Below are 231,063 nucleotides of genomic sequence, written 5' to 3' on the forward strand. Positions count from 1 at the left end.
GGTTTTCCAATTCCATCATTCCTTCTATGTCTATTTAGTTGGCATCCTACTGCAAGGGAGAGCTCTCCCTTCTCCCCCATGTAGCGATCTACTTGTTTATATTTGTATAAACCCAGATTCTTATTTTATTCCATGTGTAATCATCCATGATCATCATTTTTGGTTTTGATGTTGAAATTGTCCCAGATTGGCCCATATTTGGCCAGTGGGAGCTCCTTCAAGCTGGCTCCATTTCCTTTCACATGCACGTGCCTATTATACCTTGAGCATGTCCTTACTTCTGACCTGAAAAGATGCTCCGGACTCATCTGGCACTTCCCCCCGGCCCAGCCGAAGAATCAGCTCCGGGTTGAGTAGCCTTTATCTGAAATGCCTGGGACCAGAAGTGTTTTGGATTTGGGATTTTTTTTTCCAGATTTTGGAATATTATTTGCACATACATAATTAGATGTCTTGACAATGGGATCCAAGTCTAAACATGAAAATTTTTCAGATTTTAGAATATTATTTGCACATACATAATTAGATATCTTGGCGATGAGATCCAAGTCTAAACATGAAATTTCTATAAAACATTCATGTTTTATACACATCATATACACATAGGCTGAATAAAATTTTACACAATATTTTAAATAATTTGGGGATTTTTATTTGTTTTGGTTTTTGTTGTTGTTGTTTTATTTTATTTTATTTATTTATTTTTGAGATGGAGTTTCGCTCTTGTTGCCCAGGCTGGAATGCAATGGTGTGATCTCAGCTCACTGCAACCTCTGCCTCCTGTATTCAAGCAATTCTCCTGCCTCAGCCTCCCGAGTAGCTGGGATTACAGGCGTGAGCCACTGTGCCTGGCTTGTTGTTTTTTGAGATAGTGTCTCACTCTGTTAACCAGACTGGAGTGCAGTGGTATTATCTCTGCTCACTGCAACCTCCGCCTCCTGGATTCAAGGGATTCTCGAGCCTCAGCCTCCTGCGTAGACGGCATTACAGGCATGCACCACCACGCCTGGCTAATTTTGTATTTTTAGTAGAGATGGGGTTTTACCATGTTGGCCAGGCTGGTCTTGAACTCCTGGCCTCAAGTGATCCTCATCTCTTGCCAGGCAGGATCCATCTGCGTTGGCCTCCCATAATGCTGGAATTACAGGCGTAAGCCACTGTGCCAGGCCAGAAGCAAGGTTTTGACCACATGTTGACTACAAGCCATTTCATGAAGTCAGGCGTGGAGTTTTCCACTTGTGGCATCACATCAGTGCTCGAAAAGTTTCGGATTTTGGAGCATTTTTTATTTCAAACTTTCAGATTGGGGATGCTCAACCTGTGCTTCTCCAAGGACCCCTGGTTCTATTACATGGAGATTGGTATTAAGAAACCACGATCTGGGCAGTAAGTATGTCACTAGTGCTTCCTAGATGACAGAGCTAAGAAGATATATGCATATTCACACACACACATTTCTCCATCTAATCTATCTATCATCTCTCTATGCACATGGTAAAATCCACGAGTTCACACCAATACCCCCAATTCCAATACAAAACGACAAGGCCTCTTCTAGTCTTCCTTTTTTCCGTATTTGCAATTCCCATCTCCAAAGTAAGAACCTGATTCCCACCATCCCCAACACATAAACTTAATTGTTCAATGCTCCTGTACGTAACAATTTCCCATTAACACAGGCCTCTTCCTTGGCCCTGGCCTTGCTGGACACGGGGGCCACAAAAGCCAAGTTCCTGCTGGCCCTGGTATCACTTCACTCTGATTTACATTCATTCCTCCAATAAATCTTTACTGATCACCTACTGTGTATGTGCCAGTCACTATTCCAGATTCTGGGAACCAAACACGTACCAAAAAATCCCTACCATCATGAAGCTGAGGTTCTAGTGGGGAACAGAGAAAACACGCAAAACAGGTAAATGAAAAATAAATGAGTGGAATTGTATGTTAGAAGGTGATAGATGCTATGAAAAAAATAAAGAGTAGGGTAAATGGGGATCAGGAGTGTTGGGGAGGTATGTAACTTAAAATAAGGGGCCAGGAAAGCCTCCCTGAAAAGATGTTTGAGCAAAGACTTGAAGAGGAGGGGGCTGGACAAGCAGCCACTGGGGGAGGGCAGCAGTGTAAAGGCCAGGGGCAGGAGCATCCCTGCTGGCTTGAGGTGTGAAAAGCCACTGCAGCTGGAGCCGAGTGAGCAAGGGGAGGGGACCAGGAAAGGAGGTCAGAAGCACACTGAGGCAGACCCTGCAGACTGCAGGCCATCGTAAGGACTTGCCGTTTATTCTCAGTGAGACAGGAGCCTCTGGCATGTTCTGAGCAGAGGAGGCACATGGTCTGACTTCGGATAAAAGGTCAGTTCTGGCTGTGGTGTTGGAAACAGGCTGAAGGCGACAACGCTGAACACAGAAAACCAGTTGAATAGCAATGCCTGACCCAGGTGAGATATGATGATGGCTTATATCAGGACAGCAGTCATGTGAGGTGATTAAAAGGGCTCAGATTCTGGATCTGAATTTTGAAACCCAGGGAGACTGACATCAGAGTCAGGGTCTGCCACAGTTTGATGACCCTGGTAAACCTCCCTAGCTTGGGCGGTGACCCTGAAAGGGCTGTACCCTAGAAGTAGGGGTGAAATAAAAGCAAACTAGTCCTGAGCTTCAGGTCATCTGGGTAAGCTAGTACATTTCAGCCTCTGAACTTGAAATAAGGTGATCCTAGAATGCTGATTTGCTCCAGGTGCCTGGAGAAAGGGATTTTTAAAAAAATCATCCCAGGCCTAAAATTATTTTTATAAATATTTTTCCAAATACAGTATTTTTTTTTTTAGCGCATAATCGAAGATAACCAGATTTCATGAGGGGAAAATACACCATGAATGGTAACAAGCAGAAATGGATCTCAAGGACTCCAGACATGGAAATTATCAGACACTGACTGTAATATAATTATGCTTCCTATGTTTAAGGAGATTAAAAGTCATGCCTGAAAATTCTGTAAGGAGACTGGAAACTATACAAAGTAACTGTGTCAGTCATGTCTAGTCCTGAATATGATGGCATAATCTAGGTGGTTAGAGGGGAGTTTAACTAAGCGATGCTTTTATTTTTATTTTCATCATTTTTTGAGACAGGCTCTGGCTCAGTCACCCAGGCTGGAGTGCAGTTGCATGATCTTGGCTCACTGCAACCTCTGCCTCCCAGGTTCGAGCCATTCTCATGCCTCAGCCCCCCAAGTAGCTGGGATTACAGGCATGTGCCACCAGGCCCAGCTAATTTTTGTATTTTTAGTAGAGACAGGGTTTCACCATGTTGGCCAGGCAGGTCTCAAACTCCTGACCTCAAGTGATCCACCCATCTTGGCCTCCCAAAGTGCTGGGATTACAGGCATGAGCCACTGCACCTGGCCAGATGCTTTTAACAGAATGAAAAGAGTATAGGGAAACTACAAGAGATACTCTAGAGCTAGTACCCTGGAGTAAGTAACAGTGGAGTGCTATTACTATCCCAAGGCCTGAAGGGGAAGGAGAAGAAATGGTTACTGGAACTAAGAAGAGTGGACCTAGGTGAAGAGTACCACCTGGTAGAAATTATGATGTTCACTGAAGGACACGGTCAACCTGGGTGACCACTCAGGGCAGAAGCTGGGCAAATACATACCAAAACTTCATTCTTCTCCTTCCTTCCAATCTACTGCAGGTACTCCCCACAGGCTGAAATCAGCCAGAAGCCAAAAATAAGGAGCCATCAAAACAGGTCAAGAAACCTCCCAGCACACAGAAAAGGGTGAAGAAGCAGAGTTATTCTGGAGGGACAAATAGAAGGCACCTGGCACAGTGAAGTCACATATTTGAAAAAGAACTAAACACAAATTCCAAAACTGGGAAATACAATGATAAAATTAATAATTCAATGGTCAGGTTTAATAGCAGATTCAATACAACCAAAGAGAGAATTAGTAAACTAGAAAACAGGTCAGAAGAAACTATGTAAAATTAACAGAGAATAAAAGCAAGATGAGAGAAGAGAGATAACGGGGCAAAGTTAATATCCACAAATAAGTAGTTGGTAATTTTCCAGGGCATTGAGAAAACATCAATCCACAGATTCAATAAGTCCAATGAACCTCAAGTCTACACTCATACTCATTATAGTGACCCTGCAGAGACAGAGAGGAGTCAGGGATGATGGTAAGGATAACAGGCAAATGGAAACTAATGGAGTTGCCCTGGACTGAGAGGAAGGAAAATTTGGGAAATTTGAGGAATTGACTGCCTGGCCCCTGTAAGCCCTTGTGTTTGAGCCCCCTAGTCCCCGGATCTTCTGAGTAGTTCTACTGCCTCCAGACCCATTCCCCACTCCCACTGACTTGGGCCTACTCCCCTTCTCTTCTCAGGAGATTGTAGCAACCTCCTCTTTGGCCTCCCACTCCAGTCCCTTCTCCACATTGGCTGCCAGAGTCATGCTTCTAAAAATGGCAAATGGTTGGTGGTATGATGTGGCCTAATTGTGGGTGATATACTTCTTTCCTACTGCTCTGGTTTCTACAAAGAAGGATTTCCCCTCAATACTCTGGGCTCCCCTCAAGCCCCACCAGGTAAGATGGATGAATTCTGACTGGTGAGTGTGGGACTGGAGTCTGACATGGTGGTGCTCAGCTCTTCCTTTCTTCTTCCTTTTGGGAGAAGACCACCCGCAGGGAGCTGCATTTTGCTCTCCCCTCCCCAAGAAGGCCTGTACTTTTTCTTTGCTTTTTATGCCTCCTGTGTGGGTCTGTCTGCCAAATTCTGAGGTTCACCATTAGGAAGCCCTCTGCAGATAGAAATCACATTTGTTCAGAGCATTGGCAGAAAAGAGAAACTATATTGGGTTCCCCAAAACCCCCAAACCAAATTATTGCAATACATCCTAACTTAAAATGCTTCAGGGCCTCTAACTGCCTACTAGAGAAAGTTCACATTTTTAACACAGCCCTCAAAGTCCTTCACCATCCAGCCCCTACCTCTCCAGCTTGATATTAGCCCAGGCTGCATCCATGCTGTCCTCTCTCCCACCACCCATGTTATTTGGATCCTTACCCAGTATGTAGCCAGTCCCTTGAAGACTACTTTATAAAAGGCAGACTCTCTTTCCTAACTCACACTGGGGAAGTCATATCATGAGCAGCATTATGGAGAGGTCCATGTGAGAAGGACTGAAGCCTCCAGTCAACAGCCAAGTGAGTGAGTGTCTATCCCTCACCTCCAGTCATCTGCAGAGTCTGTAGCCTTGACCGTGCCAGAACCACCCAGCTAAGCTGCTGTTGGATTCTTGATCCTCAGACATGGGGGCATAATAAATATATGCCATGGTTTAAATCCATCACCCAAATTTTATGTATTAGAAACTTAATCCCCTAATTCGTGTTGATGGTATTTGGATGTGGGGGCCTCTGGAAAGTAATTCGGATTATATAAGGCCATCAGGGTGGAGTCCCCCTGATGGTACTGGTGGCCTTATAAGAGGAAGAAGAGGTCAAACTCGGTGGCTCACATCTGTTAATCCTAGCACTTTGGGAGGCCGAGGCAGGCGGATCACCTGAGGTCGCCAGTTTGAGACCAGCCTGGCCAACATGGTGAAACCCCCGTCTCTACTAAAAAAAAAAGAAAAAGGCAAAGAGAGGCCTGAGCTGACATGCTCATGCCCTCTTACCATGCTATGCCCTCCACCATGTTATGAGACAGGAGAAAGGTCCTCACCAGAGGCAGCCCCTCAGCCTTGCCCTTCCCACAGCCCCCAGAACTGTAAGAAATATATTTATTTTCCTTATAAATTCCCCAGTCTGTGGTATTCTGTATAGCAACAGAAAATGGACTAAGACCTTGTGTATTGTTTTAAAGTTTTAAATTTTGGGTAACGTGTTTTGCAGCAATAGATAACTAATGTACCCAGCCTGCTTCTCTCCCCTTGACTAACTTCTTCATCAGGTCTCAGCTCAGACTCTTCCTCCTCCCAGAAGCTTTCCTGACTCTGTCCAAGACACCTGATGGTTTAGCCTCCCAATACCTCCTTCTCTGGCTGCACTGCCCAGACTCTTCTTTAGGGAACCACTCTTCTTCCATCTGAGTCTGTGTGTGTAGGATGAGGGTGACTCCACCCCAGGTTTGAGGGCCTGGCTGCCAGCCTAGGCCTGGCCAATCAGCACTCTCCAAACCCCTGGAGCCACTGTTTAGGCTGTGACCTAAGCCAGACCCTTGGGGGTCAGCCCAGGAGCCTTTCAGGAGGTACGGGGGAAGTGGTAATCTTTATCTCCTGGCATTGCTGAGTGGGAAAATATCAGCCTGGAGCTACAGGCACACATTTTGCCAGCACAAGGGGAAGCCTGCCTCAAGACGAGGCCAGAGGAAAACAAAGAAGAACCTGGGGATGGGAAGAGACAGATTCCTGATGCAATTGTTGAAGTGCCTGTATCCAACTGTGCCTGAAATCCAAATCTACCTCTGGACTTTTGGACTTTAATTTTTCTTTTTTCTTTCTTTCTCCCTCCCTCCCTTTCTTCCTTCCTTCCCTCCTTCCTTCCTTTTTTCTTTTTTTTTTTTGAGTGCCATAGACAGTGTGTGTTGCTTTTAGATGATTTCTGTCACTTTCAGCTGAAAGAGTTCAGACCAATTCATCCCCACGGGTGGAATCAGGGACTCCCTCTAGACTCCCAGATCCTCTGGTACCACCCTTGTCACTGCACTTATCACAAAAAACTGCACCAGAGATACGTGACCCTTTCCCTGTCCCTGATTTTTTTGTGATGGTATCACACTTTTGCTTACCTCCTCCCTTCTTTTTTGAAATTTGAGGTATGTCAGGTTCATTTCTACATCCAGAGTATCTGCCTAAAAGAGGTATTCAGTGAATAATGGTATAATGAACAAATACAAGAAAGGATGAATGAATGAACACATGAGTGTCTTCTAGTTGGTCAAGAGACTTTAATAGAGTGAGAAAGGAGAGTTGTTTCTCCAGAGACCTACCTGCTATGAGATCTAAGTTACACTAAAGTCCTCTCTGAGCTGACAAAGGATTATTATTTTTAAATCTCTCTTCACCCAGACCACAGATGAACCGGCCGCACCCATGGGACACAAACCCATCTCCCATTACAGAAAAACAAATCTGACCCAGCCATTCTCTGCTTAAAACAACTTTTGGTGATGTTTTGGACGGGAGTGGGTGGAAGGGAGTGAACATTTGGATTCAGAGAACATTCGGTGTTATAGAACATTCATTTGTTTATTGACTGACTCATTAGACAAGCAATGAATTAGCACCTACTATGTGTGGGCACTATACATGTTACTCCATCCTCACAGCAAGCTCTGTCTTAGGCCAATGTATTTGTTATCTGCTACTGCATAACCAATTACCCTAAACCTAGGGGCTAAAGCAACAAACATTTGTTATCACACAGGAATCCAGGTGCAACTCAGCTGGCTGCCTGTGGCTCAGAGTCTCTCACGAGGTTGCAGTCAAGCTGGGGGCCAGGGCCGTGGTCATGTCAAGCCTCCACTGGAGCAGAAGGATCCATTTCCAAATTCATTCACAGGGTTGTTGTCAGGCCTTAGCTCAACCTTGTCCAATGTGTGGTCTGCAGGCTGCCTGTGGCCCCGGATGGCTTTGAATGCATCCCAGGACAGCTTTGAATCCAGCCCAACACAAATTCTTGAACTTTCTTAAAACATTATGAGATTTTTTGTGATTTGTTTTCCTCATCAGCTATTGTTTGTGTTACTGTTTTTTTGTTTGTTTGTTTTTTGAGATGGAGTTTTGCTCTTGTTGCCCAGGCTGGAGTGCAATGGCGCAATCTCAGCTCACTGCAACCTCCGCCTCCTGGGTTCAAGCCATTCTCCTGCCTCAGCCTCCCAAGTAGCTGGGATTACAGACACCCACCACTACACCCGGCTAATTTTTTGTATTTTTAGTAGAGACGGGGTTTCACCATGTTGGTCAGGCTGGTCTTGAAGTCCTGACCTCAGGTGCTCGGCCATGGCCTCCCAAAGTGCTGGGATTACAGGCGTGAGCCACCGCACCCAGCCCGTGTTACTGTATTTTATGTGTGGCCCAAGACAATTTTTCTATTTTTTTTTTTTTTTTTGAGACGGGGTCTCCCTCTGTCACCCAGGCTGGAGTGCAGTGGCTCCATCTCTGCTCACTGCAACCTCTGCTTCTCAGGTTCAAGCAATTCTCCTGCCTCAGCCTCCTGAGTAGCTGGGATTACAGGCATGCGCCACCATGCCTAGCTAATTGTTTTTGTTTTTAGTAGAGACGGGGTTTCAGCATGTTGGTCAGGCTGGTCTCAAACTCCTGACCTCGTGATCCACCTGCCTCTGCCTCCCAAAGTGCTGGGATTACAGGCGTAAGCCACCACGCCCGGCCCCTAAGACAGTTTTTCTTCTTCCAGCGTGGCCCAGGGAAGCTAAAAGATTGGACACCCCTGCCTTAGAAGAATCACTTGCAAACTCACCCACAGGGGCTTTTCCTTAGGGCACAGAAGCCACACACAGAAGCCAGCTTATCCAGGGTGACTGATCCAAGAGATAGCAAGAGAGTGTCCAAGACAGAAGTCACCATCTCTTGATAACCTAATCTCAGAAGCAACATGCTCATCACTTCTGCCATATTTTGTGCATTAGAAATGAGTCCATAAGTCCAGCCTACACTTGAAGGGAGGAAATTACACAAGGGTATGAATACCAAGAGGTGGGTTAATTGGGACAATTTCAGAGGCTACCTGCCACAGGTAAGGTATTATTATCCTTCATTTCATACCTAGACACCCAGCTAGTTAAGCAACTGGTCCAGGTCACCCAGCAGAGAGTGATCTGAGTCCAAAGTGGTTTTCTATTTCCCCAGGCTGGCGGGGGGTGAGATGGAGGAAGGCAGGGAGAAGTTACTGGTAGGAAAAAAAAATAATGAGGATGGAGTCTCTGTTATTTATCTACTGCTGTGTAACTAATTACCCACAACTTAATGGCTTAAAGCAAACATTTATTATCTTATAGTTTCTATGGATCAGGAATTCGGGAGCAGCTGAGCTGGGTGTTTCTCAGGGTCTCTCAAGAACCTGTGGTTAAGCTGTGGGCTGGGGATGCAGCTTTGAAGCCCTGACCGGGGCTGAGCCGCTACTTCCAAGAGAGCCCACTCACATGGCTGTTGGTGGGAGGCCTCATTCCTCACCGACCAGGCCCCTTTATAATCGTGCTTGAGCCTCTTTAGGACAGGCAGTTGGCTTCCCTCAGAACGAGTGATTCAAGAGTGGCTAAGCAGAGCCTCAGTCTTTTGTGACGTAGCCACAGGAGTCATAACTGTCGTTTCTGCAATATCCTGTTGATTACACAGGATAGGTCAGCCCTATTCATTGTGGGAGGTGATTCTAGAAGGGCATGGGAATACCAGGAGATCAGGGTCACTGGAGGCTGGCTACCTACCACAGGCTTCCACAAGATTGATAATCCGAAAACTTAACTTGTATTGTTGTTCCCTGCTCAAAGAGACCCAGAGCCTTCCCACGTACTGCAGACACAATCTGATTTTCTTAGCTCCATCTCCCACTGGCTCTTGAGTGGATGGACCATCTGGGACTGACAGCCTGGTCTGCTCACAGACCTCACCAGTCCCACAGCGGAGGCCCATGTTGATACCTCCCCTCCCATCCGCTGTTCTGTTGGTAAGGCCTGCCTCCGTGGGAAGGCCTGCCTCCCTGGGAAGCCTCTATTCAAACTTCAACGCATAGTTAGTGCATCCCCAGCATGTGCAGGGTCTGGCTGGATGCTAGGATATGATGGTGATACCACCTTGTCTCAGGGAACTTTCCTTTTTTTTTTTAAATTATACTTTAGGTTCTGGGATACATGTGCAGAACGTGCAGTTTTGTCACACAGGCATACACGTGCCATTTGTGTATGGCATCATTGTTTGTGTACCCATCAACCCGTCATCTACATTAGGTATTTCTCCTAATGCTATCCCTCCCCTAGCCCCCTACCCCCCGACAGGCCCCTCTCAGGGAACTTTCACTCAGATGGGGTAGTAGTTACTAGCGAATTAATAATAACCTAATCACACGTCATGCCCAGTTCTCCCAAGGAAACCTACAAGGTACCATGCGATTATGTAATAGGGGACTGGCCTAGTCCATGAGCATTGGGGCAGTCAAGTAGCTAGCCAGGCTGCATAGGTGTATCAGCATTGGGTTTAGGTGTAAGTGTCTGAAAATACAGAATAACAATAGCTTAAATAAGATAGATGTTTGTTTCTCTTGGGCAGGTGTTTGAGGACAGGTATTTTGCCACTTAGAGACAGGAACTCAGGTTTTTTTTTTTTTTTTTTGAGACAGAGTCTCACTCTGTCGCACAGGCTGGAGGGCAGTGGTGTGATCTGGGCTCACTGCAACCTCTGCCTCCCAGGTTCAGGCGATTCTCCTGCCTCAGCCTCCTGAGTAGCTGGGATTACAGGCGTGTGGCACCACGCCCGGCTAATTTTTGTATTTTTAGTAGAGACAGGGTTTCACCACATGTTGGTCAGGCTGGTCTCGAACTCCTGACCTCAGGTGATCCGCCCACCTCGGCCTCCCAAAGTGCTGCAATTACAGGTGTGAGCCACTGTGCCCGGCAGGAACTTAGGCTCTTTTTGTCTTGTTGCTCTGCTCTGTGGTGGCCTCCACCTTATGGTCCAGGATGGTGACGCCTACATTCCTGGCAGCCAGATGGAGAAAGGGACACAGAGGGTAAAGCAGACATACCAACTATCCCAGATGCCCCACAAGACACTTCCCTTTACTTCTCAATGCCACATCTAGCTACAAAGGAAGCTGGGGAAATGCAACTTTCACTGTGAGCACCCACATGCCCAGCCAAAAGTTGGGAGCTCTATCCCCACTCGAAAAGAGCAATGATAGTCAACCCTGTCTTGCATTTACTCTGTGCCAGGCATTTGCTGACCTTGGATATCATCCCAAATGCACACTTGATTCAGTAGGTCTGGCCTGGGGACAAGAGTCTGTCCTGTGATGGCCATGTGGCTGGTCTGTGGACCACAGTTTGAGGAGGGAGGATTCGAGGTCAAAGATCCATCATTGCATGTTTCCTCCCACACAGGGCCAACGAATGGCTGTTTGGAAGCAGTGGCTGCTCAAGATCCCTTAACTCTCCCTGCTGTCCCTAGGTTTCCAGTTCAGGCTGAGATTTCCTTTTCTCCCCCAACAGTGTCAGACCACTGACACTGAATGAATGAATGAATGAATGAGTGAATGAATGAAAAGGGAACGCAGAGGTCAGGTCCCGGCATATGCTCTAGGGGAAGGCTTTGGTTCACCACGTCACCCTACCCCAGACCCCGTGCTAGTGTTGTCCCTTCTGAATCCTCCCGGAGGAACCAGCACTGCTGTTCCCCTCTATTTACACAGGGGGAAACTGTCCATTGACTCTGCTTTTGGAACCCGAGCCCTCACCATTCTCCCCTGGGTTTTTTGAAGCCCTGTCCCACCACAACCTTGGAGAAAGGGCCAGTGACAGAACCTCGGGGAAGTTCAGAGTGAGTTTCCCCTACTCAGGTCTTGTGTGACCTCAACTACCATCTCCTCTAATCCAGCAGTCACGGAGGCAGCTGCTCTGTATTCCTGAGGAGGAAACTGAGGCTCTAAGAAGGAGACAATCGGCACAGTCCACGTTGGCCAAGTCACAGTGCAGGTCCCATCTGCCTCTGCCACAACCCTGCATGTTCTCGATGGACCTGGTTCAGAGCAGATGCTCTGTGAATGCCCACTGGAGTGAACGACAGGGGCAGATGGAAGCAGGGACAGCCACTGCCAGCCTCAATAGTTTCAGGTGCCTGGCACTGTGCTAAGCCAGTCTCCTGTTTCTCAGCTGATCCCCAGGAAAACCCCCTCAAGTAGGTGTCATCGTCCTCTTTGTGCAGATATGCAAAAGGGGCGGGGCGGGGGGGGGGCGCTCTGAGAAGCCCAGTGGCTTTCCCAGAGAGACACGGCAGGGGCAGAGGTGAGTCCACCTTAACAGCCTAGGATGGCCGACCTCTTCCCTTCCCCCACAGTATTAGGCCCTCACTCAGAGCTAGACGCTGTGCACGGCCAAAGTCTGTATCACCCCGCCCCCCGCCCCCAACTCAATCACAGTTCAGTGAAACTGTTTACAAATGCAAAAAACTGGGCTCGGAGAAGCAGAGAATTTGTCCGAGGGCATCCAAAGAGATGGAGAAGGAAATCTAAGTGGGAGGCTTGAAGGAATGAGTACTGGAGTCTTTGGGGGACTCCCTTCCCTTCCGACAGCCTCGACTCTCCGCCCCTTCCCTGCCTGCCCGCGGGCCCCTTTAACCGGGTGGCGGAAGGGGCGGCCGGGCGGGCGGCGCCCAATGGGCTGCGCGGAGCGTCACTTCCCGGCAGCGGGAGGCGAGTGGCGAGTGGCGAGTGGCGAGTGTCAGGGGGGCGGCCGGCGGGGGCGGGGCGGCCGGAGGAGGCGTTGGCAGCGGGCTCGGACCCACGCGGCGCCGCGGCCCGCCTGGCCTGCAGCGCTCCCACCCCCGGCGGCGGCACGATGCCCTTTGACTTCAGGAGGTGAGTGTGGCGACCCCGGCCAGTCGGGAGTTCCCTCAGCGGGCAGAGGGAGCGCCCCGGCACGCCGCGGACCCCTCCCGCCCTGCATGCAAAAGCGGCTCCCCGCCCTGTGCATGCCTCCGCAGGCCCCTAGGGACCCCAGGCGAGCCCCCCCCCTGCCGCACACGAAGCCAGCCAGAGCCGCGGAGGCCCCCTCGTGCAGCGGGAGACAAATCCACCCACCTTCCCTCCGCCGAGCCCCCTCCCCAGCCTGCCCGGATACCTTGCATTCCCCTCCCCCACACTAGGAAACATTTCCTCCCTCCTCCCAGATGGGAACAGCCCATAACACCCCAGCATCCCTCTCCTCCCTCTACTGAGCCTCCTTGGTGGACCCCACCTCAGCTGACAGGTGGGGCAGGGCACCTGGAATGAGTCCGGAGGGGCCTGGGGCCCCATGCAGCCTGCCGGCAGCTGGAGGGTTTTAAGTTTCTATAGCCTGAGGCTCCCCCAGGCCGGGCAGATCGGGAGGCCTGCCCCCGCCCCTCCCTCCCTCAGCCCCAGCCCTGTCCGCTGGGTATGGGGGCACCATGGGAAGGGGAGGAGGCGCCTTGGGCAGGACTCTGCAGAAGGGCCACCGGGGTCTGGCCTTGGCTTTCTGCAGTCACCACAATGGGTCCTTTGTGGGGTCCAGCTGCCTCATGGTCTAGGTTGCATGGGGCATTCTGGAAGCCTGCGGGGGAAGAGATCTCCACCAGAGGTTCCCTTGAGGTGTGGAGCCCCAGGGGATGTCCTGGCCTGAGGCAGCCACACTTGGTGTCTGGCTGGGAAAAGAGCAGGGCTTTAATGCAGGGAGGAGCTGGATTAGAATCCTGGCTCTGCCCTTTCTACTGAACAGCTCGGTATATTCTAGAAGTTAGGGGCAAAGGCTCTGGGTTCAGAACTCCCTGTCGCCGCTCGGCTGGCTGACCTCAGCAAGTCTCCGAGCGCCCTCAGTTTCACCACCTGCAAATTGGGGCTAAAAATAAGGTCTCCGCTTGTGACGACTGAGTGCGTGAAACACCCTTAGCAGAGTCTGGCATGATTTAGAGCTCAGAAATAGGGCATTAGTGGATGGGGGGTGTTCTCCAGGAGGGGTTTTCCACATCCACAAAATAGTGATTCAGATGCCTGTGCCACAGGAGGTATTTCTTCCCCTCTTCTTGCATGTGAAGGCAGTGTAAAGTGACAGTCTACCCAGAGAGAAAGGCCCTTAGCCTGCCATGACCCCCATAGCATGGGATATATTGGGGTTTAGGCCCAAAGAGGACACTGGTCTTGGACCTCTTGATTGGTTGACATGGTTTTCCAGCCTGTCCGGGTCCCTGATACCAGCTAGCAAATGTTTGCCGGCTTCTTGCCCCTGCCGGGCAGCCCTGAGGCTAGCAGACCTAGGCAGTTTTGAACAAGGACAGCCCCTCTGGTGGAATTCAAGGTCAGTCCTAATAGCATCAGTTAAGTCTGGGCCATAAGAGCTGTGGTCGGCACATCAATTTCTGGTTCCACAAAGCCTCCCCTTACCCAGGCCAACCATAGGGATTCGTGCCACCGCCGCCCCCTGCCCCTGTGTGATTCAGTAGGTTCCGGTGATTTTGAGCTTGCTGGGGAAATTGCTGTTTTTGATCTTTTAATCCTTTCTCCCTGCACCTCACCCTTCCGTCTTACCAAGGAGGAAATGAGGCTCCAGGGATGAGGGCCTTATCTTGGACTTTATGGGTGCTAAATGGGAAGGGTAGACTTAGGTCTCAGGTCACACATGGCTCCCAACCTTGTGCTCCTTGAATTGGTGGCTTGTGGGGGCAGGTAAGGGAAGTAAGGAAAATGGGTAAGGCCAGCTCTAGCCTTTGGCCTTGGAAGGGCCCTGTGTCAGGCATTGATATTTAAAGAGAGAAATGCTCAGCTCTGAGAAGCTGGCTAGTCTGGGGCTCCCTTGGCATACTTCAGGTCCCTGAGTGCCCAGGTGTCAGGGGGCCCAGCTTAACTAGGAAATACTCTCAGGGCTTGGGCTCACTGCGGAATGGTGAGAATGGATTCAGTGCTTCACGTTTGCACCTTGGAGGATGAGCCATGTGTGCCCAGCAAACCTGCACTCTTTAAGCTCTGTGAACTTCAAGGCTCCAGGACCTGGGTTCTACTGAGGGTTCGACCATCCCCATGCACCTTCCTCCGCTTCAGTGTGCATTCATCAAGCATTCATCAAGTGTCCAGTCCATGCTCAGCCCTCTGCCACAGGCCCCACCGTGAGGAGGTGGGTGGCATGTGGTCCGGCTCTCTTTGCATTCCAAGAGAAGGGAGGAGGGCTTATGGGGTCCCAGGAGTGGGGGTGTGCGTGAACTGGCACGCAAGGAGCATCTACCACTGTATACACACTTTGGGGTGCAGACATCGATTCCCTTGTCACCTGAGAGAGGGAGTTTTAATCTTCATTTTAAATCAAAGGAGAGGGGAGCTCCACTGAGTAGAAGCCCTTTGCTCTGGCCATGCAGTGCATGAGCTGGTGGATCTGGGATTTGAACTTGGGGCTGTTAGCTCCAAAGCCTTAGATCTGGGAGAAAAGGGAGAGATTGGAGGGGCCCACCATCCTGTCAGCTCTTTTAAGAATTGTGGGGAGTGGAGAGGGGTATACCGTGATTAGACCTCCTCCCCCAGTTCAAGGCCAGGGAGAAAACCAGCCGTCCTGCTCGTGTTCCCCTTCTTAAAATCAGAAGCAGGAAAAATAGTGCACTCTTGCCCTTCCCTACGGATACTTCTGATTTTCTTACTGCCTGTAGAGCCTGGTGCAACTGAGTTCTGTGTTTTCCTGTCTGTGAAATGGGAATGAGGAGAGTACTCACCGAAGTAGAACAGTTGAGGGATGAGGCAGTGCGGAAAGCATTTAGACACAGAGTAAGCGCCTCATCCATTTTGGCCGCCATATTTATTTGTGTCATTTTATTTAAGCACCCATCATCTCCTAACACATTATATAATTCACTTAATTATCATGCTGCTTCTCTCTCCCTCCCATTAGTACATGAGCTCCTGAGGGCAAGAAGTTTTTATCAGGCTTCTTCAAGGTTGCATCTCCAGCACCTAGAACTGTGCTTGAGCCAAACTCGATCCTTGGAGATGCCTCTTGAAATCTGTCAAGGAAGCCATAGACATGACGTGACTTGATATGCCAGCTTCAGTGGGCAGATTTTCAGCCATTAGTGGAGAAATCTCCCCTCTCCACCCTTGAATCTGCCGTTCCTAGGTTGTTTTTGGGGTTAAGGAAGGAGGCAGAACGCAGGGGAGGGAGGCTGAGCTTTCAATGATTTATTGTGTTTGCTTTGCTCTTGTTAAATTGTTTCACTAATGGCTGGCTGTTGCAGTTGTGGAACTAGCCTTGTGACCCACATCCGTGTGTGTTGTTTCGAGTTCCGGCTGGCCTGGGGCCAGTAGCACCTGCTGCCTTCTGCACACCAGCCCAGGGTGGGTGAGGAGGGAAGATAACAGCATCCGGAAGCCCTGTGCCCAGGCCCAGTGGTGCCTGAGCACTGCCTTCCGGGAGGTGCAGGTGGCTGCTGTCCCACAGTGACAGCCCCCATGTTGAAAACCCAAGGCCTCGGGGGTGCCGCTGCACTGGCACTGACCAGATGTGCTCTGGGACCATTGACTTCCCCTCTCGGAGCCTCCATTTCTTCATTTTAAGGAGGGGATGTAAACTTCGCTGCCTCACCTGGTAGAGTAGATGTAGGGGCAAGTGTGATCAATGCACACTTGCAGGATCAATGTGCAATGCAACTTGCAATGCAGGATGAGGCCCATAATTTGTGGGGCCCAGTGCAAAATGAAAATGTGGAGTCCCTTGTTGAAAAAGTATTAAGAATTTCAGGACGGCAGCAGCAGCGCATTCAGCCAAGCATGGACCCCCCTCTGAGTGTGTGACCCTGTGTGCCTGCACAGGTCATGCGGCCCTGATGGGGCTGGCCCTGCTGCAGGGCCTTGGTTTGGCCTCTACCATTTTTCACTCTGGCCTTCTGAGTGGTCTTTCTCCCTCCAGGATACCCCAGACCTCCTCAGGACTCCCTAGTGAGCTTTCCAAAGTTGATCTGATATTTTCATGTCCTGATTTCAACCTTCAAATGGGTCTCATTGCTCTAAGGATCCAGTGTGAATTCCTTTTTAAAAAAAAATTATATAGAGATGGGGTCTTGCTATGTTGGCCAGGTTGTTCTTGAACTCCTGGCCTCAAGTCATCCTCCTTCCTTGGCCTCCCAAAGTGCTAAGATCACAGGCATGAGCCACTGCACCTGGCCCAGTCTTAATTCCTTAGGCCCCAATAGGGAATGGGACCCTGGTAGCCCCATCAGTTCCTACACCAAGCTAAGCCTCAGCCACCACAGGGACCTCTGAGCACAGAGTTAACATTCAGCAGAGAGTAGCTAACATGAATGCCTGTATTTCTACCCTGCTGTTTCTTCCAGAAAGAATTCCAAGGAAGCTGACAAGAACATATACTTTACAGCAAGTTTTAAAAAATATAAAATGAGCGCTGTGGCTCATGCCTGTAATCCCAGCACTTTGGGAGGCTGAGGTGGGCGGATTACCTGAGGTCAGGAGTTTGAGACCAGCCTGGCCAACATGGTGAAACCCCGTCTCTAATAAAAATACAAAAATCAGCCGGGCTTGATGGTACATACCTGTAATCCCAGCTCCTCGGGAGGCTGAGGCAGGAGAATTGCTTGAGCCCGGGAGACGGAGGTTGCAGTGAACTGAGATCTTGCCACTGTACTCCAGCCTGGCCAACAGAGCGAGACTCTGTCTCAAAAAAAAAAAAAAAAAAAAGTATATATATATGGGCCAGGTGTGGTAGCTCACACCTGTAATCCCAGTACTTTGGGAGGCCAAAGTGGGAGGATTGCTTGAGGATTGCAGGAGTTCAAGACCAAGCTGGTCAACATAGCAAGACCCCAGACCCCATCTCTATGGGGAAAAAAAAATGGCCAGGTGTGGTGATGTGCGTCTGTGGTCCCAGCTTCTTGGGAGGCTGAGGTGGAAGGATCTCTTGAGCCCAGGAGGTGGAGGCTTCAGTGAGCCATGTTCATGCCATTGCATTCCACACTGGGTAACAGAGCAAGACCCTATCTCAAAACACACACACACATACACACACACACACATACACACACATACACATACACATATAGCCTTAAAAATCAGGGCAAAAAGAAAATAAAAATTAGACCAGAGAGAAAATTATGTGAAAAGGCCAGTATTTCGGGTTTATTGAACATTTGCTAGTGCCAGGCACTGTTGTAAGGATCTTACTGTATCAGCCCCTTTAATTCTCCACAGTCCTACAAGGGAGGTGCTGTTGTTACCCCACTTTACAGGTGAGCCAGTGGAGGTGCCACAGAGTTCGGAAACACGGTCGTTCCCGTTCCTGGAGCTGGGATTGGAACACTGCCATTTGGCACCAGAGCTCCACTGTGTCCTGTAGGCTCATCTCTAAAGCTTTCTCTTTTCCATTCACTAAATTCAGAGAGAACTGAGAACTCTTCTAATTGGATTCATTGGGTTTCTCTTCACTAATCCTCACCCAACAGTGCTCATTAAGAAGCTTAAAGCCATCAACTTTTTTCCCCCTAGCCTCATGTAGCGTGATACCTGATTCTGAAATGGTCTTTAAAGACCCTCACACCAGCTAATGGCATCACCCTCGAGGGGCTCAGTTTTCCCACGCTGACCAGTGGGGGTTTTCCAGCTTAGAGCATCATGTTTACCTGCTCGCGGGGACATGGAATGAGATGGAATGTCCTCTCCTCCCAAGGCCGTTTGGATTCCTGACTGTGGTGCTGTAGTAGCAGGAGACAGGGCTTTAGCCAGCTGTGTCCTGGTTAAGTTACATTCCCCATCTGGTAATCCTTTCGTATTTTATTTGGAGTTACTCCTAGCCAGTTTTTGTCAGGCGTGGGAGAGACAGGCAGGGTGTGAAGAGGGTATTTGGGGTGAGGCTTACCCGGTACATCTAAATCAGTGAGCCTCAACCCTGGCTGTATATTAAAGTCTCTCATGTGATTCTAATGCACAGCCAAGACGGAGGAGAAGTGCTCTGAATTGGGAGAAGCAATAGCAAGCAGGGCTGAGAGCAGCAGGGGAGCCAGGTCGGGTGGCGGTGGAGAGCCTTGCCTCGGGAGGCTGGGGCGTGGAGTTCCCGTCCCACCCATCACTCCTGCATGACCTTCGGCAACTCTGTTACCCCACCAGTGAAGTGGACAGTAAGGGGCCGTAACTTTCTACTAATAACCTTGCTCTTCAAAGTGCAGTCCCAGATGCCAGCTTCAGCAGCACCTTGGAGCTTGTTGGAAGTGGAGAATCTCAGTGCCCACCTGGAATCTGAATTTGTATTTTAACAAGATCCCCAGGTGATTCATGTATTCATTAAAATGTATAAAGCCCTGGTCTGTATGATTGATTTGACTCAGTGTCCTCCAGTCTGTGTCCCTCCATGCCGCACTGGCTGCCTCACTGAGGACTCTGAAGAGTCCGGCACTGAGCGAACCAGAGTTATTTGGTTCAGCCCAACATTTGCCACATGTATAGTCTCAGATGCCCTGTTGTTTATGGAGCAGCTAGTGCCATTTCTCAAAACACAGTTTGGGAAACACAGCCCTAATTGATCCTTTAAGGAAGTGGCAATTAGCCTAATTGTCTGTTGTCAGCTTTAACTTTTAGGTCTATTAACTTAATTACATTGATTGTATATGTGGGAAAAGTACAGGACAGGAAAAAAACCTCCAACGCTGGCTGTCTTTGTTTAAAAAAAATCTTGACCCACGGGAGAGGCAGGGTGAACTCAGGGTTCTCCATACAGCCAAGAGCCAGGGGACATGTGGGGTCCTTTACAGATACCTCTTCTCCCTCTGAGTGGGCATGATCCTTCCTGTTTTATGTCCAGGGAAACCGACCCTCAGAAATGCTGGGAAACAGCTGGTGCCTCTGACAGCGTAATCCTCATGCCCTTGACAATTAGCCTTCCTCCTGGCACCTGCCAGGCAGCACAGCTACACAGGAAGGCAGATCCGCTTGAAATGGACAAACCATTCTGTTTCTCCAAAAGGTGGAAACCCTATTCGAGATGAGAGGCCTGGCTGTAATTACAGTTAGTAAAGTCAGAGGACCCGGATGTCCCTGATGTACTGGGGACTGGCGTTGTGATAGCCCCTCCATGCATTAGCTTTCCTTTCTCAGATTCTGGTCTGGGTCTTGAATATCTTTGGAGGAGGAGAAGTAATGCTCATCTTATTAGCAATACCTCACGGCCCTTCAGCTTGTAATGTCTTGAGCACTGGGCTAGGCATGTCATTGGACTTATAAAATCACACTGGCCTTACAGACAGATACAATGATTCATGATTTATTTTCTTTGTTTTATTTTTAAAGTTAGCATATGATAAAATTAATGTGTGTTTGTGCACTCTTCTATGAAAGTTAAGGCTTGTTTATCATGTAATCACCACCATCCAGATACAGGACAGCTCCATCTCTATCACCCCTCACATCTCATGCTGTCACTTTATAGTCATACTATTAATTTGGTTATTTTTTGTGTGGTAAGAATACCTAACATCAGAGCACCCTCTTTTTTGAGACGGAGATTCCTTCTTGTTGCTCAGGCTGGAGTGCAATGGCGCAATCTCGGCTCACTGCAACCTCCACTTCCCAGGTTCAAGCAATTCTGCCTCAGCCTCCCAAGTAGCTGGGATTACAGGCATGCACCATCAAGCCCAGCTAATTTTGTATTTTTAGTGGAGATGGGGTTTCACCATATTTGCCTATTTTAGATACTTCATGTAAGTGGAATCATGCAGTCTTCATTCTGTGTCTGCCTTATTTCACATAACGTAATGTCCACCAGTTTCATCAATGGTGTCACAAATGACAGAATTTCCTTTTTTAAGGCTGAGTAATATTTCAAGGTGTATATATACCAATATTTACCCATTAATAGACATTTAGGTTGTTTCCACATCTTGGCAGTTATGAATAATGCTGCAGTGAGCATGGGAGTGCAGATGTCTCTGAGATCCTGATTTCAATTCTTTTGGATAAATACCCCAAAGTGGGACCGCTGGATCCTATGGTAGCTCTATTTTTAATTTGTTGAGAAATCTTCCTCCTGTTTTCCATAGTGGCTGCACTATCTTTCCTCCCCACCAACGGTGTACAAGCATTCCCTCTCCCCACATCTTGCCAACATGTCTTTTGTTTTTCTGGTAATAGCCATCCTAACAGGTATGAGGTGCCATTTCATTGTGATTTTTATTTGCATTTCCCTGATGAATAGAGATTTTGAGCATCTTTTCAAGATCTTGGCCATTTGTATGTCTTGTTTGGAGAAATATCCATTCACATTTTTTGTGCTTTTTAAAATTGGAGGGTTTTTGGCCAGGCATGGTGACTCACACCTGTAATCCCAGCACTTTGGGAGGCCAAGGTGGGTGGATCACCTGAGGTCAGGAGTTCGAGACCAACCTGGCCAACATGGAGAAACCCCATCTCTACTAAAAATACAAAAATTAGCTGGGCATGGTGGTATGCGCCTGTAGTCCCAGCTAGTTGGGAGGCTGAGGCAGGAGAATTGCTTGAACCTCCGGGAGGCGGAGGTTGCAGTGAGCCGAGATTGTGCCACTGCACTCCAGCCTGGGTGACAGAGTGAAACTCCGTCTCAAAAATTAAATAAAATAAAATAGAAGTTTATTTTTGCCACTGAGTTTAAGGAGTTGCTTATATATTCTGGATATTAGCCCCTTATCAGGTGTATGGTTTGCAAATGTTTTCTTCCATTCTGTAGTTGCGTTTTCACTCCGTTAATGTTTTCTTTATTCAGTTTTAAAATGGTAAGCCAAGGCACAGAGCTGGAATGGGAGTGGCCCAGGACACAGCTGGTGAGGTGCAGAGCTGGGGTCCCAGAGCCTGGCACCTCACATGGTGCTATCCTGCTTTGCTGATTTTTCTTGCTGATTTTTATTATTCTTCACTAGATCTTCTCTCCCCTCCCACTTTCACACCAACATATAGAATTACCTAAAGTATCCTTTAAGAACTTTGGGAAACCCTGGTGATATTTGGCGTGTTTTGATGTCTTGCTGGGTCCAAGAGTATGTTCATGGTGTGCAGAAAGAGTCTCCAAGTCTTCAGGGGAAAGTGGTATGTAGCGGTCCAACCCTGGCCACCCTTTCTGAATGGTCTTCGCCCTTGCAAACCCCTCTGGGGACTGACCACAGGTCCCCTGCGGAACGCTGTGAAGTGCCCTTGGAACTGACCCTCACATTGCACTCATTCGGCAGAACTCTCTGGATTGAAATCCCTTCCTCAGTGTTTACCAGCTGTGGGGCCCAGGACAAGACACTTTGCCTCTGCAAGCCTCAGTTTTCCTCATCTGCAAATTGGGGTGCTCATACTTTCTTTGCGGGGATTTTGTGAGGGTGAGATGAGCTCATGTGGAATGTGAGACAAGTATACTTGGAGGCGGGAGGACATTTCCCTCTCCTCTGCCTTTCCTGGCGGCATAGTCCTGTGCACCTCACCGAGCCGTGATAGATGGCAGTAGTGGGTCTTCTGGTAGGTGGACGTGGTAAAACCAGGGCCTCCGGGGTTTGCAGGGCACAGATACAATCACATGGGAACACCTGAGATGGTCAGACCCAGAGTTAGACCCCTCTCCCTTTGTGGTACCCACACAGCCATAGACGTCAAACACCAGTCTGTGGTAAGGGAGAAAGTGGCCAGAGGGTCACACACTCAGGCGCCCCTACCTATCAGCAAGTACCTCAGTCGGTGATTGGGCAAGATGTGGGCCATGGCCACCTGGAGCGCGAGGCCCTGTGGGGAAGGGACAGCTGACATGCAGCTCTGTTGCTTACTGCCTACAGATGCCCTGATTTTTCAAGAGACAATGAAAATCTGATAAATTGCGTGAAAATGGTTGGCCACTGATCTCAATTTTATTTCTGTTAAACACCAAACAAATCCTTCTGAGGGCTGACGATAGCCTATGACAGGCAGGGTGCCGCCTCTGTGTCGCACATGGCAGTGTGACCAGGACAAGCTCGGGGTGGGCAGGACCTTGGGCTCGTGGGAGGTGGCCTGGTGGGCATGGACTTGAGGCTGGAGGCAGAGGAGTGAGGGACCCACAAGTCAATTTCTTTGGGCACAGGCAGCCTCGGGGCCCCATCCCATGCTAAGCCCCCTCCCACCCGGGGCCTGGCCTGGCCCTAGGACCTTGATTCCTTCAGGTTTCAGCTGGGGCTCCCCTCCTCTGATGGTGTGGGAATGGCACCACTGGCCCCTGCCATTGGACCTGCTGTCCTCTTTGGTGATCCTAGGGCTGGCCCAGGTCCTTTTGGAGTGACACACCCTTCCTGCACATCCTTCAATACCTTCGTCCCCGGGGTGTCTTTCAGGTGACTTCCCAGGGCTATGCTGTGACAACAGTAGTGCCCACAATAGTCACTGCTTATCAAGTGCTAGACTAAAGGCTTTTCTTGGATTCCCTCAGTGCATCCTCAAGTCAGGTAGGAGCCATTTCCCATTCCCATCTTCTTGAGGAGGACGCAGGGGTATATAGGGGGGACAGGACTTGGCCGAGGTCACACAAACAGCAGGTGATGCCGCTAAGTCCCAAGTGCCTGTCTCTGTGCCAAAGCTGGCTTTCTTAGCCAGTATCACGCCCCAGGAGGGGAGTGTTGTTACCCTGATTTTCTTGCAACCCCTCCGTGGATACCCTCCATCTACTCAGCTGTGTTTACAGTCTGTTGCCTTGGGGGCAACAGACTGTAGAAGTGGAAGCCTTGGGGGGCCCTGGTTGCTGGAGAGGAGGCCGGGCCTGGTGACCATTTCCTACCAGCCTGTGCATCTGTGGGCGAGAGATTATGCTGAGCCCCTGCCGGGGGAGCCAGGAAGGCGTGCAGCACTTCCTGTGGGCAGCGGGCAGGGCTGGTCCTCTTGCCGGAGGATGCTCTGGCCAGTCCCCAGGGCCCCTGTCCACAGACCAGGAGCAGCTGGGCCATAGAGTCATCTGTTGGTTGAACACATTGATTGAGGGCCTGTGTGCCAGGTATCATTCTAGAAGCTGGGGACATAGTGCTGAGCCAAACAGACAACCCCTGCCCTGCAACTCATGATTTAAAATTCATGTTTTAATTCTGGTATTTTGCTTCTCTCTCTCTTTTAACTAAATACACTTTTTATTTTGGAATAGCTGAGATTTACAGAAAAGCTGCAAAGCTAGTACAGACACCCTACATCCATTCCGCGAGGGTCCCCACCTTCCATTACCACATTCTCACCACTAGGAAACTGACCTTTGCTCATGACTATTCTCTAAACTCTGGGCTCTATTTGGATTTTGCCCATTTTCCACTGATGTCCTCATGGCACCCCAGGATCCCATCGAAGGTCCCACATTTGCATTCAGAACCTGTGTGTCCCCAGGCTCCTCTGGGTGGGGGCAGTTTCTCGGTCGGTCCCTGTTTTCTATGACCTCAGCAGCCTTGAGGAAGACAGGCCAGGCATCCTGTAGAATGTCCCCAGCCTGGGTTTGTCTGATGTTTCTTCCTAAGTGGACAGGGTTATGGTTTTGGGGAAGCATCCCCAGAGGTGAAGCGCCCTTCTCAGCACATCCCATGGGGGTCCATGGCATCCATTTGACCTCTCTGGCGATGTCGGCCTTCAGTACCTGGTTAAGTCCTCATTTGGGTTGGTGGTCTTTCTCCCCCTCCCCCAATCCCCTGCACCCATCATTCCTGTAAAGTGACCCTCCTGGAGGGAAGTGGACTGACTCCCAGCATCTAGAATCCCTTGTGTGATGCTACGTGACTTAACAGCGCCTCTTTCTGCGCTGTCTGTGCAGGACGCCCAGCACTGGGCACTTTGAGTCACTTCTGAGCCCAGCAGCGTAAGATGGGGCAGGAGAAGGAGCTTGTAAGAACCCATTGTCCTCCCTGGCCTGCCCCTTGTGCCAGGCTGATGTCAGGTGGTTTATAGTCATGATCTCATTTCACCATCATTACACACCTGCATGGTAGGAGGAACTGTCTTGGCTCTGAGTTGGGAGACAGCAGAGCTAGGATTGCAGCTGATCTGGGTCCCCACTCCACAGTCTTTGGATTATGCCCTGTGCCCTTTGTAAGAAGAGCCAATAAGAAGGGCTATAGGAACCATGTCATAAGAGTAACCTTCAAAGGAATAGGAAGGTTTCTCCTGGCGCAGGAAAGTGTTTTAAGAGGTGAGCATGAGACTTGACCCAGAGTCTTTTAAGTCCCTTACAGTAGACAGTGGTGGGCCTGTCTGGAGCTCATTGCTGTGGATTCAGGATGTGACTCTTGACTGCCGTGAGGACTAAATAAGTTTGCCTCTGTAAAGCCCTTAGAACTGTGCCTGGCATCTGTTAGGTGCTTGATATCTATTCGTTACAGAAAAAAGCACCAGGATATCCAGGCTGTCAGAGAAGATTTATGGATGGGCAGGAAATTGGACTAGAGATGCCTCCTTTGTGTTAGCCTAAGTCAGCTAATTCCTATAAACAACCTGCAGATCTCAGTGCTGTAATGCAACACACGTTTATTTTTTGCTCAGTGTAACTTATGCTGGGACTTGATGACTGCTCATGAAGTCCCAGCAGAAGATGGGGTGCTCCGCTCCCCCTGGGTACTCAGAGGCCTTGACTCCTTGCGTCTTCTGGCTCTGTCCTCCTCTGGGGTGTGCTGGATCCTCTCCTTGGCCTGGCAGTGGTGGGGAGAGAAAGGAGGATGGGGACAATTGGGTGGCAGGTCAAGATGTGGGGCCATCACTTCTGCTCACACTCCTTTGTCCAGAACTCAGAGACCTGGTCACACCTAACTGCAGGAGAGGTCAGCAAATACAGTCTAGCAGTGTGCCCAGAGGAAGAGGAAAGAAAGTGCTTTCATGAGCATGTTAATAAGCATGTCTCTACCATGGCAACTGAAATCAGTGGTTTTTACCCTTCCACTATTCTGCTACTATCATCATAATTTTTGGCAGATTCCTAAACAGCATGTGATATATATATATATTTTTTGTTGTTGTTGTTGTTGAGAGGGAGTCTTGCTCTGTCGCCAGGCTGGAGTGCAGTGGCATGATCTCGGCTCACTGCAACCTCTGCCTCCCGGGTTCAAGTGATTCTTCTGCCTCAGCCTCCCAAGTTAGCTGGGACTACAGGTGCGCGCCACCACACCCAGCTAATTTTTGTATTTTTAGTAGAGACGGGGTTTCGCCGTGTTGACCAGGATGGTCTCGATCCGTTGACCTCGTGGTCCACCCGCCTTGGCCTCCCAAAGTGCTGGGATTACAGGCATGTGCCACCACGCCCGGCCACATGTGTTATTTACTTAATATTTTTTCTTTGAATTAATCAGGTTTTGAACTTAACACTTTTACTGATGAAAGGTGACCTTATAACATCTTTGGAAATGGAAAAGCAATAGCTCCTGCTGTAAATTGATACAAATAATTGCAATGTGTTTGGTTCTCACGAGCATCTGGTGCCTGGTGAAGTTGCTGGGTTTGTTAAAAAAGAGATATTAGCAAGTGCTAGAGAGAGGAGATGTTGAAGACATAGTAGTGCCACCCTGAGGCTTTCTCGTTGATATTCTGAGCATACTCAAAAGAGAGCTGAACAGGGAATAACTTTTTTCATGGTGGGGTCTGATGTCATTTAACCACCAGGGAAGTAGGGTTCATTCCTTTTTTCCCTCCATCAAAAATTTATTGGAGGGATTCTGGGGGAAAACAAGACAGACACTGTTTCCACCTTCATGATGGTTCCAGGCTATTGGGGAAGATGGGCAGAACAGCAGGGAACAAATCATTGCACAAGTGGTTATTTTCCATTGTGATGAGTGCTGAGAAGGAAGGCAAAGTAGATGGGGCGATAGAGAGTTTATAGAGAAGGAGCTCACTGGATTAGCTTGGCTAACTAGTACTCTTCCTCAAAAAAGATCTTCCCAGACTGCCTCTTCAACCTAACTTGGGTCATCTGCCACCCCTTTTCTGGCCGCACCTTTTTATGACACCTAGACAGGTCCTTCAGATCCCTTGGCACAATTAGCACAGTTGCAGTGATTTGTTTGTGCAGTTTGTCATCTTGTGTCTGTCTTCCTTATGGAGTCTGAGTCCTCGAGAGCAGGGGCCATATCTATGTGTTCATCACTGGATCCTGGTGCTGAGCCAGCATCTGCACACTGTGGGTGGTCAGTAAATATTGACTGAATGAAGGAAGTAGAGAGACAGGGAGGAAGGGTCCAGCTGAGACCCTCCTGCAATGTGGCAGAGGGGTTCACCTCCGCAAGAATGGAGGACTTCATTGCTATATCCCTTTGTGTTTGGAAAATGTTTCTAGTTTTCTCCTAAGTGCATCTGAAAGAATTTATTTTGACCGAGTCCTGAGGAATTGGGAAGTCAGACATTACTGAGGCCCTGCCTGAAGGAGGGGTGGGTGGCCCACTACCTATCCTGATGGGAGGCCACCACGTGCCAGCTCCCCTTGCTTGAAGCCATGTTAGTCCCCAGAACAGGAGTAAGGCAGCCGGGAGAAGACACCTGACATTCCACCTTCACTCCTGCCTGGGCATTAGGATTCATTGTAATTATTCCCATTTTGAGGAAATGGAGACCGAGAGAAGTTGAAGACCTGGCTCAGGGTCATACCTCTGGCAAAGTAACAAACCCAAGCCCTAGCTCTACTTTCCGACCCCCAGAAAGTAATGCTTTCAGTTAGATCACCTAACCCTGGAAATCTTAGTTGCTTGTTTTTGAGTTGAGCAACTGTGCTCTCTCTAGCAAACTGGCCAGTTTCCCTAATCACCTGGGGCCCTGTGCGGATCCGGGAGAGTCAGATTCAGGTGGCCTGGGAATCTGCATTTTCACCAGTGTCTTCAGTGATTCTTAGGGTCAGGCAAGCTGGGGAGACCCTGAATAAGGGTTCCCCCATTATGTTCCCAGCGTAACTCTGGAACTGGGTACCACAAATCTTTGTTAACCTAGTAATGACCATCACAAAAGCGAGTGATGGGACTAAGACTTCAGAAAGCCCTTGAAGATGTGTGTGCTCTAGGGATCATTGTTTTCTCTGCAGATGAGGAAGCTGAGGCTTTGGGGGGTTGAGAGTTGGGGGTCACACCTGCAGGAATGCAGCTCTTCTGAATTTGAATCCCTTACGTTTTCCAGTTGATGGCAGGAGTCATATGTGTCTTGGTGAATGTTAGGTCCTCACATACCCCCAATGACAGCAGCTGTGGGTCTCCTCTCTGTCCTGGTGCATAGCACAAGACCTCACCCACGCTGTCTGCACTCAACTTGTTTCTGGAAGGCAGGGAGGAAGGAAGCTGTCAGTGCTAGACATTTGCAGGGGAACAGGGGTGGGTAGGTGGTGATAGTAGAAGTAAAAACATTCACTCAGCATCTCTGGGGTATCAGGAGCAGTGCTACAAACTATAAATATCATCTTCTTCTGTTCTTACCCATCAAGTTGGGGCTTTTATTTGCCTCATTTTACAGGTGAGAGAACCGAGGTGGCGTGATCTGATCTAGTGTTGGGTGTGTCAACGTCGTGTGCTGATTAGAATTAGTAAACACGGAAGCTGGAAGGGTCCCAGGATGGGTTCAGTGTCGCCCTGATGTACCCAACAAGCCAGGTGGCAGGAGCTGGTTCCACCTTTCGGGCCTGCCTGACTTTCCCCAATTTGGCTTCCGTTGGCCAAGCTGCAAAACTGGGTCACACTTGAAGCCAGGTGATTGGTCAGAGCTGAGTTAACCCTGAGTCAAAGGAGGGCATGAGAAGGTTCGCCTACCCGCCCCCTCCCTGCCCCACCCCACCCCACCCTGGGCCAGGCCCCTCACAGTGGAGCCACACAGGCACGTCATCCTGCTTGGGCCTCCGCCTGCCCCACACTCACCAGAGCATGACAAGTCAGCCACCCGGGATTTGGCTGTTCTAGAGGCACTGTTCCATGCTGCCAGGCAGACCTGGGACAGCTGGGCTGAGGGCTCGGGGGAGTAGAGGGAGGTGGGCACCGTGTAGTGCGGAGAGGCCTAGGGCTTTGGAGTCTGGTGGACCTGGGTGCTGATCCTAGTGCTCCCACCCACTCGCTGTGTGTCCTTGGGCAGCTCACTTCACCTCTCTGAGTCTGTTTTCTGCTACAAATGGGGATACAACCCTGACCCCAAGCAGCTGCTGTGTAGAGTTAACAAGAGCCTCATATAGCCCTAGGTCTTATTTCAGTGTCGAACCCCTCTTTTCTTCCTGCATTTATGAAATTTCCTGACACATTTGGTCTTCTAAAGCGGAGGTTGCAAACTGGTGGCATCAGAGGTTGAGTTTTGCCCACAAATGTGATTATTTGGCCCTCACATTTTTAAAAAATTGAATTTTATGTCAGCATTTTTGAATGAAAATATTTCACATAAAAATTTGGATTTCCAGCCGGGCACGGTGGCTCACACTTGTAATCCCAGCACTTTGGGAGGCTGAGGTGAGCGGATCACTTGAGGCCAGGAGTTCGAGACCAGCCTGGCCAACATGGTGAAACTCCATCTCTACTAAAAATACAAAAAATTAGCCGGGCATGATGGCATGTGCATGTAATCCCAGCTACTCAGGAGGCTTAGGCAGGAGAATCCCTTGAACCCGGGAGGTGGAGCTTGCAGTGAGCCGAGATTGCACAACTGCACTCCAGCCTGGGCAACAGAGCAAGACTCTGTCTCAAAAAAAAAAAAAAAAAAAATTAAAAATTCAGGCACAGTGGCTCACATCTGTAAAGCCAGCACTTTGGGAGGCCGAGGCAGCCGGATCACCTGAGGTCAGGAGTTCAAGACCAGCCTGACCAATATGGTGAGCTCCCGTTTCTACTAAAAATACAAAAATTAGCCGGGCATGGTGGCATGCACCAGTAGTCCCAGCTACTCAGGAGGCTGAGACAGGAGATTCGCTTCAACCCCGGAGGCAGAGGTTGCAGTGAGCTGAGATTGCGCCACTGCACTCCAGCCTGGGTGACAGAGCAAGACTCCGTTTCAATAAAAAATAAAAAAATTGGATTTCCAATGCATCTGGAAAAATGGACCTCAGTGGCCACATGGCAGCCCAGGGCTGTTGCTGGGCAGACCTCTGGGACCTTAAAGCGGGAGATGTGAGAGCCAGGATCAGGTTGCAGGCCTAGACAGGGAGGTGGGGGGGTATGGTCACCTCAGGGGCTTCAGGTGCCCGAGGACCCCTCTGAGACATGAGGACAGTCTTCCAGTGTGACTGACTTAATTCCATCTAGTGAGGAGGTGGCTTTTAGAGTCTGGATGCCCCTGGGTAAAAGGGCTCCACTTACCAGCTCCTTGGGCCAGTCACTGACTTGTCTGTGCCACTTTCTCATTTGCAAAACAAGAGTAATGCGTTGTTAGTAAGCACCATGGTAAGCACTCCACTCATGTCAGCAGCTCATATGAGTCCATCCCAAGTAGGAGATTTGCCCGAGATCGTCTTTGAGAGATGTCTTTCTAAAGGTTCCTGGAGAGACAGGCCTGTGTCTGGAAATCCCAGGCAGGGACTCTGACGGTGATCAGGCCTCTACCTGTCAATGGGTGAACCAGCCAAAAGGAGACCGCCAAAGCATCAGGTGCATTGCCAGGGGCATTGCCATGATTTGATTGGGAGGGAGTGTCAGTGTTGCATTTTTTGTACCCCCACTTTGAGCCCTGTGCTTAAAGACACCATCAAGGCCATCCCCTGATGGTCTTGGGAATGGATAGAGCTGAAAAGAGTGAGGCCCAGAGGCAGCTTTTCGTTTTCCAAAACGCAGGCAGGGTCTGCCCAGGTGCCCTCTGTGGGCTTGTTAGCCTGCAGGAGCTGGTTTCTGCTGGCTGATGTTAAGTCAAAGAGGTCTCCTGGCTCTAACTCAGACACTTCCTCATACAGTCTTCTTAGTGGGCTTCCTGCTGACAGTGGATGCCAGGGACCCAGGCAGGGAGGTCTCCCTTTTGAAAGGGGCCACTGGCCTTTGGGAAATAGTAGAGACCAGTGATTAAGAGCTTGATCTCCAGAGCCCCTCATAGGCCGTCAGTGACATGAGAGCAGAGACCGGCTCAGCCTTGTTCTCTACCAGGTCCCCAGGGCCAAGGACACTGAAAGCCCTTTTTAAAAAAAGTGTTGAATAGTAAATGAGCAGGGTCTTCCTCTTGGGTCTGAACCTCAGCTCTCCTACTTGAAGCCTCTCTTGACTTGCCAACAACTTACCGTGTCATCAGCGGGGATGGTAATGGTACCTTCCTCCTGGGGGACAGTAGAGTTTCAGTGAGATAACGTGTACATCACTCAGCATGGCACGCAGCCATGCGACGTGCTCAGCACATGTGGCTGTGATGACTGTTTGGTTTGCACAGGCATTTCTATGTGTGGACCTTGACGCAGGTTCCCACAAAGGACTCTGGCCCCATGGGTGACGGTGTCACAGCTGTCCTTTTGGAATCTTCACCTCACCTAAACTCCCTGGCAGTAATAGCCCAGGGGAGAGAGGGCATGTGGGTTTGGCCAAGGGAGGGGATCTCTGGGGAAAGTCACCCTGTTTGTCCAAGAAGCGCCTGTGTGTATGTGTAGATATGAGTGTGCAAATGTGTGAAACTGTGTGTTCATGCCTTTGCTGCAGGCCCACAAGGTGGTTTACCACGTGCTGTTGTTGCCTGGAAAGGTATTGCGCAGGATGCCATGTGGTATGATGTCCCTGGCCCCAGCAGCCCCAGTGACTGGTGAGCGGCTCCTAGGTCTGCTCCTGCCTCCAGTAGAAGCAGCCACAGGAGTCCTGGCCACAGCCCCCATTGCGGCCCCCATCGTGCTGGGTGCTGGCTTTTGGAAATCCCTGCATACCCGCAACGGCTCCCGTGGTGGGGGTGGAGGTGGAGGAGCTGGTCAGGCCACCCAGAGGCATCTTCCTCAGTGGAGCCTTCTGCCAGGTACCTCTCAGCTGTTTTCCAAATGACTACTTAGCATTTCCCTGCCTCGATCCCCACAGCAGCCCTGTAGGGAAGGAGTGGCCCATTTCACAGATGAGAAACTCGAGGCTTACAGAGTCAGTCTGCGCAACTGGGGCTGGGGGCAATGTGCTGGTTAAAATGCAGATTCCCATCTCCCCCCGCCCCGGAGGATGGGATGTGGGAATCAGGGTCCAGGCCTTGGTGTTCTAAGCAGCCTCTCCAAGGAGCTGCGTTGTCAGGAGAGTGGGAAGCAGAAGCAGGAGCCTTGGGCCTTACAGTTCTGGGAGTGTGCTCTGGCCCTGCTGTTTGCTCAGTTGGGGCAATTGCATCAGCTTCCTGGGCTTCCTTCAGCTTTCTCAGCTGTGAGCTGGAGAGAGTGGTGCCCACCTCCAAGGGGCCTGGTGAAAATTCCATGATCAGTTCGTTTATCTCACTTGGGATAGTGGAATTCCTGGAGAGTTCAATAAAATGGTTTGTTGCTATTGTTCCACATGGGATTTACTACAAAAGCAATTTCAGAAACATCCAAAAAGATATCCATGTGCATAATTGACAGTAGTGTATCTGCTCATCTCCTTCGAAGTGGGAGTTTCACAGGATGGTGAATCAGGGTTGCTCTACCCCCATTTTAGAGATTAAACTACAGCAGGCAGGGCAAGGTGGCTCACGCCTATAATCCCAGCACTTTGGGAGACCAAGACAGGAGGATCACCTGAGTCCAGGAGTTCGAGACCAGCCTGGGCAACATAGTGAGACTCCATCTCTACAAAAAAAAAAAAAAATTAGCTGGGCATGGTGGCCTGCACCTGTGGTCTCAGCTACTCAGGAGGCTGAGGCGGGAGGATCACTTGAGCCCGGGAGGTTGAGGCTGCAGTGAGCTGTGTTCACGCCACTTCCACTTCAGCCTGGACAACAGAGTGAGACTGTCTCAAACAACAAAAAAAGAAACTACAGCAGACCCTTGAATAATGTTTTGTTATAAAACATTGATGAGAAAAAAAAGTATTTCCTGGCTGGGGCCACTGTCTGTTGGGTTTGCACGTTCTACCCACGTCTGCGTGGCTCTTCTGCAGGCACCCCCACCCACCTACCCACATCCCAAACCTGTGCCTGTCAGGTTCATCAGCACGTCCGCATGGTCCCGGTGTGGGTGAGTGTGGGTGTGTGGGCGTGTGTGCCCTGCGATGGGAGGGCGTGCTGGCCAGGGCCGGTTCCCGCCTTGTTCCCTGAGCAGCTGGGATGGGCTCTGGCCACCCGTGACTTGGAACTGGAATAAGTGAGTAAACAGTGATCTTACTTGTTTTGACAAATCTTTCTTAAGTGTATGTACAGCTCACATGTATTTTAATGTCTAATAGTAGAAGTGTTTTGATCTTTATTTGGAAGTTTGGTGTTGTTTTTGTGACCAGAAATATGCCTTAGGAACTTAAGTCTTGTTTATATCCATTAGCCTGTGGGGAAATTGTTTTTCATCTTCTGCTGTTTCCCTCAAAGTCATGGTTTCCAAGAACCTACCAACAACCTTAAGTGAGGCCTTGCTGTACTGAGGGGCCACCTGGGACTCACACAGGTTTTTAGCTACCAGGGTTCTGGGGCTCCTGAAATGGACTCAGCTCTCCTTCAGACACCTACCTGGGCTGTGTTCCCCCAACGGACAGTGGTGGATGTGGGTTGGGATGTCACAGGTCACTGCACCACCTACCACCTCCCTGGAGTGGCATTTCCCAGAACACCAGGACACACTGCCGGGTGGGAACAATGACGCTGGTTTCCAGGAGAGCAGTGGGGGTGGGAGAGGAAGCATGCCTACCTGTCTTCCATACCTGATCTGGACCCAGCAAACATGGCCCTGAGGTGCTCCACGCCCCATACCTCTCTGCTGGGGGCTCCACCCACAGCCCTTCTGCTGAGATGGTCTCGGGCCTAACCAGGACCTCGCTGGCCCATTTGCTCACTCAGTCATGTAAGAGATGTCTGTTGCATGTTTACTATGTGCTGCGCCCTGTGCTGAGGCTGGAGTACCTGGCTGACCCCACAGACATGGTCCCCACTGTCATGGGGCTTACACTTAAACAGGGAAGATGGACAGTTGGAGGATCAAGAGTTTTCCCAGCGAGAATATCCAGGGAACTCTGGGGATGTTCTGATCCAGCCTTGCGTGGGGTGCGAGGAGGTCCTCCCCACGATGTTCAACTCAAGGCCTTAGTGAGGAGCAGAGCTGGTTTGGTGCTGGGGCAGGGAGCCAGGCCCGTCCAGCACGTGGTACACTGATGAGGGAATGCACCAGGCAGGCAGAGCCTTCGGGCACGGTGAGGAGTGTGCCCTGTCCTCAGCATAGAGAGGCCACGCCTTGTGTTGGGGAGCCAGGTTCCATGTGGGCTGTGAGCGGCCCACTCAGCCTGTGCTTCAGAGGCTGGCCTGGGTGCAGCCCGGCGGGGGCCAGGCCAGCGACTGTCAGCTCCTGTGGCGTCCAGTCTTTTTGCCAAGAGGCCTCTTTAATTCACATTTTCCACATCGACTTGATGTTTTGAAAATGTCGACCTTTAGTTCATCAAATGTCACTTATTAAATCATAAGTCACATCCCATTCAATTAAAAAAAGACAATGGACTGGTGACTCAGTGTATGGTCTCTTGGCAGGAGAGACCCTGAAGCACTTGAGGCCAGAGGAAGACATGCGCCTTGTCAGTGATCCCTGCATCCCTAGGGGTGGGCAGCACGTCATTCCTGTGAGAGGCTGGACTGGAGAGAGAGACTGGGTTGGCAGCCAGGCTGGAGAAGCTGTGACCAGCCTGGAACGCCAGGCCCAGGCAGGTGGACTTGAAACTTACTCACAAGAAGCAAAGAGCCCTGTTGGAAAGGTGAGGTTTGGTCAGTCAGGCCAGAGAGGAGTCAAGGCCATGCATGGAACAGTGCTTGACTGGAAGAGAAGCAAATGGCAAAATGTGTACAGGCAGGGAGTGAATCAGGGTGCTTCCTGGAGGAGGGACACTTGAGAGATGAGTTGGAGTGAAGTCAGTAGAGGTGAAGGGATTCTAGCCAAGGGCTCTGCGGCCTGATGAGAGGCTAGGAGGTGGGAAAGAGCGGGGGATACAATGGGCAGGTGAGATGGGGCTGCCTGTGCTGCCTCAGGCACTGGGGAGCCCTAGCAGGTTCTTGAGCATGCGTGTTGCTCAGGAAGAAAAATAAGATCAAGTGAATGTAAAAGCTCCCTACAGCTTAGAGGAGGGAGCACCGAAAGTCTTTTGGTATGGGTTAGAATGGTTCCCAAAGGCTGTGAGGGGAGGGTTCTCCCTGCTGAGATGACTGCGCCTTATCAGACCTTCATGGAGACGGAAGACAGACTGTGGAGACCAACCTGAGAATGGATTGTAGCCTTGCCCTCCTACCCTTGCACCTCAGTATCCCTATTTATGAGGTGGGAGAAGCAGTAATCTGCCTCACGGTTGTGTGAAACGTAATTAAGCCGTGCATACAAAATGCCTGAAGCATACTGCAGGCCTGTAGACAGCACTGGGGTAGCCAAGGGTTGGGGCCCCTGGAAACCCCACAACAAGAAATTCACAGCTGGGGAATTCAAGAGCTTTTTGAAAAACAGTGTTGGGGCCCCAAGGCCACCAGTAGACCTTAGGAACATGATGTACGCTGAAGTTCATTCAAATAACACGGTAAAGAGACTGGCCACCATGTTTTATGTATCTTAAATTAGGAATAAGGGGAACTTCTTGAAGCCTCAGTTTCCTCATTTGTAAAATGGGGCTAGTGACTGCTTCACAGGGCTGTTGTGAGGATGAAATGAATGGGGCTGAGACGCTTGGCATTGGACGTAGCTGAGGTAGGGTCTCAGGTGATATCCCTGGAATGGTTCGATTCATTGCCATGCACCATCCTTCCTCAGTAGAGGAGTACACATTTCTGCTCCAGTAGTTTCAAGGAGATGCTTATAAATATGCGTTCCTTCCTTGCAGACATGCCTGCGGGAGGAGACTTCTCTTGAGCCTGGGACTCACTGCCTTGTGTGCAGCAATGAACAGTCACAGCTCTGGCCCCACCCTTTGCTGGCTTTGGGACCTTGGGCAGGTCCTTCACCGCCCTGGGACTCAGTTTCCTCACCTGTAACAATGGGCTAATAATGGTGCCCCCCCCACCCACCCTTAAGCATTGTGTGAGGCCAAAATGAGAATAGTGCACCTGCCAATAAGGGCTCAGCCATGGCCACGTGGTCATGGAACCCCTCCTCCTGGGGTCTCACGTGGCCCCAGGACCCCAGGCACCCCTCTTCCATGGAACTTGGCTTCTTCCCCGGGTTCTTGTCTTACAGCTTACGTTATGGTTCCTGGAGTGAGAGGAGTAAAATCGGTCTCCCCATCTGCTCTCTGCTTTGCCTTCCTTTTCACTTTTCATCTCCCCAGGCTGTTCATTCGCTCATTCATTCATACATTCACTCACTGACACATTTACAAATATTTATACTGGTCACTGTGCCAGGCACTGCGAGACTCGGTGGTGAACGGCAGGGATATAGCCCCTGCCCTCATGGAGTCTTGGGCTTCAGCAATTAAACATCCAATTAAATGTATAATTCTCAGTTGACATGTGACTATAAAGGAGAAAAGCAGGGGGCTGTGAGGCCTGCGTCTTCTAGGGGATCGGGGGAACCTGACTGCAGTGGTATTTGACGGCTGTCTGAAAGGTGCTTAGGGTTCACTGGGCCACTGAGAGGCAGGGAGGCCCAGGTGGAGGGAGAGCATGGGCAAAGGCCCTGAGGTGGGAGGTCACAGGTCGGCCGGCTGAAGCGGCTGCTGGACAGAGAGCTGGGGAGTGCCAGGGCTGGAGGACTCAGCTGGCCAGACCATGAAAGCTGCATAAAACACCGTAAGGAGTTTATCCTAAGAAGCTTCAGCCCTTACAGGGTGGTGAGCAGATCCTCACGAACTCTTGATGCGAAGGGAAGAGCGGACCCATTCCGGGTCTCGGGCAGTGTCTGAGCAAGGGGCCGGTGGTCTGCGCATCTGCACACTAGGCCCTTCCTCGTCAGTCACACGCTAGAGGAACAACTCACAATTTGCACTTAGTCCTGAATCCGGGCGGTGACACAGAAGAAAGTCATAGACACTCGGGGTGGGGCAGAGGGGCCCTCACTGAGTCCTCTGCCGGCATCCAGCCCTGATGATTGATTCTAATCCAGGCCGCTTCTGAGGACACGAGGAAAAGGCTGTTAGCATAGGCCCTACTGCGTACCTGGCAGACCCAAGTTCATCATCTCGGCTGACCTTACCAGCCCCCCGCTGGCATGGGTGGGGGTCCGCTGTTGTCCACAGAAAGAAAACAGGGCTGGGAGCTTGTGAGGGCCCTGCCCAAGATTCCAAGGCCCCTGCCAGCCAGATGTTTGGGGCCAAAGTCCATGCTTCCCTGCCCTGTGGGTAACACGGGGGAGATTACTGTTTGAAGTACTTTGGACAGTCACACCAGGTCAAAAGGTCTGTGTGGTCAAAAGCTACAAGGCCTGTGGCTGGGGGAGCTGTGCTGAGGACGTGATTTTGAGGCTTTCTTAGCCCAGACTTACCTTCATAGCTTCCTGGGATCTCCCAGGTCTGGGTCGTCATCGGCGCCCTTACCGGGGAGGGCTCTGCTCCCCTAAATGCCCCTGTGCACCTGCCCCAGCCCCTTCCCTCCTCCTGGTGCTTGGGTCATGTCGTTCCCTGTGCATGCCAGTCCCCTTACGTGCACATTTTTCCTCTATGATTTTTCCTGTTTTGATGAGACACTGCTCTTGGCCGTGCTGGTTCCCAAGAGGGGACCAGGCCCCGGCCTGGCCAGCTGGTCATTCAGGAACTTTGCTTCTAGGCCCAGCCCCACACCCAGCCACATTCCACTAGGGCCAGAACCTTTGAGCTCCGTGTGAATGGGGCATGTCCCACCCACCCCCAACTCCCATGGCCGCCTCCTTATCACCCTTCCCAGCTGACGGAAAAGGCCATATTCCATCCTGGAATTAGCTTTCCCCCATTTCTGTTTGCTTCCAGACTGAAGGGTGGGAAAAAAAAATGTCCTGAAGGTCACAGTGCCGTCCCAAGCCTTTGAAGTGTGGCTGCTCTCATTGGCTCCACTTAGCAGGATGAAACTGGGGCTCAGAGAGCTGCCGCAGGTGCCTGGTGCTGCTGGTCACTTCTTTGCCACCTCTGAGGGAATCACCTTAAAGGGGCCCCTGGAGCCCTCCGTAGCCCTCACACCTCATGTGCTGGGCCTGGGCTGGATTGCAGCCCTTGCTGCTATCCTCCGCAGGTGCCCTTGGACAGGGGACAGCCTGCCCAGCTGTACACAGTGGCCTTGGCAAGACCACAGCATGGCCCATAGGTGGTGGCTTCAGGATTTGGAAGCCCGGTTTCTCTAACTCCAAACTCCACAGTCAGTACTTTGGGGTTCTGGATTGTTTGTCGGCTGGGTTAGCTCTGTTCTATTTTTCCAACTGTTTCTTGCCTTTAAGCTGTGCTTTGCCTACAGGCCTTTTCTTAATTATTCAGCTCTGCCAGAGGTGCTTCTGTAGAAAGTACTTGTCCTGAGTAATTTCAAGCTTTTAATCTTACCTTTGAAGAAATATTTAACCATCCCATGCTCCTATATGTTTGTTCATTTCTTATTCATTCTTTCACCGAACAGCATTGATTCAGTGCCAGGGAGGGGCAGGGACAGAGGTGAACAAGACATGTCTCCAGCCTCAGGTAGCTCAGGTGTGTGAGGCAGTGCGCTCAAGTGGGCTCATCAGTTCCCTGACGGGGAACTAGCAGAGGAGGGCAGGAGGGCGTGGAGAGGTATGGCAACCTTGAAGGACTTTGGTGATGGTGATGATCATAGCCAGCCCTGAATAGGGTTCTCTTTATGCCTGCACCATTCTGCCCCCTCACATCTGTTAACATGCTTCATCCCCACAACCAGTCATTAGGAACAACTTACACATTGGGAAGCCAAGGCACAGAGAAGTTATTTAACCTGCCCAGCGTTGCCTGAGCCAGGGCAGAGCTGGGGTTTGAACCCAGGCCTCCTGGCTCCTGCATCTGCCCCCCTCACCACTGCACCTCACTGCATGCACGGGAGCTCTTTGGATGCAGGGATGGGAGCGGTGTGTGCAAGCCTCAGAGCTGTGACCGTGAAAGAAACAGACTTCTCTGAGGCTTTGCTGCAGAATCTGGGCCAGCAGGTGTCTGGGAGGAAGCCACCCTTGGGCTGGGGCCAAGCATGGGTCCTGGGGTCAGGACAAGGAGAGGGACTGGTGCTTGAGTCCTTTTGGAGCTGCAGATCCATGGTGGGGCTTCTGAATGATCTTGTGTGAGGAAGGAGTCCAGGGTGTTAGCCACGCCTGTGTTTCTTTGTGAGCACAAAAACATATTCCATAGCCAGAGTTCCACAGTGTTTGGAGCTCTGCCTGAGAACCTAGGCTGGGACTGTGTGGGGAGGAAGGGCCGGCGAGAGCGGATGTAGGCTGAGCCAGCCTCGGCTGGAGACCGGCCCTGGCACTGACTGCCTGGGGTCACTCTGGGTGAAACTCATCCACCCTCCTGGGCACTCTGCGCTCTGCTTCAAATCCACCGCCGAAAACAAGCTGAGTCCTGCCCCAGCCTGCAGGGCCTGTGGGATGTGTCCTCCATCCGCCTCGCTGACCTCGTCCCATGCCACCTGCCCCTCCCTGCGTGCCAGCCGCAGTGGCCACCGCTGCTGCTGACACAGGCCAGCCACACACCCACCTCAGAGTCTTGGCCAAGCACTGGCCATTCCCTCTGCTCAGAATGCTCTTCCCAGGCACTTGGCGTAGTGGCTCCCTCCCTTCCCTCGGGTCTCTGCCCTGACCTCACCCAGCCTGCAGTGCCCTCTGTCCGGCTCTGTCAGACCCACGTGTTCTCTTTCATAGCTCCTCCCACCCTCTGGAACAGTCCCATCTCCCTTTGGCTTGTTTATTATCTGTCCCCTCCATGGGAACCTCGGTTCCTCAGAGGCGCAGGCTTTGCCTGTCTTGTTCATGCCTGTTGCCCCAGTGCCATCAATGGAGCCTGGCACTTGTGGATGCTGACTACTCGTTGGCTGAATGAATGAACCTCAGTTGCCTTATTTGTAAAATGGGAAGCATCACACTGATCTACTAACGTTGCTGTAAAGACGAAAGGCATGTTATTTGGGTCAAGACACCCAGCACTGTGCCTGACACATAGTAGGTACTTAGGAAGTGGTAAATAATGCGTGTGTCAGCCCAAGTGTGAATTACTGGCCTTGTTTAGACAAAGTGTACACGGCATAGCTCTATTTTTTGACATTGCCAGGATAGCCTGGTGCTCCCCAGCTCTAAAACTCAGGGTGATTGGTGGGGCAGAATAAGGTAAGGGCAGAAAAGAAAAGAGGAGGAAGTGAAAAGGAAGAAGCCCTTTGCAGTGTGGACTACTTTTCAGTAGAAACGTAGAAAGACATAGTTTACCTCAAGGCCTCGCTTTGTCCACTGGAAAGTTTAGAAATTCCTGCCAAGAACTTTTATTTATTTATTTATTTTTTAATTTTATTATTATTATTTTTAGATGAAGTTTTGCTCTTGTCACCCAGGCTAGAGTGCAATGGCATGATCTCGGCTCGCTGCAACCTCCGCCTCCCGGGTTCAAGCGATTCTCCTGCCTCAGCCTCCCGAGTAGCTGGGATTACAGGTGCATGCCACTGCACCTGCTCATTTTTATATTTTTAGTAGAGACAGGGTTTCACCATGTTGGCCAGGCTGGTGACCTCCTGACCTCAAATGATCTGCCCACCGCAGCCTTCCAAAGTGCTGGATTACAGGCGTGAGCCACCTTGCCTGGGCAACTGAGTGAGACTACATCTCAAAAAAAAAAAAAAAAAAAAAAAAAGATGGCACAAGATAAGGGGGGAGATAAGGAAGTGCAGTAGAGGAAAATGTAGGTGGAGACTTCCTTACACCATCGAGACCACACAAATGGGCATGTGTTTATAGAAAGGCCCAGTGGTGAGGATGGCAATGGTGGTGAGCACTCCCGAGCACAAAGGTGGATGCCCTTCAGCTGTAAGATCCCTTTTCCTTGAAGAATTCTCCACAGCAAGCTGGCTGGCCAGCCTTGACTTTTCTCTTCCTGAAGGGAGCCTGGTTCTCTACTGACTCAGCAGGGAATGTGTCCTTTAGTGCTACTTATTGATGTCAGGATATGAAAAACTTCCCCAACCTCAAATTTGGGACGTCCTTACCAGTGTTTCTCAAATTTCAATCACTCTAGGGCTACTGTCACAGTTTGTGCCACACCTACATCTACTCCTACTGTTATATGCTTTGTATTTTATTTAAATGGACTCACTTTTTAAAAAGCTTGCATAGATGAGTTTTAAAAGGCAAACAATTTACCTTCTCTCTAAAATGGAAGACCAGGATCACCTGCCATGAGTCCAAGGTACCTGTGAAAGTCAAAGCAGTGAGATGAAAGTTCTAGCACAGAGCTATTGCTGGTAGACAGTTCTGTGCCTGAAGCCGAGCCTTCTATTTATTTATACGCACATATATACATACATACGAACTCTCCCTCTGTCACCCAGGCTGGAGTGCAGTGGTGCAATCCCAGCTCACTGCAACCTCAGCCTCCCCATTAGCAGGGACTACAGGTAGCACACCATCACACCTGGCTAATTTTTGTATTTTTAGTAGAGGCAGGGTTTCGTCATATTGGCCAGGCTGCTGTCGAACTCCTGACCTCAAGTGATCCGCCCACCTCGGCCTCCCATAGTGCTGGGATTACAGGCGTGAGCCATCGTGCCTGGCCTAGTCTTCTTTTTACTAAAAAGTGAGATTATTAAGTGTAAAAAGACCTACTAGTACCAAATGAGATTTTTTTCTAAACTCGATTATGAGAATTGAAAGAAAAGTGGAAAAATAATCACTTCTTCTGTGGGTGATTTGTGTTATTTGCTGCCCAATCTGGGTTCCACCTAAAACCGTCTCAGGTACACCACTGCGCAGCCTCCCAGAACCACCCACCTCCTTCCTGACGGCCAGGAGACAAAGGACCCTTGGGCGCGATCAGCCGCACCTTCAGGCTGAGTGGCCAGGAGTCCTCCCGTGGCCCAGCCCACCTCTCTCTTTCAGGAATTCAAGTCAGCATTTTTGTTGGTCCGGATCTGAAGCCACTTCTTCCAGGCAGCTGCCCCTGATCTCTCAACTTCATAGCATTTTGGCTCTTTAAAAAAAAAGAAAGAAAAAAACCAAACGTGTGACTTTCTTTGAGGTGTTAGAATTATCCTCCTGGTATGTTGTTATTCTGACTTAATTCCGAGAGCAGGGCTTTGTCACACGGAGCTGGTACCTACTGTGTCACAGCACTGCATGTGGCTCAACAGGCCAGGGCTTTTAATCGCTTTTGACATCTACTCTCTGAAGAAATACATTTATATCACAACCCAGTGTACAATACATGAAAACTCAACATGGCCGGGCGCGGTGGCTCACGCCTGTAATCCCAGCACTTTGGGAGGCAGAGGCGGGCGGATCACTTGCGGTCAGGAGGTTGAGACTAGCGTGACCAACATGCTGAAACTTCTCTCTACTAGAAATACAAAAAAATTAGCTGGGCATGGTGGTGCATACTTGTAGTCCTAGCTACTCGAGAGGCTGAGGCAGGAGAATCGCTTGAACCCGGGAGGTGGAGGTTGTAGTGAGCTGAGATCACGCCACTGCACTCTAGCTTGGGCCACAGAGGGAAACTCCATCTCAAAACACAAACAAACAAACACCTCAACGGTTCTTCTCTTACTACACACAATGACAATAAATATTTTGTAGTCTTTTTTTTTTTTTTTTTTTTTTGGAGTCTTGCTCTGTCACCCAGCCCAGAGTGCAATGGCATGATCTCAGCTCACTGCAACCTCCACCTGCCTCCAGGGTTCAAACGATTCTCATGCCTCAGACTCAGTAGCTGGGATTACAGGCACGTACCACCACACCTGGCTGATTTTTGTATTTTCAGTAGAGACGGGGTTTCACCCTGTTGGCCAGGCTGGGTCTCAAACTCTTGGCCTCAAGTGATTACAGGCAAGAGAAGGATAAATACCACATTTAGGAGAGTATTTCTCCTGGGATGGGATGGAGATGGGTCAAAATGGAAAGTGCAGACAGAAGAGGAATATAGGGGCTGTCTTTTTTTTTTTAAATGCTGGTTGCAATCTACTACTTTGATTTTTTAACTCACTAGTCATCGTCATCTGCAGTTGGTAAAAACATTGTTGTAGAGGGTTAAAGCATGAACCATATTAACATGTCCCCCCCCCTTTTTTTTTGAGCACCTATTATATGCTGGGCACAGTGCTGAACACTGTCTCATTTTGTCCTAACCACGTTTTGCGTATCAGGCCACTGAGTCTCAGAGAGGGACATCACTTAAGCCCGGCTCACACAGCAAGTAAGAGCAAATTAAGATTCCAGCCTGGGTCAGCCTGACTTATTTTCATGTCCTTGAGGCCTTGGAGCAGTTCCCTTGTGTATCTGCTGCAAAGCCTTGCTCAACGCTCTTCCCAGAGGAAGTGATCAAATGAAGGAATCAAATATCAAATTGCTATAGAAAGAAATTCTTTTTTTTTTTTTTTTTTTTTTTGAGACAGTCTCACTCTGTCACCCAGGCTGGAGTGCAATGGCACGATCTCGGCTCACGGCACCCTCTACTTTCTGGGTTCAAGCAATTCTCTTGCCTCAGTTTCCCAAGTAGCTGGGATTACAGGCGCCCGCCACTATGCCTGGCTAATATTTTGTATTTTTAGTAGAGACTGGGTTTCACCATGTTGGCCAGGCTGGTCTCGAACTCTTGACCTCAGGTGATCCACCCGCCTTGGCCTCCCAAAGTGCTGGGATTATAGGCGTGAGCCACCGCACCTGGCCTATAGAAAGAAATTCTAAAACAGTCTCTTTAATATTAACATAAGCCAGTGCAAAGGGTTCCCAAATGTGGCTGATGACTTGGTTTTCTTTCTTTCTAAATGTTTAAGGAATTTTTAAATTGAGGTATTGCAGATTGTAAAGTGTTCTTATCTTAAGTATACAGCTCAATGGCTTTTTTACCTGATACCCCCATGTGGCCACCCCCAGATCAAGGTGCACACCACTTTCAGTACCCCAGAAAGCTCCTGCATATGCCTCTTCCCAGCCAGCACCCCCACCACGGGGTGACCTATCTCCTGACTTCCCTCCCCTTGCTTTAGTCTTGCCTGTTCTTCAGGTCACACACGTGGAATCATATGATCTGATCTGTGTGTGTTGGACTTCTTTCATCCCATGTCCCATCTGTGGGATTCATTCATGTGGTCGGATCAGTGCTTCATTCTTTTTTATTGTTATAGTACCTGATTGGGGTACTTTTGAGCTTATTTTTTATTTCATAGACTATTTTGGACATATAGAATCATATAGAATCACACCCACCTCCCATCCTGAGAAGCAAACCTTAAGCCCCTATATTCCTCTTCTGTCTGCACTTTCCATTTTGACCCATCTCCATCCCATCCCAGGAGAAATACTCTCCTAAATGTGGTATTTATCCTTCCCATGCAAGTTGGTAAATTTGTACTACCTATGTACAATTTCTTAACAGATCCTTTGAGTGAGTATAAACTCTCTTTTTCTTATTTGGTATTGCCGAGTCCAATTAAATTTTAATTTAAATGTTCCAAGTGTTTCTGGGATTCAGAACCTCAGCTCCATGCTCTAGAGGTCAAGACAGTTGGAGCAAAGTCCAGAAGGAAAGGCCAACTGGGGAGAGGCAGGAGGAGAGCAGAGTGGGGAGAGAAGCGGAGGGAGGTGGGTGTGGGAGGGAGATGCTCACAGCCCTCAGCAGCCATGATCTGGTGGGGGCCCCTGCCGCTGCCCTGGTTTTTCTCTCATCTTGGACCTATGGGGAATGCACCGTGCCCCTCTTTCTGGCCTAATTTCCTGTGTCCACTGGTGCCACCTCTTTGCAGAGGCAGCCTTCAGAGGGATTTGTGGGGGAGAAGGAGCTTCTCCTTTGGGAAGAAAATGCTTGTGGTCCTCCATGTACCCTACACCCTGCAGCTGCGTCACAGGGGAAGCACTCCCCCATGGGGGCCAGGCGCTGTGCTAAGCCTTTTCCCTGTACTAACATGTGAACCCCCTCTGAGCAAGCCAGCGAAGTGAGCACTATTTGACAGCCTGAGAAACTGAAGCACAGGGCAGTGAAGTGAATTCCCCGAGGCCACAGCTAGCAAGTGGCAGAGCTGGGACTTGAACCCAGAAAGGGCAGCTCCAGGCTCACCACCTGTATACTCTCCAGTCTATTGTCTAGTGGAGGCACGGGCGGCCCAGGGGCCTTCCCCGATGCTTATCTCATTCTGTAACTCTGCATTCTCAGTGGAGGTTTTCTTGACTCTAGCTCCAGGCAGGCAGAGACTGCCTTTGTTTGGCTCCCATTTTTATCATTAGCAGAGCAGGTGCTAGTGATATTTGCAGAACAGGTGCTGAATGAATGCATGAAAAAATGCATGAATGTGGAAATGAAAGGGGATGCAGATGGAGATGATGCAGATGGAGATGATGATGCAGATGGAGATGATGCAGATGGAGATGATGCAGATGGAGAGCAGTGGCCATGCAGAGTCTTTGCAGACCTTGGCTTGGCTTCAGGCTGTGGGGGCTCTGCAAGCCAAGGGTTTGAGTTCCACCTCCAGTGCTTGCCAGCAATGCCACCTTGGGTGACCTTTATCGTGCTACCTGGAAAGTGGGGATGCTGGCAGCCCCTCCCTCCTGGCATCACTGACACTGCATGGTCAGGGTGTGATCCCTTTGGGTACAGGCGGGGGTGGTGGACCTCCCAGGTGGGCAGGTCCAGTTTGGATGAAAGGCCAAGGACGATTCATAGGAGAGCACAGGAGTCCTTGCTTAGCCCCAGCAATTCCACAGAACCTGCTGTGAACTGCTGGCTGCTGCCCGTAACTTTTCCCTGTCCCTATTTCCACTCCTTGGAGGCCGCAAGAACAACTGCTGGCTGGCCTTGGCCACTGCCTCAGTGTTCCAGCCTCTGCCGTCATTTGACACCAAGAAGACAGCCAGGCAGGCCTTGGCTCACTGCAGAGGTGTTACTCCACCCCCGAGTCCTAGCCGCCCCCTGTCCTCTGGGTCCTGGCTGGGCTGGGCAGGAGGGCACTCACCTCTCCCTTCTCTCTCTGCCCTAGCATGAACCAGCAGAGGGGCTCTCAATCCTGGTGCTGGGCAGTGGGTCTAGATTTCCCTTTCCATCTGCAAATATACCCACCATTTCCCTTCCCTGCATTCTGCGCTCAGCAGGGCTATTCACAGGAAGCACAGAGGACCTCTCCTTCACAGTGAGCAGTTGACCTTTTTTGAGCACCTACTGAATGCCAAGGGTTTTTTCTACATTTCAATTTGTGATCTCATTTGTTTCTCAAAATCTCCCTAGGAGGGAGACGTAATGCCCCTCCCCATTTTACTGATGAGTAAACTGAGGCTCCAAGAGATTCAGCCAGTTGCTTAGCAGAGTCAGGATTTGAGCCGAAAGCTGGGTTGTCTCTACTCCCCTCCATGCTGCTCTGCAGAAGAGAGAAGCCATAGAAAGCTCAGGAATGTAGTGACAGTCGCAGCGCTAGCGATGATGATAATCACAGCTCACATCCACCATGCGCTTGCTACGTGCTGGGAGCTGCCATTCAAGCCTTACATGCGTTTCTGCATTTAATCCTTACTCCTGTGAGGTAAGCAGTATTTTAACCCCATTTTACAGATGTAAAACACTGGCGGTTCAGAGAAAAATCTGTCCAAAGTCATGCAGCTAATGCATGAGACAGCAGAGCCCCTGGCTCTGAAAATCCGTGGGGATTGAAATACCAAGCACACTGGTTCATCCAGACAGTGGGATATTGTTCAGGATTGAAAGGTAATGAGCTAGAAAAATGTGAAAAGACATGGAGGAACCTTACATGCCTCTTACTAAATGAAAGAAGCCAATCTGAAAAGGTTCTATACCATATGATTTTCACTCTGTGACATTCTGGAAAAGGCAAAACTATGGAGACGGTAAAAGATCAGCGGTTGCCAGGGGTTGCGGGAGGGAGGGATGAATAGGCGGAGCACGGAGGATTTTTAGGGCAGTGAAACTGTGTGTGATGCTGCAGTGATTGATACGTGTCATTAGACATTTGTCTAAACCGAAGGAATGTACAACACCAAGAGTGACCCCTGATGTCAAGTATGGACTTTGGGAGACAATGATGAGTCAGTGTTCATTCATCAATCATAACAAATGAACCCTGTGGTACAGGATGTTGATAGTGAGGGAGGCTGTGCATGTGTGGGGACAGGCAGGATATGGGAAATCGCTATCTTCTGCTCAATTTTGCTGTAAACCTAAAACTGCTCTAAAAATATAGCCTATGTTTTAAAAGAGGGAAAAAAGAAAAACAGGTTCACGATGCACTTGGTGCTTGAGCCACCACAACCCCCAGCAGTGATGTGCAGCAGGGCGTGGCTCTGCACTCTGCGGGGGCTTCCCGGGCTGGCTTAGCTGTGGGATCATCTTCTCCAGTGGTTCTTCCAGGCCTGCTGTCAGGTGCAGTTTGAAATCCAGTTCAGGAGTGCACCTTGCGTGGGGAGCTGGAGGGAGGCAATGGTTGCTGTTGGGTGACTAGCAGAGGCTGAGGGAATGGCAGGCATGCCAGGGCTCTGCCAGTGTATAGACAGATCTTCCCCCCTGGGGAGGAGGAAGGAGGAGGTGAGGGGGGTGACAACAACATTCTTTGGTCCCCATTCCCCAGGACAGCGTGTGCTCAGGGGAGGCTGGCCTCACCCCTGCCAGGGAATTGCAAAATTCAGCTTCAGTTGAATGAGTGTCCTTTGGAAAAGTACATTTTGCTCAGGAGCCAAGTAAAACTGAGGACTCTGCAGCCAGCACACTGAAGTCGCTAGCCATGACTCACACCGAGTGGGATGGGGAGGGCCAAGCTGGGAGGCAAGCCATGGCTCTCTGGTGGGTCCAGGCTCCCTCTGGCGCCAGACCCCTCGGCTGGGCTCAGGTCCCTCAGCTGGGATATTTCGTGTGCCAGAGGTAGCAGCCTCAGATGGCTTTGTCAGGGTTCAGACTCTCCTTGCTATTTAGAAAAGATGTTGTCTCTAAGAAGTCATGGAGAAAATGAATCACTGTAAAAATCAAATTTTCTTATCCACTTGCATTATTGGTTTAGAGATGGCTTCTCTCCAAGATAAGTTTTTGGTAGACTGCAGATCAAAATGTTTAGGGGCATCTGGGGGTGTCATGAGAAGAGCCCCAGATGGGACACCCGTTCTTCCTTGTGACATTAGGGAATTTGGTACAGCTTTCTGGATCAGTTTTTGCCTTTAAGATGCATCTGGACTCATCAAACCCAGAAAGTGTAGAGCAAATATTCCTATTCCCATGTCCTTGGCAGACATTGCTAATCTATCTCAGGGCTCCAACAGAGTTGGGTCTCAGCCTTACCAGCCTGGCAGCCACTAGACTTGATCCCTGAGATGAAACCTCTTGACCACACAGGAACTCCATGATCTTGAAGCTCCCTTCTGGCTCTATAACTTTTATGTCTCTCTCTCTCTTCTTGCTGTATCTTTCATTCTACTGACTATTCTGATACAAAAATACTTCACGTTCAAGATTTAAGGCCAAGTTCACAAACTGATAATACTCAGGCCAAATCTGACCCACAGAAGTGTTTCCTTTGCTTTGCGTATTATTTTATTTTTGAAACACTTGCCATCATTTTTTAATTGGTGATTTTACCTAATTCCCCAGATTTCTGGTTTCACTTAACGGGCTGCCCTCGGACCCCTTGGTTCCAGCCATGTGCCAAGCTGGGAGGCTTTCTATGGACTCCACAGTTTGCCACAGGCCACACCCAGCCCACTTCTCTAATTTCCAGTTCCTGCCTATTCTCAGTAGGCATTTTTCTACTCCAGACAAGTATACTTCTGTCCCACATGTAAGGCCTGGCTGTCTCTCATTTGCTGATGTGAGCTGCTAGATGACCAACGCTCCGGTCTGTTAACTCACTTGGGATGCTGACGTTTCCTGGAATCTCTTTCAGAGGGAAAGGTGTTTCCTCTCTATGAATCATAACTGCCTGATGAATTAGTTTTACATTTTTATTTTCTCATGTGGGCTTTCCTCAAAGCAGGGGCTCAGTTATGCCATGAACTGTTGAAGAAAGCACAAGTTGAGGCAGATATGGGAAATTTAGCAGGGGGAGCGGGGAGCAGAGCCCTTCCCTCCCTCTCGCAGCCACTCCCTTCCTCCCCGCCTGCCTGCCTGGATCTCCTCTGCAAAGCCTCATTGCTGGTGGGTGGTGAGGAAGCCAAGTGGCTCCCCGAGGGTACTTGCCTGCACAGCTCAGGTGAGCTCTTGGCTCAGGAAAGACTCACAGTCTTCCCTGGCTCAGCGGGCCTTTTGCTGCTTAAAGATGATGCTCGCCACTTCAGATCACAGTGCCAGCCCCTGGGGAACCCCAAGATGCGTAAGACAACCTCCTGCCCTTGAGGAATTCACAGCTTTGAGGGGAAGACACCAATAGTATTAATGAGGCAGTGTGGGCCGTGCTGTTGTTTGTGAATGCAGTCCACGCATGCTCAGTGACATCAATCATCGCATGTGCCCGGTAGTAACAGGGAGACCTCAGGGGCTGCAGAGGTCCCCGTGGGGGCACTTCATCCGGCCTGAGGCTGATTGGAGATGGCTTCTCAGAGAAAGGGATGCGTGAGCTGAGTTTTCAATTGCCCGAGACCTCTGACCTCACTGGCCACTCCAGCTGTATCAGCCTCGCTGCTGTTCCAGGAACCTGCCAGATACGCTCCCTGCCTCGAGGCCTTTGCACTTGCTGTCCCTTCTGCCTGGAATGCTCTTCCCTGGCTATCCCTGTGGCTGTTGTCTCACTTAATTCCGATCTCCATTTGCATGTCATGATCTCCTTGTCTGATGAGCCCCATCCGAAGGGCCCTGGCATTACACTATTTCCTTAACCTGTTTTATTTTTCTTCATAACGCTTATCAGCACTGACATATATGAGTTCATTCACTGTTGGTCTCTCCCACTAGGAGATAATCTAGGTGAAGACTGGGAGATTTGTGTCTGACCTCCGATGTGCTCCCAGCACCTAGATCAGTGTGTGGTCCACAGTAAGCACTAGAGGATGCAAAGTACTGTGAGCTGATGAAGGAGAGAGAGGGGGTGATGCAGACAGATGGCACCAAGCTGGAATAGCAGTGGTCTTTGGGGAACAAAGAATGTTGGCGGGCAGTGGGGTGAGAAGGAGGGGCAGATAACACACAGCCAAAGACAGATCTGCTAAGACAGGCCCTGACTGTGTCTTTCTTTTCATTTATAACCTGCTTATTATAGAAAAAGTGACAACACTGAGATGTGCCGAAGTGGAAGTGATCACCAACTAGCCTCTCAGCCAGGCCCACAAGGAAAACATTCTGACCCCTTTCCTAAAGCCCTTTTGCCTGGGATTGTGTGGAGAGTTTCACCTTTTCATTTGTGAGCCAGATCTTGCTTTCTAAAGTGCACAGCTAGCTGCCTGCCCCTTCAGGTCTCTTCGCTGTGCTCCCAGCCCAGTGCAGTAACCTTGTGTTCAGATGGGCGAGGACATGTACCCCAGCTTGGCCACGAGATAGAGTAACCTCGGGCCTCAGGGGGCCATGAAGCTTTGCAGGAACCTCCACCCTTTCTCCTCCAGCCTCGTCCCCATGTGTCTGCCTGTACTCAAGGCCTCAGTCTGAGTCACTGTCTCTACACAGTCTTTCCTGAACCTCAGTTTTATTTTTCTGTAAAAATGGGGATGAAGCTAGTGTTTATACCTTGAATGGTTTTGAGGATCAGATTTGAGGATCAGATGAGACAATATGAGTTACTACTTGGGTTCATGGGAGGTGCTCAGTAAATATCATTCTCCTTCCCCTCTTAAAATCTTAATCCTGCACTGTGCTTTTACCCCAGGCCTCACCAGAACTCAGCCTTGACTTATTTCTCAAGGTCACTGAGAGTGTTGTCAAAAGGTGGTCTCAGGCCAGGCTTGGTAGCTCACACCCGTAATCCCAGCACTTTGGGAGGCCGAGGCAGGTGGATCACTTGAGGCCAGGAGTTCGAGACCAGCCTGGCCAACATGATGAAACCCTGCCTCTAGTAAAAATTCCAAAATTAGCCTGGTGTGGTGGCACATGCCTGTAATCTCAGCTACTCAGGAGGCTGAGGCAGGAGAATTGCTTGAGCCCGGGATGGGGAGCTTGCAGTGAGCCAGGATCACACCACTGCATTCCAGCCTAGGCAACAAGAGCAAAACTCTATCTCAAAAAAAAGAAAAAAAGAAAAAAGAAAAGAAAAAAAAGGTGGTCTCATAGCACAAAGCAAAGCTGAATCAATTGGGCAGGTGGAGGTCAAGGGACACTTGGGGTCCCCAAAAGGGGCACCTTTCACAGGCATCTTGGCATGGCTCCTTCCCCTAAATACTCCCCTCCTAAACTTAAAAACACTGACACCAACAGTTTATTCTTTTTAAATCTCTGTGAAAGGCCGTGCCTGGCGGGGAGCCACGGGCATGAGAATCCAGTCCCCGGAATAGCTCCTGCCGCTCAGCGTTTAAATGCCGTCTGTATTTTTATCCGATGATGGGCCACTTTTGAAAAACCCCGCTCATGCTCTGCCCCTCTAAGAATACATTTCCATTTATAGCATCTGCACACAGGATGTTGTTCTATCCCGGTGTGGGGCCAGGAGGCCGTGTCCTGTTTCCAGTGAGTTGGAAACACTTGGGGGGCCCTTGCTCCCCCCAGCCCAGCACTCCCTGTGGCCTTGACAAGCGGGAAGCCTGACTCCCGGCCAAGCCCTGGCTGCCTTTCCTCTTCCTGTGCAAGCCTGAGCTCATCTGTCTGTTGCAGGTTGGGGAGGCAAGTGGGGGTGAGGGGCCCCTCTCCAGCCTTGCCCAGCCAGGGCCTCCAGGTGACACAGCACCACAGTTCCTTAGCTCCGTGGACCCTGCATCCTTCACTCACTCACCCAGTGCCACGGCCTGCTGTCAGCATGGGCCCTGCATGGCACAGGAGAGCAGCGATGAGTACAGAGAGCCAAGGCTCCCAGGGCCCAGTGGGGAGCTTTGGGGAGGCCAGGGAGGATCAGTGTTCAGTCTCCAGGATGAGGCTGGCCAGGGTTCCAGTCCTGACTCTGCTTCTTGTTAGCTGTGTGAGCTTAGGCAAGTGGCTTGGCCTCTCTGAGCCTCAGTTTCTGCATTTGTTGAAGGAACCTCAGGAGTAGTAGGGAAGATTCTGTGGACAGAGTAGGCCAAGTGTCTAAGCAGTGCTTGGCCCATAGGGTGGGAGTCCAGGAAATGCCAGTCCCCTTTCCCGTCCCTCTGTTGACCTGTGGTAACTCAGGTGGGTGCAGGCTAAAAGTCTTAGGAAATCTGCTTGAAGTTAGATATAAACACATGCCTTACACCTTAGGAATTCTAGCACGCATGGGCATCTCCTGAACTGTGCTTTTCAGCAAAGCAGATTCCTGCCCTGCCCACCTCACCCCTCACCAGTTTAGTTCATTCTACAGTGGGGCCCTGGAATCTGCAAATTTTTTTTTTTTGAGATGGAGCCTTGCTCTGTCCCCCGGGCTGGAGTGCAGTGGCGTGATCTTGGCTCACTGCAACCTCTGCCTCGTGGGTTCAAGCGATTCTCCTGCCTCAGCCTCCCAAGTAGCTGGGATTACAGGCACACGCCACCACGCCTGGCTACTTTTTTTGTATTTTTAGTAGAGACGGGGTTTTACCGTGTTGGCCAGGCTGGTCTTGAACTCCTGATGTCAGATGATCCACCCGCCTCGGCCTCCCAAAGTGCTGGGATTACAGGCATGAGCCACCATGCCTGGCTGGAATCTAAGTGTAACCAGCTTCCCACAGATTCTGAGGCAGTGGTCCTTGGACCACATTTTGAGAAATGCTGCCTTCTTCATCCATTGCACAAGTGCTTCTCCTGAACCTACTCTATGCCGGACACTTTTCTAGGCCCTGGTGATGTAGACAGATGGGGTTCCAGCTCTCTGGTGACATATTCTGATGGAGTCAGGCAGTGAGCAGATACACATAACTCAACATCAGGGAGTGATTTTAAGTGCTGAGAAGAAAGAAGAGGGCAGAGGCTGGGCGTGGTGGCTCACACCTGTAATCCCAACACTGGGAGGCTGAGGCAGGCAGATTGCTTGAGCCCAGGAGTTTGAGACAGCCAGGGCAACATGGCAAAACCCCGTCTCTACAAAAAAATACAAAAATTAGCCAGGTGCAGTGGTGTGCGCTTGTCCTAGCTCCTTGAAAGGCCAAGGTGGGAGGATCACCTGAGCCTAGGGAGGTTGGGGCAGCAGTGAGCCATGATCGCGCCACTGCACTCCAGCCTGGGCAAGAGTGAGACCCTGTCTAAAAAAAAAAAAAAAAAAATTAAAAGAAGAGGGCAGAGTAAGCACAGGCTCCCCCGAGGAGATGACATTTGAAAATAGACTTAAGTAAGGGAGCAAGCCATACAGAGATGCAAAGGCAGAACCTTCCAGGTAGAACGGTAATTCATTCAAGTTCTCCAGCTGTTGAGTGGCAGAAAGTCAAGGGCTTTCCATACCTCCTCTGCTTTTTCTTTTACATGCTATCTATAAGGGTGCTTTTTTAGCTGAAGTAGCAGAAAAGTGGACTAGAAGAGGTTTAAATAAGAGTTTTTTTGTTTTCATTTTTTTTCTCATGTAACAAGAAGACTGGAGGTAGCTTGCTTCTGGTGTTGGCTCAGCATCTCAAGGATGCCAGAGTTTTTATCTCTGCTCTCAACTGCACTTTTCCCTTATGGTCTCAGAGGAGTTCCCCCAGCTCCAGATGTTATGTCTGCACCCAGGACAGGAAGATGGGGTTGGGGTAGAAATGTTAGTGCCGGTGATGTGTGACCCTTTGATTATAAAACCAAAAGCCCCCTACCCCCCCAGCAGGCTTCTGCTTATTATCATCAGTCAGAGCAATGGTATATGGCCACCCCATGCCACAAAGGAGGCTGGGAAAGTGAAAGTAAGTGGTTAGGGTTAAAGGGAATCAGAATCCAACAAGGTCTACCTATTGCCTGTGGGCTTTCTTGAGACAGGATCTCATCCTGTTGCCCAGGCTGGAGTGCAGTGGTGCAGTCACGGCTCACTAAAGCTCAAACTCCTGTGCTCAAGTGATCCTCCCACCTCAGCCTCCTAAGTAACAGATTACAGTCATGAGCTACCACACCTGACTAATTTTTTAATATTTTGTGGAGACGGGATCTCACTATGTTGCCCAGGGAACTCCTGAGCTCAAGAGATTTTCCTGCCTTGGGATAACAGGCATGAGCCACCATGCCTGGCCACGTCCTTTATTTATTGAAGAAACTAGGTCATTTATTCTGTAGAATGCCCGCATTATGGATTGGGCTTATTGAATCATGTAACCTGTTCCTGGTATTTTCTGTAAACTGGTGGTTAGATCTGGAGCCTTGATTAGGCTCAGGGTCAGTTCTCTGGGCAAGAAGCATTCCTGGGTACTGCTGTGTGCTTTGTATTGTGTCACATTGAGAGGTACAGAACAACTGGCTTTCTTCTCTTTGAGATGCTCAGATGGATCACTGCGTTCAGGCAGGCAGATGGATCACTGCGTTCAGGCAGGCAGATGGATCACTGCATTCAGGCAGGGGCAGCCTGGTCTATCTGTTAGGAAGTTTCCTGTCGTTGCTGATTATTGTCTAGAGCCAGGATTTCATCAGTGGATGCACAAAGAGGATTTTTCTAATTCTCTTAGTCTTTCTGCATACATTCTTTGAAGTTATTCTATAAAACAGAACGTTGCCCTCATCAACTATTTGGCTAGCTAGAAATACATTTTATACCAAGAAAAAAAGTCAGAGTAAGTGCATTCTCTTTATTTACCAATTTTCAGAATAATGAGTTGGTGGTGTAGGATCTTAAAGGTGTCCAACAAGGCTTGTTACTTGTTTTTAGGAAGTATCCTTATGAACTCATGGATCACTTAATGTATGGGATGTATTTCAATCACGGCTGTTATTAAAATGTTTTATTCAGACAGCTTTATTGAGGTATAATCGACTTACAATAAATGTCACATGTCTAAAGTGTACAATGTGAAAAATTTGACATATGTATACGTCCATGAAACCATCATCACAGCCAAGATCATGGATATCTACACCACACCCCAAAGCTTGCTCCTCCCTGTCCTTTCCGCTCTCCCTGGGCAGCTGATGATCTGCTGTCACTCTAGATTAGTTGGCATGTTCTAGCATTTTATATAGACAGAACCATACCATATGGACCCTAGTTTGCCTGCCATTCAGCATAATTATCTTGAGAATCATCCATGTTGTTGCAGTGAGCCGAAATCGCGCCATTGCACTCCAGCCTGGGCGACAAGAGTGAAACTCCGTCTCAAAAAAAAAAATTTAATGAAGCCTAATTTATCATTTTTCTTTTATTACTTGAGCTTTTTGGTGTCTCATCTAAAAAGATAATCTTTGCCTAACCTAAACTTACAAAGATATTCCCTTATGTTTTCCTCTAGAAGGTTTATAGTAAGTCTGGACATCAGATCCAAATTTGTTCTTTTTCACAGTTGCTTTGGCTGTTCTAAGTCCTTTGTATTTCCATATGAATCTTAGAACCAGCTTGTCAATTTCTACAAAAATACTTGCTGGGATTTTGATTGGAATTGAGTTGAATCTATGGATAAATTTGGGAAGAAATGCCATCCTTACAATGTTGAATCTTCTGACCCACTAACATGTCTATATTTCCACATTTACTTTTGCTTTCATGTCTTCTTTAATTTCCCTCAGCAGTATTTTCAGTATATGGGTCTTGTACTTTTTTCTCAAATTTATCTCTAAATATTATATATATGTGTGTGTGTGTGTGTGTGTGTGTGTGTGTATATATATATATATATATTTTTTTTTTTTTTTTTTGAGATGGAGTTTTGCTCTTGTTGCCCAGGCTGGAGTACAATGGCACGATCTTGGCTCACTGCAACCTCCACCTCCTAGGTTCAAGCACCACCCCCCTGACACAGGGACACACACATAAAATGTAACAGAATGCAGCGTTCTGCCTTGGCCTTTTCCTCTTACTGTATCCTGGAGATTCCCCTGTGACAGTGTCATTTTCCCATCTAGCTGTATCACCCTCTGCGTTATGGGTGATCTGTAGTGTCCCCTTTGGCTGGATGTTTGGATGACCTCCCGTCATTTGCTATTACAGCTGGTGCTGTGGTACATAGCCTTGTGTAGATGTCAATTTATATTTTCACCTGGAGTTCACTGAGTGCTATTAATGGGCCAGGCCCTGCGTGACCCACAGGAGATTCAAGGACAAATCTGACCCAGCCCAGCAAGAGTGGAAGACCCTGCAGCCAGCCTGGGGCTGGGCCGGGTATAGTCCCCAGAGCCTGTGGAGACTGGGGAGCTGCCTTGGGATGGGGAGTGTGGTTTGTCTGGCCTTCCGGAAGTCAAGCAGTCAGATTTACTCTTCTTCCTCTTTGTCCAGACTTGGTCTTTGTGGGAAGGAGGGGAGGGGAAAGGCCAAGATTTTGTGGTCAGAAAGGGTTATCACGGATGGGAGAGGTCACATGTGGGGATGATTGGGGTAGAAGTGGAGGCTGCTGGAGCTGGGAGGCCATGCCATGGGCACCAAGGTCTAGGGAGAGAGCTGCAGGGAGAAAACCTTATATGCGTTGGTGACATCAGCATTATGTGCTATGTAGACCAGGAGTCGTCACCCAGATTTCTCATAAATCCAGGCCTTCACTCCTTCACCTGCCAGCCTGTTTCCCTCTTCCAGGCAGGCATGTGGCCCAGGGGTGAGAAGAATTGTTCTACTGCCAGACTGTGCCAGTTCAAGTCCTGGCCCTGCATCTTGGGCAAGTAAAACAGAAAGAATGCTACTGTCTACCATACAGGGTTATGAAAGTGATCCGAGATACTGAACGCAAAGTGTAAGCCGAGGCTTCGTGCGCAGTAAGCCCTCGCAAGGGGGGTAGCAGCAGTCATAGCTGTGATTGTTACTATTATATTATTATTATTATTCCTCCCTCAAAGTTGCTCCATCTGGGCTGGAGACAGAGATGGACCTTTTTTCCTTTGGACAGAGGGAGAGAGTGGTATGAACTCATCTTAGTAGTATGAATGTCAAGGTCAGGATTTGAGGGGGGCGATGAGAATGATTCTAGGGCTCCCTCCCGCCTGCCTCCACTTGGCTCTGGTGTGTTCATTTGCCTTCGTGCCCCCCAACACACATACACGCATGCACACACATACACTAGCACAGCCCCCGGGCCAGTGGTTCTCAGTAAGGTGGAGGGAATGAGTAGGTGAACAAACGAGTGAGTTTTTCGCCTCACTCCCTGGCACTCGGCACCGAGGGCTCCGACAGGCTGGTGGCCAGGGCTGACCAGCCAGAGTTTCATCTAAAAGCCTCGATGGCTATTTTTGGGACAAATGACCCACCACTTCCAATGACTTGCTCCGAAATGGCATCTAATTTCATTAAGCCTTGGAAACAGTGACATCACAAGTGCCTGCCCGGTAGCCGCCCACATATGGCGAACCACAGAGTGATCCGAGATTCGTCTGCAAGAACAGGGGAGAACTAAGGTCCCAAGCAGCAAAAGTTAAAATAGCAAAGCTGAGGCATTCTGCTATGAAAAGAAATTACAGATGAAATCCATTAGTCAGACATTTCCAGCGGCAGTTTCCTTGCTTGGGAGCAGGGGAAGACGTGTTTATTCGGGGTTGGGCTCTGCAGCCATTCCTCACTCTGTAGGCAAGATGTGGCCCGGAAAGTGGGTTTCTGTTAAGGAAATCCTATGTTCTCATTGACTTTTAGCACCGACCTTCCTGTACATTCTCATGGAATTTGCTGTATCCTAAGGCGTGAGGAAGCTAGAGACGTGGATTTGGCACCTTTTTGATTAACATAGTGACACTTGTACTTACCACGCCCTTACAGTAAGTCACAAAGTAAATTCAGACGGACTTCATCTTTTCCCTATGGGTTCCTTTGCTTTGTTTTTTTTCCAAGTGAGCGCTGCCTTCTCAGGCACAGAGCAAAAAGGGAGGGAAACACTGCCTAACTCCAGATTCTTGGTCTCCATGGAGGCCATCAAGGCGGTGGCTGTGACATCACCCATCGGGGGCAGGAGCAGCTGGAGGCCCCTCAGAGAGAGCATGGGATCAATGGGAAACCTTCTATGTGGGAGGTTTTATTCCGCACACAACAGAGCTTCCCAGCCTCAACCCTATTGACACTTGGGGCTGGTCATTCTTTGTCGTGGGGGGACCTTCTTGTGTGCCATGGAATGTTTAGCAGTACCCCTGGCCTCTACCTATGAGATGTCAGTAGCACCCCACACCCAGCGACGGCCCAAAAGACAAATGTCCACTGAGAGGCAAAACCTCTCCTTACATGAGCACTAACAAGGATTGATTGGAAAGCTTTTTAGTGGCTTGTGTTTATTTATTTACTTTATTATTTATTTATTTTTTGGAGGCAAAGTCTTGCTCTATCTCCCAGGCTGGAGTACTGCAGAGCCGTGATCTTGGCTCACTGCAACCTCCACCTCCCAGATTCAAGCAATTTTCCTGCCTCAGCCTCCCCAGTAGCTGGGATTACAGGCACCTGCCACCATGCTTGGCTAATTTTTGTATTTTTAGTAGAGACAGGGTTTTGCCATGTTGGCTAGGATGGTCTCGAACTCCTGATCTCAGGTGATCTGCCCGCTCTGGGGCTTGTTTTTATTTTTAAAAATTATTATTATTATTTTATTTACTTATTCTTGAGACAGGGTCTTACTCTGTCTCCCAGGCTGGAGTGCAGAGGCATGATCTCAGCTCACTGCAGCCTGGACCTCCCTGGGCTCAAGCAATCCTCCCACCTCAGCCTCCCAAGTAGCTGGGACTACAGGCGACCACCACCACACCCAACCAATTTTTGTATTTTTTTGTAGAGACAGGGTTTCACCATGTTGCCAGGCTGATCTCAAACTCCTGACCTCAAGTGACCCACCCACTTCAGCCTCCCAGAGTGCTGGGATGACAGGCGTGGGCACCACACCTGGCTTTGTTTTTGTTTTCAATACTCTGAGTTTAATTGCACCTTCAAGTGAGCAAGGCACACCTCTTCTTGAGGCTTTGGCTTTCTCTTCTGTAAAGCGAACGGGTTGGACACAGTGATCTCAGAATCCCTGAGAGAGCTGACCGTGAGGAGCGTTGAGGGCAGGGGGCCCTATGGGGTCTCTGTTTGGGTTCTGCCCCAGCAGGGGATAAACCGCGTGCCCAGCTAGCCCCAGTCCCCACTCCCATTCCCTTGACCCCTGGCATCCAGGTTAGTTTTTCTTAAGTCCAGTTGGTTCCTCTCTTGCTTTAATTTTGGCCCATTTTCCTTTTTAAAAAGTGAAAATGTGGCTGGACGCGGTGGCTCACGCCTGTAATCCCAGCACTTTGGGAGGCTGAGGCAGGCAGATCACCTGAGGTTGGGAGTTCGAGACCAGCCTGACCAACATGGAGAAACCTCATCTCTATAAAAATACAAAATTAGCTGGGCATGGTGGCACATGCCTGTAATCCCAGCTACTCGGGAGGCTGAGGCGGGAGAATGGCTTGAACCTCGGAGGCGGAGGTTGCGATGAGCTGAGATCACGCCATTGCACTCCAGCCTGGAAAACAAGAGCGAAACTCCATCTCAAAAAAAGAAAAAAAAAAAGTGAAACTGTCTAAGTATCCACAAAAGTAGAGAAAACGGTACAGGGACCACGGTGTACTCACCGCCCAGCTTCACCACTGCCCATCTTATCTTAGTCTCATGTTTAAGGCTATCCAGTGGGCCTTATGCTTGTGCAGATCCATTCATGGACTCAGTTCCCCAAGGGCCTAGACTGGGTAGCGAGGAGGGCAGTAGAGGAAAGGTCTGGGACCTGCCCTTGAGAACTCATACTCCAGTGGCCGGGGAGGGCTAGGAGGGAGTGTTTCTTAAATAATAAATATTTATTATAATCCGTCCTTTAGCTTTCTGTGTTTGAGGCTAAGCAGTCCAAATCTTTAACTTTTCTTCCAAATATTTTCCACCCAAATGGGCCTGATTTGTCCCCACACTGTGGGGGAAAAGCAACAGGACCATAAATTAGATCTGGATTCAGATCTCTGCCGTGGCACTTCATAGGTGTGTGAGCCTAGCCAAGTCTCCAGCCTCTCTGAGCCTCATCTGTAAAATGGAACAATAATCCCTAATTTGCAAGTCAGTCAAGACAATTAGATGTGAACATGCTGGTCGAAGGCCTCTGTGGCCCTAGTATATAGCAGGTTTGCTGTAAGCACCCCTTTCCCTCCTCCATTCTCTTCACCCTTTCCTCCACATTCTCTTGACGGAGAGCTGGTCACAACTGGTCACATCACCGCAGCAAGGGACTGACTAATGTCAGCCAGGGAGGACGGCTCACTTCCTGGTCTGTCACATGCCTGGGGTTCTCACCAGCCTCCTGATAACCCATTTTCTTAGTGACATTCATGCTGACTCACTTGGCTTGTGGTCAGTTCTGAAACTAGGGTCTTTTTGAGCTCTCCCTTTACCCCACCACTGCTGCCCAGCGTGGCTCTGTGGCGTGGGAATGGAGTCAGTATTACAGTACGTAGTGTTGAGGTGGCCACTCCCAAGGAGCCAGAAGCTTTGCTAGATTGGCAGCTTCATGGGGTGGTGTCTGCCTTGATCACTTTCATTTCCCCACTGTCTAGAACACTGCCTGGTATATTAGGTGCTTAGCAAATGGCTGTTGAATGAATTAATGAATTTTGAACTGGTCCCTGTCTTCCAGGTGACTCTCATCTGCTCTGGGGCAGCATCCTTGGAAAAGCAGATGAGCAAAACCATGAGACCTTCATCTGATTTACCAAAAAATGAGCTCTAAACTGGTGATTCCCAGAGTACGGGCAGTGGAAGGACCATGCCCTGTGGACTCAGACTTGGGTTTGAATCCTAGCTCTGCCACTCACTGGCTTGGTGACTCTGAGCTTCCATTTTCTCCCTGGAAAAATGAGATATCAGTATTTTCCAGGGTTTTGTGAGAAATACATGCAAATATGTATGTCAAAGTGCCCAGCATAGAATGGAAGTGATTATGGTTAAGCATCATTTACTCTTTCCTTTGATTGCCTTCTGTAGCTTTGGTCCAAATCTCACCTCCCTCTTAGAGCGTCATCATCGCCCAGCCTGCCTCCCTACCCCTGTCCCCATGCCCAGCAAAGACTTACTCTGCCTGACACCCAGGAGTCAGGGTTAAACCAGCACCTAAAATTCAGCACCTCAAATTCAGGTGCCTACAAGGACCAGCCATATGTGAAGACAACAGGCTAAGTGGGGTGGTGGTGATGATGATGATGATGATTACTATTAGAGATGGTGGTCTCACTCTTTTGCTCAGGCTGGAGTACAGTGGAGTCGTCATAGCTCACTGTAGCCTCAATCTTCTGGTCTCAAGTGATTCTCCCACCTCAGCCTCCTGAGTAACTGGGATTATAGGCATGCTCTAAGTGTGATTAAGTGGCATCTCTGTCTTTCATGTTTTTTTAAATTTCCATTTGAAATACTTTTTTAACTTTTTGTTTTGAAATAATTTCAGACTTTTCCGCCAAACTGCAAAAATAGTACAGAGTTCCTGTATGCCCTTTACCCAAGCATCCCCAGATGTTAACATCTTACATAATCACAATACCATGATTAAGAGCAGGAAAATCCATTAGACAGTGCTGCCGGCCAATCTGCAGATCGTACTCAACTTTCTTCAGGTGTCCCCTGATGGCCTTTTTCTGATCCAGGATCTCATTGGATTTAGTTGTCATGTCTCTTTAGTCTCCTTCAATCTGTGACAGTTTCCCCATCTTTTCTTGTGCTTTATGACCTGAGTGCTCTTGACAAATGCCAGCCAGTTTTTGTTTTGTTTTGTTTTGTTTTTTTGTAGACTGCCCCTCACTTTGGATTTGTTTGATGTTCTCTCATTGTTAGATTGAAGCTGTACCTTTTAGGCAGGATCCCCCAGAAGTGGTGCTGTGCCCTCCTCAGTGCGGCATATCAGGAGGCACAGGGTGCCGATGTGTCTCCATGCTTCCGGTGCCCACTGTCTTCACCTGGTTAAGATGATGCCTGGGCCAGGCACAGTGGCTCATGCCTGTAATCCCAATACTTTGGGAGGCCGAGGCGGGCAGATCGCTTGAGCCCTGTAGTTGAAGACCAGCCTGGGCAACATGGCAAAACCCCATCCCTACAAAAAAATTAAAAAATTAGCCAGGCATGATGGTGCATCCCTGTAGTCCCAGCTACTCGGGAGGCTGAGGTGGGAGGATCGCCTGAGCCTTGGGAGGTTGAGGCTGCAGTGAGTCATCACATCACTGCACTCCAGCCTGGGTCACAGTGAGACCCTGTCCCTCCAGCCCCCATCAAAAAGACGATGTCTGCCAAATTTCTCCACTGCACAGTTACTCTTTCCATTTTGTAATTAATAAGCGTTTTCTGGGGGAAGTGCTTTGAAGGTATGTCAATATCCTGTCTTTATCAAAGTTTTGATTTGTTCATTTCTTTATTTCTATGTATGTTTTATCCTTTCTGTTTTATCCAATGGCTTATAATCTGTGATGATTGTTATTTATTTTGATGCTCACATTGTCTATTCTTCGGCCAGTGGGAACCCCAAGTTTTTTTTTTTTTTTTTTTTTTTTTTAAAGACAGGGCCTCACCCTGTAGCCCAGGCTGGAGTGCAAGGCTCACCATAGCATTAAACTCCTGGATTCAAATGATCCTCCCACCTCAGCCTCTTGAGTAGCTAGGACTATAGGCACACACCACCACGCCCAACTTTTGTTGTTGTTTTTTGTTGTTGTTGTTTGTAGAGATGAGGTCTTGTTATGTTGCCCAGGCTTTTCTTGAACTCCTGGCCTCAAGCGATCCCCCCACCTGGGCCTCCCAAACTGCTGGAATTACAAGCATGAGCCACTGACTGTGTCTGGCCTCTTCTTGTCCTTTTGACATGTCCTTTTCATTCTTTGAACACTTTCTTGGTTTCTGACATAAGAAGGTGCTCCAGGCCCATCTTGTATTTTTCCTGCCCAGCCTAGAATCAGCCATTCCAAGGAGCTCTGACTGCTTTAAGTAGAGAATAGTGATTAGAAGCCAAGGTTTGGGTGCTCGTTACACTCACTGCTATTGGGCTGTTGCTGTTGCTGGATCTTCTCTATGGAAAGAGCTAGGAAATGTATGTATATATGATACGTATATATACATGTGCATATTTCAGTGTTTGGGTATATTGAAAATGATTAATTCATACTGATATTTCCATTACCACTATAATACCATGTTTTCACCTCCCTTCCCTGACAGTGAGGCACCTGGCCCCACTATCCTTGTACATGTACATGTTTGACCAGTCTCTCTGTATGTAACAATCTCCTATCTCTCTCTTCCTCACCCTGACTGAACTTAGACACTCTGCCCCGAGCCACTGCTGCCTCCTCACCCAGAGCAGCCTCTGACTTCCAGTTTTGAAACAATGGTTCTTATATTTTTTATTTTTTAATTTTTATTTTATGTATATTTTTGAGATAGGGTCTCACTGTGTGACCCAGGCTGGAGTACATTGGCACCATCTTAGCTCACTGCAGCCTCAACCTCCCAGGCTCAAGTGATCCTCCCACCTCAGCCTCCTGACTAGCTGGGACTACAGGCGCACACCACCATGCCCAGCTAATTTTGTTCATTTTTTTTTGTGGAGATGAGGTCTCTCTATGCTGCCCAGGCTGGTCGCAAACTCCTATTCTCAAGCAGTCCTCCCACCTCAGCCTCCCAAAGTGCTGGGATTACAGGCAAGAGCCATCGTGTACAGCAGTTTCTGTATTTTTTTAAACTGCGAGGCCCAGTTTCTGCTTGTCGGTCCCTGATGGTGACCTGGACAAAAGCTGGGCTGTTAGCCACCTGGGGTATCGAGCCCCAGGACACGGCTGTCATGCTTTAATCTGCATGGGAACTTTTAGATCCCCTGTGCACCCCCTCATTTCATACTCAGAGAAGCTGAGGCCCAGCAAGGGCCAGGGATTTTCTGAAGGTCTAACACGAAGTTGGGGTGGAGTGAGGACGAGACCCCTCCCGCTGCAGCCCTTTCCTGCTGCTCATTTCTCCAGTCTTAGGAGAACCCACATGCCCTCCCCACTGGCCCAGGCTGGCCTTCCTATGACACGAGGCGGACCACATCCTCTTCCAGCTCCGCAAGGCCTCTCCGCTCAAATGGTCACCGCCTAGGCCCCAGGCCTCATGTCATCTGCAGACGCGTCTCATTTGTCCTGTAGAGTGTTGGCCCAGCATTTGAGAATGGTGAACTTCCATGTAAAATTCCACATTTTTGGCTTCTCTTGGACACTCAGAAGGTCTGGCCTCCTGAGCCCGCATCTCTACCTGGCAGGTGTCAGCTGGGGCTCGGTGATGGCCGCCTGCTGGTTTGTTTTCTCTCCATTCCCTCTCCCCACCCCTACCTCCCAAATTTGCTGACCTCTCACAGTCTCCCACAGTAGACCGCCCGCCGGCCCCCATCGACACTTGGTGTGAGACTCCCTAGCCACAGCCTGGCCCTCAGGACCCTCTCCTCCAGCCCCGCCCCAGTTTTCCGTCCTCCTCTCCCTGCACATCGGGCTGTACCCTGTGCCGGAGAGAGGACAGCGCCCAGCTTCCCAGATTCGGTCCTACTCTGTCTTTGCTTCTGCTCCTCTCCTTGCCTGGGCTGCTCTTTCCCTCCACCCATCCATCTTCTCCCCCTCCTGCTCTGTGCACACATCACCCCCTGTAGGAAGCTTCACCGAGGACCCCAGGCCAAGTCAGGTACCCCCTCCTGAGTTAATCCAGCACCTCGTGATGAGGATGCCACTACCTTCTCCTTCCCTTTCTTTGCCTCTACCGCTAAACTACAAACTCACTGGGCCAAGGGTTGATTTTTATCTCCTTGCCTAAGGGCCTAAAAGAGGGGGTGTGTTAGTAGGCACTGCGTAAATGTTTGTCAAACAAGCGTTAATAATAATAGTAACCACAAATATCCACGTGGCATTTCTGGGGTGCCAGGCTCTGCCTAAGTACTTTATATGTGCTCAGTCATTTGAGCCTCACCACCATGCTGTGAGATAGTTACTGTTGTTGCCCCCACTTTATAGACAAAGAAACTGAGGCACAGAGAGGTTAAGTGACGGTCCCAGGGTGGTACAGTAGTGGTCATAGTTGAGCCCAGGCATCTGATTCCACAGCACATGCTCTTACCTCTCACACACCTCTCAGTGTTAAAGCGGCCCCCACTTTCTGACTAAGGGATATGAGTAAATATGGACAGGTGAGTTGCAGAGACCCCCAACCTCCCGACCACACCCCAGCCCCAGCTTCTAGTACCCTCAGGGGCACAAGCACAGGTGACTGGGAGCTAAGCAGGCGGCAGAGAAAGTGGTACCTTTGAACTTGGCAGCCCGCAGGAATTTTTCTCCCCTGAGGTCTTAGGAAACTGAGCATGTTTCACGTGTAATTAGGGTGAGCACACTGATTCAAGCATCGGCCCTTACGCAAGGTTTCCAAGGCATTGCGTCGGGTTTAGCTGGGCATACTCTTGTTTCCCAATCACCAAAGAGGAACCGCACACCAGCCTGTCACCCCCAAGGGCTGGAGCCGCCGGCCTCTCCAGCAAGTCAAGTTCTGTCTGAGAGCTGGGATGCCGTGTGGACTAAGGAGGGTTCTGTCGATCAAACTCTGCTGTGGGAGAACTGTCTGCTACGCAGGTTCAAGTGAAGGAAACGAAGCCAAGTGTGTGGGGAGCCTCCCCTGCGAGCTCTCTGCGTCACATCCTTTACAGACACTTCTTTCCCTCACTCCTTTCCGTGGCCTCACAGGGTCTAGTACTAATGGTCCCATTTTTACAAAGGAGGAAACAGGCTCCGAGAGGTGAAGTCGTTTGCTGAAGGTCACATGGTGAACGAGAGGACCAGCCGAGATTTGAACCAGGGTAGTCTGATTCCAGGGTCTTAACTCTTAAATAGCTGAAGCAGAGCCAGAATTAAACCTGTGTCTGTCTGATTTCCAAAACCCTGAATTCTCCCACTACACCACACGATTTCCCTGTGCTCTGGTGGGATCCATAGGAAAGAAAGACATCTGTCTGCTTCTGTGAGGGAAAGAAATCACACAAGACAGGAACCAGAGCCATCACCAGCTGATGCTAAGACCGTGGGCTCCTGGCAGGACTTTCTGTTAACCTCATGCCTTAGCATTCTTAAGAAGAGTCTCCATGAGGCAGACAGCAGGAGCTGGGGGGTGCAGCCGGAGTGGAAACAGGAGGAGGCAGGAAAGGGAAGAGGGGGAGGAGAGGTGACGTGGAGCAAGAATGCAGCATCGTCACATAACTCGAGCAGGGCTGTGCGTTTCCTTGCTTCCTCTAGCGTCAGAGTCACCCCCGATTCAGGGGTTCCATACATTCCATAATTATCCAGTGCCTACTCTGCACCAGGCCCATGCTAGGGTTTGGGAACGTGGCAGGGAACAAAACCTAACTAGGCCCCTGCTCTCGCAGAAGTTACACTCTGATGGAAGACCCACCGATGAGTGGGAGGGTCATCTGGTGGTTCACGCCTGTAATCCCAGCACTTTGGGAGGCCAAGGTGGGCAGATCGGTTGAGCTTAGGAGTTCGAGACCAGCCTGGGCAACATGGCAAAACCCCGTCTCTACCAAAAATACAAAAATTAGCCAGGCATGGTGGCACATGCCCGTAGTCCCAGCTACTTGGGAGGCTGAGACACGAGACTCACTTGAACCTGGGAGGCAGAGGTTGCAGTGAGCCAAGATTGCACAACTGCACTCCAGCCTGGGTGACAGAGCGAGACCCTGTTTAAAAAAAAAAAAGAAATGTTATGAAGAAGAGATGACAAGGGGATGTGATCTAAGGGTGTTGTGGGGAGCAGGGGTTCCATCAGAGAAGCATCTTGGAGAAAGTGTCCTGAAAGAGCAGAAAAACTGTGGGAAGAACCATGGTTTGTTGAACCATGTGTCACACAAGCCAGCACCACTGCCTGCTGCCTTGAGACCCACCCTTTGTGCCCACCTCACTCCTGTTCCATTTGCTCTCCACAGGTTTGACATCTACAGGAAGGTGCCCAAGGACCTTACGCAGCCAACGTACACCGGGGCCATTAGTGAGTAGCCAACCTCTGGCCATGCCCTCTGCCCCATCTCCACTGCCTGTGCCTGCTCTCTCTGTGCAGATCATCTGGGCCAGGGAGGAAAGAAGGAAAGACAGGAGGGAGGAAAGAAATGCTGAGCATCTTGCGGGGGCCCTTCAAGCATTTCCTCACTTACTCTCTATCCTCACTGTAACCCCTCAAGGCACAGGCACCATCTGGAAGGACATGAAAGAAATTGTCAAGAGTAGCTGCCAGGCTGGGCGCGGTGGCTCACGCCTGTAATCCCAACACTTTGGGAGGCCAAGGCGGGTGGATCAATTGACATCAGGAGTTCGAGACCAGGCTGACCAACATGCTGAAACCCCGTCTCTATTAAAAATACAAAATTAGCCAGGCATGGTGGTACATGCCTGTAGTCCCATCTACTCGGGAGGCTGAGGCAGGAGAATCGCTTGAAACAGGGAGGTGGAGGTTGCAGTGAGCCGAGATCACACCATTGCACTTCAGCCTGGGCAACAAGAGCGAGACTCCATCTAAAAAAAAACAGTAGCTGCCCCTGGGAGAGGAATTGGGCCCAGGGGTAGGAAGGAGATTTACTTTTCTCTTTATACCTTAAAAATGATTTGAGTTTTCCACCAAAGCATGTTTTTATCCATTAAAAAAAAAAATCACAATCTCATCCAGACTTTGGGTTCTAAAGACCATTCTTCAATAAAAGGAACCATGGCTCCTTGGAGAAATGGCTGATTTCAGGGCTAGGCAGGGTAAAGATAGAGGAGCCTGGAGTGCCTGGTGTCAGCAGGACCTAGGAGCCAACTTGAAAGTCAGCCTGCAGCAGTTTGAGTAATAAAATAAATAATGACATTATTGGCTTAGAAGCCAGAGAATTAAGAAAGAGTTCTGTGGGTCCTAATTGATATCAATAAATGGGGGAGAAGAGACAAATCCATTCAGAAGAATTCCAAATAATATACAGGCTGAGTATCTCTTATCCAAAATGCTTAGGACAAGTGTCTCAGATTTTGGATATCAGATTTTAGAATATTTGCATTATACTTATCAGTTGAGCATCCCACATCCAAAAACCTGAAATCCAAAATGCTTCAGTGAGCATTTCCTTTGAGCAACATGTTGGCACTGAAAACGTTTCAAATTTTGGAGCACTTAGGATTTTGGGTTTTCAGATTTGGGATACTCAACGTGTATGTAGCTATTCTCCCATCCAGGTGGTGGAGTTTAATTCCCCTCTCTTGAGTGTGGACTTAGTAACTCTATTTCAAAGAATAGAGAATGGGAAGGAAAAATAAGGCCTTTACTGAGGAAATATGGCAAGTGCCAGTGAGGAACCAAGTGAGAAAGGTTGGCATGACCAGTGATAAGCCACGTGCATATCGTGAGCCCCTGATAGGATGCATGGAGGCATCTTGCCTCCATGGGATCGTACCAAAAAACCACAGTTCAGTCTAATCATAGGAAAACTCACAATCCCAGGTCAGGGGACATTCTATAGGATACTTGGCCAGTACTCTTCAAACATGGCAAGGCCTTGAAAAACACAAAAGACCGAGGAACTGTCACTGATAAGAGACTAAGGACCCAGGATGAAAATGCAAAGTGGACTCCCAGATCAGTTCCTGGAACAGAAATCTGGAGTTTGTGGGAAAACTGGTGAAGCCCAAATAAAGTCCGTAGCCAAGTTCATGGTACTGTACTAATGTTCAATTCTTCATTTTGACAAATGTAAGATGCTAACATAACGGGAAGCCCAGTGAAGGGCGTATGGGAACTGTCTGTACTACCTTTGCATCTATGATTATTCTACAGTAAAAAGTTTTAAAAACAAACCAAAGCCACCTTGCAAACAGGGGATGCTTTCGCCTCATTTTCCCAATGAGAAAATGAGCTGAGAGAGGTGAGCTGAAATTTCACAGCTCACAGAAGATGGAGCCACGACTCATACTCAGGTGGGCCTCCTTGCACCCCACAAGCCCCCCTAGTGCCTGGTGTGGGAGAGGGAACTGCCCCCCTGATGGTCCCAGCCCTGCTGCCTGAGCAGGGTCCTGGGCCGGGCAGTCGGTCATATTGGAGTCCACTTCTCCCAGGTCAGGCCATTCTCAGTTGGGGGAGGACCTTGGGGATCCGGCTGGGCTTGTTGAAGCTGCAAGATGCCTTTGAGAGCCCTGAGGAAGGGACAGCACAGCCCCGTGGCAGGATGCATGTCACACAGGCTCTGTGTTCGGGCAGAGCAAGGTTCATCCTCCCATTTAGCAGCAGTGTGACTGAGCAAGTCACTCCCCTCTCTGAGCCTCAGTTTCCTGATCTGGGGATTAAATGTGTCCCGGGATGTGTCTTGTGCAGGGCACGTACTAACCCCTCAGTGCATGGATGACTCTCCTTTTCTTCTCACTGTCCTCCCGGAGCCTGCAACACATGAGGGCCTGTGGCCTGAGAAGCTGTGCAGCTTTGTGCCTTGACTCCCGAGGAAAGGATATGGAGGGGACCATGAGAGGAAAGAGCCTTGGTAGTTTATGAACCTGATCCAAAAAAATCAAATGAGGCTTCCTGCCCCATTCCTACCGTCCACCAGTGGCTCCATCCTCTTCCCTCTTCTCCATCTCTGCAGTCTCTCCCTTGTCTGGTATGTTTAACAGTCAGGTGTGTATTTTTCTAGAGTTTTAAAAAATATATTTAGGCTGTTTTTTTTTTTTGAGATGGAGTCTCGCTCTGTCCCCCAGGCTGGAGTACAGTGGTGGGATCTCGGTTCACTGCAACTTCTGCCTCCCGGGTTCAAGCAATTCTTGTGCCTCAGCCTCCCCGAGTAGCTGGGACTACGGATGCCCACCACCATGCCAAGCTAATTTTTGTATTTTTAGTAGAGACGAGGCTTCACCATGTTGGCCAGGCTGGTCTCGAACTCCTGACCTCAAGTGATCCGCCTGCCTCGGCCTCCCAAAGTGCTGGGATTCCAGGCATGAGCCACTGCACCTGGCCTATTTAGGCTTTGATATACCTATATCACTGTTTGAAACACAAAAGGGAGCATACTCTGCACACTGTTCTTCCCCTGCCTTTCTTCTGCTGATACATCCTGGGCACCTTTCCTGCCAGCGGATAAACAGCCACCACATTCTTCTTTCCAGCTGTGTCACATTCTGTTATCTGGCTGACCTACGGGGCCTGTGGCCAGCCCCTGAGGGTAGACATTCCCCATTCTGGTTTGTTGGAGATCCTTGTCCATATCTTTTTGTATCCTTGTACAGTTATTTCTGTAAGGTAACTTCCCTAGAAGAGGAATTACTGGGTTAAAGAGTATGTTTTTTTTTTTTTTTTTTTTTTTTGAAACTTACAAGGTCCTGCCAAAGGGCCCTCCAGGGACATGGTCTGATAGACAGTTTCAGCCACAGCACAGGAGACAGCAAATTTCCTTACACAAGAGGAAAGGCGTGAGGCATAGGAAGCCAGCCCTTAGCTACCATTTAGTGAATAAATATTTATTAACCAGGTCCTTGGGCCAGGCGCCATGCCAAGCCCTGGGACTGTGCTGATGAACGGGGCTTCCATCTTTGTCCTTGAGGAGCACACGACTGGGCAGGGCGGGCTGACTTGGACACACACCATTTCATTACTTTGTGATGGGTGCTATTAATAACTGAAGGAAAGATCAGGGCATTGGAGACTTACAGCTCAGGGTTTAAATGTTGCCTCCTCCACTTACGTGACTGTGTGACCTTGGACAAATTCCTTGACCTCTCGGAGCCTTGGGTCTCAGGTCCAGTGCCCCCTTTGGCTGGCCGTACCAGGTTTCCTACCATCAAGCCTTCTCCTGGGGTCACATTCCTACTGTCCGATGCCTGAGTCAGTTTCAGAAGAAGTCTGGAGTTAGAGAGCCTTAGAGTCTTGCCCAAACATGGACTGAAAAACCTTCATCAAGCCTTCAGTATCAGAAGGCCTTTCTGGTTGAAATAGTTTTTACCTCCTGTTGTGTTTTTTATTCATTCATTCAATAAATATTTATTTTATACCTTCTCTGAGCCAGGCACTGTGCTAGTCTCTGAGGCCACAGTGGCATTGTGACCTGGTCTCTGTCCTCCTCCTCTATCTGGGGTAAGGGTAACACACGCCATGAATGCGTGTGATCGGGACCTTTGGACCACTTGAGTCTCTGCCGAGTAGACTTGGCACTTATTGTGTCCACCTGCTGGGCTGACCAGGCTTAGTCCGAGCCTTGAAAAAGCACACAGATTTCAGGAGGCCTTTCCATCCCATCCCCCCAGCTCTGGTGCTCTGGTGTGGATAGAATTAGAACCCTGGGACACACGTCTACAAGCATGAACACGGAAAGTAGCTAGGAGACCTGAACCCATCCAAGTTAGCACTGACCTTCATGAACACATCCTGTTTTGTTTCGTTTTTTTTGAGACAGAATTTCACTCTTGTTGCCCAGCCTGAAGTGCAATGGTGTGATCTCGGCTCACTACAACCTCCGCCTCTCGGATTCAAGTGGTTCTCCTGTCTCAGCCTCCCAAGTGGTTGGGATTACAGGCGCCTGCCACCGCACCTGGCTAATTTTTGTATTTTTAGTAGAGATGGGTTTTCACCGTGTTGGCCAGGCTGTTCTCAAACTCCTGACCTCAAGTGATCCGTCTGCCTCGGCCTCCCAAAGTGCTGGGATTATAGGCATGAGCCACCATGCCCGGCAACACTCCCTATTTTGTGCCTGTTCATCATTACAGCATCCAATGGGTTGTCGGGGCTTGGGGGAGGAGGGTGTAAAAGATTCTGAAATGTGGGTCCTATATGATCCTGGTCAGAAAGTTGCAAGCTTCCAAAGCAAGGATGTTTTGCCTGCTCAGTTTTCCAAGAGGTTTAATAGCCTCAGTTTGCGGGTGAGAAAGGGAAGAACAGGAGCCAGGAAATTTGGATTGATAGCTGATCTCTTCCAGTGGATTTGTTCAGCAGCTGGAGAAAACAATTTGAAATTTATCTCTCTGCCGTTCGAAAATGAAGGAAAACACGGCCACTCAGTAAACTGATGTGGAACCTGTTTCGACATAGATTGCTGAGTGAGCAAAGCACGGTGGAAAAGAGTGTGCCCATTACGCTGCTGTTCACTTAGGGGGATATATATATATATATATATATATATATATATATATATGTGTGTGTGTGTGTGTGTGTGTGTGTGTGTATATATATATATATATATTTAAATGTCCATGGATGGACACATGAAACTGTAACAGGGAATCGGGGGCTGCAGATCAGGAGAGACAGACTCACTTTTTTTATACAGCTGGATTTTTTTTTTTTTATAATACGCATTGTTAACTATTTTTTTCTTTAAAAAATTTTTTTTTCTCACTGTCTTATGGTGCTGATGATACTTTTTTTTTTTTTTTTTTTTTTTTAAGTAAAACCTTTGAATGCTTCCCCGGTACAACTTTTTCTTTTTTTTTTTTTTTTTTGAGACGGAGTCTTGCTCTTTTACCCAGGCTGGAGTGCAGTGGCACGATCTCGGCTCACTGCAACCTCTGCCTCCTGGGTTCAAGTGATTCTCCTGCCTCAGCCTCTGGAGTAGCTGGGACTACAGGCGCCTGCCACAACACCTGGCTAATTTTTGTATTTTTAGTAGGGACGGGGTTTCACCGTGTTGGTCAGGCTGGTCTCGAACTCTTGACTTCGTGATCCGCCCGCCTCGGCCTCCCAAAGTGCTGGGGTTACAGGCATGAGCCACCGCGCCTGGCCAACTTTTTCAAAGTTTGGGAGAAATTGGGAGTAATTCTAGTATCCCCCATGTCTCAGGGTGGTTGGAGAGACTCAGTGAGCAGTCTGGGGACATCCTGCCCTTCACTCGGAGCCTAAGTTCTTGAGGTTCCTTTTCTCAGGGCTTTGCCTCTAAAACATATGGCTTCCAGTCCTGCCTCTCCTGCCACCACACAGTGAAGCCATGGGCCAGCCTCCTTGTCTCACTGTGCCTCCATTTCCACACCCTTAACATGGGCACCGCCCCCCTCAAGGTGGTGGGAGTGTGAAGTGACAGGACATCTGTTAATGCAGTCACAACAGGGCACATAGTAAGTGCCCAGCAAACACTCTCTTTCTTCTCCCTTCCCTCGGAATGCATCTTTGGCTGTTTGTTTTGAAGACAGATAGATGGCTATTTGCTTTGAAGATAGATCAATCAATCGATCAATGTTTGGCTGTTTGTTTTAGATAGGTAGATAGGCAGATCGATATATGTAAATAGATACAGACTAAGAAAAATAATAGAGATAACTGGCTGTCACATCCGTGACGCTGGCTCTGCCAGTCCAGGTGCAGGCTGCGGAGAATGCAGCAGAATCAGCAAGAGGGATTGGGAAGTCTTCTTTGCAGGAAACTAAGGGTCAATCAATGTGTTGAATCACTTTCCCCAGATCACCAAACCCTTCCCACATCTCTCTGATGTAAGTCCTACTCATGAGCTGATGCTCAGGTAATTATTACCTGCCGGGCTCTGTTTCAAGCTCAATCCTTGTGTTGCTGAGATCCTCAGAGAAGCCCTATAAGGCAGGTACTACCATTGCTGCCATTTACAGGTGAGGAAGTGGAGGCACAAAGAGGTTAAGTAACTCACTTAGGGCCATGCAGCAGGTGAGCAGTGGGGCCCCAGCGCAGTCCTTAGTGAGCTCTTGCCCACTAAGTGCCTCTGGGATAAACTCAGGTGTGGCGTATTCAGCCCTCATTTTGTATCCTGGGAGCTGACTCTCTGCCGTACACAATACCTGTTAGGCCCCAGCCCCAGGCCAGGCACTGGAACTCCAGAGTATTTGTCTTTCTGGATATCAGTCTAGTGGGAGAAACGGCCACAGATAACCGATAAAATGTGGGACATGTTCAAGCAGAGGCTGGGAACACAGACAAAAGAGTGACCAGCTCCACCTCTGGGAGTAGGGGAAGCTTCCCATCAAAAGGGACATGTGAGTCGGGCCTGGGAGGATGAGTAGGAGTTCAGCAAGCAGAGAGGATAACCATGGAGGAGGAGGGATGATGAGTCCAGGCAAAGGAACAGAAATGAAAGGCATATTTAGGGAATAGCATGCAGCTCTCTGTGGGTGGGTGGTTAGACATTGTGGGGAGTGTCAGGAGATGGGGCTGGTGAGTGGAGTTGAGGGCCGGACTCTGGGGCACTTGTTATGTCCTGCCCCCAAGGAGTGACTCCAAGGTCCACAAACCCCAGTGTCTTTAGGTGCCAGGCAGATGAGAGAAAGACAACAGACATGGCCGACCCCAGAACTCTGTTCTACACTCTGCATTTTAAACATATTGGACCGGCCGGGTGTAGTGGCTCACACCTGTAATCCCAGCACTTTGGGAGGCTGAGGCGGGCGGTTCACTTGAGATCAGGAGTTCAAGACCAGCCCGGCCAACATGGTGAAACCCCGTCTCTACTAAAAATAAAAAAATTAGCTGGGTGTCGTAGCAGGCACCTGTAATCCCAGCTACTTGGGAGGCTGAGGCAGAAGAATCGTTTGAACCCAGGAGGTGGAAGTTGCAGTGAGCCGAGATTGCGCCACTGCACTCCAGCCTGGGCAACAGAGTCTCAAAAGTAAAGAAATAATAAGCATATTGGACCATTCTTCACTTCCATAAAGAATTATTTCTTCTCTTGAAGCACCGCTGTCTATAGCCCCTTCTAAGGACAGGGGCACCGTGTGGATGGCACCACAGAGGGTGGTGAGAAACAGCCACAGACTCTGCCTCAGCCTCAGAACCAGAGAGGCAGAAGGGAGTGGTGGGGCCTGTGGCAAACTCATGGGCTCCGACCCTCCGTGGGAACAAGGGTGAGATGTTCTGGAGAAGCCAGAATGCTGGCCTTTTATGTGAAATCTGCTGACTGTTCAAGGTGGACTCCAGATTGTGAAATATGTTGTCACTCGAGCCAAACAGAACACATTTGTGGGCCACCGGTTTGCAGCCTCTACTTTTGGCTGGCCTTTGCATTAAAGAGCTCTCCTGGAAGGAAGCGGGGCCAGCCCCAGGAGGATTGCTCATGTCGGCAGGTTGATCCACACCTGGAGGCCAGACCAGTACCCCAAAGGCAGGGGGTGGGGCTGCTTCATATTGAGGCTCGAGTCAGAAGGGGCTCTGGAGGGTCTGTGGGCACAGCCCCACACCCTTGTCCTGGGGCCTCTTTCCTCTTCCCTCTAGGCTGGTCTCCCTTCGTCAGTGCCCACCACCCTTAACAGTTTGCATTTCTGTTGTTTCTTCCAGTCTCCATCTGCTGCTGCCTCTTCATCCTCTTCCTCTTCCTCTCGGAGCTCACCGGATTTATAACGACAGAAGTGTAAGTCATACTTTCCCGATGGGGCATTCCAGGATGTTCTGGGACCCCAGACAAGAAGAGGGAGGGGTCTTTGGCCAGGTTTGGTGGCTAACACCTGTAATCCCAACACTTTGGGAGGCCGAGGCGGGCGGATCACCTGAGGTCAGGAGTTGGAGACCAGCCTGGCCAACATGCTGATACCCTGTCTACACTAAAAATACAAAAATTAGCTGGGCGTGGTGGCGGGCACCTATAATCCCAGCTACTGGGGAGGCTGAGGCAGGAGAATTGCTTGACCCTGGGAGGCAGAGGTTGCAGTGAACCAAGAGTGCGCCACTGCACTCCAGCCTGAATGACAAAGCAAGACCCTGTTTCAAAAAAAAAAAAAAAAGAGAGAGAGAGGAGTCTTAAAAAGGAGAGCAAGTTCCAAACCTTCCAACTTCTGTCTCCAGGCCTGTGGCATCGGTTGCTCTTCTGTTTCTTAAAAGGACTTTAAAGTGAGAGCAAAAGTGAATATTGCCTTGTTAAAGCTGAAGGGAACATTTTGGTTCCATTCCGTGGGGGTTCTCCTGGGCTCAAAGATGAACAGAAATAATTTGCACATCTCTGCCATCCCTTTGTTTGGCCAGTGGGCTTTTTTTCCCTCTGAATCATCACAGGGTCATTTGATGTGAGAGCCGAAGAGTTCAGTGAAACTAATGGGTACAGCTTCCTACCGGAGGGGGCGAGGTTGCTGACATCAGCGCCCGGCCCCCTGGACTAACCCCCTTCCCATTTCTCAGGCCCACACTTGGTGAGGAATCGGTGCAGGCTTCCTGGCAGTGGCTGACGCAGAGTTAAACCATTCCTGATTCCTAGAATTATCTGTTGTCTGGATAACCTAGTAAACGCTCTGGGGTGTGTGTAACAGAATGCCATTAGGATTATGCAGTCACGACCTCATCGGACGCCCCTCTGTGATGGAATTAGACCCAGGAGCTTCCTGCCTTTGGCACTGGCTTGAGGCTTCAAAGCCTCTTCATTTCTGTGTTTACAGCCCGGAAAGTCATCACGGAGCTCGGCCCTGGCCACCCACTCTCCTGCTCAACACTGGAATTTTCTTTTTCACTAATGGGATTTCTTGGTTTCCTTTGCCTCCACTCAGCCACAAGACAATAGGAAACTAAATACATAGCTGCTTAGCCCAAGAAGACTCTCATTATACAAGCATTACCACCTTTAGTTCTCAAACAGCCTCAGGAGGGAGCTGCCCCCTCTTTACAAAGAGGAAATTGAGGCCCAGGGAGGTGGAGGGACCTGCCCACAGCCATACAGTTAGGAGCTGGCTCCCAGCCCTGCCTATCTCCCTAGCCCACATGTGTTTGACCAGCACACTGAAAGGCCTATGAGACAGGAGGGCTGGTCTCACCTTGTTTCTGGGTATACCTTTCAGCCCTCCCCTGGCATGGGAGAGTTTGCCTTTCCTGGTCACTCTGATCCTGTTTTAACCCTGATGGCGCCAAAGCCCAGGGGACCTTTTACAGTGGTGGGAAGAGTACAAGATAAGGCATTGGGAGACCCAGGGCCAGGTCTCTGCTTAATTACTACTTTGCTGTGTGACCCTATGCAAGTTGCCGAACCCCTCTGGGTCTCAGTATTGGTAGCCAAATGAAGGAGAGTAGACCAGAGTCAGAGCTCCCTTCCAGCTCTGGGAGAGGTTGGTCTGCTTCCCAAGACATGACCCTGTGGCCATGCAGGGTTCGAAGAAGGGGTTTTATTCCCCCCAGGCCTCTAATGGGAGATGGCCATGTCCAAGTCAAGCATCTTCCCCTCTGTACAACTCAGTCACTGGACATCTTAGGATCACCCTATCATGAATCAGAGCTCGAAGCAGGGAGAGCGGCAAGAGGTTGAGACTTGCTAATGTTATGAGGTACCTGTTGTATGCCAGGCACCCACTGGCCTCTGCAGGCTGTACCCCACCCTCTAGGAGGGGACCTGCTTGGCTTGGCAGGCCTGTCATGTTCTGAGCAAGGTGACAGAGGCACACATGTGTCATCTGCTGAGACCAGGCACCAGGCAGGTGGCTTTATGTGCTGTGGGCAGGACACCAGCAGGTGCAAAGGGCCTCAGGCAGGGATGACCTGGTGTATGTGAAGGCAGGAAGAAGGCCAATCAGCCAGGTCAAAGTGAGCAAGCGGAGAGGGTAGGAGGTAGAGCAGGCAGGACGGAGAGGGGCCAGGCCTTCTGAGCTGCCAGGTAGAATTGGGAGTTACTTCTTTTTTTTTTTTTTTTTTTTTTTGGAGACGGAGTCTCGCTCTGTCGTCCAGGCTGTAGTGCAGTGGCGTGATCTCGGCTCACTGCAAGCTCCGCCTCCCGAGTTCAAGAGATTCTTGTGCTTTGCCTCCTGAGTAACTGGAATTACAGGCAAGCACCACCATGTCCAGCTAATTTTTGTATTTTTAGTAGAGACAGCCTTTCACCATTTTGGTGAGGCTGGTCTCGAACTCCTGACCTCAAATGATCCACCCGCCTCAGCCTGTAATCCCAGGCTGGGATTACAGGCGTGAGCCACTGCGCCTAGCCTGGGACTCACTTCTTGATGATGAGCTCGTGGAGCCCAGGGCTGGACCTGCACACTCACTGCTCTGTGGCTCCACACATGGAGGAGCTGAAAACGCCAGTGGTAGACACAGTCAACAAGCAAACAAAACTAGACTGTATCGATCAGGGGCAAGTACTCCAAAGACAAGAACTAAAGCAGGGCAGGAGGTAGAAAATGAGATGGCTGCAGGTACATGATATTTTATGAGGATCAAACAAGATTATTTAGCTGAAAGCTAACTTAATATAGTGCGGCTATACTTTAATATCATAAGGTCCATATCTCTTCGTGCATTTATTCATTTCCTACATAGTCTGCATCTAACTCTAAAAAGGTTTTAAGGCCGCTCCGCACCAGGCATATAAGTACTCAGGGAATGTGAATTCCTTGTCCCCTCTTCCGCTTTGAGTTAAGAAGATGCCTCTCTTGCCTGCTGCTGACAGCGTGTGGGGTGGCATTCCCAGCTCATCCCACATGAGGTGGGGCACTGAGGCAATGGGCTGCCAACAAGTGAGTTTTGACGTCACAGCTTGAGGCTCGAGCAGGTGGGGCCCCACCCGCAGAATGCCCGGGAGCATTGGGGAAGGGCCCTTCCAGCAAGCCCAGACAACTCATGCAGCTTCCCAAGGGCAGGGCTGCTTCTTTCTGAAGAGCACAGTGTGTTCCCACTGCTCCCCATTCCCCCGTGCCAGGACTTCCTCTCCCTCTCTCCCAGCGGCATCCCGGACGCTCTGATCCCACCGAGTCCCTGGAGAGGTACAAAGCTTAGGGATGAGGGGAGGAAGGGGGCCAGGTGCAGTGGCTCACACCTGTAATCCCAGCACTTTGAAAAGCCAAGGCCAGAGGATCACTTAGCCCAGGAGTTCGAGACCAGCCTGGACAACACAGTGAGATCCTGTCTCTGCAAAAAAATTTTAAAAACATTAGTTAGCCGTGGACACACACACCTGTAGTCCCAGCTACTTGGGAGGCTGAGGTGGGAGGATCACTTGAGCTCAAGAGATCCAGGCTGCAGTGAGCCATGATTGCACCACGGCACTCCAGCCTGGGAGACAGAGCGAGACCCTATCTCAAAAAAAAAAAACAAAAAAAAACATGAGGACATTTTTTGAGCATTTGCCTTGAGTCCAACCCTGTGCTAAGTCAGCGGCTGGAGAGAGGGAGGGAGGCAGAGATGAATAGAGAGATCTGTCCGGAGCTGAGGCCAGATGCTCCAGCTATGAAGATGCAGTGACCCTAATGTCCCCTTCCCTCCTTACTAAGGTATAGGAGTTGCCCGAAGGGCCTCCGCAGGATGAGCCCTAAGACTTACAGAGCAATCGAGAGGAGAAAGCATCACATCTTTGGGGTCTTCCAGTTGTCAGAAGCTTGTGGCCCCCAGGAAGCCCTACAGGTTTGGGAACAACTGAAGGTCACAGTTCTCGTCTTCTGGGTGGCTGGCCCTCTGTGGCAGGTTTGTGGCCACAGTGGGGTCAGTGCCCCCTCCCGCCACCATGAGATTGTAACTTAAGGAAATGAGGTCACCGTTGGTTGGATCAACATGGCTCCAGCCCCAGCCTGTGGTTATCAGTGACATAAGACGCTTATTCTGGCCTGGGCCTGGTGGGGGGTGAGGGGGAGGCACATTTGTTTGGGTGGTTGGGCTCCAACCTGGCTTTGGACAGGCCGTTAATTATCCTTGGGAAAGAGGCCCCACAGAGTGTTCTGAAACTCCGTGTTTTCAGGGAGCAGGCCCCTCCTCAGGCAACCTGGCCACAGAATGTTCCAGCCTCTGACTGCCCAGTCTCTGACTGCTCTGAATAATTATTAACCTCATGAGGATTTATACTAATAAAATATAGTAACTGGAACTCTCCACTGATAGTTTATAATGTAATATAACTCATGGTACCTTCCATACTATAACTCATGGATTTATAGTGTGCATGCCAACACCTAGGTCAGCACTTTATTTTTATTTTTATTTTTTGTTTGTTTGTTTTTTGAAACAGGGCCTCATTCTGTTGCCCGGGCTGGAGGGCAGTGGCTCAATTATGGCTTAATGTAGCCTCGACCTCCAGGGCGATCCTTCTGCCTCAGCCTCCCGAGTGGCTGGGACTACAGGCATGAGCCACCATGCCTGGCTAATTTTTTAATTCTTTGTAGAGACAGGGGTCTCCCTGTATGTTACCCAGGCTGGTCTCAAACTTCTGGGCTCAAGCAATTCTCCCACCTTGGCCTCCCAAAGTGCTGGGATTATAGGCATGCAGGCTGCCCCCGGCAGGTCAGCACTTCATGATGGTCATCTCATTGGTCATCGCAGAACCCCTTGAGGCAACTACTACTGTTCACCCCATGTTACAGCTGGGGAAACTGAGGCACCAGGCGGCCAAAACCACATGAAGCACTAAGTGGTGTAACTGGAGTCAAACACGGGTCTGTGATGCTGAAGCCCAGGCTCAGCACCTCCCCTCTGTTGTACCCCACTTCCCTGGCCCCAGCATTTCAGGGCCCCAGGCTCATGGGAGCCACTGCTTTTTGATCAGAATAGTTGACTGGAGGACTTGGATGCACCCTTCTAGGGTGAGGTGGCCAAACAGGCAGATGGAAGCCTGGGAGGTGGGAGCTTGGAGGTCACCTGGAGGTCACGGTGTTCTCACAGGCTCCCCGTAGGAGGCCCGGAGTGGGGAGCAGTGGCTTAACCAGGAGGAGGAGCTGGAAGTCTCCAGGTTGCCTGCCTTGAGCCTGGGTTGTGAGCCAGGCTGGGTAGAGGGCCCCAGGCATCCCATTAAGGAGCATGAAGGACATTGCTCTTAGCAATAGGAGGCCTGAGGGCGTCTGAGTGTGGAGTGACGGGTTTATGTCTCAGACAGCTCACCCCTTGTGAAGATGGGTTTGGTGTGGGGCCACCCAGAGGCCAAAGCCCTGGTGGGAGCTGGGGGATGACCCAAGTCAGAGGGGCCGAGGGTGCTGGGACTTTGGCTTTGGAGCAGGGGTGGGCAGAACCCGGTGACTGGCTGTCGAGGGATGTATTTTAGACATCCACCTGGTTGGTAATAGATGCACATACTTTTACCTGGACGACTCAGGATTTGAAACTCAAGGCTCCGGAGCACGTGCTTGCAGAATCTCCATCCCTCCCTCCACCCCACCCCAAGCCCTTGCGGCAGGCCTCACCGCCGCCTAAGTTTCCATTCGATCAAATTTTGAAGCATAGAGGTCAGAGACTTCAGGCAGGAATCTGAACTATTTAAGTGCTCTTCAAAAAGCAAATAAAATTGTTTTGTATAGATGTCATCGAACTCATGCCTCAGACTAGAATTTCAAGGCCCTCCACCACATTCCATTTACACTCCCCCCACCCACACCTCCCCAGGCCCTTGCGTACCTCTCCCTACAAGGCCACTGTCCACCCACACCCCCACCCTCCCACGCACTCGCCTGACTCCCTGACGCCATCTGGCGTCCCCCACCTGGAATGTGCTCCCGACTGCTCCACCAGCGCGTGCCTTCCCTGCATCCTGGGAGTTCTGCTGAGGACTCCCTCCTCCACTCAGGCTCATTCCACTGAAGTTTGTGAGCACACGCTCTGTGCTGAGGCTCAGGGAGCCCTCGTCCTGGGGGTGTTGACGGGAGTGGGAGAGGCTTGTGGGACAGACGCAACTGGACCCCTAAGCACCCCTGTACCCTGCAGGCACCTGGGCCCTGGTGGGAGGGGACACACCTGAAGATTATGAAAAAGGACTAGGATGCCTGCATCACATGTCCACTGAGGGCCACCGGCCCCTCAGCTTTTCACCGATTCCCATCCCATCCAGGCAGTGCAATGCCTTGGAAAGAGCATGGGCTCTGGGCCCCCTGTCCCTGGGCTCAGATCCTGCCTCTGCCTCCTCTTGGTCCTATGATCTTGGCCAGCCAGCTGTGCTCCTCTGAGCCTGGTTTCATCGACGTGAAGGGAGAATAGTACCCTTATTAAACACTGGATCAACTCCTTGAGCATCGATATTAATAATAATGATAAAAACCATGGACATTTATTGAGCACTTACTGTTTACTAAGACCACACTTAGCATTGCTCTTGTTCTCATTTGATCTTCTCAGCAACCCCATAGCAACCCCTATGATTGTCCCCATTTTACATCTGGGGAAACTGATGGATGGGAAGCCCCTTGCCCAAGTCAATCAGCCAAGAGGTGGCAGAGCCAGGATTCGAACCCTGGTAGCCTAGGCTTTGAACCCTGGTAGCCTAGGCTTCGAACCCTGGTAGCCTAGGCTTCCCCTGCACTGCTGTATTTTCTTTACCAAGAAGGGTGTGGAATCGGCCCTCAAGAGAGAGATGAGTCTCACACATACACACACACACACACACACATTGACTCACACTAACATACACACACTCACTCACTCTCCTGCCCTGGGGCAGCCAACAGCTTGACCTGGCAGTCATCCAGCAGCCCTGTGAAGTAGACGGAATCTTTATCCTTATTTTCCTCTTTTTCTCTCCTTTCCTCTCTCCCTCCTTCCTTTCCTTTCTTATTTTCTTATTTTAGTGAGGTATGTGTAACTTACATACAGCAAAGCATACAAATATTAAGGTAGAGGCCTGATGAATTTTCACCTGTGTTTACACACGTAACCATCACTCTGATGAAGACATAATACATTCTGTCACCAAAGAAGGGTCCCTTGAGCCCCTCCCAGTCAGTAGCCCCCACCACTATTATTCTGACTTCCATTGCCATAGATTAATTTTGCTGATTTTCGAACCGATTGAAAGCTTTTCCAGTTTTACAGATGAGGAAACTGAGGCTCAGAGAGGTGAAGCAGTGTGTCCTAGGTCTCCCAGCTCCTAAGTGGCAGAGCCAGGAGGTGAGCCCACACCGGTCTGCCACTGCCCCCATAGGCCTTCCCACTGCCCACACTGGTGACAGGGGAGTCAGGCCCATGGAAGTCCTCAAACCACAATGAATCCACAAAAAACATTTCCTTTTCTTCCAGGTGGGTTGATTTCTGGCAGCCCGTTGGCCTTTTAAAATCAGTTCAGCCCTAGCCAATGAAGTTAGTTAGCCTTGGCAGGCCCCTGCCATGGGGTGGTTGTGGGTGAGCTCGTGGCGCTGGCTGGGGTGGCAGGAAGCCAGCAGCCCTGGAACATTTGCCTTGGACACGAAGGCGAAGGCGGCTTTATTGACCTCATCAGGCAGCCCAGGTGATTGAATTGTGTTTATCTCACAGCCTGGGGCCCTCCAGGAAGGAGCCTGGGAGCAGCCAGTTCTGGCCTTACATAACCAGCCTGGCCAGAGCGCCTCAGGCCGTCCCTGCCCAGCACCGCAGCCCCCTTGTTCTGGGTGGCCCTCTAGCCCTGCGGAGCCTGTTCTCTGCTTATTCTGGTTAGGAAGACAGGGACCCACGCCTGGGAGAGGCTTCTTGGGGCCTTGTGGGTGAGCTCACCTTGGCGCCACACCTGGGATTCACTTTGCTCTTGGCTGAGGTCACCTCCAGAGGGTTGCCAGTGGATGACATCATCCCACAATCCCTCAGTGCTGTGCGGAGGCCCAGCCTCGCCAGGTGGGAAAGGTGAGTTGCTTCAAGGAAGAGTCTCAGGCAGCTTCCTGGCTGGGAAGGGAAGCCCAGGCTCTCCTTAGTTGACTGTGTGTTAATCACCCAGCAATTTCATTACTCAACAGCTCTCCAGAGTTGCACATTACAGCTGGGGTAGAAATTGGGTGCTGAAGGCCAGGCAGAGCATTTGGCTGTAGGGAGGCCGATCCTCCTCGGGCCTGTTACCGGCGGGTCTTTGTTCTTAGACCTGGGGTTCTTGGCCTCACGGATTCCAAGGAATGGAACGTTGGGCCATGCGGTGAGTGTTACAGCTCTATTGGAAGCCGTGGGTCACGGAAGAGAACTGTGGAACCCAGCGACTAGTGTGCAGCTCATTTAGGACAAACCCGGGCACTTAGCCACGCAGGAACAATGGCCAGCCTCTAGTCCGATCAGGAGCGGCAATGGGAGCCTCGCTGAATAAGCACAGCGGACACCCTGCCGGATCCAGAGGGGTGGAAGTCAGCGGTGGGTCTGTGACGACTGCGATCAGCACCACGAGCTAAAGCTCAGCTCGAGCCGGAACACAGACCAGAAGAGTGTGTAGTTGCAAGACTTAATAGAGTGAAAACAGAACTCCCATACAAAGGAGGGACCAAAAGGGGGTTGCCCAATCCAGCTCGAATGCCTGGGTTTATATCCCCATCATTGTCCCTCCCCCTGTGCTCTCAGGCGATAGCTGATTTGACTGTTTCTTTACCTCCTGCTTTTAGCCTAATTGGTATTTCAGTGAGCTCCCTTTACTACCTGATTGGTCAGGTGTGAGCTGAGTTAGAAGCCCGGTGTTTAAAGGTGGGAGTGGTCACCTTCCCCAGCTAGGGTTAGGAATTCTTATTTGGCCTAGGAAATCCAGCTAGTCCTGTCTGTCATAACCTCCTGGGCTCCTGTTTGCCTCTCTCCCTCCAGCTCCTTTGCTCTTGGTGGCCTCTGATTGGGGCCAACACTACAAGCAAGGTCAAGCGCAGGTCCGTGTCTCCCCTCTCCCATCCTAAGGCTTCCCAGGACCAGGGCCCTCCTTCATTTTCTTCCTTGACCCTGATGCTGAGGAGAGGGCTGGGAGGCAGCCTGAGCTGTGGAAAGGCTGGGTTGAGATTCTAGCTCGGCCATTTCCTAGCATGTGACTCCGGGGATGGGACACACCCTCTCCGAGCCTGTTCCCTGGTTTTAAGATGGGGCTCAGGGCATTTCACAGGCGCACATGGGACAGCATGAATGCACGTAGTAGGCCTCCCCCAGCTTAACGAGTGGAGGCCCATCTGTTGCACTCTTGTCTCTGGGAATATCCTTGTGGGCCCCACAGAGAAGCCCCAGGTGTCTTTTCAGAGCCCACCGTTCCTTGTGAACAGCATCACACCGGGTGCTAGGGGCGCAAAGATGTGGTCTTAGTAAAAACGAAATTCCTTTGCCTTGGTCTGACTCATTCTTTCCCTAAGATGTGGCCATTTACAAAGCTCTCTTGGAGTCTTCATTGCTTAGATAGGGCAGTTCTCTTTTATTTATAGCCTAGGGACTGGACCCAAGGGGCCTAATAAATGTTTAAAATAACCACAGCCCAGCCACCTGAAGCACTGCCCCTTCAGCCGCCCCCTAGGCCAGGCCTTTAGATTTGGTTCCCTCTGGGTGGGGGGCATTATCGGGGAATCAGATGCGGCCATCAGACATCCAGCAGCTACTTGGGGATGCCTCAAGACACCTGGGCTCAGCACAGCTTCTGGCACTCAGCACCTCTCCCTCCTGCTGGTCCTGTTCCTCTTCCAAGGGCTCTCAGCCCAAAGAATGGGTCCAGGAAGAAACACAGCAGTGTGTCTGCATTCCCCCCTCACCTCACCCTCCTCCGCCCAGTCCCATCCATCAGCAAGTCCCGCCTGCTCTACGTGGGTTCCTACAGCCCTCCTCCTCTCCATTCCCATCCCACCCCATCCAAGGCGCCGCCATCCCCTGCCTGGTCTCCCTCTTGCACAGCAGCCCCTCCAGTGGGTCTTCCTTGCAGCAGCCAGAGGGAGCCCGTGTGAGTGCGAGCCTGACCCCGTGGCTGTGCTCATATCAAGCCTAAAGGCCTCGGCCAGGCACGGTGGCTCATGCCTGTAATCCCAGCACTTTGGGAGGCCGAGGCAGGCAGATCACCTGAGGTCAGGAGTTCAAGACCAGCCTGGCCAACCTGGTGAAACCCCACCTCTACTAAAAATACAAAAATTAGCCAGGCATGGTGGCGCATGCCAGTAGTCCCAGCTACTTGGGAGGCTGAGGGAGGAGAATCGCTTGAACCCGGGAGGCGGAGGTTGCAGTGAGCCGAGATCGCGCCACTGCACTCCAGCCTGAGGGACAGAGCAAGACTCTGTCAAAAAAAAAAAAAGTATAAAGGCCTCGTGCAGCCTCCTTACACTGCAACCACGGTGACCTTCATTCAGTTCCCCAAAGCAGCCATGCCCTCCCCAACCTCCAGGCCTTTGCACATGCTGCCAGGATGATGCCTACGCATCCCCCAGACCTCAATCACACCTCAGAGAGGTCTTCCCAGCCCCTTCTCCCCAAAGGTCAGTGGCCCTGTAGTCCCTGTCATGGCCCCCTGCAGCTTTCTGTCAAGTACTAATCAGCGTTGGGGGTGGCAGCATATTTAGGGGCTGAGTGATGTCTGGTTCTTGTGTCTATAAGCTTGAAGAAGGTAGAGACAGCATCTGTCTGATTCATTGCTGCTTCTGGCTCCTGACAGGTAGTAGGTACTCAAAAAAGTATTTGTTGAGCAAATTTGGATTGCTAACAGATGCCAACACTGTGCTGCTGACAGCAAGGTGACATGGCTGTCTGTGGAGCCACCTGCCCCTAAATATGGCCGATGCGGTCGACAGAATAATGACCCCCTGCCCCCTGTGATGTCTAGGTCCCTGTCCCTGATGTGTGTGGCCGTGTTACCTTGCATTCAAAAGGAACTTTGCAAATGTGATTACATTAAGGATCTCGAGATGGGGAGAGGATCCTGGGTTAGCCAGGTGGACTGGATGAAATCACAAGAGTTCCTGTAAGAGAGAGGTGGAGGCCAGGCACAGTGGCTCACGCCTGTAATCCCAGCACTTTGGGAGGCTGAGGCGGGGGCGGGGGGGGGGGGAGAGAGGGGAGGGGGGGAGGGGGGAGGGGGGGGGTGGATCATGAGGTCAGGAGTTCGGGACCAGCCTTGCCAATATGGTGAAACCCCATCTCTACTAAAAATACAAAAATTAGCTGGAGTGGTGGCACGCACCTGTAGTCACAGCTACTCGGGAGGCTGAGGCAGAATAATTGCTTGGACCTGGGAGATGGAGGTTGGAGTGAGCCGAGATCGCGCCACTGCACTCCAGCCTGGGTAACAGAGTGAGACTCTGTCTCAAAAAATAAAAAAAGAGAGAGGTGGAGGTCAGAGAAGGGGGAAGCTGCTGGCTTTGGAACTGGGAGAAGGGGCCACAAGCCTAGGCAGCGCCTAGAAGCTGAAAAAGGCAAGAAAATGCATTCTCCCAAGAACACAGCCCGTTTTAGACTTCTGACCTCCAAAAGCATAAGACAATAAATGTGTGTTGGTTTAAGCCATTCCCGTTGTGATAATTTGTTACAGCAGCCACAGGAAATTAATACAGCCGTCAAGTCGTTTCTCAGAACCGGTTCTGCCCCTACGGATGGGCATCAGGGAATTCCTGGCTTCCCGGCTGGGGGAAGGGGACCTCAAGAGAGGAGGCTGTAAGGTCCTCTGTGCCTGCTGGCGCCAGGCCCTGATCCCTTATAAGACCCCTATTTCTCATTTTAGTGTTCAAACCACCTTATTCGTAGTGGGTGGTGTTATCCCCACTTAACAGGTGTGTTCACAGAGGTGAGCATAGGAAGTGCCAGAACCAGAATTTGAACTTGAATCTGTCTGAAAGATATGCTCTTACCACCGTGCTATCTGACCCCACCCCTTCTCTTTCCTGAGCCCCAGCCCTCCCCTCTTTTTTTTTTTTTTTTTTGAGACGGAGTTTCACTCTTGTTGCCCAGGCTGGAGTGCAGTGGCGCAATCTCGGCTCACTGCAACCTCAGCCTCCTGGGTTCGTGATTTTCAGCCTCCCAAGTAGCTGGGATTTCAGGCATGCGCCACCACGCCCAGCTAATTTTGTATTTTTAGTAGAGATGAGGTTTCACCATGTTGGTCAGGCTAGTCTTGAACTCCTGACCTCAGGTGACCCACCCACCTTGACCTCCCAAAGTGCTGGGATAACAGGCATGAGCCTCTGCGCCCAGCCCAGCCCTCCCGTCCTGAGAGGTAAGGCTGCACTTGAAGAGTGCAGCCTAGACCCGTGCCTGAGGGCACAGGAGGTGCAGGCTCTGCCCAGGTGGAGTCTGGGTTATCTAAGTTGTGGTCACCAAGTGAAGTGATCCCCGGCTGTCCCCCGCAGCTGAGATCTTTGCCGCCATCTCAACAAAGGTTCCTATACTTGTCTTTCCCCTAGTGTGAACGAGCTCTATGTCGATGACCCAGACAAGGACAGCGGTGGCAAGATCGACGTCAGTCTGAACATCAGTTTACCCAATCTGCACTGCGAGTGTGAGTACTCCACGCAGCCCCTCCCTCCAGCAGGACACCTCCTTAGGGCAAATGTGTGTGTGCAGAAATGGCAAGATCTCCAGGACAAGCCAAGCCAACATATGGTTCTCCCCACTCTTTTTTGGAGGAGAATATAATTGCGTATGCATGCACTTGGAGGTTTTCTGGCATAATAAACACAAGACACTACTCATAGGGGTTAACCCTGGAGAGCAGCTGATTTGGTGCAGGGAGGTGGGATGTCTCTTAGGGTCATGTTACAGCTTCGCAGCAGAGCCTGAGAGTCTCATGCAAGTGACTTGTTGAGGGGAGGAAGCTGTAAGGGAGAAACGCAGGATAGGGCAGTACGACAGGATAAGCAAAGATGTGTGTTCAGCTGAAGTCCAAACTCAGCCTGATCTCACAGGATGCTGTGGGGTGTGAATGACACCATAGCATTTGTCACACCCAATAGCAATGGGACCAGGCTGTTATTATCCATGTCATTGGGTAATGGCTGCAGAGTGGTGTGCGTGGCAGGGGTCATATCACCTCCCAAGCATCTCAAGCGAGAAGACCTCCGGTCAGCCAAGAGCATTCATCTGGAGAAGGGCGCAGCTCTGAGTCATTGGCAGCTGACACCTAGAGAAGCTGGAGCGGTCCACCATCCATGAGAGAGTGCAGGACAGGGCTCAAGAGCATCTGCAACAGTGAAGGGCTGGGAGATTCCCTTTTTGACTTCACACCTATTTTGTTTTAACCAAAAGAATGAATTACTTCTTTTTTTTTTTTTTTTTTTTTGAGACGGAGTTTCACTCCTGTCACCCAGGCCGGAGTGCAATGGCACGATCTTGGCTCACTGCAACCTCTGCCTCCTGGGTTCAAGCGATTCTTCTGCCTCAGCCTCCCGAGTAGCTGGGATTACAGGTGCGCACCACCATGCCAAGCTAATTTTTGTATTTTTAGTAGAGACGGGGTTTCACCATGTTGGCCAGGCTGGTCTCGAACTCCTGACCTCAGGTGATCCACCCACCTCAGCCTCCCAAAGTGCTGAGATTACAGGCATGAGCCACCGTGCCTGGCCCAGAATGAATTACTTCTACAAAACAAAACTCATTTGAAGTCTGATTTGGAGTCAGATCCTGGCTCCTTTGCTGGCTAAAACTGTGACCTTGGCTAGGGTGACCTCTCCGAGCCTCAGATTCCTCATCTGCAAAATGGGCTTAGTAATGTCTGTTGTCTGAGGTTCTTGGGAGAATCTAATGCCATGGTCCCTAGACTTGTCAGCGAGTGGACTGGGCGCCCTCTCCTGGACTGGGGTTCCAGCCGTCCCTCTGCCCAGCCTGGCACAGAGCCTGCTGCAGGCCCTTCTCTCCCCACCCCCTCTTCCTGTTAAAGGACACAGCTGAGAGAACACTGGGTGCATCTCCGGCCAGAGATAGGAAGAGTCTCAGCCCTGTCATTGCTTTTGGTGAGATTTACGTCACAATTTTGAATCCTCGCTGGGCCCCAAGCCAGGGAACCTGTTGAAATAGGTCGGTCTTATTTTTTGTTATTTTTTTTCTTTCACTTAGAAAAATAATTCATCTGGCAGATTCTCATTCAGGAGTGACTGTATCTCTGGAACAAGGAAATTCTTAGTCAGACCAGAGGACTGGGACTAGTGTGGTAGGAAAGGGAAGAGATGTGGTTCCAGGAGGGGCCAGGCAACCTCCACCCCATTCCCTGCCATGCCCTGCTGGATCTGTGGGGCTATAACCTGAACCCCCAACCCCCTCACCCCTGTTAGAGCCCAGCATTCTGGCTTTTCTTTAAAAGAACTTCACATTTTTATTATAGGAAAAAACGCATGCTCATCATTGTACTTCTGGAAAACACAGGGAAGCAAAAGAGATCACCCATAACTCTGCCACCCGACAGCAGTGTTGGTGACATTTTGACATCATTCTGTCCAGCTGGCCTTCCTTTCTGTGTTTCTGAACATAGCTGAGATCGTACTGCATGTATGATCTCATATCCTGCTTTTAAAAATAATATTCTTCATTATACAACTAATAGACTATATTTCAATCTTAAGACATACATTCAAAAATACAAAAATAATATGTTTTTTAAAAAGCAAAAGTACCCCTCCCCTGTCCCCCTTCTTGTCCCAGCATGCCATCTTCCCCAAAGGACACCTCTGCTAGCAGGTGGGGCCCCCGTTCCCTACCCCTACATGTGTGTGCGTGTCTGTGAACATATATTGGGTTTGGGGTTGTTTTTGTTGTTATTGTTGTTTTTTCTTTTTACATAATTAATTGGGACCCTACCATATGGGAACCTTCTGGAGTTTCTTTTTTTTTTTTTTTCTAGCTAGTGTCTTGGAGCTGTTCTCATATTACTCATAATATGAGTAAAATAATAACAGCTGCCATTTATTCCATTCTTCCAGGCCAGGCCCTGTCCTGCGTCCTTTGGCTATATTAAATCCACTGGGATTTGAGGTATCTTAGCAGAATGGCTGAAGGGTGGGGGCTCAGAAGCAAATCCACCTGGATTTCATTCCAGGCTCTGCTGTTTCCTAGTGGTGAGGTCTCTGTGCCTCAGTTGCCCTAGATGTAGAATGGGACTGATAATATTATCTTCCCCACAGGGGTGTTTAAATGGTGTTTTGTTTTGTTTTGAGACAGAGTCTCACACTGTCACCCAGGCTGGAGTGCGATGGCGCGATCTTAGCTCACTGCAACCTCCGCCTCCCGGGTTCAAGCCATTCTCCTGCCTCAGCCTCCTGAGTAGCTGGGATTACAGGTGCCCGCCACCGTGCCCGGCTAATTTTTTGTATTCTTAGTAGAGATGGGGTTTCACTACTTTGGCCAGGTTGGTCTCAAACTCCTGACCTTGTGATCCACCCGCCTCAGCCTCCCAAAGTTCTGGGATTACAGGCGTGAGCCACCGCGCCCAGCCAAGAAGGTGTGTTCTTATATAAAAGGCACTTAGAAGAGAGTCTAGCACGTAGTAAGTGCTATTTTACTTTTCTTTTCTTTCTTTCTTTCTTTTTTTTTTTGAGATAGAGTTTTTCTCTGTTGCCCAGGCTGGAGTACAGTGGCATGATCTCAGCTCACTGCAACCTCCACCTCCCAGGTTCAAGCGATTGTCCTGCCTCAGCCTCCCAAGTAGCTGGGATTACAGGCACCTGCCACCATGCCCAGCTAATGTTTTGTGGTTTTAGTAGAGATGGGGTTCGCCATATTGGCCAGGCTGGTCTCGAACTGCTGGCCTCAAGTTATCCGCCCACCTTGGCCTCCCAAAGTGCTGCGATTACCGGCGTGAGCCACTGTGCCCAGTCGTTTTACTTTTCTTTAACCCTCACAACAAGCCTGTGATAGAAGAGGAAACTGAGGCACAGAGATTAGGTAACCTGCTCGAGGTCTCAGCGCTAGTAACTCAGCCACTGATCTGCTCTGAGCCTCCTCCACGCACCTGCATTTAGCCCATTCTTTGTACCTGCCGCACGGCACTGGGAAGAGGGCTGTTCCACTGGCTCCAGTGATAAGCAGTTGAATTGCTTCCAGTTGCCACTATTTCAGATAAGGTTGCCTGAGCAGCTTTGCACACACATCTGGACACACATTGTGGATCTAGAGGACAGGCTGCCAACATTGGAACTGCTGAGTGAAAAGCGGACCTGCTTGTGTTTTCTCTAAACTTCACATTATACCATTGGCATTTCCCATGTCCTGTGGACCCGTGAGGGTCATTTCGAATGGCTCCAGCACGTTCCCTTCTATGGCTGGATCCTCACTTACTTCTCTGTCCTCATCGAGGAACACAGAGTTGTTCCCAATTTTCCCTTTTAAGGTTGTCCCTCTTTAAAATTGCTTCCAGCTGTTCTTCCTCTGTATGGCACCTCCTTTCTAGCGCTCCTGCCAGGGAAATTCCTACATTTCCATAGTTCACAGGGATCATCTCACCACTGGCTACTTGGACCATCTCTGGGGATGCAGTTGGCATTGGCCTGCCCATTTTACAGATGGGGAAGCCATCTGAGTCCCAGTGAGGTGACAGAGGGCAGGGCCTATCTTTTCCCTTTGTGCATTCCTGGTGCTTATCATAGGGCTGGTAGCATAGGCGATGGGTAAAGGAAGGTGTGAATGAATGAATAAGTGAATGATGGATGAATGGATGGGGGGCCTGAGCCTATTCACCCCATAAACCCAAAAACTCTCTGAAGGCCAGGAACGGTGGCCTACACTTGTAATCCCAGCACTTTGGGAGGCTGAGGCAGGTGGATCACCTGAGGTCAGAAGTTCAAGACCAGCCTGGCCAACATGGTGAAACCCCGTCTCTACTAAAAATACAAAAAAAATTTTTTTGTATAGGCGGGCACCTATAATCCCAGCTACTTGGGAGGCTGAGGCAGGAGAATTGCTTGAATGCAGGAGGCGGAGGTTGCAGTGAGTCGAGAGCATGCCATTGCACACCAGCCTGGGCAAGAGAGCAAGACTCTGTCTCAAAAAAAAAAAAAAAAAAAAAAATACAAAGACTATCTGAGATACAAGAGCTAACATTTATTAAGCACTTTCCACCTAGCGTTCATCAGACCCTAAGCATTTTCTACATCTATGAACTATTTGATCCCCATAATCTTTCAAGGAGGGTTCAATTATGGTCAGCCCCCCATCTTACAGAGAAAGAAACTGAGGCATCCAGAGGTTAAGTACCTGAGGCAGGACCCAGATTCAGAGGACCAGTATGGCAGACCCCAGGGTGGCCCCGGGACCCCTACTATGCACTGCCCCCCTCGCCTCACGTTTAGCGGAGTCATTGTCCTGTCCCCTGTAGTCTTTGGACCCCAGACCATGAGCTCCTGGAGGTCCCCAGCCCGGCCTGCCCCTGCAATGGATGAATGAAGGCTCCCAGAGAGAACAGGCTGGCCCCCATCCTCCCGCGTCTCTGGGTTTGTGACTGTTGTCTCCCTTTGGCTCCTGCAGTGGTTGGGCTTGACATTCAGGATGAGATGGGCAGGCACGAAGTGGGCCACATCGACAACTCCATGAAGATCCCGCTGAACAATGGGGCAGGCTGCCGCTTCGAGGGGCAGTTCAGCATCAACAAGGTATGGAAGCCCTGCCTCAGCCCTTTCTACCTGCTCCCCTTTCCTGCTGTCTCCCCGCTCCCTGGAAACTGGTTGTGGAGGCACTCACTCGACCTGACCCTGACACAGCCCCCAGCAAGCGAGGGTTCGTGTCCAGCTGCCTGGCCGTTCCTGCTGAGAATCTGGATGGGGGTCCAGGCTCCCTGGGGTTTTAAGCCCCTGATGGCTGGTTCAGGAAGGAGCTACTCTTCTCTCCAGTGAGGGGGACAATGATGAGAAGACCTGAGGATTTGCAGCCCCCAGCCCTGGGTTCAAGTCCCAGCTCTACCCCTTCTTGGCCCCTACAAGTCACTTGACCCATCTTAGGCTGAGGGTGTGATGGCGATAATAGTATCACGATACCACCCACTTCACAAAGTTTGTGTGGGGATTAAATGAGCTAATGCAGATTCATTCATTCAGAAAAATTTTTGAATGGCACGTTCTGTGTTCCAGGGTCGGTGATAGGCTCTGGGGCAGCGTTCCTGGGCTGGTGGGGCTCCCATTCTGGTAGAGGGAGACAGTCTACAAACCAGAAAGCATCAGGGATGCTAAGTGCAGTGATGAGGAATAAAGCCAAGGGGAGTGAGATGAGGTGGGCTTGAAAGTACCTTGTCCGCTCAGAAGGACCATTCAAGGTTCACTGTTGTTTTGTCCTCAGAACCAGGAGCTTCAGATCCTAAGTCAAGTGGGTGAACGCAGTGCCCTTGGGAGGGCCGAGGCACCCGGTGGCAGCTGGCAGGGTTTTGCTCAGCACGTGCCGGCCTTCCTCGAAGCTCGGTACTGTCACAGTGGAGCCTCTCAACAACGCTGTGAGGCAGCACCATTTGACAGGTTAGGATGCTGGGGCCCAGAGAGGTTAAGTGTCTTGCCCGAGGTCACACAGCTATCTGCATGTCCCACAACTCCCCTTCCCAGCCCCAGCCAAACTGAGCCACTGGCCACTCCTGGCTTCTCCTTGTCCCTCCTGCAGCCTCTGCTCAGAACGCCCTTCCTCCAGACCCTGACACCTGAGCTGGGGTTGCAAAGTCACTGGCCACATCCAGCCCAAAGATAAATTTTGTTTGTCCAGTATAGCATTTAACTGCATCAGAACCAGTATGAAAAGACCAGGAATCCAGATTTCTGGCTTTTAAAAGTCAGAGGCTCTCACTACACTGGGTCCGTGTTCCCGCTATGACAATGACCTGGCACCAATGGGCAGTGTTCCCCTTTAGAGAGGGTGTGTGCTGTCCCTTCCCACAGTCCCTGGCAGGCGGCTGGAAGGCCAGGCCTGGTCATCTGTCAAGCAGGGTGGACTTCTTACGTGACAGTTCAGGGCTCCCTTAAGTGCTAAAGCAGAAGCTGCAAGGCTTTCTTAAGGTTTCGAGTGTTGCTGGGAGAAATCTGCTGCATGTTGTGGGTTAAAGGGAGTCTCTCACCAGCCCAGGCCCTCAGGAGGAGGAGATACCAGGAGGCAGGGATGCTGGGGGTCGTGGTTCACTGGGGGCTCTCTCTGCCCATGAGCTGCCACACAGCACCTTTGCCATGCCCCGTAATTTGGATTTTATGGTGGTTGTGATGGAAAGCCATTTGAGGGTTTTGAACAGGGAGGCAATGTAATCAGATTTATGCCTTAGAACTGGACTATCCAATAGGTTGCCACCAGCCACATAAGGCTATTTAAATTAATTCAAATTAAATGTACAATTCAGTCACTCATTCTCATCAACCACATTTCAAGTGCTCAAAGCCACGTGCTGGCTAGGGGCCACAGCGTTAGACAGTGCAGAGAGAAAGCACTTCCATCGCTGAGGAAAGTTCTGCTGGACCGCACACCCTTAGAAGGATGGCTCTGGTGGCCGGGCGCGGTGGCTCAAACCTGTAATCCCAGCACTTTGGGAGGCCGAGGTGGGTGGATCACGAGGTCAGGAGATCGAGACCATCCCGGCTAACATGGTGAAACCCTGCCTCTACTAAAAATACAAAAAAAAACAAAATTAGCCGGGCGTGGTTGCGGGCACCTGTAGTCCCAGCTACTCAGGAGGCTGAGGCGGGAGAATGGCATGAACCCGGGAGGTGGAGCTTGCAGTGAGCCAAGATCGTACCACTGCACTCCAGTCTGGGCGACAGAGTGAGACTCCATCTCAAAACAAACAAAAAAAGGATGGGGCTGGGCTGGAGAGGGTGGCAGGCAGTGGTTGTGGCAGTGGAGCTGGGGAGATGTGGTCGGATTAGGGAGGTAGAATCAATAAGACTCAGTGAAGAATCGGATGTGGGGGTAAGGGCACATGTGGAAGCAAAGAAACCTTTGACGTCTTTGTCTTGACAACCGGGTGGTCCTGTTTCTAGACATGGAAGCTTAGAAAAGCCTGGAGTCTGTGGGAAGTAGGTAGGGCTGGGCACTGGTCATTCCACTCTGGTTTCCTTTGGGGTTCCCATTAGGTGTCTACAGGGAGAGGTGAAATTGGAAGTTGGAGGTGTGGAGAGTTCAGGAGAGGGTTCTGGACCACAGATGTTGAGGTGGGAGTCATTAGTGAATAGATGATGTTGGAAGTCATGGGTCCTCAGAGTGGGGGCTCCTTAAGCCTCCAGGCCAGCAGCATCAGCATCACCTGGGAGATTGTTAGGAATGCAGATTCTCAGGCCCCCCTAAGACCCACCGACTCTGTGCTAGAACAAGCGCCCCTCAGAGATTCTGATGCCACTGAAGTTTGAGGAGCATTGGTTTAAGCAAGATTACCTACGGAGAGGCTGTAGATCCGTGTTCTAAACCTGGGGTCCACAGACACCCCCAAGAAGAGCGGATTGAATGCAAGAGATCTATGAAGTTGGATGGGGGAAAAATTGACATCTTTATTTTTGCTAAACTCGATCTAAAGTTTAGCATTTCCATCTGCGATGAATGTAGGCCACAAACCACAGTAGTATTAGCAGTGCCTGGGACCTCCTCAACAACAGAAATTGCCGGTATTTATAGCACGTTACAGTTGTTGCAGATAATTTCCAGAGACTGTTTATATGCACCACTGTTTTAAAATTACGGTGATTGGCCAGGTGCAGTGGCTCACACCTGTAATCCCAGCACTTTGGGAGGCCAAAGTGGGTGGATCACTTGAGGAGTTCAAGACCAGCCTGGTCAACATGTCAAAACCCTGTACCTACAAAAAAATACAAAAGTTAACCAAGCCTATGCTTGTAGTCACAGCTACTCGGGAGGCCGAGGTGGGAGGGTCTTCTGAGCCCAGGGAGGTAGAGGCTTCAGTGAGCTGAGATCGCACCACCACACTCCAGCCTGGGTGACAGAGTGAAACCCTTAATCAATCAGTCAATAAAAATTACAGTAATTATTAGACCCACCACTAGGTCATCTTATTTGATGCATCAGTAAAGCAGCATATTCAAATGTGGATTTTTAAATATTTTAATTACTATTTAAATATCTCTTTACTTTGTAATCCTATGCATTTTACGCATTAAAACATTTTAAGCATTTAAAACGTAGGTATCATTAGACTGGCAAAGGATCATCCGTGGCACCAAAAGCCTTAAGAACCTAAGGTCTGGAGAGAATTGCAGTTTGAGGACTGAGTTCTGGCGCCCCGCCCAGTCACTTCGAGGTGGGGAGATGCGGGGGTAACAAAAGGTGCAAGAAGGGGCAGTCGAACAGGAAGGAGGAAGCAAAGGCTGGGCGGAACCTGCAGCCTGGAAAAGAACATATGTATAGATATCAAAGAGCAGGGCTGGCGCTACCAGGCTCAGGAAGGCAGGCTTGGAATGGACAGTGATCTAAGTGCTGCAGAGAGTGCTCCAGAAAACGCTGATGATGAGGAGAGAAGGGGCCGCTGCAGGAGCCACGTCCTTACGAAGCAATGGGAGCCAGACGCAGGCCACAGTTGGGGGTTTAAGGCCTTGGAGAGGTTCACAGTGCCGGCAGGCAGGTGGGGGGTTGGTGGGGGACCTCTGCTGGGCCTCCATACCCTCCCTCTGTCCCCACCTCATCCTCTTGGGGAACCACTACTCACCCACAGGCCTCAGCTGATGTGGGTCCCTCAGGGGAAGTCCTCCCTCCCCTTCCCTGCCCACCCACATTCACTCCCCACCACGCCCCTCATCACGCTGCGGCTGCTGCCTGTGCCTCCTCCTTGACTTGGCCTCTCCCTTTGACCACTCCACTCAGGCTTTCGTGCTATTGAGCATCCACCTCACGCCTGGCTCTGTGCTTGGCGCTGGGCTGCAATGGGAGAGAAACAGCCATGCTCCCCGCCGTTGGTGGCCCATGTTCTATAACGGGGGGACAGCCAGTGCTCAGGTAAACAGGAAATATGTGATTTTGATAAAGCAGCCGTGAAGAGAATGACGGGGTGCTGTGGTGGAGAATGAAGGAGGAGACCCCTGAGGTTACAAAGGAAGCCCTGTCTGAAGACTGAAGATGAAGATGCACAGATGAACAGACGTACACGCACACCTCCTCACTGTGGGCCCCCCGCCCCCGGGGAGATGCAACCACCTGGGCTGAAAAAATATATGTACCCCAGATGGTGACCAAGAAGGGATCGTGCTTATTCAAGCACCTGGAGTGACAACCCACGAGACAGCCCTGCCACCAAGCCCTCCCACCTCTTGGCAAACACGCCCAAGACTGCAGTCTGCTCCCCTTAGAATGGGCTGTGCTGGAGCCCCCAGCCAGCTCTGGGTGAACTTGTCCTTTGGGGTCAGACAGACCTGTGGTCAAGGATCCCGGCTACCATGGTCACTGGTTGAATGACTCTGGGCAGTTTAGCTTCTCTGAGCCTCAGGTTCCTCATCTGTAGAATGGGGATAATAATACCTCACAGGCTGTGAAACATGAACAAACTCTGCAGTAGAGACTGGACAAGCATCCTGGCCTGCCTCATCTCCCGTCAGTGCAAAGTTTCCATGACCTCATCAGCTGGCACCCACCTTACAAGTGCGCCTGTGGAAGGCACATGGAGGGCGTCCAAGAAATGGGCCTTCTCTGGTCAGGGGAGTGCCAGGGAGTCTTTGAAAGGCTCACACCAGCCTTTCTTAGACCCGCGTTATGGCTGCCACGTACTAGGTTCTTACCCAGCCCTTTCCACATATTAGCTCCTTTAGTCCTCACAGTAGCCTGGAGGAAACTGAGGCACAGGAGGTTAAGTGACCTGGTCAAGGTCACGCAGCCAGGATTTTAACACAGGCAGCCTAGCACCAGGGCCCTGGCCCTCTGAGCTCACTGCCTGTGGCTGCTTCTCCCAACATCTTGGTTACACATGTCATGACCAGCTGTGTCTGTGTGCCCCAGGTCACAGCCTAGGGCACCCTCTGCCCCATACTCCTGGAGGGAGTAGAGACCGTCCCCCACCCCAGCCCAGCCACTTTCCCTTTGAGGAACCGCCCATCAAGAGGTGCTCAAAGAAGCCACCAGGGTCCATGTGCTGTGATGGCAAGGTCAGCAGCCAGCCCCCGCACCTCTCTCCCAGCATCAGGCTGAGACTTGTCCCATGGCCTCCTTATCCGACCCCCAGGAAGTTGACCAGCAGCCAGATGTCAGAGTTTGCGTGTTTTGAGCAGCAGCGGCAGCCTCACCAGAGACCCCACGGTGACCTCGTTTCATCAGCCAGCCCCGCAGGAGGAGGACAGGATGGGGTGAGGGGTATGGGGCCTGGCTCCAGCTATATGTTTTTAAAATCCATCAGAGACACTGACGTAGGTTCCTAAGTCACAGGCTCTAAAAGCGTTGCTGTTTCTTTCTTCAGCCCAGCATGTGCTGGCATGAGTCAGCCACCTGTGATGGATTTGGTGTGGAGGGGGAGTGGGTTCCTGAGTCACAGCCTCGCACGGCCCGGCAGGGGTGGCAGGTGCTGAGGGGACAGCCTTCTTGACTCACTTCACTCCCGGAGCACGCGGCCCAGGCCCCAATCCCAGTTCTGAACTCTGCCATGGCCCGATCTGCGGAAGGCCCTGTGTCACTGCGTAGAAAACCTCTGGGAGGACACACGCCTTATGGCTGTGGGTTTCTTACTCCCAGGGGTGGTCAGCAACAGGGTCTTTAGTCTGACTGTGTCTCATGACTGTTTTATCATGAAAATGTACCCAGGCATTATTTTTATCGGTGAAAATGAGGCATAAATGTTAAAACCCACAGTGGGCTTTTCCTCACGCCCTGCCTGTGAGTGTTCCCTCTTCCGGGAGGGCCCTTCTTGGTTGGCTCCGATGACAAACATGTTCACCCTACAAACCCGATCTGAGGCCAGCTGCGGGCTGCTTTGTATGCATCACCTCAATGAATCCTCCCAGTAATCTTCTGGCTTTACGCCCATTTCGCTGATGGAGAAACTGAGGCATGGAGTGGTTACTGACCTCGCCTAAGGCTCCCCAGCTAGGAAGTGGGGCTGGGCTTGGGGCCAAGTGTAGAACTCAGAGCAACCGCTCTACTATGGGTTATTGGGTCCCTGAAGCAGGCGATGCTGTCCCTCGAGGGAGATCTTGCCACGCCTTTGTTTCTGCTCCACTCCTGACCCAGCAAGTGTCCCTTCTCCACTGTAGCCTGCAGCTCGCTCCACTGCGAGTTTGCTGAGGCCGAGGCTACAGGCTGTCAGCTTGATGCCTCCCCTGTCAGCCACAAGCTCGGGCCCTGCTGAAGTAGGAATATTCCTGCAGGAAGTCCCCAACTTTGTGTTTGAAACAGACATGCTTACAAAATCAGACTTTGATGGGCTGCTGCACGATAAGCTATATTCCCTCCTCGGACACAGCTCGCACAGTCTTCTTCATTGGGCTGGAATAAGGTAACCCCCGAGTTTTTCAGTGTGGCATCTGGGGACCTTTGATAAACAGCCCCAACTCCTCCCTTGTGCCTCTTTGTTTCCTGCTGCTGCCAGCACCGCCACCTCCGTCTCATTTGGAGTTCAATAATACCAGACTCTTAGTTCCTTAGACAGCCCACATGCTGGGAAGTTTCTGTCCTCTGCACCTGTTCATGCTGTTCCCTCTGCCCAGATGCCTTTCGCTCTCTTCCTGAGTAATGCAGACTCATCTTCAGAGCCTTAACACAGGATGTCCTTCCCCCTGGGAAGCCCTCCCTGAATACAGCCTGCACCCTCAATTGAGCCGGGGGCCTTCCCTGTAACCCCCATGGTCTGCAAATTCCTCTGGGCCAGGGTGGATCCCACAGAGTCTCATTGTCTGTTCCAAGTCTGTGTCACAGGGGCTTGGCCAAGGCCAGATTCTTGTCTGCTCATCTCCCCAGTTCCGGCATCTCCTGAAGGACTGGCGCCATGTGGCCATCAGCCCAGGCTGCGGAGGTAGATGGCATCCAGGCATCAGAGGAGGGAGCAGTGCGTCCAACAGACGTGAGCTGAGACTGCAGCTCTCGACATGTGACCTTAGCAAGTTTCTTCACTGCTCTGAGCCTCCATTTTCTTTTCTGTAAAATGGGAATTATCAGATGACAAAGTCAAAGGATTCAGTGTTGTTTGTTTAGTCATTCATTCATTCAAAAAGTGTCTATTGAGCACCTGCTATGTGTCGGAGTCTGGGGAGCACAGCAGGGCGTGGACATGCTAATGGGAGGAGGCAGACGAGAACAGGATGGGTATGAGATGGCAGGTGATCCCAGAGGCTGTAGCAGGTAAGGGGATGGGGAATGGGGGCCAGGGTGCTCTTTTGCACAGGTGGACGTGGAGGGCCTCTCTGTTGGGCCCTGAGGGTCCGAGGGAGGGCCATGTGGAAGAGGGTCCCAGGAAGGGGTGCAGGCACAAAGGCCTAAAATGGGGCCACACTGGATGCTGTTCCCGGCACGGCAGGAGACCAGACAGGAAGCAGCAGAGGACACAGCAGCAGGAGGCCAAGCGGTGGGGACACGATGCTTGGCCAGCGGCCAGATGTGGCCTGTGGGCCACCACGAGGACATGGACCTGGACTCTGAGAGAATAGAAGCCGTGGAGGGTTCTGGGCAGAGGAGTGATGAGATCTGATGTAGGGTTTAAAAAGATCTTAACAGTCATTATTGGGAAAAGGCCCAGGCTGTGGGGAACATGGAAGCTGGGAGCCCAGGGAGGAGCCTGCCATTGTTGTCCATGAAGAGACGACCTTGGACCAGGGCAGCAGAGAAGAGGTCAGGCGCCAGGTGTGTTTGGAAGGTGGAGCTAACAGGGTTTCAGCTGATGGATGGGACGTCGGGAGTGAGAAAGGGGGGTTCCAGGATCATACCAAGGGTTCTAGTCTGAGCATCTAGGAGGAGGAGGAGGAGGAGGGTTCCAGGATCATACCAAGGGTTCTAGTCTGAGCATCTGGGAGGAGGAGGAGGAGGAGGGTTCCAGGATCATACCAAGGGTTCTAGTCTGAGCATCTGGGAGGAGGAGGAGGAGGAGGGTTCCAGGATCATACCAAGGGTTCTAGTCTGAGCATCTGGGAGGAGGGAGGAGGGTTCCAGGATCATACCAAGGGTTCTAGTCTGAGCATCTGGGAGGAGGAGGAGGGTTCCAGGATCATACTAAGGGTTCTAGTCTAAGCATCTGGGAGGAGGAGGGGGAGGAGGGGGAGGAGGAGGGACTTCGTGCTGAAACAAGGAGAAGCTGCAGTGGCTCCTGCCACATGGTTGTCACCAGCATCCTTTGTTCTGTAAATACTCATCCAGCACCTCTTGCTGGCTTGGCTCTGCGAGGGCTTGAGACCCAGGGAAGAGATGAGGCTACCACAGTCTGTCCATCAGGGATCCCCCGTCTAGGGCACTGGGGCAAACTTGGGTAGGAAATGATAGGGGTTTGGAGTCTGAGGAATCCCCATTAGTCTGCAAGCTCAAAGGTCATCCCCCAGCTGACTGTGGGGTCAGCCGCCCAGAATCCACAGAGCTGGAGGGGGAGCAGCTGCCATGAGTCCTGGCTTTGTGCCCGTCGCCCAGATGGGCACTTCACATGCACCCTCTCACCAGATAGTCCTGGCAGCCCCCTCGGAAGCTATGGTAGTGCCCCCATTCTGCAGATGAGGAGCCTGAGGCCCAGAGAGATGGGGTGACTCCTTTGCACAGTTGAAAATGATACAAGCAGGATCCAAACCCAGATCTGCCTGATTCCAGTGTCCTCCCTGGATCACACAGGGTGAGGCCCCAATGTTCCGCCCCCTGGAGAAGTCAACCAAACTCCTGAAACTCACATTTCTCCCCCAGGTCCCCGGCAACTTCCACGTGTCCACACACAGTGCCACAGCCCAGCCACAGAACCCAGACATGACGCATGTCATCCACAAGCTCTCCTTTGGGGACACGCTACAGGTGAGCAGGGGACACTCGAGATGGCATGGCCGGGGGTGGGCCTTCAGGGGCTCTGTCACCCAGTGCCCTCTGCCCTCTCTGGGCACTAGGAAGAGTTACCGTTAAGGTGACATCTAAGCCAAGCCTGGAAGGGTAAGAAGGGTTTCACCAGGAACAGAACAGGGAAATGGGTCCTAGGCAGGGGGCGTCTCAAACATCACCCCTCTCCTAGAGCGCCCAGCTGGTGGTTTTCATGTGAAAGACCCTCAAGGTTACTTTCAGAAAAATGGATCAGTAAGCGTATGTGACACGGCATGTTCTGTGCCGAGATGGTCCAGGGCACAAGGGCTCGCTTGGCAGCTGAGAGGGCCCAGAGCACTTGCCTGAAATGGGAGCCGGCAGGTGGGGTGTGTGGGGTGCGAGAGACCCGTGGTAGACTGAGGAAGGTGGAGACTGAAGGTCTGGTTGGTGACTCAGAGCACCCATCTGCAATGAGGAAGATGGACCCAGGAGGCAAGACTATAGGCAGGGAGGTGAGGGAAGGGCCCAGACCGAGGCAGGTGGAGGGGAGAGGAGCAGCGGTCTCGCATTGCCACGTGCAGGGGCAAAACAGAAGGACACAGAAACTACAGTCCCAAGTTTAGTCATTAGTGGGGTGGAAATCTGATTTTTTTAAAAAAATGTACAGAACTTAGCTTAGGGCCCATCCATCCATTCATTTTCTGTCCATCCATCTAGTCAACAAATATTTACAAAGTACCTACCGTGTCCAGGCCTTGCATACCTTGGTGAGGACAAACATGGTCCCTGCCCACCTGGAGCTTCCAGTCTAGGGGGGAAGACAGATGTTGATCAAATAATGGTACAGGCCAGGTGCGGTGGCTCACTCCTGTAATCCCAGCACTTTGGGAGGCTGAAGCGGGCGAACTGCTTGAGGTCAGAAGTTTGAGACCAGCCTTGCCAACATGGTGAAACTCTGTCTCTACTAAAAATACAAAAATTAGCCGGGCGTGGTGGCAGGCACCTGTGATCCCAGCTACTCAGGAGGCTGAGGCAGGAGAATCACTTGAACCTGGGAGGTGGAGATTGCAGTGAGCTGGTATCATGCCACTGCACTCCAGCCTGGGAGAAAGAGTAAGACTCCTCCCAAAAAAAGAAAAAATAAAAATAAAAATAAATGGTACAAATAAATGTGAGATAAAGCCATGTCACATGACAATGGAAGAGAACATTCTAGCCTTCTTGTCTCTGTAACCACCGTTCTCATGGGTTAGAAATGAAGCCTTCACACGGTCAGTCTCAAGACAGCAAATAGACAAACTTCCTTTTCCTTGTTGAGAAATTGCAGTTCCTTCCAGTTGTTGAGGAATTGCTTGTTGAGAACATGCAGGTGTGTTAAGTGCTCAGTAAACATCAGCCGCCTGAGACCAGGATCAGGGATTATGCCACCCCGCTGCTGCCCACTGCTCCTGGAGTGGCCACAGAATCATGTCCCCACGTACCTCTCCGATGTCTCCTCCTTCCTTCTATTCAAACACCTCACTCTCCTTCCTCCTGGGGGCCACGTGGGCCTGTCTCCATACTTAAGCCTTTGTACATGCTGCTTGCCAGTTTAACTTCCCACTTTCCTCCAGATCTTGGTGTCAATGTCATTTCCTCCAGGAAGGCCTCCAGGGTGTCTAGCTCGATAACCCCTGTTAACCATGCCCATGGTAGCATGCTCCATTTACCAGGTATGCCTTGTCCTTCTTTAGATGTTCCTTGAGGCCAACCTGGTTTCCCATTGTCCTCAGAGAAAAGGTGAGATGTGGTTTTCAGCCCTACTCTACAGCAGCCCACCCCACTGCCCGGAGGAGGGTTTTCTTCACATCTGCTATACGTTCTCTGCAGCAGACATGATGGGGGGCCCACAGCTCTGGGGCATCCCTGCCTGGACTCCTCTATGGGCCTTTCAGAGGACCCTGGGATCTCAGGAGAAACTTTCTGGGACCCAGAATCCATGTTCACTTGAATTTTCTGTGTGACTTCATGGAAAGAGTCCAGCTTAGTGTCAGACAGACCTGATTTCAGAGTTTAGCTTAGCCACTTACCAGCCGGGCAAGTTTTGGTGTCTTTCCAAGCCTTGATTTGCTCTTCTGTAAAATGGGCCCAATAATACATCATTAGGGGCATGAAATGAAATTATATGAAGGGGCCAGGATGGAGCAGCACATAGTAGGGGCTAGAGATGGGAAACAAGCTTGTGCCTACTATGTGCCAGGCCCCTGCTGCCTCTTGCTCCCCACAAATCCGCTGGAGCCCCCTTTTACACATTGGTAGGGTTCCTAGACCAGGTGGTACCTGGCCATCCCCCACAACCAGGGCCAGGCCTGGAGGTGGAGGTGTCCTGGGGACCATCCCCTCACTGCATTTTTCCACAGGTCCAGAACATCCACGGAGCTTTCAATGCTCTCGGGGGAGCAGACAGACTCACCTCCAACCGTATGTATCCCTGCTGGGAACAGCCTTCTGCTCCAAGATGCCCAGTACAGCAGGCAGGGAGGGGGAGGGCAGAGAGGTGGGGGTGCCTGTCCAGCACCCACTCCAAGGCAGGGAGGCTGCTGCTCACACTCCATTCCCACAGCTAACCAGTGGGAAGGTGGACCCAGCCCCGTCCAGACCCAGACCCTGATGGAGAAGGAAGAAGGCTTGTCCCGGGGCACAGCAGACGCACGCACGCAGTGGATACCAGCTATTACCATTATTGTTGCTCTCATCACAGCCACATCATCATCCTTAGTTGAACTAATTACCTAAGATCCCACAGGGAGCTATGGCAGAACCAGGATCTGTTCTGCCTCCAGGTCGCACCGTGAGAACAGGTCTGTGGGTGGCCCAGTCAGCTGTGACCACATGGCTGCCTCCCCCACACCTCACTCTCCTCCTGCTCAGACTCCTCCCATCGATAGTGGCTCCTCCTAGAGTCCTCGCCCTCCTTAGCTCCCTGGCACCTTGGCCCAGATCAAAGAGAACCGCACATCTCCACACGCAGACAGGAGAGCACGCATACCTTTCGTGCACACCAACACACATGAGCTCACATGGCCCCAGACACGTGCACAGAATGGGCCCGGGAGGCCTGTGTGCTCAAGCAGACCTGCAGACCCACTGCTGCACAGGGTACCTGGATTTTTCTTATTTCCTCACCTGAGCTCACCTTTTAACCCACATCTTTTCTTATTATTTCCTGAAATGCGTTTGCTCTCCCATTGTCAGGGATCCAAGGCAAAGAAAACATCCCTCTGTGACCTGCCCCCCCGACAAATCGAACCTCATTTTTCTGTGTCCCTGTGAGTCCTTGTCCATAAGCAGAACTCACTTTTCTTTTTTTCCAAGGCATGGATTGCAGTTTACCGTCTGCTTTTTGTACTTGACCTTATTACATAGCCACGATTTTCTTACTTTCCAGTTGTAATGGGAGCACAGTTGTCCATCTTGCAGCTCTGCTGTGCTTTTTTTTTTTTTTTTTTGAGACGGAGTCTTACTGTGTCACCCAGGCTGGAGTGCAGTGGCACAGTCTCGGCTCACTGCAACCTCAGCCTCCCGGGTTCAAGCAATTCTCCTGTCTCAGTCTCCCGAGCAGCTGGGATTACAGGTGCCTGCCACAATGCCCAGCTAATTTTCTGTATTTTTAGTTGAGACAGGGTTTCACCACGTTGGCCAGGCTGGTCTTGAACTCCTGACCTCAGGTGATCTGTCCCCACTCTGCTCTGCTTTTCTAAGTCATTGTCTTCTCACCGAAAGTGTCTGTCGTTTCCTGTGTTTCACTGTGGCAATAATGCCTCTGATATGTACAGGGTTGGCGCTCTGTTACCCGATTGCTTTCCAGCTGTGTCTGGTTCCCATTCATGCTGCCTCCAGCAACGGATAAGTATACGGCAGCACCTCCTTATTTGAGTGCAAATGTCTGGTTGTAATAGAGGTAGATGATTCTTGGTGTGGTGCCGTGGTCATTGTCGTTTTGTGTCATGGTAACATGTCATCCGACGTCGGCCGTCCACAAATGTCTGCAGCTACGATGGACCCTCAGCTGCTGGACAGGAAAGAGGATCAAGCTAAGAAGGCCCAGAGTGTGCAAGCAGAGAGAGGGTGTGGACAGAAAACCTTGCCTTCTCCAGGGCTAGTGGCGAAAGCTATCTCAGGCTGGCTCAAGTGGAGAGAAAAAAGCATGAGATCAAGCAATGGACAGCTGGGGAAGGGCTGGCTTTTATTTCCTCAGCTCCCAAGCTCAGTCCCTGGCACTGGGCCGTTGCCTTTGTAGGTCCCTCTGTGCCCAGGTCTTGCTATGGGGGTTGTTTCTTGGCATTAAGGTCTCAGTTCAAACGCCACCGTCTCCAAGAAGCCCTCACTGGTCACCCTATCTAAAGTAACCCTCACTCCTAAGGACAAACCTGTTTTTTCTTCCTAGCATAGACCACTCTCTGAAATCACCTTGTTCTCCCAGTCATCTGCTGCCCTTGGCTGTTGCGCCAGCTATAACATGGCACTCTGCCTTGCCCACTGCTTTGTCCCCAGGACCCAGCCCTGTACCCAGGGTATAGTAGGTATATGATCGATGATAAGAGGCCTGGAGGCCACTATGGAAGAGCTCCTGCCAGATGGTGGTGGAGTGCGGTCATGAGGACCTCGGCCTCCAGTGTCCCCCTCCACTCTTTCCCAGCCCTGTGGTCTTGGGAAAGTCATTTAACTCTGCTAAGCCTCAGTTTCTGCATGTGTAAAGTGGGAAGAATCCTCTCCACCTTAAGCCTTGCTATGAGGATTAATGAGATGCGTGTACAGAGTTTAGTACACGGCCTGCCACATTGTGAGTGCTCAATAAATGTTGGCCGTTCTCTTCATTATCGTCAGCAGCTAACTTCAGGAACGAGATCCCCTAGGGCAGAATCTAAGGAGAAACTTTCCTATATCAAATTGTATCTTGTATTGTGGTACTGAATTGTTTAACTGGTCCTGAATGATATAACTGGAATGAAACCAGCTTGTCATGTATATGTATACACATAATATGGGCTGTCATATATATATATGTGTGTGTGTGTGTGTGTATATAAGTATACACACACATACATATATATGGGCTGCTGGTTTTAAGAATGCAGATTCTGGGCCCCACTCCAGTGGCGGGATAGGGATGAAACAAGATTGGCCATACGCTGGTAATTGCTGAAGTTGGGAAATGGGTACGTGGGAGTCCATTATACAATTCCCTATGTTTTAGGTTTGAATTTTTCTGTAAGAAGATTTTGCGGGTAGGGGAGGAGGAGTGAGCTTGAAGGGAATGTGGGCTGGCCTAGACCAGGTTGGAGCCAGCAGTCTCTAGGAATGGTCAGCTCACAAGGAATCCACATGGGTGTAATTAACTGCAGTGTCTCCAGTGGGCATTTGGCAAATTGTATCAAAGGCCTTAAAAATGGTCATTGCCTTTGAGTCATCAATTGTACTCATAGGAGAGTAAGCTAAGGAAATAATTAAGAGAGTGTACAAAAATCTAGGAAAATAATGTTCATTAGGTCATTGTTTATAAAATTGAAAATGAGGAACCACGTCAGTGTCCAGCCATAGGGGGTTGACTGAGCATGGTAACTGCCCAAGATGAGCGAGGTGTGTCAGGACCTTACTGGCAGTCAGGCAGCAAAGATTTATTGAGCACCTACTATATGCTGGGCATTGGGCTAGGTTCTGGGGATAGAGAGATGAATAAAACAAACTCTGCAGAGCTTATGTTCTGTGTCTTAGACCTGAAAAGTTGATCATGATGTTCAGTTCTTAGAAAAAGATGGCTGGGCGCGGTGGCTAACGCCTGTAATCCCAGCACTTTGGGAGGCCAAGTCGGGTGGATCACGAGGTCAGGAGTTCAAGACCAGCCTGGCCAAGATGGTGAAACCCCCATCTCTACTAAAAATACAAAAAATTAGCCAGGCGTGGTGGCAGGCGCCTGTAGTCCCAGCTACTCAGGAGGCTGAGGAAGGAGAATCACTTGAACCCAGAGGGTGGAGGTTGCAGTGAGCCGAGATCGTGCCACTGCACTCCAGCCTGGGTGACAGAGTGAAACTCCGTTTCAAAAAAAAAAAAAAAGATACGGTATGGTCCTATTTTAGGAAAATACAAATATATGTATAAACATGTCTGGCAGTTTATATGTGAGACTGTGAACCATAGTTTTCTGAGGATGGTGAATTTATGGTGATTTTTTGTTTTGTCCTTGGTGATCACCTGTGTTTTGTACAATTTTTTTTTTTTTGAGATGGAGTCTCGCTCTGTTGCCCAGGCTGGAGTGCAGTGGCAGCTCACTGCAACCTCCACCTCCCGGGTTCAAGCGATTCTCCTGCCTCAGCCTCCCTAGTAGCCGGGACTACAGGTGTGTGCCACCAGGCTTGGCTAATTTTTGTATTTTTAGTAGAGATGGGGTTTCACCATGTTGGCCAGGTTGGTCTTGAACTCCTCACCTCAAGTGATCCTCCCACCTCGGCCTCCCTAAGTGCTGGGATTACAGGCGTGAGCCACCACATCCGGCCTTGTACAAATTTTAACAAGAAATATTACAGGGGTGATTTTGATAAGGCATTCACTTTTTCATTCCTTCAAGTTTTTAACCTAGGGCAATGGGCGTTTGGACACCACTATCAAGCGTGGTCTTGGGCTCTTGTTTTAAAAATGCAAATTCTGAGCTCCACCCTTGACCCATTTGGCGGGATGCTCCTGGAAAGAGGTCCAGGTGTCTTTTTATTCCAAATGATTCGACTGCTTCTGACATCTGAGAACCATTACAGGGTTGAACAGAGGGATGTTGGAGTCTTCATGGACTGGGCTCTGCGGCTGCAGGACTTTTCTCGGGTTTTCAGAGGAACCTACTCAAAACAATTCAAGAAGCACTTCCTTTGCTTACTGAGATATGGCTTTGGCAGGAAGGGGCAGGGAGGGAGTGTCAGGGCAGTGAATGCTGTCTGCATTCCCAGCCTTCTTACAGAAGAGGACTGACTCGACTCTGCGACCAGGCTTAGAACCCACAGGCCTAAATTTCTGTGTTATTTTAGCTCTGTAGTCCGTGACCCGAGATTGTGGAAGGCCCATGAGCTTCCTGTAAGCATCCCAGAAGGCCCAGGAGAGTTCATACCTTTCCTGAGTGATATTTGGCAGCTCTGGGCCAGCATTCTATCAGCCCAGCATTGGATTCCAGTTACCTCACGCTTATCAGCAGCTGATTCATCTGTGCTTTCATTCATGCCCCTGTCCAATCATCCTTCCATCCGTTCATTCATTCAGTAAGCATTTGCCACGGTCCACTTGGTACCAGGCCCTGCACGGGGCTCTGGGGACACAGAGTTGAGTAAGGCTCCATCCCTGCCTTCAGCAGCTCCCCCATCCAGGAAGAACTGATCTGCCGTTGATTTCTTTCCCCATTCTCAGTTCATCAGTGCTTCATTGGTGCAGTTTTTCTGGTTGATAGGCTCTTTTCTTTTTAATACTGAAACCTAGTTTGTTTTAAAAGTAAAACTATTCAGACAATGTCAGAGGATGTACAATGAAATGGGATCTTTCTCAAATCCTGCCTTCCTCCCCAGAAGCTAAAGCTGCCCGTGGTTCCTTGGGCATCTTTCCAGATAATTCTCCTATATATTTACATGGATACAGAGTGTCTCCTCCTCCCCCAATCCATGGACACATGTGTATCCTGTCCCATGACTTGGTTCTTTTCCCTGTTGGAGAATAGCTGCTCCTAGCACCCACACTTTTTTTTTTTTTTTTTTTGAGACAGAGTCTTGCTCTATCGCCCAGGCTGGAGTGCAGTGGCATGACCTTAGCTCACTGCAACCTCCGCCTCCCAGGTTCAAGCGATTCTCCTGCCTCAGCCTCCTGAGTAGCTGGGATTACAGGCACCTGCCACCACGCCTGGCTAATTTTTGAATTTTTAGTAGAGACGGGGTTTCACCATCTTGGGCAGGCTGGTCTCGAACTCCTGACTGCAGATGATCCACCCACCTCGGCCTCCCAAAGTGCTGGGATTACAGGCGTGAGCCACCACGCCTGGCCAACACTCACTCTTTCATGGTTGCTCTATTGATGGACATTTGGGTTGTTTCCAGAATTTTAATGATGTGCACAGTGCAGGAGGAAAGATCCTGATGGATAGAGTCTCCCAATTCCCGGTATCCAAGGGGAGAAGATGAAGAGCAGTTGGTTGGTGGTAAAACTGGGGAATGAGCCCCCTGCCGTGCCCAGGGAATTTAGGCTTAGGATTGAAATGACATAGAGCTGTCAGCGGGCAGTGCCCGTCCCCCTGCTTCATTCTGCTGTGTCCTTCCCGCAGCCCTGGCCTCCCACGACTACATCCTGAAGATTGTGCCCACGGTTTATGAGGACAAGAGTGGCAAGCAGCGGTACTCCTACCAGTACACGGTGGCCAACAAGGTGCGCGGGCGGTGGCTGGGCCGAGCTGTGTGCGGCGGCGCCCTCTGCTGACGGAGAGCAGAGATGACAGGCGGCTGCACCGACGCACTTTCTTCTGATTCCTTTCTGGAGGCCTTTCCTGGGGGTTAGCTTGGGCCAGGCGCTGTCCCTGGGTAAAATTGAAAAGCCCAGTCCCTGCCATGTGGCAGTCTCAGAGTCAAGGAGAACAGATCTAACCAGGAGATAGGGTGTGATGCGTTTGACAAAGAGCAGGTAGTCTCTGTCCTACAAAGGTCCTGGGGTTGCAGGTCTCAAACAGCCCTGCATCTGGTCCGAGTCCTTCAGACACAGACCCCTGGGTGCTCAACACAGACAGACACTCCTGCTCTCAGGGCACAGGCACTTTACCCAAACTCATGAGGCTACTGAGTCACACCAAGATGGCTGTTGATTAATTTGCTGTTGATTGACAGGGGTGTCCCCAGGACCCCAACACTCAAAGTCATGGAGAAGACGCCAGGCCTTAGTGGGCAGCAGAGCATGGTCAGAGTCTGCAGAGTGGGATGACCCAGCAATTAGTGGTCTCAAGACAAGACAGCCTTGGGCTTCCCTGGGGGTATCCCACCAATGGGACATGAATACTTGAAACCTGTTGGTTGAAATGCCCCTGCTAGACCCTGGCGGATGGGTTTTTCCCACTTACCACCAGGACTGTCCTTTTTCTTCTGTTCCAAGGCTGCCCAAACCCCTTATAAGTGATACCTGTTTAGCTCAGTTAATTATAACAACAGTAGGAGGCATAGCTGTCACTCATTGAGTACTTCCTGGGGGCTAGACATGCTAAGCTCTCTTCTTCCGTCTTCTCAATCATCATGACAGCTCTGATGTTGAGACTGTTATTGAGCCCATTTTGTTGATTTGACCATTGAGGCACTGAGAGGTGGTTGTAGAGCTATAAAGTGGCTGAGTGGGGATTAGAACAGGTTTTCCTTGGGCTCCAGAGCCTGGCTTCTTGATCACCTCACGCCTCGGTCTGAGGAAGGGGCTGTGAGTCTGCCCACCTGCGAGCTGCTCTCTGTCCAATGACTTAGTCCCTCTGTTCTGACTCACCCTAAATTGATGTTCCCGGGAGCCCCTGTTTCTTTTATTCACTGTTTCACAGGGGGCATCTCATTGTAACCCTCACATGCTCATAGCAGCTAACAGATGGAAAAGCACAGATGCAAGCTCAGGACCACGCTGCAGTTCAAATTCCAGCTCAGTCATTCACTAGCTATTGACCCCGGACATGTCACATAGCCACTGTGTGCCTCAGTTTACTCATTCATAAAATGGAGATGATACTTTATAAGAGTGCTGTCACATGAGGCAATGTTTTCAAAAATGCCTAGCCCACCAAAAAAAAAAAGCCTTTAGGTAAGTGATACTGACTGCTGCTATTTTTCACTCTTTTTCTCTGTCCCTCAGCTCTGGGTTGTGACCCAGACAGTCATCCTGCCCCAGCAGCTCTCCTGGAGAAAGCTGGTCTTCCCTTGCACAAAGCTCCTTTTCCCAATGCTTTGGCAAGGCCCAGCAGCCAAATACAGCTTGCTTAGCTTCTCTATGGCTGCAGCCGCACTCTGCCCTGGGAGCAGGCAGCAGCGACCCAGCGGGAGGTCAGGGCTCAGTGTTACTTACCCCCGGAGTGGCCTGGGCTCCTCAGGCTCAGCATGTGGGGTTGGGGGTACCCCAGTGGTTCAATTTGGCCTCCAGTTGTTGCAGACTTTAGCACCTTGAAGTGCCCAAACTGGAGAGATCCCAGGGATCATCATCCCAGGCCCATCCGTGTTTAGATGGGGAAGCCAAGTCCCTGAGGGAGGGAGGGGCTGGCCCAAGGATGCACTGTTAGCTCAGCCTCGTAGTATCCTTAGTCCCTGCTGTGTGCATTCTCAGGAAGGTTGGTGGCAGGGCGGGGCCTTCTGGCTTTGCAGTTCAGTCTATTCCTCTGAAGAAGCTAGCCCACTCCCCACGTGGCATTTACACCCATCACACACACACACACACTGGGACTCCTGCTTATTCATCATGTGTGGCTCAGAATGTCCCCTCCCCAGTCTCCCAGATGCCGCCCGGGAGAATGGGTCATTCATTCATTCCCCTCAACTCTCCATGTTCCTCCATCCCACATGCATGATGTCACAGTGTTAGGGATATTCTTATGTCTTCCTCCTTCTGCAGACTGCGACTCCCTCTGGGTAAAGGGCAGGACTTGCTCACCTCGGGGTCCCCAGCAGCCAGCCATGGGCCACCACAGTGGAGGCGTTCAGCAAACCATTGTTGAATAAATGAATGGATTTCGCGTGGCCCAGAGGTTGAAGGAGGCAATAGCCAAAAATTGCACTTTTCCTTTTACAGCTCTGCTTTCTAATTTATTTTCTGATTCTGGTGCTGCTTGCAGCTCACTTGGTCAATTTCTAAACAACCAAGGGTATCAAAAATGCCCAGCTGTGCACGGCAGAGTTCAGGGCCTCCAGGGGAAGGGATGTGAGAGAGGGAGTGGGGGAGTCTGGCTTCGTGGGGCAGAGAGGGAGGAAAGCCCTTTCTGGAGGGTTGCTGGGGGGCCCTCTGCAATCCAGTCCCCGCCCCCCCTGAGACACAGTTTGTACTTCTGATTCTTATATCCTCTACCCCAGGAATACGTCGCCTACAGCCACACGGGCCGCATCATCCCTGCAATCTGGTTCCGCTACGACCTCAGCCCCATCACGGTCAAGTACACAGAGAGACGGCAGCCGCTGTACAGATTCATCACCACGGTGAGTGGCCTGGGGCAGTGGGTGGGGCCCTGAGCCAGCCACCCTGCGCCTGCTCTGGGCCCCTTTCCTTGGCACCCCTCACCTGTTCTCGCTGAAACAGGAGGCAGCCTGCAGGGCTAGGGGCTCTGGCTGGGCACAGGAGGCTTCGACCCCAAGGATGCTGAGAAATGTTGTCAGAAACACATCAGTATCGATGACGTTTTGTCTAGAAAGTATTTTCCAGAGGGGAATGCCCTGAAATCCATTTAATTCCTGAAGCAAATCTCCATATGGTTCCACTAGATGTTTAGGATTTTCTCCAGCTTTTTATTGTTATGGAAATTATTCTTAGCAGAGTTTATCCTTTAATGTGTAAATTTTGCACCAAAGATTGAACTCATTTTTTTTTCCAGGTCTAATTTCCAGTTATAGCTGCTGATAGGGTCCGATTTTTCCCTTTCCTTCCTCTCTGTTCTCTCTTTTTTGCCATGGTCTCTACCACATCCAGTTTTCTCTAGGGCAGATTCAAGCTGATGTTAGTTTTCCTTTATGCTGATTATTTCTATCATGTCTACTGTTTCCTGGCCTCCCATTCAGAAGGTCCTTAGGGTCAGAACAGGAGGGTCAGGGTGCCCTTCTTCACCCAAGAGGCCCAGGAGGTACTGAAGAAGCCAGAGTTAGCTGAGGTGGAAGAGACAGGGTGGCTATCCCTACTTCACAGATTTGGAAACTGAGACCTAAAGATAAATATGGCATTGGGAGGCCCTTATGCTTCTGTACTTCTTCATGCTTGTAATGATGGTTCAAGATCAAGGGCCTTGGCTCTTTCATTTCCCGCAATAACTAGGTCAGTATTAGTCAGGACTCTGTTACCGAAGATCCAGAACCAGACCTTGAGCTGGCCTGAGGAGTAGAAGGCCTCAGGCATGGCTGGATCCAGCCTCCAACATTGCCAGGAGTAGGTCTCTATCTTCGGATCTGCTTTCCGCTACACTGGCTTCATCTTCAAGTAGAATTTACCAGTAGAAATGGCCTCTTTCTCAGTCATTCTAACCAAGTCCTAGATAGGACAGAGCTCTCACTGGCCCAGCTCAGGCCTCATGCCATCCTTGTGGCCTGGGAAATCAAATGCTCTGGTTGGCCAGGCTTAGGCCCTGTACCCTCTCTGGTGTCAACCCCATCCAAACCGCAGGGACACAGATTGTGAGGAATGAGGTTTCTCAAGAGAAAAGGCAGGGGCCAGCTACTGGAAGAGGAAAGAGTGGGTGCCAGGAGGCAGAACAGTGGGATGTTGTGACAGGGTCTCTGCCTTCTCATCTGTGAAGTAAGAACGATCATCTCTGTTCCTGCCACCTCCCAGGGCCTTGTGGGACTCAGAGGAGATTGTGAAAGGAGAAGCTGTTTGCAGATGTGAAAAGCCAAGTAGGACGGGGCACAGTGGCTCACACTTGTAGTCCCAGCAGTTTGGGAGGCTGAGGCGGGAGGATCGCTTGAGGCCAGGAGTTTGAAACCAGCCTGGGCAACATTGTGAAGGCTTGTCTCTAAGAATCTTCTTAAATTAGCTGGATACGGTGGTATATGCACCTGTAGTCCCAGCTACTTAGGAGGCTGAGGTGAGAGGATCACTTGAGCCCAGGATTTTAAGGTTAGAGTGAGTCATGATCGTGCCACTTCACTCTAGCCTGGGCAACAGAGCGAGACCCTTTCTCTAAAAAACAAAAATCCCCAGAAAACAGACAGAGAGATACAAAGGGTGTCATAAGTCTGGTGCTTACATGAGCCTCAGAACAGTTTTTTGCTGTTCTCTTTGACCACATAAAAGTTAGAAACTCCTGTTCAACAAACGGCACATAACATAAAGCAAAAATCTCACACGCAGCCTGGGAAAAGATACTTGCCATCCAAATGGGAAAGGGGTAGCCTTCAGAATTCATATGTAAAGAACTCCTACAGATCAGTAAGAAAAAGTTAACAACCAAAAAAGCAGACAAGGCCAAGGACCAGCTCTTCACAGAGGAGGTGATATTGGCAGTGAAAAGATGCCCAAGTTCACTAGAAATTGGAGGGATGGGATTTAAAACAAGACTCAATTCAGGCCAGACGTGGTAGCTCACACCTGTAATCCCAGCACTCTGGGAGGTGGAAGCAGGAGGATGACTTGAGGCCAGGAGTTTGAAACCAGCCTGGTCACCGCAGCAAGACCCCCTCCCTACAAAAGAAAAGTTAAAAAATTAGCTAGACATAGTGGTGCATGCCTGTAGTTTCAGCTAGTTGGGAGGCTGAGGTGGGAGGATTGCTTGAGCGTGGGAGGTTGACACTGCAGTGGGCCATGATGGCGCCACTGCCCTCCAGCCTGGGCAACAGTGAGACCCGGTCTCAGAAAAATAAAAAAATTAAAAGACCCAGTTGAATCCTATTGGACTGACAGAAATTGAAAACTTGCCCGGCTCACACCTGTAATTCCAGGACTTTGGGAGGCCGAGGCGGGCAGATCACCTGAGGTCAGGAGTTCAAGACCAGCCTAGCCAACATGACAAAACACTACTAAAAATACAAAAATTAGCGGGGCATGGTGGTGGGCGCCTGTAATCCCAGCTACTTGGGAGGCTGAGGTGGGAGAATTACTTGAACCTGGGAGGGAGAGGTTGCGGTGAGCCAGGATCACTCCAGTGCACTCCAGCCTGGGCAACAGAGTGAGACTCCGTCTCAAAAAAAAAAAAGAAAGAAATTGAAAACCTGCTACTACAAAGATTGGGAAGATGTGAAGCCCTGGGAACCCACATGTGCTATTGGTGTGCAGGGACATGGGTACAGCTACCCTGAGGGGAGATGCACAAACCCCAGGACCCAAAAAATCAGGGGATTTGTGAGCAAATGATTTAACCCAAGACCCCGCAGGGTAGCACACCCCAAGTGGGTCTTGGTGCTGATTCTTACTGCAGCTCTCCTACTCCACACCCACGATAAGCCACACACAAAGATACAAGTAGGTTCCCTGGTGCCTCCATGAAGGTCTAGACCACTCCTCAGAGGCCCTAGGGTCTGTACATTGACTATAGCAGAGAAACCCCCTCCAGCCATGCCTCACAGTAGGGTTCAGAAGGCTCTTTTCTGTCCCCGTTTCTGTTTGCTCCTGTATGGAAAGCAGCTGAGACTCTGGGCATTACAATCATTTGGCAATGGCCGGGCACGGTGGCTTATGCCTGTAATCCCAGCACTTTGGGAGGCCGAGGCGGGGGATCACTTGAGGTCAGGAGTTCAAGACCAGCCTGGCCAACATGGCAAAACCTCGTCTCTAGTTAAAATACAAAAATTAGCTGAGCATGGGGGTGGGCACTTGTAGTCCCAGCTACTCGGGAGGCTGAGGCCGGAGAATCCCTTGAAACCCAGAAGGCGGACGTTGCAGTGAGCTGAGCTGATGCCACTGCACTCCAGCCTGGGTACCAGAGCGAGACTCTATCTCAAAAAAAAAAAGAAAAAAAAAAAGAAATCGGCCGGGCACGGTGGCTCACGCCTGTAATCCCAACACTTTGGGAGGCTGAGGCGGGCGGATCACCAGGTCGGGAGTTTGAGACCAGCCTGACCAACATTGTGAAACCCCATCTCCACTAAAAGTACAAAAAATTAGCCGGGCATGGTGGCACATGCTTGTAGTCCCAGCTACTTGGGAGGGTGAGGCAGGAGAATTGCTTGAACCTGGCAGACAGAGGTTGCAGTGAGCCGAGATCACGCCACTGCACTCGGGTCTGGGCGATAGAGTGAGACTCCATCTCAAAAAAAAAAAGAAAAAAGAAATCACTTGGCAAGTGGCTGAGAAATGAAGCAACTTCATTTATTCACTTAACATTTGCTAGAATTCACTATGTTCCGGCCCCCGTAGCAGGCACCAGGGTCAGCTGAATCATACGCAGTCCCTGCCTTGAAGGAGCCCCCTGCTGGAGGGGCAGATGAGTGAGCACAGGGAGCTGTGACCGGCTCTAGTGGAGATGTGCGCCAGACACTGCAGGCAAACAAGAGGGCGCCATCCCCTTTGTTTGGGAAGCTCTAAGAATAGAACCCTGTGATGGGCCTTGAGCTGAGGAGGAAGGGCCCGGGAAAGGGAATGCTATGCGCAGAGGCGCCCAGTATAACATGTCGTATGAAGTCCATGCCACCCCCTTTGGCAGGTGACAAACTCCCCAGTGAGCCGCTGACCTTCTGAGAGCAGGAGGCTCCAAGAAGCCACGGGGAAGACCCTTCCTTCGTCAGAGACCCAATGCCTCTATGACTCCTCCTTCTCTTCCTGTCCTTGGCCACCAGCCTGTCCTCCATTTCTGCCCCATCCACCTCTGCTCAAGCGTGGGCTGGCAAAGCCCTGGGCTTGTGGGCCACACTGCTGCAGGGAACCTCCTGACATCATTAGCCTGGTGGTTCTTCTGAAGGCCCTGTGCCACCACCTTGGTTGCCATGGTAACCGTGGGGTCAGCTCTGAAGGAGCCAGCCGGCCGGCTGTCCCTGGCAGATGGCGTCATTGTGGAGCTTCAAAGGCCCTTGTCACAGGGCAGCAGATGTGGGGATGACGCCAGCACTCAGACACACACGTACACACACGGCACAAAGATCCCTGGGAGCCCTCGGAGGGCGGGGTGGGGCCAGGATGGAAGTGGAGGCACCTGCTGTGGCTTCTCTTTCTCTCTTTTTAAAAATCAAACACTTGCGTGCAAAGCCCCTAAACGGCAAATGGGGGCCTCTGCAAATAGCTCCTTAGAGGGGCTGCAGATGAAGAGGGGCTTAGGTCGGGATGTCGTCATGTGGCGGCTGCGGGGCTGGGAGGCAGCTGTGGGTGGGCTGGAGGGAGGGAGGGTAGAGGCAGATGGGGCCTCCCAGATGCATTGCCAAGTGTTTAGTACCTGGCTGCTTCCAGGTTGCCCCCTCCAGGGTCTCATTGTCCCAAAAGGGCTTGTTTATCCCTAGCCTACAACAGTTTTTCCTCCTGGAAGTCTTTAGCCAGGCTTCTTGGAGCTTCTCTCTCTCGGCACGTGGGGCACCTTGCTCAGAGCGATGCTCTGTGCTATATTAGAACATTCCAGCGCCAAGGGAATAAACAGATTGTGTTTGACGACATGCAAGTAATCCCCTCCAAAGTGCTCCCCTCCCACACACACATTTGTCCTGTGCCACTTGCTGTAGCTCCCTTTTTGAGATTGAGATTGCCTTCAAGTGGGTTGTGGTGACAGACTGGAGGGCTTCAGAGGTGTCAGATCTCTTTCCTTGCATGGTTTATTTTATTTTGGAGGAACAGCCAGAAGTCACAAAGTGCCAGTTGGGCCAGTATGACCGGGATGGTTTTTGCCCACCAAGAAGTACCGGATGGCGATGACACCCTCCCATTGCGTGCTACTCAAAACCTGTCATTCTTGGAGAGTTGCGCAGCTCCCTTAACTCAAGTGGTGCTCAGGGCCCTTGGCCAGGGCTTAACCTGGGTATGAGGGAGAGTTGCTACAGGGAGCCTCACCCACAGACGTTCCTCTCTGCTGCCCTCTTTCATGCTTTCTAACCTGGGGACTAATCCCCCAGACTTTAGATTGCCCTGCATGGTTGTCAGGCCTGATGATGACCTCCGCGTCTGACTTACCTGTGTCCCCAGCATCCAGTGAAGGGCCTGACCTGGACACAGGTGCTCAGAAATGTGTAAGAGGCAGCTGCCTAAAGAAGTGATCATATTTTCAGCTGGGCGCGGTGGCTTACACCTGTAATTCCAGCACTTTGGGAGGCCAAGGTGGGCAGATCTCCTGAGGCTAAGAGTTCAAGACCAGCCTGGCCAACATGGCGAAACTTTGTCTCTACTAAAAATACAAAAAATAGCCAGGTAGCACGCCTGTAGTCCCAGCTACTGTGGAGGCTGAGGCAGTTGGAGGCTGAGACAGGAGATCTTGGCAGTAAGCCAAGATCGTGCCACTGCACTCCAGCTCTGTCTCAAAAAAGAAAAAAAAAAAGGTGATCATATTTTCCCTAGCCAGACAGGATGAGGGAAAAAAGTGATCATATAGCTACCCTTATTAAGCACCTACTATGTGCCAAGTAATTACATAGTTACCTCTTTTAGCCCCCCCAGCAACCTCTCAAGGTAGATGATTTTGTTCCTGTTTTATAAATGGATTAAACTGAGGCTCAGAGAGGTGAAAAAACTCATCCAAGATCTCACAGCCAGTAAATGGCAAGGCTCGGACCTGACCCCAGTGCCTGCCTCTGCAACATCCCCTACCCCCAGCACTGTCTCAGGAGCCTCTATCTTCCAAAACAAGGGCTGTCAGGGGTGTTGCAGCAACAAAGCCCCCAGAAGTCATAGAACTCTTGGTAGGACAGACATCAGGATCATTTGATACAGTGACTTTCATCCTGAGAATCAGGAAGAACTATTAGAGCAGGAAACAAAGTTTTATTGTGAATATGCATGGTGAAATCACAGCTTCACACAAACCATTAAAAAAGCCGACGTCCATCTAAGGCAGATTGGCTGATAGTTTGCAAGTTTTCCTGCCCATATCTAACACCTTTTGTTCACCTGTTTAGGCTTCTGCAAACATTTGCCAGAAACTAAGGCAGCAAGTGCTGGGGGCAGGGAAGAGGGCAGGGGCATTAAGAAGAATTGACAAGGCCGGGCGCAGTGGCTCACGCCTGTAATCCCAGCACTTTGGGAGGCCGAGGTGGGCGGATCACAAGGTCAGGAGTTTGAGACCAGCCTAACATGGTGAAACCCCGTCTCTACTAAAAATACAAAACTTAGCCAGGCGTGGTGGTGCACACCTTTAATCTCAACTACGTGGGACGCTGAGGCAGGAGAATCGCTTGAACCAGGAGGTTGCAGTGAGCCGAGATCGTGCCATTGCACTCTAGCCTGGGCGACAGAGCAAGACTCCGTCTCAAAAAATAATAATAATAAAAAATAAAAAAAAGAATTGACAAGAGACAAACTTCAAACTGAGAAGGTTCTACCCACTAAGATGATGTGAGTTGGAAAAATGACCATCTTGGCCCTGGGGTGGCAGGAGAGCCTTCCCAGCTCCCATATGCCGCCTCGGTTCTCTCCTCTCTGCCCCCGCTACCCTGCTCAGGGTTCCCTCGGTGTCTCTCTTCCCTGGACCACAAGCACCAGGGAAGCTCCACGAGCTCCAGGTTTAGTCATCTCTGGTCTCCAGATCCAGTGCATCAATGTGGGTAATAAATAGGTGTCAAACAATGAGCACATAGAAGGAGAGGTGTACACCTTGGTCCACCCCCAACCAAGAAGATTTCTGTTATTGGAGGGACAGAACAGAACCCATATTAGGAGCTTGGTGATTCAGGTCTGGAAATGTGCAAAACGCTTCAGTTCAGATCCTTCCGTGGTATTCCAAGCTGAACTAGATCTTCAAGAAGGTGTTCCAGAGACAGATTGCTCCAAACTGGGTCTGTACAGAGAGGGGCCTCCTGGCGCGTGCGTTCCCAGAGCAGGTTCGGAGGCGGAAGAGGAACGTGAGACCGAGTGGGCTCCATTTTGCACACCAGGCTGGTTTTTATAGTTGCAGAGCTTCTGACTTCCAACACTTTGCTGACGGGGACCCCTTAGGTCAGGATATTTGCTACGTAAACCTTAACAGAATTGAGAAGACAGATTCCCTGCATGGAAGCTATCTGTACATGAAGAGAGGGGCTAGGAAGAGTCTTCCGGCTGGGAATGAGGGCAGGTGGGCTAACAGAAAAAGCAGGCCCTTTGCAGCCTCCCAAACCTGGCTTCTAGTGATCCTTGCTTACTCGGTAGCCCTGTGACTGTGGACAAGTCATTCCCTCTCTGACCCTCTGTGTCCTTGTCTGTGAAATGAGGGTCACCTAGCAGTGGCAAGGATTGAATGAGAAAAGAGGAGAAGGTGCCATCTCAGACCCAGCACATAATAGGTGCTCAACCAAAGTGAGGTTCTTGCGAGGTGGGGTGGATGGGTATTTTGCAGCCCATAGGAATTGTAAAAATGTCAGCGGGAGGCCTCTCCCCAGGCCCCCGGAGCTCTGGAAGGCCTGATACCACACGCTCTCCTCCCCCACCCCCAGCCTTTCCAGGGCCCAGTCAACCACTTCCCTTCCCCGACTACACCCCCCACCTCTGCCTCCTCCACGACTTTGGTGTTCTCATCCCCGGCTCCAGCCTGTCTGCCGCTGCTGGAGCCTGATGAGACTCCAATTCATTATTTATTTCCTCATGCGGCGCCTCCTCCACACGCTTTTAAAGCAGTGCTGACTGAACGGGGAAAGTGACTGAACAGTTCCTGGGCACTTAGGGTACAGCAGGCAGCTGGACAGTGTCATCCCGGTCCCTGCAGTGGGCCCCATTCTACAGATGGGGCAACTGAGGCTCAGAGAGGTAAACTGGCTTTCCCAGCCAGGGCCACAGAGCTGGGATTGGACCGCAGGAGTGTTTACTCCAAAGCCCACAATCTCGCCTCCCACGGCGGTGTGTATGGTGCTTCTCCATTGCACGCTATGGGAGAGTAATGGGGAGGGGAGTAATGATGCACTGGGAAGGCGTTCGTGCTGGTGGAAAAACAGGCATTTAGTTCCCGCTCCAGTGCGGCTGGAACACATCCTTCTCATATTATAAGGAATTAAGAACCATAATGAAAATGTAAGGGAAACACACACGCACCCCTTTTAAAGGTAGACAAGCTGACTTCATTCTAGTCACAGTGGAAGGCCAAGAAGCTGACGGGACCCCTGGGAGGAAGTTGCTGGTGGGAACAGAGGGGCATTATCGGATGACGTCTGATGAATGCCACTTCCTGCACTGCCCTCAGACTCACTGGGGCCCAGGTATTGAATTGTCCTTGTTTTTGTTTCTGGAGCTGTGGCTGCTGCCCAGAGCAGTGGTGCATGCACTGGCCGAGGTGGCCCTCCCTGGCTCAGTGACCCTGCTCCCTCATCCCCGACGGGGAAGATCCCACCCTAGGTTGTCTCTGAGCCTTGAGGCCTGGTTGGGAGATACAAGAGCGTGGCAGTGGCAAGGGACCAAGCCACTCTCAGTCAATGCCACCACAGTCCTAGGGGGTGAGGATTAGTCTTCCTTTTTTTTTTTTTCTGAGACGGAGTTTCACTCTTGTTGCCCAGGCTGGTGTGCAGTGGCACGATCTTGGCTCACTGCAACCTCCACCTTCTGAGTTCAAGCAATTCTCCTGCCTCAGCCTCCTGAGTAGCTAGGATTACAGGCACCTGCCACCACGCTCAGCTAATTTTTGTATTTTTAGTAGAGACAGGGTTTCGCCTTGTTGGCCAGGCTGGTCTCGAACTCCCCACCTCAGGTGATCCACCCACCTCGGCCTCCCAAAGTGCTGGGATTACAGGCGTGAGCCGCCGCACCCGGCCAGTCTTCCCATTTTTAAAAGCCAGAAAACTGAGGCACTGGGAGCTAGGGTGGCACAAGAGCACATGGATGAGAGGAGTCCAAGCCAATTCTGCCAGCCTCCAAAGCCCAGGCCCTCTATGGCATCGCTTTCCAGGTGCAGGGTCTCCAGGCACAGCAACTTAGTGGAGAGGGGCACCTGCTGCCTGCCCCATCCAGGGTCTCCCCCTCCAGGCCCACCTTTTCATCAGCACTGCCTTCCCCACGCCCCCGGCTGACACCCCTGAGCGAGTCACCTTTGCCGCTGCCTTGGGTGTGGAACCCTGTGCCTTTCCTGAGTAGTCATTCATTCCCTCACTCTGGAACCCACCCATTGGCTCCTCATTCTTTCTCTCACTCCTTTATTTATTCAACAAACACGTCTTGTGCACCTCCCATGTGGTCAGTTGTGTCTGCTATCTTCTCTCCCTTGGGCATTCAGGAAAATGAGAGTTTTCCCAATAGGCTTGAGGTGGTGAGATTCAGGGAGCTCCCTCACTGGCCAAAGGATGGAACCCACCTCTGGCCTAAGGTGCTTTGCCCCACAAGGATGTTCTTCATCACAAACACATCTTGGCAACTGCCTGAGGGAACAGGACACCCTGTCTGGGCCTCAGCTACCTGTTCTGTTGAATGGGTTGCTGTGTAACTTCAGAGGGCCCTTAGAGTGCGTGGGCCCCCAGCGGCCACAAAGAATCTGCCTGCGGTGCTGGGACACTCTTGCGGTCCTGTTCCTGTATGACTCGTCTTGCCTTCTGCTAAAAGTGCCAGAGAGAGAATGGAAGTTGAGACCCAAAGGCGTGCTCTGGGGAATAAGTAATATTTTACTGATTTTTCTGGTTAAAGTGGGTCTCAGGTTGAGACAATCCCATTTCTTGGCCATAAGGTTAGAGCCTTCCAGTGAACTGAAAGATTAAGATCAGGTTTCATTTACTGAGCATCTACTAGGTGCTAGGTGCTCCAGATGTATTTTCAGTAGAGCCGCAGGGGTTTTGTCGTTTTATTTTTATTTTTATGTATTTATTTTGGCAACAGAGTCTTGCTCTGTGACCTCGCCTGGAGTGCAGTGGCTGAATCTCGACTCACTGCAACCTCCACTTCCCAGGTTCAAGCAATTCTCATGCATCAGCCTCCCGAGTAGCTGGGATTACAGGCACCTGCCACCATGCCCAGCTAATTTTCGTATTTTCAGTAAAAACAGGGTTTCACCAAGTGACCAGGTTGGTCGCAATCTCCTGAGTTCACGTGATCCTCCTACCTTGGCCTCCCAAAGTGCAGGGGTTGCAGGCATGAGCCACTGCACCCGGCTGGCTTTCCTGTTTTATAGATGAAGAAACTGAGGCCCAGAAAGGCTCTCCCACGGCTAGAATTAGTAAGTGATGCCACGATGCAGCCTCCAAAGGCTGGGTGCTCTCTGCTGCCATGGCAGGAAAGCCGGGTGGACTCCCCAGCCCTCACCTCATGCCACCCTCACCATGTCCAGCAGGGAGGTGCACACCTCCCAGCCCCAGCTTTGTCCTGGACTCCCCTGGAGAGGCCCAGCTCTCCTCGCTCCTCTGTGTGAACAGCAACAGGCTGTGGGAACTAAGTGTCACGACTGCAATTTGCTTTCTTTTCAGTTTCATTCATTAGTGTTCCTCCCAGGCCCCATCCCCACAGCCCAGGGAAATGCCAATCAGCGTCTTCCCTCCTGCCAGCGGCACCCCTGCCCTCCCCTCCGTGAGTTCCTGAGATCCCGCCAGCATCTCCTCCAGCTTCAGAATATCTGCTGTTGGATCCCATTGTTCCCACATCATCCCAGGAATCCTAAATGGCAAAGCCTGTCATCTTGCTGCCGCCCATGTAGGGCCTGAATTCCAAGGCAGACACACCACCTGGCACAGCCTTGTGGCTGCATCTCCCCATGTTCCAGAAGGTATGGTGACCTTCTAAGACGAGGGACAGCCATGACCAGCCACTTCCCTGAGCGAGTTCAGGTGTGAGAACGCCCTGGCACTGGGCATTTCTGAATCTTTCCATATGTCAGAATCCAGGAAGTGCCAGTCCTGGGAGCACCAGAACCCTCTCCTGTGACTCTACGTCACCTCATGCCAGTCACCTCCTACTGACTGCCAGTGTGTCAGGGAGGCCTGAAGGATGAGAGATAAAATAATGAAAGCAGGGCCGTGGCAATGTGGGCCTGGCCACTAGAGTTCTCTCAGCATTTTTTTTTTTTTTAAGTCACGGGGCCAGGCATGGTGGCTCACACCTGTAATCCCACCACTTTGGGGAGGCCGAGGCAGGCAGATCACTTGAGGTCAGGGGTTCGAGACTATCCTGGCCAACATGGTAAAACCCAGTCTTTACTAAAAATACAAAAATTAGCTGGGCATGGTGGTGGGCACCTGTAATCCCAGCTACTTGGGAGGCTGAGGCAGGAGAATCACTTGAACTCAGGAGTGGAGGTTGCAGTGAGCCGAGGTCACCCCATTGCACTCCAATCTGGGCGACAAGAGTGAGACTCAATCTCAAAAAAAAAAAAAAAAAGAAAGACATGATCTTGCTCTGTCACCTAGGCTGGAGTGCAGTGGTGCAATCATAGCTCACTGCAGGCTTGACCTCCTGGGCTCAAATGATCCTCAGCCTCAGCCTCCAGAGTAGCTGGGACTACAGCCACCACACCTGTCCAATTTTTTTATTTTTTGTAGAGATGGGGATCTCACTGTTTTGCCCAGGATGGGCTCAAGCTCCTGGACTCAAGCAACCCTTCCATCTCCCGAAGTGCTGAGATGACAGGCATGAGCCACTGTGCCCAGCTGAGTTATCTCAGCTTTGAGGAAACCCCCCTGGAATGTGTGAGGATTTCCCCTCCCCTCACCTCCTCAAGTGAACAGTGACCAGCCCCTTCAACAGATGCGGGGTGATGGGGGCACGTTGAGCAAAATCAGTAGATACTCATAGGTAGTCTGCCTCAGGGTTCCCCCTTAGCCTTCAGGCTTGCAGTCACTCACCCTGTGACTGAGCCAGTTGCATAGCAGTTTCCATGCCCCAGGGCCTCAGTTTCCCCTCAGGCGATGTGCTTTCCTGTGTACCTCAATACACACATTGTCTCCCTCTGGTCTGGGCCAGCCCCATGAAAGGAGAGTTGAGACTGGGTGCCAGGTGTCTGTGAGTCATAAGCATTTGGGTTCCAAATTGTGTGTAGATGAATACAGATGTGTTTTGTGTGTGTGTGTGTGTGTGTGTGTGTGTGTGTGTGGTTATTTTTTATTTTTTGCTTCATTGCACGTAAGTCACATTTTCCTATCTTCTGATCCAAGCTCTAAAAGCGTTTTGTGGTATAAAATCTCCCATCATCTGATCCACTCTACCGAAATAAACCAGCTCCCCTGCCGTCATCTTCCCTGAAAAGTCCCCCTGCGTCATGTTCTGAGGCCGGCAGGGAGGGGCCTTGCCCACTTAAAACACTTCACCATAATCCCCCCAGCGCCCCCAGTCCTCTCCACTCCCTGGGGGGCCGCTCCGGTTTCCTGGGCTGTTATTACTGGAGGACCAGCTGCTACCCTGCCACCCATCCATACAGACCTGGTCTGTCCATCCTGGGCCTCACAGGCCCCCGCTTAGCTCATCTCATGGAAATATCATTTAAAAAAATAAACACTGGTTTGATTCGCACTTCCCTCTCGCCTTTGCTATGTCTCCCAGCCTCCCACCACTGGGCACCAGTTCATCTATTAAGGTGTTCTTGGCTCCCAGAGTTCCCCACAGGTTGCAGGTCAGTAGCTGGCCGTCCACCTGTGGTGCCTCTGGGGCTGCTAATGTCCTCTGGGGCCACACAACTGTTTATTTCTTCTGAGTCCTGTGGTCATTTAAATGCCCCTTAAATGTGGCATGGGGGAAAGAGTGAGTGCCACATGCACTGTGTGACCTCGGACAAGTTACTTCCCTCTCTGTACCCCATGGGTACCTCAGTGAAGAGGCATCTCCTTCATGGGCTGTAGGGCTCCTGCTGCTCCGAGGCCTATGGCTGCTCCTAGGATGGGAGGTGTTGGTTCTTATAAATGACATAAAGTAGATGCTCAAGAGGAAAATATGCTTAAAGTTTTCTTGCAAGGTCTGGAACAGTGGTTCATGCCTGTAATCCTAGCACTTTGGGGGGCTGAGACAGATGGATCACTTGAGTCCAGGAGTTCGAGACCAGCCTGGGCAACATAGCGAGACCTCACCTCTACAAATTAAAAATTAAAAAAAATTAGCCAGGCATGGTGGCATCACCTGTAATCCTGGCTACCCCGGAGGCTGAGGCAGGAGAATCACTTGAACCTGGGAGTTGGGGTCTGTGGTGAGCTATGATCACCCACTACACTGCAGCCTGGGTGACAGAGTGAGACCCTGTCCCTACAAATAAGTTTCCTTGCAAACCTTCTGTGAACTTCATTTGTCTTCCATCATCCATGCTTTGATTCTCTGAAGTCATCAGAAGGCAATTTGTAGGCCATAACATTTTGAGTAAAACATAACATTAGTTTGATTAGTCCCAAATGGTGTTCTGACAACTGCAAAGCTTTGTGATTCAATCAGGTGGGTGTTTTGTGCCTGAGAAGCAACAGGGTGTCACATTAAGAGCACAGACTCCAAAGTTTTGAACCCCTATTCAGCCACTTGCTGTGGCATTGGACGAGGGATTCAGGGTCTCTGTGCCTCAGTTTCCTTGGCTGTGAAATAGTCTAAGAATAGTACCTACTGCCTAGGGTTGAGCTGGGGATTCACTGGGGTGGTAGGCATGGAGCACTGTAACCCACCTGGCCCAGGGAAGGTGCTGTGTAAGTACTGTGTATTTTGTTGTGGTTAGTATATTATGATGTGGCAGACAGTTATGAAGTACAGACATAACAGGTGACATTCATTATCCTCCTGCTACCGCCATTCTCAACCAGGGGCAATTTTGACATCTGGGGACATTTGGCAATGTTTGGAGACATTGTGGTTGTCACAGCGTGGCGGGGGGGGGTATGATTGGCATCTCCTGGGTAGAGGCCAGGGATGCTAAATCCTTCTGCAAAGGACAGCCCCTGTGGCAAAAAATTCTCTGGCCCCAAATGTCAATGGTGCCATTAGAAACCTTGCCCTGGCCAGGCACAGTGGCTCATGCTTGTAATCCCAGCACTTTGGGAGGCCGAGGCGGGTGGAGCACGAGGTCAGGAGATCAAGACCATCCTGGCTAACACGGTGAAACACCCCCACCCTGTCTCTACTAAAAATACAAAAAATTAGCCAGGCGCGGTGGCAGGCAGCTGTAGTCCCAGCTACTCGGGAGGCTGAGGCAGGAGAATGCCGTGAACCCGGGAGGCGGAGCTTGCAGTGAGCTGAGATCACGCCACTGCACTCCAGCCTGGAAGACAGAAAAAAAAGAAAAAGAAAAAGAAACCTTGCTCTAATAGAAGCTTTCTGGTAGCACCAAAGGCCTCTCTGTCCTTTGTAGCACTTGCCTTGGCTATAATTTTGCATTTATTGGTATGATTATTTGCTTACTACCCATCAAGTCCCAGGATGCCATTTCTTGGCTGTGTGACCTTGGGCCCCTGGGACTGCCTTTCAGAACCTCCATTTCCTTCATCTGCAAATGGGATTGTAAATATGTGATAAATTCAGAGTTGAGGTTAAGACCACAGGCTCCAGAGTTAAGACGTACCTGTGTTCAAGTTGCATCTCTGCTAGTGGTGAACTTAGGCAAGTCACCTGATGAACCTCAGTTTCCTCCGCTGTGAAATGGGTCTAATAATTCCCTTCCTCATTCAGAGGGTGAATATGGGAATTAAAGGAGCTCATAATGGTGAAAATTATTTTATTATTATTAAATCCACCATCCAACAACTGGTTTTCTTTGAGCCCTAAGTATGTTCCGGACTTGGTGACTATGTAGTGGGTATTATGGGCTTAACGGGCAATGTCTGCCTTGCAGAGCCCATCATCTCATGATGTGGGAGGGGTCTGGCCTGGTTCATCCTCCAGCACTGACTTCTGACACTCCCACCCCACCCCTGCCCTCTTGCAGATCTGTGCCATCATTGGCGGGACCTTCACCGTCGCCGGCATCCTGGACTCATGCATCTTCACAGCCTCTGAGGCCTGGAAGAAGATCCAGCTGGGCAAGATGCATTGACGCCACACCCAGCCTAATGGCCGAGGACCCTGGGCATCGCCAGCCTTGCCTCCAGTGCCCTGTCTCCTTTGGCCCTCAATCTGGTCCCAAATCTGGCTGTGTCCCAAAGGGTGTGTGGGAAGTGGGGGGAAAGTAGAGGATGGCTCGATGTTTTGCAGCTACCTCTTTTCCCCGTGTTTCTTTTTAGACAAATTACACTGCCTGAAGTTGCAGTTCCCCTTTCCCTGGGGAGCCCCAAGAACAGAGTCAGGCAAGGGGTGGGGAGTCCAGGGATCTTGGGGACCCCTCCTAGGAGAGCTGCAGTCTCTTCCCTCAGGGGAACATCCCAGAATGCATATCGATCAGCTCTCAGCCAGGCTTCGACAATCTCGCAGCCCCCACTAGGTGGACACATTAATGATTTGGTTTCTCCCCTGGGCAGCCAACCTGCCCCAGAGGCACCAGACCTGGGCTTTCAGCTTTGGGACCAGGCTGCCCAAAGGTACTCCTTTATACACCCGGCACCTTCCACGAAAGATGGTACTTCCCAAGCAAGCCCCTATGATTTGTCACTATAGATGGAACCCTGACTTCTGCCCCATCCCTTCCTGCCCAACCTAGAACCCAGGCCTCAAGTCTTTACCCCACCCCTTTCTTGTTCTTCCAAGAAGCAGATGCCCAGTTGCTCAGCAGCAGCGGTAGAGACTTGAATCTGCCCACCAGTCACAAGGCGGGTCACAGATTCCTCTTCCTCTCTTCTCCTCGTTCCTCTGAACCCTCCACCAATGTGCCTCAGCCTGTGTGCTGTGTGGCAACAGCATTCTGGTTCCCACTGCCAAGATCTCCCACCACTCTGCTGGGATCTGCAGTGGCAGGGAGTGGGGGTTGTGTAAAGGGGAAGTCATCTTTTGAGATCCAGATAGACATGGTTTGTGCACTTACGTCCAGATGGGAAGCATCCTTCCTGCAACCCTAAAATAATCATGCAGCCTCTCAGACGGACGCCATCGGTCCCAAGGCCTTAGGTGGAGGAAGCAAAGCAGGCCAGGCCTGTCCTGTCCGTGGACCTCTACCTTCTGGACTCCCTACGGGTGCAGAGCACTTGGGTTTCTCTACAGCCATCGTGGCCCACTTGACACTGTGCTCCTCCATCAGCTGGTCACATGCCAACACGTTCCCAGCCCCTGAGGCAGCTCCAGGGTGCCCCACCTGCTCCTGAGGTGGGTCCCTACCCTGCTGCTCCTCTTCATCCTTTCCCTTTTGTCCTGAAAGGGAGGAGCAATGGTCCAGGCATTAATTCCACCCAGGGAATTTTAGCTATGCCCTCATGTCCCAGGGAGAGAGCCACACGCCTGTTTTCCATTTATAGCAAGATTGTTTGCATACTTTTGTAATGAAGGGGAGTGTCCAGTGGAAGGATTTTTAAAATTATCTTATGGATAGCTCAAGTCTCTGCCATTTGTAATTTTTGGCTCTAAGCTCCGATTGGAGACGCTTCTCCTTGTGCATGTGAGTTGACTGATGTTGTGAGTGTAAATGCATTTGGTTATTTCTGGTATCGGTGGCCACTTGGATGGATTTTTTTACATTCTGTTCCCCAGTTACAGGAAGGAGTCCCTTTGGTGTGTGAATATGTGTGCCTGTAGAGGGTGGGGCAGGGTGGGGTGGGGATGGAAATGTGTGGCATGCACATGAGTTGAAATTCTTTTATGCATTTTTTTGAAGAAAAAAAAAAAAACAACTCTGAGGACATAGGGGATGTCAGTTTCCTATGGAAGAGACACCTCTGACCCGTTATTCTTATAATCAAAATCTGAAGGGAAAAAAATGTTTTAGTTCTTTCCCCACTCGTTGGGTTCAACTAGATTAAAAGGCTGATTTTCAGAAATATTATGGTGTGATTCTTTCTACCTTGACTGGGGCTGGGTGACCCAAAGGCTGGAATCACAGCCAGAATGGAATTCACTTCTAGAGGAGAGAAGGTAGAAGAGTTGAAAAGGAGATCTGTGAGGATGATCAGAAAGTCAAACCCCGGCCAGGCACGGTGGCTCACGCCTGTAATCCCAGCACTTTGGGAGGCCGAGGTGGGCCAATCAGGAGGTCAGGAGATCGAGACCATCCTGGCTAACATGGAGAAACCCCGTCTCTACTAAAAATACAAAAAATGAGCCAGGTGTGGTGGCGGGCGCCTGTAGTCCCAGCTACTCCAGAGGCTGAGGCAGGAGAATGGCATGAACCCAGAAGGCAGAGCTTGCAGTGAGCCGAGATCGTGCCACTGCACTCCAGCCTGGGCGACAGAGCGAGACTCCATCTCAAAAAAAAAAAAAAGTGAAACCCCCTTTGGCCAGGTGCAGTGGCTCACACCTGTATTCCCAACACTTTTGGGAGGCAGAGGCGGGTGGATCACCTGAGGTCAGGAGTTCAAAACCAGCCTGGCCAACATGGTGAAACCCCATCTCTACTAAAAATACAAAAAATAGCTGGGCGTGGTGGCAGGCACCTGTAATCCCAGCTACTCAGGAGGCTAAGGCAAGGAGAATCGCTTGAACCTGGAAGGCAGAGGTTTCAGTGAGCTGAGATCGCACCATTGCACTCCAGCCTGGGGGACAAAGCGAGACTCCGTCTCAAAAAAAAAAAAAAGAAAAGAAGAAAGAAAGTCAAGCCCCCTTAGATTAAGTCATTCCTTTATTGAGTCCCTACAGAATGTTCTTGGGTCTGTCACCTTCTAGCTGTGCAGCTTCAGTCCAGGTCCTTAACCTCTCAGTGCCTCAGATTTGTTGGGTGAAAATGAGGATAGTAATAAAACTACCACATAGGGCTGTTTCAGAAATAGAATCTATAACGTGCACAGAAATTATATTAGAATGAGATTGTCTATGTAGAAGAGTGTTTATTGCTGGTACACAGTAAGTTTTCACAAATGGTGATTGGACCATTATGAGCATTCCCAAATAGGATATAATCTTGAGAAAAGACTAACTTTAGAGCTTTGAGCTAAGGGCTCCATAAATGAAAGGTGATTCATAAATTCTTCTTGATTTCAAAGGACCTGGCACTCCTTTTTCAACCCTAAGCTCAGCAATGAGAGATCATCATCAGCTATGAGCAATGGACTTCCATGGATCTTTCCCATCTTGCTGCCAAGTCCTACAAGACTTTCATCAGAACAGCCCTAACACGGATAAACACACCAGGGATGAATGTGGGAGGGAATCAGTCTGTGAGAAATTCTTAACTCTCCCCATGCTCTCGCTCTTACATCCTGATACTTGAGTTATGTGTGTTCCCAAACGTGTTTATACCAGTTGTGCTTTTATACTGGTAGGATGTGATTTGGGGAACTATTAGTTAAACCAATGAGCTACAAGAAATGAACCTAGTAAAACTAAGTTGAATGCTTTAGAGAGACTTGATTAAGGTGAGTTGTTACCCCTCCCAACTCAAAATGCTGCTGAATGAGAAGTGAACAAGACAACTGTAAAAGATTTGGGAGGCCGGACGCGATGGTTCACGCCTATAATCCCAGCACCGGGAGGCTGAGGTGAGAGGATTGCTTGAGCCCAAGAGTTTGAGACCAGTCTGGGCAACATGATGAAACCCCGTCTCTATAGAAAAAATACAAAAATTAGTGGGCGTGGTGGCCTGTAGTCCCAGCCACCTGGGAGGCTGCGGTGGGGGCAGGGGCGGCGGGGGGGAAGTGGGGGGAGTGGTGGAGGCTGCAGTGAACCAAGATCTAGCCGCTGCACTCCAGCCTGGGTGACAGAGTGAAACTCTGTCTCAAAAAAGAGAGAAAGAGAGAGGGAGGGAGGGAGAGAGGAAGAGGGAAGGTGGGTGTGGAGAGGGAGAGAGACAGAGAACGGAACAACTGAAGATTTTTGGTTGGTTTATGTAAGGAAAATGGAGGGGAACACCGATACAGGTTTCTCTGTAAGGTAGAGCCTTAGCCCAGGGTCATTGTCGAATGTGTTTTACGTTGGCATACAACATTTAAGGGATGGATGCCATTTTTATTATTTCTCCTTTCAATGAACTTTTCCAATTGTCTAACCAGATGTGGATTACAGTGGTTTCATATAAGAGGATTTCTAAATCAGGATTACAGAGCAAAACCCTCCAGGGGTGCGTGACAGGTTGGGAGCTGTGGTGGGTCCAGGCAGAAATGGCTTCCCTGGGAAGTTGCGGAAGAGGCGTCTCTGGAGACGTGCTTCGTGAGGAGAGAAGCTGAAGTGTTGCAAACAACACTGGTTGGGGTGGGTGAAACCTGGGAAGAGGGGGTGAAACCTGGGAAGAAATGGGGTGTGGCACTAGAGTTCATAAATAGTAGCTGTGGTTAGTTTTTTTTTTTTTTTTTTTTTTTTGAGACGGAGTCATTGCCCAGGCTGGAGTGCAATGGCGCGATATCGGCTCACTGCAACATCTACCTCCCAGATTCAAGCAGTTCTCCTGTTTCAGCCTCCTGAGTAGCTGAGATTACAGGCGCCCACCACCATGCCCAGCTAATTTTTGTATTTTTAGGAGAAACAGGGTTTCACCATATTGGTCAGGCTGGTCTCGAACTCCTGACCTCAGGTGATCCACCTGCCTCAGCCTCCCAAAGTGCTGGGATTACAGGCGTGAGCCACTGCGCCCAGCCTGTGGTTAGTTTTTATTACTATATGTTACAAATAATTTTTAAATTCTTGCCGGAAACAATGTGGGAGGCCACTGGAGGTCTCAATCCCTTCTTAAGAAACTGGTCCTTTATTCCAGAAGGTTCATTAGCTGCTGCGGCAGTTAGATGCAGTGGTCCAGGAACGTGAGTGGGGATGTGTGTGGACAAGAATACTCACTGGAGACCCTTTTTTCTTGCCCTAGCAGTTGTTTCCTGTCAGTTATGGAGTGATGAGGTCACGCACTTCATTCTGGCCAGTCATTAATATGATTTGGCATTCTCTGCATGCCAGGCAAGAGTGACTGCTCTTCAGGCCAGATCTTCCTTCGAGATGGATGTTATCTCCTTTTTAGGAAGGAGGAAACAGAGAGACCTCGTAACTTGGCATGGCCACACAGTGAGTCACACAGTTAGTAAAGATGGAATTCATACCCAGGTCTGCCTGACTCTGGGATTACGAAGAATTACATGGTTCCACCTCAGTCCCAAGGTCATCTTTGCTGTGCCAAAAGGGAAAACTGGAAATAGGGGTGGTCAGAGCAGGAGGTGCTTTTTTTGGTTTTGTTTTTCCTTTAAAACAACCTGCAGAGAAAATCTAAATTAAACATTCGCAGGGACAGCGTTCTTACAATTTTTTAAATCTTCAAAATGTAATTTTAATTACACAAATAACACAGGCTCATAAGCCCACTGGAGGAAAATTATCAAATACTAAAAAAAGTAAAAGGGGAAAAACGAAAGTCACCCGTAATCCCACTAATCAGAGATGATCATTTAATGATAACATTTTAGTGATGCCTTTTGATAAGCAAAATGGGATCATACTGTTCATATTATTGTATAGCTTAGCCCTCACTTAACAGACATCTTCCTAGATTAATAAATACGGATCGCATTATTATCTTTATGGGCTGCAAGATAAATAATAACCATATTGAGCATCTAATGGTAGATTATGTCCATCCTTTGTTCCCATCTCACTCAGAGCCTCAGTTTTCTCACCTGTAAAAGGGACAATTCATACTGTTATTTAACGGACTGAAATGAGGTAATGCTTGTAAACCTGTTAGCACAATGCCTGACAGTAAATGCTCAGCCCATTAAGAAGAGCCATTATTATCCATCTAATAAATAAATAAATTCCAACATTTATTAAGTTCTTCCTCTGTGCCAGGTATTGTGCTAAGGGTTCATTTAATCCTGACACCAGGCCGGGTGTGGTGGCTCACATCTGTAATCCCAGCACTTTGGGAGGCTGAGGCAGGTGGATTGCTTGAGGTCATGAGTTCAAGACCAGCCTAACCAACATGGTGAAACCCTGTCTCTACTAAAAATACAAAAATTAGCCAGGCGTGGTGGCATACGCCTGTAGTCCCAGCTACTCAGGAGGCTGAGGCAGGAGAATCACTTGAACCCGGGAGGTGGAGGTTGCAGTGAGCCAAAACTGCACCACTGCACTCCAGCCTGGGCGACAGAGCGAGACTCTATCTCGAAAAAAAAAAAAAATCCTGACACCAAACCAATGAGGTAAGTACTATCATTATTCCCATTTTTCAGATGGGAATAAACTGAGTGACCAAGAGGCTGAATATCTTCTCCAAAGCCAAAGAACCAGGCAGTGGCAGAGATCCAAACCCAAGCGATTTGGGTGCCAGGGCTCAAGCACTTCCCCATGCAGCCACTGCCTCGAGAAATAAAAAGACTCACCAGACACTTCCTCTGTGCTAGGTGCTTTGAGTTCCTGCGCATGTTTCCAGGGGTGGGCATGAGACAAGACAGCCAGTCTCACTACATTGTTAGAATGACAGCCTCCAGCTCTTGTCATCCAGGATATCATTGTGCCTGTTTTAATTTTACTGAACCACACAGCATGTTAAAAACAAAACAAAACAAAGCAAAAAGCCTTCCCTGCTCTGCTTGATCATGGATACTCCTTGATGATCTTGGGTTCTCAAGATCTGTCTTTACATGGCTTTCCTTCACCAGTGAGGCTCTGAACTTCTTGGGAGCACTCCTCCCCAGATCTCTTTAATCAAGACCTGTACCTGGCTCCATGTAGGTACCAAATAAATTGATGAGCAAATGAATGAATGTATGAGTAAATAAGTGGGTGAATGACAATAAATGGATATGTGATAGAGAAATGAGTGAATAAACAGAACCAGTGAGTGAGTGAGTGAATGAATGAGTGAATGAATGAATGAACTCCTTGGGGCAGGGCATGGGTTTGACTAACACCTAAGGACTATTCTAAGAAGAACCTCTGACCTTTACTGTGTGTGCGCCGTTATGCCAGCGTCTGCTCCTGGGTTGCCGATAGGTAATGACTTCCTTTCTTAGGACTGCCCCCCAACCTCCTTATTCTTGGAGCCTGGGCACACGCACAGCTGGGTGGCCCTTCAGCTGATACTGCCTTAACTGCTTTAACTCTGCCTGCTGTGCTGTCCAGGCTTCTGCAAATAGCCCAGGTGTGGCCATCCTCCAGAGGCCTCCAACATTAACTGTGAAGGGCCCGGAATAAAACCTAGTATTAGTAGGCCAGGCGCAGTGGCTCACGCCTGTAATCCCAGTACTTTGGGAGGCCGAGGCGGGAGAATCACCTGAGGTCGGGAGTTCAAGACCAGCCTGACCAACATGGAGAAACCCCGTCTCTACTAAAAATACAAAATTAGCCGGGCGTGGTGGCGCATACCTGTAATCCCAGATACTGGGGAGGCTGAGGCAGGAGAATCGCTTGAACTTGGGAGGCGGAGGTTGCGGTGAGCCGAGATGGTGCCACTGCACTGCAGCCCAGGGAACAAGAGCGAAACTCTATCTCAAAAAAAAAAAAAAAAAAAATCTAGTATTAGTAAACGCAGGTGTTTAACAATGTCACCACTACATGTCAGGGAACACTGATAAACTAAGAGAGAGCACGGGACCTGCCTGGGTGTGGCTGCTGTACTTGCAAGACATCTTCCCTCTCTGAGTTTCAGCATGCCGGCATTTGGCACTAAGTTGTCGTTCAACATATATGGAATGAATGAACGAAAGGGAGAGTTGGAGTTAATAACACCTTGCATAGAATAAACCCCGTCGGTTCTTAACCCGAAGAGAGTCGAGACCCAGAGCCCTTTTCCTTCCCTGCCGCCACGGTGCCCACGGAGGGGGCGTGGTTGATCTCCCTCACAGCTCCGTCGGGACCAGAGACCCGGGGACCTTTTACACCCAGGGTCCGCGCAAAGTGTCGGCCTAGCCAGTGGTTGGGTGGCGCCCGGGCCTCCAGGCAGTCTTCCAGGGGTCGGCGAACGAAACGCGGAGCTCGGGAGCGACCCGGCGGGGCCAGGCACGGGCAGAAGGGCCAAGAGGGCCACAGGTGGGCGCGGAGCGGCCGGAGTGGGCGGGGACTGGATGAGAGGGGCGGGGTCTAGGAGAGAGGGGCGGGGCGGCGGCCACAAACCCGCAGGCACGCCGCCGGCCGCCGTTTAGTCCCAGAGATAGAAAAAAGTAGAGGTAGGAGGGCGCGGCGGCTCACGCCTGTAATCCCAGCACTTTGGAAGGCCGAGGCGGGCGGATCACGAGGTCAGGAAATCGAGACCATCCTGGCTAACAGGGTGAAACCCCGTCTCTACTAAAAATACAAAAAATTAGCCGGGCGTGGTGGGGGGCGCCTGTAGTCCCAGCTACTCGGGAGGCTGAGGCAGGAGAATGGCGTGAACCCGGGAGGCGGAGCTTGCAGTGAGCCGAGCTCGCGCCACTGCACTCCAGTCTGGGCGACAGAGCGAGACTCCGTCTCAAAAAAAAAAAAAAGAACACCAGTAAGCCTCTACCGCAGGCCCTACACAAGCAGGCCCTTGTACTCACTGGCATCGCCCTCCCGGGGCCGCCAGGAATGAGGCACTGAGATCCCACCCCAAGCCGCTGGGGGCGCCATTCGACTTCGCTCCTACGGAAATGGGGCTTCGATGTCTTTCTGCGCTTGCGCGGCACGGAAACTCACTTCCGGCCCTGCGCACTCAGGGTCTGAGGCAGCTAGTAGCCGGGTGAGTGGAGGCTGGAGTTTTCTCGGACAGTGAACTCTACCGCCCCGTGAGACCCTGCCCTATGTGTCGCGGGAACACATGTCACCCCACAGCTCTCTTTGAGTGACCTCCCGACCACCCATTCCTGCCTAACCCTAGCATTCCTTCCTCAGCCTCAAGGTCCCAGTGCTACCCTCTCCCCCACGACCCCTTTAGACGGGCATGCGACCTCCACACACGCCTCACTTTATGTGATAGTCAGACTAGTCGCATCTCTCTGTCCTCCCTCAGTTGCCTTTTCAGAGGCTACCTCCCCTGTAGAGCCTTTGTTGGGGGATGAGGAGTGTCTTGGGTCGAGAACAGGCCCCTGTAACCCACTGAGCGCCCCTTCATTCCGTCTCTCTCCGCCCTTTGTAGAGGGTCACCATGAAGTTCAATCCCTTCGTTACCTCGGACCGCAGTAAAAACCGCAAACGTCACTTCAATGCCCCCTCACACGTGCGCAGGAAGATCATGTCATCCCCGCTCTCCAAGGAGCTGCGGCAGAAGTACAATGTCCGCTCCATGCCCATCCGCAAGGACGACGAGGTCCAGGTACGTCTCCCTCCGGCGCTAGTGGCGCTCGGACACCGTTGCCTAAGAACGTCATGCGTGGAGCAGTCACAGACTCACATGCCTCAGGACTCTGGAAAGTAGTGTGACCCTTCAGATGTGTTAGGCCAGAGATAGGGTTCAGAGCCACCAGAGAGTGCCTGCGTTGCTTTAGAGCATTTAATTATTTAATAGTAATAGTAAAATTTAATAAAACAGTATGTCAACCAAGCAAAAACCTGCTTTTTTGTTTGTTTTGTAGAGATAGGGTCTTGCTATGTTGCCCAGGCTGGTCTCTGAACTCCTGGCCTCAAGTGATCCTCCCACCTCAGCCTCCCAAAGCACTGGGATTACAAGTGTGAGCCACCGTGCCCCACCAAAAATACTTTTGATTTAACCTTCTGGCTGCTAGTTTGCCAAGTGTTGTTGCCCAGGGTGGCTTGTTGAACCAGACTGTAGGGGAAGGTGCTGCAGTGAGAGTAGTGTTTTAGTGTATTTGGGTGTAGTGGGATTGATGGACAGAGATTTGTGGGAGCTGGCCATGTGATAGCATTGGATTTGGCAGGAGAACTGGTAAAGATGCAGCGAGTCACTCTTTCATAATTTCTAAAAGACTGGCCCATGTGAGAACGTACAAGCCCTCTGTTCTCTGTGATTGGAGCTTAGAATGCATGAGAGGAGGGAAGGGAGTTGGATATGAGTGAAATAAGCAGGGGCTAGATTCATTCCTCAAAGGAATATTTATGGAGCACTTACCAGAGATTGTTCTAGGACAAGATTGACGAGGCCCTTGTTCTCATGGAGATCACGTTTTAGAGCAGGGTTTCCTAGCCTCAGCTCTATTGATATGTTGGACTGGATAATTGTTGTGGGGGGTGGGGGGTGGGGGCTGTCCTGTGCATTGTAGAATGTTTAGCAGCGTCCCTGGCCTCTCCCCACTAGATGCCAGTGGCACTCCCTCCCTTCACAGTTGTGACAAGCAAAAATATTTCCAGATATTGCCAAATGCTCCCTGGGGGGCAAAATCAACTCTTCCCTCACTCAGTTAAGAGCTATTGTCTTAGAGAATGAAATGACATAAGGTGATGAGGCTTGGTGTATCATCTGAGACACTGGGACTCTTTGAAGGTTTGGGGATATGTTAAGGAGGAAAAAATGTGGAGTTAAGCCGGAAGTGTGACAGGAAGAGTGGAAAGAGTAGTTCAGAGGTATGATCAGCAGTTTCAACCCCCTCTCTCCTGGATCCTTCCCATCAGACATGTTCTAGAATGGGGGAATTGCAAATACTTATAGGGGATAGGTAGGGATAGAAAATGGCAAACTGGAAAGCTCAAGCCTCACATATAAGATATAATCATCTACCTTTAGCCCATTGATGCCTGGGGGAAATGCAGGCCCATTGTTAGATTCTTGGATTTTCAAAGAGAGCTGGAAAATTTGGATTCACTTCCCTAGCCCACATTTCCTTCCAGCTACTACACTTTGTTCTCTATTCATAACCAACCTCCTCAAGAGAGCTGTCTACACTTCCTCATCTCCCATTCACTCTTGGATTCTCTTCAGTCTATTCCCTGTCCCCACTACATTATAGAACCTACTTTGACGTAGATCACTAATAATCCCTTCGTGACTGAATCCAGTGGACACATCTAGCATCTCTTTCTGCTCTGTGTTCTCTACGTAGGTAAAGAATAGGTAATAATCCGTTCTTAGAGCTTTAAATGTCTGCTGTGTGCTAACAACTCCCTCTTTTATATCCCAGTCCAGACCACTTTAGACAACCTGTATATCTGACTACCTATAACACAGACCTATAGATCTGACTACCTACTGAACATCTCTATTTAGGTAGCCCATTGACATTTCAAGCTTCTTAAGAGTACTCTTGATCCTAACACTCTCACTGCCTCCAGAATCCAACTCTACTCCCATCTTCCACATCTCCAGTAAGTGCCATTTATATCTCCCCAGCTGCATATGCCCCTAAACCTTTGTTATCTTTAACAACGCTCCTTAACCCCCTCTTGTAATCTACCATCAAGGCTTGTTGATTCTACCTCCAAAGTAAGTCTTGAACCTATTTCCTGTCCAGTTCAAGGCAGCATTGCAGTTCCCTCTTTTACCTTTGTCCATTTTCCACAGAGTGGTATTATTTGCAAATCAGGTCCTATTTAAAACCTTTGGCAGGCTGGGCATGATGGCTCACGCCTGTAATCCTAGCAGTTTGGGAGGCCCAGGCGGGTGGATCCCCTGAGCTCAGGAGTTTGAGACCAGCCTGGGAAACATGGTGAAACTCCATCTCTACTAAAAATACAAAAAATTAGCCAGGCGTGGTGGTGCACACCTGTAATCCCAGCTACTCGGGAGGCTGAAGCATGACAATCGCTTGAACCCGGGAGGCGGAGGTTGCAATGAACCGAGATTGTGCCATTGCACTCCAGCCTGGGTGACAGAGTGAGACTCTGTCTCAAAAACAACAACAACAACAACAAAAAACGGCCAGGCACAGTGGCTCACGCCTGTAATCCCAGCACTTTGGGAGGCTGTGGCAGGCAGATCATGAGGTCAGGAGATTGAGACCATCCTGGCTAACACGGTGAAACCCATCTCTACTAAAAATATAAAAAATTAGCTGAGCGTGGTGGTGGGCGCCTGTAGTCCCAACTACTTGGGAGGCTGAGGCAGGAGAATGGCGTGAACCCGGGAGGGGGAGCTTCCAATGAGCCAAGATCATGCCACTGCACTCCAGCCTGGGTGACAGAGTGAGGCTCTGTCTCAAAAAAAAAAAAAAAAAAAAAAAATCCTTTGGCAGTTTTATATCTGCCAAAACTGACCTGTACATTTTACTGTATGTAAATGATGCCTCAGTTAAAAATAAAATGATTTCAAATTGTGTTCATTGCTATGAAGAAAATATAAAGGATGCTATGATATTGATTAAAGGACCTGGGAAGGCTTCTCTGAGGAACTAATACATTTAAGAGAAGACCTGAGAAATGAGGAGTTAGCCAGGTGCTTACCAATGGTGCCTGATGTGCTTATAAAATCTAAAATCATGGCCAGGCGCGGTGGCTCACGCCTGTAATCCCGACACTTTGGGAGGCTGAGGTGGGTGGATCACCTGAGGTCAGGAGTTCGAGACCAGCCTGGCCAACATGGTGAAACCCCACCTCTACTAGAAATACAAAAATTAGGTGTGGTGGCACACACCTGTAATCCCAAGTACTCGGGAGGCTGAGGCAGGGGAATCGCTTTAACCTAGGAGGTAGAGGTTGCAGTGAGCCAAGATTGCGCCACTGCACTCCAGCCTGGGCAACAGAGTAAAACTCGGTCTCAAAAAAAAAAAAAAAAATCTAAAATCATTGACTGCAAGGCCCTCTATGGGCCAATCCTGGTCTACTTCTCCATCCTCATCTCCTCCTAACCCCCATGTGCTCTACACTTTAACCACACTGGGCTTCTGGGGTCTTTAAATACACCTTGATCTTTTCTCCCGCTGGAATGTTCTCTCTGCCTGGAGTGCTCTTCCTTCTCTCCTTTACATAGGTAACTCCTCATTCTTCGGGTCCTACCTTAAATGTCCGTTCCTCAGAGAAGCCTTCCCAGATCCTTTAACCAATATTATAGCCTAGCATTCTTTATTTTTTCTTCGTAGCAGTAAGCACAATTTGAAATCATTTTATTTTTAACTGAGGCATAATTTACACACAGTAAAATGCACAGGTCAGTTTTGGCAAATGTAAAACCAAATAGCCATTACCCTAATTATGATTAGACCATTAAAAAGACCATTTTTAATCATCCCAGTAAGTTCCTATGTGACTTATTCCAGTTAGTGGTCATGTATTTGTCTATGTACTCATTAACTGCTTACTGGCCATCAGGCTAAGCTCCATGAAACCAGAGAGTTCATCTTGTTTGTTGTCTGACCTCAGTGCAGAGCCTGACACTTAGAGAGGAGAAGGGTCAGTCAATATTTGTTGAATGAATGAAAAAAATTTTTTGAGTAGGTAAGATGTAGAAGGTGAGACAGAGAAGGAGGGCAAAGAGGGAGAAGGAGCTGCTGTTAAATATATATATATTTTAAATTAGAGACATTTATTTATTTATTTATTTATTTAAAAATAGGTATTGCTTTGCTGCCCAGGCTGGTCTCAAACTCCTGGCTTCAAGCAATCCTTCTGCCTTGGCCTCCCAAAGTGCTGGGATTACAGGCATGAGCCACAGTGTCTGGCCTGTTGCCTTTTTTTTTTTTTTTTTTTTTGAGACAGAGTTTCACTCTTGTTGCCCAGGCTGGAGTGCAGTGGCACAATCTCGGCTCACTGCAACCTCTGCCTCCCGGGTTCAAGCCATTCTCCTCCCTCAGCCTCCCAAGTAGCTGAGATTACAGGCACACACCACCATGCCTGGCTAATTTTCATATTTTTAATAGAGACGGGGTTTTACCATGTTGGTCAGTCTGGTCTCGAACTCCTGACCTCAGGTGATCCACCCGCCTCAGCCTCCCCAAGTGCTGGGATTACAGGCGTGAGCCACCACGCCCGGCTGCCTGTTGCCATTTTTTGAATGCCTAAGAGGTATGAATTGTTTCAGCCAAAGGCCATGCTGGCTGAACACTTCTCCACCAGGAGAATAAAATAGCCCTGATTGGGTTTGTTAATATTGCCTCCTCTCACGGGATCTTCTGAATCTCACTTACCTTCCTCTTTCTCTGAGTAGGTGATGGTTCCTCCTACTTTACAGAGAAAATTGAAGTTATCAGCCAGGAACTTTCAGAAATCGTGGCTCCACACCTACACGTTTACCTGTAGTTCCACCCCTCTTATTTTCTTTCCCTTCTGTTACAATGAAAGAAATATCCCAGGCCTGGTGCAGTGGCTCACGCCTGTAATCTCAACACTCTGAGAGGCCAAGACAGGTGGATCGCTTGAGGCCAGGAGTTCGAGACCAGCCTGGCCAACATGGCGAAATTCCGTCTGCACTAAAAATATAAAGATTAGCTGGGCGTGATGGCACATGCCTGTAATCCCAGCTACAAGGGAGGCTGAGGCAATGAGATATCACTTGAACCCAGAAGGCGGAGGTTGTGGTGAGCCAAGATCACGCCACTGCACTCCAGCATGGGTAACACAGCAAGTCTCTGTCTCAAAAAAAAAAGAAAGAAATATCCCTGTTTCTGCCTAAGCCTAATCCATCTGCCACTGGGTGCTGCTCCATTCTTCTCTTGGAGCTTTTTTGGTCCCTTATCTTCTTTCTCTGTAGTTTCTTTTACCGTCTTCCTCCATACTTGTTCCTTCCATCAGCATTTAAACACAATCATGTTTTCCCTTCTTTAAAAATAAAAAATAAAGGAAAGTTCCCTTAGCTTTCCATCCCCCTCAAACATCTATCCCCTTCTCATCTTCAGAGCCAAGCTCCTTTGGACTGTCTTTTCTCACCTTCACCTTCTCACCTGGTACACTCATCACTTTACTGTTAATGGCCTCCATCCCAGCACTCAGTGAAGGCATTCCAGCCACAGCCACTGTTGATGACCTTGTTGTCAGATCTGTTAAATACCTTATCCTCTGTGTTCTTGACAGTCCCACAGAATTTGACATTCTCTTGGCTGCTGTAACACCACACTTGCATGATTTCCCATTCGCTCTGGCCACATTAATCTCTCACAAGCTCTTCCAAAATGCTGGCTTTTCTCACATGTGTACATTCTGCCCTTTTCTCATACCATCACTCCTTGAGCAACATGAAGCTCCTAATTGCCTCTCTGTGGATGACTCCCACGTCTCTATTGCTGGCCCAGTTGGCATTCCAGCTGTGTCTGAATTCTCTGTTAGAATGTCCCCAGATGCTTCAAATTTAGCATGTTCCAAACTAAACTATTTCCTCCTAAAATACGGGGCTTCCCCTATGATCTCTGCATCTGGCAATGGCATTGCCATCCACCTGGTTGCCCAAGCCAGACTCTGAGTATCATCCTTCCCTCTTCATCCTCACCTCTCCAGTCTAGTCGACCAGCCGACTTAGTCTTATCCTGTCTCCTGTCTTCCTCTTCACTATGTCCAGAGGTTGTCCACTTCTCTTTTTAAAAATTTTTTAAATTAATTTTTTATTTTATTTTATTTTGAGACAGGATCTCACTCTGTCACCCAGGCTGGAGTACAGTGGTGCAAAAACAGGTTGCTGCAGACTCAACCTCCTGGGTTCAAGTGATCCTCCCACCTCAGCCTCCCGAGTAGCTGGGATCATAGGCGCATGCCACCATGTCTGGCTAACTATTTTTTTTTTTTTTTTTTTTTTTTTTTTTGTAGAGACGGGGTCTTGCTATGTTGCCTCGGCTGGTCTCCAACTCCTGGACTCAAGCAGTCCACCTGCCTGAGCTTCCTAAAGTACCAGGATTACAGCTGTGAGCCACCATGCCCGGCCTAAGATCTTTCTTCAGTCTTGGCCAGGTGCAGTGGCTCACACATGTAATCCCAGCACTTTGGAAGGCCAAGGTGGGTGGATCTCTTGAGCTCAGGTGTTTGAGACCAGCCTGGGCAGCATAGTGAAACCCTGTCTCTTAAAAAAAGTGTGTATGTGTGTATTTCTTCAGTCTTGATGGTATTAACAAGACTTCTTCCAGGTGTGTCCTGAGAGTCTCTGGTCATGTAGTCTGTGGTAGATTTTTCACTGAGATATGATTGTCCTCTTCAACCTAAAAATCGCCTTGGAAAATAAGCCAAACAAGCTATACGTAGACATTTTAGGAGTATTGGGGTTCTCTAGTTCTTTATATGTGGTATCTCCTCTATGCTTATTAATCAGAGTCACATCGTACCTGGTGGTTTTTTTTTTTTGAGGCGGTGTCTCGCTCTGTCGCCAGCCTGGAGTGCAGTGGCACCATCTCAGCTCACTGCAACCTCCGCCTTCCAGGTTCAAGTGATTCTCCTGCCTCAGCCCCCCGAGTAGCTGGGTCTACAGGCGCCCACCACCACGCCCAGCTAATTTTTGTATTTTTAGTAGAGACAGGGTTTCACCATGTTGGCCTGGATGGTCTCGATCTCTTGACCTCATGATCCACCGGCTTTGGCCTCCCAAAGTGCTGGGATTACAGGTGTGAACCACCGTGCCCGGCCCCCATGCATGGTGTTTAATAAGCTCTTGTGGCTGGGCATGGTGGCTCACACCTGTAATCCCAGCACTTTGGGAGGCCGAGGCAGGCAGATCACTTGAGGTCAGGAGTTCGAGACCAGCCTGGCCAATATGGCGAAACCTGGTCTCTACTAAAAATACAAAAATTAGCCAGGCCTGCTGGTGCGTGCCTATAATCCCAGCTACTTGGGAGGCTGAGGCAGGAGAATCACTTGAACCTGGGAGGTGGAGGTTGCAGTGAGCCAAGATCATGCCAGTGCCCTCCAGCCTGGGGGAACAGAGCGAGACTCCGTGTCAAAAATAAATAAATAAATAAATAAGCTCTTGCTTTCAAGGAAACCCTAATCTAGTTGGTTTTTGAATAGAGTAGATTTTTAGTACAGTAAAACAGTCTGTGAGATTTAAAATTTTTTTTCTGACTTTAAAATATTTGTATTAAATGTAGAAATGTTGAAATTTAGAAGAATATAAATCTAAAAATCAGTCATCTGTAATCCTGCTTCCTGCCTAATGGCAGCTGTTACCAATATTTATATATATATTTTATCCCACTGTGTCATGCTATATATATGAAATGTGTGTGTATATATACATATATACACATATATACGTATGTATACACATATATGTATATATGACATATAAGTACATATATGTATGTATGACATATATGTATGTTACATATAAGTACATATGTGTATGTATATGATACGTGTATGTATATATGACATATAAATACATATACGCACATATGTAATATATATTATATATATACACACACACATACACTCATATAGTTTGAGTATCTCAAATTCAGAATGCTCCAAAATCTGAGACTTTGTCAACGTGATGGTCAAAGGAAGTGTTCTTTGGAGCTTTTGGGATTTCAGATTTTCAGATTTGGGGTGCTTAGCTAGTAATGCAGATATTCCAAAATCCCAAAAACCCTAAATCCAAAACACTTCTGGTCTCAAGCATTTCGAATAAGGGATACTTGACATATATATGTATATATATATAGTTCAGAGTATATTCTATATGTAGTTTTGTATTCTCCTTTTTCCTCTAAAGCTCATATCGCACATTTCTGTGGGATCCAGGTAAAAAATCTCCACCCAACCATAGCACAACACAGATTTATATCAGAAAAGTAGCTAATTTTTGACTGCCAGGATTAAGCTGCTTTTGACAAAGTTATATGTTTAGCCCATGTGTTCCTGATGGTTAGCTTCCTCTTTATGATCATGCACTACAAATGGAGGGGGATTCTCTTTTGTATTTTCTCTTAGGTAGTTCGAGGACACTACAAAGGTCAGCAAATTGGCAAGGTAGTCCAGGTGTACAGAAAGAAATATGTCATCTACATCGAGCGGGTGCAGCGTGAGAAGGCCAACGGCACAACTGTCCACGTGGGCATTCACCCAAGCAAGGTATGGTCAAGGACTGAGTGGCAGTAGCAGCCATGGAGTGTGTCAATACTGTTCAAAGTTATTGGTGTTTTGGTACTCCCTGCACAGTTGGCTGAGGCAGGCCAGGTGGACTTGATTGATTCAGTAGCTTTGTGATATCATCAAGGATCCAGATTTTTCTTCTCTTCTCTTTTCTGTTTTGCCTTTCTTGGTGATGGCTGTGTCTTTTTTTTTTTTTTTTTTTTTTTGAGACGGATGCTCGCTCTGTCACCAGGCTGGAGTGCTGTGGTGCGATCTCGGCTCACTGCAACCTCCACCTCCTGGGTTCAAGCAATTCTCCTGCCTCAGCCTCCCAAGTAGCTGGGACTACAGGCACACACCACCACGCCCAGCTAATTTTTATATTTTTAATAGAGATGGGGTTTCACCATGTTGGCCAGGATGGTCTCGATCTCCTGACCTCGTGATCCGCCCGCCTCGGCTTTCCAAAGTGTTGGGATTACAGGTGTGAGCCATCATGGCCGGCCGATGGCTGTGTCTTTAAGCTGGTTGCAAGAGGCTTCCAAGTGTTCTAGGCATCACTTCCCCTACCACATAATATTCAGAGGAATAAGAGAGAATATATCTTCCTGTAGCCCTCATGCCTACCTAGTGGAACATGCTATTTTTCCTTTGTGTTCCTATTTTGTATTGTGTTACAGGGTCTGTTTTCCTTCCAGAGTTTCAGTTCCTTAAAAGCTGAATGGCTGAGGTCTTACTTAACTTATGATGTCTATATTGCTCAATAGCTGGTGGGGATGCAGAAATAAAGACCTGTTTTCTCACTCCCAACAGGTGGTTATCACCAGGCTAAAACTGGACAAGGATCGGAAAAAAATTCTTGAACGCAAAGCCAAGTCTCGACAAGTTGGAAAAGAGAAAGGCAAATATAAAGAAGAACTTATTGAGAAAATGCAGGAATAAATAGAACCTGTTGTGCAACCACGGTTTAACCGGAGATTTTGAGGCTAGGGTGTGTTTCTTTCGAACTTTTCGGAATGTCTGGAACATTTCATTTCCTGTTTTGTTACCTGTGCCTCTGTAAATCTACTTTTGCAATTTTAAGTAATAATTTTATGAATAAAAATGGGAAATGCTTCCTAATTCCACATAGTATTTGCATTGTTTTATAAATAAATTCCACTTACTATCAATTCCCCTTTGCCAGTCTTTTCCTATTTAATGTGTGGAACAGCAAAATCGCAGGGGTAGGGTTAAATGGCCCTCCTCTTGCCTGGACTCTTGTGCTGATGAAGTAGAAAGGGCAGGGCTCTAGTCTTATATAGACAGGCCTCATCATCTTGCCCAGGCTGGTCCTGAACTCCTAGGCTCAAATGATCCTCCTGCCTTGGCCTCTCAAAGTGTTGGGATTACAGGCGTGAGCTGCCATGCTCTGGTCCTTGACACAGGGATTTGCCCCACTCAGTAGCAGTTGTAATGTGCACTGTCACATCTCACGCCTGACAGATTGCTCTCTGGCCTCCTGACTTGGGCTTCCCCAGCTTTCTCTCCAAGTGCCAACTAAACCAAATCATGTGCAGCTCCCTGACCAGGCTTATCTTCCCAAAGTTTTGACTTTGCAATTGCCATTTTCATGTGACTAAAAAGCCCCTTTTCCTCTGGAACTAACTTGAGAAACTGGCAGCCTACAGGAAAGATTTAACTGAGATACTGTTTTTCACTATATTTTCCAACATTTAAAATGTGGGAGACTCCACAGAGAATCACCTGCTTCACCTGGCTCCACGGGGCTCTCCCTGTTTTGCAGTGTTAAGTGCAGCCAAGGGCTTGGCGGTTCCCTATCCCACCTGCTCTGCTCCCATACGCTTCTTGCCTGGCCTCCATTGGCCTCCGCATTAGACTCCTGGTCTAACTTTCAAGCAACTAAATCTTCAAGATTTAGTTCCTTTGGCCAGGCACAGTGACTCATGCCTGTAATCTCAGAACTTTGGGATACTCGTGGGAGGATGGCTTGAACCCAGAAGTGTAAGACCAGCCTGGTTACTGAGACCCCACCACTACAAAAAAAAAAAAAAATTAATTTTTTTAATTAGAAAAAAAGATTTAATTCCTTTGAGAGGTATGTAGTGAATAAAAATTTTTAGAAAATGTATCTCCAGGGCCACATCCAAAATCCTCTGTCCCTGTGGGAAAAAAAAAAAAAACTTTTTTTGAGATGGAGTCTCCATCTTGCTTAGGCTGGAGTGCGGTGGCGCTATCTCAGCTCACTGCAACCTCCGCCTCCCGGGTTCAAGTGAACCTCCTGCCTCAGCCTCTCAAGTAGCTGGGATTACAGGCCTGCGCCACCACGGGGTTTCCCCATGTTGGCCAGGTTGGTCTTGAACTCCTGACCTCAAGTGATCCGCCTGTCTCAGCCTCCCAAAGTGCTGCAATTAACAGGCATGAGCCACTGCACCTGTCCTAAAAAAAAACACAAAAAAATTTTTTTCAAGAGAGGGTCTTGTTCTGTCACCCAGGTTGGAGTGCAGTGGTGTGATCTCAGCTCACTGCAGCCTTGACAGCCCAGGCTCAAGTGATCCTCCCACCTCAGCCTCCCAAGTAGCTGGGATTACAGGCATGTGCCACCACACCCAGCTAATATTTAAATTTTTTTGTAGAGATGGGAGTCTCAGTATGTTACCCAGGCTGGTCTCAAATTCCTGGCCTCAAGTGATTCTCCTGCCTTGGCCTCCCGAAGTGCTGGAATTAGACATGAGCCACCATGACTAGCCTAAAAAATAATAATGTATTGATTAAAATGTATCAAACAGCCTTTTATGACTTTCTAGTAATGGTTTATCTGACACACTGGAATTTCTTAATAAATGTTAATTGAATCAGTGTTGTTTCCCATTTTGACTGATGAAGAAAACAAGCTTAGGTTAACTGTCCAAATCACAGCATAAGAAATGAAGCCAAGATTTGAACCTGAGCCTGACTGCATCAAAAGGCCATTCACTTCCCACATTAGCCACTTATCTTTAGTCTTCCTTCCTTCACTCTTGTCAGCCTTTCACTGGAGTCTGATAAGAGACTGCATATTTATGTGGAACAGACAAGAACCTATGTGTTTGCAGCCGGTAGTGCTACTTAGGAAAGCATTATCACCAACTGTCCAGGTCTAATCCTAGCTCTGCCACTGGGCAGTCATCAGCCTTTGAGCAAGTTACTCATCTCTGGACTTCTAAACAGATGATAATACCTGCTCTGCCTTCTTATCTCATCGAAAATGCAAAGATAAAATGGCAAGATCAGATGGGCCGTTTCTGAGTACTCTTTGAAAGCTATGAGTATACAAATGTTAATTTCACTATCATTGTTCAGTTTACTTATATGTCCAATTCTGACATTCACTCTGCACTCAAAGAGGCAGTTATTTTTCAGAAAAGAAATCAGTGAGTTTGGCAGGGCGCAGTGGCTCACACCTGTAATCCCAGCACTTTGGGAGGCCAAGGTGGGTGGATCACCTGAGGTCAGTAGTTCGAGACCAGCCTGGCCAACATGGTGAAACCCCGTCTCTACTGAAAATACAAAAATTAGCTGGGTATGGTGGCGCACGCCTGAATCCCAGCTACTTAGGAGGCTGAGGCACGAGAATCGCTTGAACCCGGGAGGCGGAGGTTGCAGTGAGCCAAGATTGCACCACTGCACTGTAGCCTGGGAGACAGAGCGAGACTGCATCTCAAAAAAACAAAAAAAATCAGTGAGTTCAAAAACCACAAAACTCAAGATGTGTTCTCTGACTTGGCATTGATACACTGAACTCACTGATACAAGGTAGACAGATACTGTCCTGTCCCTGGAGTCAGACAGATTTGGGTTCAAATCCTGCTCTTGTTCTTGGGAGGTCATTTTTCTGATTCTCTGTTTTTCTATTTATGTAAAAAGCTGCCAGACACAGTGGCTCACGCTTGTAATCCCAGCACTTTGGGAGGCTGAGGTGGAAGGATCGCTGGAGCCCAGGAGTTTCAGACCAGCCTGCGTAACATAGTGAGACCCCATATCGACAAAATAATTTAAAAACTAGCCAGGTGTGGTGGCCCATGCCTGTAGTCCCAGCTACCCAGGAGGCTGAGGTGGGGAGGATTGTTTGAACTCAGAAGGTCAAGATTGCAGTGAGCCATGATGACATTGCACTCTAGCCCGGGCAACAGAGCGGAACCCTGCCTCAAAAATAACAAATAAATAAAAGAGTAGGTGCCCACCATACAGCAGCTGTATAATCATTAACATGCTGAGCTATGTATCTAATGAGTATAGTGAGTAGGTTAACTAGTAAATTCTGAAATTTATATTTTCTAATTTGATTCTTGTCTTTGTTCTCAACCAATACATATTTTAGGACTCTAAGAGTTGCATGAAAGTCAGATTTCATACTAAACTCACAGCTCCTTACTCTACAGTCTGTAACCTGGTCTGAGCTCCAGGCTCCAGCCATTACTTTCATTAGTAAATTTAAGTTATGATATCATCTAGGAATCAGACCTGGCTTGTTTTCAGCAACTTATTCCAAGAAAAATGACCAATAAGAGCTTTGAGAGCTGCAATCCCCCTGTAGGTATCCAAATCATACCACACTGCTTATACTGAGCCAGGTTGATAATAATAATGCATGATCAAGAGCAGGAACTAGGCCTCAAGTTGAGTTCTAATCTTAGCTCTGTCATTTCCTAGCTGTGTGACCTTGGGCAAACTGCTTAACCTCTCTGGGCCTCAGGTTTGTCATTTATAAAATGGAGATAAAATTAGTACTTACTTCATAGAGTTGTCAGACTTATTACTTGAGATACTGTGTGTAAAGCACAGAGTGCTCAGGAAGTTTTAGCTATTGTCTTAAAGGAGATTGGCAATGGAATTCGTTCACAGGAACATAGAGAAAAGTTTTTCTCCAGGGAGGTGAGACAAATACTGATTCTTGAAAAAAGGGAAGGGTTTAAGGGCAACAGTGATGTGTTTGGGCTGCTGCAGGAAATGAGGATTGGAGAATGCCAGATGGGTGGGCCTGCCTATCAAAGTTCAGGCCATGGGGTATTAGCTTGTTTTCTGGAATGAATGAATTATACAGTTTTCTACTGACCTTTTCATCACATTTGCGGATGTCCATTCCCTTGAGTGGTTCCCTTCTGCTATTCTGGGAAGATGCCAGACTTTTAAACTTCAGATAACTGCTTTTGAATGTCTGCTTTCACATTGCATAGGCATGAGATGTTCAGCCACATAATTTTCTTTTTTTTTCAGACAAGGTTTTGCCGTGTCACCTAGGCTGGAGAGCAGTGGCATGGTTTCAGCTCACTGCAACCTCTGCCTCCCAGGCTCAAGCGATCCTCCCACCTCAGCCTCCCAGAACTGGGACTATACAGGCACATGCTACCACTGCCAGCTAATTTTTGTAGTTTTTGTAAAGACGAGTTTTCGCCATGTTACCCAGGATGGTCTTCAACTCCTAGGCTCAAGCAATTCACTTGCCTCGGCCTCCCAAAGTGCTCGGATTACAGGCATGAACCACCGCACCCAGAAGCCACAGGACTTTTGACGTGAGTTGGATGAGCAAGTAATTGAATCTTCCAGGAACCAGACAGAACCCAACTAACCACGAGTCCAGCATTCTCTGCTGCTGCTGCAGACTTTGAGCAGTTCCTATCTGATAGTTTACCAGAGTCTTGTTCATTGTCCTTTTAAACTGGTATTTTTTAATTAGATAAGTAGTGCTTATATATGGTACAAAATTAAAAGGTAAAACAAAAAAGTAGACGGTGAAAAGTATGTTTCTTTGTCACCTTGAGTCTCAGTCACTCGGTTCTCTCCAGAGGCACTGTTTCCAGTTTCTTTTGTAGCCTTCCAAAAACAGTATTTATTATATTCATATTCAATTGAATGTTTATTGAAAGTTTGATCCATGAGAAAGTCCTCATGAGAAAAGCAGGCCATCCAAATTTAAACAGCTATATAAGGTTGATTTATTATCTGAACACCATAATTACAAAAACATGCACAGATATGAGAATGTTCTTTGACCATCAGAAATAACTAAATTGGCCGGGTGCGGCAGCTCACACCTGTAATCCCAGCACTTTGGGAGACCGAGGCAGAAGGATCATGAGGGCAGGAGATCAAGACCATCCTGGCTAACACGGTGAAACCCCATCTCCACTAAAAAAAAAAAAAAAAATACAAAAAAATTAGTCGGGCGTGGTGGCGGGCGCCTGTAGTCCCAGCTATTCAGGAGGCTGAGGCAGGAGAATAGCGTGAACCCGGGAAGCGGAGCTTGCAGTGAGCCGAGATCACACCACTGCACTCCAGCCTGGGTGACACAGCGAGACTCTGTCTAAAAAAAAAAAAGAGGCCAGGCGCAGTGGCTCACGCCTGTAATTCCAGCACTCTGGGAGGCCGAGGTGGGCGGATCACGAGGTCAGGAGATCGAGACCATCCTGGCTAACACGGTGAAACCCCGTCTCTACTAAAAATACAAAAAAAAATTAGCTGGGGATGGTGGTGGGTGCCTGTAGTCCCACCTACTCGGGAGGCTGAGGCAGGAGAATGGCATGAACCTGGGAGGCGGAGCTTGCAGTGAGCCAAGAGTGCACAACTGCACTCCAGCCTGGGCGACAGAGCGAGACTCCGTCTCAAAAAAAAAAAAAAAAAAAAACCAAAAAAAAAAAAAAAACACTAAATCAACCACTTTCCAATTTATTCTTGGCAAGGGTGGCTAGTTCTAGAATAGGCTTTTAAAGGTCTCATCTTATGCAGCAGATGATGTCTGAATCTTGTGAAGTTGTGTGTAATTTAGGATTCTCTGTATGCCGACTTATTTCTTGAAATGGGAGAGGCTGTCAGTCGGCGCCACATGTGGGCTGGTGGCTCTGTGGCAGTGGTGGCGGCTGGACTCCGGCACCATGAGCGGCTTCAGCACTGAGGAGCGCGCCACGCCCTTCTCCCTGAAGTACCGAGTCTTCCTCAAAAATGAGAAAGGACAATATATGTCTCCATTTCAAGATATTCCAATTTATGCAGATAAGGATGTGTTCCACGTGGTAGTTGAAGTACCACTGTGGTCTAATGCAAAAATGGAGGTTGCTACAAAGGACCCTTTAAACCCCATTAAACAAGATGTGAAAAAAAGAAAACTTCGCTATGTTGCGAATTTGTTCCCGTATAAAGGATATGTCTGGAACTATGGTGCCATCCCTCAGACTTGGGAAGACCCAGGGCACAATGATAAACATACTGGCTGTTGTGGTGACAATGACCCAATTGATGTGTGTGAAATTGGAAGCAAGGTATGTGCAAGAGGTGAAATAATTGGTGTGAAAGTTCTAGGCATATTGGCTATGATTGACGAAGGGGAAACCGACTGGAAAGTCATTGCCATTAATATGGATGATCCTGATGCAGGCAATTATACTGATATCAGTGATGTCAAACGGCTGAAACCCGGCTACTTAGAGGCTACTGTGGACTGGTTTAGAAGGTATAAGGTTCCTGATGGAAAACCAGAAAATGAGTTTGTTTTAATGCAGAATTTGAAGATAAGGACTTTGCAATTGATATTATTAAAAGCACTCATGACCATTGGAAAGCATTAGTGACTAAGAAAATGAATGGAAAAGGAATCAGCTGCATGAACAAAACTGTGTCTGAGAGCCTGTTCAAGTGTGATCCTGATGCTGCCAGAGCCATTGTGGATGCTTTACCACCACCCTGTGAATCTGCCTGCACAGTACCAACAGACGTGGATACGTGGTTCCATCACCAGAAGAACTAATGGGATTTCTCTGGAATACAAGCTGATATTGCTGCATCGTGTTCATCTGGATGTATTAGATGTAAAATAGTAGCTTTTCAAAGCTTTAAATGTGTAGAACTCATCTAAGTAAATTCTGCTGTGACCAATCCCATGTACTCAGAACATTACCCATCTAAAGCATTTTTCATATCTCAACTAAGATAACTTTCAGCACGTGCTTAAATATCAAGGCAGTTGTCATTTGGAAGTCACTTGTGAATAGATGTGCAAGGGGAGCACATATTGGATGTATATGTTACCATATGTTAGGAAATAAAATTATTTTGCTTAAAAAAAAAGAAATAGGAGAGGCAACATGGCTTAGTGGGAAGAACAGGAGCTACAAAGAGCCGTGTTCAGATCCAAGCTCTGTCACTGAAAACAGCTATGCTTTGGACAAGTTACAAATTACAAGTTACAAGCCTTTTAGGACTGGGTGCAGTGGCTCACACCTGTAATCCCAGCACTTTGGGAGGCCGAGGCAGGTGAATCACCTGATGTCAAGAGTTTGAGACCAACCTGGCCAACATGGTGAAACCCTGTCTCTACTAAAAATACAAAACTAGCCAGTTGTGGTGGCGGGCACCTGTAATCCCAGTTACTCAGGAGGCTGAGACAGGAGAATCGCTTGAACCCAGGAGGTGAAGCCTGCAGTGAGCCAAGATCGCGCCACTGCACTCCAACCTGGGTGAGACAGAGCAAGACTCTGTCTCAAAAATAAATAAATAAATAAATAAACCAAATCTAAGCCTTTTAAAATTATGTACAATAGATTTAAAAATACCTATATTCAGTGTCGTGAGCATTAAATGAGACAGATAATTCAAAGCACCTAGTCCAATGTCTGGCAGGTGGCAATCACTCCAGCAACGGTGGCAGCAGTAGTACTGGTGGCCATACACAGTGCACATTCCATATACACTACTGGGCTAAGGAGTAATAAATCCTGCTAGGGTTTTCAGCTGCCCCAGTAACTTCCAAGCTTCCAGAGTAGCTTGGAAAGGGGCTTTATGACACCATATCTTCGTGACTCTGCATGCCTGTTTTTACCTACAGGACTGAGTTTAGGAAAGAAGGGCTCCTCAGCTCGTTGCACAATAGTGTTTCAGTCAACTCTTGTTTCCTTGATGCTGCTGGGGGGCCTCTGAGGTTTTTCCTCTAGTGGTGCTTCTCAAACTTTTTGGTCTCAAGACCTGTTTACATATTTAAAAACTATGGAGGACCCAAGGGACTTACATTTATATAGGTTATAGCTATTGATATTTGTCATGTTAGAAATTAAAACTTCAAATTTTAACATATTAATTTTATTATATTATTATTATTATTATTTGAGACAAGATCTCAGTCTTCACCCAGGCTGTAGTGCAATGGTGCAATTATAGCTCACTGTAACCTTGAACTTGTGGGTTCAAGCAATCCTCCCTCTTCAGCCTCCTAAGTAGCTAGGACTACAGGAGATAACACCACATCAAAATTGTTTCTTGTAGAGATGGAGGTCTCACTATGTTGCCGAGGCTGCTCTGGAACTCCTGGCCTCAAGTGATCCTCCTGCTTTAGCCTCCCAAAGCACTGGGATTATAGGCGCGAGTCACTGCATCTGGCCAACATATTTATTTTAAATTCATACAAAAAGAGCAACAAGAAACCCATAACATGTTAACATAACATTTATATGAGAAATAGCTGTTTTTTCCAAAACTAACAAAACATGTGGTTGGAAGAGTAACATTGTGTTACATTTTGGGAGAACGCCTTGACCTCTGGTTTAATAGAAGACAAATGCATTCTCATAATACTACTGCATTCAATCTGATGTGATATGTTGTTTTAGATGAACTACAGGAAGAAAATTCAGCCTTACAGAGATTCACAGTTAGAAAAGACCTGCTGGGGTGGCCAGGCATGGTGGCTCATGCCTGTAATCCCAGCACTTTGGGAAGCCAAGGTGGGTGGATCACGAGGTTAGGAGTTTGAGACCAGCCTGGCCAAGATGGTAAAACCCCACCTCCACTACAAATACAAAAATTAGCTGGGAGCAGTGGCAGTCGCCTGTAATCCCAGTTACATGGGAGGCTGAGGCAGGAGAATTGCTTGAACCCAGGAAATGGAGGTTGCAATGAGCCGAGATCACGCCACTGCACTCTAGCCTGGGTGACAGAGTAAGACTCCATCTGAAAGAAAGAAAGAAAGAAAGAAAGAAAGAAAGAAAGAAAGAAAGAAAGAAAGAAAGAAAGAAAGAAAGAAAGGAAAGAAAGGAAAGAAAGGAAAGAAAAGAAAGAAAAGAAAGAAAAGAAAGAAAAGAAAGAAAAGAAAGAAAAGAAAGAAAAGAAAGAAAGAAAGAAAAAGACCTGCTTGGGGAGTCTCAGGGACTCCCCAAGGGTCCTTGGACCACACTGTCCAGAGTCTGATTTGTTTCCTGAAGACTTTAGCACCTTGAGGGCAGACAGTATCTCTTCATTTGATGGGTCACTGAATGGGGACAGTTTTCATTTGGTGTGTGATAAAATGCTTTTGACAGACTGGCTGATAGAGGGAGCTATAGGCTAATGCTAGCCCACATATATAATACTGAGATACTAACTTTTCTCCTTTCACAGATGAAACCAACAGATTTAGACAGAATTGGTGTCTAAAGAGTTACATCCAGCCGGGCGCGGTGGCTCACGCCTGTAATCCCAGCACTTTGGGAGGCCGAGGCGGGCGGATCACAAGGTCAGGAAATCGAGACCATCCTGGCTAACACGGTGAAACCCCGTCTCTACTAAAAATACAAAAAATTAGCCGGGCGTGGTGGTGGCTGCCTGTAGTCCCAGCTACTCGGGAGGCTGAGGCAGGAGAATGGCATGAACCCGGGAGGCAGAGGTTGCAGTGAGCCGAGATCACGCCACTGCACTCCAGCCTGGGAGACAGAGCGAGACTCCATCTCAAAAAACAACAACAACAACAACAGAGTTACATCCCTGGCCGGGTGCGGTGGCTGACCCCTGTAATCCCAGCACTTTGGGAAGCCGAGGCAGGTGGATCACCTGAGGTCAGGAGTTCGAGACCAGCCTGGCCAACATGGCAAAACCCCATCTCTACTAAAAAATAAAAATAAAAATAAAAATTAGCTGGGCATGTAGCACGTGCCTGTAATCCCAGCTACTCAGAAGGCTGAGGCAGAAGAATCACTTGAACTCAGGAGGCGGAGGTTGCAGTGAGCTGGGATCGTGCCATTGCACTCCAGCTTGGGCAACAAGAGCAAAACTCTGTCTCAAAAAAAAAGGAAAAAAAAAAAAAAGAGTTACATCCTTGTACTTCCAGACATTGCTTCTCAAAGAGGCTGCCCAGAAGATAAAGCAAAGGTTAGACACAAAAAGGGATCAATTTAAGACAAAAATTTCCACTTGTTTAAGAAATGGGAAAGAATTCACAATAGCCAAAAAGTGCAAGCAACCCAAATGTCCATCGATGGATGAATGGATAAACAAAACGTACTGTATACACACATGGAATATTATTCAGCCTTTAAAAGGAAGGGGACATTCTGACACTTGCACAACATGGATGAGTCTTGAGGATATTATGTTAAGTGAATAAGCCAGCCACAAAAGGACAAATGCCGTATGATTCCTCTTGAAGGAATCTAGAGTAGTCAAACTCACAGAGACAGAAAGTAGAATGGTGCTTGCCATGGGCTAGGGGGTGGAATATGGGAGGTGGTTGTTTTTTTGTTTGTTTGTTTTTTGAGACAGAGTCTTGCTTTATCACCAGGCTGGAGTGCAGTGGCGTGATCACAGCTTACTGCAGCCTTTACCTCCTGGGCTCAAGCAATCCTCCCACCTCACCCTCCGCAGCAGCTGGAACTACAGGCATGCACCATCATGCCCAGCTAATTTTTTGTTTAAATTTTTTGTAGAGATGGGGGTCTCACTACTGCACCTGGCCAGAAGTGGTTGTTGAAGGGATATGAAAAAGTTCTGGGCTGGGTGCAGTGGCTCACGCCTGTAATCCCAGCACTTTGGGATGCCAAGGCGGGCAAATCTCCTGAGGTCAGGAGTTTGAGACCAGCCTGGGCAACATGGTAAAACCCCGTCTCCAACTAAAAATACAAAAATTAGCTGGGTGTGGTGGTGCATGCTTGTAGTCCCAGCTACTTGGGAGGCTGAGGCAGGAGAATCGTTTGAACCCAGGAGGCGAAGGTTGCAGTGAGCCAAGACCACACCAACCTGGATGACAGCGAGACCCTGTCTCTAAATAAATTAATAAAAATAAATTAAAAGGTTAAGATAGTAACTTTTATGTTACCTGTATTTTACCATTTTTAAAAGGAAAGGGCCTGACTGCGGCAGCTCATACCTGTAATCCTAGCATTTTGGGAGGCCAAGGCAGGAGGATTCCTTGAGGCCGGAGTTCGAGACCAGCCTGGGCAACATGGTGAAACCCCATCTCTACACACACATACACACACACACACACACACACATACACAAGCACACACACGCACACACACAATTAGGCCAGCATAGTGGCATGCGCCTGTAGTCCTAGCTACTATGGAGGCCGAGGTGGGAAGATCCCTTGAGCCCAGGAGTTCAAGGCAGTAGTAAGCTATGATTGTACCACCATATGCCAGCCTGGGTGACAGAGCACGACTCTGCCTCAAAAAAAAGAAAGAAAGGGGCTGGGCATGGTGGCTCACTCCTATTATCCCAGCACTTTGGGAGGCCGAGGTGGGCGGATCACTTGAGGTCAGGAGTTTGAGACCAGCCTGGCCAACATGGTGAAACCCCATCTCTCCTAAAAATACAAAAAAAAAAAAATAGCCTGGTGTGGTGGAGGGCGCTGGTAAATCCCAGCTACTCAGGAGGCTGCAGCAGGAGAATCGCTTGAACCAGGGAGGTGGAGGTTGCAGCGAGCCATTGTCATGCTACTGCACTCCAGCCTGGGCAACAGAGTGAGATTCCATCAAAAAAAGAAAAAAGAAAGAAAGAAAGAGAGAGGAAGGAAGGAAGGAAGGAAGGAAGGAAGGAAGGAAGGAAGGAAGGAGAAAGTAGAAATGAACTTCTTTCTCTAATTTTGTTCTGACCTCATCCCTTCTTAGCTACTCAATTCAGTTGCACAGTTATTTATTGAGCACATTCTATGTATAAAGTCCTCCCGGAAACAAAGATCAGTGAAACAGTGCCTATTCTCAAGGAGTTGGCCCTCTAGTAGAGGGTTGGTCAAGATACATATACAACAAGGCCAAAGAGATGCGCTAACAGGATGAAATGGGTCTTGGAGAAGGCGGTGTTTGGGCTAGAACTTAAGGACCATAGGATTTCTGCTGGGGCTAAGTTTTGGGGAAGCATTATGAGCACAAAGGAGACAAACTAGTTTTCTACATTGCTGATCAGGTTAAAGGCTTAGAATCATGTCCGAAAAGTTGGTACAGATGTTGAAGATTATTGGTCCAGTTTCCCGTTTAATACAGGAATCCATTCTACTTGATGAAAGAAATCAGGAGTTAATGCAATGTGGCTACTGCAAGGAAACCATGGTCCCTGGTAAAGCACATTGCATTTAAAGACCTGCTTTCTATCTTGCTTTCACCTGTAAGCTTTATCATCAAGCTCCTCAACCTCTCTGAGAACTGGCTTCCTTGTCTATTCCAAGCTTGGCGCATACTATAACTAACATATGTGAAAATTCTCAGCAAGCGTTCTAAGCCCTGTTTATCAGCTCAGCACGGTGGCTTATGCCAGTAATCCCGGCACTTTGGGAGGCTGAGGTGGAGGATCCCTTCAGGCCAGGAGTTTAAGACCCACCGGGGCAACATAGCGAGGCTCTGTCTCTACAAAACATTTTAAAAATTAGCTGGTGTGGTGGTGCACACCTGTAGTCCCAGCTCCTCAGGAGGCTGAGGCAGAAGGATGGCTTGAGCCCGGGAGTTCCAGGCAGCAGTGAGCTATGGAGCACCACTGCACTCCAGCCTGGGTGACAGAGCAAGGCCCTGTCTCAAAAAACAAACAAACAAACAAAACTGTTTTACCTTTCTTTTTCTTTCTTTCTTTTTTTTTTTTTTTTTGAGGCAGAGTTTCACTCTGTCGCCAAGGCTGGAGTGCAGTGGTGCGATCTCAGCTCATTATAACCTCTGCCTCCCAGGGATTCAAGCGGTTCTTGTTCCTCAGCCTCCTGAGTGGCTGGGACTACAGGTGCATACCTGGCCAATTTTTGTATTTTTAGTAGAGATGGGATTTCACCATGTTGCCCAGGCTAGTCTTGAACTACTGACCTCAGGTGATCTGCCCGCCTCGGCCTCCCAAAGTGCTGGGATTACAGGTGTGAGCCACCATGCCTGGCCTGTTTTTCTTCTTACCATTCTGGCTAATTTCTACTTGTCTTTCAAGGCTCAGCAAGGACGAGTTGGGTAGAAAGCCTTGCAGGGTCGTCCACTTACTTTCACACTGCATTGAGTCGCCTGTTTGCAAGGTCATCTGCTCCCCAGAATGTGAACTCCCTCAGGGGTGCCTGATTGACTTCTGTAACTCCAGAGCCTGGCACAGCACACAAGATAAATAGTGGTGCGCTAGTTAAGAGCTCTGGCCTTGAAAATCAGATAATCAGGGGTTGAATCCTGGCCCTGCCACTTACTATGTGACTTTGGGCAAGATCCTTATCCTCTTCCCTGGGCCTCAGTTTCTTCAACTGCAAAGTGGGGATAATAATTACAATTACCTCATAGGCTGAAGTGAGGAGTTCAACACGGGCTCATGCACTTTTTTTTTTTTCTTTTGAGACAGAGTGTTGTTCTGTTGCCCAGGCTGGAGTGCAGTGGCGCAATCTCGGCTCACTGCAACCTCCACCTCCCGAGTTCAATTGATTCTCCTGCCTCAGCCTCCTGAGTAGCTGGGACCACAGGCGCGCACCACCACACCCAGCTAATTTTTGTATTTTTAGTAGAGACAGGGTTACACCATGTTGGCCAGGCTGGTCTCGAACTCCTGACCTCAAGTGATCCGCCTGCCTCAGCCTGCCAAAGTGCTGGGATTACAGGCGTGAGCCACCGCACCCGGCCTGGGGCTCATGAACTTAAAGATCATGGCCCAGTGCCAGGCACACGGGAATTCAGAATAGTAAGGGACAACTATTGTTAAGTTCTCTATGTCTGTTGCATAAGTAGATGAGGCTGTAGATAACTACACTCTTTGTCTAAAAGGGCCAAGTTCTCATCAGAACACTTTGCTGAGCCCCGGGTGACCGAATCCCTAGCTCTGGGGTGAGCGACATGCCTCCAAGGAGCTGCAGCCAGGAGACAGCCAGGCGAAGGCGGGGCTCTGCCTCTGGGCTCCCCGAGGGGCGGAGGCCGGCGCGCGGGTCACGTGGGGGCGCGGGAGGCGGGGCTTGCACACGCTGGTCACGCGGTCAGCTATTGACACTTCCTGGTGGGATCCGAGTGAGGCGACGGGGTAGGGGTTGGCGCTCAGGCGGCGACCATGGCGTATCACGGCCTCACTGTGCCTCTCATTGTGATGAGCGTGTTCTGGGGCTTCGTCGGCTTCTTGGTGCCTTGGTTCATCCCTAAGGGTCCTAACCGGGGGTAAGTGCGTGAGGCCCGCCTTGGGAGGAACGGGCGGTGAGGAGCTAGCAGGCCGGGGCGGGGAAAGGCACGACCCCCACACGGGTCAGAGAACGTTGCATGGGCGCCCCCCGCGCTGCAGAGTCAGGCCCCCGACCCGGCGGAACTCCTTGTGTTCCTTTTCGCAGCAGCTTCAGTGTCCTCCGGCCTGAGCGAGTGGAGGGTGACCTTTGGTGGACCCCCCTTGGAAACGAGTTTCAGGGGAATTTTTTCTCATCATAGTCCTGTGTGGGGAGGTGCAGTCGGAAATGAGCAGGCCGAATCTGGGAGAAACTGGGGTTTGTCCCTAGTCGACTGTCCCCCTTTAGCCCTGCCTTCCACCCACATGAGGCCTCGTTTGCCTGAACTTAAGGATCAAATAAATAAAACAGAAATTGGCTTCTCTGCCTCCCATGCTGTCGCGGTTGCGTACAGAACAAGCTCCTTCGACAACATTGAGCCCAGGCCTTGCATCTAGTGGGCGCCAGGAGGCGGTTGGGGCCTGATCTAAAGCGAGATTAATTACCAAAGAGCAGGAGGTATTGTTGAGAAACCCCTGCGTCATGCCTTTTGGAGGGCGCTCCGGCTCTTGTATGTGAGTGTAAGAAGTGCTTAGAATGATTGGCTAAGAAAGATTTTGTTTTTCCAGACTTCTTTGTTGGTTAGAGCTTTGTCTCTTTTGGAATTAAACTTTTTAACTGTAGTATAAAATAGAGGCTTAATCTTCAAAGGAGCCTTGGAACACCCTCTTCCTGGTTCCTCTTTTGCTTCTCAGTCATTTTTTTCTCAGTTCAAGATGATGAGAGGTGAAACTTCGACTGAAGTCAGTTTGTCAGAAACACCATCTCTTGCTTTATTCTTGAACCTAATTGGTGGCTTCATAGTGCCTGGTTTTCATAGTACCTTGTATGCACAGGAGGCACCCAATAAATACCTGTTGAGTGAATAGTTCTATTGTCTTTATTAAAAGAAAAAGATTTTTGGCCAGGTGCCGTGGCTCACGCCTGTAATCCCAGCACTTTGGGAGGCCAAGGCGGGCGGATCACGAGGTCAGGAGATCGAGACCATCCTGGCTAACACGGTGAAACCCGTCTCTACTAAAAACACAAAAAATTAGCCGGGCGTGGTGGCGGGCGCCTGTAATCCCAGCTACTCGGGAGGCTGAGGCAGGAGAATGGCGTGAACCCAGGAGGCAGAGCTTGCAGTGAGCCGAGATCGCGCCACTGCACTCCAGCCTGGGCGACAGAGCGAGACTCCGTCTCAAAAAAAAAAAAAAAAAAGAAAGAAAAAGATTTTTACTACTTCCCTAATATTTTGTGACCTGAACCCCTTTTGCTCCCTGGGATACATTTGCTTTATTAGTCTAAAATTATTTTTTTTTAAAAGATACATGGTAGATGAATTTTTATCATTTTTAAGTATCAAGTTCCTCCTCCCTGGTAACACCAGTTATATGGGGTCATCTCTCCTACCTATAGAGGTTGATGGACAGAGTCAGAATTCTGGCATTATTAAAGCAATTGTATTTACCAAAGTTAATTAGACTTGTTTTTCCTACTGGAGTTAGCGAACAACAAAGTGCTTCTTTGTTGTGTTTATATCTTCAACTGTTTCATTACCCTACTGTCTGCCTTTATGGCCTTTGTACTCAAAGAAGCATTTATTAATGTACTAATAGCACTGACAATTCCTTTCTTAAAGACCATTCTCTCCCCTTCCTTGGGATGTCATTGCCATTATCCAGGGTAATGAAACCCATCCTGTTTCCACTTAGCCCTAGAGAGTGTCATGATTCAGGTATTTGACCAGCTAGTGATATATAGACATGTGTCACTTAACAAAAGGACTATGTTTGAGAAATGTGTTAGTTGGGCTTTTGTGTGAACAAAGAGTTTACTTAAACAGATGGTACAGCCTACTACACACCTAGGCTATTTGGTAGAACCTGTTGCCTCTAGGTAGGCTACACACCTGTACAGCATGTTACTGTCCTTAAATACTGTATAGACAAATGTAACACAATGGTATTTGTGTATCTAAACATAGAAAAGGTACAGTAAAAATACATATCAAAGATTTAAAATGGTCCACCTGTGTAGGGCACTTACCATGAATGGAGCTTGCAGGACTGGAAATTGCTGTGAGTGAGTCAGTGACTGGTGAGTGAATGTGAAGAACCAGGACATTGCTGTATACCATGGTGGACTTTAGAAACACTGTATACTTAGGCTACATGAAATTTCTGAAAAAATATTTTTCTTTCTTCAAAAATAAATTAACCTTAGCTTCCTGTAACTTTTTTACTTAAACTTTTGAATTATTTTTAACTTTTTGACTCTTGTACTAACACTTGGCTTAAAACACAAGCAAGGCTGGGCACGGTGGCTCACACCCATAATATGCAGCACTTTGGGAAGCCGGACAAGAGGATTGCTTGAGACCAGCCTGGGCAACACAGCGAGACCTTATCTCTGAAAAAAATTTTTTTTAATTAGTTGGGTATGGTGGTGCACACCTGTGGTCCTAGCTACTGGGGAGGCTGAGTGAGGGGGATGGGAGTGTTTGAGACCAGGAGTTCCAGGATGCAGTAAGCTATGATCACACCACTGTACTCCAGCCTGGGCAACAGTGAGACCCTGTCTCTTCAAAAATGAAACAAGTCCAGTGTCAGAGTCTGGGGAAGAGGCTGCAGGCACCATGTCCATTTTCACAGATGGCAGGAAGAAGCCCCTGAAACAGCCCAAGAAGCAGGCCAAGGAGATGGATGGGGAAGATAAGGTTGGTTTTTTGTTGTTTTTGTTTGTTTGTTTGTTTGTTTGTTTTTGAGACAGAGTCTCACTCTGTCGCCAGGCTGGAGTGCAGTGGCGTGATACTGGCTCACTGCACCCTCCGCCTCCTGGGTTCAAGCAATTCTCCTGCCTCAGCCTCCCGAGTAGCTGGGGTTACAGGCGCGCACCACCATGCCCAGCTAATTTTTGTATTTTTAGTAGAGACGGGATTTCACCATGTTGGCCAGGATGGTCTCGATCTCTTGACCTCATGATCCGCCCATCTCAGCCTCCCAAAGTGCTAGAATTACAGGCATGAGCCACCACGCCCGGCTGGAAGATACATTTTTTAAACAAAAAGAGGAGCAGAAGAAACTGGAGGAGCTGAAAGTGAAGGCCATGGGGAAGGGGCCCCTGGTCATAGGTGGAATTAAGAAATCCGGCAAAAAATAAGCTGTTCCATGTGCCTGAGGTGATCGATGGTGACCCTTGATTCCATTTGTATTTAAACATCTGGATTCCCTGCTATAACTTTTTTTTTTTTTTTCTTTGAGATGGACTCTCACTCTTTTGTCCAGGCTGGAGTGCAGTGGTGCCATCTTGGCTCACTGCAACCTCCACCTGCTGGATTCAAGCAATTCTCCTGCCTCAGCCCCCTGAGTAGTTGGGATTACAGGTGCCCACCACCATGCCTGGCTAATTTTTGTATTTTCAGTAGAGAAGGGGTTTCACCATGTTGGACAGGCTGGTCTTGAACTCCTGACCTCAGGTGATCCGTCCGCCTCGGCCTCCCAAAGTGCTGAGATTACAGGTGTGAGCTGCCACACCCGGCCCCCTGCTATAACATCTTTTGCCACCTATACTTAGAATGAAGTGTTGTCTTGGAGCCTGTTGTACATTGTACATGTAAGAGTAAACTTTTGAAAACAAATCAAAACACACACAGACACATTGTACAGCTATATAATTTTTTTTTTTTAAGAGTCAGAGAGTCTCACTGTCACCCAGGCTGGAGTGCAGTGGCTCCATCATAGCTCACTGCAGCCTTGAACTCCAAGGCTCAAGGGATCCGTCCACCTCAGCCTCTGCACTAGCTAGGACATAGGCGTGCACCACTACACCCAGCTAATTCGTTGTTGTTGTTTTGAGACAGGGTCTCTCTTTGTTGCCCAGGCTGGTCTCCAACTCTTGACCTCAAGCAGTCCTCCCACCTTGGCCTCCCAAAGTGCTAGAATTACAGGCATAAGCCACCTCGGACCTAATCTATTTTCTTTCTTTATATCCTATCCTATAAGTTTTTTTCCATTTAAATTTTTTTTAACTTTTTAAACTTTTTTTTGTTAAAAACTAAAACACAAACATATTATTCTAGGCCCACACAGGTTCAGGATCATCAAGATGTCATTAGGTGATAGGAATGTTTCAGCTCCATTATAATCTTAGGGGACCACCTGTCATTTATGCATTCATTCATTGACTGAAAGGTCATTATGTGGCAATTGTCAAGTGCCTGTATTATCTGGGTCCAGTTCACAGCCTCTGCTGCAGTCCTTGCTTTTCCTGCTCTTGGTTGGATTGAGCAGTGTCTCTCCTAGGAAGAGTTGCTATAATACATTTTGAGAAACACTGCACCTAGGCAGATGATCCCTGTGACCTTGACGATTTAGTTAACTTTTCCATGTTCCCATTTCCTCATTTTAAAATGGAAATAGGCTTTTCTGTAGGGATTTTTTTAAAAAGGAAATACTAGTGCACAATTTAATTAACTTTTCCATGTTCCCATTTCCTCTTTTTAAAATGGAAATAGGCTTTTCTGTGGGGATTTTAAAAAAAGGAAACATTAAAGCCGAATTAGTACTAGTTCCCCTTTACCTCTTGAAAATACTGCAAATCAAATTTTTCAGGATACGTGAAGGAGCTGAAGTGCTTCACACTATGGTGAGTTGGGGTTTTTTTTTGAGACAGTCTTCCTCTGTTGCCCAGTCTGGAGTGTGGTGGCACAATCTCGGCTCACTGAAACCTCCACCTCCCAGGTTCAAGCGCTTCTCGTGCCTCAACCTCCCGAGTATCTCGGACTACAGGCGCACGTCACCATGCTTGACTAATTTTTGTATTTTTAGTAGAGGCAGGGTTTCACCATGTTGGCCAGGCTGTTACCAGACTTTTGGCCTCAAGTGATCCTCTCGCCTCGGCCTCCCAATGTGTTGGGATAACAGGCTCGAGCAGTGCCCCTAGCTTGTGGTGAATTTTTAATACAGGTGAGCATTTCTGATTTAAATGATCAAAAATATCTTCAAAAAAATAAAAATGGGCCTGACATGGTGGCTCACACCGGCACTTTGGGAGGCTGAGGTGGGAGGATCACTTGAAGCCAGAAAATAGAGACCAAGCCTGGGCAATAAAGCAAGACCTGGTCTCTACAAAAACAATTTTTTAAAAATTACCTAGGCATGGTGGTGTAGACCTGTGGTCCTAGCTTCTCAGGAGGCTGGGTGGGTGGATTGTTTGAGCCCAGGATGTTGAGGCTGCAGTGAGCTATGATCATGCCACTGCATTCTAGCCTAGGCAACAGAGTGAGACCCCATCCCTTAAAAAAAAAATTCTCTTTTGCCCTTTCTTTTCCCTGCCTCATTAGGTCCTATAACCTCCTAATTACCCAACTTTCAGCATTCTGATGTGCAGGGGTCTCTTGGGGAAGATAAATTAACATCAAATACATCTGTGTTTCTCTCCCTTCTTTCCTCCTCACAGGGTTCCTTTATTTATCTCCTTACTGAAGATTTTTTTTTTTTTTGAGACCTAGTCTTGCTCTGTCACCCAGGCTGGAGTGCAATGGCATGATCTTGGCTCACTACAGCCTCTGCCTCCCGGGTTCAAGCAATTCTCCTGCCTCAGCCTTCCGAGTAGCTGGGATTACAGGCATGGGCCACCATGCCCAGCTCATTTTTGTATTTTTTAGTAGAGATGGGGTTTTGCCATGTTGGCCAGGCTAGTCTCAAACTCCTGACCTCAGGCGATGCACCCACCTTGGCCTCCCAAAGTGCTGGGATGACAGGAGTTGGGCACCATGCCCAGCCGAAGATTTTTTAAAATTTATTTCTTAAAACAGGGTCTTACTCTGTTGCCCAGGCTGGAGTGCAGTGGCACGGTCAGTCATAGCCCGCTGCAGCCTCAACCTGGGCTCACACAATCCTTCTGCTTCAGCCTCCAGCATAGCTGGGACAACAGGCATGCACCACCATGCCCAACCAATTAAAAAAAAAATGTTGTAGATACTGGGTCTCGTTTTATTGCCTATGCTGGTCTTGAACTCCTGACTTCAAGCAGTCCTCCCACCTCAGCCAACCAAAGTGCTAGGATTACAGTTGTGAGCACTGTGCTCAGCCAGGAAAAACTTATGAATCTTTTCTTTTATTAAAAAAAAAAATAGCCTACGATCACTTGGAAAAAACTCTTCAGAATTTATGGATGACCTAAATAAAGCCCCTGGCTCTTTATTTTTGCAACTGAAAAGGGCCAGCTAAAATCAGGTCTGTGCCTGGAATCAGCTTTCCTGATTCCTGACCATTCTAGTTTCTCATGATTTCCCTCTTTTCTCTAAAGGAATCCATAGATTCTCTAAAGCTTCCATTTTCTCACAGTGGCTTCCTAACCAGTAGATGTGGGGGAGGAGAAAAGGAAAGAGCGCAGAGATGAGTTTGCCAGTTCAGTCAACTCCATTTTTCTTTTTTTGTGGTTTGTTTTAATTTTATTTTTATTTTTTGATTATTTTATTTATAAATAATAGAGATGGGCTAGCCGGGCATGGTGGCTCATGCCTGTAATCCCGGCACTTTGGAAGGCTGAGGTGGGTGGATCACTTGGTCGGGAGTTCAAGACCAGCCTGGCCAACATGGTGAAACCTCATCTCTACTAAAAATACAAAAATTAGCCAGGTGTGGTGGTGTGCGCCTGTAATCCCAGCTACTCTGGAGGCTGAGGCAGGAGAATTGCTTGAGCCCAGGAGGCAGAGGTTGCAGTGAGTTGAGATTGCGCCACTGCACTCCAGCCTGGACGACAGAGCGATACTCTGTCTCAAAAATTAAAAAAAAAAAAAAAATACAGATGGGATCTCGCTCTGTTGGCCAGGTTGGTCTTAAACACCTGGCCTCAGCCTCCCAAAGTGCTAAGATTACAGGCTTGAGCCACCATACCTGTTTTTTTGTTTTGTTTTGTTTTGTTTTAAAGAGTCTCCCTGCGTTGCCAAGGCCTCGAGTGCAGTAGCGTGCTCATATCTCACTACAGCCTTGATATCCTGGGCTCTAGTGATCCTCCCGCCTCAGCCTCCTGAGTAGCTGGGACTATAGGCATGCTACTGCATCCAGCTAACTCCCCTTTTTTCATGAACAATTTCAAACATGTAGAAAAGTAGGAAGAGTAGTACAATAAGTGCCATATATTACCTCCTAGACTCAGTCATTGTTTAACGTATTCATATTTGCTTTGAGTGTGTGTATATATAATTTTGCTGGACCATTTGAAAGTAAATTGCAGTTATTGTGGCATTTCACCACTCAGCATGCAGCTCCTAAGACCAAGCATATTAGGAGCTGATACGTTAATGAGGGAGCTTTTATGTGAAACTATTAATATTAAGCAGGTAATACAAAGGAGCCTCAGCTCTTTCAGTTCTATGAGATGGTCTTTTGGAGAAGAGAGAAGACAGGGAAGAGATTCCACAGTGGAGCACGGACTGGGGGAAGATGAGTAAAGGCTTGGAATTGAGAATCCTAGATATAATGTGTTTTGGGGGACAGTGAAGGCACCTGCCTTCAGGAATGAAGGACTGATGTTTGCACGTAGGGGGAGGTGAGAAGGATGGGTGGAGGGAGTCAGTTACAAATGAAGCGGGGGACTTGATTCTGTAGGTCTTCAAACATTTTTATTGTGCAACTGTCAGAATTTCTTTAGCACAATCCCCCATACATATTTATTTATATTTTATAAGTGTAATGTATAAATTATGTATTTCAAGGAACTGACCAACTCTTACTACCTGCACTGCTGCCAGCCTGATCCACTTGGATTATGTAATTCCTCTCAACTGCTTTCTCTGCTTTCTTTTTGCCCCGCTTCCCCCAGTCTCTTTCATCCCAGCAGAGAGATCCCTTAGAATTGGAATCAGATTTTGTCAGTCCTCTCCTCAAATCCCTCCAAATAACTGCCCTTTTCTTTCCTTCTTCCTTTATTTTTCTTTCTTTCCTTCTTTCTTCTTTCTGTCTGTCTTTCTGTCTTTCTTTCTCTCTCTCTCTTTTCTTTCTTTCTTTTTTATTTTTTTTGAGACGGAGTCTCGCTCTGTCGCCCAGGCTGGAGTGCAGTGGCGCGATCTCGGCTCACTGCAAGCTCCGCCTCCCGGGTTCACGCCATTCTCCTGCCTCAGCCTCCCGAGTAGCTGGGACTACAGGCGCCCGCCACCACGCCCGGCTAATTTTTTTGTATTTTCAGTAGAGACGGGGTTTCACCGTGTTAGCCAGGATGGTCTCGATCTCTTGACCTCGTGATCTGCCCGCCTCGGCCTCCCAAAGTGCCGGGATTGCAGGCGTGAGCCACTGCGCCCGGCCATAACTTCCCTTTTCACTCAGAGTCAAAGCCTTTTAAGAGTGAAAGTCCTTTCAGAGGCCACATGGTACCTCTTTGACCTCACCTTTCCCCAGGCTCCTTGCTCTGTGTCAGCCACACAGACCCCTTCCTCTTTGAACTCCAGGTACCCTCTCACCCCCTGCCTTTGACATTACTTCTGCCTGGAACACTCCGTCACCTTGTTCAGGTCTGCACTGAGACGCCACCTCCTCAGCAAGGCTTTTCCTGACCATCCTCTAAAATTGCAACCACAATCTCCAACCCCTGGTAGACCCCGTCTCCCTTTCCTGTCTTATTTTCCTCCATCAGCACTTACTGACCATCTGGCATATATAGGTAGATAATTGTTGTTTGTTGTGTGTTCATCTTGTTTGTTGTCTATCTATGCCAGTAGCACGTGAGCTTCATGAGGCAGTGGTTTTTTTTGTTTATTTATTTATTTTTTTGAGATGGAGTCTTGCTCTGTCGCCCATGCTGGAGTGCAATAGCGCAATCTCGGCTCACTGCAACGTCTGCCTCCCAAGTTCAAGTGATTCTTCTGCCTCAGCCTCCTGAGCAGCTGGGATTACAGGCGAGCACCACCACGCCCAGCTAATTTTTTTGTATTTTTAGTAGAGATGGGGTTTCATCATATTGGTCAGGCTGGTCTCGAACTCCTGACCTCTTGATCCGCCTGCCTCGGCCTCCTAAAGTGCTGGGATCACAGGCGTGAGCCACCACGCCCGGCCACAAGGCAGTGGTTTTTATCTGTTTTGTTTCCTGTTCTCTCCTCAGACCCTAATACATATACTGGACATTCAGTGAGTGAAAATCTGTTGAACGAGTAAATGAATGTGCCAATATATTAACCAAAGAAAATACACACACAGTGGCTCATGCCTGTAATCCCAGCACTTTGGGAAGCATAGGTAGGTGGATTACTTGAGGCCAGGAGTTTGAGAACAGCCTGGACAACATGGCAAAACCCCATCTCTACTAAAAATACAAAAATTAGCCGGGCATGGTGGTGCATGCCCATAATCTCAGCTACTTGGGCTGAGGCAGGAGAATCGCTTGAACCTGAGAGGCGGAGTTTGCAATGAGCCAAGATTGTGCCACTGCACTCCAGCCTGGATGACAGAGTGAGACTCTGTCTCAAAAAACAAAAAAGACACACAGAACTTCTAAAGGATGAGTTAAAAATAAAGAAAAATAAGAGTTCTGGGCCAGGTGTGGTGGCTCACACCAGTAATCCCAACACTTTGGGAGGCTGAGGCAGGAGTATCACTTGAGGCCAGGAGTTCAAGTACAACCTGGTCAACATATTGAGACCCCCCCCCCCGACCCCACCTCTCCAAAAAAAATTAAAAATATTAGCCAGGCCTGGTTGTGTACACCAGTAGTCCTAGCTGCTCAGGAAGCTGAGGCAGAAGGATCAGTTGAGCCGAGGAGTTGGAGGTTACAGGGAGCTATGATCATGCCACTGCACTCTAGCCTGGGCGACAGAGACCCTGTCTCTTAAAAAAACAGGAGTTATAATATTTGGTTCCCAAGTTCTAGGAAATGCTCTTGCTCTTCTTAGGGCGTGGACATGCCTCTTGGAAACCAAATGATGGATGATGGAGGGGGGACATCAAAAGGTCTTAAGTAGAGAATCCTGGTGATTGTTTATAGAATGAAGGAGAAGGAGAAAAGTTTGAATCTGCCAGCAGTTAAGCCAGGAGAACTGGGTGAATTTTGTTGCTGACAGTGGGAATGGGAAGGAGGAAATACACATGGGGAGAGATGCTTTAAACTATAAATCCACAGTATTTGGTGACTGTGGAGGTGCAGAGAAGGCATGGACAAAAGATGATGGATGTGAGGGTGGGTCGGTTGGGTGAAAATGGCAGAGCTTCTTCTGAGGAGTAGGAGATTCAGAAGGGGAGCTTTTAGAAAAGAGATGGGAAGAGAACAGCATGAACTGAGGTTTAGAAATGTTGAAATTCTGCTGATGAGAGATCAAAGTGTAACTTTTTCAGACATGAATGGAGATTGGGAGAGCTCATCGCTGGAGAGTCATATTTTTAGAAGTACAGTGTTAATTTCATTACAGAGAATACTACCAAATAGGGTAATTACTTAGTTGTCAAAACTAATTGTCACTGCGGCCTTTCCTGTTCAGTTTCAGATAAATTTGGATTGGACAGCTACACTGTGGCATCAGCACATATCTCTTTAAATACAAATGTTTAATTACATAAACTTTTCCCAGGTGTACCCTGGGCACACCGCAGTTTGCTGGATATTTGAGCAAATACAGATCCAATTTCTTGGTGTGCAATCCATGCCAGTTTGATAATCTGGAAAGGGGACTTAAACCATTCTGTGATGTTTGCATAGTTTGCTAGTTATTTAATGACATTTGCATTTTTTTTTTTTTTTAGAGTTATCATTACCATGTTGGTGACCTGTTCAGTTTGCTGCTATCTCTTGTAAGTAATTTTTTCTTAAGTAATTATTCTTGGTATTTGTAGTGTGTGCGATTTACACATTTGTTTTATTGGAGCTCATCCCTCATGTAATATCTAGAAATAGTGTCCTAAAATTGAAAATATCACACTTTTCATATGCTCAGTATATTTATGTAGAGTTGTACAGATACTCTATCCTTCTGGGAATACAACTTCTGTTTAATTGGCACAAATGTTAAAGCTTATAAGTAGCTGGAAATTATGATTATACTACTTTATATTTTACTATGGTGAAGTATTTACTTATTTATTTATCTTTTGAGACAAGGTCCCGCTCTGTCGCCCAGGCTGCAGTGCAGTGGTGTGATCTCAGCTCACTGCAACCTCGGCCTCCTGGGTTCAAGTGAGTCTCATGCCTCAGCTACCTAAATGGCTGGGGTTACAGGCACACGCCGCCATGCATGGCTAATTTTTGTATTTTTAGTGGAGACGGGTTTGCCATGTTGGCCAGGCTGGTCTCAAACTCCTGACCTCAAGTGATCCGCCTGCCTTAGCCTCCCAAAGTGCTGGGATTACAGGCATGAGCCACTGTGCCCGGTATACTATTGTGAAGTATTTAGATCTACTTATTTTACTGAAATATCTCACTAATGGAGCTAATAAAGCTATTCTTTACTGTGACTTTTGTTTATCTGATGGACAGAAATTGAGCTAGAATTATAACCAAGTAGACTAAGGATAATTTTTTAACAATTCATTGTAAGCTGTATCAAAATATATGTATTGATCACATACCATAAAAATAATCCTAAGGATTTCTTTCAATTTAGGTTTTTGAGACAGGGTCTTGCTCTGTCACCCAGGCTGGAATGGCTCAATCATAGCTCACTGCAGCCTCAAACTCTTAGGCTCAGGCGATCCTCCTGCCTCTGCCTCCCAAGTAGTTGGGACTATAGTCATGCGCCACCATGCTCAGCTAACTTTTTTATTTTTGTAGAGATGGAGTCTTACTGTGTTACCCAGGCTGGTCTTGAACTCCTGGCCTCAGTGATCCTTCCATCTTAAGCCTCCCAAAGTGCTAGGATTACAGGCATGAGTCACTACACCCAGCCAGGATTTCTTTCTAGAGTTTAGAACCAGTGATTCTCTTTTTTTGAAGAGAACTTTCTAGCTTCCTGAGACTTCAGAGACATGGAAAGTGTTGGTGTTCACAGAAGTGCTGTTTAGTGCCCATGTAAGGTAGGAAGCAACAGTTCTGACCCATCCTATAGATGAAAGACCATGACTTTTTTTTCCAGAAACATTTTAATAAAAATTGGCCATTTCCAAGAAACACCCACTGCATGCCCGTTAATAAAAGAGGACCATAACAAAATAGAAAATTTACCATATAGCTGTGATTTAAAATAGCTGTGATTTAAAGAGAAAATGTGGACACAAGCACATCAGCAAAGTCCAGTATTAAAGTCACATTCCGGCCAGGATCGGTGGCTCATGCCTGTAATCCCAGCACTTTGGGAGGCCGAGGCGGGTGGATCACCAGGTCAGGATATTGAGACCAGCCTGGCCAACATGGTGAAACCCATTCTCTATTAAAAATACAAAAAAAAATTAGCTGGGCTTGGTGGCGCACACCTGTAGTCCCAGCTGCTCGGGAGGCTGAGGCAGGAGAATCACTTGAACCCTGGAGGCAGAGGTTGCAGTGAGCCGAGATTGCACCACTGCACTCCAGCCTGGGCGACAGAGCGAGACTCCGCCTCAAAAAAAAAAAAAATACATACATACATACATACATACATAAAGTCACATTCCTTCTTATGGGCTATGATTAGGAATCTGATCAGATATCAGAGTAAAAATACAAATGCTGAACTATTTAGGTCAAAGAACCTCTATAGAAGCATCTGTCTTCAAAGGCATTCCAATTTGAGATCAATTTTAGAATAAGGCATAACACATATGTTAACAGAAGACATACAAGGTGATGAAAGAGGGATTCTACAATTCCCCACATACTCTGAACCTAATAAAACAAATCCAGATTTTTAAAAAATTACTTTTCTTTAAACAATTGCCAAGACTGAAATCAAAGAGAAATAGAAGGCACAACAATTTTGCTCTGGTTGTTATCTGGGTTTGGGGAATTTTTTCTTTTTTTTTTTTTCAAATACAAATTAAACATGAAAAAACTCTATTTCAAATAAACTAACAGTTCAAGAAAAGCCTATCAGTTGCATTCCAGACATTTAAAACCTATATCGCAGTTTAAATTTCAGTGGTAAAAACAGTAGGTTTTAGAATTGTTTTGTGATCCTATATCAAAAGAAAAATTCTATTCCTTTAATTCAGTTTTTAAACATACCAGTGAGAATCAAAATTGTCAAATTTTCCAATGACAAATTCTCCACACCAGAAGGTAGTCATGACTCTCAAAGAAGAAACAATTTGGGTTTTTCCTGCCTTCAAAATGTTATCAAGTCCTGTATTTCTCACAGGTTTTTGAAACACGTAGAAAACAAGAAATATTCCGATGAATGAAATATACCAAATGTCAGTAATATGCAAGACACATTCCTTTGGGGAAATGGCTGTTAAAAAAAAAATCCAGTCTGTATATGCAAAGTAAGCAAGGAAATTCAGTCTTTTTTTTTCTTCTTCTTCTTTAAAAATCTGTTACTCCTAAAATATCATTCCACAAAATTGGAAGTGAAAGACTAAAGGTCAGGGGCAAGGCGTGGTGGCTCACGCCTGTAATCCCAGCACTTTGGGAGGCCGAGGCGGGCGGATCACGAGGTCAGGAGATCGAGACCATCCTGGCTAACACAGTGAAACCCCGTCTCTACTAAAAATACAAAAAAAAATTTAGCCGAGCGTGGTGGTGGGTGCCTGTAGTCCCAGCTACTTGGGAGGTTGAGGCAGGAGAATGGCGTGAACCCCGGAGGCGGAGCTTGCAGTGAGCCGAGATTGCACCACTGCACTCCAGTCTGGGCGACAGAGCGAGACTCCGTCTCAAAAAAAAAAAAAAAAGTTCTAGGCCGGGCATGGTGGCTCACGCCTGTAATCCCACCACTTTGGGAAGCTGAGGCGGGCAGATCACTTGAGCCCGGGAGTTCAAGACCAGCCTGAGCAACATGTTGAAACCCTTTCTCTACAAAAAATTATCCGATTGTGGTGGCACATGCCTGTCGTCCCAGCTACCGGGAAGGTGGAGGTGTGAGGATCACCTGAGCCCGGGGAAGTCAAGGCTACAGTGAGCTGTCATTGCGGCAGTGCATTCCAGCCTGGGGGTCCAAGTGATACCCTGTCTCAAAAAAAAAAAAGTTGTGATAAATGATGTTGTTTGACTGTTTAAACACTAAGGCCCAGCTGATGAAACTTAAAATTTAGTCTTTTTTTTTTTTTTTTTTTTTGGTTAGAGTGTTAAAAGAAGCTTGTTCAGGTGATAACTTAGCCTCCAGAGTGGAACACAGGTTGCATGTGGAGGGAATTCTTATCACTGTGTTTGGCTGTAAAGAGTATATGAAGCCTGGTGTGGTGGCTCACGCCTGTAATCCCAGCACTCTGGGAGGCCAAGGCGGGAAGATCACCTGAGGTTACAAGTTCAAGGCCAACCTAGCCAACATGGTGAAACCCCATCAATACTAAAAAAAATTTTTAAAATTAGCTGCGCGTGATGGTACGCACCTGTAGTCCCAGCTACTTGGGAGGCTGAGGCAGGAGAATTGCTTGAACCCGGGAGGTGGATGTTGCAGTGAGCCAAGATCGCTCCACTGCATCCAGCCTAGGCATCAGAGTGAGACTCCATCTTAAAAAAAAAAAAAAAAAAAAGAGTAAATGAGGGCAAATACATGTATCATCAAGAACTGATTTTAGTACGATGGTTGACCATCAGCCTATCCTACTGAATCGCCTATGGAAATCAGTAAGGGAGCGCCATATCAATCCAGGTGTCAAGGATTGGTCTGTCATTGAAAAGGCCTTTGTTTTTATTGCTTTGAAGATCTCTGCAATGTGAGCAGTAAGGTCAGTGGTGGTACCTTATAAAAGGGAAAATGGGGGCCGGGCGTGTTGGCTTATGCCTGTATTCCCAGCACTTTGGGAGGCTGAGGCAGGCGGATCACAAGGTCAGGAGTTCGAAACTCCTGGCCAACACGGTGAAACCCCATCTCTACTAATAATACAAAATTAGCCCCATGTGGTGGCGGGCACCTATAATCCCAGCTACTAAGGAGGCTGAGGCAGGAGAATCACTTGAAACTGGGAGGCAGAGGTTGCAGTGAGCCGAGATTGTGCCATTGCACTCCAGCCTGGACAACAAGTCTCCATCTCAGGAGGGAAAAAAAAGGGGGTCGGGGGAATGAGTTCACAGAGGAATGACTTGAGATTTAAACCCAAAAAGCACCAAAATATTTTGTGACTTCCTGGTTCTCCATAGTCTTTGAAATGTGTTTAATTTTCATGATATTTAAAACAAAAGAAAACAAAAACGTTTCCAGTCAGTCTCATGTCTTGTATTTCCACTTTTTTTTTTTTCTTTCTGGACACACAGTCTTGCTCTGTCACCCAGGCTGGAGTGCATTGGCACTACCATAGTTCACTGCAGCCTCAAACTCCTGGGCTGAAGCAATCTTCCTGCCTCAGCCTCCTGAGTAGCTGGGACTACAGACATACACCACCACACCTGGCTAATTTTTTAAATTTTTAGTAGATGAGGTCCTGCTATGTTTGTTGCCCAGGCTAGTCTTGAACTCCTGAGCTCAAGCAGTCTTCTCACCTCAGCCTTCCAAAGTGCTAGGATTACAGGCGTGAGCCACCACGCCCAGTCATATTTCCACTTTCAAGTATAAAATGAATAATTGGATTTGAGCCCTTGCCTCTTGCTGTCTAGACATTAGTCCATTTTTTCCTTTGTTCCCAAATTCTGGTGACTTCTCTACTGACAGTGGATCAGCACTGTTAGTGGTGTATTAATAAAGGTGGTACACAGTGTTCCAACATTAAATGCTTCTGGAGGCCATTTTATGGGGAAATCAGCTGGATAGTATTGACTTTATGAAATCATTTTTCTTTTGTTTCTTTGAAATCTGATCATACATCCTATTTAGCATGATATCTGAGTGAAAAATGTGGACGGAATTCAAACCCCAAATATTTTACACACCTTATTCCACAAAAGAGTGAGATTCTATTAAAAAAATTGAAATTCAAAGGAAATTTCACTGTTTGGCACTGGTACATTTTCTTGAAAATGCCCCTTTTCAAGTAAGGCACACCCAAAGAGACTTTGGCTTTCAAAGTCATGTTTTGAAATGCATTCATGGACTTTTAAATTGCCTTCTGTTTGTTGCAGTTTTTTCTGGTGCCAGTTTGTTCTAGTTTAAAGTTTGATTCCGTGAGGCTCAACTTGTTTGAGCTCTGTATAAATTAGGTTCTCTGCCAGTAGAATCCAGTTTCTGTTAATAGTTCAGCAGAGGAAAATCTGAATGTTATATCTGGTTCCCTCTTTAAGGCACAAGATCACTTTTGTCTCTTAAACATACAATCTTGTTAAGTTACTATACTATATTTCTGGTCTTAGGTTAATTTTTAATGTTGAATTATATTGTTGTTTACTCAGAGTCACCAAGCTCACATGAAATTAGAAATGTAATGTATTGTGAAGACACAGTTGTTTCTTGGAAAACATGCTGTGTCTTAGCACCTGACTAACTGTAAATCTTACTGGCATCATGATATAGGAAAATAAATACTATCTAAGAATCACGAGACCTAGGTTCTTTTAGGCAAAAGGATACTTGGCACGATTATGTTGTAGGGTGGTTTTGTGAGTTTTAAGTAAGATGCTGTGTGTGAAAACTTAGAGTAAAGCACAATAAAAATCAAAGTAATATTATCAGTGATTTTTTTTTTTTTTTTTGAGATAGAGTCTCACTCTGTCGACCAGGCTGGAGTGCAGTGGCGAGATCTCAGCTCACTGCAACCTCCACCTCCCAGGTTCAAGTGATTCTCCTACCTCAGCCTCCTGAGTAGGTGGGACTACAGATGTGCGCCACCATGCCTGGCTATTTTTTGTATTGTTAGTAAAGACAGGGTGTCACCTTGTTGGCCAGGCTGGTCTCGAACTCCTGACCTCAAGTGATCCACCCACCTTGGCCTCCCAAAGTGCTGGGATTACAGGTGTGAGCCACCGCCCCTGGCCAATCAGTGATCTTTAAAATAAGTTATTTTAATTCAAAGGACTGTGTTATTTGTAAGCACAGTTTCCTTACAGGGCTGGTATAGTGAATATTTTACTTAGCCTTATTAGAATTCATTCATTCAACATATATTTATTTAGCATTAGTAGGCACTGGATCTGGACACTACTAAAAATACAGAATTAGCCGGGCGTAATGGCACAGTGTAGCAGTGAATAAACAAAGTAGACAACCCCCTGTCCTCTTTAATAAGGAGAAGCAGATAAAACAAATCAAGAGCCAGAGAGGCCCGATCACTCCCCTCATTGCCCTTCATTCACTTCCCAAACAGGTTCCCCCATCCACTCATTTCCACAAATACCTACTCAGTTATGACCTCAGAAGATTCCCCTTTACTCATTCTTTAGCCCCCGTTGCTGTCCATCACACAGGGACCTGCACAGCCCACAGAAACTCCACCTCACATGTCTCGGAATTTGCAAATCCAGAGCTGAGCCTCACCTCCCTCACTGGCCTTTCTGGGTCCTGGCTCTAGAGCTAGTTTGAGCACAGGACATAATCACTTCCCAGGGGCCTGGGTGCACCGCTTTGGTTTCCAACCAAGTAACCACACGTGGTGGCTCACGCCTGTAATCGCAGCACTTTGGCTGATTGGTTTCAGGGCTGCTATTTACTTTAACATGTATTTCCTTTTTAAACTTTCTGGTTTTGAGCTTTTTTTTTTTTTCTTTTCCCCCGAGACGGAGTTTCACTCTTGTTGTCCAGGCTAGAGTGCAATGGCTGGATCTCAGCTCACTGCAACCTCTGCCACCCAGTTTCAAGTGATTCTCTTGCCTCAGCCTCCCGAGTAACTGGGATTACAGGCATGTGCCACCACGCCTGGCTTATTTTGTGTTTTTAGTAGGGATGAGGTTTCTCCATGTTGGTCAGGCTAGTCTCGAACTCCTGCCCTCAGGTGATCCACCTGCCTTGGCCTCCCAAAGGTTTTCAGCTTTTTAAACATACTATTTTCTCTCTATAAAAGTAGAAAGGTTAGGATAATGAACCTTCATTTGCTTACCACCCACCTTCAAAAATGATCAACTCATGGCCAATCGTGTTTTATCCCCACACTTTTCCTCTCCACCCCAGATTATTCTGAAACAAATCCCAGACATATCAGTTCATCTGTAAACATTTCAATATGTGTCTCTAAATTTTAAAAGTACAACCACAATACCATTATGCACAAAAAACTTAATTCCTTTATATCATCAAATATCCTATCATATTTAAATTTCCGTAATTGTCTCATTATTTTACAGCTTGCTGGAATCAAGGTCCACATAAAGACCACACGTAGCAATTGGTGAATGTCTCTCAAATTTCTCTTTATAGGCTTCTTCTCCATATCTTTCTCTTTTTTCTTGGAAATTTTAATAGAAAAACTGGGTTGTTTGCCCTTTAATGTTGCAGTCTGGTCTTTGTTAATTGCATACTCATGGTGGTAACACGTTCTTCTGTATTTTCTATGAATTGGTAGCCATATCTAGAGGCTGATCAGATTTAGCTTCAATTTTTTGACCAGTCTCCTTCATAAGTGGTGTTGAGTACTTCCAAGAGGGGTACATAATGTCTGATTTTTCTTTGTATTATTGGCCATCATTTATGATATTCTGTTTCTGTAATTTCTTATTCACTAATTAGCTAGACTATATCCAAAATAGAAGCCAAGTCTGGTGGCTCATGCCTGTAATCTCAGCACTTTGGGAAGCTGAGGCAGGAGAATTGCTTGAGGCCAGGAGTATGAGACCAGCCTGGGCAACATGGTGAAACCCTGTGTCTGAGGAGGAATCAGCCATAGGGAAATTGGAGGGAGGGCTTTCTGCAAATGTAAAGGCACTGAGGGGTAAAGAGCTTGGGATAGCCGGGGACAGGGGTATCCCACCTGTAGTCCCAGCTACTTGGGAGGCTAAAGCAGAAGGATCGCTTGGGCTCAGGAGTTTTGAGACCAGCCTGGGCAACACAGCAAGGCCCTGTCCCTTTTTTCTTTCTTTTTTTTAAGTAGCTTGGAATGTTCTGGCAGGGTAATGTTGGGCTTAATAGTGAGGTGGGGAGTGGTAGGTTCAGAGTTTATGTAAGGCCCAGGCCAGGTGGGATTTTATGCTGTGCAGGTCCTTGTGTGATTGACAGCAGCAGGGGGCTGAAGGATAAGTGAGGGGGAATCTTCCGAGGTCATAACTGAATAGGTATTTGTGGCAACAAGTGGATGGGGGAAACTGGGAAGTGAATGAAGGGGCTGTGAGGGGAGTGATTGGGCCTCTCTGGCTCTTGATTTGTTTACTATCTGCTTCTCCTCATTAAAGAGGACATGGAGGTTGTCTGATTTGTTAATTCATTGCTACACATCTAGTGCCCAGATCCAGTGTCTGCTGACACTAAATAAGGAGTTTGGGTTTCATGTTAAGTGAATAGGAGATGCTTTAAGATTTTTAATGAAGGAGTGGTGTGAATGGGATGATCACTCTGGCTGCTCTGTGGAGAACAGACTGTTTGGCGGGGAGAATGGAAGCAGGAACACCCGTCAGGAAGTGACTGCATGCATGCCAGTGAGAGATCACCATGGTTTGGTCTGAGGTGAAGAGAGGCACACAGATTTGAGAGCAAATTTGGCAGGTAGAATTTATTGGTCGTACTGATGGATTAGATGTAGGAAGAATCAGAGATGGCTCCCAGTTCTAGGTTGGGCCATTTACTAAGATGATCCTGACTTGGGACAGGATGAATTTGAAGAGAGATTCAACTGGTACATGCTAATTAGGACTGAGATGGCCATAAGATGCCCAAGAGTTGTCAAACAGGAACTTAGCTAAAGCAGAGAGATTTGAGGCCATGAGAACACATAGAATTACCTAAGGCAGTGGTTCTTTGCTGGGGTTGCTGCTGGCATCCAGGGATAGAGGCCAGGGATGCTGCTGAACATCCTGTACTGCACAGGACAGCCTCACTTTCCCCTAGTGAAGAATTATGCAGCCCAAAATTTCAATAGTGCTGAGGTTGAGAAACCCAGCACTAAGGGAAGGGGTAGGAGAGAAAAGTAAAGAAAAGATCCGACCAAACCTGAGGAATGCCAACATTTTGATGTTGTGTAGATGAGGAAGAGTCAGAAAAGGGCAACCTTGAGCCTCCTTTGGTGAATAAGGGTGGTGCCTGGGAAAGCATGGAGGGATCAGGCTGGTGATCAGCAAGCTTGCACTTCATTTGCCTAAGGACATGCAGTTGCACTTCTTTAGAGTCAGCTTTTCACAAGGTTGGGTGAAAATTGTTAGGAGGCAGCACAAGGGGAGCAAAGATGTTACTAACCCCAGTCGCCAAAGCCTGAGGTATCTGGCCTGTAAACATAAGCAGTCTTCTCTGCTTCAGAGAGCCTGGTGAGAAGGGATGGGAAGCTGGGTTTCAGTTAAGCTAGAGGGAAAGTGCTGGAAGAGGAGGTACGTGAACAAGTAGCAGATAATTGAGCAAGAGTTACAGAGAACACAGTGGAAGGATTTGGAAGAAAGGGGAAGATTTGGAAGAAAAGAAAGGGATGCACCATTGTTACATCAAATAGTGAGATGAGTGCGGAGCAGTCTGGGGATGGGGTCATAATAGATGGTCCTGGGAGGTTTCAAATGCCGGTAAAAATTGAGATAAGGAAAGATATGAGACCTGTTGAACTTAGTTTTTATATTCCGTTATTAGGCGAGAACTGGGACCTGAAGGCTTTCCACAATAGCTTGGCAGGGGAGAGGGTTTTGGCAGTTAGGCATGACTGCTTCTGAAGGTTGTAGGCACTAAAATGGTACAGGTCATGCCTTGTTTTTGTTTTTCTGTTTTGTTTTGCTTTGTTTTCCCAATATAGACATCCAGTTGTTGCTGCACCAGCTTTTGAAAATCCTTTCTCCGTGAAATTGCTTTGGCATTTTCATCTAAAATTAGTGACTATATCTTATGAGTCTGGCTCTGGATTGCCTCTTCTGTTCATTGATCTCTTTGTCTGGCCTTATGATAATATACTGTCTTGAGTATTGCAGAGTTATGTTAAAATCAGAAAGTGTGAGTCCTCCATCTTTGTGCTTCAAGATTGTTTTGGTTATTCTAAAATAGCCACATATATTTTAAAATCAACTAGGCAGTTTCTACGAAAAAAAAAAAAACCTGTTGGGATTTTAATTGGGATTGTGTTGAATATATCAATTTGAAGAGAACTGACATCTTAATGATGTTGAGTTTTCTAATCTCACTGGTATCTCCATGTCCAGCCTCATGGGATCTCTTCATTTATTTAGGTTTTCTTTTGTTTCTTTCACAAATGTTTTGTAATTTTTGGTGCAGAGATCTCACATGTCTCTTGGATTTTTGGGGTTTTCGTTTTTTAATAGAGATGGCATTTTGCCATGTTGCCCAGGATGGTCTCGATCTCCTGGGCTCAAACGATCTGCCTGCCTTGGCCTCCCAAAGTGCTAGCATTACAGGCATGAGCCACTGCACCTAGTATGTCTCTTGTTATTTTAATATATCAAGTATTTTAATGTAATTTTTGATGCTCTTTTAATGAAGCAGTTAGGAATTTATCAATTTTATTAATCTTTTCAAATAATCAAAATTTTATCTTGGTTACTTTCCTGTATCTTTTTGTCCTTCTCATTGACATCTGCACGTTATTATTTCTTCCTTCTTACTTTGGATTTAATTTCGTCTTTTCTAGTGTAAGCATTTAATACAATAAAATTCCCCCTAAGCACTGCTTCAGTGATATCCCACAAATTTTGATAAAGTGTATTTTCATTTTACTCCATTTGAAATATTTTCTAATTTCTTTTGTAATTTCTTAGACCAATTGGTTATTCAGAATTGTGGTGTTTAATTTCTAAATATCTGGTGCTGTTCCAGATGTCTTCTTACTGTTAATTGATTTCTCATTTAATTCCATGTGGTCAGAAGATATACTCTCTAAGATTTCAGTCTTTTGAGATTGGGACTTATTTTATGCGTGTGGACTATCTTGACAACCATTTGTGTGCAGTTGAAAAGAATCTATATTCTGAAGTTGTTGGTTGTAGTATTCTATATCAGGTCAAGATGGTTCAAATTTTCTATGTCCTTATTGTGGTTTTTTTTTGTTTGTTTTTTATCTACTACTTTTAATTATGAAAAGAGGGATGCTAAAAATCACCAGCTATGATTGTGGATTTTCCTGTTTCTCCCTTTCTTTCCTCTTGAATTCTGATTGATTTATCCTTAATTCAAGATATAACCCTTTAGGATCCTAGTTTTTGGAGGGGGTGAAGGTTTTATTAAACTCTACTCTGGGCCGGGCACGATGGCTCACGCCTGTAATCCCAGCACTTTGGGAGGCTGAGGCAGGTGGATCATGAGGTCAGGAGATCGAGACCATCCTGGCTAACACGGTGAAACTCCGTCTCTACTAAAAATACAAAAAATTAGCCAGGCGTGGTGGTGGGCGCCTGTAGTCCCAGCGACTCGGGAGGCTGAGGCAGGAGAATGGCGTGAACCCGGGAGGCGGAGGTCGCAGGCAGTGAGCCGAGATGGCGACACTGCACTCCAGCCTGGGTGACAGAGTGAGACTCCATCTCAAACAAACAAACAAACAAACAAACACTCTACTCTGGATGGGCCTTGGGCCTTGTCCACTGTTTGCTGTGCCCTGTGAGATCTGTAAACAGAAGCTCAAGTCCGTGTTGTTTGTTACATACATTTAAGCTATAGAAAGCAACCTATGGTCACCTTCCTCTCTGAGTACCTGCCTTCATTTGGGTTTTGGGGGTTTTTTTTGGCCTGAGAATTGTTTGAATTTCTTATGGATACATTTGAGATGTTTGTTTGTAGGGGAAGGGAAGGGAAATCTAGGCAGCTGGCCCAGCATATTACTTGCTATATGGAAAAGTTTATTTTTCTTAGTCTGACTTTATAATTGTTTCCTTTATAATTTGGCAGATAAGAGGAATTTTAGACTTTGAGCTGGAAGGTCTGGTGTAGAAAATAAGTATGGAGAGAAAAAAGGAAAGGTATTTCAAGTTTAGAATTGGCAAAAATAGGGTATATTCCTTTGGTAGTGAAATAGCCATAGGTTGGCATTAAGTTAATGGAAAACATGTTTATGACTTTTTTTATTTTTATTGAGATGAGGTCTCGCCATGTTGCCCAGGCTGGTCTTGAACTCCTGAGCTCAAGCATTCTGCCCATCTCGGCCTCCCAAAATGCTGGGATTACAAGCATGAGCCACCGCAGCTGGTCATGTTTATGACTTCTAATCTGAAGCTTGGCCTCCTCTTCCAAGCTCTCGTGGCTGTCAGAATTCAGTTCTATGTGCTTATAGAACTGAGATGGCAGTTTCCTTGCTGGCTATTAGTTGGGACCACTGTCAGCTCCTAGAGGCCACCTTCATTCCTGGCCATATGGCCCCTCCATTTTCACAGCCGGGAAAAGAGAATCTCCTTTGTGTCAAATCATCTCATCCTATAGCAGTCTGGAGTCCAATAAGGAGATAGAAACCACAGTCGGTTAAGCAGGGGAAGATAAAGAATTATTTTTTTCTTTTGCGGATTAGGTAGCCACGTAAACCAAAATAGGTTGAGAGAGATTTCAGAATTATTATTATGGCAAAAGAGTTACTAAAAGATACAAAGAAACTATATTTGGTTCCCTAGGACTGAGGGAGAGTAACCAAAGAACAGACTTGGAAGGGATTCAGACCTCACTAGACAAAGTATGGTTGAGCCCACCAGATAGCAAAGGAGTTTGTTGGTTTGGCCAGACCAGGGTTTGCCTGGAGTTTCTGGGCAAGCAATTGGCCTCTTCTGGAGTACAGGCAGGGGGCGAGGTCATCGGGGGCATGGATGTAGTGGGAGTCCCTGTCCCCATACGAGCAGGAGGCCTTCAAGGCATGTATGCCGGGCAGGGGCTTTGCTTAACATGTGGAGAGGGTTCTGAAGTTATTGCCAGGCCAAGGCTACAAGATCAAAGAGGTACCACGTTCTGGCCTCGAGCCATAGTAGGCTTCACCAGAGGTTCTCACACCCACTCCGCGACCTCCGGCCTACGCCTGAAATGTCCCTCCAGCTTCCTCTACTGAGAAAGCTTAACAGCGTGCTCACTTTACAGGAGAAATAAAGTAATTCACTTGTTTATCACAGAGCACACATTGAATTGCACTTCATTTGCCTAATGTTCAGAGCTGAGAGGCAATAAATTCGTGACTGAAACACACACTCCAAATGTCTTTGTAAGGGAGAGTCCTGTTCCTTTTTTTTTCTTTTCTTTTCTTTTTTTTTTTTTTTTGAGACAGAGTCTTGCTCTGTCACCAGGCTGGAGTGCAGTGGCTCAATCTTGGCTCACTGCAACGCTCCGCCTCCTGGGTTCAAGCAAGTCTTCTGCCTCAGCCTCTCTAGTAGCTGGGACTACAGGTGCGTGCCACACTGCCCAGCTAATTTTTGTTGTTTTAATAGAGATGGGGTTTCACTATGTTTGCCAGCATGGTCTTGATCTCTTGACCTCATGATCTGCCCACCTTGGCTTCCCAAAGTGCTGGGATTACAGGCGTGAGCCACCGTGCCCAGCCGAGTCCTTTTCCTTTTAAGAACTCAACTGGGCTGGGCGCGGTGGCTCACACCTGTAATCCCAGCACTTTGGGAGGCCAAGGTGGGCGGATCACGAGGTCAGGAGATCGAGACCATCCTGGCTAATGCGGTGAAACCCCATCTCTACTAAAAATACAAAAAAAATTAGCTGGGCGTGGTGGCGGGCGCCTGTAGTCCCAGCTACTTGGGAGGCTGAGGCAGGAGAATGGCATGAACCCGGGAGGCAGAGCTTGCAGTGAGCAGAGATTGGGCCACTGCACTCCAGCCTGGGTGACAGAGCAAGACTCTGTCTCAAAAAAAAAAAAAAAAAAAAAAAACTCAACTGAGGGCTGGGTGGGTGACTCATGCGTGTAATCCTAGCACTTTGGGAGGCGAAGGCTGGCAGATCACTTGAGGCCAGGAGTTCGAGACCAGCCTGGGCAACATGGTGAAACCTCGTCTCTAATAAAAATAGAAAAATCAGCCAGGCATGGTGGCATGTACCTGTAATCCCAGCTACTCGGGAGGCTGAGGCACAAGGATCGCTTGAACCAGGAAAGCAGAGGTTATGGTGAGCCAAGATTGCACCACTGCGCTCCAGCCTGGGCAACAGAGCGAGCCTGTCTCAAAAAATACAAATTAAAAAAATAAATAAATAAAATAAAAGAACTCGCCTGAAGCCATGCCCAGTGGTGGCACCTCATGCCTGCAATCTCAGCTACTCAGGAGACTGAGATGGGAGGATTGCTAAAGGCCAGGAGTTCAAGACCACCCTGGGCAACATAGCAAGATTCTCATCTCAAAGATAAAAACAAAAATTCCCCTGAACAGGTCACATTCACTCAGGATAGCCACTTCCCTTTTTTTTTTTTTTTTTTTTTTTGAGACAGAGTCTCGTTCTATCATCCAGGTGGCTGGAGTGCAGTGGTGCAATCTTGGCTCACTGCAACCTCTGCCTCCCATGTTCAAGTGATTCTCGTGCCTCAGCCTCCGGAGTAGCTGGGATTACAGGCGTGCACCACCACGCCCGGCTAATTTTTATTTTTAGTAGAGACAGAGTTTTTCCATGTTGGCCAAGCTGGTCTCCCAACTCCTGACCTCTGGTGATCCACCCACCTTGGCCTCCCAAAGTGCTGGGATTACAGGCGTGAGCCACTGCGCCTGGCCTCTTTTTTTTTTTTTTTTTAGATGGAGTCTTGCTCTGTTGCCCAGGCTGGAGTGCAGTGGCACAATCTGAGCTCACTGCAACCTCTGCCTCCCGGGTTCAGGCGATTCTCCTGCCTCAGCCTCCTGAGTAGCTGGGATTACAGGCACGTGCCACCACGCCTGGCCAATTTTTGTATTTTTAGTAGAGACGGGGTTTCACCATGTTGGTCACGCTGGTCTCAAACTCCTGACCTCGTGATCTGCCTGCCTTGGCCTCCCAAAGTGCTGGAATTACAGGCGCGAGCCACCGTGCCTGTCCTGGATAGCCACTTTGTTAAAGCCAGCTGTATCAGATAATATAATCTAACCATGGAGTGACTATTCTGTCAGATTCACTGAGTTTTATACAGAGTGTGTATACTGAGTGGTGGGAACCTCGGGAGAATTGAAATCTGCCTGCCATAGAGTGGGTGGTCGCGGGAGAGGAGGTGGAGATGAGAATGACTCAGTGCTACATGAGAAACTCCTTTGTGAAGTAAATAGGTTGTATTTCATTCTGTGGCTTGAATACATTTTTAGCTGTCTTACAGAGAAAGAGAAGAAATAACCAGTGTTTATTGAACATCTATTTGTCAGCCACTGCATAGAGCACTTTACTTATATTATCTCTTTAAATTGTAATACTATAAGGCAAGGATTATTATCACCATTTTACAACAGGAGACAGTGGGCTTGGGGTTGTAAGGACATTTGCCTGGATTCAGTTCACCGATATTTAGTGTTGCTGGAATTAAAATCCGACTCTGTCTAATACCGAATCCCATGTTTTCTAGGAGCATCTAATAATGTTGCTCCTCTTGAAAGTATTTTTATCATTCAGTTGAGATGAGAGGTCGTTTTAGTGGCGCTAGGGCAAATCACTTTCCTGCATTTCTGCTGTCTCTTAAGGAGCTCACCGACAGAGGTCACTGCTGTCATGGCCCTGGCTGGAGGGACAGTGGATCAGAAGAGAGGTCCTGGCCAGACTTCCCCATTCCAGTAGGGAAGCTGAGACTGCTCCATCTGCGTGTCACCGGGAAGTAACCTGTGCCTTTGTTCCCTGTTCTTATATCTGAATGTGGAACAGAAGAACAAAGCAGGGCTTGAGAGAGCTGAGTATAGTGGTGAGGGCATAGTTTATGCTGGGAGAGTTCTAGTAACCAAGAGCTGAGCTCCTAAGAAGTGGCCAGGGAGGGTTTATAGTATGAAGGCACCCATGCATATCTCTACAAAAACATATTCTACTACTCTCCTTGGCTTATTTCTCACAGCTCATGAGTCCCTTTGGGTTGGCCCCTCAGCCATCTCCTTTTCGCATCCTCAGAGGTTGACATGGAACATGGCACTGCTAAATGATTGTGGAATAAATGAATCCCTAGGCTGCCTGATTTATCTTTTTTTTTTTTTTTTTTTTTTTTGAAACAGGGTCTTGCTCTGTTGCCCAGGCTAGAGTGCAGTGGCATGATCATAGCTCACGGCAGCCTTGACCTCCGGCCAGTGATCCTCCCACCTCAGCTTCCTGAGTAGCTGGGACTATAGGCATGTGCCATCAAGCCTGGCTAATTGAAAAAAAATTTTTTTTTATAGAGACGGGGTCTCGCCATGTTGCTCAGGCTGGTCTTGAACTCATAGGCTCAAGCAATCCACCTGCCTCAGCCTCCCAAAGTGTTGGAATTACAGACATGAGCCACTGCACCTGGCCTGTTTCATCCTTAATAGCCTATAGAAACAGCCTAGTATAATGGGACTCAGGAGTCCTGGATTCCCCGCTTCCAGCTTCCCCCTTCACTAATTTGCTGTGGGGTATTAGTAAGTTCACTAGGACTTAATTTCCTCATCTTTAAAATGCAGAACTTAGACTTGATCTCAGATCCATTCCGGCTCTGCAGTTCTCTGAAGACATTATTGCACCATAGCTGCCTCAATTGTTTGAATAATCTCAGATTGGTTATTAAGGCTGGCCCTCAGGTTATGAAGACATGCGGTACAGTTCGGGCAAACATGAAAGGTACATTTAGTTCCTTTTCTTGTACACATGAAGTAATAGATTCATTGGAATATGATCTCTTCCTCCACCCACTTCCATCAATTCAGAGTGGATTTTTTTTCCCTTCCAGTTCTCTGCGTGTTTGTCAGCTTTAAAGGGAAATTTTAAGTCAGGAGGTAGTCAGAGGGGCAGGCACAAAGCTCAGCGGGTTAGGGGGGTAAATTCCTCTGAAATTTCAAATAAACCAGACTAGACTGTTTCCTAGGTAAATTTTTTTTTTTTTTTTTGAGTCTTGCTGTGTCACCCAGGCTGGAGTGCAGTGGCCCGATCTCAGCTCACTGCAACCTCTGCCTCCCAGGTTCAAGTGATTCTCCTGCCTCAGCCTCCCGAGTAGCTGCTACTACATCCATGTGCTACTGTGCCTGGCTGATTTTTATATTTTTAGTAGAGATAGTGTTTCCCCATATTGGCCAGGCTGGTCTTGGACTCCTGACCTCAGGTGATCCGCCCGCCTTGGCCTCTGGAGTTTTCTTGAACTGTGGTTTCTTGTTTTTTTTTTCTTAAGTGAGATGTGTGCGTGTGTGTGTACATGCATATGTGTATGCATGTGTACTTTGATAACCATATACAGAAGAGTGAAATTGAACCCTTTCTGTCACCATATACAAAAGTCAACTCAGGATGGGTTAAAGATTTAAACGAGGCCGGGCATGGTGGCTCACGCCTTTAATCCCAGCACTTTGGGAGGCCAAGGCGGGCAGATCACCTGAGGTCGGGATTTTGAGACCAGCCTGACCAATACGCAGAAACCCCATCTCTACTAAAAATACAAAAAATTAGCTGGGCATGGTGGCGCATGCCTGTAATCCCAGCTACTCAAGAGACTGAGGCAGGAGAATCGCTTGAACCTGGGAGATGAAGGTTGCCATGAGCTGAGATCGCGTGCCATTCCACTCCAGGCTGGGCAATGAGTGAAACTCCATCTCAAAAAAAAAAAAAAGAAAAGATTTAAACATAAGACCTGAAATTATAAAACAGCTAGAAGCAAACATAGGGACAACTCTTCAGAGCATTGGTCTAGGCAAAAGTTTTATGACTAAGACCTCAAAAGCACAGGCAACAGGCTGGGTGTAGTGGCTCACACCTGTAATCCCAGCACTTTGGGAGGTTGAGGTGGGAGGATCAGTTGAGCCCAGGAATTCGAGACCAGCTTAGGCAGCATAATGAGACCCTGTCTCTACAAAAAATTTAAAAAATTAGCCAAGCCTGGTGGCACGTGCTTGTGGTCCAAGCTACTCAGGCGGCTGAGGTAGGAGGATTGCTTAAGTCCAGGAGCCTGGGAGATCAAGGCTGCAATGAGCTGTGATTGCGCCACTCCAGTCCAGCCTGGGCAACAGAGCAAGACACTTGTGTTAAAAAAAAGAAAAAAAGGCACAGTCAACAAAAACTAAAATAGACAAATGGGACTATATTAAACTAAAAAGCTCTGCACAGCAAAAGAAACAATAGAATAAAGAGACAACTTGGCCGGGCGCGGTGGCTCACGCCTGTAATCCCAGCACTTTGGGAGGCCGAGGCGGGTGAATCACGAGGTCAGGAGATCGAGACCATCCTGGCTAACATGGTGAAACCCCGTCTCTACTAAAAATACAAAAAATTAACCAGGCGTAGTGGTGGGCGCCTGTAGTCCCAGCTACTCCGGAGGCTGAGGCAGGAGAATGGCGTGAACCCGGCAGGCGGAGCTTGCAGTGAGCTGAGATTGCGCCACTGCACTCCAGCCTGGGCGACAGAGCCAGACTCCATCTCAAAAAAAAAAAAAAAAAAAAGAGACAACTTGTTGAATGGGAGAAAATATTTGCAAACTACCCAACTGACAGGGGACTAAGATCCAGAATATATAAGGACCTCAAACAACTTAACAGTTAAACAAATAATCCTATTGAGAAATGGACAAAGGACATGACTAGATATTTCTCAAAAGAAGACATTACAAATGGCCAGCAGTGCTCAATATTATTAATCACTAGGGAAATGCAATTCAAAACTACAATGAGATATCATCTCACTCCAGTTAGAATGGCTATTACTAAAAAGCGAAAATATGGCCATGCATGGTGGCTCATGCCTATAATCCCAGCACTTTGGGAAGCCAAGGCAGGTGGATCATCTGAGATTAGGAGTTTGAGACCAGCCTGGCCAACCATGTTCAACATGGTGGAACCCCATCTCCACTAAGAATTAAAAAATTAGCTGGGTGTGGTGGTAGGTTGTAATCCCAGCTACTCCTGAGGCTGAGGCAGGAGAATCACTTCAACCCGGGAGGTAGAGGTTGCAGTGAGCCAAGATCGTGCCACTGCACTCCAGCCTGGGCCGTAAAGGGAGACTCCATCTTAAAAAAAAAAAAAAAAAAAAGCCAAAAAATAACAGATGCCAGCAAGGATGCAGAGAAAAGGAAACTTTTATACACTGTTAGTGAGAATGTAAATTAGTATAGAAAATGGTATGGAGTATAGAAACCAGTATAGAAAATGGTATGGAGATTTTTCAAAAAACTAAAAATAGAACTGCCATATGATCCAGCATTCCCGCTACTGGGTATTTATCCAGTGGTAGAGAAATCAGTATATATAAAAGGTATACCTGCACTCTCGCATGTTGATCGCAGTGCTGTTCACAGTAGCAGAGACAGAGAATCAATCTAAGTGTCTGTCAACAGATGAACGCATGCAGAAAATGTGTTATATGTACACTACGGAATAGTATTCAGCCATAAAAAAAGAATGAAATCATGTCATTTGCAGCATCATGGGAGGAACTAGAGGCCATTATCTTAAGTGAAATAAGCCAAGTGCAGAAAGACAAATATCACATGTTCTCACTTATATGTGGGAGCTAAAAAATTTGATGTCAAAGACATGAAGAGTAGAATGATAGATATGAGAGACTGGGAAGGAAGGAAAGTTGTGGGAATAAAGAGTAGCACAATGGGTACAAACATGTGGGGTACCCGTAAAATGGGCACAAACATTAAACAGAGGAAATAAGTTTCTTCTATGTTTGATTGCAAAATAGGGTGACTATACTCAGCAACAGTACTTTGTGTATTTCATACTAACGGGAAGCGAGGACTTGAAATGATACCAACACAGAGAAATGGTAAATACGAAGAAAAAACAGTTTCTAAATACTGACCTGACCAAGAAAGGGGTCTTCATTCTTTCTTCTGGATATTCTTTAGTGAAGGCACCAAAGGCTTGTGTTGAACTTAATCAGTGCTCAGTGGATGGATTCTCATTTTCTGAATTCTCAATTTAGATTTAGCTAAATTAATGCCTTCTGAAATGTTCTCAGTTAAAATATTCCAGAAGGTCACTTTTTGAAGTGGGAACAGTAATCTGATCTGATTCCTGGTCTAGGATCTACTACTACCTAATTAGCATTGTGACCATAGGCCAATCACTTAGACTCTCTCTGCCTGTTTCCTAGTACAAGAATTAAATGAAAGGTTATATGTGAAATTGTGATATTGTGAAATACAAATTTAGTCTTTGTTCCCATTTCCTGGTATACAACTCCTAAAATCCTTAGAATCTCCAAAGTGACATGTGTCTTTGTATGCTAATGAGTTGACTGATGATTGGCAGCCCCTTGGTAGCTCCAGGATGGGATCTAATCACGAACCAAGGAAGGATTAGAGGGTTGGGACTTTCAGCCCCACAGCCCAACCATAGGGGAAGGGGGAGGGGCTGAACCTTAAACTGATCACCAATGGCCCGTGATGTAATCAATCATGCCTACACAATGAAGCTTCCATAAAAACCCAAAAGGATTGGGTTCTGAGAGGTTCAGGAAAGCTGGAAGCTATTCCTGGAGGCTGGTGTTCCCAGGAAGAGCATGAGAACTTTGTGCCCCTTTCCATAGCTCACCCTGTCCATCCCTTCATCAGTATCTTGTGTAGTATCTTTTGTTAGTTTGTTTGAGACAGTCTCACTCTGTCATCCAGGCTAAAGTGCAGTGGTGCGACCTTGGCTCACTGCAACCTCTGCCTCCCAGGTTCAAGTGATTCTCCTGCCTCACCCTCCCAAGTAGCTGGGACTACAGATGTGTGCCACCATGCCCAGCTGATTTTTGTATTTTTAGTAGAGACGGGTTTCACCATGTTGGCCAGGCTGATCTCGAACTCCTGGGCTCAAGTGATCCACCCGCCTTGGCCTCCCAGTGTCGAGATTACAGGCGTGAGCCACCATGCCCAGATTGTAGTATCTTTTATAGTAAACCAGAAAACGTGTTTCCCTGAGCTCCGCGAGCTGCTCTAGTAGATTAATTGAACCTAAGAAAGGTTAGAGCCTCCCCGATTTATAGCCAGTTGGTCAGAAGCACAGGTAGAACAACCTGGGGCTTGCGATTGGCATCAGAAGTGAGGGGCGGTCTTGTGGAACCAAGCCCTCACCCTGTGAGATCTGATGCTGATGCTACCTCCAGGCAGATAATGTCAGGATTGAATTGGAGGACACCCAGCTGGAGTCCGCTGCAGAATTGATTGTGTGCTTGTTGGTGGGGAGAAATCCCCACACATTTGGCTGTAGAAGTCTCTTCTGTGTTGATTATTGTGGTGTGAAAGCAGAGGAAAAGGAGTCAATGTTTTTTCCACTCTCAGAAATAGCATCAGTATATTTTAAAAGTTCCCTGAGTGATTATAATTTGCAGCTGGGGAGGAGAACCACTCCGCTACAACATCCTACAAAGTGCTGGGAAGTGGTGTTTTCATTCTGTGCTATATTCTTGGTAACAAAAGGAGATAGGGGCTAGTTTAAATTCTAATGGATTTTTTTAGTATTTCTAGGCATTGGCCAGTTGTCTCAGTCTCTTACGAAAGTGTTTTTTCAGGCAGCTTGTATTGCCTGCCGGGATTGGGGAAGTCCTTGGTTAGTTTGGAATTTTCCATGACTCTTAGCTCTGCACCATTAGCGTCAACTGCAGTCACAGAGCTTTTCAGTGTGTCCGCCTGTGCTGTTCTCTTCCTTTTTTTATAATGTCAGATGGATGATGTTGAACCTCAACTACAAGTCTTAGTATTGTGTTTGTGTTTAATACCCTACTTCTAAGGATGGATCAGAAAATCTCATCTGAATGAACTTTTTGTTTATTAAGTGAGTCAGCTTGAACTATCTGTTTTGGCCTGCTTTCCTCAGGTGTCATGTTTCCTGTCACAAAATCACCTTTTGTTTCTGTGGGCACAAGCTTCTGATATGGTGCTGGCTAATTCTCCAGCAATCTCTCCATTGGTGATCAGAATCAGCCTTTTGATCCTCTGATTGGAAAAGCTCTAAAAATGACAGTAAATGAAAGAAAAAAGATCCACCCGGATAATGGCCTAGTTGGGGCTTGGCTAGTTCCCCGCTTATAGGGAAATTTAAAGTCCTGAAAGCGTGAAAGGAGACTGCTGTAGTGATATATCCACTTACCCTTAGAAAGTGATTCCCTGCTGGGCGTGGTGGCTCACCCCTGTAATCCCAGCACTTTGGGAGGCCGAGGTGGGCGGATCACGTGAGATCAGGAGTGCGAGACCAGCCTTGCCAACATGGTGAAACCCCATCTTTACTAAAAATACAAAAATTAGCCGAGTGTGGTGGCAGGCGCCTGTAATCCCAACTACTCGGGAGGCTGAGGCGGGAGAATCGCTTGAACCCGGGAGGCAGAGGTTGCAGTGAGCCGAGATCGTGCCATCGCACTCCAGCCTGGGTGACGAGAGTGAGACTTCGTCTAAAAAAAAAAAAAAAAAAGCGATTCCTGGCCGGCTGCAGTGGCTCACGCCTGTAATCCCAGCACTTTGGGAGGCCAAGGTGGGCGGATCACAAGGTCAGGAGTTCGACACCAGCCTGGCCAACATAGTGAAACCTCTTCTCTACTAAAAATACAAAAATTAGCTGGGGATGGTGGCGCGTGCCTGTAATTCCAGCTACTCAGGAGGCTGAAGCAGGAGAATTGCTTGAACCCAGGAAGTGGAGGTTGTGGTGAGCTGAGATCGTGCCACTGCACTCCAGCCTGGACAACAGAACGAGACTCCTTCTCAAAAAAAAAAAAAAAAAAAAGAAAAGAAAAGAAAGGGATTCCCTAGATCCCAATGTACCATGCAGAAAGGATAGCAGTATGTTACCAAATTTCACTCTCCCAGATTGGTAGTTGGAGGTTGGTTGGGCTTGTTTACCTTAACCCTGCCCTCCTCCCCACACCACTGCCCACCAATGAAAGAAATTCAAATTCATACACAGTTGACCTTTGAATAACGTGGAAGTTAGAGGTTCCGATCCCCTGCACAGTTGAAAATCCATTTATAACTTTTGAATCCCCCCAGATTTAATTACTAATAGCCTACTGTTGATCAGGAGCTTTACCAATAACATAAACAGTCAATTAACACATAATTTGTATACGTATTATATCCCGTGTTCCTATAATAAAGGAAGGTAGAGAAAAGAAAATGTTAAGAAAATCATAAGGAAGAGAAAATATGTTTACTATTATATTAAGTGGAAGTGGATGAGCATAAAGGTCTTCATCCTTGTTGTCTTCACACTGAGTAGGCTGAGGAGGAGGAAGAAGAGGGCTTGGTCCTGCTGTCTCAGGTGTGGTAGAGGCAGAAGAGGTGGAGGAGGTGGAAAGGGAGGTGGAGGCAGGACAGGCAGGCATATGAGCAGGCCCAGGCATCCAAGTCGACCTGCATGGTTCAAACCCATGTTCAATGGTCAGCTGGATTTTGAGTAGGAACTAAAGGCAGTGTGTATTCTGCTTCATTCCCCTGTCTGTCTTCCTCCTTCCCTGACCACCCTGTCGAAATAATGCCCCGTCAAGCCACTCTCTATTCCTTCTCCTTGCTTGACTTCCTTCATAACAGTTATCACCTGACATTCTATTATGTAAGCTCTGTGAGGATAGTGACATTTCATTTTTCGCCATTGTATTTCTGAGGCCTAGAACTTAGTAGGTGCTCATTAAATATTTCTTTAGTAAGTGAAGAATGGTTTGAATACTCAGACATTTGCATATTTTTTTGTTGTTTGCTTTTGTCTGAGCTAAGTGATTCTCAAAACTTTATTTGGCATATGAATTACCGTATCATATATAAGACCCTTTATACAGAACTTTGTGAGCTATATAAGAAAATTTTAAAGATAAATCTATGCTATTTTTCTTTTCTTTTTTTAGAGACAGGGTCTCACTCTGTTGCCCAGGCTGGAGTGCAGTGATGTAACTATAGCACTGCAGCCTTGAACTCCCAGGCTCAAGGGATGCTCCCACCTCAGCCTCCTGGGTAGCTGTGGCTACAAGTGCAAGTCAGCAAACACAGTGAATTTTTAAAATTTTTTTATAGAGACGGGTTCTCACTGTGTTGCCCAGACTGGTCATCAACTCCTGGCTTCGAGTGATCCTTATCCTCCCAAAGTGCGGGATTATAGGCATGAGCCACCGCACCCAACCTGTTTTTCACTTTTAACCCTGAAGTCGGCTGGGCGAGGTGGCTCACGTCTGTAATCCCAGCACTTTGGGAGGCCGAGGCGGGCACATCACGAGGTCAGGAGATGGAGACCATCCTGGCTAACACGGTGAAAACCCATCTCTACTAAAAATACAAAAAATGAGCTGGGCGTGGTGGCGGGCGCCTGTAGTCCCAGCTACTCGGGAGGCTGAGGCAGGAGAATGGGTGAACTCGGGAGGCGGAGCTTGCAGCAAGCCGAGATTGCACCACTGCAGTCTGGACTGGGCGAAAGAGCGAGACTCCATCTCAAAAAAAAAAAAACCCTGAAGTAAGATGTGACACCATTTTACTTCCTTTATAGTTTAGTCTGTAATACAGAGGAATACCTCATTATTTAGATTCTGAAGTAAACTGGGGAGAAGGTAAATGCCCATTCTGTTAAGTTCCACAGTAGGATGTGTTACATATTTTGGTGGTGATGGGGATTAGAAAAGGGGACCTTACATGTTATAGTCTAATAGGAAGATGATAAGCTACAATCAAACCTTGCCTGTACCAGTAAAAATGGGTGTGTCATGTAGGTTGTGGGTCTTAACATTTGGAGAATGGATAAAATAAGACACATTTTCCCTGAGGTTGGAAGTTGTGATGATGATAAATTGAGATTAAGTGAAAACGCTTTGAAGCGAAGATATCATGAATTCAGGAAATCTTGGATACTTGGAAAGATAATCAGGTAATGAGAGAAAAGTCAGAGACTTACTGTGACAAAGCCTCACTGCTTTGTGATATGTCTCAAGATGAAGGCAGGCTACGTCCTGGGAAACATTTTGTTATCAGACATGCTGCTGTTAACACAATGTATATGGAAAGTTTGGTGTGAATGCAGTAGATTTAAGTTTTGCTAGTGTACTTTTTCCATGCTAATTGAAAATGGTCATGTTCCAACATGATTTCACCGCTTCGTTGTTTCTCTCCCATCCTTCTTTTAGTTGGCTGATTGCAATTCTGGCCCAACTCAACCCTCTCTTTGGACCGCAATTGAAAAATGAAACCATCTGGTATCTGAAGTATCATTGGCCTTGAGGAAGAAGACATGCTCTACAGTGCTCAGTCTTTGAGGTGACTATGCTTGTGACCTTTCTTATCAGTATGGTCAGGCAGTCAGAGTTTGCCTTGACTTTTTCTCACATTTTATGGCCATTTTAACACGTGGCAAGGGCAAGCTGCTGAATGCAAACACGATCTGAAGAGCAGAAATAAAATTGGAACTTAAGCCTTAGCTTACCTAAATCTCATTAAGATTCTTTTTAGATTCTGCTATCACCCTGCCTTTTTAAATAAATACAGTTTAATTTACAAAATTAAGCTTGCATGCACTCTTTCAGACGCAGATCAAAAAAGTAACTGTTTATACTTGGCATTGTGAGATCCAGCAACTTTAAAAAGTGGCTGGCAGATTTAAAATTGAGCAGGTTTCTTTCCAGCAGTAGTCAGCCATCCGGACAGAACCGTTCCTGTGATGGTGTTACACTGCTGGGAGAGGAATGTCTTGTCTTCATCCGGTTGCCTGCGCCACTGTTCTGGTGGCGTCTGGCACTGGTGCAAGACAGAGCTGTGCTTCCCCGAGAGTGTGCTAAGCATTCACTTTGGCTGCTTAGTTCTAGTCTGGGAGCAGACAGAGAAAACAAAATTAAGGTTTTTGAATGCTTTGGATGGAGAAAGGTGCCTGCGTCCGTTTGTTTTGTGTTGCTATAAAGGAATACATGAGACTGGGTAATTTATATTTGGCTCGCAGTTCTGCAGGCTGTATAAACATGACACCCGTATCTGTTTGGCTTCTGGTGAGGCCTCAGGAGGTTTTTACTTATGGCAGAAAGCAAAAGGGGGGCAGCCGTGTCATATGGCCAGAGAGGGAGCAAGAGAGAGAGAAGGAGGTGCCAGGCTCCTTTAAACAAGCAGCTCTTGTGTGCACTAACAACTACTTCACTCGTTACTATGGGGAGGTATATTAGCCCATTTTCACGCTGCTGATAAAGACATACCCAAGACTGGGTAATTTATAAAGAAAGAGAGGTTTAATGGACTCACAGTTCCTCGTGGCTGGGGAGGCCTCACAATAATGGCGGAGGATGAAAGGCAGTTCTTACATGGTAGCAGCAAGAGAGAATCAGAACCAAGCAAAAGGGGTCTCCCCTTATAAAACCATCAGATCTCGTGAGACTTATTCACTACCATGAGAACAGTATGGGGGAACTGCCCCCATGATTCAGTTATCTCCCACCAGGTCCCTCCCACAACACGTGGAAATTATGGAAGCTACAATTCAAGATGAGATTTGGGTGGGGACACAGCCAAACCATATCAGGAGGGTACCAAGCCATTCATGAGGAATCCACCCCCATGACCCAAACACCTCCCACCAGGCCCCACCTCCATCATTGGGGATCACATTTCAACATGAGATTTGGAGGGGACATATAATCCAAGCCATATCAGTGCCTTTTGAAAATCAGTCTTTGGTCGTGCGCGGTGGCTCACGCCTGTAATCCCAGCACTTTGGGAGGCTGAGGCAGGTGGATCACGAGGTCACGAGATCGAGACCACGGTGAAACCCATCTCTACTAAAAATACAAAAAATTAGCTGGGCACAGTGGTGGGCGCATGTAGTCCCAGCTACTCGGGAGGCTGAGGCAGGAGAATGGCTTGAACCCAGGAGGCAGAGCTTGCAGTGAGGCGAGATCGCGCCACTGCACTCCAGCCTGGGCGACAGAGCAAGACTCCGTCTCAGAAAAAGGAAAATCAGTCTTAAGGTTGCAGCTTCTATTTGTCCTGAGGGTCAGAGAGGTTAGTAGTGGTATAGTGGAAAGATTTATTCACTGGCCGAGAGTCAGGAAACCTCTTATTTAATCTGTTCGTTGTTTTCATTATTTTGTTAAATGGAAGTTAGCTTTAAATGCCTTGACTAGATTTAGGTTCAAGTTTTTTGGCTCTTTAGGTGTTACTGTAAACTGTGTATTGCCTCCCATCTGGAGAAACAGGATGTCTGGCTCTGGCTCTCCTATGTTTAGTAAGGCTGATGTGATCACTGGGTTCAGGTAATGACAGCCTGGTTCCTTCATTTGTAAAGTCCTTTTTATCAAGTGATTTTATCCATTGATGATCATAGCCTGAATTAATCATTTTAGTTGAAATGGCAAATGGTGATTTGCTGCTGCTGCTGTTTTTTGTTTTTGTTTTTGTTTTTAATTGAGACAGAATCTCATTCTTGTCACCTAGGCTGGAGTACAGTTGCACAATCACGGCTAACTGCAGTCTTGACCTCCTGGGATTAAGCAATCCTCCTGCCCCAGCCTCCCAAGTAGCTGGAATTACAGTCATGAGCCACCATACCCTAACTTTTTTGTTTTTGAAAGAGAGTCTCTGTCACCCAGCTGGAATGCAGTGGCACCATCATGGCTTACTGCAGCCTCACACTCCTGGCTCAAGTGATCCTCCTGCCTCAGCCTCCTGAGTAGCTGGGACTACAGGCACACACCACCGTGCCTGGCTAATTTTTAAATTTTGAATAGAGACAAGGTCTTACTATGTGGTCCATGTTTTGGCTAATTTTTAAAATTTTATTTATTTTTTATAGAGAGAGAGGGTCTCTTTCTATGGCCCAGGCTGGAGTGCAGTGGTGTGATCATAGCTCACTGCTGCCTTGAATTCCTGGGCTCCCGAGATCGACCTGTCTTAGCCTCCCTAACAGCTGCAGGCACGCAGCACCACGTGTGACTTTTGTTTTGTTTTGTGGAAATGAGGTCTCACCATCTTGCCTAAGTTGGTCTCAAACTCCTGGGCTCAAGTGATCCTCCCACTTTGGCCTTCCAGAGTGTTGTGATTATGGCCATCAGCCACCGTGCCTGGCCGCAAATGATGATTTTTCCAGTTCTATTTTTATTTATTTATTTATTTATTCATTTTGAGACAGAGTCTTGCTCTATCACCCAGTCTAGAGTGCAGTGGCACGATCTCAACTCACTGCAACCTCTGCCTCCTGAATTCAAGTGATTCTTCTGCCTCAGGCTCCCAAGTAGCTGGGACTACAGGTGTGTGCTACCACACCCAGCCAATTTTTGGTTACTTTTAGTAGAGATGGGTTTTCACCATGTTGGCCAGGCTGGTCTCAAACTCCTGACCTCAGGTGATCCACCCGCCTAGGCCTCCCAAAATACTGGGATTATAGGCGTAAGCCACCATTCCCGTCTGATTTTTCAATTGTATTATTACCTCTGCATTTGATGAGCTGAAATGCTTCTATAAAGATAACTTTCCTGCCAGGCACAGTGGCTCATGCCTGTAATCCCACTACTTTGGGATGCTGAGGCAGGCAGATCACTTGAGCCCAGGAGTTCGAGACCAGCTTGGGCAATATTGTGAAACCTTGTCTCTACAAAAAATACAAAAATTAGCCAGGCAAGGTGGTGCACACCTGTAGTTCCAGCTATTCAGGAGGTTGAGGTGGGAGGAGAACTTGAGCCTGGGAGGTGGAAGTTGTAGTGAGCCAAGATCGCACCACTGCACTCCAGCCTGGGTGACAAAGCAAGACTCTGTCTCAAAAAACAAACAAACAAAAAACTTTTCCTCATCAACAGGATGATCTAATAGACTTGAAATATAGATCATGGGGCCGGGCACGGTGGCTCACCCCTCTAATCCCAGCACTTTGGGAGGCAAGGCGAGTGGGTCATGAGGTCAGGAGATCGAGACCATCATGGCTAACACGGTGAAACCCCTTCTCTGCTAACAATACAAAAAAAATTAGCCAGGCATGGTGGTGGGCGCCTGTAGTCCCAGCGACTTGGGAAGCTGAGGTAGGAGAATGGCATGAACCCAGGAGGTGGAGCTTGCAGTGAGCGGAGATTGCGCCACTGCATTCCAGCCTGGGCGACAGAGCAAGACTCCGTCTCAAAAAAAAAAAAAAAAAAAGAAAGAAATACAGATCATACAAAAATACGGGAAAAGCAGAATACAGGTTTAATTCTTTTAATTTTCATAGTAAGATGTTGGTGGCCAAGTTCCAGGGTATTCAATGAGATTTTTTTTAAATTTTAAATAATTATATTTTTTACCCTTTATATGGTTGTGTTTTGTTGTTGTTGTTTTTTGTTGTTGTTGTTTTTTGTCTGTGAGAACCTGTTTAGGATGGCTTCTATGTACTTTTGGTGTTAGTTTTTGGTAGTTTCCTTACTTTCTGGCAACATCAAAATGTCCAGGCCCCTCTTCTATATTTTCTGTCCGAGACTTAGATTTAGCTGTTCTTTGAATTGGTTTCTGAATTCCCCACTAAAAGGATGTCTGGTTTACTAACAGTTCTCAGGCCCATTTGACTCTGGTTCTGTTCAGTGGAAATGGCATTTAAGAATCACGATCGGAGTGCTAGGTGCGTTTGTTGCTGCCTGGGGTAATTAAGCATAATTGCTTCTAAGCCTTTTCAATGGAAAGAACCAGGAAGTAATGTATTTTTCAGATGAAAAATAATCTTAAGTTTACATTAGTATTTTCTCTTCAAATATAACATTACAGAGTTTTTATTTTATTTTATTTTTTTCTTTTTTCTTTTTTTTTTTTTTTGAGACAGAATCTCGCTCTGACGCCAGGCTGGAGTGCGGTGGCGTGATCTGGGCTCACTGCAACCTCTGCCTCCTGGGTTCAAGCGATTCTCCTGCCTCAGCCTCCCAAGTAGCTGGGATTACAGGTGTGCGCCACCACGCCTGGCTAATTTTTGTGTTTTTAGTAGAGACGGGGTTTCACCATGTTGGTCAGGCTGGTCTCGAACTCTTGACCTCGTGATCCACCCACCTCAGCCTCCCAAAGTGCTAGGATTACAGGTGTGAGCCACTGTGCCTGGCATTCTTTTTTTTTTTTTTTTTTTTTAAAGACAGAGTCCTGCTCTGTTGCCAAGGCTGGAGTGCAGTGGCAGTATCTTGGCTCACTGAAACCTCCACCTCCCAGGTTCAGGTAATTCTGCCTAAACCTCCTGAGTAGCTGGGACTATAGGCACACACCACCACACCCAGCTAATTTTTGTGTTTTTAGTAGAGATAGGGTTTCGCCATGTTGGCCAGGCTGGTCTCGAACTCCTGACCTCAAGTGATCTGCCTGTCTCGGCCTACCAAAGTGCTCGGATTACAGGTATGAGCCACCATGCCTGGCCTGAAAATTACTGTTCCTTAATAACAGTAACTTTTATTATTCTACAATGTATATAAAATACTTTTTTTTTTTTTTTTTTTTTTTTTTTGGAGACATGGTCTCTGTCACCCAGGCTGGAGTGCATCACCACAACCTCTGCCTCCTGGGCTCAAGTGATCCTCCTACCTCAGCCTTCTGATTATCTGGGACTGTAGACACGTGACACCACGCCTGGCTAATTTTTTGTATTTTTGGTAGAGACTCAGGGTTTCACCATGTTGCCCAGGCTGGTCTCAAACTCCTGAGCTCAAGCGATCCAACTGCCTTGGCCTCCTAAAGTGCTGGGATTACAGGTGTGGGCCTCCATGCCCGGCAAAATACTTTCAAGATAACACCAGTATAACTAATAGATATGAGCTCATCAAGTGCTGTTTTCTGAGGTCACTTAGAATAACAGCTGGTACAGTGGTATGTGCCTATAATCCCAGCTGTTTGGTGCGGTGAGGCAGAAGGATCTCTTGAGCCCAGAGTTTGAGACATGCCTCGGCAATATATCAAGACCTCATCTCAAATAATAATATTTTTTTTTTTTTCGAGACAGGGTCTCACTGTTGGTCAGGCTAGAGTGCAGTGGTGTGATGTTAGCTCACTGCAACCTCCGCTTCCTGGCTCAAGCAATTCTCCCACCTCAGCATCCTGAGTAGCTAGGACTGCAGGCATGTGCCACCATGCCTTGCAAATTTTTAAATTTTGTATGGAGACAGTGTTTCGCTTTGTTGCCCAGGATGGTCTCAAACTCCTGGGCTCAAGTGATCCACCCACTTTGGCCTCCCAAAGTGATGGGATTACAGGTGTGAGCCACTATGTCCGGCCTGTAATTATTGTTATTATTTCCCCTGGCAGTTTCGTCACCAGTTTGATACACAATTAGACTAAGTTGTTTGTGTTCAATTTATTGTATTTTTTTCTGTTTTATTTGCTGCTGTTTTTTGAATATATAAAACATCTCCAAAGTCAAATTATGAACAAGATATATTCAGAGAAATCTATCCTTTCACTGTTTCATATTTTGTAAAGATTAAGCAAATACATATATTCATTCATATGTATATACACACATACACACTGCTGTTACAGAACAGATATCAGCTACATATACTATTCTGTACCTTGTTTTATTCACTGAACAATATATGCTAGAGATTGCTGCATACTGGTGTATAGAGATGTTTCTCATCTCTTTATAGCCATTGATAATCCTTTTGGGTTATTTCTAGTCTTTTGCTATTACTGATAAAGCCACAGTGCCATCCTATGCATATGCCATTTTCTGTTTTTGCTGATGATCTTTAATGTAGCCTCCTTGAAAATGCAATCTCTGGTTTAAAGATATATATGATTTTTCTAGATACTGTTGCATTGTCTTCCATAGAGATTATACTGTTTTGCATTCCCATCAACAGTATATGAGTGGCCGAGCGTGTTGGCTCATGCCTGTAATCCCAGCACTTTGGGAGGCTGAGGCGGGCGGATCACGAGGTCAGGAGATCGAGACCATCCTGGCTAACGCAGTGAAACCCCATCTCTACTAAAAAAATACAAAAAAATTAGCTGGGCGTGGTGGCAGACGCCTGTAGTCCCAGCTACTCGGGAGGCTGGGGCAGGATAATGGCATGAACCTGGGAGGCGGAGCTTGCAGTTAGCAGAGATTGTGCCACTGCGCTCCAGCCTGGGTGACACAGCGAGACTCCGTCTCAAAAAAAAAAAAAAAAAAAAAAAAAATAGCCGGGCACGGTGGCTCACGCCTGTAATCCCAGCACTTTGGGAGGCCGAGGCGGGTGGATCACGAGATCAGGAGATCGAGACCATCCTGGCTAACACGGTGAAACCCTGTCTCTACTAAAAAAAAAAAAAAAAAAAATACAAAAAATGAGCCTGACATGGTGGCGGGTGCCTGTAGTCCCAGTTACTCCGGAGGCTGAGGCAGGAGAATGGCGTGAACCCAGGAGGCAGAGCTTGCAGTGAGCCGAGATCGTGCCACTGCACTCCAGCCTGAGTGACAGAAAGAGACTCCGTCTCAAAAAAAAAAAATAGTGTATGAGTTTCTGTTTTGCCACAACCTGAATTTTGCCAATTTAATTTCCCCTTAAATATATATATTTTATATATATGTTTATACGTACGTGTGGGTTTTTGTTTTTGTTTTTGTTTTAATAGATGGGGGTCTCACTCTGTTACCCAAGCTGGTCTTGATCTCCTGGCCTCAAGCGATCCTCCCACCTTGGCTTCTCGAAGTGCTGGGATTACAGGCATGAGCCAATGTGCCTGGCAATAATACCAATTTTTTTTAACCTGCCTTTTTCATCAAGTTCTGTTTTCTACTCTTTATTTCAACTGTAGTGAGTGTTAGGTAAGGCTGTTGATTGGGGTTCAAAGCTGAGAACTTCAGGCCTCAGTTGGTTCTAGTTCCAGCATTGCTTTTCACTTAACTTCTCTGAGTTTCATTTCCTTCCATGATAATGAGAGAATTGGGCCCTTTGACACTAAATAACACTGGGTGGGTGGATCTGAAGACATTTTATCTGCTTATTCTTTTCACTCTTATGTCTCTGTCAACCGGATTGACAGATTCCTCATGTTTTCACTCTGGTCCACAGCACACACTCGGGCTCCTTGAAACCCTTATACTAAAGTTGGTTCTTTTAAAAGCAAAATGCCAGGAAGTAGGAGGGCAAGCCGGGCGATCCCTAATTATGAACATCGTGTCATGCCTATTCTGCATTTAACAGAATTATAGTGGTATCGTAACCTAAGACTTTGGAGTTAACACATCAAGAGATCTAATCTCTGCCTAGCGTTAGAACAGACAGACTTAAGACAGGCTGACTTCACTTTTTGGATGGTAAAGTCAAAGGATTGAGTTTTGTTTAACCTTTTGAATTTTGAACTTTTACCTAATGGTGAGATGATAAAGGAGTTTAGAAGGTAGATTTGGGTCTGACCTCACCTGATAAGGAAAAATGTTTGGTTTAGTACATGATTCCTTTTAAGAGGCCAGATTTGGAAAGTAGGTGTAAGCCAGACATGGTATTCAACAGAGAAAAATGAGGACCAGTTATGAAAGCTTTAGAATAATTTTATATAGATGAAATGGAATCAATCCAAAGAACACACCGTTAAATACATAGCCGATCTTTTGCTGCTTTAATCAAGGTAACTGTCATGATTTCTTTCCTGAATTGAAGAACCGAACCACAGCCTGATGAGAGGCTGAGTTACAGCACGTTATGTTTATTGGCTGCAAATAAACGTGTCCAGTACTCCTAAGAGCAGTGCTCACTCCATCCTTGGCTTTGCCAGCCTCGTCTGCTTCCCTTAGATTCCTGAGTGTGACTTCCTAAGATGTATGTGGGACTCTAATGTCAAGGTTGCTGTTTTTGTTGATGTTCACTTTCCTACAGCCTTGTGGGGTGTGCTGCTACCATGGAATCTCCTTGGAGGGGTGGCTTCGGCTTCAGATCCAGCATCCTGGAAGTTACTTGGTTTAGCAAGGCATTGTTGCCTGGTAGATGATCTGATATGGTTGACCACAGTCTGAAGGCATAGAAATGCTGTTTTATTATAAAGTCCGGGCCAGGAAAGAAATAGAGGATATTGATAATTAGGCCTCTGCCCTGTGGGAGCTGTTTTTCTATGCATTCCTAAAATACTTGAGTGCTTGTGAGGTGTATAGTACTGAAGTAGGGGAAGACTGGGCTCCAAAGGGGTTTGTGATCTGTTGGGGTGTTGAATTAAGCCATACTTGGGAGAAGTTCAATAGTGCAAGGTGTCGTGTGGTTAAAAAGTAAATCTTTTACTCCGAGTACTCTGGCTGGGTATTCTGCTGCCATTTCAGGTTCAGCCATGTCTCCATTTCAGTTCCCAATATCATAGTTTTCCTTGTCAGGGTCAGAACCTGTCGCGTCACTTTTTTCTCCTCTTCCTCAAATCCATTTGCTCTCATTATGTCTCTTGTGTCCGCCTTTCCTTTCCATTCCTCCTTCAGGCACCCTGATTTCTGCCCCAACTTACTACAGCTCTGAATTATGGCAGGTGCTCCTCATCTGGTCTCCCTGGCTCTACCGTCATCTATCTACAGAATACCACCCTGTTTATCTTCCTGGTGTAGCACTTCCTGAAATAGATCAGCTTGCCTCAGAAACTGTCAGTAGTTCTCTGGGGCCTGCAGCAGGATTTTTTGTTTTGTTTTGTTTTGCTTTTCTGTTTTGTTTTGTTTAACCTAAGGTCTCTGATTGTAGAGAGTACATGCCCCTTGAAATGCGATATAAAATGTTATAAGCACACAACTTTTGCCGGGTCACCAGCGGTCCCATGAGCCACAACAGATAAGAACGGCTAACCTGCAGGTCATGTCCAGCTCTGACTTGACTGTCAAGGCCTTCCCTCCCCAGTCTGCCTTCCTTCTCACTACTTTCCCCTCCAGGCCCTAGTGGTGTGGGCCCTTGTTCTTGACCTCATTAGCTTTACTTGGTTTTTCCTGACTCTCACTACCCTATTACATTCATTAATTTAGAAAACAACTTAGTAAATACACTCTCCCGTGAAAATTCCTTCTGCTTTCTTGCCTCAGTTCACCCATTCTCTCTTAATTCTTTCTGATGCTTTCTCTTTCAGTGCCCAGCTGGCAAATCCTAGCACTTCCTTCCTTGGCTACTTTGTTTCAAAGTGATTTCTTTTCTTTCTGAACATATTTAGCTCTCCAGTTTTTGCCATTCATTTGGTACATTGCCTTGAATTGTTAAATACATGCTTAACTCCTTGTATTTAATCTCCTACAATATATAGCCTTACATATCATAGTAAAGAAGGAATTATTTTGCAAATTTATCTAAAATTTTTAAACAGATAAAAATTAAGCCTAATATATCGTTTAAGAAGAATATTCACTTACTTTTCCCCGAACAGATTTCTTGGTTCTAGACTTAATATTTTTATGTTATCTTCATTGTCAGTTTTTTGTTTTTTTTTTTTTTTTTGAAACAGAGTCTCACTCTGTTGCCCAGGCTGGAGTACAGTGGCATGATCTTGGCTTACTGCAAACTCCGCCTCCTGGGTTCAAGTGATTCTCGTGCCTCAGCCTCCCGAGTAGCTGGGATTACAGGAATGTGCCACCATACCCGGCTAATTTTTGTATTTTTAGTAGAGACGGGGTTTCACCATGTTTGCCAGGCTGGTCTTGAACTCCTGATCTCAGGTGATCCGCCCCGCCTCCCAGAGTGCTGAGATTACAGGTGTGAGCCACTGCACCTGGCCCATTGGCAGGTTTTTGTTTGTTTGTTTGTTTGAGATGGAATCTCGCTCTGTCACCCAGACTGGAGTGCAGTGGCGCAATCTTGGCTCATTGCAACATTGACCTCCCAGGTTCAAGTGATTCTCCTGCCTCAGCCTCCCGTATAGCTGGGACTACAGGCATGCACCACCATGCTTGGCTAATTTTTGTATTTATTTATTTATTTATTTATTTATTTATTTATTTATTTGAGACGGAGTCTTGCTCTGTCGCCCAGACTGGAGTGCAGTGGTGCGATCTCCGCTCACCGCAATCTCTGCCTCCCGGGTTCATGCCATTCTCCTGCCTCAGGCTCCCAAGTAGCTGGGACTACAGGTGCCCGCCACCATACCTGGCTAATTTTTTGTATTTTTATTTGAGACGGGGTTTCACTGTGTTAGCCAGGATGGTCTCGATCTCCTGACCTCATGATCTGCCCGCCTCGGCTTCCCAAAGTGCTGGGATTACAGGCGTGAGCCACCGTGCCCGGCCTAATTTTTGTATTTTTTTTTTAGTAGAGATGGGGTACATCATGTTGTCCAGGCTGTTCTCGAACTCCTGACCTCAAGTGATCCACCCACCATGGCCTCCCAAAGTACTGGGATTACAGGCATGAGCCACCGCATCCGACCCTTTGTCAGTTTTATCTGATGGTAACCTTATGACTCTTTTTTTTTTTTTTTTTGAGACGTGCAAAATGAGAACATGGACCCTTTGATTAAGTTCTTCAGCCCCACCCCCAGTCAGCTATTTCTTATCAAAGATGATAAGAATACAGGCTTCCTGGCCAGGCGAGGTGGCTCACGCCTGTAATCCCAGCACTTTGGGAGGCCAAGGCGCGCGGATCACGAGGTCAGGAGATTGAGACCACCCTGGCTAACACAATGAAACTCCGTCTCTACTAAAAAATACAAAAAATTAGCCAGGTATAGTGGCGGGCGCCTGTAGTCCCAGCTACTCGGGAGGCTGAGGCAGGAGAATAGCGTGAACCTGGGAGGCAGGGCTTGCAGTGAGTGGAGATCGCGCCACTGCACTCCATCCAGCCTGGGCGAGAGAGCGAGACTCTGCCTCAAAAAAAAAAAAAAAAGCTTCCTTAATTTACTCCAAAATCAGCCGGGTGCAGTGGCTCACACCTGTAATCCCAGCGCTTTGGGAGGCTGAGGTGGGCAGATTGCTCAAGCCCAGAATTTTGAGACCAGCCTGGGTAACATGGTGAAACCCCATCTCAACAACAACAACAAAAAATACAAAAATCAGCCAGGTATGGTGGCACACGCCTGTAGTCCTAGCTACTTGGGAGGCTGAGATGGAAGGAACTTGAGCCCAGGAGGTGGTGGTTGCAGTGAGCGGTGATGGTGCCACTGCATTTACTCCAGCCTGGATGACAGAGCAAGACCCTGTCTCAAGAATAAATAAATAAATAAAAATAAAAATTTATTCCAAAATCAAACCGCATGCCTTTGCCATGTAACATAATGCACATTTACTTTTATTTTATTTTATTTATTTATTTATTTATTTATTTATTTATTTATTTATTTATTTATTTATTTTGAGATGGGGTCTTGCTCTGTCACCCAGGCTGGAGTCCAATGGTGTGATCTCAGCTCACTGCAACCTCCGCCTCCTGGGTTCAAGCCATTCTCCTTGCCTTAGCCTCCCAGGTAGCTGGGACTACAGGCATGCACCACTACAGCTGGCTAATTTTTTTGTATTTTTAGTAGAGATGGGGTTTTACCATGCTGGCCAGGCTGATCTCGAACTCCTGACCTCAAGTGATCCACCTGCCTCGGCCTCCCAAAGTGCTGGGATTACAGACGTGAGCCACTGTGCCCGGCCTACATTTATTTTAAACTGGTATCATTGATCTTGAGTGAAAACTATCCCCCATTTGTATATGGTTTTTCAAAAGTGAAGGCTTATTTTTCCCTTTTTTGATTGTTTCTTTGTCACAAAATGCCTGTACTATGAAGAAGTCTAATCAGTGTGCTCTTCATGGAAAATTAACAGACAAACCATATGTATTCACTACTTCAGTATTCTCAGATAAAATTTATTTTATTGGCTGGGTGTGATGGCTCATGCCTGTAATCCCAGAACTTTGGGAAGCCAAGGCAAGAGGAAACCTGAGCCCAGGAGTTTGAGACCAGCCTGGGCAATATAGCAAGACCCCATTTCTATGAAAAATTTAAAAATTAGCTGGGCATGATGGCGTGGGCCTATAGTCCCAGCTACTTGGGAGGCTGAGGCAGGAAGATTGCTTGAGTCCAGAAGGTCGAGGCTGCAGTGAGCTGTGTTTGTGGCCACTACACTCCAGGGCAGGTGAGAGAGCGAGACTGTCTGAAAAAAATATTATTTATTGATTAGAGACAGGGTCAGGCTCTGTCACCTAGGCTGGGGTGCAGAATGGCATGATCATAGCTCACTGTAACCTCAAACTCCTGAGCTCTAGTGATCCTCCCACCTCAGCTTCTGGAGTAGCTGGGACTACTGGTGTGTGTCATCGTGCTGTAGAGAGTCTCGCTATGTTGCCCAGGCTGGCCTCAGGTGATCTTCCCGCCTTGGCGTCCCAAAGTGCTGGGATTACAGGTGTGAGCCACCACGCCTGGCCTAAATTTATAATCTGCCTGGTACTGATACTTGTACAAAGAGGCTGTTCTGCTGGCCTAAGGAAGAGAACAGAAAATTATCCCTAGATTAAGTGAAAGATATTATGAGGCTTTCACACTACTACAAGAAACAAGTAGCTCTGGTAATTACCACTCCTTGGCCTGATGTTGTTTTCCTAGTACATTGTAAATATAGTCTGTTTAGGGCATGATGGCTCATGCCTGTAATCCCAGCACTTTGGGAGGCGAGGATGGGCACAACGCTTGAGCCCAGGAGTTAGAGCCCAACCTGGGCAGCATGGTGAAACCCTGTCTCTACAAAAAAATATAAAAATTAGCCGAATGTGTTGGCGTGCACCTGTAGTTCCAGCTACTTGGGAGGCTGAGATGGGAGGATCATTTGGGCTCAGGAGATTGAGACTGCAGTGAGCCGAGATCACGCCACTGCACTCCAGCCTGGATGGCAGAGCAAGACCCTGTGTCCGAAAAAAACAAAAATAAAACAAAACAAAAAAAAAGATGGTGTTGAATTTAAGCTGCTAGAAAAAGAAAAGTGTCATTTGTCACCTACACTCGAGATAGCCAGAACGGGGAGCAAGCTACAGGGCAGCCTCCAGTACAAGACCAATGCAAGGAGCCCGCTCCCCAGGAGCCTGGCCCCAGAGCAGAGTTCGCCATGCCTGCGGAACCTCCCCTCCATGCTATAAGAGGGAAGGGAAAAATACAGACTCTTGAAACTGCGGTGAATTCATTAGATTCCAGCACAATCAATCTCAGTCAGCTTCATTCTTCCTGCTTTCTGTAACATAGAGTGTTACTTGTGCTCCTCATTTCAGCAGTGTCCTTGGTTACTGGACCTTTTGCCACAGCCCTGCAAAACCTGGCCAAACTTGCACCAAGTTGATTATCCTGTGTTTCATATTTTGTTGAGCATCTGTGCATTTTAAAGTGTTGGCTTGGTTAACTTTCTCGATGTTAACTTTTTGCCTTCCTGAGGAATGTATGAGGACCAGTTACCAGAATGGTTTTGTTTTGCAGGTCACGAGAAGAGAATGCCTTCTAGATGCAAAATCACCTCCAAACCAGACCACTTTTCTTGACTTGCCTGTTTTGGCCATTAGCTGCCTTAAACGTTAACAGCACATTTGAATGCCTTATTCTACAATGCAGCGTGTTTTCCTTTGCCTTTTTTGCACTTTGGTGAATTACGTGCCTCCATAACCTGAACTGTGCCGACTCCACAAAACGATTATGTACTCTTCTGAGATAGAAGATGCTGTTCTTCTGAGAGATACGTTACTCTCTCCTTGGAATCTGTGGATTTGAAGATGGCTCCTGCCTTCTCACGTGGGAATCAGTGAAGTGTTTAGAAACTGCTGCAAGACAAACAAGACTCCAGTGGGGTGGTCAGTAGGAGAGCACGTTCAGAGGGAAGAGCCATCTCAACAGAATCGCACCAAACTATACTTTCAGGATGAATTTCTTCTTTCTGCCATCTTTTGGAATAAATATTTTCCTCCTTTCTATGGAAATCTGGGCTCGGTGTTTGTAAAGTTCATTTTTATAAGCTTTTCTATCGCTACATAATGCCTTTTTAAAAAATGATTTTGTAGTCTAAACTTAGGTTGAGTATATAAACCCTGCCATGTAGCTTGAGATGCCTGAAAAGACTGGTAAGTGCGTTTCTTAATCGTTCAGTAACTATTTGAGTGCCTACTGCAGCCAAGGCACTGGAGGGATCAAAGATGTGTAAATTTGGAGTCCCTGCAAGTTCACAAGCTATTTGGAGAGATAAGGTTAGTATACATAGAACTGTAATATAAGGTTGTGTTGGAGCATTGTCCTTAAAGATGGTACCATGGTGAGCAGTTCAAGGTTACCTGCCAGCTGCAGAACAAGGCAGCAAATGCTCCTGAGATGGAACCATCACAGCCTCAGACATAGGACTAAAGAAGTCAAGAGTGATTAAAAAGCCAGGGGCAGGAGACAGTAATTTTGTATTTCAGTAGCAGGCATCTCGATACACTAATTTGAGAGCTTTATTACTTTTAAGAAATTAAAAATTAAAATGAACCTAAATTTTCACCAGCTCATGGCTTTTTGACAGCCAGCCAAGAATGGATTTCCTGTTTTGCAGTTTCTACTTTCTATTCCTCCCAAACTGTCTGAACTCATTACTTTGCTATTCTTATGACCAAAGTGAGTTTCAAGTTGAAGTGACTCTCCTGCTCTCGTTTCTTTTCATTCTTTACTTTTGTTTTGCGCAGTCTGTTAGGCAACTCCATGCTTTACGTTTCCAGCAGGAGGGCCACATTAGCTAATTTCATGGAATACATGAAACATTGATGATTTGAAGTTGAAGGGGGCTATGGTGATATAGGCTAACCCCATCATTTTATGGATAAGGAAGCTGAGCCCAGACAGGGAGAATTTCTCGCCCAGCTTAATGCAGTTGGTCAGAGCTAGACAGGGGAGTAAGATCCATGTTTTCTTTCTTTTTTTCTTGAGACAGAGTCTCACTCTGTCGCCCAGGCTGGAGTGCAGTGGTGCGATCTCAGCTCACTGCAACCTCTGCCTCCCGGGTTCAAGCAATTCTCCTGCCTCAGCCTCCTGAGTAGCTGAGATTACAGGCACCTGCCACCGCGCCCGACTAATTTTTGTATTTTTAGTAGAGACAGGGTTTCACCATGTTGGTCAGGCTGGTCTCCTGACCTCGTGATCCGCCCACCTTGGTCTCCGAAAGTGCTGGGATTACAGGTGTGAGCCACCGCGCCCTGCCATCATACTATTGTTGAAATGTGGGAATGACGAAATCAGCTCAGGTTTTATGAGAGGAAACTCGGTAAATTCCCTTTGCTCAGGAAGTCACTTCACCCTTGAGCCCTAGTTGTTTCATTTATTAAATTCTTGAGAAGGTTCAGTGCCATTAATACCTAAACCCAGGCACATGTTCTCTCGTCACCTCACCCTTAATAGCAGAACTGTTTGTTAACAACATGATTAGGCATCGGAGATGGATGTTGGTGAATCATATTTTCCTGACCGTTGCCACACTCCATCCAGTGTTTGTCAGGGCCCAGACTGGAAGGACCTCCATTTAGCCCGTTCAGAGGATACCGAAAATGTTCCTGCGCTCCAGAGCCCTTCCAGGCGAACGTCATGTGGCCTCCTGGGACAATCACTAGATTAGCAGAGGTCCTAGGTTTGCCATCTTACTCCCATCACTCGCTAGCTGTGTAACGGGGCAAATCATTTAATTTCTGACTCTCAGTGTTTTCATCTGTAAAATAGGGATAATGCATACCTTTTCTACTATACGAAGTTGTTACCAAATGAGATTTTGGCGGGGAAGGTGATTTGTGAATTATAATAATACATCAAGAGTATTTTCCAAATAAATGACCAAATCCCCAGGGTACACTGACAGTACTTTTCTATTCAGATAGGACCCAGAGGGACAGCCAAGTGATTTTTTTTTTCTACGTAGGGTTACACTTTGGGTTCTTTGTGTTTTGTTTTGTTTGAGACAGAGTTTCGCTCTTGTTGCCCAGGCTGGAGTGCAATGGCACGATCTCAGCTCACTGCAGCCTCCACCTCCCAGGTTCAAGCAGTTCTGCCTCAGCCTCCCAAGTAGCTGGGATTACAGTAGGCTGCCTCCACGCCTGGCTAATTTTTTGTATTTTTGGTAGAGACGGGGTTTCACCATGTTGGTCAGGGTGGTCTTGAACTCCTGACCTCAGGTGATCCGCCCACCCTCGACCTCCCAAAGTGCTGGGATTACAGGCGTGAGCCACTGTGCCTGGCCTATGGTTACACTTTTGATTAGTCATTTGTACTTGGAGGTAGAGGTTTACAGAAAAATAAAAGGCACCCTTATTAGGCCCCCAGGCCTGAGTTCAGAGCCAGAGCCTAAGTGGCTGGACCACACCCTTCCTGCCCTTCCAGGTTCTACCAACTCTTATACCAGGATAGAAGTATTTCTGGCATGATTTTGAAGATGAAGTGTGAGGATTGATTGGTTTCTTTTAGCACTGTTTTTGTTGTTTTCTTTAAACATATAATGATGTCTAGACGTGTGTCACTACCCCAACTTAATAATATTTTATCTTTCCTTTGATGTTGCTTCAAAAGTAGCACCTTCTTGTTTAGCCTTTTTTTTTTTTTTTAAGCAACGGTAGGTGTTTGGTCATGCTGAAGTAAATTTAGAATTTGAGAAATGATTTAAAATTGTTGCCAAGAATCATGAAAAATTTGGCAAGAGTCAATTGCTCCTTTATTAACATAAATTATGTTTAAAAATATATGTCTACACATTTTAGAACAGTTTCATACTCCATCCTCTATGCAAAAATTCTTTTTGGTTTGGGAGAATATATGTGTTTAAAATGGAGAGGGAGGCCAGGCGCGATGGCTCACACCTATAATCCCAGCACTTTGGGAGGCCAAGGCAGGCAGATCACCTGAGGTTGGGAGTTCAAGACCAGCCTGGCCAACATGGTGAAACCCCATCTCTACTAAAAATACAAAAATTGGCCGGGCACGGTGGCTCATGCCTGTAATCCCAGCACTTTGGGAGGCCAAGGAGGGCAGATCATCTGAGGTCAGGAGTTTGAGACCAGCCTGAGCAACATGGAGAAACCCCGTCTCTACTAAAAATACAAAATTAGCCGGGCGTGGTGGCACATGCCTGTAGACCCAGCTACTCAGGAGGCTGAGGCAGGAGAATCGCTTGAACCCAGGAGGCAGAGGTTGCAGTGAGCCGAAATGGTGTCATTGCACTCCAGCCTGAGCAACAAGAGTGAAACTCTGTCTCAAAAAAAAAAAAAAAAAAAGCCCACTATGGTGGCGGGTGCCCGTAATCCCAGCTACTAGGGAGGCTGAGGCAGGAGAATCACTCAAACCTGGAAGGCGGAGGCTGCAGTGAGCCAAGACTGCACCGCTGCACTCCAGTCTGGGCAACACAGTGAGACTCCATCTCACAAACAACAACAACAAAATGGAGATGGAGACTAAAGCAAATGTTATGTGTTACTTTTCCCCTGGCCCTTTTATTTCAACTTTCTCTCAAGAGTTGAGTGGATGAAATCAATTGCAGAAAATTCATAATTTTCAAAGGAAAGCGCAACATAAAACATTGTAAATAATACCTATCTCAGTACAGTTGACTAGAAATAACCTAATGCCGACGTAAGGAGCTGTTTAAATCATGTTGCTGCATCCAAATGAAGTAAAATCAATTTTGTTTTCAAAATACATGCCTAGAAAAGAGACAGAAAAGAGAACAAAATTACTAGCGTTGCTTGCCTCTAGATGGTAATTACAAGTCATCTTATTTTTCTTTTTCCTTTTCAGCATTTTTTCCAATGAAAATGTAATAGTGTAGTAAAAAGAAACAATGGAAGTTAATTTAATAGCAAAAGATAATGGCCAGAATATTATGTTACAAGAAAAAAAATAAAACAGGATTTTAAACAGCTATACATAGAAAAAAGCCTGGTAGGAAACAGACCAAGATGTCAAAAGTGATTATTTCTTTTACAATATTGTGTCTTCCAACTTTTCCATAAACAGCATGTATTACTTTTATAATCAGAAAAAAAAAAAGATATTTTTGAGGGCATCATTGTCAGAAGTGTTAGTACTTCCTTCAAATATAATTTAGTGCACACACACACTTTTTAAAAAAGTTATTCAGGGTCAGGGGAAATGCAGTCAGCTAGATTTATTAAAACATTGAAGCTATTATGAATCAATGAAAATCAGTGAGCTCACACAGAAATTGTGATTGTTTTCATTGTGCAGGACAGAGCACTGATCATTCCGTGTATAAAACTCTAACCTCCTTTTGTATAGGTGCTCACAGTGACAGCATGGGGAAATGAAAAGGGAGCATTGATTTTGATTCTTCCCACATAGAAAAGTGGAAGCCTAGGGTATTAATGCTCTGGGGTCCCACACCGCTTAGAAAAAGCCCCACTGTTCTTCTATGCCCAGCTGCTCCAAGCAAAGCTTTCTTTCAGGCTGTCCCTGCTTCAGTTAGACTCCCATCTCAATGAAATGTATTGGCCCTCTTTTCCCAAATCCCGCTGCCCCCAAGCCAGCTCCAAAAGAAGGGGATATTCCAGTAGCTGAGGATGCTCAGCAGCTAATACTGCCGCCCCCATGAATCCAATCAAGATTCCATTTCAGTTTCTGTCAGGATGTTGACATGGTTTCCATGGTTTCTTTACACCGTCCACAGTGTGGTACTACTGTGGGTTGCCACTCCAAAACAGAACAAGCAGAGTAGATATTTTGTCAAAGTAAGCCTGTATTTGAGGAAGGGTGAGTTAAGAAGCTAAGTGTGACTTTGTCCAAGCTGCAGATGCTTTTCAACAACAGGTTGAAAAAGTAGTTCAGCCAGATTCAACCAGGTTGCACAGGTATTTTCAGCTCCTGTTTTTTGTCCTGATGTTAGCTGCTTGAGCAAAAAGACTCAGCAACCTGACCTCCTGCAGCCTAGAGTTTAGCAGGGAAGAGAATTAAACAGTAATAATGAATGGTTATTTATGCTACACCAGTGCTTCTCAAATGGTAACGTCCAGATTGCCTGGGGATTGTGTTTTAACAGATTCTGATTAAATCAAGATGGGAGCAATGATTCTGTATTTCCAACAAGCTCCCAGGTGCTGCTGGTGCTTCTGGTGGGTGGACCCCATGGAAGCAAGGTGCTGTGTCTTAGGGAAGTACCGGTTGCTAGGTAAGAATAAGCACTAGAAACATTAAACTGGTGGTGGGAGGAAAGGTTATTGTAGGAAATGACCTTTAAGGGTAAACCCCAAGGATGAGTAAGAGCTTAGCAGAGAGGATCGGGCACAGTGGCTCACACCTGTAATCCCAGCACTTTTGGAAGGCCGAGACGGGAGGATCACCTGAGGTCAGGAGTTTGAGACCAGCTTGGCCAATATGGCCAAACCCCGTCTCTACTAAAAATGCAAAAATTAGCCAGCCATGGTGGTATGCACCCGTAATCCCAGCTACTCGGGAGGCTGAGGTAGGAGAATCGCTTGTATCTGGGAGACAGAGGTTGTAGTGAGCCGAGATCATGCCATTGCACTCTAGCCTGGAGGACAGAGTGAGACTCCATCTCAAAAAAATTTTTAAAAAATTAAAAAAGAGTTTAGCAGAGAGGAGTGTCTGCGGTATTTCCAGTAGACCTGTGAAATTGTTGCAGGAGTCCAGGAGAGATAAGTGTCCTGGAGTGTGGTAATGGAAATGAATTAGGAGAAGGAGCTACAATGGGGCCATAATTATTAGTTAATACACATAAACTTCCGTTGAGTGATTAGTTATGTGGGGGCAGTAAGGGACAGGGAGGAGCTGAGAATTACACCAGGTTCTGACTGAGTGATGGAGCCCTTTACTAGGATGGAGGCACAGGGGATACAACAAACTTGTTATAGCCTGATGGGTTCTTCTTGCCTGCTGCCCAGAAATGCCAATGCACTGAGAACAGCCGAAGTGTTGCAGCAGAGAAATAATTTTTTTTTTTTTTTTGAGATGGAGACTCGCTCTGTCGCCCAGGCTGGAGTGCAGTGGTGCAAGCTCCGCTCACTGCAAGCTCTGCCTCCTGGGTTCATGCCATTCTCCCGCCTCAGCCTCCTGAGTAGCTGGAACTACAGGCGCCTGCCACCACGCCTGACTTTTTTGTATTTTTAGTAGAGACGGGGTTTCACCCCATTAGCCAGGATGGTCTCGATCTCCTGACCTTGTGATCTGCCTGCCTCGGCCTCCCAAAGTGCTGGGATTACAGGCGTGAGCCACAGCACCCGGCCGAAAAAGAATTTAATAATCAAAATGCCAGCCAAGCAGAAGGACTGGAAATCATTCTCAAATCTGCCTCCCCGAGAATTCAGAGGCTAGAGTTATTTTATTTTATTTATTTTAATTTTATTTTTGAGACAGATTCTCACTCTGTCACCAGGCTGGAGTGCATGGTGCGATCTCAGCTCACTGCAACCGCTGCTTCCTGGGTTCAAGCGATTCTCCTGCCTCAGCCTCCCGCGTAGCTGAGACTACAGGTGCGCACCACCACACACAGCTAATTTTTGTACTTTTAGTAGAGACAGGGTTTCACCATGTTGGCCAGGATGGTCTTGATCTCTTGACCTCGCGATCCGCCCACCTTGGCCTCCCAAAGTGCTGGGATTACAGGTGTCAGCCACTGCGCCCTGCTGAGGCTAGAGTTTTTTTGTTTTGTTTTGTTTTGTTTTTGAGACGGAGTCTTGCTCTGTCACCCAGGCTGGAGTGCAGTGGTGCGATCTCAGCTCACTGCTCCCGGGTTCACACCATTGTCCTGCCTCAGCCTCCCAAGTAGCTGGGACTACAGGCGCCCGCCACCACTCCCAGCTAATTTTTTTGTATTTTTAGTAGAGATGGGGTTTCACCGTGTTAGCCAGGATAGTCTCGATCTCCTGACCTCGTGATCCACCCACCTCAGCCTCCCAAAGTGCTGGGATTACAGGCGTGAGCCACCGTGCTTGGCCCTCTGAGGCTACAGTTTTTAAAGGAAAGCTGGGTGGGCAGGTGGCTAGGGAATGGGTAGTGCTGACTGAGTAGGGGATGAAATTATAAAGGGTTGAAGTTGTCTTCTTGCACTAAGTCAGTTCCTGGGTCGGGGGTCACAAGACCAGTTGGGTCAGTTTCTGGGTTATGGGTTGCCCATCCTAGTGGCGCCAGCTGGTCCATCAAAATACAAGGTCTGAAAGATACCTCAAACACCAGCCGTAGGTTCTACGATAGTGACGTTATCTATAGGAACAATTGAGGGGGTTACAAATCTTGTGACCTCCAGCTACATGACTCCTGGACCATAATTCTGACCTTGTGGTTAATCTGTTAGTTTTATGAAGGCAGTTTAGTCCCTGTGTGATGAAGAGGTTCGTTATCTTTGTTTAAAGTTAAACTATAAACTAAATTCCTCCCATAGTTTTCTTGCCCTATACACAGGAATGAGCAAAGATGGTCAGCTGGTGAGGTTAGAAGCAAGATGGAGTCAGCAATGCTGGATTTCTGTCACGATCATAATCTTTGCAAAGATGGTTTCAAGCTTAGGGACACAGTGGAGTCCAGCTGTGGACAAAGAGTTGCAGGGACCTGAGGTGTCCATGCAGGGACACCCCCAGTGGGCAATTGTTATTTGGGCCTGGAGGTTAAGAAGGACCAGGCTGGAGGTTAGAATGTGGGCACCAATGCAGAGATAATGGAAGCTGTGGGTGTGGATAAGGGCCAGGAAGAATGTGTGTAGAGTGAGAGGAGAGGCTGTCTAAGCTGCAGGCCTGAGGGGCACCCACTCTTAAGGGTGGACAAGGGAAGAGGAGGACTCTGTAAGGGGCAGCCATTGTAAATGGCCCTGGTTTGGATAGCTGTCGGCACCACCCTCACCCCCAGCTTATTAAGTATTTTACATTACATTATCCTAGGAAGTAAGTGGGACACATATTGTACCTCTTTTATAGCTGGATAAACAGATCAACAGTACATCAAACCTACTCTCATTCCAACAGCTTGGCTGCCCTTCAGCTGGTATGTTTACAGGGACTCCAACCAGCCCTCACTCACCTGACAGCCAAGCTGCCCATTTCTGAGATTCTAGGAGCCGCTTACAGCTGTTTTTTTTTTTCCTACTTTTTCATCATTATTATCAGTCCTGTGGCTAACAATAATACCTAACACATAGCAGTTCCACATACGGATGTTAACTTTTTTTTTTTTTTTGAGACAGAGTCTCGCTCTGTTGCCCAGGCTGGAGTGCAGTGGCACGAGCTTGGCTCACTGCAACCTCCGACTCCTGGGTTCAAGCAATTCTCCTGTCTCAGCCTCCCGAGTAGCTGGGATTACGATGTGCGTCACCACGCCTGGCTAATTTTTTGTATTTTTAGTAGAGATGGAGTTTCACCATGCTGGTCAAGCTGGTCTCGAACTCCTAACCTCAGGTGATCCACATGCGTCAGCCTCCCCAAAGTGCTGGGATTACAGGTGTGAGCCACCGTGCCTGGCCTTTTTTTTTTTTTTTTTTTTGAGATGTAGTTCTGCTCTTGTCACCCAGGCTGGAGTGCAATGGTGTGATCGCGGCTCACTGCAACTTCCACCTCTGGGGTTCAAGTGATTCTCCTGCCTCAGCCTCCCAGGTAGTTGAGATTACAGGCATGCACCACCATGCCCAGCTAATTTTTGTATTTTTAGTAGAGATGGGGTTTCACCATGTTGGTCAAGCTGGTCTCGAACTCCTGACCTCAAGTGATCCACCCGCCTTGGCCTCCCAAAGTGCTAGGATTACAGGCGTGAGCCACCACACCCAGACCACAGATATTATTCTTAATGTTTCACATATTTTAACTCATTTAATCCTCACAAAAACCTATTAAATACATTTATTATCTTCATTTTATAGATGAAGAAATTGAGGCCCAATGTTCCAAGCTGTTGTCAAAAAACCAAATTATAACAAACTAGTTTAAAGATTTCAATTGGCTTTATTTGCAATTCTAGAATCAGGCAACACTTCATTCCATAAAACAGTAAGTCCCAAAGAGCTGAGCAGAAGAGCTTGGCTTTATACACACAGAGAGGGGCTGGAGAAAGCAGAAGGAAGGAACAGAGCATATTAGTTACTTTTAGACAGAACAATAGGAATGTCACTGGTTAGTAACATTGGTTTACTTCAGGATACCTTTTTGGTTTAAGGATTAAGGCAGCCGGGCGCGGTGGCTCACGCCTGTAATCCCAGCACTTTGGGAGGCCGAGGCGGGTGGATCACGAGGTCAGGAGATCGAGACCATCCTGGTTAACACGATGAAACCCCGTCTCTACTAAAAATATAAAAAAATTAGCCGGGTGTGATGGTGGGCGCCTGTAGTCCCAGCTACTCAGGAGGCTGAGGCAGAAGAATGGCGTGAACCCGGGAGGTGGAGCTTGCAGTGAGCAGAGATCGCGCCACGGCACTCCAGCCTGGGTGACAGAGCGAGACTCTGTCTCAAAAAAAAAAAAAGGATTAAGGCAGAGGAACTTCCCTTATCATACTGATTGAAGATTGGAACTGGTCTTCTTGGGAAATTGGTTGTTGTCTGTCTCTCTTGATTTCTTGCAAGGTCAGAAAACTCTTCAGGTTTGGTGATCTGGAACTTTAACATGGCTGACTCCATTTTTATTTTTTATTTTTATTTTTTGAGATGGAGTTTCGCTCTTGTTGCCCAGGCTGGAGTGCAATGGCGCAATCTCGGCTCACTGCAACCTCCGCCTCCCAGTTTCAAGCAATTCTCCTGCCTCGGCCTCCTGAGTAGCTGAGATTACAGGCATGCACCACCACGCCCGGCTAATTTTGTATTTTGAGTAGAGACGGGGTTTCGCCATGTTGGGGCTGGTCTCGAACTCCTGACCTCAGGTGATCCGCCTGCCTCAGCCTCCCAAAGTGCTGGGATTACAGGCGTCAGCCACCGTGCCCGGCCCTCCATTTTGATTTTTAGCCTGGTCTGTCGGGGCCTAATGCAGGAGCTTATTCCAAAACAATGGCCTCCTATAATGGTTTATTTAACAGTGTTAATTAGAGGAAATGGGGTTTAAACCCAGGGGAGTCCGACTTTAGGGTTCAGGGCTGTCACTGAGGCTCCATTTTTCTGAGGTAAAATTCCTCACTTTACCCATCGATGACGGTCTTGTAGCCTTAGTTTCTTGGCCACACCTTCAACCTTTCAGTGCCTATGGTTGTTCCTAGCCCCAAAAGGTCACATGGTTCTTCTAATACCTTCCATTAAGAAGCCAATAGCTTTCTGAAAATGAGGCCAGAGGCCATTTGGAGAATCCTAAACCTACTACCTGGGAACGGGCAGGGTCTTGTGGTTCTGAATGTCCTCAGAATGAATTTCCTGCCATCCCTGGGATTCCAGCTCCCCTCTCTCCACAGCTCCCCACAAGACAGGGTTGGAATTGCTAATCCCCTGCCTTTGGGGCAGACTATCAGACCCAAAGGTAGTTCTTTGTGTTTTTTTTTTTTCCGGTGACACTTCAATGCCCTCATGCAATAAAGGGGCCTTCCTTGATTTTCCTGAGTTGCCCAAGGGGGCCGGCACCTGCAAGTCCCAGGGAGGGTGAGCACTTCATGCTCTCTGCCAGCGTTTCTGAAGCATGGGGTCGGAATGGGATTTTCCAGTGTTACATTGCATGTGGATAGACGGTGCAGGTCCCTGAGAAAGCATCGCCTCATCTCACCTGCCTCTGCCTGGAAAGTTTCACCCCTCTCAGCTCAGCTCCAGGGGCATGTCCTGGAGGCAGTGCCCCGCCTCCTTCCCTCCAGAGGTGTGCGCTGTTTGCTTCCCACAGCAACCTTTGCTTATCTCCGTTATCACAGTTGTACATAACTCTGTCTTTCCCAGGGGCTGCAGAAGCTTTACTGGGCAGGATCCCTTGTTTGTTCGAGTTTGATCCCTACCATCTTGCACAAAAAGCTGTTCAGTAAATGTTCATTCACTGCAAGTTGGCTTGGAAAAAAAAGTCTTGTGAGAGATCACCTTTTTTTTTTTTTTTAATTCCAGTCTCTAGGTATTGAGTTTTCTTAAAGGATGGTAAAACTGTCTGACCTGGACCTCTAACATCTTAGAGGGTGAATTTCATGGGGCAGTCACACAGGGCCCCTTGCTTAGAAGGCCCCTGCACTGGGTTTGATGCTCTGCTCTTGTATTGAAATTCTTAGCAATTTTTTTTTGTGGTGGTGGGGGCGGGGGGATGGAGTTTGGCTCTTGTTGCCCAGGCTGGAGTGCAACGGTGCAATCTCAGCTCACCGCAACCTCCGCCTCCTGGGTTCAAGTGATTCTCCTGCCTCAGCCTCCCAAGTAGCTGGGATTACAGGCATGCGCCACCATGCCTGGCTAATTTTGTATTTTTTTTTTTTTTTTGAGATGGCATCTCACTCTGTCACCCAGGCTGGAGTGCAGTGGCGTGGTCTCGGCTCACTGCCAGCTCCACCTCTCGGGTTCACGCCATTCTCCTGCCTCAGCCTCCCGAGTAGCTGGGACTACAGGCGCCCGCCACCATGCCTGGCTAAAATTTTGTATTTTTAGTAGAGACGGGGTTTCACCGTGTTAGCCAGGATGGTCTCGATCTCCTGACCTTGTGATCCGCCCACCTCGGCCTCCCAAAGTGCTGGGATTACAGGCGTGAGCCACTGTGCCTGGCCTAATTTTGTATTTTTAATAGAGATGGGGTTTCTCCATGTTGGTCAGGCTGGTCTCGAACTACTGACCTCAGGTGATCTGCCTGCCTTGTCCCCACAAAGTGCTGGGATTACATGCCTGAGCCACAGCGCCCAGCCTTGAAATTCTTAGTAATTTTTGAACAAGGTCCCTGCATTTTCATTTTGCACTTAGCCCCACAAATTATGCAGCTAGTACTGCATATTATAAGGAGACTCTCTAGTCAATCAGCAGGTCCTAATTGGGATCCACACCTATCTGTAAACCCCCTGAAAGCACCTGCACAATTAGGGGTGTGTATATTCGTGTGTGTTTTCCTGGAGAGCAAGTCTATGACTTTCGTCAGACCCGAAGCCAAGTTCAGAGCCGTGGTTATTAACAATAACAACGTCACCCAGGCTGGAGTGCAATGGCATGATCTTGTCTCAGTGCAACCTCCGCCTGCCTGGTTCAAGCAATTATCCTGCCTCAGCCTCCTGAGTAGCTGGGACTGCAGGTGCGTGCCACCGTGCCACCATGCCCAGCTAATTTTTTGTATTTTTAGTAGAGACAGGGTTTCACCATGCTGGTCAGGCTGGTCTCGAACTCCTGACCTCATGATCTACCTGCCTCGGCCTCCCAAAGCGCTGGGATTACAGGCATGAGCCACTGTGCCCGGCCCAACAATAGCCATCTTTTACCTAGTGCTTATTGTGTGCCAGCGCCTAAGGACATTATGTAACTGTGATAAGGACAGGAGGCAGGGAAATACTGGGTAGAAGAGAGCGGTTCTCTGGCAAAGGCCCACCCACAACCCCGGGCCTGGGGCCCTAAATGAGAACTTCACATCCCTGTTTTCCCATCTAAATGTTGCTTTTTCCAAAACCACCCTGGCCTGCCAGACCCCCCATCCTGTACCCATAAGAACCCCAAACTCCACTGGCAGAAAAGCAGAACAGTGCGGCAGAGGAGAGAAGAGAAGAAGCATCTGAACGTCAAAGAGGCAGCTGGTCAGCTGCTTAGTCTGCAGCCAAACTCCTTCCCACTCTATCCACTTTCCTCCTCCCCATCCCGCTGAGAGCCACCTTCATCTCTCAATAAAACCTCCACATTCACCATCCTTCAAGTCTGTGTGACCTGATTCTTCCTGGATGCTGGACAAGAACCCAGGTGCCAAGAGGGCAGGGTGTAAAAGGCTGTCACCCTGACTCTCCACTGAGCTGGTTAACACTTAACTGTCCACGGACGGCAAGGGCTAAAAGAGCATTAATTGTAACACACCCCTAGAGGCTACCATGGGGCCTGAGTCCAAAAGCGCTCGCCCTGGCCCCAGCACCCGCTCACCTGTGTGCTCTCCCTCCAGCAAGGGGTTTGAGTAAGCAAGCCACGCCCCTGTCACAAGTCCCCCGAAGGGGTTCAGGGAACTCTCCCATCTCAACTGTTATAGGTTCACTACCTGATGCACACAGCAAGTCAATAAATACATCGTGACACCAGGTTGCAGCAGACAAACAGGTTTAATCATAGGGTCATGAAACAAGGAGAGGACCCTTGTTTAAATCCATTTCCCTGAGGAGTTTGGGGCTAGGGTTTTTAAGGGTTTTGGAGTGGGCCAAAGTGTGGAGATGGCTGATGGGTTGAAGAGTGCAGACTGAAGTCATGGGACAGAGAGCTGAAGAAGCTGGGTTGTCATGCTGATCCCGTTCCTCTGTGGGGGTCTTCAAACTGGGAGCTGGAGTTGGGGTCTGGAAAACATCTTAAGTGAGCCTTAAACAAAAGTCTTATGATTCTAATGTCAGAGATCCTGTCTATAGGAACAATGGGGATGGAAATCAATTTTTTTTTTTTTTTAAAGACAGAGTTGCCCAGGCTGGAGTGCAGTGGCACGATCTTAGCTCGCTGCAAACTCTGCCTCCTGGATTCAAGTGATTCTCCTGCCTCAGCCTCCGGAGTAGCTGGGATTACAGGCACCTGCCTCCAAGCCCAGTTAATTTTTGAATTTTTAGTAGATACCGGGTTTCACCATATTGGCCAGGCTGATCTCATACTCCTGACCTCATGATCTGCCCATCTCAGCCTCCCAAAGTGTGATTACAGGTATGAGCCACCACGGCCGGCTGGAAATCAATTCTTAAGCGGTCTTATGGCCCTGATGTCAGAAGTCCTACCTGTAGCAACAACAGGGATGCAAATGGTCAGTGTCTAGTGCTCCATGACTTTTTTTTTTTTTTTGAGATGGAGTCCCACTCTGTTGCCCAGGCTGGAGCGCAGTGGCACAATCTCGGCTCACTGCAACCTCTACCTCCCGAGTTCAAGCAATTCTCCTGCCTCAGCCTCCCAAGTAGCTGGGACTACAGGCATGCGCCACCACGCCCACCTAATTTTTGTATTTTTAGTAGAGATGGGGTTTCACCATGTTGGACAGGCTGGTTTTGAACTCCTGACCTCAGGTGATCCGCCCACCTCTGCCTCCCAAAGTGTTGGGATTACAGGCATGAGCTACTGAGCCCTGCCATGCTCCATGACTTTTAGCAACAAGGAAGTGGGGCCAGAGGGCAGCCTGATGATTGCTTAATTATATTTCTGTTCAGAATCTGGCACACAATTCTTGTCAACCCCGTGGGGACAGTTTTAGTTATATTAGTTGCCTTATGCTTCACCAGATTTTAATTGGATTGGGGCAGGGCAGAAAGCAGTATTACACATTTCCTGCCTTCTTAATACTCCCAACCCCTCTGTTCCTCACCCAGAGAGGAGACAAAAAACCCACGTACTGGGTCCTCCCTTCTCCCATGGTGTTCACAGGAGCCTGAACCTGTGTCAATACACCCTTTGTTAGGAGGAGGGGAGAACCACCCTCTACTTTGTCCTAATCCCTACTTCAAGTCCCACCATTACTCCCAATTTTCCCAAAGATGGTTTCTTCTTTCGCCAAGCTGGGGCGAGGTGACCGGGTGAGTAGACAAGAGGCCCCCTCTTTATATTATTTATTTATTCATTTATTTTTTGAGACAGAGTTTCACTCTTGTAGCCCAGGCTGAAGTGCAATGATGCCATCTTGGCTCACCGCAACCTCCGCCTCCCGGGTTCAAGTGATTCTCCTGCCTCAGCCTCCCGAGTAGCTGAGATTACAGGCATGTGCCACCACCCCCGGCTAATTTTATATTTTTTAGTAGTGACGGAGTTTCCTCATGTTGGTCAGACTAGTTTCGAACTCCCGACCTCAGGTGATCCGCCCGCCTCAGCCTCCTAAAGTGCTGGGATTACAGGCGTGAGCCACTGCGCCCGGCTATTTTTTTGAGACTATTGCTCAGGCTGGAGTGCAGTGGTGTGATTATAGCTCACTGCAACCCCAACCTCCTGGGCTCAAGCGGTCTTCCCACCTCGGCCTCCCGAGTAGCTGGGACTACAGGCATGTGCCACCACACCCCACTAATTTTTAAATTTTTTGTAGAGACAAGGTCTCGTTATGTTGCCCAGGCTGGTCTTGAACGTCTGGTCTCAAGGGATCCTCCTGCCTCAGCCTTCCAAAATGTTGGGATTACAGGTGTGAGCCACCACACCCAGCCTAAGACTGGCTGTCATGCTGATGGGTCGTCATGGCATCAGGAAAGGGCTGTAGCCAGCTCACCTGTGGCCAGAATCCGTCTGGCTTTATCCGTTGGTAGATCCTGAGTTATGGGGACCGAGTAATGAGAAGGAGACTTGGTCCTTCCTCCTGGTACTGCCTCTCTTAACATAGGACAGGAGCTACAGCTTGCATTCAGGTCTGTTGATGTGCTTTATGTCCCACTGTTGCGGTTCCAGAATGTTGTACCCATTTATGTTATACTTTTCATCTTGGATTCTGGACCTTGTGAAAACAAGATGAAAACTCAAAAAAAACTGTTGGCCATAGTCCCAAGTTTTGCTGTCACGTGAGGGAAATCTATGACTTTGTGGATTTGTGGGTTAAAAAAATACTTTGGATAATAGGATGCCCTAACTTCATCATCAATTCTCTGAACTTCAGCAGCCTCTCTGAACAGCTGACTTCCTTCACTTGGGAATCCAGCTTCACTGTGTTCATCGGATTGGCTTCTTTGGTCCACGCCTCCGTTTGTATTTCAACAAATTATTCTCAAGGCTACAGGTCTTGATCTTCTCATCGATCTGTTCCTCCACTTTCTGTTTTTATCGTCCTACTTCTGACCTCATCAACAGAATGCCTTACTGTACCTATCATTTGGGAGTATTTTCTACAACAAATGCTAGGTTGTTCTCACTCCTTAGCTTCCTGGTTTGCTATCAGTTAGAGTTGCTGATACTACCAGTGTATGTTCAGCTCAGCACTGACAAGATAAAACAAAACAAAAAAGCCATAGCAGCTATTAGTTGTCCTAGGAGTTTCCAGTCTTAGTGAAACAGTCAAAACAATTTTGAGAGGAATGCTGCCTTGGAAGACAACGGAATCCCAAAGCCCTCTGAGTCGCTGGCTGCCTTCTCTTTGCCATGCTACTTTCCCTTCTCTGCTGGTTCTCTACTAAGAAGCTTCCAGGCACATTCCTCCCTGGAAAGTGGAGAAGGTGGGGGGCATCTATTTTTAAAATTTATTTATTTATTGATTGAGACTGAGTCTCACTCTGTTGCCCAGGCTGGAGTGCAGTGGTGCAGTCTCGGCTCACTGCAACCTCCACCTCCCGGGTTCCAGCAATTCTCCTCCCTCAGCCTCCCAAGTAGCTGGGACTACAGGCGCCTGCCACCACGCCCAGCAAAATTTTTCTATTTTTAATAGAGACGGGGATTTCACCATGTTGGCCAGGCTGGTCTCAAACTCGAACTTGTGATCTGCCCGCCTCAGCCTCCCAAATCGCTGGGATTACTGGCGTGAGCCACTGTGCCCGGTCTAAATTTTATTTTAAATACAGACAGGGTTTCCCCATGTTGCTCAGGCTGGTCTTAAACGCCTGGGTCAAGGAATCCTTCTGCCTCAGTCTCCCAAAATGCTGTGATTACAGGCGTGAGCCACCATGCCCAGCTGGGGGTATCTATTATGCATCAGGTCCTGCATTTAATCCTCAGAATCAATAACTGTGAGGCAAGTTATTACAGAATTAAGGAACAGACAGGTTAGTTACTTATCCAAGTAAGTTTTTCTAGCAAAAAGGTGGTGCTGAAATGCATATGTGTCCTGCTCTTAACAACCCTCTAACGGCTCCCTTCTGATGAACTCTGGTTGGATTGTGGGGTCAGTCTCCTCCACTAGGTTCTGAGTTCCTCCAGGGCAAGGATTGTATCTTCAGTGCACACATTAGGCACTCCACAGATGTCAGTTTATTTCTCTCCCTTTCCTATTCCTAACCCCCGCCCATCACTAAACACAGGCTGGAAGATGGTTATCTAATGAAGTGCTTTGCATTCTTTCTTCATAACTCAAGGATTTGTGTTTATGCCCATGTGATTTTATTGAAGAAATAATATCAACACACGATATGAATAATACAAAGCAGTAAGTACATTAAGTGCTTAGTTCGGCGGTAGAGGAAAGGAGATTAAGGAGGGCAGAAATAGACATGGTAGAAATAGATTCCATGAAAGAGGTGAGATCTTGAGCCATGGAGGTTGAACAGAATTTAGATATTAATCTGTCCATTCAGAACACAAGCAGGCTCCTATCCTACGGCAGGACTGGTGCTAGGTATGCGAAATGGGGTGGAATGAGGAATCAGGGTAAATAAATGGGAGACTAGAGAAGGATATTTGGGACCAATTGTAGTGCTTTCTGTGGAAGTAAGAAACCAAGGCTCAGAGCTGTCACACGAAGAACACTGCATCCTCTTGAGAGATCAGGAAGTGGGAAGAACTGACCTTTCTTCTTCCCCCAAAGAATTATTTTATTTCATTTTTTTAACATTAGTCAAGTGCAGTAGTCAGGCAAAAGAGCAGAACAAGGAGTTCCACCTGTAACTAACTATGAACAATTGAGATAATTCATTGCCTTTGGACCAGCCCAAATAATTTTTTTTTCTTTTTTTTTGAGACGGAGTTTTCCTTTGGTGAGTTTTGCTCTTGTTGCCCAGGCTGGAGTGCAATGGCGTGTGATCTCAGCTCACTGCAACCTCTGCCTCCCAGGTTCAAGCGATTCTTCTGCCTCAGCCTCCCGAGTAGCTGGGATTACAGACACCTGCCATCACGCCCGGCTAATTTTTGTATTTTTAGTAGAGACGGGGTTTCACTATGTCGGTCAGGCTGGTCTTGAACTCTTGACCTCAAGTGATCCATCCGCCTCGGCCTCCCAAAGTACTGGGTTTACAGGCATGAGCCGCCATGCCCAGCCCCAAATAATATTTTTGGTAAG

At 48.2% G+C, this 231,063-nt stretch overlaps 3 protein-coding genes, 2 long non-coding RNA genes, 2 other non-coding genes and 1 pseudogene across 25 annotated transcripts, besides 37 other annotated features; 6 read left to right on the top strand and 2 right to left on the bottom strand.

Annotated features, from left to right (window-relative positions):
- Nucleotides 1,673-2,174: an enhancer, noted in NCBI's record as "H3K4me1 hESC enhancer chr5:172250515-172251016 (GRCh37/hg19 assembly coordinates)". NCBI's record gives its function as "activates a minimal SCP1, AML or CMV promoter by ChIP-STARR-seq in primed H9 embryonic stem cells {active_cell/tissue: H9 hESC(primed)}" and the evidence as "EXISTENCE:reporter gene assay evidence [ECO:0000049][PMID:30033119]".
- Nucleotides 2,175-2,674: an enhancer, noted in NCBI's record as "H3K4me1 hESC enhancer chr5:172251017-172251516 (GRCh37/hg19 assembly coordinates)". NCBI's record gives its function as "activates a minimal SCP1, AML or CMV promoter by ChIP-STARR-seq in primed H9 embryonic stem cells {active_cell/tissue: H9 hESC(primed)}" and the evidence as "EXISTENCE:reporter gene assay evidence [ECO:0000049][PMID:30033119]".
- Nucleotides 12,265-12,664: a silencer, noted in NCBI's record as "silent region_16627". NCBI's record gives its function as "represses an Ori minimal core promoter by ATAC-STARR-seq in GM12878 lymphoblastoid cells {active_cell/tissue: GM12878}" and the evidence as "EXISTENCE:reporter gene assay evidence [ECO:0000049][PMID:35858748]".
- Nucleotides 12,412-130,844, top strand: ERGIC1 (endoplasmic reticulum-golgi intermediate compartment 1). 12 transcript variants are annotated; one of them, NM_001031711.3, is made up of 10 exons: nucleotides 12,412-12,594; nucleotides 66,860-66,921; nucleotides 75,163-75,235; nucleotides 87,828-87,922; nucleotides 92,875-92,999; nucleotides 102,166-102,270; nucleotides 104,670-104,730; nucleotides 110,597-110,697; nucleotides 113,349-113,471; nucleotides 128,870-130,844. In NM_001031711.3, exons 1-10 carry the CDS (start codon nucleotides 12,575-12,577, stop codon nucleotides 128,975-128,977), a joined length of 873 nt encoding a protein of 290 aa, NP_001026881.1. In that variant the 5' UTR covers nucleotides 12,412-12,574; the 3' UTR covers nucleotides 128,978-130,844. The 12 variants fall into 12 exon arrangements, with proteins under 12 accessions (NP_001026881.1, XP_047273366.1, XP_047273360.1 ...); XM_011534597.2 differs by lacking the exon at nucleotides 12,412-12,594 and adding an exon at nucleotides 31,379-32,887; XM_047417403.1 differs by lacking the exons at nucleotides 12,412-12,594; nucleotides 102,166-102,270; nucleotides 104,670-104,730; ... (1 more) ...; nucleotides 113,349-113,471; nucleotides 128,870-130,844 and adding exons at nucleotides 31,379-32,887; nucleotides 93,679-93,851; nucleotides 98,525-98,645; nucleotides 99,688-99,787; nucleotides 100,249-100,463.
- Nucleotides 13,035-13,084: a silencer, noted in NCBI's record as "silent region_16628". NCBI's record gives its function as "represses an Ori minimal core promoter by ATAC-STARR-seq in GM12878 lymphoblastoid cells {active_cell/tissue: GM12878}" and the evidence as "EXISTENCE:reporter gene assay evidence [ECO:0000049][PMID:35858748]".
- Nucleotides 13,095-13,174: a silencer, noted in NCBI's record as "silent region_16629". NCBI's record gives its function as "represses an Ori minimal core promoter by ATAC-STARR-seq in GM12878 lymphoblastoid cells {active_cell/tissue: GM12878}" and the evidence as "EXISTENCE:reporter gene assay evidence [ECO:0000049][PMID:35858748]".
- Nucleotides 13,158-14,150: an enhancer, noted in NCBI's record as "H3K27ac-H3K4me1 hESC enhancer chr5:172262000-172262992 (GRCh37/hg19 assembly coordinates)". NCBI's record gives its function as "activates a minimal SCP1, AML or CMV promoter by ChIP-STARR-seq in naive H9 embryonic stem cells {active_cell/tissue: H9 hESC(naive)}" and the evidence as "EXISTENCE:reporter gene assay evidence [ECO:0000049][PMID:30033119]".
- Nucleotides 13,645-13,854: an enhancer, noted in NCBI's record as "active region_23646". NCBI's record gives its function as "activates an Ori minimal core promoter by ATAC-STARR-seq in GM12878 lymphoblastoid cells {active_cell/tissue: GM12878}" and the evidence as "EXISTENCE:reporter gene assay evidence [ECO:0000049][PMID:35858748]".
- Nucleotides 14,151-15,142: an enhancer, noted in NCBI's record as "H3K27ac-H3K4me1 hESC enhancer chr5:172262993-172263984 (GRCh37/hg19 assembly coordinates)". NCBI's record gives its function as "activates a minimal SCP1, AML or CMV promoter by ChIP-STARR-seq in primed H9 embryonic stem cells {active_cell/tissue: H9 hESC(primed)}" and the evidence as "EXISTENCE:reporter gene assay evidence [ECO:0000049][PMID:30033119]".
- LOC124901135 (uncharacterized) lies at nucleotides 15,511-19,031 on the bottom strand. The gene is made up of 2 exons (XR_007059054.1): nucleotides 18,360-19,031; nucleotides 15,511-15,734 (listed from the first exon to the last, which is right to left on the bottom strand). It is a non-coding gene; the product is annotated as an uncharacterized LOC124901135 (long non-coding RNA).
- Nucleotides 27,698-28,897: an enhancer, noted in NCBI's record as "P300/CBP strongly-dependent group 1 enhancer chr5:172276540-172277739 (GRCh37/hg19 assembly coordinates)". NCBI's record gives its function as "activates an origin of replication core promoter dependent on BRD2, BRD4, P300/CBP, MED14 and CDK7 cofactors, with strong dependence on P300/CBP, by STARR-seq in HCT116 cells {active_cell/tissue: HCT116}" and the evidence as "EXISTENCE:reporter gene assay evidence [ECO:0000049][PMID:35650434]".
- Nucleotides 28,396-28,465: a silencer, noted in NCBI's record as "silent region_16630". NCBI's record gives its function as "represses an Ori minimal core promoter by ATAC-STARR-seq in GM12878 lymphoblastoid cells {active_cell/tissue: GM12878}" and the evidence as "EXISTENCE:reporter gene assay evidence [ECO:0000049][PMID:35858748]".
- Nucleotides 32,947-33,448: an enhancer, noted in NCBI's record as "H3K27ac hESC enhancer chr5:172281789-172282290 (GRCh37/hg19 assembly coordinates)". NCBI's record gives its function as "activates a minimal SCP1, AML or CMV promoter by ChIP-STARR-seq in naive H9 embryonic stem cells {active_cell/tissue: H9 hESC(naive)}" and the evidence as "EXISTENCE:reporter gene assay evidence [ECO:0000049][PMID:30033119]".
- Nucleotides 36,490-36,667: a silencer, noted in NCBI's record as "fragment chr5:172285332-172285509 (GRCh37/hg19 assembly coordinates)". NCBI's record gives its function as "represses an EF-1alpha promoter that drives an FKBP-Casp9 reporter gene in an ReSE screen in phorbol 12-myristate 13-acetate-treated (for megakaryocytic differentiation) K562 erythroleukemia cells {active_cell/tissue: K562(+PMA)}" and the evidence as "EXISTENCE:reporter gene assay evidence [ECO:0000049][PMID:32094911]".
- Nucleotides 37,329-38,329: an enhancer, noted in NCBI's record as "H3K4me1 hESC enhancer chr5:172286171-172287171 (GRCh37/hg19 assembly coordinates)". NCBI's record gives its function as "activates a minimal SCP1, AML or CMV promoter by ChIP-STARR-seq in naive H9 embryonic stem cells {active_cell/tissue: H9 hESC(naive)}" and the evidence as "EXISTENCE:reporter gene assay evidence [ECO:0000049][PMID:30033119]".
- Nucleotides 41,177-41,678: an enhancer, noted in NCBI's record as "H3K4me1 hESC enhancer chr5:172290019-172290520 (GRCh37/hg19 assembly coordinates)". NCBI's record gives its function as "activates a minimal SCP1, AML or CMV promoter by ChIP-STARR-seq in primed H9 embryonic stem cells {active_cell/tissue: H9 hESC(primed)}" and the evidence as "EXISTENCE:reporter gene assay evidence [ECO:0000049][PMID:30033119]".
- Nucleotides 55,653-56,628: an enhancer, noted in NCBI's record as "H3K27ac-H3K4me1 hESC enhancer chr5:172304495-172305470 (GRCh37/hg19 assembly coordinates)". NCBI's record gives its function as "activates a minimal SCP1, AML or CMV promoter by ChIP-STARR-seq in primed H9 embryonic stem cells {active_cell/tissue: H9 hESC(primed)}" and the evidence as "EXISTENCE:reporter gene assay evidence [ECO:0000049][PMID:30033119]".
- Nucleotides 56,629-57,604: an enhancer, noted in NCBI's record as "H3K27ac-H3K4me1 hESC enhancer chr5:172305471-172306446 (GRCh37/hg19 assembly coordinates)". NCBI's record gives its function as "activates a minimal SCP1, AML or CMV promoter by ChIP-STARR-seq in naive and primed H9 embryonic stem cells {active_cell/tissue: H9 hESC(naive and primed)}" and the evidence as "EXISTENCE:reporter gene assay evidence [ECO:0000049][PMID:30033119]".
- Nucleotides 60,432-60,521: an enhancer, noted in NCBI's record as "active region_23647". NCBI's record gives its function as "activates an Ori minimal core promoter by ATAC-STARR-seq in GM12878 lymphoblastoid cells {active_cell/tissue: GM12878}" and the evidence as "EXISTENCE:reporter gene assay evidence [ECO:0000049][PMID:35858748]".
- Nucleotides 79,897-80,407: an enhancer, noted in NCBI's record as "H3K4me1 hESC enhancer chr5:172328739-172329249 (GRCh37/hg19 assembly coordinates)". NCBI's record gives its function as "activates a minimal SCP1, AML or CMV promoter by ChIP-STARR-seq in primed H9 embryonic stem cells {active_cell/tissue: H9 hESC(primed)}" and the evidence as "EXISTENCE:reporter gene assay evidence [ECO:0000049][PMID:30033119]".
- Nucleotides 82,307-83,264: an enhancer, noted in NCBI's record as "H3K27ac-H3K4me1 hESC enhancer chr5:172331149-172332106 (GRCh37/hg19 assembly coordinates)". NCBI's record gives its function as "activates a minimal SCP1, AML or CMV promoter by ChIP-STARR-seq in naive and primed H9 embryonic stem cells {active_cell/tissue: H9 hESC(naive and primed)}" and the evidence as "EXISTENCE:reporter gene assay evidence [ECO:0000049][PMID:30033119]".
- Nucleotides 82,307-83,944: a biological region, named in NCBI's record as "P300/CBP strongly-dependent group 1 enhancer GRCh37_chr5:172331587-172332786".
- Nucleotides 82,745-83,944: an enhancer, noted in NCBI's record as "P300/CBP strongly-dependent group 1 enhancer chr5:172331587-172332786 (GRCh37/hg19 assembly coordinates)". NCBI's record gives its function as "activates an origin of replication core promoter dependent on BRD2, BRD4, P300/CBP, MED14 and CDK7 cofactors, with strong dependence on P300/CBP, by STARR-seq in HCT116 cells {active_cell/tissue: HCT116}" and the evidence as "EXISTENCE:reporter gene assay evidence [ECO:0000049][PMID:35650434]".
- Nucleotides 82,767-83,061: a silencer, noted in NCBI's record as "tiled region #6770; HepG2 Repressive non-DNase unmatched - State 14:Gen5', and K562 Repressive non-DNase unmatched - State 23:Low". NCBI's record gives its function as "represses a minimal TATA promoter and a strong SV40 promoter by Sharpr-MPRA in HepG2 and K562 cells {active_cell/tissue: HepG2 | K562}" and the evidence as "EXISTENCE:reporter gene assay evidence [ECO:0000049][PMID:27701403]".
- Nucleotides 88,328-88,387: an enhancer, noted in NCBI's record as "active region_23648". NCBI's record gives its function as "activates an Ori minimal core promoter by ATAC-STARR-seq in GM12878 lymphoblastoid cells {active_cell/tissue: GM12878}" and the evidence as "EXISTENCE:reporter gene assay evidence [ECO:0000049][PMID:35858748]".
- Nucleotides 92,961-93,461: an enhancer, noted in NCBI's record as "H3K4me1 hESC enhancer chr5:172341803-172342303 (GRCh37/hg19 assembly coordinates)". NCBI's record gives its function as "activates a minimal SCP1, AML or CMV promoter by ChIP-STARR-seq in primed H9 embryonic stem cells {active_cell/tissue: H9 hESC(primed)}" and the evidence as "EXISTENCE:reporter gene assay evidence [ECO:0000049][PMID:30033119]".
- On the top strand, nucleotides 93,244-93,319 carry MIR10523 (microRNA 10523). The gene has a single exon (NR_162113.1). It is a non-coding gene; the product is annotated as a microRNA 10523 (primary transcript).
- Nucleotides 96,547-97,048: an enhancer, noted in NCBI's record as "H3K4me1 hESC enhancer chr5:172345389-172345890 (GRCh37/hg19 assembly coordinates)". NCBI's record gives its function as "activates a minimal SCP1, AML or CMV promoter by ChIP-STARR-seq in primed H9 embryonic stem cells {active_cell/tissue: H9 hESC(primed)}" and the evidence as "EXISTENCE:reporter gene assay evidence [ECO:0000049][PMID:30033119]".
- Nucleotides 98,377-99,021: an enhancer, noted in NCBI's record as "H3K27ac-H3K4me1 hESC enhancer chr5:172347219-172347863 (GRCh37/hg19 assembly coordinates)". NCBI's record gives its function as "activates a minimal SCP1, AML or CMV promoter by ChIP-STARR-seq in primed H9 embryonic stem cells {active_cell/tissue: H9 hESC(primed)}" and the evidence as "EXISTENCE:reporter gene assay evidence [ECO:0000049][PMID:30033119]".
- Nucleotides 109,471-109,540: a silencer, noted in NCBI's record as "silent region_16631". NCBI's record gives its function as "represses an Ori minimal core promoter by ATAC-STARR-seq in GM12878 lymphoblastoid cells {active_cell/tissue: GM12878}" and the evidence as "EXISTENCE:reporter gene assay evidence [ECO:0000049][PMID:35858748]".
- Nucleotides 110,488-110,557: an enhancer, noted in NCBI's record as "active region_23649". NCBI's record gives its function as "activates an Ori minimal core promoter by ATAC-STARR-seq in GM12878 lymphoblastoid cells {active_cell/tissue: GM12878}" and the evidence as "EXISTENCE:reporter gene assay evidence [ECO:0000049][PMID:35858748]".
- Nucleotides 121,518-121,689: a silencer, noted in NCBI's record as "fragment chr5:172370360-172370531 (GRCh37/hg19 assembly coordinates)". NCBI's record gives its function as "represses an EF-1alpha promoter that drives an FKBP-Casp9 reporter gene in an ReSE screen in K562 erythroleukemia cells {active_cell/tissue: K562}" and the evidence as "EXISTENCE:reporter gene assay evidence [ECO:0000049][PMID:32094911]".
- Nucleotides 130,845-132,254: 1,410 nt separating the features above from the next.
- RPL26L1 (ribosomal protein L26 like 1) lies at nucleotides 132,255-147,932 on the top strand. Of its 7 annotated transcripts, none has more exons than XM_011534565.3 (4): nucleotides 132,255-132,497; nucleotides 138,026-138,202; nucleotides 146,620-146,760; nucleotides 147,574-147,932. In XM_011534565.3, exons 2-4 carry the CDS (start codon nucleotides 138,035-138,037, stop codon nucleotides 147,700-147,702), a joined length of 438 nt encoding a protein of 145 aa, XP_011532867.1. In that variant the 5' UTR covers nucleotides 132,255-132,497; nucleotides 138,026-138,034; the 3' UTR covers nucleotides 147,703-147,932. The 7 variants fall into 7 exon arrangements, with proteins under 7 accessions (XP_011532867.1, NP_001304910.1, NP_001304909.1 ...); NM_001317981.2 differs by lacking the exon at nucleotides 132,255-132,497 and adding an exon at nucleotides 136,890-136,962; NM_001317980.2 differs by lacking the exon at nucleotides 132,255-132,497 and adding an exon at nucleotides 137,041-137,168.
- RPL26L1-AS1 (RPL26L1 antisense RNA 1) lies at nucleotides 132,943-137,529 on the bottom strand. 2 transcript variants are annotated; one of them, NR_026682.1, is made up of 4 exons: nucleotides 137,451-137,529; nucleotides 136,300-136,418; nucleotides 135,315-135,463; nucleotides 132,943-134,189 (listed from the first exon to the last, which is right to left on the bottom strand). It is a non-coding gene; the product is annotated as an RPL26L1 antisense RNA 1 (long non-coding RNA). The 2 variants fall into 2 exon arrangements; NR_026683.1 differs by lacking the exon at nucleotides 137,451-137,529 and adding an exon at nucleotides 136,533-136,936 and having other exon boundaries at nucleotides 132,943-133,237.
- Nucleotides 133,232-134,431: an enhancer, noted in NCBI's record as "BRD4-independent group 4 enhancer chr5:172382074-172383273 (GRCh37/hg19 assembly coordinates)". NCBI's record gives its function as "activates an origin of replication core promoter dependent on BRD2, P300/CBP, MED14 and CDK7 cofactors, and independent of BRD4, by STARR-seq in HCT116 cells {active_cell/tissue: HCT116}" and the evidence as "EXISTENCE:reporter gene assay evidence [ECO:0000049][PMID:35650434]".
- Nucleotides 153,607-154,854, top strand: LOC285591 (inorganic pyrophosphatase 1 pseudogene; annotated as a pseudogene).
- Nucleotides 161,747-162,041: an enhancer, noted in NCBI's record as "tiled region #5956; HepG2 Activating DNase unmatched - State 1:Tss, and K562 Activating DNase unmatched - State 1:Tss". NCBI's record gives its function as "activates a minimal TATA promoter and a strong SV40 promoter by Sharpr-MPRA in HepG2 and K562 cells {active_cell/tissue: HepG2 | K562}" and the evidence as "EXISTENCE:reporter gene assay evidence [ECO:0000049][PMID:27701403]".
- Nucleotides 161,807-161,986: a silencer, noted in NCBI's record as "silent region_16632". NCBI's record gives its function as "represses an Ori minimal core promoter by ATAC-STARR-seq in GM12878 lymphoblastoid cells {active_cell/tissue: GM12878}" and the evidence as "EXISTENCE:reporter gene assay evidence [ECO:0000049][PMID:35858748]".
- On the top strand, nucleotides 161,932-213,606 carry ATP6V0E1 (ATPase H+ transporting V0 subunit e1). Its single transcript, NM_003945.4, has 4 exons — nucleotides 161,932-162,125; nucleotides 172,936-172,983; nucleotides 198,399-198,528; nucleotides 212,560-213,606. The coding sequence occupies exons 1-3, from the start codon at nucleotides 162,022-162,024 to the stop codon at nucleotides 198,490-198,492; spliced, it is 246 nt and encodes an 81-aa protein (NP_003936.1). The 5' UTR covers nucleotides 161,932-162,021; the 3' UTR covers nucleotides 198,493-198,528; nucleotides 212,560-213,606.
- Nucleotides 188,187-188,481: a silencer, noted in NCBI's record as "tiled region #12761; K562 Repressive DNase matched - State 8:EnhW". NCBI's record gives its function as "represses a minimal TATA promoter and a strong SV40 promoter by Sharpr-MPRA in K562 cells {active_cell/tissue: K562}" and the evidence as "EXISTENCE:reporter gene assay evidence [ECO:0000049][PMID:27701403]".
- Nucleotides 188,332-188,411: an enhancer, noted in NCBI's record as "active region_23650". NCBI's record gives its function as "activates an Ori minimal core promoter by ATAC-STARR-seq in GM12878 lymphoblastoid cells {active_cell/tissue: GM12878}" and the evidence as "EXISTENCE:reporter gene assay evidence [ECO:0000049][PMID:35858748]".
- Nucleotides 195,612-196,155: an enhancer, noted in NCBI's record as "H3K4me1 hESC enhancer chr5:172444454-172444997 (GRCh37/hg19 assembly coordinates)". NCBI's record gives its function as "activates a minimal SCP1, AML or CMV promoter by ChIP-STARR-seq in primed H9 embryonic stem cells {active_cell/tissue: H9 hESC(primed)}" and the evidence as "EXISTENCE:reporter gene assay evidence [ECO:0000049][PMID:30033119]".
- Nucleotides 198,387-198,681: a silencer, noted in NCBI's record as "tiled region #4768; HepG2 Repressive non-DNase unmatched - State 15:Elon, and K562 Repressive DNase matched - State 5:Enh". NCBI's record gives its function as "represses a minimal TATA promoter and a strong SV40 promoter by Sharpr-MPRA in HepG2 and K562 cells {active_cell/tissue: HepG2 | K562}" and the evidence as "EXISTENCE:reporter gene assay evidence [ECO:0000049][PMID:27701403]".
- On the top strand, nucleotides 198,887-199,090 carry SNORA74B (small nucleolar RNA, H/ACA box 74B). The gene has a single exon (NR_002988.1). It is a non-coding gene; the product is annotated as a small nucleolar RNA, H/ACA box 74B (small nucleolar RNA).
- Nucleotides 215,168-215,237: a silencer, noted in NCBI's record as "silent region_16633". NCBI's record gives its function as "represses an Ori minimal core promoter by ATAC-STARR-seq in GM12878 lymphoblastoid cells {active_cell/tissue: GM12878}" and the evidence as "EXISTENCE:reporter gene assay evidence [ECO:0000049][PMID:35858748]".

This window comes from Homo sapiens, chromosome 5, assembly GCF_000001405.40.
Source record: "Homo sapiens chromosome 5, GRCh38.p14 Primary Assembly".
Taxonomy (NCBI): domain Eukaryota; kingdom Metazoa; phylum Chordata; class Mammalia; order Primates; family Hominidae; genus Homo; species Homo sapiens.

Excerpts from the sequence above, each read along its gene's own strand:
- ERGIC1 (XM_011534597.2), top strand. The coding sequence starts at position 32,796 with ATGGGAGGGCGTGCTGGCCAGGGCCGGTTCCCGCCTTGTTCCCTGAGC. Across the intron at positions 102,271-104,669 it reads CCTTTGGGGACACGCTACAG|GTCCAGAACATCCACGGAGC; the intron begins GTGAGCAGGGGA and ends ATTTTTCCACAG. Across the intron at positions 104,731-110,596 it reads AGACAGACTCACCTCCAACC|CCCTGGCCTCCCACGACTAC; the intron begins GTATGTATCCCT and ends TCCTTCCCGCAG.
- RPL26L1 (XM_011534565.3), top strand. The coding sequence starts at position 138,035 with ATGAAGTTCAATCCCTTCGTTACCTCGGACCGCAGTAAAAACCGCAAA. Across the intron at positions 138,203-146,619 it reads GCAAGGACGACGAGGTCCAG|GTAGTTCGAGGACACTACAA; the intron begins GTACGTCTCCCT and ends ATTTTCTCTTAG. Across the intron at positions 146,761-147,573 it reads TGGGCATTCACCCAAGCAAG|GTGGTTATCACCAGGCTAAA; the intron begins GTATGGTCAAGG and ends CACTCCCAACAG.
- ATP6V0E1 (NM_003945.4), top strand. The coding sequence starts at position 162,022 with ATGGCGTATCACGGCCTCACTGTGCCTCTCATTGTGATGAGCGTGTTC. Across the intron at positions 162,126-172,935 it reads CCTAAGGGTCCTAACCGGGG|AGTTATCATTACCATGTTGG; the intron begins GTAAGTGCGTGA and ends TTTTTTTTTTAG. Across the intron at positions 172,984-198,398 it reads TCAGTTTGCTGCTATCTCTT|TTGGCTGATTGCAATTCTGG; the intron begins GTAAGTAATTTT and ends TCCTTCTTTTAG.